Raw genomic sequence first — 246,525 nt, forward strand, 5'->3', positions numbered from 1 at the left:
ATTTTATAACTCGTTAACCCTCCTTTGGCAGCAATAACCTCACCCAAACGTTTTCTGTAGTTGCGGATCAGACCTGTACAACGGTGAGCAGGAACAGATAACCTGTAAAATGTCTTGACAAACTTGGGAATTAATTTTTCCGTCGATGATTGCAAGCTGTCCAGGCCGAGGCAGCAAAACAGCCACAAAAAATAAGGCTCCCTCCACCATACTTTATAGTTGGGATGAGGTTTTGGGATGAGGTTGGGATGATGTTTTGATGTTGGTGTGCTGTGCGTTCCTTCCAAACAACTCAATTGTAGTTTCATCTCTCCACAGAATAGTTTTCCAGCGCTGTTGAACATCCAGGTGCACCTTTGCAAATTTCAGATGTGCAGCACTGGTGTCCTCCCATGAAGACCATTCTTGTTTAGTGCTTTACGTATTGTAGACTCATCAACAGAGATGTTATCATGTTCCAGAGATTTCTGTAAAGTTTTAGCTGACACTCTGGGATAATTCTTAACCTCAGTGAGTATTCTGTGCCGTGCTCTTTCAGTCATCTTTATAGGACGGCCACTCCTAGGGAGAGTAGCAACAGTGCTGTTGTCACGACTTCCGCAGAAGTTGGTCCCTCTCCTTGTTCGGGCGGCGTTCGGCGGTCGACGGTCTTCTAGCCATCGCTGCTCCACCTTTCATTTGTCTTGTTTTCCACACACCTGGCCCTCTGTTCGCTCCATGTCTTTGTGGGGTATTGTTTATTGTCTAGGTTGGCTCGCTTCCGGCTGGGTTGCGCCGGGTTTTATTTGTACCCGTGATTTGTGGCTGCCGGTACTTTGTACTTGGTTGTTGTACTTTGTGCTGCCTCACTTGTTCTTTGGGCATTTGTTTTTGTGACGCGGTTGCATTCTGTTCTTACTATTGCCTCAGTAAAGTGCTTCTTTGTTCACTCATCTCTGCTCTCCTGCGCCTGACTTCCATGCACCAGCTACACCCACCGCATGACAGCTGAGCTCTCTCCCTTTATAGACAATTTGTCTGACCTTGGACTGATGAGCATTAAGGCTTTTAAGAGATAGTTTAACTTTTTCCAGCTTTATGCAAGACAACAATTCTTAATCTTAGGTCTTCTGCGATCTCTTTTGTTTGAGGCATGGTTCACATCAGGCAAATACTTCTTGTGAATAGCAAACTCAAATTTTGTGAGTTTTTTTGTGTGGAAGGCAGCTCTAACCAACATCTCCAATCTCGTCTCATTGATTGGACTCCAGGTTAGCTGACTCCTGATTCTAATTAGTTTTTGGAGAAGTCATTAGCCTAGGAGTTCAGATACTTTTTCCAACCTACACTGAATGTTTAAATTATGTATTCATTATAGACAAGTAAAATAAAATAATTCCTGTGTTATTAGTTTAAGCACACTATGTTTGTCTATTGTTGTGACTTATATGAATATCAGATACAATTTGATGACCAATTTATGCAGAAATCCAGGTAATTCAAAGGGTTCACATACTTTTTCTTGCCACTGTAGATACACTTTCCTTACTGTTGCACTGCGTGGAAAGGATGCAAGCTCATTTTATGGCTCATAGAAGTGTTGAATACAAAGTGTTGACAGTTCTGAGTAAGAACATAAACATGAACAGCTGCTCTTCAAACGTTTTGAAATATCACAGTGTCAATGTTGCTTTAGCTTTCTTTTATACCTGCTACGTTATTGCAGACAATGTCATTTGAGACATCCGATTGGCTAGCGGTAGGCATGTTGTTGATCACAGCTCTAGAAAGTTGAGTGAAATTCAATCTCATGCTTCTCTCTGTGGGCAGTCTCAGACTTTGAGGGAACATTGGTTGTCAGCCTCTGTCATCTCCTCTCCCTCCATTCACCCCACACTGCTGCCTACTTTGAGGCCTTAGCTTGATGATGTCTTAATTGTGTTTGGAGGCAGGTCCCTGCTCAGATCACTACAGGGCTGCTGTATTGTATCAGGGCATAGCAGGGCGCAGAACGAGCCAGCAGAGAGACAGGGGAGCAGAAAACGGTGACATGAAAATAAGGAGTCGACACAGGATTCCAAGGGCAATCATCGCCATAGCACTGTCACCATGGTGCGTATTGAGTGAAATGTTGAGCATGTAAGACTCCGATTTATGCTCCACTGTTCCATCTCGCAGCACATCAAATGGCACTCGGTAGTTAAAACATGGCCCTCAAGTGCATTCATTTTGAGTGCATTTTAAATTGCGGTGGCATGTAGCCTAGCGGTTAGAGCATTGGCCCAGTCATCAAAAGGTTGCTGGATCAAATCCCTGAGCTAACAAGGTAAATTCTGTCATTCTGCCCCTGAACAAGGCAGTTAACCCACTGTTCCTAGGTAGGCTGTCATTGTAAATAAGAATTTGTTCTTAACTGACATGCCTAGTTATATAAAAATAAAAAAATGCACTGCTGTGCTGAGACAACACTACCCTGTGCGTGCAATGACTAAATACAGCTGTTTTTCTTTCGGCTCACTTAGGTTCCTTATTACTTTATGGAGGAGAGACAGGAACACCGCTGGGCATAGAAGAGGTAAGAGCCATAGTCATGTAGCATCGCTTTAAACAGGCCCCAGATAGGTAAGGGGGGAAGAAAATACTTGTCTTGACCACAGAGACAAACAACAGACTGAGAATTGGGTTTGGTAGAAGAAGATGATTGGCCTACAGCCAAATTGAAGGAATTGGCTGGAAAGTACAATTTTGTACATTTTCATTTGGGATGCGATTGAAATTCACTTAAAATGCGCTGTTCACAAATTCTCTGTGCGTTGTTTTTTTAAATTATTTATTTAATGTGGGACTGAGAAGAAAGCAGCTGGGTCTCTTGGTTCAAGAAGTAAAACTGGCTGCAAGTTACAATTCCTTTCAGACCATGATCATATGCACATTGTTCATGGTTTCAATGATAGTTTGTCCATTAAAACTGTTTATGAATAAAGTATCGACAATCGGGCACTTCAAAAAGGACTTTAATTTGCAAATGTAATAAAAGTATTTCTCGTGGCAGGGCTCACCAAGAAACACAATCTGCCCACACCTGAAAATTGCACTTTTTAATAGCTTTGGATAGCTTAACACTATGGATCCATGGCATTTTGTGCTTAGAAGAAGAAAAAATATTACTCCACAATCAATCAGACAGAAGTTTTTACCGGAATCAAAAACATCTTCACCTATCAAGGACACAACAGCTACCTCTGTCAATATTCATCTAGGCCTGCATTCACAATTCAGATCATAATGAATAACATTATATGGACAGGGCACGGGGACCTGATCCTCGTTCAGCCCTCCTGCTCTGAGACGCGTTTTGAATACGGGCCCAGACCTCCAAGGACATAGCTACAACTCTCTTGAGAGGTTGCTCAGAGCGTGTTGGACCTGGTTCAATGTCTTAGTAACCCGTTATGAACATTATGAAACAAAATGGCTTCCAGGTCACATGAAGGGTATTTGGATCTGGTTCAATGTCTATGTAAACCATTCTACATTATACTATTCGTCTGAAACAAAATGGCTTCCAAGCCATCCATCATCTCAGAGCCGGGCTGACATTCACTCTGCTCCTGTTCCTCACGGCTGGGCCGTGATTGGTCTATGTTAGGGAACTGAAGAGCCCAAGCACAGAGGTGCTTTCACGCTCGCAGAGCAGTGAAACGTTCAAAACTGTACAACTTGACAGAAACACATTGATTTAGAAATCTACCGAGGTGGGATTCACCAACCTTGGGGGCTGGACCACGTGGTGGGCTCCTTGTGGAGGGTTTTTAAGAGAACTCCTGTAGGATGTGAAGTGGATTACCCTGGGTCGGGAGCAGGGATATACTGCATTAGGAGAGTGGCTAGTAGTGTGAATGTTAGGGAGGCGGGCCAGGAACTGGAGGGACACACACACACACACACACACACACACACACACACACACACACACACACACACACACACACACACACACACACACACACACACACACACACACACACACACACACACACACACACACACACACACACACACACACACACACACACACACACAGCATCCAAGATCAAATAGAGCCTGGCATGAGGGCTATGGACCGCTTCCTGTGTTTGAAGTGTGAATGTGTCTCCATGTCACCCACTGTCCCCTTAGCTGGCCAAATTCACAAGAGACATAAATAGCTCAAATTCATATCCTTTTCAACTTCAAAATGTTCTGCCTTCTTTAAAGATAAAAGCAACTCGACTGCATTAGGATTCATCGTAAAGATATACAGAAAGATTCAGTTCCTCTGAATGTTGGGGAAGCGTTCATTTATTTTTGATTTGATTTAACCTTTATTTTATCAGGGAGTCATACTGAGACCAAGGTCTCTTTTACAGATGATCCCTGAATTAAATCAATTCCAGGAAATACACACATCAAAATATAAATACCAAACGCAAGCAGAAACGAAAGAAAAACACAGTCTTAAAAAAAGTTAGACGGTTCTCAGTCAGCTTTCTGAATTGCCCTAGTGGCACCATAACGTCACATTTCAGAACATGTTGAATATTGTTCCACAAATATGGTGCAAGAAAACAACTAAAAGCTGATTTACCGAACTCATTAGAGACCAAAAGAATGTCCAAAGTTAGCCATCCCTGAGACCAGGGGTGGTAACTCATGTTTAAAGTTTAGTAATGCTGCTAGGTACAGTGGGACTTTATAAATGAAAACATAGAAATGTATCATCCTGTGTCATCAAAGAGGGCCAATTAACTTTCAAGTAGAGACTGCAGTGATGAGTACAAATATTTTGCCCGTTATATAGCGCAGTGCGCTCTGATAAACTGCATCTAACGGCTTCAATAAGGTGGCAGCTGAGTTCTTATAGATGATGTCGCCATAGTCTAGGAACGATAGGAACGACGACTGAATAATCTGCTTTCAACTATTTAGAAAGTGGCAGGACCTACGTCTGTAGAAGAAGCACATTTTTATTCTCAGCTTCTTAACAAACTCATCAATATGCTTTTTAAAAGACAGATTTTCATCTATCCAGATGCCCAGATATGTGTAAGCAAGGACATGATCAACATGGACACAATCCAAAGTACATACAGTACCTTGCGAAAGTATTCGGCCCCCTTGAACATTGCGACCTTTTGCCACATTTCAGGCTTCAAACAAAGATATAAAACTATTTTTTTTTGTGAAGAATCAACAACAAGTGGAACGACATTTATTGGATATTTCAAACTTTTTTAACAAATCAAAAACGGAAAAATTGGGCGTGCAAGATGATTCAGCCCCTTTACTTTCAGTGCAGCAAACTCTCTCCAGAAGTTCAGTGAGGATCTCTGAATGATCCAATGTTGACCTAAATGACTAATGATGATAAATACAATCCACCTGTGTGTAATCAAGTCTCCGTATAAATGCACCTGCACTGTGATAGTCTCACAGGTCCGTTAAAAGCGCAGAGAGCATCATGAAGAACAAGGAACACACCAGGCAGGTCCGAGATACTGTTGTGAAGAAGTTTAAAGCCGGATTTGGATATAAAAATTTTTCCCAAGCTTTAAACATCCCAAGGAGCACTGTGCAAGCGATAATATTGGAATGGAAGGAGTATCAGACCACTACAAATCTACCAAGACCTGGCCGTCCATCTAAACTTTCAGCTCATACAAGGAGAAGACTGATCAGAGATGCAGCCAAAAGGCCCATGATCACTCTGGATGAACTGCAGAGATCTACAGCTGAGGTGGGAGTCTCTGTCCATAGGACAACAATCAGTCGAATATTGCACAAATCTGGCCTTTATGGAAGAGTGGCAAGAAGAAAGCCATTTCTTAAAGATATCCATAAAAAGTGTTGTTTAAAGTTTGCCACAAACCACCTGGGAGACACACCAAACATGTGGAAGAAGGTGCTCTGGTCAGATGAAACCAAAATTTAACTTTTTGGCAACAATGCAAAACGTTATGTTTGGCGTAAAAGCAACACAGCTCATCACCCTGAACACACCATCCCCACTGTCAAACATGGTTTGGGCCTGCTTTTCTTCAGCAGGGACAGGGAAGATGGTTAAAATTGATGGGAAGATGGATGGAGCCAAATACAGGACCATTCTTGAAGAAAACCTGATGGAGTCTGCAAAAGACCTGAGACTGGGACGGAGATTTGTCTTTGTTACGAATCCCTTTTGGCCCGACAGTCTAGGGGGGATGGTAATGAGACCCGTAACATAACTCATGCAAATTATTATTGTGACAAAGTAAAAGTGTGCACGAAATAACCACGACAACAGAAATCTACCGTCAAACTCTAGGTTTATTTATAAACACACGGTAATGGGGGGAGCAGGAAAAGGGGCTGAGCTGGACCCAAGGAAAGAAACAATAAATATACAAAAACACACCCCTAAGCAAGACTAGCCTACTTTAACAACAACTAACTAACTAACCAAAAATACAGTGGGTGGTCCGCCCAGTTCTAACTAGTGTATTTAACAAAGTTCACCTACGGGCAGTGTATGCCCATGGGCGACTTGTCTTGGTTTCCCCCTTTTCCCACCAGCAAACAAACAAACACCATAACCAAAAACAATACTCGCAGGTGATGACAAAGTGCTATGGAGGTGCTTTAAACAAAAGAGAGGTTTAAGACACAAAGCGAGAGTGAAACACAGAGACCTACAGACATGGCATTTACAGAGAGATTGAGCTAGAGATTGAGCTGAGCTTTAGAACAAACAAATGATGGGGTTTTTAAACCATGGGGAAGGAACTGTGATAGGTCAGGAAATAGGAGGTGTGTCTTCTGATTGATGATTGATTGTTGACTGATTGGGGAGTGATGGTTTTCACCTGTGAGGGGAGAAGGAGAGAAAAGAAACACACACACAGGATACACACACACACAGGATAACTGTATCCGTAACAGTCTTCCAACAAGACAATGATCCAAAACATAAAGCAAAATCTACAATGGAATGGTTAAAAAATAAACATATCCAGGTGTTAGAATGGCCAAGTCAAAGTCCAGACCTGAATCCAATCGAGAATCTGTGGAAAGAACTGAAAACTGCTGTTCACAAATGCTCTCCATCCAACCTCACTGAGCTCGAGCTGTTTTGCAAGGAGGAATGGGAAAACATTTCAGTCTCTCGATGTGCAAAACTGATAGAGACATACCCCAAGCGACTTACAGCTGTAATCGCAGCAAAAGGTGGCGCTACAAAGTATTAACTTAAGGGGGCTGAATAATTTTGCACGCCCAATTTTTCAGTTTTTGATTTGTTAAATTTTGAAATATCCAATAAATGTCGTTCCACTTCATGATTGTGTCCCACTTGTTGTTGATTCTTCACAAAAGAATACCGTTTTATATCTTTGTTTGAAGCCTGAAATGTGGCAAAAGGTCGCAAAGTTCAAGGGGGCCGAATACTTTCGCAAGGCACTGTATGCTTAAATGATCAGACTTATTTTTATGCACTCTAGATAACAATATGCAGTATACTTAGTTTTACCAGTATGCAGTACTAATTTCAGGTAAATCAAGTTATGTAATACAATGAAAGCATACTGTAGTTCAAGATAGAGCATGGTCAACCGTGGGGGCAATATAATACACAACAGTATCATCAGCATTCAAGTGCAGGTTACAATTTTTTACATGCAAGTCAATTTTGTTAATGTAAACAATAAAGTACAGGATCCAGAATTGACCCCTGCGGGACACCTTTTGTAATATCCAGGAAACCTGATTTAACACCATCAGTAGATTGAGTACATTGAGTTCAATCAGTGAAGTAATTTTTAAACCAGTTACATGCCTCCTGGTCCAGGCCAATTGAGGAAAGCCTCTGAATTAGCAGTGAGTGATCAACAGAATCGGAAGCCTTTGACAGGTCAATGCAGAGGGCAGCACAATATTGCCTTTTATCCATACAGTTAAGCACATCATTTATAACTAAGGATGCAGCAGAGATAATGCTATGATCTGGTCTAAAACCCAACTGATGTACATTTAGAATGCATTTCAAAGATAAAAAATATCTTAGCTGAAAATGAATCAAGGATCCTAATATTTTAGCTAGGCAAGAAAGTTTATAAATTTGTTGATAATTATTTAGGTCACAATGTCATGCAGGTGAAAGAGGACCCAAAAGCGACTTAACAGAAACAGAGTTTATTTAAGTCCAAACAGGGAATAACAAAAATCCTCTAGTCTGTAGAGGGGAATAACTGGAGAAGCGGCCACAGACTGCAGGTCGCTTCGGGTAGGCGCAGGCCGTAGTTGACAGAGACACCTGCTCACACGCAGCATCTGATGAAGGCAAAAAACACGACAGGACAGGGCGATACACAATCACAGCAAAAACACGACAGGACAGGGCGAAACGCAATCACAGCATGGTGAATACTAAACAAGGAACCGACGGGACAGGAACGGAACACAAAGGAATAAATAGGGACTCTAATCAGGGGAAAGGATCGGGAACAGGTGTGGGAAGACTAAATGATGATTAGGGGAATAGGAACAGCTGGGAGCAGGAACGGAACGATAGAGAGAAGAGAGAGCGAGAGAGTGAGAGGGGGAGGGGGAGAGAGAGGGATAGAAAGAGGGAAAGAACCCAATAAGACCAGCAGAGGGAAACGAACAGAATGGGGAGCACAGGGACAAGACATGATAATAAATGACAAACATGACAGTACCCCCCCACTCACCGAGCGCCTCCTGGCGCACTCGAGGAGGAATCCTGGCGGCAACGGAGGAAATCATCGATGAGTGAACGGTCCAGCACGTCCCGAGACGGAACCCAACTCCTCTCCTCAGGACCGTAACCCTCCCAATCCACTAAGTATTGGTGACCCCGTCCCCGAGAACGCATGTCCATGATCTTATGTACCTTGTAAATAGGTGCGCTCTCGACAAGGACGGGAGGGGGAGGGAAGACGAACGGGGGTGCGAAGAAAGGGCTTAACACAGGAGACATGGAAGACAGGATGGACGCGACGAAGATGTCGCGGAAGAAGCAGTCGCACAGCGACAGGATTGACGACCTGGGAGACACGGAACGGACCAATGAACCGCGGAGTCAACTTACGAGAAGCTGTCGTAAGAGGAAGGTTGCGAGTGGAAAGCCACACTCTCTGGCCGCAACAATACCTTGGACTCTTAATCCTGCGTTTATTGGCGGCTCTCACCGTCTGTGCCCTGTAACGGCAAAGTGCAGACCTCACCCTCCTCCAGGTGCGCTCACAACGTTGGACAAACGCTTGAGCGGAGGGAACGCTGGACTCGGCAAGCTGGGATGAGAACAGAGGAGGCTGGTAACCCAGACTACTCTGAAACGGAGATAACCCGGTAGCAGACGAAGGAAGCGAATTGTGAGCGTATTCTGCCCAGGGGAGCTGTTCTGCCCAAGACGCAGGGTTTCTGAAAGAAAGGCTGCGTAGTATGCGACCAATCGTCTGATTGGCCCTCTCTGCTTGACCGTTAGACTGGGGATGAAACCCGGAAGAGAGACTGACGGACGCACCAATCAAACGACAGAACTCCCTCCAAAACTGTGACGTGAATTGCGGGCCTCTGTCTGAAACGGCGTCTAACGGGAGGCCATGAATTCTGAATACATTCTCAATAATGATTTGTGCCGTCTCCTTAGCGGAAGGAAGTTTAGCGAGGGGAATGAAATGTGCCGCCTTAGAGAACCTATCGACAACCGTCAGAATCACAGTCTTCCCCGCAGACAAAGGCAGACCGGTAATGAAGTCTAAGGCAATGTGAGACCATGGTCGAGAAGGAATGGGGAGCGGTCTGAGACGACCGGCAGGAGGAGAGTTACCCGACTTAGTCTGCGCGCAGTCCGAACAAGCAGCCACGAAACGGCGCGTGTCACGCTCCTGAGTCGGCCACCAAAAGCGCTGGCGAATAGACGCAAGAGTGCCTCGAACACCGGGATGACCAGCTAACTTGGCAGAGTGAGCCCACTGAAGAACAGCCAGACGAGTGGAAACAGGAACGAAAAGGAGGTTACTAGGACAAGCGCGCGGCGACGCAGTGTGCGTGAGTGCTTGCTTAACCTGTCTTTCAATTCCCCAGACTGTTAACCCGACAACACGCCCATAAGGAAGAATCCCCTCGGGATCAGTAGAAGCCACAGAAGAACTAAACAGACGGGATAAGGCATCAGGCTTGGTGTTCTTGCTACCCGGACGGTAAGAAATCACAAACTCGAAACGAGCGAAAAACAACGCCCAACGAGCTTGACGGGCATTAAGTCGTTTGGCAGAACGGATGTACTCAAGGTTCTTATGGTCTGTCCAAACGACAAAAGGAACGGTCGCCCCCTCCAACCACTGTCGCCATTCGCCTAGGGCTAAGCGGATGGCGAGCAGTTCACGGTTACCCACATCATAGTTGCGCTCAGATGGCGACAGGCGATGAGAAAAATAAGCGCAAGGATGAACCTTATCGTCAGACTGGAAGCGCTGGGATAGAATGGCTCCCACGCCTAGCCACACTCTCATGACAGAAGGAACCGACCCAAAAGCGACTTAACAGAAACAGAGTTTATTTAAGTCCAAACAGGGAATAACAAAAATCCTCTAGTCTGTAGAGGGGAATAACTGGAGAAGCGGCCACAGACTGCAGGTCGCTTCGGGTAGGCGCAGGCCGTAGTTGACAGAGACACCTGCTCACACGCAGCATCTGATGAAGGCAAAAAACACGACAGGACAGGGCGATACACAATCACAGCAAAAACACGACAGGACAGGGCGAAACGCAATCACAGCATGGTGAATACTAAACAAGGAACCGACGGGACAGGAACGGAACACAAAGGAATAAATAGGGACTCTAATCAGGGGAAAGGATCGGGAACAGGTGTGGGAAGACTAAATGATGATTAGGGGAATAGGAACAGCTGGGAGCAGGAACGGAACGATAGAGAGAAGAGAGAGCGAGAGGGGGAGGGGGAGAGAGAGGGATAGAAAGAGGGAAAGAACCCAATAAGACCAGCAGAGGGAAACGAACAGAATGGGGAGCACAGGGACAAGACATGATAATAAATGACAAACATGACACACAAGGGTCTCCACCTTTGTGAAGTACATGGGCCACCTTCCAAACCTTGGAGATAGTAGAAGATATAATCTTCAGGTTAAAAATACTGAGGGGGCAGAGATCAGGAGGGGGGCAGAGAGCTGCAGCAAAACAATGGATCATGCATACCAGTTTTTATTTTATTTACATTAATCTTAAGCAATGCATCTAGCTTATCACAGGTTAACCGTCAGCTAGAGGCTGGCAGAGGGAAGACCAGTCGATTAACTGACCAGGGTCAACGCCAACATTTCTCTCAAATAAAAAGCCTGCCAAGATAAAATGATGATTAAAAGCATCACTTATCCCATCCCACTCAGTTATGATGCCAGAGCCAGACTGACCTTACTTAGGCAGGGAAGAAGAGGAATTTGTATGCTTCAGTGCATTTACTGAAAATGTTGAAGGATTACCAGCAGAGTCAGACATAGAGTTTAAAAAGTAACTTTATTTAGCTTTCTTAATCGAGATAGTACATCTGTTTTTCAATTGTATGAAAGATTGCCAGTCCACTACAGAGTCCGTTTTTCTTGCTTTGGCCCAAGCCTGATTTCTCATATAGTTCCGGAGATTGAACCCTTGGCTTTCTATCTTTGTGTCTGAATTGTTTAAAAGGGGCGTGTTTATCTGCCAGAGGAATAAATATGGAGGAGAAATTTTCTAGACCAATCTCAGGGTCAGGAATACAGGAGACAGTGGCTAAACAGAGTAGAACACATCATGTAAAAAGTTTGAACAGAGGTTAAACCATGGTTAGTATTTGCCTGCTTCGTGTCTCTAATACATACGATGGGACAATGTTCACTGAGATCATACGCAAATGCTCCACCAGACAAATATTTATTGGGGTTATTAGTAAGAATTGAATCAATTAATGAAGAGGGAAAAGTTTTTTTTACATTTAGCCATGTGGAGTTTTGAAAACAATTTAGTCAGATTAAAATCATTGCATATTGATCTGGGTATAGTCAATCCTGATTCTAATTCCCTAAAAATGACTGGTTCCAAGGATAGAAAAGGTGTTACACACTCAGATATAGCACCAATAGCATCCGCTATGGCACCAGGGGCAAGGCAAAATCATGTCGGAAATATCTATTTTAAGTGTATTCTGCTTTAAGATTGGAATAAAAAATATAAATGATCCATATTATAACTAAATATCAATCTGAATTTCATTGCAAGTACAGCTATCTCGATTGTGTAGAATCAGTAATCACAATATGTACGGAAACCACACATAATACATTGTATACTGTAGTTTATGCTATTCAAACCGCTCAGGGAAATCCTTAAAAATAATAAGATGAGAGGAATCTGTGTTCATGATTCTGCTGTGATTCAATTAAGTGGATAAAACACAAATGATTACTCTTATGGAGTGGCAACTTAATGGCAAAATAGATTTATTCCAATTAAGCTAATGACTTTATTTAATTTACAATGCTGAGCTGCAGACTGAGCATTATACCGCAGCTAACAATGATGTGTTGGCAGGAAAAGACTAGGCTGCATAAGGGAACCTGGCAAAACCCTGACTGTTTCTGACATGAGATTTGGTCAGTTGCTAGTCATCTACAGTATGTAGAAAAGGAGACACAAATGCAAGCCAGTAATATTACTGTAAAGAGATTAGGATGTTGCTTGTCAGTTTTGTCTTATATTAAAAGGTCCCCTGTTATCATATATGTGCCATTACAGCCAGCAATATCTGATCTCAGTGGCCATGTGTACACATTTTAGAACCACTTGTGATCTAGTGATATCACTTCCTGAGGTGGACACATTGAGGCTGTTATGCAGCCATGTGTAATCACAATGGGGACACTGGCTAGAACCTCACAATATTCTGAGCCCACTGTATCTCAACTGGATGACCAATAAGTTAAACAGTGGGCACAAAACAGCAGCTAACTGTAACATTCGTAATGTGAACACTTCAACTAAATCATAAAAATAGAGCTCTTAGGCCAAGCACACCAGTTGTGGGTTTTGCATTGAAAGAAAGATGCATATGCAGAAAACAACCCCATACCTACTGTAAAATATGGTGGTGGATCTTTGATGTTATGGGCTTATTTTGCTTCCAATGGTCCAAGTAGCCAAGCACACATCAACAATTTGCAATGGCCATCTCAGTCTCCAGACTTGAACCCCATTGAAAACCTGTGGTTTGAATTGAATAGGACATTCCATGCAGACAAAGGATGTCAAGGATCTGGAAAGATTTTGTATGGTGCAATGGTTTAAGATGTTCTCCAAACTCATAAAACATTTTAGAAAAAAAGCTCAGTGGCGTTATTCTCGCAATGTGAGGTATTGAAAACAGGGGTGCCGATAACTTTGACCCCTAACTTAAAAAAAAAAGTTGTATTACTTGTTAAACCAAATCTATTCACATGCACTTATTTTAGTATTAAATAATGTAATTTGTTATTTTGTGATGTCATTAAAAATGTTATAAAGGAAATACTGTAACTTGAAAAGTATACACACTATTTGTGTGAAGTGTCCATCCGAGGCGTTGTCCATGAAATATGAAAAATGATGAAAGTGTTTTTGTTAAAAGAGGGAGGTGATTTTAGAAACTATAAAAGCAAATTGTTTCCACAACTTTGTACAAGTAGTGAGTAAGGATTTTACATACAGACAAACTGTATAAAACGATGTGTTAATAATGAACATAATCAAACCAGAAGGACATTGAACTGCAAATCACATTTAAAGTGGTTTAAAATTTGAATCTCAACAAAATGTAGAGACGATAGTCACCTCCCGGACAATCAAATCAAATCAAATCAAATCAAATTTTATTTGTCACATACACATGGTTAGCAGATGTTAATGCGAGTGTAGCGAAATGCTTGTGCTTCTAGTTCCGACAATGCAGTGATAACCAACAAGTAATCTAAATAACAATTCCAAAACTACTGTCTTATACACAGTGTAAGGGGATAAGGAACATGTACATAAGGATATATGAATGAGTGATGGTACAGAGCAGCATACAGTAGATGGTATCGAGTACAGTATATACATATGAGATGAGTGTGTAGACAAATCACTGGTACGGCTGATTAGCTGCCCTAAGTAAAGTATCTAGAAAAGCGAATTTAAGTGGGAACATTCTACTAATCTCTTCAAACAATCATATTCTTCTCATCACCCCATTGGGAACAATTGACACAGCTTGCTTGCCTATCTTCAAAGAACCACGGAACACCCTTTCCAAGAAGGCCTGGTTCCAACAGAAATACACAAGGAACCAATACATTTACATGTAAATGCATTCCAAATGGGCGGTGGTACGTGTGAAAAGTATATGATTACTGTGAGAGTAGTTTCTAAAATGTACCAACATTAAGCGTCTCTCTCTCTCCCGCTCTCTCCATGTCTTTTGTAACAAGTAGCCATAATGTTGTCAATCCAATAGGGACCTGTTTCTAATGTATAAAGTGTGTATGTTTATCCTTTGGTACCATTTAGTTAGCTAGTACATAAATAATTTAACCAATTTGTGAAGTACTGAATCACAAGTAAGGCTCAGCTTTTTGCAGACGCAGGAGGTAACGACTGTACAGAATGATGATATGATACGAGGTTATGATTAATAAGTTGACTGTTTACGGATGTGATAGTTAAAGTTTAATTCGGAAGAGGTTAACTCTTTAAAAGAACCGCTCTCGTGGTGGTTGAAATCTTAATGAGATAATTGTTACATGATTCATTTAATTGGGTAACAATTAAACATAGTTGACAGTCATCAGATTAATTAAAGCAAAGTCACAACATATTGGAGCCCCTTGTGAGGAATCTTAGACAAAATTAGGCCTTAGTGCTGAATTCAGTCTACATGAATCGTGTGGCAAATTACGTTATACACCAAAGAGCGGTAGGCAGGATTGTCGTTGAGTGTGTGGTTCCTTTCGACCCAGACAGCAGGGAAAGATTGACTCCAGTGTATTCTGCTTGACCAAGGGTCAGTGTGTAAAGTGAATTATTACGTTTCCAGAGCTAGGGCATAAAATTAAGGATATTTTAGAAAATACATTTGTTTGGCCAAAGCAAAGTATTATCCCTGTCTCTCACGTTTCAAGAGCGAGTATTACGTTTCCAGAGCTAGGACACAAGGGCCAGCTAATTAAGGACATTTGAGAAAAAAATTTGGGGGGGCTGACGCGAAGAAATATCTCTCTCGCGCTTCAAAAGTGTGAGCAGACACAGTTAATATTTCATTATGTTACCACGGGTTCCGGTAACATTGCTAGTAAGAAAAGTTGATTGGGTTGAACGTGAGACGTCATTTGTAAACCCCCATTTCCGAATTGAAGTTCTTTTTGTGCTTGAAGTACATTTTCTAGTACAAGAACTGCTAGCTTTGCATTAGAGGCTAAGCTAACAGAGAGAAGCCTTCTCCTTTGTTTATAGCAAATTCCAGGACCTTGGCCAACAGAAGTCCCGCCTTTGCTGGAATACAGTGTGATTTCAGCTTTCAGGGGGTAAGTGACCCCTTGTGGTGAAGATTCGACAGTAATTTTAAAAATCCTGTTTTTTGCCTAATGTGAGGGCAAACGTCTTCTCACATCTGTTCAAACTGGTTACACTTTATGATATCCAATCCATCTCAACTGATTGGATATCATTGTCTCATTCGATTTAACAAGGAAGTTGAATTGCCAAACAAACCTTTTTTACCAGGTTGATCATTTGGATAAGCAACAAATTAATTTGTTTCGGGTTAATTAAAGTTTAATTCCCAGATAGCCTATGCAGGTATGATTTATCATTAACATGGCTAAATCAATCAAATTGCTTTTGCAAGTTCATTGAAGTCCAACTCCCACATAACTGGATCTCAAAGCAAGCGGAGGAAATCTCATCACTGAATCTCTCGCTCTGCTCTCTAGACCTCTACCTGCAAGCCATGACACATAAGTACGAGGCCGAATGGAGCAAGTGCGACACTCGTGTCTAAAATAAGTATTCTAAGCCCCCAAGTGGACTCTGCTATGCAGAAGAATACCACCCTTACATACCACCTGGAGGAATTCCAGAACAGTCATGCGCTAAAGCGTGACTACCCAACAAAGCAACCAAACTCACAACTGGAGCTCTGTACACAAAGGAGTGAAGACAACAGAATGTTTCAGACTTTACCTCTCTCGGGTGTCCCTCAGTCTTTTCCTCTTGGCCATTCAGCACAGAGTAATATGGCGCCTCCTCACCATCAAAGCCAAAGCTTGGCTTCTACGCTTGGCTTTTCGGCCCATAATTCCCCACAGGATCAAGCCAATCCTCTCCGCGCTATTAGCACAGAATGCCTTGACAAAATTGTCAAAAACTTCAACACCTTTGAAGTTCCAGGGAACACCTTGACCCCGTTCCAGGGAAGCCAAACGACACTTGAGACGTTCTTAGCAGACTTAGAGGACACCTTGGGTGGCTACCCAAATGCTATGGGTACTGACAGGCTTTACCTGTTGAAGCGAAAGTGGAATAGATACGTGACAATGTTCATCCGTCTACAACAGCAACACGTGCAAAATGACTATGTGAAACTTGCCACGGCTATGGAAACAGAATTCAGTGGTTCTGCGAATCACAAACAACAGTTTGCTGGCTAACACTGTCCAACAAGCTTGGAATGAACACTCACAAGCATACTATCATAGGGTTCATTCAGTTTACTTTGGCCTACTCACTGAAATAGGAATGGAAGGGCTTTTACCATGCAAACAAATGTTTCCATCGAACATGTATTCCCACTTCATTAACTACTTGGGCCCTACAGCCCAAGTTGGTTTGCCAATCTCACAACTCAGGGAGCTTGTGAGCACAGCCTTTGAGGCATCAAGTGAGCCGCGCTAAGAGCCCTGACATCCCGGTTTTGAAGTTTGACCAGGAGCACTCACTCCAGTTAGAGGGTGCGTTATCAGGGATAGGAGAGATGAGAGAACGCACAACAACAGTATCTACCACGAAACCAATATCCACTGTGGTAAGGACTGTGGCCAACCACACAGGTACCGCAACAATCAACCTGATCGCTATGTTCCTGTACCCAACCCACACAAAGTGTCAGTGCACAAGCATAACAAAGTGTTCCATGACACGAAAAACATGAACCGATACTCTAGAAACTCTGCTAATAGAAGTACAAGAGTGCCAAAAATTGGAGAAAGAGGAAAAAAATAAGTCACCATTACTAGTGTTGGAATTGCCTGGAGCTCAGGCGAAATTAACATCATTAGTGAGGACGTAAATGATCAATTTAACCCTGCTCTCACACTAAACCCCATCCAGGACCCGCTTGATCAAGAAACAAGCCCGTCACGGGCTTTGACTATAGACTCAGAAACAAATGTTGCGTAGCACAAGGTAAACAACATCGCAATAGCCAATTCAACTCAAACTCAGATAAGTCGATCTATTTTAATCATGAACCCAAATGACACATCATGCCATTGTGAACAATCACTCCATTTTATAGGGACTCTGAAAGTCACTACCTGGAAACAGACCTAGAGGACTGCTTAACCCATGATGCGCTAATTGATTCGGGCTCCACAATATCACTCATCTCTCAAACGTGGTTCAATGATCAAAAAATGGCTTTGAACCTAGCTAAACAGTTGAAAACAGAACGATGCGACACTAAACTTCGAGCTTTCACTCAGTCTACGTCGCCTCTCACAATGCAACTCATACTGAAAATACACTTCCAAGATGTAGTGCTTCTTCAGCCTGTGTATGTTATCAGCCTCAAAACTGAACACCTGCTACTCTGAGCAGACTTGATGGATCGTTTGATCCCACTAATGGATTGGATAAACAACCAAGTATGGTCACAAGTAACCGTGCCCTCTCTACTGACCACGCTGACGCTGGCTGCAACAGTCATCCACAAGGAGTATATGTCGAACGGACCCCTTCGGGGAAAGAAAATGTTTCGACACCTCTTAGTGCAGAATCTGACTCAAGCAGATATTACGATATCTTGTCACATTCAATCAGAAAACCTGATAGACTATTTTATTTTGAGCCAGCAGTGTCTGTGAGTGAGCAACTTCCCTCCTCCTTGGAGTCATGCGATACTGTAGCTAAAATGGACTTCTCTTGTCCTTCGGACACTTCCGCAAGCACCGTGGCCATCTCATAAATCAAAGCATCAACGTTCAGAGTGGACACTGCTTCCGATGATACATTTTCTGCTTTGAAGGGGACTGAAACCCCTTACAATTATACTAACAGTGTCAGTCCCGCCACTGACACTGACTCCAACTGGTGAAACACTGCGCTTCGCCGAAAGATATCATCGTCTCACTTCGCAGGCACTGGAACGGTTGCCACGTGCGGACGCTGTGGTGAATGACAGGCCACGACAGCCACTGAGCGTTTTGAAGCACAAACACCAGGAGATTTAGTTGAAAGGTTACAGCCAATCTACTAACAACACAGCTGCTGACAACTCGTACAAAGGGCGCAATCTTTTCATTTCTGCCTCAGACCCCAACAACACTGGTGGGGGGTCCCAGGACACAAACGAGGGAATACTAGCCCAGACCCACGATGAGCCTCATCGATGCCAGTGGGGGGGGGGGGGGGGAATCGAGGCTACGTGCAACACTGTACGAGGCCACCGGATCAGGAAACATATCAAGTTGTAAACTTTTCAACGAGAACAGAGAAGTGGACAAGCTCTTCAACCTGGATAACCTTAGAATAAATCTTGAAATATCACTGAGGTGTCCCACACTGGACGTCCCGCACTGGTCCTCCTTCCCCAATATTTTTTAAACAATAATCATTCCTTTCCATGCTTAGTCTCTCATCACCCCATTGGAAACAATTGACGCGGCTGGCTTGCCTATCTTCAAAGAACCACCCAATTCCCATTCCAAGAAGGCTTGGTTCCGACAGAAATACATGAAGAACCAAGACATTTACAAGTAAATACATTCATGATATCTTATCTATGCCTGCCGTCATGTACCTTTGCCACACCTGTTGTTTGCCTGCCCCTGTTGCTGTAATAAGCATTGTTACTTGAACACAGTCTGCATTTGGGTAAGTTGTTACCAGAAACGTGATACAGCCAAAACGTTGACTGTTTATGGATGTGATAGTTAAAGACCTTTAGAGATTAATTCAGGAGATGGTAACTCTTTAAATAACTGCACTTGTGGTGCACCAAATCCTAATGAGTTCATTATTACATGATTAACTTAATCAGGTAACAATTAAACATAGTTGATTAGATAATTAACAGTCATCAGATTAATAAAAGTAAAGTTATGACACCGTTGTAACGGGGTTCTTGCGTCGAAGGAGAGGCGGACCAATACGCAGGGTGGTTGAAGTTCATGGTTTTTTAATAAGAAAAACTATACATGAACAAACTACAAAACAATAAATGTGAAACCCCAAAACCAGTCCTGTGTGGTACAAACACTGACACAGGAGACAATCACCCACAAAACCCAACACCAAACAGGCTACCTAAATATGGTTCCCAATCAGAAACAATGACTAACACCTGCCTCTGATTGAGAACCATATCAGGCCAAACATAGAAACAGACAAACTAGACACACAACATAGAATGCCCACTCAGATCACACCCTGACCAAACAAAACAAACTATGGTCAGGGTGTGACAACCGTATAACTCTGAGAGAGGATTGTGTTGAGGCACAGATCTGAGGAAGGGTAGCAAACAATTTCTGCAGCATTGAAGGTCCCTAAGAAAAACAGTGACCGCCATCGATTTTAAATGGAAGAAAATTGGAACCACCGAGACTCTTCCTAGAGCTGGCCGCCCGGCCAAACTGAGCAATCAGATGATCACTCTGAAAGAGCTCCAGAGAACCTTCCAGAAGGATAACCATCTCTGTAGCACTCCACCAATCAGGCCTTTATGGTATAGTGGACAGACATAAACCACTCCTCAGTAAAAAGCACATGACAGCCCGCTTGGAGTTTACCAAAAGGCACCTAAAGGACTATCAGACCATGAGAAACAAGATTTGGCATGAATGCCAAGCGTCGTGTCTGGAGGAAACTTGGTACCATTTCTACGGTAAATCATGGTGGTGGCAGCATCATCCTGTGAGGACGTTTTTCAGGGCCTGGGAGACTAGTTAGGATCGAGGGAAAGATGAAAAGAGCAAAGTACAGACAGATCCTTGATGAAAACCTGCTCCAGAGCACTGGAGTGAAGGTTCACTTTCCAGCACACAGCCAAGAAAATACAGCCAAGTGGCTTCGGGACAAGTCTCTGAATGTCTTTGAGTAGCCCAGCCAGAGCCCATACATCTCTGGAGAGACCTGAACATCTCTGGAGAGACCTGAAAATAGCTGTGCAGTGACGCTCCCCATACAACTTGACAGCACTGCAGAGAAGAATGGGGAGAAACCCCCCAAGCTTGTAGAAAACATACCCTAATAGACATGAGGCTGTAATTGCTGCCAAAGGTTCTTCAACAAAGTACTAAGTAAAGGGTTTGAATACTTATGTAAATGTGACGTATTAGTTTTTTATTTTAATAAATTTGCAACCCTTTCTAAAAACCTGTTTTTGCTTTGTCATTATGGGGTATTGTGTGGATTGACGAGGGCAAAAAAAAAATTCAATCCATTTTAGAATAAGGCTGTAACGTAACAAAATGTGGAAAAAGTCAAAGGGTCTGAATACTTTCCAAATGGACTGTATTATAATACTCAAAGCATTTTGAAGCTTTCCTTCATTTTAGAAGCACGTGGTCCTCTATCATCTAGCAGGCTACTGTGATGTCACTGAAGACATTAGTTTACCAAATTCAAAGTGTCATTAATAATTATTGCATCATCATTTATCCCATGATGACATCACTCCGCTCCCCTCTAGCCATATAAAAGGGATCACAATATCCTGAAGACGCAGAGCATCAACCGAGCCACCCTATCCACTGACGCTGCCGCCCCAGGGTGCCCTGCGCATTGCAGGAGAGGAGGCCACAGGAGGCGTTAGACAGGCAGGGTAACCTACCCGACTGAACCACCCCCTCACAAATCTTTCTCCCTCACAACCCCTGGAAGTGTAGAGATGTTCAAGTATGGGCTTTTAACTAAAACTGTTACGACTTTCACTTTTTATGATTAGATGGTTTATATGAGTTTTAGGCAGGATAGTTAATAATATATTAGTATATCATAATAGACTAATCTGTTAGGGATAGATACAATTAAAACATTGAATCATTGTATCTGTCCCTAACAGATAAATTAATATATTAAAACGCTGTATTTATTTATAGGTGCAATATGCAGAAATTGCTCTGCCATTTCCTGGTTGATAAAATTATAATTTCAGTTTATGATACAAAAGTAATCTATAGTGTAATATAATCATTGTACCATCTAAACCACTGTCAAATGTCTTTCCAATAAAGAAAAATATTGTATTTTCGGCAGAAATAGTGCATATAGAACAGATCTATCACTTCTTAGACTTGCTTTCAATGAGAATTACATATCCATAACTCATCTTTCGATGTGAATTTGGTTGGGACGCCCATAAGTTACGTATTGTAGCTTTAAAACATTGACACATTCAATCATCAACAGTCAAGTCACCATTATGGTTTATGGTTTTAGTTTAGTTAATTTGCAGCATAGGCCTACAATAATTTATTGATCCAGTGGTTGGATTCAAACCATTATAAACGGCAATCATTAATTCGTAAACATTTACTATAGCTGTAACATTTCACAACATTGACAAACAACTATGAAAGAGAATAAACACAAGAAAATAAATTAGTTTAAAAGTATAACATTTATAAGATAGTTTCAAGATCCAACCATTATAATAAATGTTAAATCAGCTCCACTGAGTGCACAAAACATTAGGAACACCTGCTCATTCTACAACATAAACTGACCGGGTTAATCCAGGTGAAAGCTATGATCCCTTATTGATGTCACCTGTTAAATCCACTTTAATCAGTGTATAAACGTGAGGAGACAGGTCAATGAAGGATTTTTAAGCCTTGAGATAACTGAGCCATGTAAGTGTGCCATTCAGAGGGTGAATGGGCAAGACACAATATTTAAGTTGAATGTGGTATGATAGTAGGTGCCAGGTGCACCGGTTTGAGTGTGTCAAGAACTGCAACACTGTTGGGTTTATCACGATCAACAGTTTCCTATGTGTATCAAGAATGGTCCAGCAGCCAAAGGACTCCCAGCCATCTTGACACAACTGTGGGATGCATTGGAGTCACATGGACCAGCATCCCTGTGGAATGCTATCGACACTTTGAGACTGTTTTGAGGGCAAAGGGGGGGTGCAACTTGATATTAGGAAGGTGTTCCTAATGTTTTGTATATTCAGTGTATATTTAAGCAATAAGGCACAAGAGGGTGTGGTATATGGCCAATATACCACGGCTAAGGGCTGTTCTTATGGACGATGCAACGCGGAGTACCTGGATGCAGCCCTTAGCCGTGGTATATTGACCATATACCACAAACCCCCCGAGATGCGTTATTGCTATTATAAACTGGTTACCAACGTAATTAGAGCAGTAAATAGAGCAGTAAATTAGAGGAGTATTTCTGTCTGTAAACAAGCCCATGGCTGCGCTCCTGCCCTGTCATATGAAATCCATAGATTAGGGCATAATGCATTTATTTCAATTGACTGATTTCCTTATATGACCTGTAACTTAGCAAAATCTTCCAAATATTTGCATGTTGCGCTTATATTTTGTTAAGTATATTTCTAACTTTTGCAATCAAATTATTTTAATGTGCCCGGTCACACACATACTTTTATGGTCATACAAGGGGCCACCGGTGGATTCAAAATGAGAAGCCTAACCATTATTTACATGACCCCAGTTGCATTTGCAAACAAATACTATAGTTTTTTCTGTATGAAATCTATAATATGAAAACTGAACAATTGAAAGTTGGGCAGTGATCAAAATAACCACAGATGGGAAGTTGACATTGACTTATTAATAGGCATAAATAAATTGTATTTCTATGGTTGCAGTCCTCAACGATTGAAATGCATTTAATAAAATGTATCAGATCCAATTATTTGCCGCTAGTACAGTATATAGACCTATTTTGCCCTTATCAAACTTGGCACATAATCAGTTCTGTAAACACCATTAAGGAAAACTCTTCTGTCCACAGTGCAGTCCACATTGATACCCGTTGGAATTGCTCTATTTGGAACTGTGACTGACAGAATGGGATTGATCTACCTGAATCCGGTGGAGCCGGCAGACTTTTACACAGAGCTCCAGAACCACATAGCTCCTGAGACAATGTAATGCAAAATGCATGCTGACAGCATGTCAACCTAACAGACAACCGTAAACACTTTAAGTAGGTATTGATCTCTTGGTGACACTGGATTTAATAAGCTTTGCGGTTGTCGGCAGAGACACTCTGGATTCAGGATTTCCCTCTCCACGCTCCTTCTCTTACTAAAATGTGATGAAATCTTGTCTCAGTTGAAAATCTAGTTGGCAGTGAGCACAATCAAAATCATTCCTTTTTTTCAAGGATTCTGTTTCTTCTGAATCATTCGTCAGGAGAGGGCTAGAGGTGTGCTGCCTGTGTCTCTTTGAAGGGCATTTGGGGGCTACCCAGCTAACAACAAAGGTTCCCACAACTTTAGAGAACGTTCTCTAAACAGTCTCATTAGGTTCTTAACTAGTGTTTTCATAGGAAAGTTCCCATGATGTGCAAGGAATGTTTCCAAGAGACCATTCCCTTAATGTCAAACGTAACTTGTTTCAGAAAACTATGTCGCACTTCACTACTTCGCAGGAGAGCATTTTTTTTACAGAAATGCTTTCTGGAACATGTGAACTCTTCATACGTCCTAATAACAAACTTGTATGCCATGTGTAAATATGAATAAAATAGTTCAATTACAAGCCTAGTTGGTTTAGCTACAGAAAAAGTCAGCAACCTTCCCGCCAGCCATGATTGGTTGAGATAATGAGTGGGCTGGACATGCCGAGAGATGAGTTTGGATTGGTCTGCCGTGTAGCACACTTCTGTCTCTATCAAAAGCTGGTCAGTATGTATAGGTAATCCTTTCTAACTTGGCTTTTTTTAAAGATATCACATAGTAGAACTACATAAGTGTTTCTATCCACTTTCTGGAGGACATAGTTTTGAAATCAGTGGAATTAGAGTATGATAGCTATGGAGATGAAAAATGATGGCGTTTGATTGTAAATATGCAGACGGAGTCAAAAAGAGAACACACAGAAGGCTGTTGTTTAAAACACCTATTTCCAGATTGCATATTCAAACTAAGGGCAACTATGGCATCTGTGACAGAGAAGGAGAAAGTGTCAATCCATATATAAGATAGTCTCGTGAGGTTACATGTTTATCAACTTTCAAAGCAGAATTACTTCCCATTGTTCCTCAACTGTAGTGTAAAAAACACAATTTCAAATGTTGCTACATAAGACCAGATTGAGCCCTTCGGTCACAAATAGAACTTAGACATAACGTGGTTACCATGTTTTCAGATATTAATGTTCTAGACACATTTTACGGGAATGTTGCAAGAACATTAATGTGTCCAGTTTTCTGTAGGTTAGGAGAACATGCCATCAACGTCCCACTAAATATACACAGAACATGGTTTCAATGTTCTCAGAACATAAATATTAATTTCATAGACAAAATCAAATCAAAATCAAATCAAATTTTATTTGTCACATACACATGGTTAGCAGATGTTAATGCGAGTGTAGCGAAATGCTTGTGCTTCTAGTTCCGACAATGCAGTGATAACCAACAAGTAATCTAACTAACAATTCCAAAACTACTGTCTTATACACAGTGTAAGGGGATAAGGAACATGTACATAAGGATATATGAATGAGTGATGGTACAGAGCAGCATACAGTAGATGGTATCGAGTACAGTATATACATATGAGATGAGTGTGTAGACAAAGTAAACAAAGTGACATAGTTAAAGTGGCTAGTGATACATGTGTTACATAAGGATGCAGTCGATGATGTAGAGTACAGTATATACATATGCATATGAGATTAATAATGTAGGGTAAGTAACATTATATAAGGTAGCATTGTTTAAAGTGGCTAGTGATATATTTATATCATTTCCCATCAATTCCCATTATTAAAATGGCTGGAGTTGGGTCAGTGTCAATGACAGTGTGTTGGCAGCAGCCACTCAGTGTTAGTGGTGGCTGTTTAACAGTCTGATGGCCTTGAGATAGAAGCTGTTTTTCAGTCTCTCGGTCCCAGCTTTGATGCACCTGTACTGACCTCGCCTTCTGGATGATAGCGGGGTGAACAGGCAGTGGTTCGGGTGGTTGATGTCCTTGATGATCTTTATGGCCTTCCTGTAACAACGGGTGGTGTAGGTGTCCTGGAGGGCAGGTAGTTTGCCCCCGGTGATGCGTTGTGCAGTCCTCACTACCCTCTGGAGAGCCTTACGGTTGAGGGCGGAGCAGTTGCCGTACCAGGCGGTGATACAGCCCGCCAGGATGCTCTCGATTGTGCATCTGTAGAAGTTTGTGAGTGCTTTTGGTGACAAGCCGAATTTCTTCAGCCTCCTGAGGTTGAATAGGCGCTGCTGCGCCTTCTTCACGACGCTGTCAGTGTGAGTGGACCAATTCAGTTTGTCTGTGATGTGTATGCCGAGGAACTTAAAACTAGCTACCCTCTCCACTACTGTTCCATCGATGTGGATAGGGGGGTGTTCCCTCTGCTGTTTCCTGAAGTCCACAATCATCTCCTTAGTTTTGTTGACGTTGAGTGTGAGGTTATTTTCCTGACACCACACTCCGAGGGCCCTCACCTCCTCCCTGTAGGCCGTCTCGTCGTTGTTGGTAATCAAGCCTACCACTGTTGTGTCGTCCGCAAACTTGATGATTGAGTTGGAGGCGTGCGTGGCCACGCAGTCGTGGGTGAACAGGGAGTACAGGAGAGGGCTCAGAACGCACCCTTGTGGGGCCCCCGTGTTGAGGATCAGCGGGGAGGAGATGTTGTTGCCTACCCTCACCACCTGGGGGCGGCCCGTCAGGAAGTCCAGTACCCAGTTGCACAGGGCGGGGTCGAGACCCAGGGTCTCGAGCTTGATGACGAGCTTGGAGGGTACTATGGTGTTGAATGCCGAGCTGGAGTCGATGAACAGCATTCTCACATAGGTATTCCTCTTGTCCAGGTGGGTTAGGGCAGTGTGCAGTGTGGTTGAGATTGCATCGTCTGTGGACCTATTTGGGCGGTAAGCAAATTGGAGTGGGTCTAGGGTGTCAGGTAGGGTGGAGGTGATATGGTCCTTGACTAGTCTCTCAAAGCACTTCTTCATTTCATGGAAACGTTGCAAGAACATTTATCAGTCCAAAGAAAATGTATTACACATTACATCTTGTTACTGTTGCCGAGTCAATGAAATCCCTGATTGGTGATCCACTGATCCATTCATAGTTGGCAAGGTTAGGGATACAAACAGTGCTTTTAACAAAGTGTTAACAAGATTCTCTTGTTTAATGCAACTAAGATTGAACTATTTGGCCTGAAAGCCAAGCGTCACACCTGGAAGAACCCTGGCACGATCCCTACAGTGAAGCGTGGTGGTGGCAGCATCACGTTCTGGGGATGTCCCTCTAGTGATGTGGGGGCTGTGCTTTGGCAAAGTGGGTGGGGTTATATCCTTCCTGTTTGGCCCTGTCCGGGGGTATCATCGGATGGGGACACAGTGTCTCCTGACCCCTCCTGTCTCAGCCTCCAGTATTTATGCTGCAGTAGTTTGTGTCGGGGGGCTAGGGTCAGTTTGTTATATCTGGAGTACTTCTCCTGTCTTATCTGGTGTCCTTTGTGCATTTAAGTATGCTCTCTCTAATTTTCTCTTTCTCTCTTTCTTTCTCTCTCTCGGAGGACCTGAGCCCTAGGACCATGCCTCAGGACTACCTGGCATGATAATATAATAATAATATATGCCATTTAGCAGACGCTTTTATCCAAAGCGACTTACAGTCATGTGTGCATACATTCTACGTATGGGTGATCCCGGGAATCTAACCCACTACCCTGGCGTTACAAGCGCCATGCTCTACCAACTAAGCTACAGAAGGCTCCTTGCTGTCCCCAGTCCACCTGGCCGTGCTGCTGCTCCAGTTTCAACTGTTCTGCCTGCGGCTATGGATTCCTGACCTGTTCACCGGACGTGCTACCTGTCCCAGACCTATTATTTGACCATGCTGGTCATTTATGAACATTTGAACATCTTGGCCATGTTCTGTTATAATCTCCACCCGACACAGCCAGAAGAGGACTGGCCACCCCTCATAGCCTGGTTCCTCTCTAGGTTTCTTCCTAGGTTTTGGCCTTTCTGGGGAGTTTTTTCTAGCCAACGTGCTTCAACACCTGCATTGTTTGGGGTTTTAGGCTGGGTTTCTGTTCAGCACTTTGAGATATCAGCTGATGTACGAAGGGCTATATAAATACATTTTATTTGATTTTATGTTTTTCAGCAGAATGGACTGGGAGAGTAGTCAGGGTCGAGGGAAAGACAAACGGAGCAAAGTACAGAGAGATCCTTGATGAAAATCTGCCCCAGAGCACAGACTACAGACTGGGGTGAAGGTTTACCTTCCAACAGGACAACGACCCTATGCACACAGCCAAGACAACGCAAGGGTGGCTTTGGGACAAGTCTCTAAACGTCCTTGAGTGGCCCAGCCACAGCTCGGACTTGAACCCGATCAAACATCTCTGGAGAGACCTGAAAATAGCTGTGCAGTGATGCTCCCCATCCAAACTGACAGAGCTTGAGAGGATCTGCAGATAAGAATGGGAGAAACTCCCCAAATACATGTGTGCCAAGGTTGTAGCAAACATACCCAAGACGAATTGAGGCTGTAATTGCTGCCATAAGTTACTTGAACGAAGTACTGAGTAAAGGGTCTGAATAATGATGTACTGTAAATGTTATATTTTGGTTTTTAGTTTTTATACATTTGCAAAAAATGATAAAAACCTGTTTTTGTTTTGTCATGATGGGGCATTGTGTGTAGATTGATGAGGGGGGGGGGAAACATACATACATACAATACATTTAGAATAAGGGTGTAACATCACAAAATGTGGGGTCTGAATACTTTCCGAATTAACTGTACATGATTACGCTGTGCATGTTCATTTCTACAGTAATTATTAATCAACATGTCCTTTGAAATCTTCCTGCTATGACACCATGTTTGTGTATAGTATCAGTTAATCTGACTATTCTCATCATTGATTTGATTAACTTATTTTAACAATCGAAGGGCTTTCTTTATAGTTGCCTATAGTTCGTGGGTTATATTAACCTGTTTTAAAGATATTCCTGAATCACTATAATCAATCAAATATTTAATTGTGTACTTTTAACAGAGCGAATATTTACTTAAAAGTGCATTCACTCTATTGCTTACACCTATCAAGTTGTTTCAGATCTACACAAGTGCCTAGGGAGGACGTTTATGGCAGGGATCATCCACTAGATTCAGCCGCAGGCCAATCTTTTATTGAGTGGATGGTCAGGGGGCCAGAACATAATTACAAATAATTTGTAGATTGCAAATTGACTGGAAGAAGCCCAAATGGATATAATATTTGACTAAAACATAATTATTTCAAACCTTGTCTACATTTGTCTACAATCACATACGCTGAGTATTCGAAACATTAAAAACACCTGTTCTTTCCATGACATAGACTCACCAGCAGTGGTGGAAAAAGTCTAATTATGGACTCCTGTGTCATTTTGTGTATCAGCTCATAAACCATGTGTCAAGGAATCGGTACATTTGAAAATCTCTTCCCAATTATTTTGCTATCTGTATGGCACAGCTGTCAATTCTTTGGGCTTTTTTTGTTATACTTTTTTATTTATCACAATTTTCTTTAACCAATTTTGTTCTTTAATGCAGAGCAGACAACTTCCTTACTTTCTCCCCCATCTAGCTGTCTCTTCCATTTTTGCGGTAATGCTGCAATTAGTTGGTTGTCATTTTGGATAGTGAAGACATTTCAATATATTTTTGTTAGCTGCATGTGTGAAATAACTCCACCAGTCCTATTTATGATATAATATACAAAGATTATACCGTTTTTACAAATGTCGTCCTAAAATATTTTTTTTAATCAAATAGTATATTTGTGTTTAACCGTAATATATGTTGTACTATTTTATCTGTCTTTTATTGTGGATTCAACTGAAATAGCAACCAAATTGCATGTTTTAAAAATAGTGACATTTTGGAGATAATTTCATTTTCAAATAACCAAAATTGAGATGTTGTCATCTGAATTAAGGGAAAGGGCCATTCTTGAACATGGGGTGAGACATTCTTACTAACCTGCTAGAGAACCCGTTTGGATTTAAGTATAACTGTTGCATGACTGAAGCCTTTAGTGAGACGCCTAATGCTTTAATATTTAATCATTTTTGCCCCCCGAAATCATATTCATTATATAAATAGGCCAGTTCAATTTTGTCTGGCTTGCAGTTTCAAATAAAATGCCATCGTTTTTGCTGATTAAAGAGGACTAAAGGACTAAAGAGTTAATCATTGTGACTTTTCCACTAATAAACAGGCATTTTCCTTTCTATGGCAGCAAGATATGATCTATATTTGCTAACTTTCTATACAAATGTATTGTAGTGAGAACTTCCTTCTTCGGGATATGAATACCGAGTATGTCACTCCATTTTATATGTAAACTACACAATAATGTAAAAGCTGTATTTTTTAGTGATCCAATACGTAATATAGTAGTACAGTTATAATCCGAAAAGGTTAGATCAATTATCTAGATGCCTTATGAGGCTGTGGAGGGATACAAATTGTGGATTTTAAAGAAAGCATGAATCACTCGTGTACAAAGACAGCCTTTGTTTTAAAGCCCTGGATTTCTAGTCCCTTTATATTATTGATGGATCTGATTTTAATAGCTAACATTTCGATGGCCATAAAAAATAGATATGCCTCTAATGGAAACCATGTTTTACTCCTACATGTTAATACTTTCTGAGAAATAGCCATTATTTACTATTTTACACATAAGGTTATTGTACATAACTTAACCCATTTTATAAGAGATTCTCCAAAATTGAAATATTCCAGGCTTTTATACACTGCTCAAAAAAATAAAGGGAACACTAAAATAACACATCCTGGATCTGAATGAATGAAATATTCTGATTAAATACTTTTTTCTCTCCATAGTTGAATGTGCTGACAACAAAATCACACAATTATCAATGGAAATCAAATGTATCAACCCATGGAGGTCTGGATTTGGAGTCACACTCAAAATTAAAGTGGAAAACCACACTACAGGCTGATCCAACTTTGATGTAATGTCCTTAAAACAAGTCAAAATGAGGCTCAGTAGTGTGTGTGGCCTCCACGTGCCTGTATGACCTCCCTACAATACCTGGGCATGCTCCTGATGAGGTGGCGGATGGTCTCCTGAGGGATCTCCTCCCAGACCTGGACTAATGCATCCGCCAACTCCTGGACAGTCTGTGGTGCAACGTGGCGTTGGTGGATGGAGCGAGACATCATGTCCCAGATGTGCTCAATTGGATTCAGGCCTGGGGAACGGGTGGGCCAGTCCATAGCATCAATGCCTTCCTCTTGCAGGAACTGCTGACACACTCCAGCCACATGAGGTCTTGCATTAGGAGGAACCCAGGGCCAACCGCACCAGCATATAGTCTCACAAGAGGTCTGAGGATCTCATCTCGGTACCTAATGGCAGTCAGGCTACCTCTGGGGAGCACATGGAGGGCTGTGCGGCCCCCCAAAGAAACATTTGACCGCCAAACCGGTCATGCTGGAGGATGTTGCATGCAGCAGAACGTTCTCCACGGCATCTCCAGACTGTCACGTCTGTCACATGCGCTTAGTGTGAACCTGCTTTCATCTGTGAAGAGCGCAGTGCGCCAGTGGCGAATTTGCCAATCTTGGTGTTCTCTGGCAAATTAAAAACGTCCTGCACGGTGTTGGGCTGTAAGCACAACCCCCACCTGTGGATGTCGGGCCCTCATACCACCCTCATGGAGTCTGTTTCTGACCGTTTGAGCAGACACATGCACATTTGTGGCCTGCTGGAGGTCATTTTGCAGGGCTCTGGCAGTCCTCCTCCTGCTCCTCCTTGCACAAAGGCGGAGGTAGCGGTCCTGCTGCTGGGTTGTTGCCCTCCTACGGGCCTCCTCCACGTCTCCTGATGTACTGGCCTGTCTCCTGGTAGTGCCTCCATGCTCTGGACACTACGCTGACAGACACAGCAAACCTTCTTGCCACAGCTTGCATTGATGTGCCATCCTGGATGAGCTGCACTACCTGAGCCACTTGTGTGGGTTGTAGAGTGAAACCACCGCCAGCATTCAAAAGTGACCAAAACATCAGCCAGGAAGCATAAGAACTGAGAAGTGGTCTGTGGTCCCCACCTGCAGAACCACTCCTGTGTCTTGCTAATTGCCTATAATTCCACCTTTCTATTCCATTTGCACAACAGCATGTGAAATTTATTGTCAATCAGTGTTGCTTCCTAAGTGGACCATTTGATATCACAGAAGTGTGATTGACCTTGCGTTACATTATGTTGTTTAAGTGTTTCCTTTATTTTTTTGAGCAGTGTATATCATTTCTATTCATACTTTATCAAAACCCTTTTAAAAGTCAGAGCTTTGAATACAAGACCTCGTTTCCCAGATAGTGTTCTAATGATAGTGTTCTTATGTTTCCAGTGCTTGTATTATATTATTTCCATTGTATCGTCCATGTAAAAAACCTATCTGATTAGGATGTATAATGTCTCTTATGACCGAAAAGGATATAAGGATATAAGGATATAAGAACAGCGATTACTCGCCTTGAACTGGAGAAAGATTTTTCTTTAACGAGTCCAACGCAAAGGATACACTGCTTCTCTGAGACCAGGCACAAATCCTTGTCATTCGCTTGAAGAAAAGACACAAGTACAGGTGATGGAGATCGGGGTGCCTTGTGAGAATTTGTTGGAAGGTGGGTAACCCCCTCTACCGTCTGTTCTATTGGCCAATGTGAAATCACTGGAGAATAAACGGGATGAGCTCCGTTGGAGACTATCCTACCAATGGGACATTAAAAACTCTGAACCACCTTTACTCCACCACACAAAGAGTTGCATACAAAGCTCTCCCTCGCCCTCCATTTGTCAAATCTGACAATAATTCTATCCTCCTGATTCCGGCTTACAAGCAAAAACCAAAGCAGGAAGTACCTGACCTGACTCGCTCAATACGGAAGTGGTAAGATGATGCAGATGCTATGCTACAGGAGTGTTTTGCTCGCACAGACTGGAATATGTTCCAGGATTCATCCATTGGCATTGAGGAGTATACCACCTCAGTCACCGGCTTCATCAAAAAGTGCATCGACAACGCCATCCCCACAGTGACCGTACATACATTTCCAAACCAGAAGCAACGGATTGCAGGCAACATCCACACTGAGCTGAAGGCTAAAGCTGCCGCTTTCAAGGAATGGTACACTAATCCAGATGCTTATAAGAAGTCCCGCTACTTCCTCAAATGAACCATCAAACAGGAAAAGCGTCAATACAGGACTAAGTTTGAATCCTACTACATCGGCTCTGATGCTCGTCAGATATTGCAGGGCTTGCAAACTATTACGGTCTACAAAGGGAGCTGCACAGGACGCGAGCTTACTAGACCAGCTAAATGTATTTTATGCTCTCTTCGAGGCAAAGAAACACAGAAGCATGCACAGGAAATAGGAGTATGTTCGAGCAGTGATTAGTCTAAACCCACGTCAGGCCAGGTGGGCCCTATTCTTTGCCAGGTTTGACTTCACCCTCTCCTACCAGCCTGGATCAAAGAACCTCAAAGCTGATGCATTGTCCCGGGTGCATGACACAGAGGATCGAAGGAAGAAAGTGACACCAATTATTCCCCTGTCCCGCATTGTGGCTCCCTCACCTGCCCACTGTCCCAAGGGGCCTATCTACATACTCTCTGATGTGCAGGACCATCTCCTTCCCTGAGCACACACAGCACCTGTGTCGGGGCACCCGGTTAGCCCATACTGTTGACTGTCTCTCCGCCAAGTACTAGTGGCCCACCTTGGCCCTGGACGTACGGGTTTACGTCTCTTCCTGCTCCACCTGCGCACAGAGCTAGACACCTCCCCTATGGTAAACTCCACCCGCTGCCGGTTCCACAATGACCCTGGTTCCATCTCTCAATGGACTTTGTCACAGACCTTCCCCACTTGGAGGGGCACACCACCATCCTGGTCGTTGTGGACCAATTTTCCTAAGCCTGTCATTTGATTCCTCTGCCTGGTCTCCCTACGGCCCTGCAGACAGTAGAGGCTTTCTTCTTTCACATCACTAAGGGATCACAGAGGACATTGTGTGACCGTGGTCCTCAAGTCACCTCCCATGTTTCGAAGGCCTTCATGGAATGACTGGGGGTCACGGTCAGCCTGACCTCCAGGTACCGTCCCCAATCAAATGGGCTAGTGGAAAGGGTATATCATGAACTGGGTAGATACCTTCGTAGTTACTGTCAGGACCAGCCGGGCGAGTGGGCTGCATTTCCTGTTTGGGCAGAATACACACAAAACTCCCTCCATCACTCCACCGCTAAACGAACACCCTTTCAGTGTGTTCTAGGCTATCAGCCAGCCCTGGCACCGGAGTCAGATCGAGGTTCCCGTGGTTGGCGATTGGTCCCGGCGCCCCTTGGAGGTATGGAACACCGCGCACACTCATCTCCAACGCGTTGTCTACCAGCAGAAGGCGTATGCCAATCGTCAGCGCAGTGTTGCCCCGGTCTTTTATCCCAGTGACAGGGTCTCGCTTTCTATGAAGGACCTGCCCCTCCGCCTGCCCTACCGGAAGCTAAGCCCACAATTTGTGGGGCCGTTCCCGAGGAGAATCAATGAGGTCATGTACAGATTACAGCTCCCCGTCCATTAGGGTATGTCACCCTCATGTATCTCTCCTCAGGCCGGTGGCTGTCACACCAGCCTTCACTTTGGCTCCCCCTCCTGTCCAGCTCAGGCACTCGGCATCGATGGCCTTCTAGCTCCCGCAGAATCTGTATCGCTCCTCAGGCCGGTGGCAGCTGGTCCCTTGGCTAGTGCTGGACCACACGACGCACCTCCCCCTCCCTTGGACATTGAGGGGGCCCCGGCGTATTCCATCCGCAGCCTGTTGGACTCACTGCGTCATGGGGGTCTTCTCCAGTACCTGGTTGACTGGGAGGGGTATGGCCCCGAACTTGTCTCGTCATCATTACACACACCTGGTTCCAATCCCCACTATATCACTGTATATATCCTCCCTCTGCCATTTGTCTTGGTCAGTCATTGCAAATGTTACTTGTTTTCGCCCTGTGCCTTTTGTTTATGAAGATATATATTGAGCACAACAGCGTTTGGGTTTCGTCCTGCTTTGATCTATGGTGCTTAAATAAACTCAGTAGTTCTAAACCTGTGACTGCTTCCTGCCTACTCCTCTCTACACCAGTGACACTTTGGCCTTACCATGAATCTTTCTGTACAACTGTTAGTTTTGCACTTGGAATGATCATTTCTGCAACTTTGTTATTGACATAATGTGTATAGATTTATCCTCTTTCACACATTTCTGGAACTTTGGCTACTAGCTTTATATGCAACTTCCACATGCTTTTTCAGGTATGATGTGGTGTTTCTGAACAAAGTTCAATGCTGCTGTTGCAGTTTACATTTCATTGAAGTGTTTTCTTTCTCCTCGATAAATATATATATATATTTTAACTAGGCAAGTCAGTTAAGAACAAATTCTTATTTTCAATGACGGCCTAGGAACAGTGGGTTAACTGCCTGTTCAGGGGCAGAACGATAGATTTGTCAGCTAGGGGGTATGAACTTGCAACCTTCCGGTTACTAGGCCAACGCTCTAACCACTAGGCTACCCTGCCGCCCCATAATAAGCATCCCATTAAAATAATAATGGGAGTATTTCCATAAGGTAAAGGTTAAGAGGGGTAACAACACAGCTGCCGTCCTTAGATTTTCGGCTTTACAACAGCATATTGGAAACGGGTTAGCCTACATAATAAATTCTGTTAGCATGAGACAAGGCTTTAAAAAAATATGTAACAGTAGAGATATGCTTCTGAAAGTAATATACGGGTTACTTGAAAAAGTAATTGTAAAAGTATTACAACATTTGTCGACAGTAACTCATTATATTACTACGTTACTCACAAAAGTAACACATTTTACAGACAGAAATGCAATGACGAGAGCAGATGTAATTCCTTATCAGAGACATGTTTGTTCTACATGATATATGTGGTGTGGATTTCAAAATGACGATCGAGAGTTCTCTTTGAGAACTCTACCAATTCCCATCTTCCAATGAGAAACACATTTTTATTAGATCAGATAGGTGTGTTGTAACTGTTGCCAAATAAATGCATTAACATATATGGCTAAGAATGTGAGACTAAAGTGACTCCCTTAGCAGGTCTTGAACCCAGGCCACCAGTAGCAATGAGGAACACCCTAAAAACTGTCCCAATAAGGGATATCTCCAGGACATGTGCTTTTTGGGCCAGTATAGTTGGCCCTGTCCAAACGAAACCCTAACCCCTCCTGCCTAGACACTTCTGTAGATCTGAAACAACTTGATAAGTGTAAGCAATAGGGTGAATGCACTTTGAAATAAATATCAGCTCTGTTAACTTGCATTGATCATAGTGATTTGATTTGATTCAGGAGTATGATTAAAACAGGTTAATATGCCCCACCAATATTAGACAAATCATTGATGAGAGAATAGTCTAATTAACTAATAGCTGACACAGACATGGTGGCATAGCAGGGAGATCTGAATTCCATGAACCAAGAGGTTGTGAGTTCAAATCCCAGGAGAAGACATGTTGATTAAAAAGTACTGTATAAATGAACATGCACAATGTAACTGTCACGCCTTGGTCTTAGTATTTTGTGTTTTCTTTATTATTTGGTCAGGCCAGGGTGTGACATGGGTTTATGTTGTTATATTTCGTATTGGGGTTTTTGTATTATTGGGATTGCGGCTGAGTAGGGGTGTTGTATGGGCTTGGCTGCCTGAGGCGGTTCTCAATCAGAGTCAGGTGATTCTCGTTGTCTCTGATTGGGAACCGTATTTAGGTAGCCTGGTTTCGCTTTGTATTTCGTGGGTGATTGTTCCTGTCTCTGTGTAGTTTCACCAGATAGGCTGTAATTAGGTTTCACGTTCCGTTTGTTGTTTTGTATTTTGTAATAGTTATTTCATGTATCGCGATCCTTCATTAAAGATCATGAGTAACCACCACGCTGCATTTCGGTCCGACTCTCTTTCTACAAACGAAGAATGACGTTACAGTAACTGTGTATGTCAAATATGTTTGTTGAAAACACTATGTTAAAAGTACTTTGTGTGAGTATCCCAAACCTTGCCAACAGACAAAAAGAGCTGTGAACAACTTGGCAACAGTAACAAGGTGTGGAGTGTAATGAAACAAAAACACATTGGAGACTTTTGTTGGGACCATCAGGCAAAGTCTTGATAACTCATACACAGAAATGTTGTAACGTGTCTAGAACTGTGACTGGGAGGTATTCTAGTTTATTATTTCTATGTGGTGTTCTAGTTTATTTTTCTATGTTGGTGAATTGTATAATTCCCAATTAGAGGCAGCTGGTAATCGTTGTCTCTAATTGGGGATCATATTTAGGTAGCATTTTTCCCACCTGTGTTTGTGGGATATTATTTTGTGTTTTGTGCATGTGCACCACGTAGTCACGTTTCGTTGTTAGTTTATTGATTTATTGTTTTGTTCTTGCTAAGTTTCACTTTATAATAAATATGTGGAACTCAACATCTGCTGCGCCTTGGTCCGTCTCTCCTCATGTACGTGACAAGAACATTAATATCTTACATTCTGAGAACTTGCAACCATGTTTGGTGGGAAGTTATTTTACCTTTATTTAACTAGGCAAGTGTAACGATTGTCTTCGGGTGAAAGAGAGGAGGACCAAAATGCAGAGTGATGATAATCCATGTTTTAATGGGATACTTAAACAACGAACAAAACAATAAACCGAGAAAAAATTAACAAAGACGAAACAGTCCCGTAACGTGAACACTAACACATAGGAACACTGGAAACAGGAACAATCACCCACAAAATACCCAAAGAATATGGCTGCCTAAATATGGTTCCCAATCAGAGACAATGATAGACAGCTGCCTCTAATTGAGAACCAATCTAGGCAACCATAGACTTACAAAAACACCTAGATAGGGTACACCCCCATAAACATACAAAACCCCTAGACAGGACCAAACAAATACATCACCAATGTCACACCCTGACCTAACTAAAATAACAAAGAAAACAAAGAATACTAAGGTCAAGGTGTGACAGTACTCCCCCCAAAGGTGCGGACTCCCGGCCGCACACCTAACACTATATGGGAGGGTATGGATGGGCATAAATCCAAGGTGGCGGTTCAGGCTCGGGACGTGGACCCCGCTCCACTTCACCCTTACTTAATGTCTCTGGAGCGGGAACCCTCACCGCCGACCACGGCCTAGAGGACGCCACTGGACTGATGGTTGAGTCTGGAGTGAGTGGTGCCTCTGGATTGGAGGGGGACTCTGGCGGTACCGGACTGGAGGGGGACTCTGGCGGATCCGGACTGGAGGGGGACTCTGGCGGATCCGGACTGGAGGGGGACTCTGGCGGATCCGGACTGGAGGGGGACTCTGGTGGATCCGGACTGCGGCCCATCATAGGAGGTTCCTCGTCTGTAGACTGTTGCCGGACGCTCTGGACTGGGTACTGTTGCCGGACGCTCTGGACTGAGTACTGTTGCCGGACGCTCTGGACTGGGTACTGTTGCCGGACGCTCTGGACTGAGTACTGTTGCCGGACGCTCTGGACTGGGTACGGTTGCCGGACGCTCTGGACTGGGTACTGTTGCTGGATGCTCTGAACTGGGTACTGTTGCCGGACGCTCTGGACTGGCAAGGCGCACTGTAGGCCTGGTGCGTGGTGCCGGTACTGGTGGTACTGGACCGAGGACACACACCTCAGGGAGAGTGCGGGGAGGAGGAACAGGGCGTACTGGACTGCCGAGGCGCACTATAGGCCTGGTGCGTGGTGCCGGCACTGGTGGTACCGGGCTGGGGACACGCACCTCAGGGCGAGTGCGAGGAGCAGGAACAGGGAGTACTGGACCCTGGAGGTGCACTGGTGGCCTGGTGCATGGTGCCTGCACTGGTGGTACCGGGCTGGAGACACACACCTCAGGGCGAGTGCGAGGAGGAGGAACAGGATGTACTGGGCTGTGGAGGCGTACTGGAGGTCTGGTGCGTGGTGTTGGCACTGGTGGTACTGGACAGACCGGACCGTGAAGGCGCACTGGAGGTCTCGAGTTAAAGGCCTGCACAACACGTCCTGGCTGGATGGTGACTCTAGCCCGGCACGTGCGGGGCGCAGGCACAGGACGCACTGGGCTGTGCAGACATACGGGAGACACAGTGCGCAACGCCGGTGCAGGATATCCTGAACGTTGATGGAATATTATCATAACTCTCAGAAAACTGGACACGAATGTTCTTGCAACGTCCCATAAAATGCTTCTAGAACATTCATTGTGTATATTCTGAGAACATTGTAACCACGTTCTAGATAAGTTCTGCTTGAGATTAAGGAAACGGTCTCCTAACTTTAAGACCAAAACATGCTAAAAGGGTTCTCAGAAGGTTTCTGCTAACGTAGATCAAATAACTAACTAACAGGAAACTGGACACTCAAACTTTAGGGGTACATTACGGGTAACATTACAGAAATGTTCTCTCTCCCTAAAATTGTTAGCTGAGCAGAGACTAAAATACTGGTGCAATGTTGCTCATACTGTTGCACCTGCAGCCAAGCATATGGAGTACAGCGGTGCTGTGCAGCTTTTCTGCACTGCTTTGCATAGCTTCAAGCCCTACTGAGAACTGAAAACACAGGCCTTAGCATTGGCTTTTGAGCACACATGAAACTGCTCTCCTCCTCTCTCTGTTTTTGTCTCTCTCTCTTCCTCTTACTTGCCCTGGCCTTCTCATTTCTTTGATTTCTGTGATTTCCAGCATGATGTATTCATGTGCAGCCAGTGCTTGAGCGCTGTTGGAGCCTGGGCTGAGAGTTAATTTGGCTGTGAATTATTTATCCCCCTGCTTAATGAACAACCCCCACTTCCAGAAGGCACTGGAACATGACATGTCCCAAAGTGTTGGAATAGTTACATTACGTAATGTGACAGCCACTGCCTCAGGCATTGTTCAATATCACCTAAATTGTAGTCTTTGCTTTTTCACTGGAGTGCCATTATATACATTATGAGAGCATGCAACAGAGCATTGGGGTAGGTGCATCAATGTGTGCACAATTACAGTGATCATGTAATATGGTCACATAGGCTACGGTGTAATGGAATGTTTTGCCTTGTGTGGTAGGTTTTGTGGGGTTTGACCATATTATTTCAGTTTATGTCAAGTTATGTCAGCTGTTATAACTTATTATGACATGGTTATGACTGTGTCACAACGTGTTATGATGCTGAGTGTCAAGTAAAGTATAACCAAAAATGTTCAATCTTTTCGACAGGCAATTAAAACCATAAATTGGCATCCTGCGGGACACATGGTTGTGCTAAGAATTGAAAAAGCACTTTTGATACTCTTTCCTGTGGGGAAGGGAAGGTTCATGTGTTCAAATGCAATATGAGAAGAACAAACTGACGAGAGAGAGAGAGAGGACAGTTAGTGAAGCTATTAAAGGCTGGTGGATATCAACAGTTATTCAAATATAACAACCTTCTGTGGCTTTCATTCCCTCCCGCCACAGATTTACAGTGCTCCATGCTATTCATCAATTTCCCCCTGGAATCCATTATTTTGCCTTCTTCCCTCAAGGTTGCGGGTATTGTCGAGTTGAATGGGCCTCAGCCCTGGCAAACAGTTAATTTTAGAAACTCGTTAAAGTCCCTTCTCTCTCTCAGCCCTCAGCGTGGGATTCTTATAGATTTGGCATACCTGTACAGCAGATTTATGCTTTATTTCAAAAGCAATAACTGGAATAAATAATAGGGGTTATAATAATACATCAAATCAAATCAAATGTTATTTGTCACATACACATGGTTAGCAGATGTTAATGCGAGTGTAGCGAAATGCTAGTGCTTCTAGTTCCGACAATGCAGTAATAACCAACGAGTAATCTAACCTAACAATTCCAAAACTACTATCTTATACACACAAGTGTAAAGGGATAAAGAATATGTACATAAATATATATGAATGAGTGATGGTAGAGAACGGCATAGGCAAGATGCAGTAGATAGTATCGAGTAGGGTATGTAAACAAAGTGACATAGTTTAAAGTGGCTAGTGATACATGTATTACACAAGATGCAGTAGATGATATAGAGTACAGTATACACATATACATATGAGATGAGTAATGTAGGGTATGTAAACATTATATTAAGTAGCATTTTTTAAAGTGGCTAGAGATATATTTTTACATCAATTTCCATTATTAAAGTGGCTGGAGTTGAGTCAGTGTGTTGGCAGCAGCCACTCAATGTTAGTGATGGCTGTTTAACAGTCTCTCGGTCCCTGCTTTGATGCACCTGTACTGACCTCACCTTCTGGATGATAGAGGGGTGAACAGGTAGTGGCTCGTGTGGTTGTTGGCCTTGATGATCTTTATGGCCTTCCTGTGATATCGGGTGGTGTAGGTGTCCTGGAGGGCAGATAGTTTGCCCCCGGTGATGCGTTATGCAGACCTCACTACGGTTGTGGGCGGAGCAGTTGCCGTACCAGGCGCTGATACATCCGGACAGGATGCTCTCGATTGTGCATCTGTTGATGTATGTTGTGACAGCTTATATTAAAGGGAAACTTCACTGCTAGACACTATTTGGGGTGTTTTTCCAGTCTCCCTACATAATTATTAGTGAGTTCAACCAATTATGTCATTGGTTGATTGAGTCTGCTGTCTGATCTAAAAATGAATGGTGTCATGTTTTGTAGCAATTTTTGTGGCCTTTGTGTTTTGCCAATTGCACGATCACGCGAGTAGGTATGTTCCTATATGTCAGGACATCGCAGAATATCTAGGCTGACTCATTTTCCCTGGTTTTGTAAAGACTACAGCCTGACTGGATGTCACACCAGCCTTTGCTTTAGCTCCCCCTCCTGTCCAGCTCAGGAGTTCGGCGTTGCCAGCCTTCTAGCTGCTGCCGAGCCTGCTGCTGACAAACGCCCTTCACTCACCAGCCCCAGACTTGTCTCGTCATCATCAAACACACCTGGTTCCAATCCCCACTCAATCACTGTATATATACTCCCTCTGTCATGTGTCTTTGTCGGTCATTGTAAATGTTGCTTGTTTTCCTGAGAGGAATCTCTCCTACTATTTCCTGATAACTTTCTTATTTTGCACTTAGGGTTTCGTCCCGCTTTCATATATGGTTCTTTAATAAATTCAGTAGTTCTAAACCTGCAGCTGCCTTCTACCTACTCCTCTCTACACTTGTGACAGTATGTCCCTCCTTAACTACAATGGCTGCTTCTGATGATTCCTTTTTTCCAAGAAGTGCTGGGACATACAGCCCTATTTATTTGAGCAGGAATAAACTGAAGAGGAGTTGAAACGGCAGGAAAAATAATTGTGAGACCAGCAAGCAGCGAACGCAGCTGGACCAGGACTCAGGAGGGTAAAATGACAAATGAGGAAGCTGTTCTTCGGTTTCATACTAGCTAGCAGTATCAGCTATCTTTTAACCGATGCAGTTTTTTTCAGTTCAGGATCACTTGGTGATTGATTCGGCATGCTAGAACGATTGCAAGCCAAGCTAGCCAAGTTTAGCTAACTAGTTATTTTGTTTGCTATAACATTAGCTAAAATGTACTGTAGTCTAACGTGCTAACTAGACTAGCTAGCCTCAGTGCCTCATGAGAACTGGAGAAATGTTTTGATGATGGCGGAGAGTAAAGAGATTTTGGGTTGATGACTCATTAGCCTTGGAGTAACTCTGGTATACCTGTCTGTTTTAGCAAGCAAACGTGTTTCTGTGAGATGCCTCATATTCTACACCATGGTGCTACAGTAGGAATACAGACAGTACACAATGATTTCCCATGAATGTGTAATAGCGTTTTCATCTTTCTCCCAGACAATACCACTTTGATGCAAAGATGACTCTCAAGAGGAGATGTGAAAGGTACCATAACAACAAACTCCATTTTTATTAAAGTGACTCAACACCTCACTGCACTACAGAAACACACCATATGCAAGAATTCCCTTATTTATTATAAGCGTAAATCAAATATATTTTATTCTACTGTACATACAGTTGAAGTCGGAAGTTTACATACACCATAGCCAACTACATTTAAACTCAGTATTTCACAATTCCTGACATTTAATCCTAGTAAAAATTCCCTGTCAGGTCAGTTAGGATCACGTTATTTTAAGAATGTGAAATGTCAGAATAATAAAGAATTATTTATGTCAGCTTTTATTTATTTCATCACATTCCCAGTGGGTCAGAAGTTAACATACACTCAATTAGTATTTGGTAGCATTGCTTTTAAATTGTGTAACTTGGGTCAAACAAAACATCACAGCTCTAGAGGAGATCTGCATGGAGGAATGGGCCAAAATACCAGCAACAGTGTGTGAAAACCTTGAAGACTTACAGAAAACGTTTGACCTTGTCATTGCCAACAAAGGGTATATAACAAAGTATTGAGAAACTTTTGTTATTGACCAAATACTTATTTTTCACCATAATTTGCAAATAAATTAATTGAAAATCCTACAATGTGACTTTCTGGATTTTCTTTCTTCTAATTTTGTCTGTCATAGTTGAAGTGTACCTATGATGAAAATTACAGGTCTCATCTTTTTCAGTGGGAGAACTTGCACAATTGGTGGCTGACTAAATATTTTTTTGCCCCACTGTACGTGCAGTCGGGCTGTCTTCCTTCAGGAATCTGTGTAGAAAATTGCTGCCCCAAATCTCAAGCACTAATCCCAGGACAGAGCTGTGCTGGCTGTGCCAGAGGAACAACTATCAGGTCTTCAGATCAGGCAAGCTGAAGAAGCAAGAGCAGCATATCCTGTTTGTTTAGAGTGAGAGGTCTGTCTATCAGAGGAGGCTTGCTGACTGCAAGACCATTTCTCTAATGTTCTTTTGTTGTTTGCAGGGGCACTATCCTTGCAGCCAGGCTCCATCTACTTTTTTAACTCCTAGCAAGTGTAGCTTGTTTAGTGTCTGCTGTGAAGGAATACTACAATATCTCAACTATTTGATTTATGAAGGCATGTCATCCAGCAAAGGCAGCAGTGCAGTCATCAACTACATGCACCATTTCAACACCAACTACGGAGTTGGGAAACATGTGTGGACCTGAATTGTGACAACTGCAGTGGCCAAGGCAACAACACGTTTGTGCTCTGGTATTGTGCCTGGCAGACCATGCACAAGCTCCACCACAGTATGGACCTTGTCTTCCTGATCACAAGCCACACCATGTTTACCCCCGACTGGTGCTTCAGCCTCATCAAGCAGAGCTTCAGAAAGAGCAGAATGAACACTTTGTCAGAGATTTCTGGTGTGGTGGAGGACAACAGATAGCTGGACTGGAGGACACCTGACTCTGTACTTTAGGCCATTGCCACAGATCAAGCCTTACCAGCACTTCTTGTGAATAGCACTTTTTTTCTCAGACCTACAAATACGACGATAGATACTGTACATGCAATGCTTTTACAATAAAGGAAATATTTCCACCTCTACTCTTGTCCACGGTGGTCTGCAAACCCACAACCTTGTGCAGCCCCGTGCTCTATAAAAATGTCTGCGTTGCAATGTAATGCTTACAGGACGAAGAACAGTTTCTGAAACTGCTTCACTCCCTTAGATAAACAAGCTAGCTAGCGGACCACTTTTCTGCTGCGCTGATGTTGGCTGATCGGATAGCTCCCTCTTTGAAGTGAAAGGAAAAATTAATAGAATAACATTCATTTTCCACGTTGGACGACATGGCAACCCCATCAGTTGAGACCAATTCTGTTTCAAAATCCTCTGGCTGAAAGTGCTGGTGACAAACACATCCATTTTTATATTTTTCACACCTCCACGGGGTGGTTCTCCACATCCTGAAGTCACGATGAATTGTAAATATTGTGGTTTATTTACAACCAGGCACCGTAGCTGGCCCGTTTTTGAAAGATAAGCAGAGATTTGCATATTTAACTAAGGATCTTGCGAAAACAAGAGCCAATCAGCCTTCTGCAAACAGTTCTCACGATCAGAGTCTAATACAGACACACAGCAAGTCATCACTGTTTCCCTACTGTGTGTGTGTGTGTGCAATGACTACAGCTGTTTTTCTCTTTAGGCTCACTTAGGTTGCTTACTTCATTGAGGAGAGATACAGGAACAGCGCTGGGCACCGGGTGTTCTTCATAGAAGAGGTAAGAGCCATAGTCATGTAGCATCTCTTTAAACAGGCCCTAGAGAGCTAAGGGAGGAAGGTAAGAGAATTGGGTTTGGTAGAAGAAGATAGGGGGCCTACGGCAAAGTTGAAAAAATTGGCTGCAACTGGAAGTACGATTTCATACATTTTCATTTGGGATGCGATTGAAAATCACAACAAAAGCATCTGTGTGTGTGTGTGTACATTCTCATTCAGTAGGAATCCTATAAATCTGTTCACTGGCCACCGTTCCAGTATGAATGTTTTCCTGTTATTTTAGGAGAATGTTTAAGCATTGTGTAATTAACAATGGCTTAACCTCTTCATAACCTCATCCCTCTACAACCCCCTTTCTCACAGAAAGCCAAAGCCTGAGAAATTCTGAATGGGGATGTGTCAGTCTCTCTTGCTCTATCTAACCTACTCCACAATGTGAACAAGAATGTTCACAAACACAAACTAGATCTTGTATACGTGATTAGTAGGCCTAGTTAGAGTTACAAAATAAAGTGTTTATTTTGTGAACGTTCACACAAACTAGATATCCTCATAAAAATGAGTGTTGCTTTTGTGAAGTACTGTCTTGTGAAATCTTTATATCTGTCACGTTCTGACCTTAGTTCCTTTGTTATGTCTTTGTTTTAGTTTGGTCAGGGCGTGAGTTGGGGTGGGTAGTATGTTCATTTTTCTATGTTGTGTTTATGTGTTTGGCCTGGTATGGTTCTCAATCACAGGCAGGTGTTGTTCATTGTCTCTGATTGAGAATCATACTTAGGTAGCCTGTTTTCCCACTCCTGTTTGTGGGTGGTTATTTTCTGTTTAGTATATGTCATCTTAGAGAAATGTTTCATTTCGTTTCATTCTCTTTGTTATTTTGTTTAGTGTTCTGAGTTTAAATAAACATGAACATGGACACTTACCACGCTGCACATTGGTCCGATCTCCCATACTCCTCGTCAGAGGAGGACGAATTACGTTACAGAATCACCCACCACAACCGGATCAAGCAGCGTGGTAACCAGGAGCAGAGGTTTCTGGACTCCTGGACATGGGAGGAGATTTTGGATGGAAAGGGACCCTGGGCACAGGCTGGGGAATATCGCCGCCCACGGGAAGAGCTGGAGGTGGCATTATGAGGAGCTAGCACAGCAGCGCAACAGGGACGAGAGGCAGCCCCAAAAATGTATTGGGGGGGCACACAGGGAGTGTGGCTAAGTCAGGTAGGAGACCTGAGCCAACTCCCCGTGCTTACCATGGAGAGAGGTGGACCGGGCAGGCACCGTGTTATGCCGTGTCCCCAGTGCGCTACATCGCAGCTCCTCGTATCGGCCGGGCTAGAGTGGGCATCGAGCCAGGTGCTATGAAGCCGGCTCAGCGCATCTGGTCTCCAGTGCGTCTCCTCGGCCCGGGGTATATGGCACCAGCCCTACGCACGGTGTCCCCGGTTCGCCAGCACAGCCCAGTGCGGTCTGTTCCACCCCGCCACACTGGCCGGGCTACGGGGAGTATCCAGCCAGGACAGGTTGTGCAAGCTCGGTGTTTGAGACCTCCAGTGCGCCTCCACAGTCCGGTCCATCCGGTGCCTCCTCCACACACCAGGTCTCCGGTGGCAGCCCCACTCACCAGGCTGTTTCTCCGTCTCTTCCCTCCAGGTGCTCCCGCCTGTCCAGCGCTGCCAGAGTTTTCCTCCTGTCCAGCGCTGCCAGAGTATTACTCCTGTCCAGCGCTGCCAGAGTCTTCCTCCTGTCCAGCGCTGCCAGAGTCTTCCTCCTGTCCAGCGCTGCCTGAGCGGCAAGAGTCCCCAGTCCGAGGTCGACACTTAAGTGGGTCGAGACTATGGTGACCGTGGTCCTTCTGTAGCTCAGTTGGTAGAGCATGGCGCTTGTAACGCCAGGGTAGTGGGTTCGATCCCCGGGACCACCCATACGTAGAATGTATGCACACATGACTGTAAGTCGCTTTGGATAAAAGCGTCTGCTAAATGGCATATATTATTATTATTATACTATGGTGGAGTGGTGTCCACGTCCCGCGCCAGAGCCACCATCGCGGACAGACACCCACCCAGACCCTCCCCTATAGGTTCAGGTTTTGCGGCCGGATTCCGCACCTTTGGGGGGGGGGGGGGGTACTGTCACGTTCTGACCTTAGTTCCTTTGTTATGTCTTTGTTTTAGTTTGGTCAGGGTGTGAGTTGGGGTGGGTAGTCTGTGTTTGGCCTGGTATGGTTCTCAATCAGAGGCAGGTGTCGTTCGTTGTCTCTGATTGAGAATCATACTTTGGTAGCCTGTTTTCCCACTCTTGTTTGTGGGTGGTTATTTTCTGTTTAGTATATGTCACCTTACAGAACTGTTTCGTTTCATTTCATTCTCTTTGTTATTTTGTTTAGTGTTCTGAGTTTAAATAAATATGAACATGGACACTTACTACGCTGCGCATTGGTCCGATCTCTCATACTCCTCGTCATAGGAGGACGAATCCCGTTACAATATCTATCCTAAAGCTTCTGCGTCTTTGGATTTTGGAAGAGTGCTACAAAAGAATGTGTATTATCCCTTTATTTTAACTAAGAACTAGGTATTATCCTTTATAGAGAATAGTAGGCCAGGCCTAACCTCTGGCTACCAATTCAGTAATGCTGTTTTTCTTTCTTCTTTCCAGAGCAGATCACATTTCCCAGCCAGGCTATGAGGATTTAATGAGGCAAAAGATCCCTGTTAGCGATGACTTTTTAATTACCGGAAGGGCCACTTTCATCGTCAGCCGAATAATGGTGAGGCCATAAAATCATTTAAAGATGATCTCTAAAGTGCTAGACATTATGTTGCTGCAAGAGAGGAGAGACTCAAAATGACATTGTGTCTGGAACATTGATCAAAGTGGGAAAGGGAGAGGAGCCAGGTTTTGTCAGACCCTGAACCATAGTGTCTGCTACTTTTAAAGAATACATTTGCATCAGCAACAAGAGATACATTCATTTGGAATAAAGATTACCTCCACAAGTATGCTTGGTGTGAGTACGTGAGGTGCTGATTGGAAGATAACACTTGGAAGACACCTGGGAAGTGGGTGACAAAAGTCACCTTTGATTTATGGTGCAACAGAAAGTTGGAGTCGCGATTTAAAATAGGGTTGCCCCTGTTGGTTTAGTTTGTACCTGTGCCAGACAGTGTTATCAGTCACTATTATTATTTTATAACGGAGCTGAAAATATCCTGCATGCAGTTTGTCTGCACCAGTGTTTAAAGTAGATATTTGAATTGAGTGCATGGAATATATATTTCTCATAGTCTAATTGCAAAGGCCTTCAGTCAATGGTAAACATCCTCTGTGGCTGCATATTCAAGTATGAAAAGTTGAGAGAGGTTACATTATTTTATTATTATTATTTTTATTTTTATTTTTTTCACCTTTATTTAACCAGGTAGGCAAATTGAGAACAAGTACAACGACACAGAGTTACACATGGAGTAAAACAAACATACAGTCAATAATACAGTGTAAACAAGTCTATATACGATGTGAGCAAATGAGGTGAGATAAGGGAGGTAAAGGCAAAAAAAGGCCATGGTGGCAAAGTAAATACAATATAGCAAGTAAAACACTGGAATGGTAGATTTGCAGTGGAAGAATGTGCAAAGTAGAAATAAAAATAATGGGGTGCAAAGGAGAAAAATAAATAAATAAATAAAATAAATACAGTAGGGAAAGAAGTAGTTGTTTGGGCTAAATTATAGGTGGGCTATGTACAGGTGCAGTAATCTGTGAGCTGCTCTGAAAGTTGGTGCTTAAAGCTAGTGAGGGAGATTTTTGTAGTTCGTTCCAGTCATTGGCAGCAGAGAACTGGAAGGAGAGGCGGCCAAAGAAATAATTGGTTTTGGGCGTGACTAGAGATATACCTGCTGGAGCGTGTGCTACAGGTGGGAGATGCTATGGTGACCACCGAGCAGAGATAAGGGGGGACTTTACCTAGCAGGGTCTTGTAGATGACATGGAGCCAGTGGGTTTGGCGACGAGTATGAAGCGAGGGCCAGCCAACGAGAGTGTACAGGTCGCAATGGTGGGTAGTATATGGGGCTTTGGTGACAAAATGGATTGCACTGTGATAGACTGTATCCAATTTGTTGAGTAGGGTATTGGAGGCTATTTTGTAAATGACATCGCCAACGTCGAGGATTGGTAGGATGGTCAGTTTTACAAGGGTATTTTTGGCAGCATGAGTGAAGGATGCTTTGTTGCGAAATAGGAAGCCAATTCTAGATTTAACTTTGGATTGGAGATATTTGATGTGGGTCTGGAAGGGGAGTTTACAGTCTAACCAGACAACTAGGTATTTGTAGTTGTCCACGTATTCTAAGTCGGAGCCGTCCAGAGTAGTGATGTTGGACAGGCGGGCAGGTGCAGGTAGCGATCGGTTGAAGAGCATGCATTTAGTTTTACTTGTATTTAAGAGCAATTGGAGGCCACGGAAGGAGAGTTGTATGGCATTGAAGCTTGCCTGGACCGTTGTTAACACAGTGTCCAAAGAAGGGCCAGAAGTATACAGAATGGTGTCGTCTGCATAGAGGTGGATCAGAGACTCACCAGCAGCAAGAGCGACATCATTGATGTATACAGAGAAGAGAGTCGGTCCAAGAATTGAACCCTGTGGCACCCTCATAGAGACTGCCAGAGGTCCAGACAGCAGACCCTCCGATTTGACACACTGAACTCTATCACAGAGTCAAAAGCCTTGGCCAGATCAATGAATACGGCTGCACAGTAATGTTTCTTATCGATGGCGGTTAAGATATCGTTTAGGACCTTGAGCGTGGCTGAGGTGCACCCATGACCAGCTCTGAAACCAGATTGCATAGCAGAGAAGGTATGGTGAGATTCGAAATGGTCGGTAATCTGTTTGTTGACTTGGCTTTCGAAGACCTTAAAAGGCAGGGTAGGATAGATATAGGTCTGTAGCAGTTTGGGTCAAGAGTGTCCCCCCCTTTGAAGAGGGGGATGACCGCAGCTGCTTTCCATTCTTTGGGAATCTCAGACGACAAGAAAGAGAGGTTGAACAGGCTCGTAATAGGGGTGGCAACAATTTCGGCAGATCATTTTAGAAAGAAAGGGTCCAGATTGTCTAGCCTGGCTGATTTGTAGGGATCCAGATTTTGCAGTTCTTTCAGAACATCAGCTGACTGGATTTGGGAGAAGGAGAAATGGGGAAGGCTTGGGCGAGTTGCTGTGGGGGGTGCAGTGCTGTTGACCGGGGTAGGAGTAGCCAAGTGGAAAGCATGGCCAGCCGTAGAAAAATGCTTATTGAAATTATCAATTATGGTGGATTTATCAGTGGTGACAGTGTTTCCTATCTTCAGTGCAGTGGGCAGCTGGGAGGAGGTGTTCTTATTCTCCATGGACTTTACAGTGTCCCAGAACCTTTTTGAGTTAGTGTTATTATTATTATTATTATTATTCCAGGCCCAGCCCTCATGTTTTCACCAAAACAGGTGGGGTGTCAACTTTGTATTGTTTCAACTAAGGAATCTAGCCTTGATGTGATGAAGATTCCAAACGTTTCCTACAGATTTATATCAAAAGACTGAACAAATAAGAATCTGTATTAGTGAAAACGGTTCCCCATCTTTACTTCCCCCAGTCTAAACCGTGTGGATCCGTCCCAAATGGCTACCTTTTCCCTATATAGTGCACTACTTTTGTTTGAGAGCCCTATGGGTCCTGGTCAAAAGTAGTGCACTACATTGGGAATAGGGTGCCATTTAGGATGCATGCAGTGTATTAAAGCTCACATTGTGATGGCCACCCACGGGACCATTCCTTTGAACATGTTTTCCTAAGAGCTTGTTTCTTGACCTTTTTTTTCTTGCATATTTCTCTTCTGTACTCATCCAAAAATTAAATAGAGAGGAAAAAGTGAACAAGTGTGTCTATGTATTGACGTCCAAACAGAGTGCACTGACTACGGTGGTACACTGCAGTATGCCTAATCTGACTACAGGGCTATGCAACACACCTTTAAAAAAGAGAACAATCATCCCTGTCACAAACATGTCACATACAACCAGAGGTAATGTAGTGCAGCCATGTACCCATGATGTAGGATGTGAAAGTGGTCCATAAACTGAGATGACACACCAGGGCAGTGTCCCAAATGGAACCATTTTCCCTATAAAGGGCCCTTGTCAAAACAAGTTGACTATAAAGAGAATATGGTGCCATTTGGGACACATAGCCTTTCCACGATGCTGGCTGATGCAATGGCTGTGTCTATTTTTGGTCAGGCCCCTGTGATTCATCAGGGATTGTTTGGCGGTCTGATGTGGCAGGATGTGTCATACCACTAATTGTCCGACTGGCTCATGGTGAGTTCTGACCGACCTCTGTGCTCTTGAACAGAACTGACCTGAGACTGATAACACTATGTCGGACACAGGAGCAAACTAAACGAACAGGGGCAAACCTATTTTATATCTGACTCATCTGAGGAGAAAAACATCAACAGTATACAGTAGGTGCAGCTCAGCAAGCAGGTTCATACAAGTGCAAAAAAGAGCAGACTTCGTAAGGTATAGTGTTTCAGGTATAATGAAGCAGTCTGATTTTCTTAAAATGGAATGAAATTATTACTGCGTGTTTCCATCTGTATAATTAAACATTCCCAAAGCCTTTCATCAAGGTATACAATGATGGAAGGCAAAATGACAAATTGTTGGCACGCAATACACATTTTTTTGTGTGATGCATAGGCCTACATTTAATAATTACTATTATACAACGGGTGGGTCTAATCCTGGATGCTAATTGGTTAAAACCTCATTTCAGCTGGTGTCATTTCCACGTAACCAACGGCTAAAGCTATGACGTTGAAATGCCTATTTACTCTGTTCCATCTCATGGCGCAATCCACATCAGCCCAGCCAGGCAATTTACAGTATAAACTTGATCTCTGCTATGAAAAGCATCTAAAATGATCTCCCATTTATTTTAGACTAGCATTTGATTTTCAACAGCAGAGATTTGTATACACTTTGCTGTCAGTCTCTCTGAAATTTGCAACATTGTTTCCATATTGAAATTCGATATCCAGCTGTCCCATAGTAATACATGTGCCGGGAGTCGGGACAACTAAGACAGGCAGGCAGCTTTTCTCCGCCAGTCGAAAACATGAATCAGCTGGCATCATTTTATGGATATAAAGTACCAGTCAAAGGTTTGGACACCCCTACAAATAGCACACCTCTAACGTTGTACTGTGCTAACGCAATTATTAAAATCAGTCACACAACTAAATGCTACCAAAGGAACCACAATTCATTCATAATACTGTGAATATATAGTTTAACAGACATATTGTTGCAATCTTTTCTGGTTTGTGTGAAATTGTTAAGAATAATATAAAACCAGTCTGCACACCACCAAGGTGAATTGGTTTAGTCTTGACTCTTGGTTGACAGTGTTGGGGGTGGGTAATGTATTGATGCTCGAGTACCAAATCAACACAAATGGATAAGAAAAAAAGGAAAAGAAGAAGAGGAGAAATGTGCAAAAGATAAAGGTATGCAGCTATATTGTTTTGTTAGCAATAGGGTAATAGTGTAATCATTTGATTCTCTTTTTTTTATCTCTGTGTGTGTATATATATATATACTACAATTTGTTTCTATTTGTCTTTGTTAGTTATTTTTTATATTTCTGAGTCTTATTTTGTATATAGTTTTAAATGTTCTGATTTATGTATTTGTATTGTTCCAAATGTCTGAATAAAAATTACAGTTAGTAATTATTTTTATTTTTTTGCAGGGGGTTCACCCTGGGAGCCATACAAGTTAGAACCGCCACTGTGTGGAAGGATGAAATAGTATGAATAAATGAATACATTCATCAAAATAACATTTGTAAATGAAAATGTCAATCATTATTTGAATATGTTGGTAACCCGTTGTATAAAAGTGATAATGCCCTCATAGCCATTGTTTGGAGGATATTTTGGCACGGATACATCTACTTCGTCTCGGGCCTAACAACACCCATGCCAATATATCCTCCAAACACTAGCTTCTTGTATTATCACATAAATTCATTATCAATGATTTATTAATGCAGATGTTTTAGACGTGAAAATCATCACATGAAAATCCAATTTGCAGATTCACATATAAAATATCACTTTCACATGTAAAAATCGAATTAGTAGTTTCATATGTGAATTTCACATTAACTTTTTTTTCATTTCTCCATCCCCAACCCTCAGATTTTTACCGAAGCTGTGGCAGGGAGAACACTGTTTTATATGGTGAAATCCTATAGTGAGTGAGTTACTTTTGTGCCATCAATATCAGGTAAAGAACAATATTCTTAGTATTGCAAACAAAAATGATGATATTGAAAGCACAACATCAACTTAAAAATATTGATAGCAAAACTAAATAATGCAAGGACATTTTAAAATGCAAGAGCAAATGAATTGTACATGGATGCAAAAAAATACACTATATATGTGGACACCCCTTAGTAGTGAATTCTGCTATTTCAGCCACTTGTATCCAATCGAGCACACAGCCATACAATCTCCATGGACAAACATTGGCAGTAAAATGGAATTAAGGAAGAGCTCCGTGACTTTCAATGTGGCACCGTCATAGGATGCCCTTCCAGAGCCTCCCGGTCAACTGTAAGTGCGGTTATTGTGAAGTAGAAACATTTAGGACAACAACGGCACAACCACGAAGTGGTAGGCCACACAAGCTCACAGAATGGGACCACAGAGTGCTGAAAAGCCCGTAGTAAAAATCATCTGTCCTCAGTTGCAACACTCACTACAGAGTTCCAAATTACCTCTGGAAGCAACGGTAACACAATAACTGTTCATCGGGAGCCTCATGAAATGGGTTTCCATTGCCGAGCAGCCGCACACAAGCCTAAGATCACCATGCATAACACCTAGCGTCGGCTGGAGTGGTGTAAAGCTAGCCGCCATTGGCCTCTGGAAACATGTTCTCTGGATGAATCACGCTTCACAATCTGGCAGTCGAATCTGGGTTTGGCAGATGCCAGGACAACACTACCTGCCCCAATGCATTGTGCAAACTGTACATTTTGGTGGAAGAGGAATAATGGTCTGGGGCTGTTTTTCATGGTTCCAGTGAAGGATTGTTTTATTTTGTATATTATCCCCTTTATGAATTACGATCTTGTCTCATCACTGCAACTCCCCAACAGGCTAGGGAAATGCAAAGGTCAAGTCACGCTTCCTCCGTAACATGATCAACCAAACCCCGCTCCTTAACACCCACCCACTTAACCCAGAAGCCACCCACACCAACGTGTCAGAGGAAACACTGTTGAACTGACAGTCAGCCTGCAAGCGCCCGGCCCACCAGAAGGAGTCGATAGAGCGCGATGAGCCAAGTAAAGCCCCCCCGGCCAAACCCTCCCGAAAACCAATTGTGCACCACCCTATGGGAATCCCGGTCACGGCCGGTTGTGATACAGCCTGGGATGGAACCTTGGTCTGTAGCGGAGCCTCAAGCACTGTGATGCAATACTTTAGACCGCTGCGCCACTCAGGAGGCCTAAGTGAAGGGAAATCTTAAGGTTACAGCATACAATGGCATTCTAGACGATTCCATCCTTCAAACGTTGTTCAACTTTCCTGTTTCAGCATAACAATGCCCCCGTGCACAAAGCAAGGTCCACACTGTACAGAAATGGTTTGTGGAAGAAATTGACTGGCCTGCACAGAGCCCACACCTCAACTGCATCAAACACCTTTGGGATTAATTGGAACGCCGACTGCAAGCCAGGCCTAATCTCCCAACATCAGTGCCCGACCTTACTAATGCTCTTATGGAAAGCAGGTGGCTGCATACTTTTGGTCATGTAGTGTCGTTTTTAGTGATGATGCAATTAAATAAAATGCCTCACTCTTTCCTACAATTTCCCCTATCTTTGGTTATGTTACCCTGGCCTTTGCTTTCGCTGCCTATTATCCAGCGGTGGAAAAATTAGTCAAAAGTCATACTTGAGTAAAAGTAAAGATACCTTAATGGAAAATGACTCAAGTAAAAGTGAGTCACCCAGTAAAATACTTATTGAGTAAAAATCTAAAAGCATTTGGTTTTAAATATACTTCAATATCAAGCGTAAATGGAATTGCTAAAAGTGTTACTATTTTCAAATTCCTTATATTATACAAACCAGACAGCACAACTTTTAAAAATGTATTTATGGATAGCCAGGGGCACACTACAACACTCTGATATTAATTTACAAACCAAGCATTTGTGTTTAGTGAGTCCACCAGATCAGAGGCAGTAGGGATGGCCAGGGATGTTCTCTTGATAAGTGTGTACATTAGACCATTTTCCTGTCAAACTGTAACAAGTACTTTTGGGTGTCTGAGGAAGAAAAGAAAAAACGACTTGAGTAGTTTAAAGTATTTTTACTTAAGTACTTTACACTCTACTTGTGTCCAGTTGCAAGTGTTGATACATTTATTCGAGAAACATAGCACCCTGCATCCTACTGCTAGTTTACCAATGAAACCAGATGTGGCTGGAAGTGGTGCAAAACAATAAATTAGAGTTTGTCAAAAAATGTTTTCGCAAAGGTAGAAACTGTTACAAAGGATGAGATCGTATTACGACATGCTCCTGTCTGAGCGCGCGAAGCGTCACTATAGTCCACACGCCGCCTTCAGTTTATTCGCAGTCGAAGGGAGGAGAGCTAGATAATACGCAGCAGTGTATTGTAGTGGTGCTAGTGTAGCAGACTATTTGGGTTTCAGACTTTGTATAATTCTCGAATTCCTCCTGAGGGATAGAGACTATTTGGACACTGGGAACACGTCGGCGCACCTAGCCTACGGCAGCAATGAATTCACGCGGTTTCCGGTTCTTCGTCGCTATCTCTGAGCTGAAGAAGACTGTAACAGTATGTATAACGTTAGTAGCTAACTAGAGCAGTCGACTGTTTTCATACCTGGGTTTGCAGAAAAGTAAAGCATGACAACGTCCTCCGCGGGGTAAAACTACGACTGGCTATATTATGTTATGAGGTGAGTAACCTCTACATGTTTACTATAGCCTACAGTAATTGCTGCATTATTTTCCCGGATTTAGCCATATGTTCCCACGTTGTGGATCCTAACTGTGTAGCCTAATTCATTCTAAGAAATAATGCAATAAGATACCTTGATCCAATTGTCTACACACAAATAGAGCTACAAACTTGGTTGACTTCATATCCCTGGTTTGTCCTTTCAAAGAAAAACTTAAACTACTGTAAATTCAACTTCAACATGAATTCAAATGTCATTGTACATTTAAACGTTTGTGAATACATACTAGCCTACTGTATACTTATACTATGCCGTTTCATTAGAAGAAGCAACCTGTAACAATGTTACATCAAAGTACTGCCCTGACAGATGTCAGGTAAACTGTTTTGAGAAACTATGAGAGGAAATTACAGAGAGCACAATGGTAACTGAAAAACAAAATATATTCATCATTGTAGTAAGCATAATAGTTCATAAACTGTCATAGGTTTTCCTAATCTTGTAGAACAGCTCCTGTCCTGGGGTGAGCATGACAGCTCCATGGGTCCACAACCTGGTCTCAGTGCATTTTGTATTATTCTGGTCGTAAATCCAAGACAATCCATTTAGTACGATACGCTATATAAACAAAAGTATGTGGACATGCCTTCAAATGAGGGGATTTGGCTTTTTCAGCCACACCCGTTGCTGACAGGTGTATAAAATTGAGCACACAGCCATGCAATCTCCATAGACAAACATTGGCAGTAGAATGGCCTTACTGAAGAGCTCAGGGACTTTCAATGTGGCATCGTCATAGGATACCACCTTTCCAACAAGTCAGTTTGTCAAATTTCTGCCCTGCTGTTGTTGTGAAGAGGAAACCTATATGAGCAACAACGGGTCAACCTCGAAATGGTAGGCCACACGAGCTCACAGAACAAGAGCCGATTATCTCGGTTGCAACTCTCACTACTGAGTTCCAAACTCCCACTGGAAGCAACATCAACACAATAACTGTTCATCGAGAGATTAATGAAATGAGTTTCCATGGCCGAGCAGCTGCACACAAGCCTAAGATCACCAAGCACAATGTCACCATCTGGCAGTCCTACGGACAATTCAGGGTTTGACGGATGCCAGGAAAATGCTACCTGCCCCAATGCATATTGCCACCTGTAAAGTTTGGTGGAGGAAGAGTAATGGTCTGGGGCTGCTTTTCATGGTTCGGACAAGGCCCCTTAGTTCCAGTGAAGGGAAATCTTAAAGCTACAGCATGCAATGACATTATAGATGATTCTGTGCTTCCAACTTTGTGGCAACAGATTGGGGAAGGCCCTTTCCTGTTTCAGCATGACAATGCCCCTGTGCACAAAGCGAGGTCCATTCAGAAATGGTTTGTCGAGATCGGTGTGGAAGAACTTGACTGGCCTGCACAGAGCCCTGACCTCAACTCCATCGAACACCTTTCGGATGAATTGGAACACCGACTGCGAGCCAGGCCTAATTGCCCAACATCAGTGCGTGACCTCACTAATGCTCTTGTTCCTGACTGGAAGCCAGTCCCCGCAGCAATGTTCCAACATCTAGCGGAAAGCCTTTCTAGAAGAGTGGAGGCTGTTATAGCAGCAAAGTAGGGACAAACTCCATATTAATACCCATTATTTTTTAATGAGATGTCCAATGAGCAGGTGTCCATATATTTTTGGTCATGTAGTGTATGGTATGTATTAATTTGTGGATGTCCATCATCCATTTCGTATTATAGTTAGGTGTTCGTATTATAGTTAGAATTCTAGTTAGGTGGCTAACGTTAGCTAGCTGTCTAACGTTAGTTAGGCTAGGGGTTTGGGTTAGGGGTTGTGGTTAAGTTTAGGAGTTAGGTTAAAGGGTTAAGGTCAGGGTTAGGGTTAGGAGAAGTGTTAGCTAAAAAGGTTAAGGTCAGGGTTAGGGAAGGGTTAGTTAAAAGGGTTAAGTAACCGTCTGTCTTATGTAACCACACCAAATGTAACATATCATACCAATTCGAGTTACCCAAATTAACGTTTACTATGTTACCTCTAGTCTATGAGACCAGGTTGGGCTTCAGGGCCTGTGGCCAAACAGCTACTCATTACAGCTACAGACCATAGAGCAGAAGCAGCTCTGGTTTCTGTTGGCTGGAGAATGCATGGGGCTCATTATTAGGGGTCACTGTGAGTAGTGTATCATGATAAAACTTTGTTACTTAGACATACTGTAAGGTAAATGAAATAATTGTTTTATTCTTTATATATTACATAAATCAATAAGAGATCATTGAAAACATCCAATACAGCTGTATTACACGTTTTCTAGAAGAGTTGTCTCTTAGTGCTGTCTCCTAGCCTGTGATTGATTATTAAGCTCCCACATAAACTGTTCAGTTAGGTGTAGCGTCAGGCAATGATGAACATGATGCCTCATCACAATTTCAATCAACAGAGCTTCTCACATTTCATGTCAAATCAAAGCTATTCACAGAAATGTTGCAACACATTTCATATAAAAATATATAGTTAATTTAACACTAAAAGTTGCAGTTTCTCCTCTTTTTATATTAGCATATTTTATTACATTTACATTACATTTAAGTCATGTAGCAGACGCTCTTATCCAGAGCGACTTACAAATTGGTGCATTCACCTTATGACATCCAGTGGAACAGCCACTTTACAATAGTGCATCTAAATATTTTAAGGGGGGTGAGAAGGATTACTTTATCCTATCCTAGGTATTCCTTAAAGTGGTGGGGTTTCAGGTGTCTCCGGAAGGTGGTGATTGACTCCGCTGTCCTGGCGTCGTGAGGGAGTTTGTTCCACCATTGGGGAGCCAGAGCAGCGAACAGTTTTGACTGGGCTGAGCGGGAACTGTACTTCCTCAGTGGTAGGGAAGCGAGCAGGCCAGAGGTGGATGAACGCAGTGCCCTTATTTGGGTGTAGGGCCTGATCAGAGCCTGGAGGTACTGAGGTGCCGTTCCCCTCACAGCTCCGTAGGCAAGCACCATGGTCTTGTAGCGGATGCGAGCTTCAACTGGAAGCCAGTTGACATATGAAGACATATGTGTTTCCAAACAAAAATCAAGACTGACATTTTGTCCTACATATTCTAATTGTTGACTGTCCTAGTGTCCACAGACATTAGCCAGCTTGTGAGTAATCAAAGCAGCCATCGAGCTGAACTGGGTGGAGCACCAGTTATCCAGTATCTTTCCGTGAAAGGTTAGACAAATGCCATAAATAATTGTCCAGAGATGTTTCGTAATAATGTATCTTTCCAATGGCATGGCACTGTGATTATCTCAGGGGGATAAGGTCAGTGGGGCCAATTAATATCTAATCAGCCTTGCTTGCAGTGTTTGTGTGGACACCATCAAGCTTACTGTGACAGTAAGGATGTGAGACTGTGAGACAGTGAAAGTGTGTTTCTGGTTGCACCTCTTGTTTCTGTGTAGCCAGCAACTGCAAGTGTCCCAAATGGCACCATTTCCCTATATAGTGCACTGCTTCTATTCAAAGGTAGTGCAGCATATAGGGAATATGGTTTCATTTGGGAGACACAGTCTGTGTAAAGAGGCCTTAGAGCCAGCTGATGACAGACTGACTGTGTGAAAGAATGGACTGTGTCTGTGTGGACTCTGCCATGTTAAGGGGGATAGCTACATTAAGTGAAGCACCGATGCCAAGATGAGCAGCAGAAAGCAAGTCTACATCCCAAATGGCACCATATTCATTATTTAGTGCGCTTCTTTTGACCAGAACTCTCAAACTTAGTGCACTTTATATAGGGTTTAGGGTGCCATTTGGGACCACAGCCGAAGACTCGTAGTACTTGAGGCATGGATCCAGCTCCCATCTTGGTGGGATCAGAGATGCTGCTCTGATGGTGCTGGGTGGCTGTCAAATGCTTAGCTAGTTCACTGAGCATCATGCTGATGCAGGGCTTGAATTTCATGTTTGTAAAAGAGGGAGGAATCTAAAAAGAAACGGCTGTATGTAGGCCCCCCTTTGTATTGCCGCCCATGATTTTGTCTGTCTCGCTTCCAGTGTTTACTCAAGATTTGAGTCTTGAGTGGCGGTGTGGCTAAGCTTCCCAAAGCTGTATCCCGAGATGCAAGATTTTGAATAGACCCCCCCCCCCACACACACTTTTTCATCAAATCGACTTTTCATTAAGGTAGCAATTTTATTCCAATGTACATTTACTGCTGCAAATTGCATTTTCTTTGAAAGATTATCCTTTTGAATGAACCTTTCAATTGAAGACCTTCTTTTCAAACTTGTTGGCCTCGTGTTCTACCACAAGGTGTGACAGGGTGTGAGTCAACTGGCATTTCTTTTGTTCCCATAAAACGGATGGAAGTAATTTTCTGGGAGATGCTATAGTGTTGGAGACATCCCATAAAGGGTGCAAGTGTTTATGGCCTCATAAAGTTCCTTTTTTTCTGCTGTTTGACATCAAAAGGGTGTTTGTTGATATCGTCTGACAGGCAATTAACAGTGTGCTAGTCCAAGACATTCCAATAGGGAGAATGATAATTAGATGTCCATTTTGTTATCCACTGTAAATGTGACAGGAGGGCTCATAGTTGTCAAACTGCTGGCACTGGGGAATTAGGATGAAGTCTGCGAGGGAATTGAGAGGCACGTGGATTTTTTATCTGTTCTTCTGATCTTCTTTACTTTTCATCAGGCAGTCTGAGATTCTGAATATATTTTCAATAAAACAAAAATTGCTGTCCAACATCATTGGTATGCTCAATGGATCATTTTACATCTCGAAAAGTTTACTTTTGACCACTTTCACCCACAATTCCCTAGTTTTAAAGTTCTCATCATGTCCTCCAGAGATCTTGCACATCATGTGGCTCATGCTTATGGTAAAGACCGCTGTAGTTTATTCAGTCTTATTTTTATGACTGCATAATTCTGTCACAAGAGAATTTAGCTTGAGTGAGAAAAGTAATCTGCATCAGCTGGAGCTGTGCACTAGATGATAAAGAATATTTGGAAAATATCAGGAGTTGAGATAGTAAAATGGTGGCCAAATGTTCTCATTATTTTCTGTTAAAAATGAGTCTCTATCACCATTGCTGCATTTCTGCATTGATCTGAGTGCTATTGTCATGAGGGAAAGTTGTTCTGAAGCTTGTGCTCTTTTACCATCGTTATAATGTAATGTGCTGTGAGTCACGGATGTGTTGTTATTTGTTCTACTGGCATCGTTGATGGCGTAGGGGGAACTGTAAGGAGAGAAGCTTGTTAAAAAAATATGGAGTGTGGAGGGAGAAATGAGAGGCAAGTCAATGAGTGGCAGGGAGGGCAGAAACAGCTAGTGACACTTTTGGTGAGGAGTTGGGCTGTGAGATAGGGAGGGGATTGCGAGAGAGAGGGAGAAAGAGAGATAGCACGGCTACTGATTGCCATTGTTTAAAGCAGTTTTTTGAGACAACCTAGATACCACATAACGTTCTGAGAACCAAATATTTCGTAGAGCTTGGTGAGTGTGTGTGGTTGTCCTATGGGTATTTTGTATACAGCCTTCCCACAACCTTCTGGAAATGGTGCAGGATAGTTAGTTTGGCTTTGGAACATTCTCAGCACATTTAAAGAACATGACAAAATAACGCTATTTTATTGGTATTTCATTACTTTAAAATAATATTTCCTTAAAGTTTCAACATGGTTACATTTAATACATTTTTTGGTAATGTTCTAGGAACGTTCTCCAACTGGTTTGACATTGGGAATGTTCTCAAATAGTTAAGAAACAACATTCTTTTGTAGGAATTTCAGTACTTCAGCATAACGTTTCCTACAGGTTTCCTCATTGTTCTATTTAATGTAATGTTCTTATCATTATGAAAATGTTCCATAACAACCACAAGAAAACATTAGTAATGTTCAAAGAACTTTCTAAGAAAGAATGTTAAAAAAAACATACATTCTGTTCTCAGCGTCAACAAAACTCTATCTTCTATCTTGTTAAGTGTGTTCAGGTGTGTTGGCCACGCTCACTAATTGGCACACCTGATCTTAATGAGTGCATGCTTCCTTTGAAATGGGGTCTGTTTGAATAGACTAAACTGAACAGCTTTGCATGAGTTTAAAAAAACATGGCAAGTTAGCTCCATCCTGGTGGTGCAGTGGACTACTTCCATGGATAGACAACAGAAGATCATAGATTCAAATCTCTCTGTTGCCGGGCCAAAATAAAAATAATACATGTGTTTGCATGACTAATGCCTAAGCAAAGTAATTTCCATGTGTCCTATCTGTGCTTGGAGTTCAAAACAGTTCATCCAAAGTTATTGAAACGTCCAGTGAATGTTTTAAGGGAGTTATCCAAAAACCTCCAAATAACCTTAACATTTCATTGAAAACATTCACACAATTTTGAAAAATTTCTCAGAAAGTTATTTAATTACCTTCAAATAATCTAGCATTTTGGTTCTCAAAACTTTAATAAAACCTCCCAGTAAAACTTTCAGGGGACCATAGTAAAAGGTTCTCAGAACCCCCCTGCAACCTAAAAATGAACGTTCCCAGAATATTTCATTTCGGTTCTCAGAACGTTTAAAAAACATTCAATTTTACTGGTCAGGAAACTTATGGCTTCCTTCCCAGAACCAATGAGAAACCTAAAACATAAGATACCACAACTTCCAAGGAACCAAATGTGCTAGCTGGGAATGATTTTCTCTTGTGTGAGTCTTGGAGATCATTTAAACTGGTGGCAGCATGCAGTACAGAGCATCTCCCTCATGCTTCTCAGACAGCCACAGACAGAAGAACAAGCAGAGAAAGATACTTCTTAAACATACAGCAGTACAACAGGCAGGTGAGTGTAGCTGCCTGTAGCTGGGCTATTTCAGGGTTTGCTATGTAAAGCTAGAGTATAATATTTGCTCTCTCTGCTGCTAGCAACTTCGGATGATCACAATCTCTCTTTTCAGCATGCTGTTTTGTGTTGTTGTTAGAGGTAGACCTAGAGGCAAATCTCATGGTCTTTCTATGCCACTCTCTGTGCATCTTTCTCTCTATCTCTCACTGTCACTCTCCCTTCTGCCTCTCTCGGTCTCATTCTTGCTGTCACTGTCTGTCATTTTTGTACCTGCCTCTCTTCCTCCATCTCTCCCATCGCTGCACTCCTCCTTGACAGTGAGTTGTCTCGCCTCGTGTACTCAGGATGTGTGGTTTGGTTGAATTAACCAATTTCAAGTGTGGGGGGGGGGGGTCAGTCAGGACCGCTGAATGTGGTTCGCCTGCCGTGTGGTGTGTGCTGTACAGTATGCTACATGTGTTGTATTTCTCCAACTTTTGCAGTGTATTGCCACACAGCACTTCATGTCAAGGCTTTCTAACAGTAACTACCTACCCCACCACATTGGCAGCCTTACAACAAAGCTATGTCTCATTCTAACCATTTAGGGCTGGTATCCAGATTTTCATACTTTCATACTGTTTCTATACCATACAGGGGTATACGGTATTACCCAATGTGCACACACGGGGCACTACCCCCCCCCCCTGCAATATTTTTTTAAATGTAAAAAATATGAATATCATACAGTTTGTATTTTCAAATACCCCTGTATACGATATAGACAGCCCAAGCATATATTCGACACGCTGGTAAGCAGGGTTGGGGTCAATTTGTATTTTCTTAATTCAATTCAAAACAATGAATTAGAATAGAACTAGAATTGGCCACACCCGACAGGAAGCAGCATTTGATTTGAATGAAACATGAAAGTCTCAATCATTTGACACATTTTTTTTATCAAAAGAATTCAAATATTAGTTTGATTATAACTCGTAGATTTCCGTTTTTTTATTTGTCATGAGATTAGATTGTTTCCTTCCATACTGCAGTGTTTGATCTAATGCATTCTAGGAAATGTATTCTGATATTTAAAAACATGACGGGAATTATGAATTATTATAGACAACCCACAAGATGATCTTAGAATATTTCCAGACCACTGTAAATATTTGTAATTGTTTTTGGAGCATGAGTTTTATTAAATTTCACTGAATTTCTACTTTCTTCCTTTCATTCAAATTCAATTAAAATTCTGCTGACTGGGGTGTGGCCAATTCAAATTTAATTCAAATTCGAGAAATTAATTCAAATTAAAGAGCAATTTGTTCAATTCAGAATTGACCCTGCTGTTAATTTTTTTTAAGGAGAAGGTGCGTGTCACTCCAAAACCACATGCACAGCTATAGCCTCATGTACAAAATTGCAGCTGCGGGGGGCACACAATGCCATAGTCTCCTATTGTGACTCATACATAACATTCTGGTGTGCTCAAGGCGTCAGTCTACACCCACTGGGCACACGAGTCAATTCAATGTCTATTTCATTTTGGTTCAGCATAATTCAATTTAAATGACTTGGAAACAACGTTGATTCAACCAGTGTGTGCCCAGTGGGCAGTTGGGAGTGGAGCTGTCAAGATTACTCATAATTAAACAATGAATGCACTGTTGGCGTGTTTTAATGGCTGGAATGAATGATGTTTTCCTTAGCATTATTGCATACTATTGTCTGTCTGCTCATTGTGAGGAACTACCATGCCTGCAAGGGCTGGAAATTGCCAGGGACCTCACGATATGATATTATCACGATACGAAGGTACCAATATGATATGTATTGCTATTCTCACAATTCTATATGTATTAGGGCTTAGGGCTGTCCCTGACCAAAAAAAATGAAAATGTGTGTGTTTTAATCAAATCAACTTTATGCACTGAGCTTGTCTGATGCTTTAAGCAAACTGTTTGATCAATTGATTAAGACACTGGAGGGAGTCCGATCGCAATTGATTTGATTGTGCCGGGCCTGGCTCAGACTTGCTGCACTGTGTTTAAAAGAAAAAACAGTGAGTGACTGTTGTCTCTCCTCCATTCTGCAGTGCCCACCATAGAACATCAACAGTGTGGATTGCACTGTCTGTGTTGCTGAAGCTGCAACATAATTACAGGCATTTTTGACTGAAAAGTTATGTTACCGAAATCCCTTATTTGTATAGGAAAAGCATTCCCTATTCTTTCAACCCTTGCTCTGTTTGTGAAAAATGTACAGTATTGTTCACGTGCATGCAATGCATAGGACCTGACCTGTAGCATAGCATATCATAATCACAACAATAAATTGGTTATAACAAACTTTGAACACTAACACCTGACAGCAAAATGAATGCAGAGGATGTGACAAATAAATTAGAAATGGGGGAATGTTTTGTGGTTGCTAAGCGTGTAACGGGGAATTCAGATGTGTCAAATAAATCTGACTGTGGAAAATACTGGAGATCAAGATAAATAAGGTAAGGAGAAAGCACTGTGTGCATATTATGTGTGCCAAACAGGTGCTGTTCGATAACAATATCATTTTTCTGAATGTTTGGAACAATGTAAACAACACTAAATAAAAAATACCAGAGATGTGTAAAGTATTTAATACAGCACAGCAAAGATTAAAAACGGCATAATTTGTTTATTCAATGTGGTTGCGTGAGGCTTGGTGCTCACGGAATCAGCAGGTTATTAAACAAACAATCAAAAACAGGCAACAGAACCAGGATCTGTCTTATTTCTGTAGAGATATATGGTTTATTTATCAATCCAGGCACATTTAACAGTTAGGCTATTGATTATACAGTAGACATAAATAAGTTGGTTTTCTCTCTCCTCACTTTTCTTAGACAATTAAGGCAAGGGCTGTTTTCTCTTCTAACTCCGCCGCATTGTTCTCAACACCAATATGCGGGTTAACTTTGCTATTATGCATGTAGTAGCATGGTCTAGGAAATGGCACCAGTTCGACAGCGCACCGATGTGTTTCAGAACCGCGGACAGCGACCACTTTCCAACACGGGAGAAAGAGCATTTGTTCTAAAATAATATAACTTTTATTTGTGTTGCACCATTGTTCTTATATAATATAACCATATACAATTTCAGTAGCACATCTTGGACTGTGCCATCCCCACGACCCCCACAATGGATCAGTCCATTCAGACAGGCTCGAATCAGACAGGTGTCTTGTACACCATGAATTGTTAATTAAAAAATGTTTTTTTTTTTGCTACTGCTCGACTAAAGAAATCTTGGTCGACCATCAGCCTATCGAGCAAACAATTGACCAGTCGAGCAAACAATTGATGGCGTCAGCCTTAATGTTGATTAGATACTGCAAATTTGATGTTCCAAACATCTGTTCGATGCTAATGCAGAACGCCATAGGATGTTTTTGTGTTGGTTAAGGGCAGTCAGGTCTGGAGAGAACCACAGGCTATATCTGTTCCTGGTTCTACATTTCTTGAATGGGGCATACTTATTAAAGTTGGTGAGGAAGGCATTTAAATACAAAAAAACAGGCATCCTCTTCTGATGGGATGAAGTCAATATCCTTCCAGGTCGATTAGAAAGGCCTGCCCACTGAAGTGTTTGAGCAAGGTTTTTTAGAGAGTTGTATTTTTAAAAGTAGAAGTTCAAATTGTTTGGGTACAGCGACCTGGATAGTAAGGACAGAAGTCTGCAGGCTATATCTGCAGTAGATGGCAACACCTCCCCCTTTGGCCGTTCTATCTTGTCTGAAAATGTTGTAGTTAGGGATGGAGATTTCAATAAAGGTTAAATAAATAACAAATTATATAAGAAGAAAAATATCAGAGTTTTGGCGCAGGTACAGCAGACTAGCGCTACCTAACGCAAAAAAAATTGGTTGCGTTAGTTTGGACAAATCTACTCATTCAATGGTTTTTCTTTATTTTTACTATTTTCTACATTGTAGACAAATAGTGAAGACATCAAAACTATGAAAAAACATATGGACTCAATTTTCTTTTAAACAAATCAAAACATATTTTAGATTCTTCAAAGTAGCCACCCTTTGCCTTGATGACAGCTTTGCACACTCTTGGCATTCTCTCAACCAGCTTCACCTGGAATGCTTTTCCAACAGTCTTTAATGAGTTCCCACATATGCTGAGCACTTGTTGGCTGCTTTTCCTTCACTCTGCGGTCCAACTCATCCCAAATCATCTCAATTGTGTTGAGGTCAGATGATTGTGGAGGCCAGGTCGTCTGATGTATGTTTGGGTCATTGTCCTTTTGAAAATCAAATGAGAGCCCAATTAAGCGCAAACCAGATGACATGGCTTATCACTGCAGAATTCTGCGCTAGTCATGCTGCTTAAGTGTGCCTTGAATTCTAAGTAAATAACAGACAGTTTCACCAGCAAAGCACACCCACACCATCACACCTCCTCCTCCATGCTTCACGGTGGGAACCATGACATGCAGAGATCACCCGTTCACCTACTCTGTGTAGCACAACGACACGGCGGTTGGAATCAAACCTCTTAAATTTAGACTCATCAGACCAAAAATACAGATTTCAACCAGCTTAATATCCAATGCTCGTGCAAGTCTTTTCTTTATATTGGTGTCCTTTAGTAGTGGTTTCTTTGCAGCAATTCGACCATGAAACCCTGATTCACGCAGTCTCCTCTGAACAGTTGATGTTGAGATTTGTCTGTTACTTGAACTCTGTGAAACATTTATTTGGGCTGTAATCTGAGGTGAATGGACTTATCCTCTGCAGCAGAGGTAACTCTGGGTCTTCCTTTCCTGTGGCTGTCCTCATGAGAGCAAGTTTCATCATAGCGCTTGATGGTTTTTGCGACTGCACTTGAAGAAACTTTCAAAGTTCTTGAAATTATCCGGATTAACTGACCTTTATGTCTTAAAGTAATGATGGACTGTCTTTTATTTTTGCTTATTTGAGTTGTTCTTGCCTTAATATGGACATGGTATTTTACCAAATAGGGTTATCTTCTGTATCCCACCCCTACCTTGTCACAACACCACTGATTGGCTCCAACACTAAGAAGGAAAGAAATTCCACAAATTCCACTTAACAAGGCACACCTGTTAATTGAAATGCATTCCAGGTGACTACGTCATGAAGCTGGTTGAGAGAATGCCACGAGTGTGCAAAGCTGTCAACAACGCAGAGGTTGGCTACTTTGAAAAATCTTATATCAAATATATATTGATTTGTTGAACACTTTTCTTTTGGTTATTACATGATCCAAACGTGGTATTTCTTCACAATTATTCTACAATGTAGAAAATAGTAAAATAAAGAAAAACCCTTGAATGAGTAGGTGTGTCCAAACTTTTGACTGGTGTGTGTGTGTGTTTGTATGTGTATGCTAAGAAGTGTAATGGCTCAGAATGGGACTAAGTGAAGCGTATGGGTGTCTGCCAAGGACTGGATGAACAGCTGATCTGCTTGGAGGTGCAGGAGATTTATGACCCCCCAGAACAAAGCGGTGTCTGCCGAGGAACTATAAACCATAAATCACACAGAACTGGGTCAGACCGGGTCAGCAGCTCCTCTCATCTGTGTGGGTGGCTTGTACCTGTGTGTGTGTTTTAAGTGTTTTTAATGCTTTCCACTGAAAAGTGATCTCCCTGTCTCTGATGTTTTGTTGACATACACTACCGTTCAAAAGTTTGGGGTCACTTAGAAATGTTTTTGAAATAAATATTTTTTTGTCCATTAAAATAACAATAATAACAACATAAAATTGATCAGAAATGCAGTGTAGACATTGTCAATGTTGTAAATTACTATTTTAGCTGGAAACGGCAGATTTTTTATTGGGATAGGTGTACAGAGGCCTGTTATCAGCAACCATAACTCCTGTTTTCCAATGGCACATTGTGTTGTGTTAGCTAATCCAAGTTTATAATTTTAAAAGGCTAATTGATCATTAAAAAACAATTTTGCAATTATGTTAGCACAGCTGAGAACTGTTGTTCTGATTAAAGAAGCAATTAAACTGGCCTTTAGACTAGTTGAGCATCAGTATTTGTGGGTTCGATTACAGGCTCAAAATGTCCAGAAACTTGTCAGCCAATTCTTTTTCTCAGAAATGAAGGTTATTCCATGCAAGAAATTGCCAATAAACTGAAGATCTCGTACAACGCTGTGTACTACCATCCTCTACTGATGGCATGAAGTCAATATCCTTCCAGGTCGATTAGAAAGGCCTGCTACTACATTTCACATAACAGCGCAAACTGGCTCTTATCAGAATAGAAATAGGAGTGGGAGGCCCCGGTGCACAACTGAGCAAGAGGTGTCTAGTTTCAGAAACCGACGCCTCACAAGTCCTCAACTGGCAGCTTCATTAAATAGTACCCGCAAAACACCAGTTTCAACGTCAACAGTGGAGGCGACTGCGGGATGCTGGAACACAGGAGTGATTGTTGCTGATAATGGGCCTCTGTACGCTCATGTAGATATTCCATAAAAAATCTGCAGTTTTCAGGTACAGTAGTCATTTACAACATTAACAATGTCTACACTGTATTTCTGAACAATTTCATGTTATTTTAATTGTCCAAAAATTGATTAATTGTTTCAAAAACAAGGACATTTTTCAGTGACCCCAAACTTTTGAATGGTAGTGTAGATTCATGTGGTTTCTCGAGTGGCTTCTGTATTTTCCAGAGGAAGATTTGAGCTTTTGTGTGTATTACGGACGTATACGATGCTGTGTTCCATGTGGATCACAGTGGTTCATGTTCCTTTAATTAATATTGTAACCTTGCTTTCCTGAAGTCTTTGCTGTCTAGATATATTCTGTGTAATAATTGCAAAATGTTTAGGTGTCAATCAAAGCTGATTATTTATTATCTTGTTCTAAATGTCACTGGCTTTTTTTATTACCTCAAACTATTTTCTGCTAATTCTATTATTAACCTTCATTCATCCAACCTTTATCGAGGCTTTCCACTGACATGAAGCATGTATTTTGATATAGACTGTAATATCTTAATGGCAAATTATGTTTTCGGTTTAGTGTAAGGTTGTAATTGAACTAGCAAAGTATTTGCCTGTCTGTGTCTTTCAATGCTATGGTGGTTGGTTTAATATGGTCAATACGTCTGCTGTGCCTATGGGGATCAAGGCTAAAGGTGAAACATGTATTTATGCAAAGGTAGTGAGGGCGATCATGCCATTGACATGCTTTCATTTTACTTTAATATACAGAACTAAAAAAATCTAAATCCCTTATTGACTTGTTTCCAACATTTCAGAGACACACACATGTCAAGGCAAAGTAGCCTGAAATGGGTATCCAGGGCAATTCATTTCTAGAGTTGGTGTAATTTCAGGAACCTATTTCAGTAAGTCATTTTTAAAAAGCTGGGATGAATATAGAGATAAATAATCTGTGTCAGGAATAGCAAGTGGGAAGAGAAAAAGATGGATCTTAATTTAGTTTGTAGTGTTAGTGTTGCTCAAAGAGGCATTGAGTAGCTGCTGGAAGTCAAACAATTGCAAATGCCTACCTGTATTTAGGAATGGAACTTATATTGTCAAATTGATCTCCAAATTCGAGCACGTGTGAGATGGCGCAGTCGAGATGGCGCAGTCGAGCAAAATTAAACATCTTTGAGCAAGCAAACACTGAGTCGAGAGCACAGAGGATTGGTCCTGCGAGCAGAGGATGAGTGCTGCAAGAGCACAGACCAGTCGAGAGATCAGAGGATGTGTTCCGCGAGCAGACAAGCCAAACTTGAGAGCTTGCAGGCGTGACTTTGGGCGAGCAGAACATTATTGTTGCAGATCAAAAAGAAAATATCTGAATCCAAAAATATTGAGCCGTAAGCAAAGAAACATGGTTCAAGCATGTAAAAATTATTTAAAGCATTGTTCACCTAAAATAATCACATGGCTTTGTCCAGTTTTCTCTCTCTCAAGTCTTTGCACCTTCGAGGTTTCAATTATTAATTGTTTTGATTGGATTTCAGGTTGGTGTGGTTGGGCTTAGAGGCAGGTGTTTTTCTAGAAACCTTAGATTGGTCATTTTCACTGGAGTGATGGACGAACGAACACGTACTTTCCCTTGGCCAGTCCAGTGTTGTGTGATTGGTCTGCATGCCGTCTTCTTTGGTGCATGACGTCAAACAGATTTGCTTCAGAGCCGTCGGTTTAGCTAGCTACATACTCTCATTGGCTAGCTAGCATTCTGTTTTGTAAGATATGTTTGTATATTGTGTTAGATTTGTTGTTTTATAAAAGTAAATCAACATGTTCAGCCAACTAGCCGGCTTGAACAGTAAGCACCAAACGACTTGGGAAAACCAGCTTCAACTTGATATATAAGCAAAGTAATTGGAAAATAAGTTAAATATCTTCTAATCCTCTAGTGGACTCTACTTGCTGAAGTTAGCTAGATAGCTAATTACTTGTTAGCCAGCAAAGTTTGTCTGTATGACGAAAAGCAAACAGTCAGCTCTAGCTAGGTAACACAATTTTCTTAACTTTTCCACAAAGTGTATGTTATGTGTTTTCTTGATATGAGGGTGTTAAACCTCAATGCATTAAACACTAGGTCCTGGACATTATTTCATATAGCTAAATATAATTATTCCATTGTTGGGAATAACATGTGGGTACACCTATTTTACAGAAAGTGCAGGAAATTAAATGAAGGCAGGATCCAATATTTGTGGTATTTATTCCTCCCAAGGGCACTCACAGCATATGGGGATTTTGAATTATATAGAGACATGAAGGGGAAAACCTGCTACATCAATACAATACATAACCAGTGCCAAATAATATAATGTATACTGAAATGTATCTGATTAACCAGCTAAACGCAGGTTAACATGTCATCATGGTACACACATAATTCAAAGGAGGACTGAGGACAAAGCAACATCATGTATTCACCAAACATTTAACAGAGGAAAACATATTTGTTTTATCGTAATTATCTGATTGGGAACTACCATTGTCTATCAAATTACATTTGGCATTGGACGTTTTATTGAGTACAGGCAGTAATACAGGAATCAAATTGCATAGGAAGTCTCATCGGATCAGATGTTAGCCAATAAAAAATAAAAAATAAAATCTGTGGAAAGAGCACAAGTAGAACAAAGATAGAAGTGCAACCAGATAACAAATGTATCATTCAACATAAGATTCCACCTAAAACAATGACACTGTACCGCTTGCCTGATGGTAGGAGGGCAAACAGGAATTTAAAGCTGGGCACATGCTCCACCTCAATGCCATCAATGAGAACTGGGGAGTCAGTTAAGAACAAATTCTTATTTTCAATGACGGCCTAGGAACAGTGGGTTAACTGCCTGTTCAGGGGTAGAACGACAGATTTGTACCTTGTCATCTCGGGGGGTTGAACTTGCAACCTTCCGGTTACTAGTCCAACGCTCTAACCACTAGGCTACCCTGCCGCCCCATGTACTTGCACTTTATCTATGGCAATTTGAATGCACAAAGATACCGGAATGAGATCCTGAGGCCCGTTGTCGTGCCTTATCATTCGGAAACATAAGGTGATGGCAGCAGATGAATGGCACGACAACGGGCCTCGGGATCTCATTCCGGTATCTCTGTGCATTCAAATTGCCATATATAAAGTGCCCCATGTCACAAGGATCGGTTCACAATTCCTGAAAGTTGAAAGTGTCCCAGTTGTTCCATTTGCCTGCTTACTCACTAGACATGTCACCCATTGAGCATGTTTGAGATGCTCTGGATTGACATATACGACATCGTGGTCCAGTTCGCGCCAATATACAGCAACTTCACACAACCATCAGAGGAGTGGGACAACATTCCACAAGCCACAATCAACAGCCAAATCAACTCTGTGCGAAGGTGATGTGTCACACTGCATTAGGCAAATGGTGGTCACACTAGATACTGACTGGTTTTCTGATCCCCACCATACCTTTTTTAAGGTATCATATCTGTATTCACAGTAATGTGAAATCCATAGATGGGGCCTAATTAATTCATTTAATTTGACTGATTTCCTTATATCAACTAAGTTAATACAATCTTTGAAATGGTTGCATGTTGGTTTATATTTTTAGTCAGTATAGCTAAACACACTGTTCCAAGCAGCAGCGCTAGCTCAAGTGAAACCGTGGAAGAAAGTAGACAGGTCAAAATATCGTCAATTTCATGAAACACTTCAGTTTCACCTCAAATAATAACATGAAACCAGCTCATTTACAACCGCACCTCAATACCAAGCATCTTTCTTGTGTGGGTAAGAAATCAGAATTTTTCTATTGAAAGCTGTCAGAATTTAAGGGAAGTAATGAGAAATTAAAGAAAGTGACACAGTCAACCAAATCATTGGATGCTTCATTTGCTGTGTTGCTACTTGCGGCTAAGTCAAAAAGCCATTCACAAAGAAGGTTAACCCTGACATTGACTTTATCTTGTCCAGGCAGACCTCTGTATCACTGACTGTTTGTTAGGCTCTGTGATAGGACTGAGTATCACCAACTACTGCTTCACACCGATGTCAGTTGGCTATCCAGAGGGAAAACACTACAAAGGTGTTTTGAGCTGTGTGCCGAAGTAAGGGATTTTCTGTCTGAGCACTCACACTCCTTGTGGATGTGTTCGAGGACACAGACTGTGAAGCCTGCCTTGCCTTTCTTGCTGATGTGTTCAGCAAACTGCACAACCAGAATCTAACTCTGCAAGGTAAAGACACACATTCTAAACATGTATGACAAAGTGTGTGGATTCATGAAGAAGATCAAACTCTGGGGGAGGAAATGTGAAGATGGGGATATAAGTTGTTTCCTGCAGCAGCACCTACCTTTCTACAGCTGATGTTGTAAGAGCTCCTATGGTGAAAATAGTAAGCTCACATTTATCCGAACTCAACAGTGAGTTACAACTCCTACTTCCATGGCATTGAAAATAAGTCTTCCAAACTTATATATATTTTTATCTACGATTGACAGTACCAACAACAACACACAGAAGAGTTAATGCAAAAAGGGTCAATGCTGATAGTCTGGGTAGCTTGGTCGGTTAACTAACTATTTAGCATTCTTGGAGGTAGATGCTGTTCAGGGTCCTGTTGGTTCCAAACTTGGTGCATGGGTGCCGCTTGCCATGCGGTAGCAGAGAGAACAGTCTGACTTGGGTGGCTGGAGTCTTTAACAATATTTAGGGCCTCCTCTGATACCGCCTGCTATAGAGGTCCTGGATGGCAGGGAGTTCGGCCCCAGTGATGTACTGTCACAGTTCTGGTGTGATGTGGAGAAGGAATATCCTAATTTGGGGTTTACATGCACTGAATGAACTGCTGCCCTTTGGATCTTCATACTTCATAACATTTTCATTCATGACCCTAATCAAGACCAAGCACAGGAACAGACTCGACATTGAGAAAAGCCTGATCACTGCTGTTGCTAAACTTCCCCCAAGACTGACAGAGCTTATGAGTGAGAGAGCGAGTCAAGTTTCTCATTGATTGGTGAGTTATAATGTTTCATAAATATGGGTTACATGTATTGGGCATTGGTGTAAAGTACTTAAGTAAAAAATACTTTAAAGTACTACTTGAGTAGTTTTTTGGGGTATCTGTACTTTACTATTGATATTTTTGACAACTTTTAAAAGTTTTATTCCACTACATTCATAAAGACAATAATGTACTTTTTACTCCATTAATTTTCCCTGACACCCAAAAGTACTCGTTACACTTTGAATGCTTAACAGGACAGGAAAATGGTCCAATTCACGCACTTATCAAGAGAACATCCCTGCCCATCCCTACTGCCTCTGACTTGGCAGACTCACAAAACACAAATGCTTCATTTGTAAATTATGTCTGTGTTGAGAGTGTCCCTAACTATCCGTAAAAAAAACAAAAACATTTTTCCATCTGGTTTGCCTAATATAAGAAATTTGAAATGATTTGTACTTTTACTTTTGATACTATATATTTGAAATTACATTTACTTTTGATACTAAAGTATATTTAAAATTAAATACTTTTAGACGTTCTAACTCCAGTAGTATTTTACTGGGTGACATTCACTTTTACTTGTGTCATTTTCTGTTAATGTATCTTGACTTTCTATGACAATTGGGTACTGTATGTGCATGAAATGTAATCTTTGTTTTTGTATAATTTGTCTTGACTCTTGAAGAAGTGAACAAATCCTATAAAAAAAGATTCAACTGATGTTAAGAGTACACAAGTATTATTATAGTAGGACATTATAATTATTAACAGTTCAATGACAGACATAAACAAATAATATTGATATTAAACCTAATTTTGTCCAATTTACACCTAATCTAGGAATCACATACTTCAGGCAGGCCAAAGTGTTTTAGAGGTACAGTACCCACTGGTATAGATGTCTGGCTATTGGGCATATGTTATGAGGCCCTGTTGGTTGCTTGCTTGCTTCAATGCATTGCGAATTTGTCCATCTGTACATATTATTTTGGAAAACATCTATGAATTGTGACTATAGCATCATTCTTACTTTTGCACATCAAGCCACCCTATTCATCTTTTATTTTCACACGTCTTTATAGAAAAACATGTTTGTGCTCTCGTGTGTTGAAAAAGGCTCCATAATTCATAGTTTCTTTCAATACTCTAAAAGCAAAAACCCCAGTGAGAGTGAAAAAGCAACAATGACCTTTAACGTTTACACTGTATGAAAAGAGTGTGTACTGAATGGTTAGCTAGCTACTGAATCCAGAGCAGCCTTATTCCCCTGGCTGCCTTATGTGGTTGTTTACATGAGGATTATGTACACTTCAGTCACTAAGTAGCTGTATGCTGGGTACTTAGTGGTGGCTACCGCATTCAAAATGGCCTTATCAATTCCCTATAGGGTCAGTTATTTTATTAGTGGTTTTACCGGTATATTCTTGGCGTGTGCTATGGTGTTAGTTATAGCCTGTTTTTGTAGGTCGCTCTGCTCAAGACTCTGTCTCCCGCCCGTGTCATTCTGAGGGAAGCATAAAAGAGCTTTGCATTTCTCGTGTCGATGCCAGCAATTCATTATTGATAAGCAGCTGTTCCAAGTAAAATGACTGCTATTTAAGCTATAATCAGCTGTTGAAACAATAACAAAGTGTACTTACTGCCCCTGTTTTGTGTGTGGATGCTTTGTTTGTTTTTCATTTACTTTGTTTAAAAACATTGGAGTAAAACAAGCTTTTATTTTGGGTTCTGATGGGATACGACAGTTGAACTGAGCTCATGTGTCATGCAGGTGAAAGAGGACCCAAAAGCGACTTAACAGAAACAGAGTTTATTAAAGTCCAAAACGGAATAACAGAAATCCTCTAGACTTGTAGAGGGGAAACAACTGGAGAAGCGGCCACAGACTGCAGGTCGTCGGGTAGGCGCAGGCCGTAGTTGAGACACCTGCTCACACGCAGCATCTGATGAAGGCACAAAACACGACAGGACAGGGCGAAACGCAATCACAGCATGGTGAATACAATACAAGGAACCGACGGGACAGGAACGGATCACAAAGGAATAAATAGGGACTCTAATCAGGGGAAAGGATCGGGAACAGGTGTGGGAAGACTAAGTGATGATTAGGGGAATAGGAACAGCTGGGAGCAGGAACGGAACGACAGAGAGAAGAGAGAGCGAGAGAGTGAGAGAGGGAGGGGGAGAGAGAGGGATAGAAGGAGGGAAAGAACCAAACAAGACCAGCAGAGGGAAACGAATAGCATGGGGAGCACAGGGACAAGACATGACAATGAATGACAAACATGACAGTACCCCCCCACTCACCGAGCGCCTCCTGGCGCACTCGAGGAGGAATCCTGGCGGCAACGGAGGAAATCATCGATGAGCGAACGGTCCAGCACGTCCCGAGACGGAACCCAACTCCTCTCCTCAGGACCGTAACCCTCCCAATCCACTAGGTATTGGTGACCCCGTCCCCGAGAACGCATGTCCATAATCTTATGTACCTTGTAAATAGGTGCGCTCTCGACAAGGACGGGAGGGGGGAGGGAAGACGAACGGGGGTGCGAAGAAAGGGCTTAACACAGGAGACATGGAAGACAGGATGACGAAGATGTCGCGGAAGAAGCAGTCGCACAGCGACAGGATTGACGACCTGGGAGACACGGAACGGACCAATGGCGGAGTCAACTTACGAGAAGCTGTCGTAAGAGGAAGGTTGCGAGTGGAAAGCCACACTCTCTGGCCGCAACAATACCTAGGACTCTTAATCCTGCGTTTATTGGCGGCTCACAGTCTGTGCCCTGTAACGGCAAAGTGCAGACCTCACCCTCCTCCAGGTGCGCTCACAACGTTGGACAAACGCTTGAGCGGAGGGAACGCTGGACTCGGCAAGCTGGGAAGAGAACAGAGGAGGCTGGTAACCCAGACTACTCTGAAACGGAGATAACCCGGTTAGCGAATTGTGAGCGTATTCTGCCCAGGGAGCTGTTCTGCCCAAGACGCAGGGTTTCTGAAAGAAAGGCTGCGTAGTATGCGACCAATCGTCTGATTGGCCCTCTCTGCTTGACCGTTAGACTGGGGATGAAACCCGGAAGAGAGACTGACGGACGCACCAATCAAACGACAGAACTCCCTCCAAAACTGTGACGTGAATTGCGGGCCTCTGTCTGAAACGGCGTCTAACGGGAGGCCATGAATTCTGAATACATTCTCAATAATGATTTGTGCCGTCTCCTTAGCGGAAGGAAGTTTAGCGAGGGGAATGAAATGTGCCGCCTTAGAGAACCTATCGACAACCGTCAGAATCACAGTCTTCCCCGCAGACAAAGGCAGACCGGTAATGAAGTCTAAGGCAATGTGAGACCATGGTCGAGAAGGAATGGGGAGCGGTCTGAGACGACCGGCAGGAGGAGAGTTACCCGACTTAGTCTGCGCGCAGTCCGAACAAGCAGCCACGAAACGGCGCGTGTCACGCTCCTGAGTCGGCCACCAAAAGCGCTGGCGAATAGACGCAAGAGTGCCTCGAACACCGGGATGACCCGCTAACTTGGCAGAGTGAGCCCACTGAAGAACAGCCAGACGAGTGGAAACAGGAACGAAAAGGAGGTTACTAGGACAAGCGCGCGGCGACGCAGTGTGCGTGAGTGCTTGCTTAACCTGTCTTTCAATTCCCCAGACTGTTAACCCGACAACACGCCCATAAGGAAGAATCCCTCGGGATCAGTAGAAGCCACAGAAGAACTAAACAGACGGGATAAGGCATCAGGCTTGGTGTTCTTGCTACCCGGACGGTAAGAAATCACAAACTCGAAACGAGCGAAAAACAACGCCCAACGAGCTTGACGGGCATTAAGTCGTTTGGCAGAACGGATGTACTCAAGGTTCTTATGGTCTGTCCAAACGACAAAAGGAACGGTCGCCCCTCCAACCACTGTCGCCATTCGCCTAGGGCTAAGCGGATGGCGAGCAGTTCACGGTTACCCACATCATAGTTGCGCTCAGATGGCGACAGGCGATGAGAAAAATAAGCGCAAGGATGAACCTTATCGTCAGACTGGAAGCGCTGGGATAGAATGGCTCCCAACCTCTGAAGCGTCAACCTCGACAATGAATTGTCTAGTGACGTCAGGAGTAACGAGGATAGGAGCGGACGTAAAACGTTCTTTTAGAAGATCAAAAGCTCCCTGGGCGGAACCGGACCACTTAAAACACGTCTTGACAGAAGTAAGAGCTGTGAGAGGGGCAGCAACTTGACCGAAATTACGAATGAAACGCCGATAGAAATTAGCGAAACCTAAAAAGCGCTGCAACAGAAACAGAGTTTATTAAAGTCCAAAACGGAATAACAGAAATCCTCTAGACTTGTAGAGGGGAAACAACTGGAGAAGCGGCCACAGACTGCAGGTCGCTTCGGGTAGGCGCAGGCCGTAGTCGACTGAGACACCTGCTCACACGCAGCATCTGATGAAGGCACAAAACACGACAGGACAGGGTGATACACAATCACGGCAAAAACACGACAGGACAGGGCGAAACGCAATCACAGCATGGTGAATACAATACAAGGAACCGACGGGACAGGAACGGATCACAAAGGAATAAATAGGGACTCTAATCAGGGGAAAGGATCGGGAACAGGTGTGGGAAGACTAAGTGATGATTAGGGGAATAGGAACAGCTGGGAGCAGGAACGGAACGACAGAGAGAAGAGAGAGCGAGAGAGTGAGAGAGGGAGGGGGAGAGAGAGGGATAGAAGGAGGGAAAGAACCAAACAAGACCAGCAGAGGGAAACGAATAGCATGGGGAGCACAGGGACAAGACATGACAATGAATGACAAACATGACATCATGAGGCATTAATTTACAAGTTATATTCTTCAAGAATCAATGGGTACATATCATTCATTTATAAGTCCAAAGATTGATGTAGCAACTGCAGATTGCCACGTTAAATTAATGATTTTTTTATAATGCACATCATGTTGTTGTTTATGGTTACTTTTACTGCTCTCTGAATGAGAATGGCAGTAAAAATGTACTGTACATGCTTCAACATATGTCTACTAATTACCTCCTAAGGTTAGCGGATTCATTGTTTCTCAGATGAGTCGTGTCTAAAAGGGATGTCTACTCTGTTTGTCTCTCTGACTGAATTCTGCGGGAAATACATTTTCCTTTTGTCACAGTCAGACACTAATATGATCATATTCCACATAAAGTGCCTTCAGAAAGTATTCATACCCCATTACTTATTCTACATTTTGTTGTCAAAGTGGGATTAAAATGGATGTAATTTTACTTTTTCGTCAACAATATACACAAAATACTCTGTAATATAATAGTGGAAGAAAATGTCTAACATTTTCCAAAATAAAACCCTAATATCTTGATTAGATAAGTATTCAACCCCTGTGTCAATACATGTTAGAATAACATTTGAAAGCGATTACAGCTGTGAGTCTTTCTGTGTAAATCTCTAACAGCTTTCCACACCAGGATTGTGTAACATTTGCCCATTTTTTTTTTCAAAATTCTTCAATCTGTCAAATTGGTTGTTGATCATTTCTAGACTGCCATTTTCAGTTCTTGCCATGGATTTTCAATCAGATTTAACTCAAAACTGTAACTTGGCCACTCAGGAACATTCACTGTCTTCTTGGTAAGCAACTCCAGTTTAGATTTGGCCTTGTGTTTGAGGTTATTGTCCTGCTGAAAGGTGAATTCATCTCCCAGTGTCTTGTGGAAAGCAGACTGAATCAGGTTTTCCTCTAGGAGTATGCCTGTTTCTACAGTTGAAGTCAGATGTTTACATACACTTATGCTGAAGTCATTAAATTTCATTTTTTAACCACTCCACAAATTTCTTGTTGACAAACTATAATAATAATAATAATAATAATAATATATGCCATTTAGCAGACGCTTTTATCCAAAGCGACTTACAGTCATGTGTGCATACATTCTACGTATGGGTGGTCCCGGGGATCGAACCCACTACCCTGGCGTTACAAGCGCCATGCTCTACCAACTGAGCTACAGAAGGACCACTATAGTTTTTGCAAGTTGGTTAGGACATCTACTTTGTGCATGACACAAGTTGTTTTTCCAACAGTTGTTTACAGACAGATTATTTCACTTATAATCCACTGTAGCACAATTCCAGTGGGTCAGGAATTTACATTACTGTGCCTTTAAACAGCTTGGAAAATGGCAGAAAATGACATCATGCTTTTAGAAGCTTCTGATGGGCAAATGATCATCATTTTAGTCAATCGGAGGTGTATCTGTGAATGTATTTCAAGGCCTACCTTCAAACTCAGTGCCTCTTTGCTTGACATCATGGGAAAGCAAAGGACCTTTTGAAGATGCTGGAAGAAACCGGTACAAAAGTATCTATATGCACAGTAAAACGAGTCCTATATCGACTTAACCTGAAAGGCCGCTCAGCAAGGAAGAAGCCACTGCTCCAAAACCGCCATATGAAAGTCAGACTACGGTTTGCAACTGCACATGTGGACAAAGATCCTACTTTTTGGAGAAATGTCCTCTGGTCGGCCATAATGCCCATCGTTATGTTTGGAGGAAAAATGGGGAGGCTTGCAAGCTGAAGAACACCATCCCAACCGTGAAGCACGGGGGTGGCAGCATCATGTTGTGGGGGTGCTTTGCTGCAGGAAGGACTGGTGCACTTCACAAAATATATGGCATATATGAGGAAGGGAAATTCTGTGGATATATTGAAGCAATATCTCAAGACATCAGTCAGAAAGGTAAAGCTTGGTTGCAAATGGGTCTTCCAAATAAATGGACAACGACCCCAAGCATACTTCCAAAGTTGTGACAAAATGGCTTTAAGGACAACAAAGTCAAGGTAAAAAAAAGCCCTGACCTCAATCCTATAGAACATTTGTGGGCAGAACTGAAAAAGTGTGTGCGAGCAAGGAGGCCTACAAACCTGACTCCGTTATACCAGCTCTGTCAGGAGGAATGGGCCAAAATTCACCCAGCTTATTGTGGGAAGCTTATTGAAGGCTACCTGAAACGATTGAACTAAATTAAACAATTTAAAGGCAATGCTAGCAAATACTAATTGAGTATTTAAACATCTGACCCACTGGGAATGTGATGAAAGAAATAAAATCTGAAGTAAATCATTCTCTCTACTATTATTCTGACATTTCACATTCTTAAAATCAAGTTGTGATCCTAACTGACCTAAGACAGGGAATTTTTACTAGGATTAAATGTCAGGAATTGTGAAACAGAGTTTAAATGTAATTGGCTAAGGTTTATGTAAACTTCCCACTTCAACTGTAGATTGAGATGTTGATCAATTAGATTTCAACCAAATATGACCCTATTATCCACCATAAAATGATGTGGTCTGCCAAGTGAGTCGATTGTGGCCACTAGTTCTTCCAATTTCCAATTATACCCCGCTTTGAGTGGCTCTGTTCTTTCTGTGTAGGCTATTTATAAGGCTGTGCTCTTGAGTCTCATACTGTACAGTACCACCTGCGGTATTTTTCTTTTGTTAGTGCTGGTGCCTCTCCCTGGTACTCTATGGTCTCAGTTTTACCATAACCTTTTAAAGCTTTATAATGGGCTTAATGAACTACATTGTACACTGTAACTTAGATTTTTATGACAAGGCGAGACCCAAATGCAGACACAGGAGGCAGATGGTTGGAATCTTACAATGTTTATTAATCCAAAGGGGTAGTCAAAGGAATGGTCGAGGACAGGCAAAAAGGTCAAAACCAGATCAGAGTCCAGGAGGTACAGAGTGGCAGACAGGCTCGTGGTCAAGGCAGGCAGAATGGTCAGGCAGGCGGATACAAAGTCCAGAAACAGGCAAGGGTCAAAACCGGGAGAATGCAAAATGCAGGAGAAAGGGAAACCACTGGTTGACTTGGAAACATACAAGATGAACTGGCACAGAGACACAGGACACAGGGGTAAATACACTGGGAGGTGGTGGAGACCATCACAAGGACCGGTGAAACTGCAGTGTTGAGCGCTCACCAGCCATGATAAAACCTGGGTTATAGAGCCATCATTCAGGACAGTGGGGTAGGCAGCACCTGGAGGTGGTGGAGACCATCACAAGGACCGGTGAAACAGATCAGGGCGTGACAAGAGCAGGCTAGTCATTACACTGTCAAAACAAAGCTTTACTGTTAGTAGAAAGAGTAGACAGGGCATGTTAGACAATATTATGTTTTGTCATTTAATGTTTTTTAACATTTGTCATTTAGCAGACACTGTAATCCAGAGCGAATTAAATAATGACAAGTCTCCAAATAAGACGATAAATTCACCAATACAAATATTTTTCTAATGAAGTGTAGGCCTAGTAAAACTCACTTTTCTCTAACTAAGCCTTGCAGCCCCACTGTCCTGAATGATGGCTCTATAACCCAGGTTTTATCATATCGCTCAACACTGCAGCTCAGCCTCTGATACAAATTTGCCTCCTCTCAGCCATGTCACTGCCTTGGTCAGTGGTTTGTTTTGTGATCCTGCATAAGCCTATAATGTATACAATCTATCTACAGACCACAAAATGCATTTTCATGCCTTTCAATATTGGAGCACCTCCAAATCAAATTACACAATCAACTAGGGCTGGGCGATATGGCCAAAATATTATATCACGGTATTTAATAATAAACATTCAAAGTTTGCTTTATGAGTAGTGCAGGACCCTAGGGTGGCAGCACATACATTCTAAGTGATTTCAATGGGTCTTTCTCCATTCTGATTGTTTTATACTGTTCAATGTAACTTCAACCCTTCAAAAGTCATACTTTTCATCCATTTCTGCATTTGTGATCATTTCCACACTGTCATGTAGGGCTGCATGATATGGGAAAGTAATCTGGGCCTTATTTTTAACCAAATGTTGCAATTTGACTTGTGATTTGGAGCAAAACACTTGGGTTAACTGTTGGAATAATGGGAATATAATGTATATTCTAATTATATAGTTAAAATATAATAGTGGGCACTTTTTATTCAGTGTTGTTTTGACATGACAACAAATGAAAATGCCATGGAGGAGTTATTGTGACAGGGTAGGAACTAATGTGTTGAACGGTGTTTCCTATGAGACCCTATAATCTTTGGCTTTAATGAGCATCTCTCCTGTTGATCCTTAGATATGGTAATCCCAAGGTATGTTACTTTTTCCTTGACTGGAATATGTCATATAGAGGGTATCACACAGTCTTTACCAGCAAACAATTCACACTTATTAAGGTTTAGGCAAAGACCAGATGCTTTGGAAAATATATTTATCACATTGACTGCTCTAGGTATCTAGTCAGCATCTTTCAAAAAGAGGGTTGTGTCATCTGCAAGTTGACTTATGATAATATCTCTGTCCGCAATAGAGATCCCTTTTATATCATTAGATTTAACAGAACTTGGGTTGCAAGCAGGATGAGGTAAGGCGAAATTGGGCGACCTTGCCTAATTCCTCTTTTCAAATCAAATCTAGGAGAAGTGCCATGCTTTAATTTAATTGAACTGTTCCCATTCATATAAAGAGTTGTAATAGTACTACAAAATAATTCCCCAAAGGAGAGAAGTAGAAGCTCATGTTCCACTGTATCAAAGGCTTTATAAAAGTCTAAGAAGACAATAAAACGATCTTCGAAGGTTAAATCAGGATAGTCAATAAGGTCTAACACCAGTCGGATATTATTAGATATATGTCTATTTCTCATGAAGCTAGATTTGGTCTCTTCTGTAATTGAGTCCAATACTGCCTTCATTTTCTTTGCAAATATAGAGGCTACTATTTTGTAGTCATTATTGAGCAGACAGATTGGACGCCAATTATCGAGTAGAAGCAAGTCTTTCTTGGGCTTAGGGATTAATGTAATCAGACCTTGAGTCAAACTGGGAGGGAGAGCATTATTTACAATGCTTTCAGAAAAGACCTCCAACAGAAAAGGGGCCAACTGTTGAGAAAAAGTTTTGTAAAACTCAGCAGATATACCATCAGTCCCAGGAGTTCAATCAAATAATTGATTTGTTCAACTATAATAGGGTCATCACACTGTTCCCTCTCAGCCTCCCCAATTAATTTCACATCCCCCAGAGAGTCAAAAAAAGTGTTGAGGAAACCTCACAATACTTAGAACTATATATATTTCTGTAGAAGTTGCAGCTGAAGTTAGATATTAATTTGGGATCATTAGTGATGAGGCCAAATATTTAATTGTTGAATTGTATAATATTTAGATTGCTATTTTGCTCACCCTCTTCTAGCCACTTCTTCCTCGATATGACAAAGGCTCCCTCTGCTTTCAGTTTATACATATCATCCACCTTGTTTTGTAGCTCAAAAAGAACAGATTTGTCCTCCTCTTAGAGACTTTCAACAGGCTTTTGAACAAGAGAGGTGATCTTTGTAATTACACTTTCTTCTTCAGCTCTCCTTGTCTTGGCAAGAATACTTACATATTTTCTTAAATATTTTCCAACCTCATATTTAAAAAGCTCCCAGTTATTACTGTATGAATTGTCATGCATAGCTTTGTTCCAAATGTGTGTAATTAAATTGTTTATCTCCATCTTGACCAACTCATGTTTTAATATAGAGCTATTAAGCCTCCAGTAGGATGCTCTGCCAAGGCCATTATCAGAGATAAAAAGTTTAATGTCAATTTAAACAGCTCTATGATCAGTAAGGGGAATGGTCGGGATGTTAACAGAAATACCCTGTTTATCAAAACATTTAGCCAAAAATCTATGTGTGATTGTCTGGAGCATGCCTTATTACTCAATCTGCAAGACTTGTCATTAGGAAACTTTACTCTCCAAGTATCTATAATATCAAACCTTCCCATAAACTGCCTCAAAGTTATATTTATAGAAGTGGACTGTCCCGGAGGCCAACTATCAATTAAATTAGTCAGAGAAATATTAAAATCCCTACCTACAATAAGTAAAGCATTCAGGAACTTGGTTAGCCAATGGACAATACGTTTTTTCTAAAGATTCAAGTAACTAATCGTTTTCAAGTTTGGAATTGTAACCATAAATGTTGGTAATAATAATGTTGTTGTACCCACAGTGACTATTAAAACCTTCCCCAACCAGAAACCGTGGATTGATGGCAGCATTCGCGCAAAACTGAATGCGCAAACCACTGCTTTTAATCATGGTAAGGCGACCGGAAACATGACCGAATACGAACAGTGTAGCTATTCCCTCCTCAAGGAGTGTCCTCAAGTGTCAGTATAGAGACAAAGTAGACTCACAATTGAACGGCTCAGACACAAGACGTATGTGGCAGGGTCTGCAGTCAATCACGGATTACAAAAAGAAAACCATCCCCGTAGCGGACACCGATGTCTTGCTCCCAGACAAGCTGAACAACGTCTTTGCTCACTTTGAGGACAATGCCACTGACACGGCCGGCTACCAAAACCTGCGGGCTCTCCTTCACCGCAGCCAACGTAGGTAAAGTATTTACTCGCAAGGCTCGCAAGGCTACCGGCCCAGACTGCATCCCTAGCCGCGTCCTCAGAGCATACGCAGACTAGCTGGCTGGTTTGTTTACGGACATATTCAATCAATCTCTATCCCAGTCTGCTGTTCCCACATGCTTCAAGAGGGCCACCATTGTTCCTGTTCCCAAGAAAGATAAGGTAACTGAGCTAAACAACTATCGCCCTGTAGCACTCACTTCCATCATCATGAAGTGCTTTGAGAGACTAGTCAAGGATCATATCACCTCCACCCTACCTGACACCCTCGACCCACTCTAATTTGCTTACCGCCCCAATAGGTCCACAGACGACGCAATCGCAATCACACTGACCTAACCCTTCTGGACAAGAGGAATAAGGGTCTCGACCCTGCCTGTGCAACTGGGTCCTGGACTTTCTGACAGGCCACCCCCAGGTGGGGAGGGTTGGAAACAACATCTCCACCCTGCTGATTGGGGCACCACAAGGGTGCGTTCTCAGCCCTCTCCTGTACTCCCTGTTCACCCATGACTGCGTGGGCATGCTCGCCTCCAAATCAATCACCAAGTTTGCAGACGACACTACAGTGGTAGGCTTGATTACCAACAATGACGAGATGGCCTACAGGGAGGAGGTGAGGGCCCTCGGAGTGTGGTGTCAGGAAAATAACCTCACATTCAACGTCAACAAAACAAAGGAGATGATCGTGGACTTAGCAGAGGGAGCACCCCCTATCCACATCGACTGGACAGTAGTGGAGAAGGTGGAAATGTTTAAGTTCCTCGGCATACACATCACAGACAAACTGAAATGGTCCACCCACACAAACAGCGTGGTGAAGATGGCGCAACAGCGCCTCTTCAACCTCAGGAGGCTGAAGATATTTGGCTTGTCACCAAAACCACTCACAAATTTTAACAGATGCACAATCGAGAGCATCCTATCGGGCTGTATCACCGCCTGGTCCGGCAACTGCTCCCACCACAACCGTAAGGCTCTCCAGAGGGTAGTGAGGTCTGCACAAACTATCACCGGGGGCAAACTACCTGCCGTCCTCAAGGCCATCAGACTGTTAAATAGCCATCACTTACATTGAGTGGCTGCTGCCAACATATTGATTCAAATCTCTAGCCACTTTAATAATTAAACATTGGGATGTAATAAATGTATCACTAGTCACTTTAAACAATGCCACTTTATATAATGTTTAAATACCCTATATTACTCATCTCATATGTATATACTGTACTCTATACCATCTACTTCATCTTGCCTATGCTTTTTGGCCATCGCTCATCCATATATTTATATGTTCATATTCTTATTAATTCCTTTACACTTGTGTGTGTATAAGGTAGTTGTTGTGAAATTGTTAGATATTACTGCACGGTTGGAACTAGAAGCACAAGCATTTTGCTACACTCGCATTAACATCTGCTAACCATGTGTATATCACCAATAAAATTTGATTTGATTTATGCCTATTTATCAACAGCAAATAATTTGACCGTGGCCTTTGGGGGTTGATACCATTCTCGTTTAGGTTTTACTTTACTATAACTCTATTTCTAATTGAATTTATTGTAAGGGAAATGAAAACATGCTCCATGGTGCAGTATGCTTTTAGAATAATGCAAAACATATCTTTGACTCTATCCAGCGAAGCAAATGACGCCAGCCCACTGAATGAATGACAAATGGATGGAATGGGCAATAATTGTGCAAGTTAATTCCCAATTTAAATTAGGCCTAACTGAATGATGAGGGTGAAGAGGTTCATTTAGTGTAGAACAGCAATAGTGTAAAGTTGAGTTTGTGTTATGCCTATTTATCAGTGTTGGGGCTCATGTTAATTCGTGCCTTGCAGGTTGGTACCATTCTCTATTCAGAAAGGGCATTTCTGCAGTTTCTATTACACTTACCTTTGTAAAGTAACTTTCATGATTCAAGAGTGCAGCTCTATTTCCAAAGGCAGCATTGCTCTGGCTACTAGTAACATAATAAACGTAAAATTTAAATGCTGTTTATTTATGTAATTCATCCTTAAACAATTGTTCATGCACGACTGCTTTTCTTTAGGAATACAGCAAATTATTTCATCTGTGCACCTGGCAGGTTATATTATTATTTATGTTTTTTTCTTTGTCAATAGAAGCTCTAACTTGAATTTTTTAATTACTATTCAAATCTACAAATAAAGTTGATCAAATCAATTAAACTGTTTTAATTGTAAAGGAAACTAAAATAGGCTACAGACCTATGATTTTTCTTTGACTTCGTAGAATTAAAACGAAACATATTCTTGACTCTAAACAAATAACTATTGTTTAAAAAAAAAAATATATATTGATATATTTCCACACATAATTATTTATGCAAGTAATCATTTATAATAGTTAATGCACTATTTATCAAGCGTTGGTACGAGTTGATATGCATCTGATATCCTAAATGTACTGCAGTTAATTGCCATCATATCCTAAATGGGACACCTAGCAACGTCCTCTAGTGGGTACTTATAGTGCCTTCGGAAAATATTCAGACCCCTTGACTTTTTCCATTTTACGTTACAGCCTTATTCTAAATTGGATTAAATATGTTTTTTTTTCCCTCAGCAATCTACACACGATCCCCCATAATGACAAAGCGAAAACAGGTTTTTAGACATTTTTGAAAATGTATATAAAATAAAAAAACACATACCTTATTTACATAAGTATTCAGACCCTTTGCTATGAGACTCGAAATTGAGCTCAGATGCACCCTGTTTCAATTAATCATCCTTGAGATGTTTCTACAACTTGATTGGAGTCCACCTGTGGTGGAGAAAGGATTGTGTCGAGGGACAGATATGGGGAAGGGTACCAAAACATTTCTGCAGCATTGAAGATCCCCAAGGACGCAGTGGCCTCCATCATTCATAAATGGAAGGAGTTTGGAACCACGAAGACTCTTCCTAGAGCTGGCCGCCCGGCCAAACTGAGCAATCGGGGGGGAAGGGCCTTGGTCAGGGAGATGACCAAGAATCCGATGGTCATTCTGACAGAGCTCTACAGTTCCTCTGTGGAGATGGGAGAACCTTCCAGAAGGACAACCTTCTCTCCACCAATCAGGCCTTTAAGGTAGAGTTTTACTGAATAGCCATTATTCTGTAAAAGGCACATGACAGCCCGCTTGGAGTTTGCCAAAAGGCACCTAAAGACGCTCAGACCATGAGAAACAAGATTCTCTGGTTTGATGATACCAAGTTTGAACTCTTTGGCCTGAATGCCAAGCGTCACGTCTGGAGGAAACCTGACACCATCCCTACGGTGAAGCAGAGATCTTTCATGAAAACCTACTACCGAGTGCTCGGGACCTGACTGGCGCAAAGGTTTACCGTCCAACAGGACAACGACCCTAAGCATACAGCCAAGACAACGCAGGAGTGGCTTCGAGACAAGTCTCTGAATGTCCTCTAGTGGCCCAGCCAGAGCCCGGACTTGAACCTGATCGAACATCTCTGGAGAGAACTGAAAATAGTTGTGCAGCAACGATCCCCATCCAACCTGACAGAACTTGAGAGGATCTGCATAGAAAGAGTGGGAGAAACTCCCCAAATACAGGTGTGCCAAGCTTGTAGCGCCATACCCAAGAAGGCTCAATGCTGTAATCGCTGCCAAAGGTGCTTCAACAAAGTACTTAGTAAAGGGTCTGAATACTTCTGTAAATGTTTATTATTTTTATTTTATTTTTATCTTTAATGAATTTGCAAAAGTTTCAAAAACTATTTTAAAATAAGCTGTAACGTAGAAAAAGTCAAGGGGTCTGAATACTTTCCCGAAGGCACAGTATAGGCTGAATGGCGGTTCTGGTGTTAAGGCTTCCTGGGCGGCCAGCAGCTATCACTAGAGGAGGAGAAGGAAGAGGAGCAGGAGGGGGAGGAAGGTAGCCTATTAATGCTTCTTTAATACTCTGCCAACCAGCAGGATATTAGAAATCAAAGTGAAGAAATACACCACAGTGACAAGAAAGAAATTAAGTCAGGTTTGCTCAGAGACTTCATTTGACTAATGTGTTTATAGCCAGAGTAATGAATCAAGTTAAGGAAACAACAGAATAATTCATGTGAGCTGTTCCTGCTAAATAACAAAGTAAATACGGGGAAAACTGTTTTATTTCCCGTTGGAGTGAGCTGGTAGAGATTTTCTCCTCTCAACTAAATGAGCTAAAACCAGACATCTTCGGCCAGGAGACCTACTTATTGTTCTGTTCTGCATTATGCTTATTTTTTTGTTTTGTTGTTAAGTTTTCTGTGGGGATTTGCTTTAAAATGTTGTTAATTATATTTTAACATAATCAAATAAGAGAGTGGAAGTACTGTAAAGTAAACATGATTTGTAAACTAAACTTCATTCCCTAAATTGTATGACCCCCTCTCAGTATTCATGCTGCTACTCAAAGGGAGTTATTGGGAGAGAGCGTCAAGTTGCTTGCTTCTCATGAACTCAATACTAATGCAAAATCCCTGAATAGATACCATTACACAATATATGAAAAATAATTCCTAATAGACCTGGGGAATCATGATAGGCACTTTGGAGCAGTTGCATTGACCCACATTACTCCTGGAATAAAAGGCCTTTTCAACATAAACTATCTATTTTTCCACTTAACTTGCTTTTTAGTCCAGAAGTAGGCTTATAAACTTAATCTTGGTCTGTGTACAAATGCCCTTTTGGGTTGTGTCGGGTGATAGTGTTTTGGAAATGCTGTTGTCCTGTGCTGTGCCATTAGTTCACAAGGTTAGACTTACATTTAGTTTTCAACAATGGAGATTTGTATAAACCTTGCTGTTTGTCTCTACGACATTTGAAACATTTAGTCAATATTCAAATTCAATCTCCAGCTGTCCCGTAGTAATACATGTGTCGGGAGTCGGAACAAGATAGTGTTTTATGTAATTGTGTGAGCTAAGTTGTTTATGTTGTTGAATTATGGCCTTCCACGTCGTTCATTATTTTCCATGGAACACATATCCACTTGTTGATTATCCCTTACTTATTTGTTTTGGAGACTGAAGTAGTTTCCCTTAAAGAAACATGGTTGCCACGCTCGCTGTTGCCAAGCAATGTAGGTTTGCTCCATTTTAACTTGCTGAGCCACCTTGTTGGATCGGATCCACATACCAGCGGTCTTGGAAAAATGTCCACCTTACACATGTTTGTTTGTAGAGTTTGTTTTAATAGAGAGTCCAATAGACTTCAGGGCAATTGAAAAGCAATAAAGTCATGCACAGAAACACATTTGTTTTCTATCTGTGAATAAATTCATTACATGTGTTGGCATGTCTTTGTTTATGATGATGGTGGCGGTGATTGTGTGCGTGTGCGTGTGTGTGTGTGTGTGTGTGTGTTTATCCAAAACACTACTATACATGGAGGAATTGTGATGAATCCACTGAAACATAAAGAATGCATTACCCTTTAAAACATTTTTTTTTTACACAGACCATTAAATTCATCAGATTTATTTTTGGTGGTTCATCAAGGAGCCGAGCTGTTGAATATTCATCATGGCCGCTGCCTAGCTCGTGTTCTTAAAATAAGGCTCATTATAGCACTCCCAGCCTCTCTCTCTCTCTCTCTCTCTCTCTCACACACAAAAGTTATTCTTCAGAGCTGTTGTCACACTCCGAAGAGAAACACAAACATGTTATTCATCTGAATTCACTCTCTGTACTCTCAGTAAGCTTCTTCTGTCTTTGTATCTTTTCAACATAGTTATTGTTTGTTGTGCATAGGCTATTGCGTGTTGTGTACCTATTACCATATTTACATGAATAATGAAGATATTTAATTAATTAAAATATATACAGTAGCAGTCAAATGTTTGAACACTCATTCAAGGGTTTTTCTTTATTTTTGACTACTTTCTATATTGTAGTATAATAGTGACATCAACCTATGAAATAACACTTATGGAATCATGTTGTAACCAAAAAAGTGTTAAACAAATTCTTCAAAGTAGCCACCCTTTGCCTTGATGACAGCTTTGCACACTTGGCATTCTCTCAACCAGCTTCACAAGGTAGTTACCTGGAATGCATTTCCAACTACTTGAAGGAGTTCCCACATATGCTAAGCACTTGTTGGCTGCTTTTGCTTTACTGTGCGGTCCAACTCATCCCAAACCATCTCAATTGGGTTGAGGTCGGTTGATTTTGGAGGCCAGGTTGTTTGATGCAGCACTCCATCACTCTCCTTCTTGGTCAAATAGCCCTGACACAGCCTGGAGGTGTGTTTTGGGTCATTGTACTGTTGAAAAACAAATGATAGTTCCAGTAAGCGCAAACCAGATGGGATGGCATATTGCTGCAGAATGCTGTGGTAGCCATGCTGGTTAAGTGTGCCTTGAATTCTAGTGTCACCAGCAAAACACCCCATACCATCACACCTCCTATTCCATGCTTCACGGGGGGGAACCACACATGTGGAGATAATCCATTCACCTACACTGCGTCTCACAAAGACATGGCGGTTGGAACCAAAAATCTCACATTTGGACTCATCAGACCAATGGACAGATTTTGACCGGTCTAATGTCCGTTGCTCATGTTTCTTGGTCCAAGTAAGTCTATTCTTCTTATTGGTGTCCTTTAGTAGTGGTTTCTTTGCAGCAACTCAACCATGAAGGCCTGATTTCACACAGTCTCCTCTGAACAGTTGATATTGAGATTAACTATGTGAAGCATTTAAATGCATCTATGTGAAGCATTTATTTGGGCTGCAATCTGTACTGCAGTTAATTGCCAATTTCTGAGACTGGTAACTGTAATGAACTTATCCTCTGCAGCAGTGGTAACTCTGGGTCTCCCTTTCCTGTGGCGGTCCTCATGAGAGCCAGTTTCATCATAGCGCTTGATGGTTTTTGCGATTACTCTTGGAGAAACTTTCAAAGTTCTTGACATTTTCCTAATTGACTGATCTTCATGTCTTAAAGTAATGATGGACTGTCATTTATCTTTGCTTATTTGAGCTGTTGTTGCCATAATATACACTGCTCAAAAAAATAAAGGGAACACTAAAATAACACATCCTAGATCTGAATGAATGAAATATTCTTATTAAATACTTTCTTCTTTACATAGTTGAATGTGCTGACAACAAAATCACACAAAAAATCAATGGAAATCAAATGTATCAACCCCTGGAGGTCTGGATTTGGAGTCACACTCAAAATTAAAGTGGAAAACCACACTACAGGCTGATCCAACTTTGATGTAATGTCCTTAAAACAAGTCAAAATGAGGCTCACGTGCCTGAATGACCTCCCTGCATGGCCTGGGCATGCTCCTGATGAGGTGGTGGATGGTTTCCTGAGGGATCTCCTCCCAGACCTGGACTAAAGCATCCGCCAACTCCTGGACAGTCTGTGGTGCAACGTGGCGTTGGTGGATGGAGCGAGACATGATGTCCCAGATGTGCTCAATTGGATTCAGGTCTGGGGAACGGGCGGGCCAGTCCATAGCATCAATGCCTTCCTCTTGCAGGAACTGCTGACACACTCCAGCCACATGAGGTCTAGCATTGTCTTGCATTAGGAGGAACCCAGGGCCAACCGCACCAGCATGTGGTCTCACAAGGGGTCTGAGGATCTCATCTCGGTACCTAATGGCAATCAGGCTACCTCTGGCAGCCCCCCAAAGAAATGCCACCCCACACCATGACTGACCCACCGCCAAACCGGTCATGCTGGAGGATGTTGCAGGCAGCAGAATGTTCTCCATGGCGACTCCAGACTGTCACGTCTGTCACATGCTCAGTGTGTACCTGCTTTCATCTGTGAAGAGCACAGGGCGCCAGTGGGGAAATTTGCCAATCTTGGTGTTCTCTGGCAAATGAAAAACGTCCTGCACGGTGTTGGGCTGTAAGCACAACCCCCACCTCTGGACGTCGGGCCCTCATACCACCCTCATGGAGTCTGTTTCTGACCGTTTGAGCAGACACATGCACATTTGTGGCCTGCTGGAGGTCATTTTGCAGGGCTCTGGCAGTGCTCCTCCTGCTCCTCCCTGCACAAAGGTGGAGGTAGCGGTCCTGCTGCTGGGTTGTTGCCCTCCTACGGCCTCCTCCACGTCTCCTGATGTACTGGCCTGTCTCCTGGTAGCGCTTCCATGCTCTGGACACTACACTGACAGACACAGCAAACCTTCTTGCCACAGCTCGCATTGATGTTCCATCCTGGATGAGCTGCACTACCTAACCACTTGTGTGGGTTGTAGACTCCGTTTCATGCTACCACTAGAGTGAAAGCACCGCCAGCATTCAAAAGTGACCAAAACATCAGCCAGGAAGCATCAAAGTTGGATCAGCCTGTAGTATGGTTTTCCACTTTAATTTTGAGTGTGACTCCAAATCCAGACCTCCATGGGTTGATACATTTGATTTCCATTGATAATTTGTGTGATTTTGTTGTCAGCACATTCAACTATGTAAAGAAAAAAAGTATTTAATAAGAATATTTCATTCATTCAGATCTAGGATGTGTTATTTTAGTGTTCCCTTTATTTTTTTGAGCCGTGTACATTGTGAGACATACACTGTGGGATATAGATATGTTTTCAACATTATGTAGCCTACATTACATACAAAACAGATAAATATAAATAATCCATGTAAATGATAATATTACACATCATTACATTTTAATGCAACGTACATACTTGAATTGTGTACATATTTATTTTTGGTATGAGGAGTTTAATTGTAGTACTCTGCTCTGCTCACGCCTCCATTCCTGAAATCTTGTGTTTAGCACAGCAGGTAGTTTCACCTCATCACAGACTCTGCATGATGGGGTCTACCCATGGGCAACCCATTAATGTCCACTTCGTAACGGCCTCCATATTTTATGACCTACTTCATCAAAGTTTCATAGAAGACTTCACTTGGCACTTCAAAGTTTTTAGAGCAAAGTCATGTTCAAATTGAAAGCTTTACCTGCATGTGACTCTTTGCTGTTGGTTGATGGTTGGACAGTCACAGGAAACTATCTTCACTATCTTTACCACTGCCTTAGGCGGAGTTACTGGAGTAGTACTGTACTGTATGTGATTCATCATCATTGATTTGAAGAGAGGGATTTTTCAGTATATTGATGGTTTTTCCATATATTGTACATCAGTGAGGCTGGTGACCTGAAACATTGAGGAGGATGGGAGACCTATAGGCGCAGAATACAGAGATGACAAAGTGTGTTTAAAAAATCGTCAAAGACGGACTATTTGAACCTACAGCATTTAATAAAGACATTTATAGTACAATATTATGGGGAATGGGAATGAGAGGGCTACTTACATAGTGTTGGGAAGGGATCACAGCAGTAATTGAATGAGCGTATGAGGCGTGTTCAGGATTTGACTGAGGAGAGAAAAAAAATGACACAACACACTACACAGTTGGGCGAAAGAGCTAAGAATTAGTTAGTCCAAGCAAGGAGTAAAATCATTGATGTGTAATATTGTGATGTGCATGTAATTCACTGTACATACAGTAATGAGAGACAATTGATAGGGGCACTCGCAGTGCCAGTGGATGTGTGGATACATGAGACGTGGCTTCAGTTCATGTCAGGAGAGAGTTGACAAAGGTAGTGGAGTGGAGTGGAGTAGTCCTCACCTCTTAATCAGGGAACAGGAGGGGATTTAGCTGTAAACACAAATAGCAGATACATTCCATTACAGCTGTGCCATCGTAGGTTTGAACTATAAGTTTCTTCATGAAGTTAAACTCAAAATTCACAAAGTCAAACACAGACTGCGCATCTCACCCACTTGACACATCAAAGTAGCCCAATAAACATTCCTGAATCAAGCCCTGATCATCCACATATCTGACCATAACTGAAAACTGAAAGCAGACTGGTGGTACCATAGGTCCCAGAGTGGTGGGGCTATGTCTACCCCCTGTGGCCTGGAGTTTTATCTGTTAACCTAACCAGGAAAACCCTGGACCCCATAAGTTACAACAGTGATTAATCCGTTGTAAAAAGGTTTTACAAGGGCTATGATGGGACCAGTTTTTCCTAATCGGGTTATATGGTTTAAAAAAACTCCTGGCCCTGGGGGGGATGAAATCCCTGTCAAACTGCAGCTACCTTATATTTGTTCATATAAATCATATTTAGACTAGATTAGGGGGGGATTTCCTCTACCCAGACACAGAGACAGCAACTGATAGACAATATAACTCACAGGGCTGAGCTTGCTTTATGCATGTTTGCAACTTTAGGCTTTATAAAACAAATGTACTAACATCAGTCATCACTATTATGTTGATTGGTTAATTCCAGGTAATCATTTTGGATTGAAAACATATAGGCAGCCTAGACGGCCCAATTTTGAATATAAACCAAATTTGATCCCATTCACATTTTCTCCTGACACACAAATGGACTATAAATACATACTATTATATACTATTATATACCATTATCAATTTGTTTACCCTGACCAGATGGACAGGGCGCATAGGCAGTATGCAGCTGCTCTTATTAGTAGCATACAGTTGATCAGAATGAAAAATAGTCTCGTTTTCATCCCATACAGCATGTCAGATTTCTCATGTTCAGGTGAACCTAGGCTGCTGCAACATTTATTACATTTGTTTTTGCTTCTGTCTGTCCGGAGTGATTATATGTTATCTTTGCTAAATAAATACAGAAGGAAAGTGGAAAGCCTACTTGAACGCATGTGTTAACCTCTCTTTTTAATCTAACTTTCAATGGATGACGCGATGGAAGCTATCAAATCATTCTGAATTGATTTCGACATCATAGAAAAGTTCCATATGTTCAGCAAGTAAAACATCGTAACGTGCAACTACCGCTGCAAGCTCCTTGTAGTTGCCCTTGTTAGCGGAACTTTCTCTCTTGGCATGTCCTCTTAAAGTCAATACTTGCATGCATCAAAACGCAGTGGTGTGGATAAGCTGCTTGAGAAAATCCCTGTTTCTTCTTACTTTCTCGTTGTGTTGCGCAGTTTGAATACACAGATCTTCATCATGATCGATGCGTCTTTTTCCCAGAAGCTTGAATCTGATGTGGGCATTTATATGCTCCCTTTTTTAGATACTCTCTTTTTTCACATTTAGCTGAACAATTTTTGTTCTTCAGGTCACTGTACCCCCCTTTCACCCAAGGCTCAGACTTTCCAAAAAGCAGGCAAGCCAGAAATACAAGCGGCTTGATGAAAGGTTTCTTGTTAACCAGCTATACTTTTGATACCAATTGGTATTGAACTCCCTCAACTTTTCATCCTTCTTCATGAAACTGATCTCAGGCAGAGGTCGGCCCTCGGTTTTAATTTGCACCTTTTCCGTGTACCCCAGAGAATGAAATCGGTTCTTCAATAAAAAGTCAACAGCATTTTCAGTAGCGTTGGCAGCGAAAACTGCAAATTCGAGCTGGTAGTTAGCTAGGTAGCTACTTCTACTTGCTAATGAAGTTTGCAAGGCAAATGAAAAAAAAATTGCGCTAATTGAACACAAAAACAAAGTTCTAAAATCAAGAACTATTTATCTACCTCCTCCGTCTCCTGTAATTTGAATTGAATAATATCCCAAAAATTCTCAACTATCACCTTTCAATCTCTATCCAAAAATGTCACCAACTCACCAAGCTTATCAACACATAACCCCCCCCCCCCATAATGCTCTGTGGCACAACCCCAATACAACACATTAGGTTAATTGTCTGATTCTAATCCTATGATTGGATGGACAACATGTCAGTTCATACTGCAAAAGCTTTGATTGGAGGTCGTCCTCCGAAAGTGGTCATAATTACCATGTAGGTCTATGGATGGGGTTGAGGCCTACAAGACTCCTAGCTTTTGTATTGAAGTCAATGGACCCAGAGGAGGACAGAAGCTAGCTGTCTTCCGGCTACACCATGGTGCTCTCCCAGAGAGTGCTGTTTAAGTTACTATAGACCTTCCTTGCAAAACTGTGTGTTTTAATCAATTATTTGGGAACATAGTATAGTTTTATCTAAAAAGGCTAGCTTTTTTTCGTGTTTCACAATTTTTATTTTTATTAAATTTCACTGGGTAGGATGGTCCTCCCCTTCCTCTTCTGAGGAGCCTCCACTGCTCTACATCCAGTTTTACAAGAACCAACAGAATTCCTAACATGGCACATTTTCAGTAGATGAAAGAAAATCATCAATGCCTTTTATGTATAGTTGAAATCAATCAATAAATCAATTAAATGAAATTATATTTGTCACGTGCGGTGAATACAACATGTGTAGACTTTGCCATGAAATGCCATACTTATGAGCCCTTTCCCAAAAATGCAGAGTAAAAGAAAGAAATACCATTTTAAAAAGAAATAGTAACACAATAAAATAACAATAACGAGCCTATATAAAGTAAATATTTTTGCTAGCTAGGGCCATCTACTTTAAGGGCTGCCTGTCTTCCCAGTAGCCTACATGGTGTGTGAACTGCTGACTGATCATAACTTGCAGATGTTTGATGACACATCAACCAGGCAGGGCCATTTGTGACTTATTTTAGTAATCAGTGGCAGTATTGGAGGGGGAGTGGTTTCTCCTGTCCTAAACATTCAGCACAGGGAGGTGTGTTCTTCACCTCTGCTAGCATTTAATGTTAGTATTTCAGTCACCCCTGGCTTCTCATTGGCAGCTGTAAGTGGTGGTCTCGTCGGAAAAACTGAGACCGTCACCAAAACAAAGACGCTTCTCCTGAGTTGTTCTGCGAAATTGTTCGAGGAAGTAAGAGAGGAAGGCTCCACACCACTCTCTCACTTGAGTATCTTACCCAGTTATTTTCTGATGATCTAATTTTGCTCTTTTGTAGCTTTGGCAACTATATGTGTGTTTTCTTTACCTGTTCGCTCCGTTCGTCCCGGTGGTGGCACAGCGCTACTCATTTCTCCTAACTGGAGATCTTCTCCTTTCTCCCTCTCTCACCTGTCCATCTGCTCATTTGAATTCCATGCTGTCCACTCAAGCTTAACATTGTTGTCATCTATCGCCCACCAGGTGCCCTTGGAGAGTTCCTTAATGAGCTTGACACCTTGATAAGCTCATTTCCACCGCTCTTCGTACTTGGCGACTTCAACCTCCCAACGTCGGCCTTTGATTAACAATTCTCTTTCCCCTCCTTGCCTCGTTTGCCCTCACCCTTTCCAAATCCCCTCCAACTCACAATGCAGGCAATATGCTTGACCTCATCTTTACTAGAGGCTGTTCATATACTAATCTCACTGCAATCCCCCTCCAGGCCTCTGATCACTACTTTGTTTCTTTCTCTGTCTCGTTTTCCTCCAACCCTAGTCATTCAGCCCAGATGGTCATGTGCAGTCACAATCTTCGCTCTCTCTCTCTCCCACTACTCTCTCCTCTTCTATCCTATCATCTCCCGCTTCGGCCAAATCCTTCTCCCTCCTATCTTCTTATTATGCCTATTCGACCCTACTCCTCCCTTGACTCGCACTGTACCCTTTCCACTCGGACGACTCGGCCCTCCCCATGTTCCGTGGCTGAGTGACTTATCGCGAGCTTTCAGAACAGGTCTGCGAGCAGCTGAACGAAAATGGAGGAAAACTAAACTTCCGGAGGACCTATCATCCTTTCACTCTCTACTTTCTCTTCTGTATCTGCTGATAGAGCCACTTTATATCACTCTAAATTTCAAGTTTCTCCCTCTAACCCTATGAAACTCTTTTCTACCTTCTCCTCAACCCTCCACCTCCTCCACCTTCTCCACCTCCCTTCTCGCTCTCTGTGTACAACTTTGTCAACCACTTTGAAAAGAAGGTTGACAACATCCGCTCTTCATTCATTCAGCCTTTTGAGTCCACACATAACTAACCTACACCCTTTCTCCCCTCTCTTTCCAGATGAAATCCTGCGACCAGTAAGGTCTGGCCGCCCGAGAACCTGCCCATTCGACCCCATCCCCTCCTCCCTTCTCCAGACCATCTCTGGAGACCTTCTCCCATACCTCACTTCCTTCATCAATTCATTCCTGACCACTTGCTGCGTCCCCTCTGACTTCAAAATGGCCTGCGTCACTCCCCTCCTCAAGAAAACAGCAGTTGACTCATCTGACGTCAAAAACTATAGACCGGTATATTTTTTATTTTCTTTCCAAAACACTTGAATGTGCTGTCTCTGATCATCTCTCTCGTTATCTCTCTCAGAATGATCTTCTTGACCCTAACCAGTCAGTCTTAAAGGTGGGTCACTCAACCAAGACTCTTTTCTGTGTTATGGAGGTTCTCTGCACTGCCAAAGCTGACTCTCTCTCTGTTATCATCCTCCTAGATCTATCTGCTTCCTTTGATACCGTGAACCATCAGATCCTCCTCTCCACCCTCTCAGGGCTGGGATCTCAGGCTCTGCACACTCTTATATGGCATCCTACCTGGCAGACCGCTCCTACCAGGAGATGTGGAGAGGATCTATGTCTGCACCACATACTCTCACTACTGGTGTCTCCCAGAGCTCGGTTATAGGCCCTCTTCTCTCTATACACCAAATCACTCGGCTCCGTCTTATCCTCACATGGTCTCTCCTATCATTGCTATGCGGATGACACTCAACTACTTTTTTCCTTCTCCCCTTCTGACACCCAGGTGGCAACACGCATCTCTGCGTGCCTGGCAGATATCTCAAATTGGATGTCGGCCCACCACCTCAAGCTCAAACACGACAAGATGGAGCTGCTCTTCCTTCCGAAAAGGCCTGCATGCTCAAAGACCTATCCATCACGGTTGACCACTCCACAGTGTCACCCTCCCAGAATGCAAATAATCTTGGCTTGTTCCTGGACAACAGTCATTCTCTGCAAACATCACAGCAGTAACTTACTCCTGCAGGTTCAGGCTCTACAACATCCGTGGAATATGACCCTGACTAATACAGGAAACGGTGCATGTCATAATTCAGGGACTTGTCATCTACCATATGGACTACTGCATCTCACTGTTGGCTGGGCTACCAGCGTGTGCCTTCAAACCCCTGTAACTTATCCAGAATGCTGCAGCCTGCCTGGTTTTCAACCTTCCCAAGTCACCCCACTCCTCCACACACCTTCAGGCTATGCTCAAACCCTACACCCCAACCCGAGCACTCTGTTCTGCCACCTAGTCTCTTGGCCACTCTGTCTTGGCACCCCAATGGTGGAACCAGCTTCCCTAAGAAGACAGGACAGCAGAGGCCCCGCCCATCTTCCGAAAGCACTTGGAACTCTACCTGTTCAAAAAGTATATTAACTGTTAGGGATGATGCGAATTTTCGCAGCTTTTTGTAAAAAATTGCGCAACATTTCAACGTCCTGCTACTCATGCCAGGAATATAGTATATGCTTATGATAAGTATGTGTGTATAGAAAACACTCTGAAGTCTCTAAAACTGGTTAAATCGTGTCTGTGGCTATGATAGAACGTGTTTAGGAGTAAAAATCCCAGGGAAAACTGTTCACCAAAAACACAAAAAATATTCATCCGCCAGTCAATGTATTGTCTAAGGCGACAGAAAAAAAAATGAGGATCCCATTACAATGCCTACAGCTTCCACACGATGTCGCCAGTACTGGCATTTTATGGCTGCTTTATCCTTGGTTAGATGACGTATAGGCACTTCCTGTCTTGCGGCGCACCGCAGGATGTTATGAAAGTGTAAACATGGAGGATGATTTCAAGACTTGCTGCTATCGAATACAGATCGCCCCGTGATCAATTTGATAGATTATTAACGTTTATTAATACCTCAAGTTGGTTTAGAAAAGTAGTTTGAAGTGATTTGTAAAAGTTTATAGGCAACTTTTGTAATTTTAATAAGTGACTTTGCTTCTTGTAAAGGGGAATTTTCCTGGATCAGACTGGCCTTCATGAAATGACATTTTGGGTATACAATGACGGATTTAATCGGGAAAAAGACCCAATTGTGATGTTTATGGGACATATAGGAGTGCCAACAGAGAAGCTCGTCAAAGGTAATGAATGTTTTATATTTTATTTCTGCGTTTTGTGTAGCGCCGGGTACCTCAAAATCTGTTGTTCAGGTGACGTTCTGGTATTTTGGGGGGGTGCATGCTATCAGATAATAGCTTCTCATGCTTTCGCCGAAAAGCATTTTACAAATCTGACTTGGTGGCTAGATTCACAACGAGTGTAGCTTTAATTCAGTACCTTGCATGTGTGTTTTAATGAAAGTTTGAGTTTTATCGAAAACTATAGGTGGCGCTCTGAAATTTCCGCTGATTGATGTTCCTGCACTGGAACTACATTCCGCGTCACCCCCCTCCACACCTTGACCCCCCCAGCCACAACGTGTGTAATAATTTCATAGTGAGTCGTACGAGAGCACGGTGATATAAAACATTTTTTTTTTTTTTTTTTTTTCATGGCAGATGCTTGGGAATCCTACAATTTTAGGATGAGTTTCACATCCTACAGAACAGATCGGTTGCGGGACGAGCGCTGCAAAAGAGTGACTCGATCTGACGTAAAGACAATGATTGGCCCTGTCATGCCAGGCCAGCTCAATCAACCTCAATCTAAAATATTTGAAATAAATGAACACTATTTGAACCCGAGTCATGGACCTGACCTGCAAACTGCTGTTCTGTGAGCAGCTACAGATGGGCCCGTTGCCAGCCGTCTCTTTCTGCGGTCAGGGAGGCAGGCTGCAGTGTGTGCCAGACGACAGTATGTCTGGGGTAATGGGCATGCTGGCCAGCCTCAGATTGCTGCTGGAGCCCGGCTGGGGCTCTGGGACAGGAGATTAGCCCGGTGCCCAGACCTGATATGCAGCTAACGGTTAGGGCCAAGCACTGATAGATAAATGGACAGAGAAGGAAGGGAGGGAGATTGAACCGGTAGAACTGCCTGGATATCCACATTATCTGAGAAGGAGGACACTGATATACAGTATGCATGAATCTTTTGGGAATTATTTATTGGAGGAAAAACTAGCGCAGCTCTGGCCTTTTAGCCATCTTGGCATTCATCAGAATCAGTTCTCTCACGTTTGGCAGAGGAAGCTAACTAGACTGACTCAAGCGGTGACGTCACATTCAGATGAGGGAAAAGTAAATCTTGTTTACATCACAACAGAGTGCTGGTAGAATTCTAAGAGTCAAACTCGTGTTTTGTTGGTCCATATTGAAGCGGCTTTCAAAAGAAGGGGATTGGCGTGTGTTAAAATAATTTGGATTGCTGCCCTACACTGTCTGTTGTTGTAAAATTTGTGCTGTGGTCCCCCATACAACAAATAATCTGTCTATCCTTTTCCCCAGCAATATCTTCATTTAATGCCCCCCTGTATTTCTCACTGTCACTCTGTTCTCGTCAGAGTCCTGTGACTTGTGTGGCATGTTTGCGTTATCATCACAACATCCCAGAGTAGGGTCGCCCATAAATCATCATAACACTTCTGAAATAGAATGAGGCCTTATAGGTAACGCAGGGTACATAAAAAGAGAGTTCCCTCAGGGATCTCAGGGGAATGGCTGTTAAATGATGTGGCCTCCTCCAGGACATGCCTCCGCTCATTCACTCCAGACATAACAGCCTCGAGGGAAGAAGGATATATGCAACGTTGTTGACAAGAGACAAAGAGAGGGAGAACATGAAGAAAGAGAGGTGGAAATACAGAACAAGGGGCTTGACAAACAAGGTTTTCCCCTCAGACCCGGGTTCAAATACTATTTCTGTAACCATAAACCCCACCCCACTCATTAATCAGGTGTTCTAGGCAGGCTAGAGCAAACACTCAAAAATGTCAAATAGTATTTGAACCCATGTCGGATCCCACATTACCCCATATGGTATGCTCCTATCCCCTGCTCATTAATTATCCATGTGAAGTAATAACATGCCTGATTACTGCCTTAAATGATCTGTACAGCTGAACGGCTATAGACAAAGGCTCTTTTTCATGGGGAAATTATGAACCCAATGAAAAGCCTGGCAATCATGATGATTGATGGTGTTTGTTTTATTAGTCTAGAGCTTCATCCCTAGTCGGTGTACTGGCAGCAAGGCCCTGAGAGAGTGGAGTGGCGATCAGTGTGATGGGTACATTGCAGTGTGCACAGTACTCTCTTAACACGAGTCAGCCCAAAAGCACACATTGAGAGTGTACTTGTGCAGTACAGATAATGATAGTTTGTTATGTAAGACTCTGAAGTATCGCTCTCTGAGGTTTTTGCCTTTGACATAAACCCATGCCTGATAATGCCTGGTCCTTCGTGTTTATTGTTTCTGTTGAACCATTGACATAACCCCTAACCTCTGAAGACTGCACCAAAAAAAAAAAAAACTCCAAAGAAACTGTCAATAATAAGAAACTGTCAATAAATGTTGAAACTCCTAGAAAAAGCATCAATAGCTCCTATACATCCCTTTGTTTCTCTTCTATTCACAAACCACTCCTCTGTTCTCTTCTGACTTTCTCTAGTCTACTCTATTGCACTGTTGTGATCTCCAGGCCTAGCCTAGCTCTGTTTTCTGCCGCTGAGACAGATCAGACCTGAACTGCTGATGGGGGTGATTGGGTAGCCTTCTGCTCCCGCTGGTACCTCTCTGCCACCACCGTGCCCCCTCTTGGTGCCACTGCATGGCTCATTGACCTATCACACAGCAACTGGCTGGCCTGGCCCACTGTGAACATGGAGGCTGTGTGCCAAATGGCACCCTATGCCCTACGTAGTGCACCAGGGACCTCTGGGCTTTGGTCAAAAGTAGTGCACTATATAGGGAATTTGGGACACATCCGGGGACTCTTCTGGGCCGCCACTTTTCTGCCTCCTGGTATCCAGCTGTGGGGTGATTGAAACAAGAGTGAGCTCTTGTCAGGGAGTCTCGCCACCATGTAATTGAATTCAGCAATGTTTCACAGGGTGCACCAAAGCATATCGCCATGGAAAGAGCTAGGGTACACTCAGCACTTAACTGACAAAGCCATGGCCTCGCACACATGGCACAACAAGCAAACAAACACATGCACACAAGGAACCACAGACACACACGCATACAAACAAGCACAGGTAGTGGTGCTACTGATTGTATCGCTTACAGATACAAACCCTGACTATAGTAGAACGGGCAATGACTCGTTTGGAGTGCGTTGGAGAAATGTCCTATTAGGATGTTTCAAACAGGTATGGCATTACTTACTTTTAAATGTGCTGATTTGGCAATTTTCCCAGGACCAATCAACCAGATAAATATTTTCCAATTTGTGCTAAAAAGCTCATTCTTGTGTAAGCTTTGTAAATGTTAGCTAACAAATAGAGGCAAAATCATTTAAGAAGATGTTGTTTAAGGAGCAGTATTGAGGTACGCTGCAATTAAAAAACAGTAATGTACTGCACTGTATTGTTTCTTTTTAAAGATAGTTTTTATTTTTTTTGGACTGCCTGCCTCTGAGTCACTATCCTAACACACCGGAGGGGTGTACTCAGTGCCTTTCCTAGCCCAGCGGTCGCACACCATGTGAATACTGGCACCCATTGTTTGGTGCCACAGCTCCGACCTTGGCAGTGGCAGGGGCTCACCAAGCTACAGATGAGATGCTCCAAAAAGTAGCTGCCTGCCTGGCTGTGAGTCTTCCACTAATTAGAGAGGTGTACTGAAGTGTAACTTGGTCAATTTTATTTTTTTACATTGACCTAATTCTAACATTCTGTCATGAAGAACATGTTCAACTAAATAAAAAAAAGCATGTTTTCTCATCTCAAGAGTTTAAATAAAAATAGACTGTAGTATGTGCCTATTAAGTGCCAAATAAAGTAACAGGGTTGACGATTTCATCTTAAATCAACCATAAATCCCCATGTTATAGGGAGAATGGGTGCTTGTTGTGTTCAACAGGGAGTGGCAATTGAATGCAAGACTCACAAAAAAAATGAAATTGTTAGAAATGTTTTAACTCAGTTTTCCACCACAGAACACCAAAAAATTGCCAAATGAGTAAAACCAGCTCACCTGCCTTTACACTATGATTGGAACGTTAATGTTTTTTAATTGAACCTTTATTTAACTAGGCAAGTCAGTTAAGAACCAATTCTTATTTACAATGACGGCCTACCAAAAGGAAAAAGGCAAATGTTTTCTAATATTCCTTTCTGGTGGAGGAGCTTCAGCATGGAGCAGGTTCATGTGTGTCTGATGTGTGGTGTGCTGGAGGGTTGGCTGTCTGATGAAGAATGGGCTGTCTTACCATGATGACATCATGGGCTGGATAGAAGCAGTCTACCGTCTTCAGAACTGAATAATAATAACTTTATTTGCCTCATAAAATAATTAGAAGAAAAAAATATTGTTTGATCAATCTACTGTGTCTAACATAAAACTGCGATTGAGAATAGCTTATGCCTAGGCTTAGGCTATATGTCACGTTCTGACCTTAGTTCCTTTGTTTTGTCTTTTGTTTTAGTATGGTTAGGGCGTGAGTTGGGTGGGTTGTCTATGTTAGTTTGTATATGATTTTCTATTTCTGTTTGGCCTGGTATGGTTCTCAATCAGAAGCAGCTGTCAATCATTGTCCCTGATTGAGAACCATATTTAGGTAGGCTAGAATATTTGGGAAATAAGCGACTCTTAATAACTTGAACTTGGCTTAAAGCTTTTGTGATAGGCTAGTGGGAGGAATGAGGATAGGTTATTGGCCATTTGGTTTTCAACCTTGCTTGAAGGGATTTTCCCAGCCCACATGGATAATTTATTTCTTAATAAGCTTAAACTTGATTAAGACTTGTCATTTCTACAGGCTATTGATATTTCTTTCTCTCTCTCTCTCTCTCTCTCTCTATTCAAATAACTTTTTGATAAAATTATCACGGGAGAAGGTTATGCGTAAAACGATGAAGCATAGCCTTCATATTCATATAACCTATCGAATGGAGAGAGAAGGGAATATGGGCAATGTTGTTTTTTAAACAGGTACACAAGATAGTTAAGGAGTGTTCATTATATATTTTTATAATATAAATTAACTGAAATAAAAGTTCGCAGAAAAGTTCCGTACACACAAAAACCTTATTTCTCTCAAATATTACACAAAAACCTTATTTCTCTCAAATATTGTGCACAAATGTGTTTACATCCCTGTTAGTGAGCATTTCTCCTTTGCCAAGATAATTCATCCACCTGACAGGTGCGGCATATCAAGAAGCTGGTTAAACAACATGGTCATTACACAGGTTCACCTTGTGCTGGGGACAATAGAAGGCCACTCTAAGATGTGCAGTTTTGTTATACAACATAATGCCACAGATTAATCAAGTTTTGAAGAAGCTGTTGTAAAATAATTTAATGTTAATTTCCCTACCATAAGCATCCAACGTTGTTTTAGAGAATATGGCAGTACGTCTAACCGGCCTCACAACCATGTGTAACCACGCCAGCTCATGACCACCTCCACATCTGGCTTCTTCACCTTAAGGATCTTCTGAGACCAGCCACCCGGACAGCTGATGAAACTGAGGAGAATTTCTGTGTGTAATAAAGCTGTTTTGTGAGGGGGAAAAACTAATTCTGATTGGCTGAGCCTGGCTCCTGTGATGGAATCAAAAGGCCAAATACAAAGTTACACCTCACTTTTCTGTTTTTCAAATTCTTACATAAAACCGACTGGTCAGAATTCAGAAGAATGCCAAAGTCATTGCGGGGTGTGACATAATATGGAGGACCCGGAAAACCAGCGCATTCCCTATAATGTTAACTCCAACAGAAATAACTTCAAATGTGTGACTTCCAATTCAACCAAATTGTTTGCACTCATGACTACTGGTTTCAATAACATTTTCAGCCAACATACAATCAAATACTTTAGGAATATATTGTTACAAATCAGCTTGCAAAGTTGTTAGCCAACGAGCCTGCAAACATTAGCCCTGCTAGCCTGCTAACGTTAGTCCTACCAGCCTGCTGACGTTACATTAGCACTTCATGAGTCAGCCAGTTGCTACCAATGCCTAGCTTACAGCTATATTAAAGTAAACCAACGTCTTTGAAATACATCTAACAACTTATCGAAGAATGTTATATGCAGTCAACATTATCTTAGCCTGCTATCTAGCCTGCCAGTTAACGATAGCTATTTTAACCAGCTATCTAGCCTCGCCAGCTAACACTACAAATCAAATGTTATTTGACAGACAATTTGCAAATAAATTCATTAAAAATCCTACAATGTGATTTTCTGGATTTTTTTCCCTAATTTTCTCTGTCATAGTTGAAGTGTACCTATGATGAAAATTACAGTCCTCTCATCTTTTTAAGTGGGAAAACATGCACAGTTGTTGGCTGACTAAATACTTGTTTTCCCCACTGTATATGTAGTACAGGGCTGTGAAATCCCATGTATTATGCGTTGTCAGACTTGTCGAGTTTCTCCACTTGCTGACTTCAGGAAGGCTCTGCTGCTTGGGCTTTCAGTGCAGTTCAAATATTATGTCAAATACTTTATCTGGGCTTGATTGAGCTTCCATGGCCTAATGGACCAATTTAATTGTCCCAAAACTGTAAAACCCACCCATTTGGCACTCTGGCAGGCTAGAGCAAATATTGAAAAGTATTTTAAAGATTTAAAATAATATTTGAACCCAGGTCTGGTATCGTGCATCTCCTACTGTACTGTATTGCACGTAGTGGTTTCACTGAGAGACTGCAGCAGATTAGAGCAGTGTGTCTTTCTTTCCAAATTGCTCTCCAAATTATCCTTTGGGACAGAATAGAGGAGCCCAGTACAGTACATCTGTGGGCACTGGAGAGCACATTTCTGCTCTGTGGATAGTCTGACTCTAAAACATTTTCTAACAGTTTTGAAGAACATCAATAGACAGAAGATGTCGGTTGATGTCAGTTATCTCTTTTCAATAAAAAAAACAAGAGCGAAACACTTTATTATAGTTTAGTTTGAGTTTATTCTTGCTCAGAGATAACTGAAGAAATGCAGAATTTACCTTGCTAATAATAGGAAAACACTCATTTAAAGTACATATCTGTTGTTCCATTATTCATAATGTATATTTTTAGCTTTTATAATACATTTTAATTAGCTAAGCTTAGCAAAAAATGACAGGAAAGGGATTTCAAAACACTCATACTGTATTGCAGTGGATGGATATGGAGCATTACATTGTATTACAAGAGGTGCTCACATAAAGCATTTACACATCACATTCACAAGTGCCTTTTCAAAATGAAGTGCAATCGAGGGGAGATGGGAGAGCATTTTTTTTTATTTTTCCCGATCATACACTCACTCATCCGACACACCCACCCATCTTTTTAATACACAAGGCAATAATGGAGAAGATAATTGTGTGAGGAAAGGGATTACTGTGCATTATTGGTTCACTTCTAAAAGTGGCCAATGTACTGTATTTATCAGTCTCTGTAGCAGACAGCTCTCCCACACAGGTCTTAATAGAGAGTTGTGACCTTCATAATGAGATGTGAGAGGAGCTTTGTGAAGTTGAAACACTGTTTGTCCTAAATGGAGTTCTATTCACAATTTGTGGCATTACTTTTGAGCAGGGCCCATAGAACTGTCCCAATTTCATTTGGGACACAACCACTGTCAACCATTCAAATCAAGGCTTTTCTTTCATATTGTCACAAATGCTTTGAAAACAGTTGTGTCAAATCGTTGTTGGATTTATGCATCCATCATTGTAAAGTGAACTGCAATTTTAACTGCCATAACATAAGAAAATTGGGGTTGGCATGCAATGTCTAGATGGGTGAAGGTGGATTGACTGTGGTATGTACCACATTCACATTGGCAATGTAGATAGCATTTAGTGTTTGAAGGAGAGGAAAATTGATGGTTGTGTGAATTGTACTACATTTGTAGGTATGGGACTAGTTTATAGCCTGTTATAGCAATGTATTTCTCAGCTTGTGTAACATCGGACAATTCCTGAAAGCAACACTCTTAGAAGTGTCTAGAACCCTATTTTTTTACTCAAGCCTTTTCTTTGGAAAGAGGCCTCTGAACTACCTACCTGGCCTCCCTCAGTTCTCCTCCTCGCCGCCACTGGAGTAGATAGTGGTTCTGTGTAGAATAGATAATAGTACCTTGTGGGTCCTGATCCTGAAGACATGATGAGACATGCTATTATTTGCCTCCTCCATTTTAATGAGTTATTGCCCTGTGTGAAACAAACAGATGGTGCATTAGCTGTAATAAACCTGAGCTGACTTCAGTGGTTTTGATTCGGAATACTGAATTAATACAGAGTTGAGCTGTTAAAGCCGTTGCTGTTTTACACTGAGATTTAGAGGTCGAAGATGTGTAATGTGCAACACAGTGCATTCGCTTGGCTGAGTTGGCTCATGCATACCAAAAAAATAACAGATCCCCTTTTTTTTAATAACTTTGGTCAGGTTTTCATTGCCCCAGAGAAGCTGTGAATATCGATGCGGAGAAGTGAAATTTCTGTAAGCTCTGACCCCTTTGTTCGCGGCGCCAGCATTAAAGTTGCTGAGTGAGTGCTTCACATTGAGCTACACTTTATTGTTACTCTCAGCAGAAGTGTTGTTCCAACACACACACACAACCACAAGTATAGTGCACACACACACAGTACACACATGTCTGCACACACACGCACACACATGGGTGCACATATGCGCACACAATCAGACACAATTTGCACAGTGCGGCTACTACCAGTGCTCCAAACAGTTACTTAAAACAATTATTTTTTCTAAACTGAAAACTGAAAGCACTCAAATCAAATAAAGCAATGTGCTCTTTAGTAACTAAGGCAGACTGACGTTTGAACAACACTTCCAATAATACCCCTATCTGTTGATACACATTCATTCAGCACTGCGTTAAGAAATTATTCAGATTGCTTACCCCTCAGCTGGGGGTTCGGCTGGGGGTTTGGGACAGAGGAGTGGAGCGTGTGGTGTGTCTGATGCTCCGTGTCCTACACCCAACCCTCTCTCCCTCTCTCTCTCTGGAGCCCCAGCAGAAGGTGGCAGCTGTTTGTGGCATGCAGTGTTTGCTGCATTGTTTAGTGGCTGCTCTGTGCTAGGTGTGTGTCAGTGGAGGCTGGAGACTTGGAAAATTTAGAAGTTTGGGAGACCCACATTATAGGCGCGGAACGCACGGAGACGACAAAAGTGTGTTTCAAAAACCGTCAAAGACTAATTATTTTAACAAAGCGTTTAATAAATACATGTATTGTAGAATATTATTGTGAATGGAATCAAGAGGGCTACTTATACAGTGTTGGAAAGGGATGAGGTATAAGTTGAGGTATTCAGAGGCTTGACAAGGACAGGATTTGACTTGGAAGACAAAAACAATAACATAACACACTACACAGTTAGACAAAAGAGCTAAGAATTAGTTAGTCCATGCAAGGAGTACAGTAATGAGAAAAATTTGAAAGGGGTACTCACAGTGCTTGGAAGGAAAACATTTGTGGCTTCAACGTGGCTTCAATTCATGTCAGGAGAAAATTGACAATGGTAGTGGAGTGGAGTAGTCCTCACCTCTTAATCAGGGAACAAGAGGGGACATACTGTAGCTGTAAACACAAATAGCAGATACATTCCATTAAAGTTGTGCCATCGTAGGTTTGGACAACCACATTTATCTATGAAGTTAAACTCACAGACATCTCAAAATGCATAATGTCAAACATAGACTGCTCATCTCGCCCACTTGACACATCAAAGTAGCCCAAGAAACATTCCGTGAATAAAGCCCTGATCATCCACATACCTGACCATAACTGACAACTGCAAGCAGACTGGTGGCACAGTAGGTCCCAAAGTGGTGGGGCAATTTTTTACACCCTGGGGCCTTGCCTTATATGTTAACCTAACTAGGAAAATTCTGGATGCTACAAGGTATTACAGTGATTAATCAGTTGTAAAAATGTTTTATAAGAACTTTGATGGGATCAGTTTTTCCTAATCAGGTCACATGGTTTTAAAGAAAACCTGGAAAAAAACTCCTGGCCCTGGGGGGGGGATTAAAACCCTGTCAAACTGCAGCTACCTTATATGTGTTCATATAAATGATATGTCAATTTGATTAGGAGGGGGGATTTCCTCTACCCAGACTGGTAGACAATAGAACTCACAGGGCTGAGCTTGCTTTAACCATGTTTACATCATGCAGGCCTATGCAACTGTAGTCCTTATAAAACATTTAGTCACATCTGTCATCCCTATTTTGTTGATTGATTAATGCCAGTTAATAATTGTGGATTAAAATCATATAGGCCCAATTTTAAACTAAATTTGATCACATTCACATTTTCTACTGACACACAAATGTACTATAAATCCATAATGTTATCAATTAGTTACCCTGACCAGCTGGACAGGGCACATAGGCAGTATGCAGCTGCTCTTATTACTAGCCTACAATTGATCAGACTGAAAAATAGTCTCGTTTTCATCCCATACAGCATGTCAGATTTCTCATGTTCAGGTGAACCTAGGCTGCTGCAACATTTATTACATTTGTTTTTGCTTCTGTCTGTCCGGAGTGATTATATGTTATCATCTTTGCTAAATAAATACAGGAGGAAAGTGGAAAGCCTACTTGACTGTATGTGAAAAAATGTGCTGTGTCAACCTCTTTTTATCTAACATTTAATGGATGATGAGGTGGATACTATCAAATCATTCAGAATTGTTTTAGCAGATAACTGTCTTTTCAGAAAAGACAGTTGAAAGTTCAATATGTTCAGCAAGTGAAGCATCATAATGTGCAATTACCTCTGCAAGCGCCTTGTACTTTCCCACTCGTTGTGTCCTCTAAAAGCACATTCTTGCGTGCCCAAAAAAGTCTCAGACTCTTCTTCTTGAAGGCAAGGCCAGCATTACAGGCGGCTTGATGAAAGGCTCCCTGTTAACCTCTCTAGGGTAGGGGGCAGCATTCGGAATTTTGGATGAAAAGCATGCCCAAATTAAAACGCCTGCTACTCTGGCCCAGAAGATATGATATGCATATAACTGGTATATTTGGATAGAAAAGTTTAAAGTTTCCAAAACTGAATGTAATTAAACTTAACATTTGTGGCTGGTCTTAACATTTCTTGGAGTAACAATGTTAAAATAGTGTCTGTGAGTATAACATAACTGATTTGGCAGGCAAAAACCTGAGAAAAATCCCTAAAGTATTTTTGTTGTTGTTCGTTTTGTAGTTTTCTGTTCAATGACATTACAGTATCCATTGACCTAGGACTCAATTTGTAGTTCCTAGGGAGTAAGACTAGTCTGAATGAGTGGACCCTTACGTGTCACAGAGCTTTTTCATGCGCAATCCCGAGAGAGTGCATTTCTTGTTTACCTTTTTATATTGACGACGTTATTGTCCGGTTGAAATATTATAGATCATTTAGTCTAAAAACAACCTGAGGATTGATTGAATATAAACATCGTTTGACATGTTTCTATGAACTTTACGGATAAAATGTAGATTTTTTTGTCTGCCTGTTTTGACTGCTTTTGAGCCTGTGGATTACTGAAGAAAACGCGCAAACAAAACTGAGGTTTCTGGATATAAAGAGACTTTGTCGAACAAAATGTATGTCTTCTGAGTGCCACCATATGAAGATCATCAAAGGTAAGGGATTAATTGCATCTCTATTTCTGAGTTTTGTAACGCTTCTGCTTGGCTGGTTACTGTTTGTAATAATTTGTCAACTGGGCTAGGTATGTTCTGGGCTAGGTATGTTCTGGGCTAGGTATGCTTTCGCCGAAAAGTCTGAATCTGATACCGTGGTTGGATGAACAAGAAGTTAATCTTTAAACCTATGTAAAATATGTTTCCTTTTCTGAATTTTTATAATGAGCATTTCTGTATTTGAATTTGGCGCTCTGCAATCTCACTGGATGTTGGCCAGATAGGATGCTAGCATCCAACATACCCTAGAGAGGTTAACCAAATTGTATTTGTCACATACACATGGTGAGCAGATGTTAATTAATGCGAGTGGAGCGAAATGCTTGTGCTTCTAGTTCTGACCATGCAGTAATATCTAACAAGTAATCTAACAGTTTCACAACAACGACCTTATACACAGAAGTGTAAAGGAATGAATAAGAATATGTACATGAAAATATATGGAAGAGCGATGGTGAACGGCATAGGCAAGATGCAGTAGATGGTACAGATCACAGTATATACATATGAGATGAGTAATGTAGGGTATGTAAACATTATATAAAGTGGCATTGTTTAAAGTGGCTAGTGATACATTTATTACATCCAATTTTAAATTTTTAAAGTGGCTAGAGATTTGAGTCAGTATGTTGTCAGCAGCCACTCAATGTTGGTGACAGCTGTTTAACAGTCTGATGGCCCTGAGATAGAAGCTGTTTTTCAGTCTCCTGGTCCCAGCTTTGATGCACCTGTACTGACCTCACCTTCTGGATGATAGCGGGGTGAACAGGCAGTAGCTCGGGTGGTTGTTGTCCTTAATGATATTTTTGTTCTTCCTGTGACATCGGGTGCTGTAGGTGTCCTGGAGGGCAGGTAGTTTGCCCCCGGTGATTCGTTGTGCAGACCTCACTACCATCTGGAGAGCCTTACGTTTGTGAGCGGAGCATTTACCAGGTGGTGATACAGCCTGACAGGGGAGCCTTGTTTTCAGATTAGCCTTGTTAAAATCCCCAGCTACAATAAATGCAGCCTCAGGATATGTGGTTTCCAAGTTCTTTCAGGGCTGTCGATGTGTCTGCTTGTGGGGGATATACACGACTGTGATTATAATCGAAGAGAATTCTCTTGGTAGATAATGCTGTCGGCATTTGAGGTGAACAAAAGGACTTGAGTTCCTGTATGTTGTTATGATCACACCACGTCTCGTTAATCATATGTTGTTATGATCACACCACGTCTCGTTAATCATAAGGCATACACCCCCGCCCTTCTTCTTACCAGAGAGATGTTTGTTTCTGTCTGCGCGATGCGTGAAAAAAAACAGGTGGCTGTACCGACTCTGATAATGTATCCCGAGTGAGCCATGTTTTCGTGAAACAGAGAACATTACAATCTCTGATGTCTCTCTGAAAGGCAACCCTTGCTCGTATTTCGTCTACCTTGTTGTCAAGAGACTGGACATTTGCGAGTAGTGTACTCGGGAGCGGTGCGCGATGTGCCCGTTTACGGAGCCTGACCAGAAGACCACTCCATCTGCCCCTTCTGCGGCGCCGTTGTTTTGGGTCCCCGGCTGGGATCTGATCCATTCTCCTGGGTGGTGGACCAAAAAGAGGATCTGCTTCGGGAAAGTCGTATTCCTGGTCGTAGTGTTGGTAAGTTGACGTTGCTCTTATATCGATATTGATGCTGGGAGATATCTACCTTCTGAAGTTAGCAAGAACATTTTTAATACATTGCACTAACTGGACTTAAAACAATTTAGAATATACCTTCTCCGTCTCCTGTAATTTTAAAAAATAATTTGAATTAAATAATTTATAAGGGCACAAGGCGAGACCCAAATGCAGACACAGGAGGCAGATGGTTGAGCTCTGATATTTGTTATAACATAGGTATTAGGCAGGTCGGGGACAGGCGAGAGTTCATTAACCAGGTCAGAGTCCAAACAGTACCAGGCGATAGGCAGTCTCAAGGTCAGGCCAGGCAGGGGTCAGAAACCAGATCTGAGTCCAAAACAGTACAAGGCAGGCTGGTAGTCAGAAACGTCAGAGTGGTTAGGCATGCGGGTCGGAGTCAGGACAGGCAAGGGTAAACACCAGGAGGACTAGAAACAGAGACGGGGAAAAAAAGGAGCAAGGAACAGCACTGGTTGACTTTGCAAACAAGATGAACTGAGAGACAGTAAACACAGGGATAATAAGCGACACCTGGAGGGGGTGGAGACAATCACAAGTGAACCAGATCAGGGTGTGACAAATATCCAAAAAATGCTTATCTTTCCAACAATGTCACCAAGCTTCTCAACGCATAGAACCCCCATAATTGTCTGTGGCACAATCCCAATACAACACTCTAGGCTAATTATTTGATCATAATTCTTTGATTGGGTGGACAACATGTCAGTTCACACTGCAAAAGCTTTATTGGTTGGAGGACGTCCTCCGGAAGTGGTCATAATTACCATGTATGTCTATGGAAGCTGGTGAGGCCTACGAGCTTCCAAGATTTTGTATTGAAGTCAATGTAGCCAGAGGAGGACAGATGCTAGCTGTCCTCTGGCTACACCATGGCGCTACTGTAGACCTTCATTGCAAAACAGTTTATTTTAATAAATTACATATTATATTTAGTATAGTTTTATCTAAAAAATTTTTATTTTTATGAAATTTCACTGAGGAGGATGGTCCTCCCCTAAAGAGTGTCCACTGGTGTGTGTGTGTGTCAGTGTTAGGGCACAGTGATTGTGCTATGTGTGTGGATATGTGAGTGCAAAACAAAGTGGATGGAGCGCAGCTGAGTTCCAGGGAACCTATGTGATAAATCAGCAGCAGGGGATGACATGGAAATAATTGTTCTCATTTCAACTGTGCATTTTTTGTTTACATGGTTACTGTAACAGTTACACTACCCTTGTACATTGACCTAACTCTAGAAGTTAAACTACACGTAATGATGATGCAATGACCTGTTCAGATATCAGCATGCTTCCAGACCTCTGCTCTGTCCACCAGTGGAAGCTCCTCAGAAGAGGAAGGGGAGGACCATCATCAGTGAATTTAATAAAAAAGTATATTCACATCACCAAATAATTGATTCAATAATAATAACAATTGCAATGACGGTCTACAGAACTCTCTGGGGTAGCACCATGGTGTAGCCGGAGGACAGCGAGTTTCCGTCCTCCTCTGGGCACATTGTCGAGGAGGTGCATGGTACTCATCCCCTTCCATAGATTTACACAGTAATTTTGACAACTACCGGAGGACGTCCTCCAACCTATCAGAGCTCTTGCAGCATGAACTGACATGTTCAACTAATCAAAGGATCAGAGATTGAATCTAGTACTGACAGCATAAGCCTCAGCTTGCTAGCAATGCAGTGCACAACATTTGGTGTCTGACTCAAAGAGAGAGAAAGACAATAGTTAAACAGTAAAATAATTCAAACATGAAGGAAAGCGACAGAGAGAGAGCTATTTCATTGTATTTAAAAAAAAAAACTTATCTAGCTACAGTACCAGTCAAACGTTTGGGCACAACTACTCATTCCAGGGTTTTTATTTATTTTGTACTATTTTCTACATTGTAGAATAACAGTAAAGATATCAAACTAAATTGCTGTGAATCAGCGATTTAGTTTCTGAAGGAGTGGGGCGCAGCACATCCCCAAAGCTCCTTATCTACAGGGATGCAAACAGCAGAGAATCAAAACGGAGATGCTAATCTCCATAGATAACCAGAGAAATGGAGTAGGGCACACTGTTGTTGCTTGTGTGCTATTCTCATGAAAAGCATGAGGTAAAAACAGGCCCGACTGAACTTGCAGTGGGTATCAGGAAATGTTACATTCTAATGGGCTGGATGCTGGGTAAACTAACACGTTAGTTATAGTAGCTTTGTTGACTATGACGATAGCTAATATGGTGACAACAATGTAGGCGGTGTGTAGCGGTTAGCGGTTTTGGTATGAAGGTTTGGCTTGAAACTGTTTTTTTCCCACCTGGTCACAGACAACTGTTGTGTTGTGCACTGAAGTCCACAAGTGAAGGAAATTCCACCGATTCTATTGTAAAACATTTCTTAAACGGAAGCAAATGGATTGCAACGGGGATAAACGTACCTGAATTTGTCCAAGAGAACACTTTAGATCAGCTAGATGTAGTCAAGTGTGCAAGGTGGTTTGAAATGTGTCACTTTTTGTAACCTAGATTACTTAAATTATTCTCTCGACCTGTCCACCTATGTTGTAAACTTTAATCTGTTGACCCAGGTTGTAGCAACCTCATGATGGGTATTGGGAACATTCGAGGATCATGTAGCAGCCTAAACCTATCGATGTTACATTGAGCTGTGTGAATGGAATATTGATGACAGTCATCCAATATGGTATAATAGAAATAAGGCCATGCTCATAAAAAAATTGTCCTCCATAATCTTAAACGACACCGATCGTCACTGCGGTCCACTTGTTTCCAGGCACAAGTCGAGCTCCTGGGTTAGAGAGATCTTAACTAAGGTCGATGTCCACACCCCGCTGAAATCAAATTAGCGTAATACAAATATCCCCATTAAAAGTCTGTCCGTTTAAGCTAGAGATATCAATCCACCACATCAGCCTATGTCACACTTCTGCATCTACAGTGAAAGGTGACAGAGCTAGAGAGTTGTTTGTCAGACCATGAGACACAAAATCGTCTGTCATGTCTGAACGGTTTGACTTACAAAAATAGGGCCAACAATTATTTTTCATCAAATACATTTTTTAAATATATTCTTTATACTTTAAGGGGTATTAAAATTCCAAATGAAATAGCTAAATGATCCTTGGGATGACCTTCTTAAAACAGTTCAATATAGTTCAGTAGAATCCCATTCCCCCCGCCCCCGTCTCCCGGTTTAGACTGTTTGTGTCAAAAATAAGAAGTTAAAATCACATAATAAAGTAAATATTATACTTCAAGGGGTATTAAAAATCAAATAGCTAAATTATCATTTGTTTGACCTTCTTAAAGCAACTCCATATAGCTTAGTAGAACCCCCCCCATCCCCCAGCTTATACTGGGCTCAGACTCTGATGGGTTAACAAGCTAAAGAGACTCCCGAGAGGTAGACAGAGAAAGAGAGAGTAAACAGTAGATCACTGCAGTGTTTTAATTTGGGAATGAATTAATACATTGGAGGTGCTATCGATGCTGGTGAACCTCACAGCACTTGAGAGATTATTGTGTAATAAAGAGAAAACATTCTTTATGTGCCCCGGGAGCTTCTCTCTCTCTCTGTCTATCCATCTTTCTCTCTCCGTTTCTCCCTCTCTTCCTCTTTCTAGCTTTCTCTTTATCCCGCTCTCTCCCTCCCTCGAAGGCAGCTGGAAATGAGGCAGAAGAACAGAGGTTAAACCTGAACTGCAACAACTGCCTAGACTAGCCCAGCTCAGCACAGCAGCAGTGCCGGTGGTCTAGCGGGGGCCAGTCAACAACACTGGTTGGGGAGTCAAAGGCATGTCTCCACCATCTGCTTCTTTTGACAGAAAGCTGTGAATCAGCTATTTTAGTTTCTGAAGGAGTGGGGCGCAGCGCATCCCCAAAGCTCCTTATCTGCAGGAATGGAAACTGCAGAGAATCAAAATGGAGATGCTAATCTCCATCGATAACCTGAGAAATGGAGTAGGGCACACTGTTGTTGCTTGTGTGCTATTCTCATGAAAAGCCTGAGGTAAACAGGCCAACATAACTTTTGAGGACTGAACTTGGCAGTGGGTATCAGGACATTTTACATTCTAATCGGCTGGGTGCAATTTTTCGCAAGGTTGGACAAGGTTTTATTAATCTAAATTCTTAGCACCATCTGTAAAATGTTTACCTGCAATATTGAATGCAGTAATGTAGTCCGTGTGTGTGTGTTTCCTTGTGCGTGTTTGTATGCGAGTGCAAGTGTGTGTGTGTAGTTGTGTGTGTGAATTAAGGTGAAGCTGCCAACTTGGAAGAGTTTGTGTGAGTATGTGTCGCTTGCCACGCTGCTGAGTGATGGCGCTGCAAAATTATCAGCTCTTCATTTCTGGGCTGACACTGTGGGTGAAAGATTTGGAGGTGAGGTGGGGAGCTCTGGATTAAAGATCATATCAAAGCCAGGAATAGGAATAATGATTCAGAAGGAATGATGGGGAAGATAGGGGGTGAAGCTGCAGTTCCTGGAGATGGGGAGAGAGGCACCAAGTTGCCTAGTTGATCAGAGAGTTGCAGGGTGGCAGAGATTGTGATCAACATTGTTGCAACGTGTGTGGTGCTGTATGTGCATCAGAGAAGTTGAATGTATGACTTTTACATCCAAGGACAACGAGAAACACTGCTTTACTTTACTGAGGGGAGTTGCTATTGTTGGGGGTGTAATAACAACAAAACAGCAACTTCTCGCCTTCTAAAAAATGTGAGGGAATTTTTGGAGGGAGTGCATTGTGTTGCATCTTTGGTGCCAAAGAAGAAATCCCTTTAATGTTTTAGAGCTTTACAGGGTTTAGAGAAGGAAGAAATGTGTTGAATAGTCATATCCAAGAATCGCTTAGCAATGAAAAGATTAAGTGCACACATTAATCCAGGAGTCAGAGCAATAATGTAATCCACTCAGTATGCTAATTGCCTGTTATTTTTTTAGCAAAGGGGTTTACAGGCCATTAAATGGCACTGAGCAGTTGACAAAGGATAGCCAACATGTTTCACCACCCACCCTCTCTCTCTCTCTCTCTCTCTCTCTCTCTCTCTCTCTCTCTCTCTCTCTCTCTCTCTCTCTCTCTCTCTCTCTCTCTCTCTCTCTCTCAATTCAATTCAATTCAATTCAATTCAAGGGGCTGTATTGGCATGGGACACATTATGTTAACATTGCCAAAGCAAGTGAAGTAGATAATAAACAAAAGTGAAATAAACAATAAAATGAACAGTAAACATTACACTCACAGAAGTTCCAAAAGAATAAAGACATTTCAAATGTCATATTATGTAATTACACAGTGTTGTAACGATGTGCACATTGTTAAAGTACAAAAGGGATAATAAATAAACATAAATATGGGTTGTGTTTACAATGGTGTTTGTTCTTCACTGGTTGCCCTTTTCTGCTGTGATGGCACACTGTGGTATTTCACCAAGTAGATATGGGAGTTTATCAAAATTGGGTTTCGTTTCAAAATCTTTGTGGATCTGTGTAATCTGAGGGAAATATGTGTCTCTAATATGGTCATACATTTGGCAGGGAGTTAGGAAGTGCAGCTCAGTTTCCACCTCATTTTGTTGGCAGTGTGCATATAGCACACGGCGGCCTTTCTCAATAGCAAGGCTATGCTCATGTAACAGGGTTATATTGGTGATTCCCCTTGCCACTTTATTGTTAAACCAATGAGTTTTTGGTTTGAGTTTGTCTTGCCTTCACCTACTCAACATGGCATCTTATTGGCTGGTTTGCGTAGCTTGCTTACGAGGGGGGATGTTCCAGTTAGAATCGTCCCAGTGAACAAGCACCAAACCAGCGGTAAGTTGTTGGTTGCAAAGCACTGTACATCAAAAGTGATTTTTATACTCTCAAGTGATGATTTAAAATGTACAATTTATATCAAATTGTTTGTAAATGTTCACACACAAGATGCAGCGGTTTTTGGAGAATATTTGTTGTGCATTTTGTTGTAAAGAATTCCCGCCAGTACTAGCTAGCAACTTACTGTGTCTGTTGGGGGGGTTTCATATATTTTGTACAGTGCGTGAGTGCAGAGTTGGATGGTGAGACGTGCATTGCATGACGTGCAATTTTGTGCCGTTCCTAACAGAATAAAGCTACATGACTGGTGCTACATAATTGGAGTTCCGTGTCGATGACTGATTGTACACAACGCCAGAAGAGTACTGTTACACTCACTGAGTCTGTACATAGTCAAAGCTTTCTTTAAGTTTGGTTCAGTCAAATTGGTCAGGTATTCTGCCACTATGTACTCTGTTTTGGGCCAAATAGCATTCTTGTTTTCTCTGTTTCTTTGTCAAGTAATCATCTTTTTGTTTTCTCATGATTTGGTTGGGTCTAATTATGTTGCTGTCCTGGGGCTCTGTGTGGGGTCGGTTTGTGTTTGTGAACAGAGATTCTAGTAGTCTGAGGCCGGGTGCTGCAGACTATTCTAGTGCCCACGCCAATGCATTTATCTATATGTTGAAGAGGGTTGGGCTTAAGCTGCATCCCTGTCTCACCCCACGGCCCTGTGGAAAGAAATATGTGTGTATTATTTTGCCAATTTTAACTGCAGACTTGTTTGTGTACATGGATTTTATAATGACGTATGTTTTTCTCCCAACACTGCTTTCCATCAATTTGTATAGCAGACCCTCATGCCAAATTGAGTTGAAGGCTTTATTGAAATCAAAAAAGCATTAGAAGACTTTGCCTTTGTTTTGGTTTGTTTGTTTGTCATTTAGGATATGCAGGGTAGGTATGTGGTCTGTCATACAATAATTTGGTATAAAGCCAATTTGACATTTTCTAAGTACATTGTTTTCACTAAGGAAATGTACAAGTCTGCTGTTAATGATAATGCAGAGGATTTCCCCAAGGTTGCTGTTGACGAGTATCCTATGGTAGTTATTGGGGACAAATTTGTCTCCACTTTTGTGGCTTGGGGTGATCAGTCCTTGGTTCCAAATATTGGGTAAAATGCCAGAGCTAAGGATGATGTTATTAAAGAGTTTAAGCCAATTGGAACTTGTCTTCTGTATATTTTATCATTTCATTGAGGATACCATCAACACCACAGGCCTTGTTTGGTTTGGAGAGTTTTTATTTTGTGCTGTAGTTCCTTCAAGGTAATTGGAGAATCCAGTGGGTTCTGGTAGTCTTTAATAGTTGATTCTAAGATTTGTATTTGATCATGTATACGTTTTTGCTGTTTGTTCGTTGTTATAGAGCCAACAAGATTGGAGAAGTGGTTTATACTTACAGTACATCTCCATAGATAACTCTTCAGGTTGTTGTTTGTTTAGTTTTTTCCAATTTTCCCAGAAGTGGTTAGAGTCTATGTATTCTTCAATTACATTGAGCTGATTTCTGACGTGCCGTTCCTTCTTTTTCCATAGTGTATTTTTGTATTGTTTTAGTGATTCACCTTAGTGAAGGCGTAGACTCCAGGTTTTCTGGGTCTCTATGTTTTTGGTTGGACAGACACACACTCTCTCTCTCTCTCTCTCTCTCTCTCTCTCTCTCTCTCTCTCTCTCTCTCTCTCTCTCTCTCTCTCTCTCTCTCTCTCTCTCTCACACACAGATGGAAGCTGCACTATTCTAAGACAATTACAGAATTGGTTTTAAGTAAGTCAGAATCATATAGTTTTGTATCCTATTTCTGGCTCTAAAAGCATGGGAGCACTTATGGTTGACATTTCTCTTTAGAAAGCACTTTGAGGCTTTAAGTACTCTTGTAGGTTTCTGTGGAGTGTGGACATTTCCTTCAGTTCTGATATTGTAACATTGGTCCATATCTGACAGCAGCACGAGAAAATAATGAAAAAGAAAGAGAGCCGAGTGCTATTGTGTCTCACGCTATCCCCCTTTAAATTTCTTCCACTATCCCACTCGCTCTCATTCTATGTCTCACTCTCTTTTAATACTACATGTTTATGCCAAAGTAAATAATGAAAGGGAAAGAGAGCCCACAGCCCAGTGGGGCTATTGTTTCAGACTATCCTACCCCCCCCCCTCTCTCTCAGTCCTTCTCTCTTCTACTCTCTCTCTTAGTACTCTCTCCTACTTTTCTCTCCGTACACTAGAGGTTTACAAAGTAAGGTGCACCATTCTTAACGCTGCCCCACTGCCTGCCCACTAGTATTTGGTCCTCAAGTGGCCTCCCTCAGCAGCAACGTCTACATGATGGATGTAATTTCAAACCAGGTTTCTTGCTATGCTGATAAATCAGCCATGTCAAAACAAGCATCCCGGCATTGTAAGCTGATAACAATAGTAACAGATAATTAGATGATTTGGGCTTTTGCGTCATTTGTGGTGCCAACTGCCAAGGAACAGGCCTGTGACAGATGACTCAAAATGATAATGCTGGAATGAAGCCTAGACTGCAAATGTGCCCATTAATGACCAGCGTGTGTTTTGGAAATGTAGCTAATGAGTGTGGCCATTAAGTACAAATTACATTTATGGCTGTTAGGGCTTAGTGAGGGCTGGAAGAAGTGGCAGAGGTTGGAATACTGAAGGCCACATTTTGGACCCTGGGTGTTACACTTCTTGGAGGACATCCATGGTCATAAACTAGTTGTCTCTCAAATTCATCAGAAACTTGCATTTTCAGTACAGGCCTAGATAGAGAGAGATAAGAGATACTGAAGCTAGCAACAGCCAATGATTGCATTTGTTGGGTTCTCCTGTGCAAGGAGCTTCCTTCCCTTTGTGATTTCCGTACTGTAATCTAAGAATCAGAATCACCTTTATTCGCCAAATACATTTACACATACCCAGAATTTGCCTTAGTGAAAAGGTGCTGCCAGCAATAGAAAATAAAACCAACTCCATTCTTTGTGACACCCAACCCTGTGTTGGGGCTGATTGTCACAATATATGCCATTTAGCAGACGCTTTTATCCAAAGCGACTTACAGTCATGTGTGCATACATTCTACGTATGGGTGGTCCCGGGGATCGAACCCACTACCCTGACGTTACAAGCGCCATGCTCTACCAACTGAGCCACAGAAGGACCAGTCACAAGTGGACAGAGTGTGTTTAATGGCTTATAACTCAATGTTGGAATAAGATACACTACATGACCAAAGGTTTGTGGACACCTTCTCGTCGAACATCTCATTCCAAAATCATTTGCATTAATATGGAGTTGGTCCCCCCTTTGCTGCTATAACAGCCTCCACTCTTCTGGGAAGCCTTTCCACTATATATTGGAACATTGCTGCGGGGACTTGCTTCCATTCAGCCACAAACATTAGTGAGGTCGGGCACTGATGTTGGGAGATTAGGCCTGGCTCGCTGTCTGCGTTCCAGTTCATCCCAAAGGTGTTAGATGGGGTTAAGTTCAGGGCTCTGTGTAGGCTAATCAAGTTCCTCTCATCGTGCACAGGGGGCATTCCCCAGGAAAGGGACTTCCCTAAACTGTTGCCACAAAGTTGGAAGCACAGAATCATCTAGAATGTCTTTGTATGCTCTAGCGTAAGATTTCCCTTCACTGAAACTAAGGGGCCTAGCCCAAACCATGAAAAACAGCCCCAGACCATTATTCCTCCTCCACCAAAATGTACATTTGGTCAGGTAGCGTTCTCCTGGCATCTGTCAAACCCAGATTCGTCCGTCGGACTGCCAGATGGTGAATTGTGATTCGTCACTCCAGAGAACGCGTTTCCACTGCTCCAGAGTCCAATGAAGGCGAGCTTAACACCACTCCAGCCGATGCTTGGCATTGCGCATGGTGATCTTAGGCTTGTGTGCGACTGCTCGGCCATGGAAACCCATTTCATGAAGCTTCCAACTAACAGTTATTGTCCTGAAGTTCCTTCCAGGGGTACTTTTGAACTCAGTAGTGAGTGTTGATTTTTCTTCACGCTACGCTCATCAGCACTCGCCTGTCACATTCTGTGGGCTTGTGTGGCCTACCACTTCACGGCCTAGACGTTGTTGCTCCTAGACATTTCCACTTCACTATAACAGGACTTACATTTGACCGGGGCAGCTCTAGCAGGGCAAAATTTGACAAACTGATTTTTTGGAACGGGCTATTCTTCTACCAATGCTTGTCTATGGAGATTGCATGGCTGTGTGCTCGAATTTATACACCTGTCAGCAACAGGTACCAAATCCACTAATTTGAAGGGATGTCTACATACTTTTGGCTGTGTAGTGTAAGTCCACATAGACATCATACAGAATACACAACATCGGAACAGTAAACATAAAACATATAACAATGGAGTATAGGCTGATTAAAGTGGGATTATAAACTGGGTGGTTTGTGAAATATGGCCAATATGCCACGGCTAAGGAATGTGTCTAGGCATTCCACATTGCTTCGTGCATAAGAACATCCCATAGGCGTGGTATATTGGCCATATTTCACAAACCCCGAGGTGCCTTATTGCTATTTTAAACTGGTTTCTAACGTAATTAGAGCAGTAAAAAATGTCATACAAGTGGTATACTGTCTGATATACCATGGCTGTCAGCCAATCAGCATTCAGGGATCAAACCACCCAGTTTATAATCCCACTTTAATCAGCCTATACTCCATTGTTATATGTTTTATGTTTACTGTTCTGATGTTGTGTATTCTGTATGATGTCTAAGTGGTATACTCTGGCCTTATTGCTTAAATATAACATTTACAGAAGGGAGATGTCAATATAAGCAGAGGTATGGATGCTGTCGTGGCGAATATATACAGTGCACTTGGAAAGTATTCAGACCGCTTCCGTTTTTCCACATTTTGTTACGTTAGAGCATCATTATAGAATGGATTTACCAAAAAAATCCTCATCAATCTACACACAATAACCCATAAAGACAAAGCAAAAACAGGTTTAGAAATGTTTGCAAAATTATTTGAAATAAAAAACAGAAATACATTATTTATATAAGTATTCAGACCCTTTGCTATGAGACTTGAAATTGAGCTCAGATGAATCCTGTTTCCATTGATCATCATTGAGATGTTTCTACAACTTGATTTGAGTCCACCTGTGGTAAATTCAATTGATTGGGCATTATTTGGAAAGGCACACCTGTCTATATAAGGTTCCACAGTTGGCTGTGCATGTTAAAGCAAAAACCATGAAGTCGATGGAATTGTCCATCGAGCTCCGAGATTGTGTCGAGGCACAGATCTGTGGAAGTGTACAAAAATGGTTTTGCAGCATTGAAGAACACAGTGGCCTCCATCATTCTTAAAAGGAAGAAGTTTTGAACCACCAAGACTCTTCCTAGAGCTGGTCGCCCGGCCAAACTGAGCAGTCGGGGGAGAAGGGCTTTGGTCAAGGAGGTGAACCCAATGGTCACTGACAGAGCTCCAGAGTTCTTCTGTGGAGATGGGAGAACCTTCCAGAAGGACAACCATCTCTGCAGCACTCCACCAATCAGGCCTTTATGGTAGAGTGGCCAGACTGAAGCCACAAAAGACACATGACAGCCCGCTTTGAGTTTGCCAAAAGACACCTAAATGACTCTCAGATCATGAGAAACAAGGTTCTCTGGTCTGATGAAACCAAGATTGAACACTTTAGCCTGAATGCCAAGTGTTATGTCTGGAGAAAAGTTGGCACCATCCTTACGGCGAAGCATAGTGGTGGCAGCATCATGTGGTGGGGATGTTTTTCAGCGGCAGAGACTGAGAGACGGGTCAGGATCGAGGGAAATATGAAAGGAGCAAAGTACAGAGAGATCCTTGATGAAAACCTGCTCCAGAGAGCTCAGGACCTCAGACTGGGGTGAAGGTTCACCTTCCAACAGGACAATGACCCTAAGCACACAGCCATGACAATGCAGAAGTGGCTTCGGGACAAGCCTCTGAATGTCCTTGAGTGGCCCAGCCAGATCAAACATCTCTGGAGAGACCTGAAAATAGCTGTGCAGCGACACTCCCCATCCAACCTGACAGAGTTTGAGAGGTTATTCAAAGGTGAATGGGAGAAACTCTCCAAATACAGGTGTGCCAAGCTTGTAGCGTAATACAGAAGAAGACTCAAGGCTGTAATCTCTGCCAAAGGTGCCTCAACAAAGTACTCAGTAAAGGGTCTGAAAAAAACATGTAATTTTGTTTTTATTAATACATTTGCAAAAAATTCTAAAAATCTGTTTTTGCCCTGTCATCGTGGGATATTGTGTGTAGTTGGTGAGGAAAAATAAAATGTTATACATTTTAGAATAAGGCTGTAGTGTAACAAAATGTGCAACAAGTGAACGGGTCTGAATACCTTCCGGATGCACTGTACAGTGCATAAACAGTGTTGTGCAAATGCAGTATTGTGCAGATTTGTATTAGAGGTCATTGATGACAAAGTGCAATAATCGGCTCAGTTAAAAGTAAATTAATTCCCATTTTCCCCGTGGTTGGTTGATGAGGGCCACAGCATGGGGGAAGAATGGGGGAAGAAACTGTTCCGGTGGCAGGTGGTTATGGTCATGGTTGACCTAATCCGTCTGCCAGAGGGGAGTACTTGAAAAATGGGATGTCTGGGTTGGGCAGGGTTGGAGTTGATCTTACCTGCACGCTTCCTTGTCCTGGAGGCATACAGGTCCTTGATGGAGGGCAGGTGACAGCCGATTAACTTCTCCACAGACCGGGAAAAGTCACTGCTGTTTTGACCATGCAGTGGGCAGATGCAGACCAAAAGCCGACGCTTTTAGAACAGGTGACTCGCTCCCACAGATTCATGCTCTACAACATCTATAGAGTATGACACTACCTCACACAGGAAGTGGCAGATGTCCTAATCCAGGCTCTTGTCATCTCCCTTCTGGACTACTGCAACTCGCTGTTGACTGTGTTCCCCGCTTGTGCAATCATACCCCTGCAACTTATCCAGAACGCTGCAGCCCGCCTAGTGTTGAACCCCTTTCATGAAGTAATACTCACACTTGACTCTTTTCTCGCACGTGACTATTTTCCCTCTTATTACTCTGACTTTGCTTATAGCTACTTTCTTGAGGAAAAATGTACTTTGCTCATCAATAAGAATGGAAGAGTGCAATAATATAAGAGTGCAATAATATTGGGTCAAATGACATTAATTTCACCTGTGATTTCTTTTTCATTTCAGCTAATGTAATGTAGTAAATTAATAATTTAGTTCCAAAACGACATAACAAACTACACTGAACAAAAATATAAACTCAACATGTAAAGTGTTGGTCCCATGTTTCATGTGCTGAAATAAAAAATCCCAGAAATGTTTCATAAGCACAAAAAGCTTATTTTTCTAAAATGTTGTGCATAAATGTGTTTACATCCCTGTTAGTGGATGTTAGCATTACTCCTTTGCCAAAATTATCCATCCACCTGACAGGTGTGGCAAATCAAGAAGCTGGTTAAACAGCTTTATCATTACACAGTTGCACTTTGTGCTGGGGACAAGGCATTCTAAAATGTACAGTTTTGTCACACAACACAATGTCACAGATGTCTCAAGTTTTGAGGGATTGTGCAATTGGCATGCTGACTGCAGGAATATCCACCAGAGCTGTTGCCAGCTAATTTAATGTTAATTTCTCTTCCATAAGCATTCTCCAACGTCATTTTAGGGAATTTTGGAGTACTCACAACCGGCCTCACAACCGCAGGCCACGTGTATGACATTGTGTGGGCGGGGAGTTTGCTGATGTCAGCGTTGAGAACAGAGTGCCCCAAGGTGGCGGTGGCGTTACGGTATGGGCAGACATAAGCTACGGACAACTACCGCAATTGTATTTTGTAAATGGTCATTTGAATGCACAGAGATACTGTGACGGGATCCTTTGAAATTGTGGCTTGTTGTGTTTTTATTTTTGTTTTGTATATTCTATATAACTTTTGCATGGAATTGTTATTCTAATGGCAAGTCTTCACCCTCTGAATGGCACACATACCCAATCCATGTCTCAATTGTCTCAAGGCATAAAAATCCTTCTTTAACCAGTATAATGTAACCAAATGCAATCGAAAAATGTAATCTAAATAATAAACTAAATTATATATCATGAGGGTCCATTACAATAACTAGTAATGCTTCATACTCAAAGAAAGGTTCAAATCTCACCTTTTTGGTAAACATAATTATAAATTGGTACAAATTTGATAAAAATGTCCTATTCAACAAAACTGTATCAATAAGGCTTGAAATGACTTATATGCTTTCTAAATATACAATTATAAGATTTCACCTTCCTTAAAACTGTAAAATACATATGTATGTTTAGTGTTAGAGAAAATGTGCAAATTTTAAGGTCTCTCTTGATCCAAACGTCTGCCCCGATTGCTGTGAATGTCTCACAGAACTTTAGCTTGGCTCCTTGAACCCAATCTCTGAATCTCCTGTTGCGCTACGATGTAACGATTGCAGGCATGTGCTTTGTGGCTGTGATGTAGGGTTCAGCCAGCAGTTGATGGACGGTTGGAAGAGCGAATTAAATGGTAGGAGGGACATCCCAGCTTCAAGTGGTTTCAGATTTCACATCCTACCTCACACATGCTCAGATACTACTGTGTTCATGTGAACCAGGGCTATCGCTCAATACATGCCATTTTGATCGCTGTCATCCACAGATCGATTTATAAGTGAAATTGGTGGTCGGAACCAGTACCAGAACCACGCAGTTCCCCTTAAAAGGGGACCTTACATCTAAGAGGTTTTAACCTGTCTCCTCCCGTTCATCTACAGTGATTAAAGTGGATTTAAAAAGGGACCTGGATTCACCTGGTCAGTCTGTCATGGAAAGAGCAAGTGTTCTTAATGTTTTGTACACTCAGTGTATTTAGTCTAATTTGCTGACTTCATTAGCCAGCCAGCAGCAGCCCTGGGTGGAGCATTGCTCTCTGGGAGCTGAAATGTACTTTACTGTGTAGACTAGGGCAATATAGAAACGTAAACCATTTGATTGAGAGTGGTAAATTGTGCAGTATGATTAACAAAAACTATAAAACATTGAAATTTTTATCAAATCTTATAGTGATGCATGTAAATTAAAAGCATTATAACTGGAGAGCTACCTTCCTGTATACATTTTGGGGGTTCTTGTCTAGAGATTTTAACGTGAGTTTTACACGTGTCGAAATGTCATGGCAATTCAATTGAGTCCTTCTGCCATCGGAGTCGCAGTTTCTCATTTCTCCAGTTCATGTGCATACGTATGGGTCAAAGGGTTCGTGGAGGACCACCCATTTGTTTTTTATAAATCCCACAGTTTGCTTAGAAAGTGACGTACGCCTTCTTTTGTGCCTATGCAACGTTTGTAAATGAGACCCCTGGAGAGGTGGTGCTAGGTCACGATGTGATGCCCTCTGGCTCCAGGAAGGGAAGGCAGGTCCACGGTGTGTGTGGGTGGGGGAAGGGAGGTGGGGCAGTTGTAGGTTGTGTGTGTGTATGTGTGGGTGGATGGATGGCAGCTCCCACGGTAGAAACACCAACATTTCTCCACCTGCTCACAATGTAAACCAGGATAGAGGATGGGGGAGGGATTAAAGTAAAATAGATAAACACAAGCTAAACTGAAATGGATAGTTAAAGGCCTGTGTATATGCTCTATTGCTCACTGGTCCTGTATATTGAAAGTGGGAAATATATCTTTCTTAAGGGAGAAATAGAAATATTCACATTATTTATCCAGAGGAAAATTGGGGATGGTGATGCTTTTTCAATTTCAGTATTTTTTCAATTTAGTCATGCAATCAATTAAATGTCATATTGCTCAGGGTGTGAAAATTAGTTTCTTATTATAGCTACTCATGTGTGCCCGATGATGCCCATCTTTCCTGATTCTCTGCTGGGCGAGCAATATCAAGTGCTCCTAGAGTGGTCGCAATAAAATTATCAATAGCATATCCAAAAGGCAGGGGTGTCAAACTCATTCCATGGAGGGCCTAGTTTTTTGTTTTTTTTCCCCTTTCAATTAAGCCCTAGACAACCAGGTGTGGAGAGTTCCTTACTAATTAGTAACCTTAATTAATCAATCAAGTACAATGGAGGAGCGAAAACACACAGACACTCTGCCCTCAGTGGAGTGAGTTTGACACGTGCTATATATCTAGGCCAGGGGTACTCAACTCTTACCCTATGAGGTCCGGAGCCTTCTGTTTTTCTGTTCTACCTGATAATTAATTGCACACATCTGGTATCCCAGGTCTGGTATCTTCCACCCTGATTAGAGTGGAAGATATTTTTTTAAATGCAGTGGAACTGGCTTTGAGGCCCAGAGTTGTGTTTGAGGGGCCTAGGGCAGTGGTGTCTAACCCTGTTTCTGGAGAACTACCTTCCTGTATGTTTTTGCTCCAACCCCAGTTGTAACTAACCTGGTTCAGTTTATGAACCAGGAAATTATTAGAATCAGGTGTGCTAGATTAAGGTTGGAGTGAAAACCTACAGGATGGTAGCTCACCAGGAACAATGTTGGAGAGCCCTGGCCTAGGCTATACGAAGAGCATGCTCGGAGAAGCACAGGGCAAAGTTATTTCTAAGAAAATGTGCTTTTTTCCCAGAGTTTTGCGCTGCTGGCATGGTGCATATCAAATCACATTTATTTATATAGCCCTTCTTACATCAGCTGATATGTCAAAGTGCTGTACAGAAACCCAGCCTAAAACCCCAAACAGCAAGCAATGCAGGTGTAGAAGCACAGTGGCTTGGAAAAACTCCCTAGAAAGGCCAAAACCTAGGAAGAAACCTAGAGAGGAACCAGGCTAGAGGGGTGGCTAGTCCTCTTCTGGCTGTGCCGGGTGGAGATTATAACAGAACATGGCCAAGATGTTCAAATGTTCATAAATGACCAGCATGGTCAAATAATAATAATCACAGTAGTTGTTGAGGGTGCAACAAGTCAGCACCTAAGGAGTAAATGTCAGTTGGCCTTTCATTGCAGATCATTAAGAGTATCTCTACCACTCCTGCTATCTCTAGAGAGTTGAAAACAGCAGGTCTGGGACAGGTAGAACGTCCGGTGAACAGTTCCATAGCTGCAGGCAGAAGAGTTGAAACTGGAGCAGCAGCACGGCCAGGTGGACTGGGGAGAGCAAGGAGTCATCATGCCAGGTAGTCCTGAGTCATGGTCCTAGGGCTCAGGTCCTCCAAGAGAGAGAAAGAGAAAATTAGAGAGAGCATACTTAAATTCACACAGGACACCGGATAAGACAGGAGAAGTACTCCAGATATAACAGACTGATCCTAGCACCTTGACACAAACTACTGCAGCATAAATACTGGAGGCTGAGACAGGAGGGGTCAGGAGACATTGTGGCCCCATCCGATGATACCTCCAGGACAGGGCCAATGTAGTGTAGGGAGGCTAGTGTAGAGAGGCTAGCACTGGAGTAATATGATCTAGTCAGGATTCTAGCAGACGTATTTAGCACTAACTGAAGTTTATCTTGTGCTTTATCTGGGTAGCCGGAAGGTAAAGCATTACAGTAGTCTAACCTAGAAATAACAAAAGCATGGATTAATTTTTCGGCATCATTTTTGGACAGAAAGTTTCAGATTTTTGCAATGTTACGTCGATGGAAAAAAGCTGTCCTGAAAAAAGCTGAAACAGTCTTGATATGTTCGTCAAAATAGAGATCAGGGTCCAGAGTAACGCGAGGTCCTTCACAGTTTTATTTGAGACGACTGTACAACCATCAAGATCAATTGTCAGATTCAACAGAAGATCTCTTTGTTTCTTGGGACCTCGAACAAGCATCTCTGTTTTGTACGAGTTTAAAAGTAGAAAGTTTGCAGCCATCCACTTCAATATGTCTGAAATACAGGTTTCTAGCGAGGGCAATTTTGGGGATTCACCATGTTTCATTGAAATATACAGCTGTGTGTCATCCGCATAGCAGTGAAAGTTAACATTATGTTTTCGAATGACATCCCCAAGAGTAAAGTACAGTGCCTTGCGAAAGTATTCGGCCCCCTTGAACTTTGCGACCTTTTGCCACATTTCAGGCTTCAAACATAAAGATATAAAACTGTATTTTTTTGTGAAGAATCAACAACAAGTGGGACACAATCTTGAAGTGGAGCGACATTTATTGGATATTTCAAACTTTTTTAACAAATCAAAAACTGAAAAATTGGGCGTGCAAAATTATTCAGCCCCTTTACTTTCAATGGAGCAAACTCTCCCCAGAAGTTCAGTGAGGATCGCTGAATGATCCAATGTTGACCTAAATGACTAATGATGATAAATACAATCCACCTGTGTGTAATCAAGTCTCCGTATAAATGCACCTGCACTGTGATAGTCTCAGAGGTCCGTTAAAAGCGCAGAGAGCATCATGAAGAACAAGGAACACACCAGGCAGGTCCGAGATACTGTCGTGAAGAAGTTTAAAGCCGGATTTGGATACAAAAAGATTTCCCAAGCTTTAAACATCCCAAGGAGCACTGTGCAAGCGATAATATTGAAATGGAAGGAGTATCAGACCACTGCAAATCTACCAAGACCTGGCCGTCCGTCTAAACGTTCAGCTCATACAAGGAGAAGACTGATCAGAGATGCAGCCAAGAGGCCCATGATCACTCTGGATGAACTGCAGAGATCTACAGCTGAGGTGGGAGACCCTGTCCATAGAACAACAATCAGTCGTATATTGCACAAATCTGGCCTTTATGGAAGAGTGGCAAGAAGAAAGCCATTTCTTAAAGATATACATAAAAAGTGTCATTTAAAGTTTGCCACAAGCCACCTGGGAGACACACCAAATGTGGAATAAGGTGCTCTGGTCAGATGAAACCAAAATTGAACTTTTTGGCAACAATGCAAAACGTTATGTTTGGCGTAAAAGCAACACAGCTCATCGCCCTGAACACAACATCCCCACTGTCAAACATGGTGGTGGCAGCATCACGGTTTGGGCCTGCTTTTCTTCAGCAGGGACAGGGAAGATGGTTAAAATTGATGGGAAGATGGATGGAGCCAAATACAGGACCATTCTGGAAGAAAACCTGATGGAGTCTGCAAAAGACCTGAGACTGGGACGGAGATTTGTCTTCCAACAAGACAATGATCCAAAACATAAAGCAAAATCTACAATGGAATGGTTAAAAAATAAACATATCCAGGTGTTAGAATGGCCAAGTCAAAGTCCAGACCTGAATCCAATTTAGAATCTGTGGAAAGAACTGAAAACTGCTGTTCACAAATGCTCTCCATCCAACCTCACTGAGCTTGAGCTGTTTTGCAAGGAGGAATGGGAAAACATTTCAGTGTCTCGATGTGCAAAACTGATAGAGACATACCCCAAGCGACTTACAGCTGTAATCTCAGCAAAAGGTGGCGCTACAAAGTATTAACTTAAGGGGGCTGAATAATTTTGCACGCCCAATTTTTCAGTTTTTGATTTGTTAAAAAGGTTTGAAATATCCAATAAATGTCGTTCCACTTCATGATTGTGTCCCACTTGTTGTTGATTCTTCACAAAAAATACAGTTTTATATCTTTATGTTTGAAGCCTGAAATGTGGCAAAAGGTCGCAAAGTTCAAGGGGGCCGAATACTTTCGCAAGGCACTGTATATAGTGAAAACAATAGTGGTCCTAAAACGGAACCTTGAGGAACACCGAAAACATTCACAGAGACAAACTGATATCTTTCTGACAGACAAGATCTAAATCAGGCCAGAACTTGTCCGTGTAGACCAATTTGGGTTTCCAATCTCTCCAAAATAATTTGGTGATCGATTGTATCAAAAGCAGCACTATGGTCTAGGAGCACGAGAACAGATGCAGAGCCTCAGTCTGACACCATTAAAAGGTCATTTTCCACCTTCACAAGTGCAGTCTCAGTGCTATGATTGGGTCTAAAACCAATTTTTCAATTTATTTTGAGAGGAATGGCAGATTCGATATTGGCCGATAGTTTTTTATATTTTCTGGGTCACGGTTTGGCTTTTTCAAGAGAGGCTTTATTACTGCCACTTTTAGTGAGTTTGGTACACATCTGGTAGATAGAGAGCCGTTTATTATGTTCAACATAGCAGGGCCAAGCACAGGAAGCAGCTATTTCAGTAGTTTAGTTGGAATATGTTCCAGTATGCAGCTTGAAGGTTTCGAGGCCATGATTATTTTCATCATTGTGTCAAGCAATATAGTACTAAAACACTTAAGTGTCTCTCTTGATCCTAGGTCCTGGCAGAGTTGTGCAGACTCAGGACAACTGAGCTTTGGAGGAATACGCAGATTTAAAGAGGAGTCCGTAATTTGCAATAATAATGATGATGATCTTTTCCTCAAATAAGTTAATGAATGTATTACTGCTGAAGTGAAATCCATCCTCTCTTGGGGAATGCTGCTTTTTAGTTAGCTTTGCGACAGTATCAAAGAGAAATTTCGGATTGTTCTTATTTTCCTCAATTAAGTTGGAAAAATAATCGAGCAGCAGTGAGAGCTCTTCGATACTTCACGGTACTGTCTTTCCAAGCTAGTCGGAAGACTTCCAGTTTGGTGTGGCGCCATTTCCGTTCCAATTCTCTGGAAGCTTGCTTCAGAGCTCTGTTATTTTCTGTATACCAGGGAGCTAGTTTCTTATGACAAATGTTTTTAGGGGTGCAACTGCATCTAGGGTATTGCTCAAGGTTAAATTGAGTTCCTCAGTTAGGTGGTTAACTGATTTTTGTCCTCTGACATCCTTGGTTATGCAGAGGGAGTCTGGCAGGGCATCAAGGAATTTTTGGGTTGTCTGAGAATTTATAGCACGACTTTTGATGCTCCTTGGTTGGGGTCTGAGCAGTTGCGATTGCAAACGTAATAAAATGGTGGTCCGATGGTCCAGGATTATGAGGAAAAACATTAAGATCCACAACATTTATTCCATGGGACAAAACTAGGTCCAGAGACATGTTGGACAAAACCCACTGAGTCTGTCACTCCTCAACAGGCCAGGCTTGGTCCCTTTTGTGGGTGAGTCCCCAGAAAGAGGGCAAATTATCTACAAATTATACCTTTTGGGAGGGGCAGAAAACAGTTTTCAACCAGCGATTGAGTGGTGAGACTCTGCTGTAGAGCTCATCACTCCCCCTAACTGGGAGGGGGCCAGAGACAATTACTCGATGCCGACATCTTTCTAGCTGATTTACAGGCTGAAGCTATGTTGCGCTTGGTGACCTCTGACTGTTTCATCGTTGGTGCCGACTTGGATAACAATATCTCTGTACTCTCTACACTCGCCAGTTTTAGCTTTAGCCAGCACCATCTTCAGATTAGCCTTAATGTCGGTAGCCCTGCCCCCTGGTAAACAGTGCATGATCACTGGATGATTTGTTTTAAGTCTAATACTGCAGGTGATGGAGTTGCCAATGACTAGGATTTTCAATTTTTCAGAGCTAATGGTGGGAAGCTTCGGCATCTCAGACCCCGTAACGGGAGTAGAGACCAGAGAAGGCTTGGCCTCAGACTCCGATTCGCTGCTTAATGGGGAAAACCGGTTGAAAGTTTCTGTCAGATGAATGAGCAACACCGGTTGAGCATTCCTACAGCATTTCCCTCCAGAAGCCATGAGAAAGTTGTCTGGCTGCGGGGGCCGTGCGAGGGGATTTGTACTAATGTTACTATCTGTACTTACTGGTGGCACAGACACTGTTTCATCCTTTCCTACACTGAAATTACCCTTGCCTAACGATTTCATCTGAAGCTGGGCTTGCAGCACAGCTATCCTCGCCGTAAGGCGATTGTTCTCCCGTATATTATGAGTACAGCGACTGCAATTAGAAGGCATCGTGTTAATGTTACTACTTAGCTTCGGCTGTTGGAAGTCCTGACGAACAATATCCAGATAAAGCGTCCGGAGTGATAAAGTTGAATGAAAAAAAGTTGAGTGAGGGGAAAAACTAAAAATATAAACGGTAATTAAAAAGTAAAAACCGTAAAGTTGTCAGGTAGCAAATAAAGTTTGGCAAAAAAACGAACAGCAACACGTAAACAGGTCTGCAAGTTGTGACCGGAAATGACCGGCAGTGTAGCCTATAAAACTAGGCTACATTGCATTACACACTGGAATGGACAGGCATTCACCCCGGCCTGCCCTGCTCTTGGTGCTGTAAATTGTTTTGTGCTGCCTAACCAATGACTGTGCTGTGTACGGTGGCACTTCAGGAGGCGAGTCAATTTGTTAAAAAATGCCATATCGGTGCGTGCTGACTTTGTCTACTGATGTCCTGTTCCGTTTGAAAGGAGAGCGTGAAGATGAGGAGGACCAGAGTAATTTTGGGGGTTATTTTATTCCAGATCCGCATTGTCACTATGACATTCAGAGGCTGCACGACTTCTTTAGCCGAGGAGCAGTGGTTAGTGCTTTTTTTAGGTGAGGGAGCACACAAAAAATCATTAAATGTATGTTGTGGGTCACAACTTCACAAAAGTATTTGAGTTTATTTTGTAACAAAATGTGTGTTTTTGGGAAGAAATGCCTTCTGGAACATGTGAACTTTCATATGCCTTAATAACAAACTTGTAAGGGACTCCCGAGTGGCGCAGCAGTCTAAGGCAATGCATTGCAGTGCTTGAGGCATCACTACAGCCCCGAATTTGATCCCAGGCTGTGTCACAGCTGGCCATGACTGGGAGACCCATGAGGCGGTGCACAATTGTCCCAGCATCGTCCGGGTTGGGGAAGGGTTTGCTTGTCTCATCGCGCTGTAGCAACTCCTTGTGGCGGGCCAGGCGCCTGCAAGTTGACTGCGTTTGCCAGTTGGACGGTTTTTCCTCCGACACATTGGTGTGGCTGGCTTCCGGGTCAAGTGAGCAGTGTGTCAAGAAGCAGTGCAGCTTGGCAGGGTCATGTTCAAGAGGACTCATGGCTCTCAACCTTCGCCTCTCCCGAGTCCGTAGGGGAGTTGCAGCAATGGGACAAGACTCTAACTACCAATTGGATATCACGAGAAAAAGGGGTAACAGTACAAAAAATACAAATAATGTGTATGACATCTGTAAATACGAATAGACATTTTCAATTACGTGCCTAGTTGGTTTAGCCACGGAAAATGCCAGGAACCTTCCCGCTAGCTTTGATTGGCTGGGCTGGACATGCCGAGAGATGAGTTTGGGATTGGTATCCCATGTAGTACGCTTCTGTTTATAATATGAGCTGCTCAGTATGTGTAGGTAATCGTTTCTAACGCAGGTTATTTGAACAATATTACGAAAAAATGCAAAAGTTCATGCTCTCCGCTTTCTGGAAGAATGTGTTTTGAAATCAGTGGAATGTCCGGTGGAAGCGGAGTATGATTAGCTAAGGAGGTGGAGAATATTCTGCCGTTTGATTGCAAATATGTAGAGGGAGTCGGAAAGAAAACACATAAAAGACTGTTGTATAAAACACCTGTCTCCGGATTATATCTTCAAACTAAGGGCATCCATGACAGTGAGGGAGAAGGGTTCATCCATGTATACTGGTAGGAGAGTCTAGCTAGCTTCATATTCAGATATTTCACATTTCTAATTTTGTCAGAAAGTCGTTTTCATTGCAGGTTAAAACGTACTGTTAGCTGGCTAGGTAACGTTAGCTGGCTGGCTTGCTGGTCAATCATAAATTATATCATCATTTCTCAATCAAAGTTTGTACTGACAGATTGAATATCATTATAGAATAGGTGCATAAAATGCATCCTCCAATTGTAGCGTCTGCCCATATGCCCACTCAAGAAAATTATATATTTTGAATACCCTCAAACACCAAGTTAAGCATTTCTAATTTCATGGCTTCTGTAGGCCATTATCAATCGTGAATGATAATTCTTCACGTTTTACCAGTGAAATGTCCAAACTCAATGCCAATGATTTGATCTCAATCGGTTTCATAGGAATTTGCATTTAGATCTTCTTAAATGCCTGTTTTGTGAGCAAATCAAAGCAGTTGAACAAACTGTCTGCATTTCTTGTAGGCCTATTTTGTTTCAATCAAAGGGTGAGTTCAATTGCGTCAAACAAGACTGTTTTGAAGACCGCCGTTTTAACAACCTCCTGGTAGAGTTTTCTGTCTGTGGCTGTTCTTCCTATGTTGGATTTGGCCTGCTCAAAGTGGTCACTCCTCCGACCGACGGGCTTCTGCACACATGCCTACAGTACATAATTTGTGACACCGCCATAGAGAAAGACTAAAGGGAAGAAACCACCTTTTAGGCTGCCATAGCCTACGTATTTATTTAGCTTGTCATTCTATTGCTTTCATGGAATGTTTGTGTTTATTTGGAATTGATGAGAATACATGATCCATTTTACCATACAGTCCTGTGTAATTATCAAATTCAAAAAAGTGAGGGAGTGCCGCAACAGACTTTTAAACAACATACTAACTCTACATCAGTCAGGAGCAAGCCAAGTAGCCTAAGAAGAGACAAAAAATGAATGATTTAGGCTGCATTAGCACTTCAACAACATGCATATACATTTTGCAATTTGGCTGTTTGACTTAAATAGTAATGAAAAACTAAAAATGCCTTTATTAGGCTATACAGTCATTCTACAGTGCCTTTGACTTTCCTTTTAGAAACACGACTTTGGCCACTCTTTGGTTTGATGATCATGTGGTGAGAGCTATGCATGCCTAGTTTGTTAATTTAGCTAGCAGATGCTCTTATATTCCCATGCCCTAATCAAAGTCAACACACATCTACACTGAACAAAAATATAAAGCAACATGTAACAATTTCAAAGACTACTGAGGGACAGTTCATACAAGGAATTCAGTCAATTTTAATTAATTAATTAGGCCCTAATCTATGGATTTCACATGACCGGGAATACTGAAATGCATCTGTTGGTCACAGATATCTTTAAAAAAGTTGGGGTATGGATCAGATAACCAGTCAGTATCTGGTGTGATTGTGGCCTGTGGAATATTGTACCACTCTTCAATGGATATGCAAAGTTGCTGTATATTGGCAGGAACTGTAACATGCTGTCGTACACGTCGATCCAGAGCATCCAAAACTTGCTCAATGTCTGGTGAGTATGCAGACCATTGAAGAACTGGGCTATTTTCAGCTTCCAGGAATTGTGTACAGATCCTTGCAACATGGGGCCATGCATTATCAAGCTGAAACGATGAGATGATGGCGGGGGATGAATGGTACGACAATGGATCTCAGGTTCTCATGACGGTATCTCTGTGCATTGCCACCAATTAAATGCAGTTGTGTTCATTGTCTGTAGTGCATGCCTGACCATACCATAACCCCACAAGCACCGTTGGGCACTCTGTTCACAAAGTTGACATCGCCCACTCGACGCCAGTCTGTCATCTGCCCGGTACAGTTGAAACCGGGATTCATCCGGGAAGAGCACACATCTCCAGCGTGCCAATGACCATCGAAGGTTGAGCATTTGCCCAATGAAGCCGTTTATGACGCCGAATTGCAGTCAGGTCAAGACCCTGTTGAGGATGATGTGAACGCAGATGTGTTTCCTTGAGGTTTCTGACAGTTTGTACAGTTATTCTTGGGTTGTGCAAACCCACAGTTTCATCAGCTGTCCATCTCAGGTGAAGAAGCCGGATATGGAGGTCCTGGTCTGGCATGGATACATGTGGTCTGCAGTTGTGAGGCCGAATGGACGTACTGCCAAATTCTCTAAAACAACGTCTGAGGCGGATTATGGTAGAGAAATGAACATTGCATTCTCTGGCAACTGCTCTGGTTGACATTCATGCAGTCAGCATGCCAATTGCACACAATTGCCAATTTCACACAAAACTTGAGACATATGGGGCATTGCGTTGTATAACAAAACTGCACATTTGAGTGGTCTTTTATTGTCCAAAGCACAAGTTGCACCGGTGTAATGATAATACCGTTTAATCAGGTCCTTGATATGCCACACCTGTTAGGTAGATGGATTATAGTGGCAAAGAAGAAATGCTCACAAAGAGAATGTAATGAAATTTGGGCGCAAGATCTGAACGAAATAAGCTTTTTGTGCGTATGGACATTTTTGGGGATCTTATATTTTAGCTCAGGACCAACACTTTGCATGTTGTGTTTGTATTTTTGTTCAGTGTATTTCGTAACAACGATATCATGGAATGATAGTTACCCAATATATTTTTTTATTTTTTACATGTGCATATAGGCCTACCTAATGATATGTGGCTGCTGTGTTAAACAAGGAATGGCTTTGTTACTGGAGTTTAGCTCCTCGAAACCACTCCCTTTTCCCATGATAAATAACTGCGATAAACCAGTAAATTATAATACATTATTTATAAATTCAGCATGGCGTGAAATGTAACTGTTAAATTATATGCGATATCTGGCTTATCTACGGCCTCTGCATGTTTAATCAATGCTCAGGGTGGAGACAAGACAGCCCATCTCAGTATGAGCGCAGTTGACAATGTATGTAGACCTATCATCTCATCATGGTAACTTTTGTTTTTGTGACAGGTAGGCCTACATTTGCTGCAGTATGGCCTATGCTAGAGTATTATAAAAACAGAATGTGCATCTAATTTACCCATCTCCATCTGGCTTTCGTGGGGGTCACCTTGTTTTTAATTGTACAGATGATAATATTTTTAATTGCAGCTGCAGAGTTTTTCCACAGCCTGTCACTCAAATCTCGTTGCTTGAACTCTCTCTCTCTCCATCAACTCCATTCAAATTGCATCCAAAATAAATAATCCTGTTGACGTTGACACCAGTCTCAATGTCAACAGTGACGAGGCGACTCCGGGATGCTGGCCTTCTAGGCAGAGTTGCAAAGAAAAAGCCATATCTCAGACTGGCCAATAAAAAGAAAAGATTAAGATGGGCGAAAGAACACAGACACTGGACAGAGGAACTCTGCCTAGAAGGTTAGCATCCTGGAGTCACCTCTTCACTGTTGACGTTGAGACTGGTGTTTTGCGGGTACTATTTAATGAAGCTGCCAGTTGAGGACTTGTGAGGCATATGTTTCCCAAACTAGACACTCTAATGTACTTGTCCTCCTGCTCAGTTGTGCACCGGGGCCTCCCGCTCCTCTTTCTATTCTGGTTAGAGCCAGTTTGCAATGTTCTGTGAAGGGAGTAGTACACAGCGCTATACAAGATCTTCAGTTTCTTGGCAATTTCTCGCATGGAATAGCCTTCATTCCTCAGAACAAGAATAGACTGACGAGTTTCAGAAGAAAGTCCTTTGTTTCTAGCCATTTAGAATCTGTAATCGAACCAACAACTGCTGATATTCCAGATACTCAACTTGTCTGAAGAAGGCCAGTTTTATTTAATCAGAACAACAGTTTTCAGGTGTGCTAACATAACTGCAAAAGGGTTTTCTAATGATCAATTAGCCTTTTAAAATTATAAACTTGGATTCGCTAACATAACATGCCATTGGCACACAGAAGTGATGGTTGCTGATAATGGGCCTCTGTACGCCTATGTAAGATAACCCATAAAAAATCTGCCGTTTCCAGCTACAATAGATTGTTATAACGTCTACACTGTATTTCTGATCAATTTGATGTCATTTTAATGGACAAAAATGTCTAAGTGACTCCAAACTTTTGAAAGGTAGTGTATAACACTATACAGTGCATTTGAAAAGTATTCAGACCCCTTGACTTTTCCCACATTTTGTTACGTTACAGCCTTATTCTGAAATTGATTCAAATTGTTACCCCCCATCAATCTACACACAATACCCCATAATGAAAAAGCAAAAACAAATGTTTTTAAATGTTTTATTAGTTGCTAATGTAAAAAAAAGTGTGCATAAGTATTCAGACCCTTCACTCAGTACTTTGTAGAAGCACTTTTGACTGTGATTACAGCCTCAAGTCTTCTTGGGTATTACGCTACAGCTATTTTCAGGTCTCAAGAGATGTTTGATCGAGTTCAAGTCCGGGTTCTGGCTAAGTCACCCAAGGACATTAAGAGACTTGTCCCAAAGCCACTCTTGGGTTGTCTTGGTTGTGTGCTGAGGGTCGTTGTCCTGTTGGAAGGTGAATCTTCGCCCCATCTGAGATCCTGAGGTGCCTTTTTTGCTAACTCCAAGCAGGCTGTCAAGTGCCTTTCACTGAGGAGTGGCTTCCATCTGGCCACTGCTGCAGATATTGTTGTCCTTCTGGGAGGTTCTCCTAGCTCTGTCAGAGTGAACATCGGGTTATTTCTCCCCGGTTTGGCCGGGCGGCCAGCTCTAGGAAGAGTCTTGGTGGTTCCAAACTTATTCCATTTAAGAATGATGAAGGCCTTCAATGCTGCAGACATTTTTGGTGTCCTTCCCCAGATCTGTGCTTCGACACATTCCAGTCTCGGGGCTCTACGGACAATTCCTTCGACCTCATGGCTTGGTTTTTGCTTTGACATACACTGTCAACTGTGGGGCCTAATATAGACAGGTGTCTACCTTTCCAAATCATGTACCATCAATTGAATTTACCGCAGATGGACTCCAATCAAGTTGTAGAAACTTCTCAAGGATGATCAATGGAAACAGGATGCACCTGAGCTCAATTTCAAGTCTCATAGCAAAGGGTCTGAATTCTTATGTAAAAACATTTTTTTTAATATATATACATTTGCAAAGAAAGTCCAAACGTTTTTGTTTTGTGATTATGGGGTATTGTGTGTAGATTGATGAGGGAAACAAAACAATCTATTTGATTTTACAGTAAAGCTGTAACGTAACAAGATGTGGAAAAAGGGAAGGGGTCTGAATACATTACAAATGCACTGTATATAGATGTTCTGGCCTACCTCTTTCAGGTAATATGTTCAATGCAGTATTAGCCTTATATTTTGCTAAAAATCTTCTAATTCATAGCCTCTGTAAATTGCGCAATACTTATGCTGTGCTCTGCTGGCCTCTCCTTATAAAACACTCCTTTGCTCTTGGAGTTCCATGCAGGAAAAGCTAGCCTAGAATAGCTTGCTGGATATTATTTTTTGTTGTTGCAATTCTTTTGCCAAAAGCTTTCTTTGGTGAATGTTAAATACAGCAGCCAATATAATTCACAGGTAGTTTTAAAGAATATTCAACATGTGATGGCGGTAGGATATAGCAGTTATTTATTCAAACCCATAACCATTCAATCTTCATGAAGAGAAGTGAAAGTGAATGTCATTAGAATGATGAAGATAAAGACAACAAAACATTTAATTTTATTATATATATTTTTTAAGGGGTTGATCAGCTTTAATATTGTGGAACGATTGTTGCTTCCGTCAATGAAATTGTCTGCATCATTTCCAATCCCCCATATATTTTTGGGGTAAATACAGTTGAAGTCGGAAGTTTACAAAAACCTTAGCCAAATACATTTAAACTCAGTTTCACAATTCCTGACATTTAATCCTAGTAAAATATCCCTGTCTTAGGTCAGTTAGGATCACCACTTTGTTTTAAGAATGTGAAATGTCAGAATAGTAGGAGAGAGAAGGATTTATTTCAGCTTTTATTTCTTTCATCACATTTCCAGTGGGTCAGAAGTTTACATACACTCAATTAGTATTTGCTAGCATTGCCTTTAGATTGTTTAACTAGGGTCAAATGTTTCGGGTAGCCTTCCACAAGCTTACCACAATAAGTTGGGTGAATTTTGGACCATTTCTCCTGACAGAGCTGGTGTAACTGAGTCAGATTTGTAGGCCTCCTTGCTCGCACACGCTTTTTCAGTTCTGCCCACAAATTTTCTATGGGATTGAGGTCAGGGCTTTGTGATGGCCACTCCAATACCTTGAATTTGTTGTCCTTAAGCCATTTTTCCACAACTTTGGAAGTATGCTTGGGGTCATTGTCCGTTTGGAAGACCCATTTGCAACCAAGCTTCAACTTCCTGACTGATGTCTTGAGATGTTGCTTCAATATATCCACATACATCTCCTACCTCTTGATGCCATCTATTTTGTGAAGTGCACCAGTCCCTACTGCAGAAAAGCACCCTCACGACATGATGTTGCCACCCCAGTGCTTCACAGTTGGGATGGTGTTCTTCGTCTTGCAAGCATCCCCCTTTTTCCTCCAAACATAACGATGGTCATTATTGCCAAACTGTTCTAGTTTAGTTTCATCAGACCAGAGGACATTTCTCCAAAAAGTTGGATCTTTGTCCCCATGTGCAGTTGTAAACCATAATCTGGCTAATTTTAATGGTGGTTTTGGAGCAGTGGCTTCTTCCTTGCTGAGTGGCCATTCAGGTTATTTCGATATAGGACTCATTTTACTGTGGACATAGATACTTTTGTAGCTGTTTCCTCCAGCATCTTCACAAGGTCCTTTGCTGTTGTTCTGGGATTGATTTGCACTTTTCGCACCAAAGTATGCTTATCTCTAGGAGACAGAACATGTGGTATGACGGCTGCGTCTTCCCATGGTGTTTATTCTTGAACGTGGTACCTTCAGGCGTTTGGAAATTTCTCCCAAGGTTGAACCAGACTTGTAGAGGTCTACAATTTCTTTTTGAGGTCTTGGCTGATTTCTTTTGATTTTCCCATGATGTCAAGCAAAGAGGCACTTAGTTTGAAGGTAGGCCTTGAAATACATCCATATGTACACCTCCAATTGACTCAAATTATGTCAATTAGCCTATCAGAAGCTTGTAAAGCTATGACATAATTTTCTGGAATTTAAAGGCACAGTCATCTTAGGGTATGTAAAAGTCTGACCCACTGGAATTGTGATACAGTGATTTAATCTGTATGTAAACTATTGTTGGAAAAATGACATGCTCAAAGTAGATGTCCTAATCGACTATAACACTATAGTTTGTTAACAAGAAATTTGTGGATTGGTTGAGAAACTAGTTTTAATGACTCCAAACTAAGTGTATGTAAACTTCCGACTTCAACTGTATATGCTTTATATTGCTTTTAAATGACACTTCCTGTTTTGACAGGAAATACCAGGTTACCCGGGAGAAAGGGGATTTATTCTCGGGGTGGAACATTTGTAAAATACCGCGAAATATTCAACTCTATTATACACTCCAGGGTCCAAAAGGAGAACCCTTTCTGGTAACAGACAGATCCCTCTGTGGAAAGGGTTCTACCTGGAACCAAACATTTTTGACATGCGTTTTTCTGTATTTTTTGTTGTTGTTATTCTGTCTCTCACTGTTCAAATAAACCTACCATTAAAATTATAGACTGATAATTTCTTTGTCAGTGGGCAAACGTACAAAATCAGCAGGGGATCAAATACTTTTTTCCCTCACTGAAGCCTGACTCTTTCTGCCTGTGTTATTACTGTATGGTATAATAATCAGCGGTTAAGTTTCTCACTGAGCTAAAGCACAGAGAGAGATATCTGTCATAGTGTACAGAGAGATCTGTCATGGCGACCAGCTTTGAGCCCCCAAAATTACAAACAAACTAAAGGCAAGGAATTGATAGTTAGTGTTTCTCCCTCCGGCCATAAGCTCTGTGTCCATGTTTGGAGCCAGTGTATCCACAACAACCACCACGTACTAGTGTTTTACTGTGTGTTTACTGAGTCTGTGTGGGTTTTCTTACTACACTGATTTAAACAGCCTAATGTTTTTTTCCATTTTCCAGCCAGGCCCTGTCCAGCCCTGTCACTTTGATCTGTGAGAGCGAGGAGAGAGCCCTCAGATAATGGCCCATAGGATAAGCAGTAGAAGTAAGTGCATGAGAATGGATTTACTATCTTCTTGACCTCCTCCCTTGTCTCCATACTGTGGTTCATTAAATGTAGGTTTTCAACTATATATGTTGATCAATACTGCATTAACATCTCTAAATCACCTAATTTAACAGACAAGATACAACTAAAAGGAAACAGAGAATTTCCTGTAATATAAGGAATTTACTGACTGGGAGACAGTAGGATCTCCCTTGCTACTATGATCAGCCATGTGTAGTGGCTCATGGTAGAGGAAACAGCTAGAAGTTCCATAAGTATTTATATTTCCTGTAAGATATGTAATACTTTACCTTGACACCTGTCAGAAGGCACATTCCAGTTAGCACATTTGGTTACTTGGAAGTTGTGGGAACGAAGCCATACGTTTCCTATCCGGTAAAACGGAATGTGTTTAAACATTCTGAGAATGCAATTGAATGTTTAGGTTGCTTGGGAGATCCTTTTATCATGTTTCCCTGAGTTTTCCTGGGAGGTTTTATTGACATTCTGAGAATGGAAATTATAGGTTATTTGAAGGTAATTAAATAATATTCTGAGAACATTCAGTAAATGTTGTGAATATTTTGAACAAACTCTAAAGATTATTTGGATGTTTTTGAATAACTTCCTTAAAAACGTTCACTGACTGTTCCAATAAGACTTTTAATAATAATAATAATAATAATACTTTTAGTAACACTGCTAGCTTAGTTTGGGTTAAGCACATACAGTTGAAGTCAGAAGTTTTTACATTTACATTACATTACATTTAAGTCATTTAGCAGACGCTCTTATCCAGAGCGACTTACAAATTGGTGCATTCACCTTATGACATCCAGTGGAACAGCCACTTTACAATAGTGCATCTAAATATTTTAAGGGGGGTGAGAAGGATTACTTTATCCTATCCTAAGTATTCCTTAAAGAGGTGGGGTTTCAGGTGTCTCCGGAAGGTGGTGATTGACTCCGCTGTCCTGGCGTCGTGAGGGAGTTTGTTCCACCATTGGGGAGCCAGAGCAGCGAACAGTTTTGACTGGGCTGAGCGGGAACTGTACTTCCTCAGTGGTAGGGAGGCGAGCAGGCCAGAGGTGGATGAACGCAGTGCCCTTATTTGGGTGTAGGGCCTGATCAGAGCCTGGAGGTACTGAGGTGCCGTTCCCCTCACAGCTCCGTAGGCAAGCACCATGGTCTTGTAGCGGATGCGAGCTTCAACTGGAAGCCAGTGGAGAGAGCGGAGGAGCGGGGTGACGTGAGAGAACTTGGGAAGGTTGAACACTAGACGGGCTGCGGCGTTCTGGATGAGTTGTAGGGGTTTAATGGCACAGGCAGGGAGCCCAGCCAACAGCGAGTTGCAGTAATCCAGACGGGAGATGACAAGTGCCTGGATTAGGACCTGCTCCGCTTCCTGTGTGAGGCAGGGTCGTACTCTGCGGATGTTGTAGAGCATGAACCTACAGGAATGGGCCACCGCCTTGATGTTAGTTGAGAACGACAGGGTGTTGTCCAGGATCACGCCAAGGTTCTTAGCGCTCTGGGAGGAGGACACAATGGAGTTGTCAACCGTGATGGCGAGATCATGGAACGGGCAGTCCTTCCCCGGGAGGAAGAGCAGCTCCGTCTTGCCGAAGTTCAGCTTGAGGTGGTGATCCGTCATCCACACTGATGTCTGCCAGACATGCAGAGATGCGATTCGCCACCTGTTCATCAGAAGGGGGAAAGGAGAAGATTAATTGTGTGTCGTCTGCATAGCAATGATAGGAGAGACCATGTGAGGTTATGACAGAGCCAAGTGACTTGGTGTATAGCGAGAATAGGAGAGGGCCTAGAACAGAGCCCTGGGGGACACCAGTGGTGAGAGCGCGTGGTGAGGAGACAGATTCTCGCCACGCCACCTGGTAGGAGCGACCTGTCAGGTAGGACGCAATCCAAGCGTGGGCCGCGCCGGAGATGCCCAACTCAGAGAGGGTGGAGAGGAGGATCTGATGGTTCACAGTATCGAAGGCAGCCGATAGGTCTAGAAGGATGAGAGCAGAGGAGAGAGAGTTAGCTTTAGCGGTGCGGAGCGCCTCCGTGATACAGAGAAGAGCAGTCTCAGTTGAATGACTAGTCTTGAAACCTGACTGATTTGGATCAAGAAGGTCATTCTGAGAGAGATAGCGGGAGAGCTGACCAAGGACGGCACGTTCAAGAGTTTTGGAGAGAAAAGAAAGAAGGGATACTGGTCTGTAGTTGTTAACATCGGAGGGATCGAGTGTAGGTTTTTTCAGAAGGGGTGCAACTCTCGCTCTCTTGAAGACGGAAGGGACGTAGCCAGCGGTCAGGGATAAGTTGATGAGCGAGGTGAGGTAAGGGAGAAGGTCTCCGGAAATGGTCTGGAGAAGAGAGGAGGGGATAGGGTCGAGCGGGCAGGTTGTTGGGCGGCCGGCCGTCACAAGACGCGAGATTTCATCTGGAGAGAGAGGGGAGAAAGAGGTCAGAGCACAGGGTAGGGCAGTGTGAGCAGAACCAGCGGTGTCGTTTGACTTAGCAAACGAGGATCGGATGTCGTCGACCTTCTTTTCAAAATGGTTGACGAAGTCATCTGCAGAGAGGGAGGAGGGGGGGGGGGGAGGATTCAGGAGGGAGGAGAAGGTGGCAAAGAGCTTCCTAGGGTTAGAGGCAGATGCTTGGAATTTAGAGTGGTAGAAAGTGGCTTTAGCAGCAGAGACAGAGGAGGAAAATGTAGAGAGGAGGGAGCAAAAGGATGCCAGGTCCGCAGGGAGGCGAGTTTTCCTCCATTTCCGCTCGGCTGCCCGGAGCCCTGTTCTGTGAGCTCGCAATGAGTCGTCAAGCCACGGAGCGGGAGGGGAGGACCGAGCCGGCCTGGAAGATAGGGGACATAGAGAGTCAAAGGATGCAGAAAGGGAGGAGAGGAGGGTTGAGGAGGCAGAATCAGGAGATAGGTTGGAGAAGGTTTGAGCAGAGGGAAGAGATGATAGGATGGAAGAGGAGAGAGTAGCGGGGGAGAGAGAGCGAAGGTTGGGACGGCGCGATACCATCCGAGTAGGGGCAGTGTGGGAGGTGTTGGATGAGAGCGAGAGGGAAAAGGATACAAGGTAGTGGTCGGAGACTTGGAGGGGAGTTGCAATGAGGTTAGTGGAAGAACAGCATCTAGTAAAGATGAGGTCGAGCGTATTGCCTGCCTTGTGAGTAGGGGGGAAGGTGAGAGGGTGAGGTCAAAAGAGGAGAGGAGTGGAAAGAAGGAGGCAGAGAGGAATGAGTCAAAGGTAGACGTGGGGAGGTTAAAGTCGCCCAGAACTGTGAGAGGTGAGCCGTCCTCAGGAAAGGAGCTTATCAATGCATCAAGCTCATTGATGAACTCTCCGAGGGGACCTGGAGGGCGATAAATGATAAGGATGTTAAGCTTGAAAGGGCTGGTAACTGTGACAGCATGAAATTCAAAGGAGGCGATAGACAGATGGGTAAGGGGAGAAAGAGAGAATGACCACTTGGGAGAGATAAGGATCCCGATGCCACCACCCCGCTGACCAGAAGCTCTCGGGTGTGCGAGAACACGTGGGCGGACGAAGAGAGAGCAGTAGGAGTAGCAGTGTTATCTGTGGTGATCCATGTTTCTGTCAGTGCCAAGAAGTCGAGGGACTGGAGGGAGGCATAGGCTGAGATGAACTCTGCCTTGTTGACCGCAGATTGGCAGTTCCAGAGGCTACCGGAGACCTGGAACTCCACGTGGGTCGTGCGCGCTGGGACCACCAGATTAGGGTGGCAGCGGCCACGCGGTGTGGAGCGTTTGTATGGTCTGTGCAGAGAGGAGAGAACAGGGATAGACAGACACATAGTTGACAGGCTACAGAAGAGGCTACGCTAATGCAAGGAGATTGGAATGACAAGTGGACTACACGTCTCGAATGTTCAGAAAGTTAAGCTTACGTAGCAAGAATCTTATTGACTAAAATGATTAAAATGATACAGTACTGCTGAAGTAGGCTAGCTGGCAGTGGCTGCGTTGTTGACTTTGTAGGCTAGCTGGCAGTGGCTGCGTTGTTGACACTACACTAATCAAGTCGTTCCGTTGAGTGTAATAGTTTCTACAGTGCTGCTATTATTATATAGTTTTCATGCACTTCGGTTGAAGTTATTGAAACTCGTTTTTCAATCACTCCACAAATGTCTTATTAACAAACTATAGTTTTGGAAAGTCGTTTAGGACATCTACTTTGTGCATGACACAAGTCATTTTTCTAACAATTGTTTTACAGACAGATTATTTCACTTATAATTCACTATCACAATTCCAGCGGGTCAGAAGTTTACTGTGCCTTTAAACAGCTTGGAAAATTCCAGAAAATGTTGACATGGCTTTAGAAGCTTCTGATAGGCGAATTGACATAATTGGAGGTGTTCCTGTGGATGTATTTTAGGCCTACCTTCAAACTAAGTGTATCTTTGCTTGACATCATGGGAAGATCAAAAGATATCAGCCAAGACCTCAGAAAAAAATTGTAGACCTCCACAAGTCTGGTTCATCATTGGGAGCAATTTCCAAACGGCTGAAAGTACAAACAATATTACGCAAGTATAAACATCGTGGGACCACGCAGTCATCATACCTCTCAGGAAGGAGACACGTTCTGTCTCCTAGAGATGAACGTACTTTTTTGCGAAAAGTGCATATCAATCCCAGAACAAAAGCAAAGGACCTTGTGAAGATACTGGAGGAAACAGGCACAAAAGTATCTATATTCACAGTAAAACGAGTCCTATATCGACATAACCTGAAAGGCCGCTCAGCAAGGAAGAAACCACTGCTCCAAAACCACCATAAAAAAAGCATGACAATGGTTTGCAACTGCACATGGGGACAAAGATTGTACTTTTTGGAGAAATGTCCTCATGAAACAAACATAGAACTGTTTGGCCATAATGACCATCGTTATGTTTGGAGGACAAAGGGGGAGGCTTGCAAGCCAAAGAACGCCATCCCAACCGTGAAGAATGGGGGTGGCAGCATGATGTTGTGTGGTGCTTTGCTGCAGGAGGGACTGGTGCACTTAACAAAATAGATGGCATCATGAGGTAGGAGAATTATGTGGATATATTGAAGCAACATCTCAACACAACAGTCAGGAAGTTGAAGATTGGTTGCAAATGTGTCTTCCAAATGGACAATGACCCCAAACATACTTCCAAATTTGTGGCAAAATGGCTTTAGGACAACAAAGTCAAAGTATTGGAGTGGCCATTACAAAGCCCTGACCTTAATCCCTTAGAAAATGTGTGGGCAGAACTGAAAAGGTGTGTGCGTGCAAGAAGGCCTACAAAACTGACTCAGTTACACCAACTCTGTCATGAGGAATGAGCCCAAAATTCACCCAACTTATTGTGGGAAGCTTGTGGAAGGCAAACCAAAACATTTGACCCAATGTACATGCAATGCTCCCAAATACTAATTGAGTGTATGTAAACTTCTGACCCACTGGGAATGTGATGAAAGAAATAAAAGCTGAAATAAATCCTTCTCTCTCCTATTATTCTGACATTTCACATTCTTAAAATAAAGTGGTGATCCTAACCTGACCTAAGACAGGGAATTTTTACTCTGATTAAATGTCAGGAATTGTGAGAATCTGAGTTAAATGCATTTGGCTAAAGTGTGTGTAAACTTCCCACTTCAACTGTATAGGACATTTGGAAATGCGTTGGCTTAGGCATTAATCATGCACACGTCGTCAGTGAGATTCAAACTTATGATCTTCTGTTTTCTGTTCTCAACATTGTGGAGCGAACATCCATGTTTTTTTTAGCTAACACAAAGCTGCGTCATTTTAGTCTATTTAAACAAACCCCATTTCAAAGGAAACAAGCACTCAATTATTGGGCTGGGCCAACACACCTGAATGAACAAAACATTAGGAACACCTTCCCAAAATTGAGTTGCACACACTTTTGCCCTCCGAACAGCCTCAATTCGTCAGGGAATTGACTCTACAAGGTGTCCCACAGTTGTTAAGTTGGCTGGTAGTGGATCTCTACTCTGAATAGTTCATTCCATCTCATCCCACAGATACTCAATTGGATTGAGAACTGGTGGCTGGGCAGGCCACTGCAGTAAGCTGAATTCGCTGTCATGATCGTGGAACCATTCTTGAACAGTCCTAGCCTTTTGCCATGGGGCATTATCCTATTGAAATAATCAATTCACAGATAGAAATACTGCTGCCATGAAGGGATGCACCTAATTGGCAATGATGTTCAGATATCCTGTGGCATTCAAGTGTTGCTCAGCTTTTATCAATGGCCCCATGTGTGCGATCAAAACACACCACACACCCCACCCCACACCTGCAATGTTGTCACGCATCATGATGGATGCATGTACTCCTGCTTTGCTCTATACCCTAGTCCTCCCATCAGCGTGAAACAGCAGGAACCAGGATTCATCAGACCAGGCAATGTTTTTCCAATTCTCCAGTGTCCAGTGTTTTCATTCCTTAGCCCACTGCAACCATAGTTTCTTGTTTATTGCTGGAAGAAGTGGAACTCTGTAAGGTCGTCGGCTGCCATACACCATTCGTGTCAAGGTACAACGAGTTGTGCATCATTTTATGGGTCTTTGTGAACGAATTGTGTACTGAACTGTCAGTTGACTAACTGTAGCCCGTATGTTGCTTTGCACAAGTCGTGTCAGCCTCCTTTGACCTCTTATCAATGACCCATTTTTGACCACTGGCCTGCCATTGGTTGGATGTTCTTTGGGTGGTGGACCATTCTTGATACACAAGAGAAACTGCTCAGTGTGAAAAACCCAGCAGCGTTGCAGTTCTTGACACACTCAAACGGGTTCGCCTGGCACCTACCTACCATTCTCCGTTCAACGGCATCTGCACTGGTCCAAGTGGATTTATCAATAAGGGATCATAGCTTTCACATGGTCAGTCTATGTCATGGAAAGAGCAAAACATGACATGTTCCTGATGTTTTTAAATAACATTCTTAGAATGTTAAGGAAACATTAGTAATGTTTTCTTGTGGTTTTTATGGAACGTTTTCTTAATGTTCTGAGAACATGACTTTAAAATAGAACCATGAGGCAACCTGCAGAAAACGTTACGTTGAAATTCCCACAGAAGAACATGTTTTAAAAAGTTTTATTTTACCCACTTTTTCAATTACGATCTTGTCTCATCGCTGCAACTCCCCAAAGGGTTTGGTAGAGGCGAAGGTCAAGTCATGCGTCCTCCGAAACATGACCCCGCCCTTAAACCACGCTCCTTAACACCCGCCAGCTGCACCAATGTGTCGGTGGAAACATTTTTCAAATGACAACTAAAGTCAGCTTGCTGTTGCCCGGCCCCACCACAAGGAGTCGCTAGAGCGTGATGAAACAAGTAAAGGGCCAAACCCTCATCTAACCTGGACAACTCTGGACCAATTGTGCGCCGCCCTATGAGACTCCCGGTCATGGCCATTTGTGACACAGCCTGGAATCGAACCCATGTCTGTAGTGACACCTTAGACCACTGTACCACTCGGGAAGCCATCAAGAAAGTGGTTTAATGTTCTCTGAATTATTTGAGAACATTTCCAACATTTTTATGAAATGTTACCATTTTTGAACTTTTAGGAAACGTGCTGTTAAAGTAATGAAATACCAATATATTTTTATTTTTGTCAAGTTCATTAAATGTGCTGACAATGTTCCAAGCCAAGCAACTATTCTGCATTATTCCCAGAAAGTTGTGGTGGGGTTGTATGCAAAATAAACATAGGACAACCAAGCTCTAATAAATATAATGTTCTCAGAACATTATGTGCTAGCTGGGATTATACAAGAAGCTACTCTCCTCTGTTTTTCTTTTTGTGTGTGTGTGTGTGTTATTATATATGTTTGTGTTATTTCTGTCTGTTCGATGTTTGTGTGTGGAGTGTGTGCTGCTCAGTATTTGTGTGGTATTTATGTGCCCTTGGTGCTTGTGTGCCTGTACATGTGTGCCTACTGTATGTATTCTGGGTCTTTGTGTGCCCCGCATGTGTGTGTGTGTTTGTCATGGGCGTAGCCTGGTGCCTGGCAGCAGTGTGATGTGGGAGGCTGTGAGACAGCTCCAGTTCCCCCGTAAGGCAGCGCTGTCAGCAGCGGAGAGCACCGGAGAGCACCTCATGTCATCCTTGATGAAGCAGGAGACAGGTATATGTCGTGGGGCCTCTCTCTTTTCTGAGCCAATGGGAACAAGGGAAGGAGGGATGGAGTGTGTGTGTGTGTGTGGGTATTTATGTGTGTGATGCTAGTAAAATATTAATACATGAGTGGGGTTTGAAGAGGTCCACTTGACACTTCCATACTCTAGCGTCACCTCTTACTATTCATTACAACACTCGAATGTACTGTACTCTTGACATGTATAGTAGCTGTTGGTTGTCTAATTGTTAAGTGTCAACTGTTTCCTGTAGTCTTGACAGTACAACGTTGGTTCGGTTGCCTACAGTTTGTTGTATGTAGTTACAGTATGTTGCCATGACTATAATCATAGCTGTGATGTGTGAAGTAAGAGATGGTAAGTTGTACCACATACAATTCAGTGTACATGGAGTATTCTGTTTAAGGGTGCTTCACCTTCATGATCACAATGCTACTGCCCCCCCCCCAAAAAAATAAAATAATAATAATAATTGATTACACTCTCCAAATGGGGCTGAAGGTCTCAGAACACTTAATCAATTTATATCAGATTAGCTGTGGAATATTCTCTAATGTCAATAACAGAAATGCTGCTATTCTGACAGCAGGGCTCTTTAAATCCGAGCTACTTGCAGAGAAACAGCATTGATTTCTGCCAAGCTCTGCATAATTCAGCCATGCTGTTCAGCCTCATAGAGCAATAAAACTATTAGTCTCAGTGGAAAAAGTAAACATGAGTGAGTAAGTTTTTTGAAATCATCACTTCATCCCCTTCTTTCTGCAGTAGCGTCTCTGTAGCTGATCATGAGGACAAGACCCTATCTCCACATTCTGCAGAAATATCAATATGGATTTAGGAGTCTCCCTGAAGCAAGGTCCTCAGCTAATTAAATCTGTAATCACAGTGGGGGGGTGGTCTGCATGTTGAAATGACGGCCAGTGGAGTTTTATTTAACAAAGAAAAGATAATTGGGTTCAGGGCCTTTCGTTCTCCTCATAAAACACATAGGTTTCATGCTTCCCATCAGGCTGCTGATATCACTGCTCTGTCTGTGCTGCTCAGGTAGAGCACTACTTCCCTTGAGGAACAAGACACCACTGCCAAGGGTACACCAGAGAAGCACTCATTTTGTCTTTGGGGTTTTAAGTCAGTACTGGGATGGAGAAGGCTTCAGGGGAGCTCCAGACAGAGCTGGAATTCTAAAGGAGGGTGGAGGGAGATACTCTCTCTAGGACTGCATGTAATCCTTTTAGGGCTGCATGATCAAATTCAGATCAAAATTGTGATATTGAGATGTGTAATATCCATATTGCAAGAGGCTGCACTTTTCTCCTTTCTTTAATACAAGTAAAACTAGACTACGGTACCTCCTCCAATGAGATGCGCTAGACTCCGTTAATTCACTCCCTGCATGCATAGGAGGGTGCTGACCAATCACAAGCGGGCTCTCTCACTCTGCGTGGCATGCACATGCTGGCCAATCACAATTGTCCTGGTGAGGGGAAAAAAGGCTTCACAGTGTTGGAAACATGAGTGTTGCTAGTGCCAACGGGAATGACCTTCCGTCGTATGGAAATATTTCAGCTACAGGCAAACTGATGTCAACCAAATGTGCATAAAGTACCTCGGAATTGTGGCGACAATAAGAGGCAACACGACACATTTATTCAATAATTTGAAAAAGTACCATTCCCTACTTTACGATGATTGCATGGTGAAATAAGTGCCAAACAGCAGCAAAGACACTCAGCCATAGCCAGCCACCTACGTTATTCAGGTATTGATTGCTGATGCGTTTTCAAGTGTAACGCCCTACTAAAAAACAGAGAAATCACTGAGACTATCGCATAGCCAAAGACATGATTCATATTTACACTGTCAGCAAAGGCGGCTTCAACAAGATAATTAACAAGCTGGACAGGAGATAAAAGATTCACCCATATTTTTCCCAAGTCAGCATCCCAACTAAACACAATCAAGGGAAGAAGTTGAAACAGAGCTTACACATGTTGATTTATGTGACTCCAACATACCTTTTGTCTAGCAGAACAACCGACAGTCATTCGTTTGACAGTACACTTTATTGATGAGGAGTTTCAACTGAATGGTCGGTGCTTGCAGACATAGGCTACATCCCCGGAGATCACGGGGTGAAAACATCACTCTGAGGTTGAGAGAAGCTTTAGCCGCCTGGGGCCTAAATGAGGAGCAGCAAGTGTGCATAACGATAATGGCACAGACGTGCTAAAGGCCATCGCATTGAATTACTGGACCAGACTCCAATGTTTTTGGAAACAGGCTACACTTTACATGTTAAAGCACTTTGAATTATAATAATCATTGAGCCTACTTATACACAATTAAACCTACAGTATGGCTGGTGAAATAAATCAAACTTAAATAAAGAAATAAAACGTATATTATTTAAGAACTCATAATGGTAAAATAGGAATTCATAATGTAATTAAATAATTAGTGCTGCGCTTATAGCACACTGTATTTTGATGATAATGTGAAAAATGAATGTTTGTTAATATGTAGGTGCAATAATATTATCATATGTGAAGCAATGTGGGAAAATATTTGTTTAATTTGGTTTTGTATCCAGTTAGCACAGTATGTATTCATTCCTACGATCTCATTTTAGAAGTGATGTTCTCTACCCTGCCAATTGTGTTAAGCATGTCTGATGGAATGACCAAGTTTTCACCCAAGTGTTTGAAAATCACAATTCATATTCGCAAAATCTTCACAAAAAAATCGCATTTAGATATTTTTTGCAAATCGTGCAGCCCTTGCTCCTTTCATCTTTGATATCTCGAGTCTTGCTCAATCTAACAAGGTTCTCCACATTATAGTCCTGCCAGCCACTCTCATATGACCCAGGTACTCACACGTCCCACTTTGCCCTTCACATACACTCTACCTTGGACCCACCCAAACTCTATAATTAAAATTAGTATATTCCAATTTTAAGCACTCGTGCATGCTAGGTGGACTGGCAGCCATATTGGGTGAGCCATTCAGAATGTTTGATTGGTGACACCATAAAGATGTGTACAAAGGTAGACTATCTCAGACACAACTTATCATACGGTTCTTTACTTTTTTTCATGGTCTTTCGAGCCATAAAGGAACAGTACAAACTATCTCAAGATGTCATCAAGAAAGGTCCTTATTTGTTATTTTCCATTGGAGTCACATGACAAGAAGAAATCCTTCATTCTGGAAATGCTATGTTCATCTGTGAGCTGATCTCTAAGGTTGTGCCATCCTCCTTTTCTTCCGTCCATGTCATTATCTGTCTTACTCACGTTTGTGCCTGTTCCCAGGGCACAACATGTAAAGGGTTCTGACTGGGAGAGAGAGAGAAAAGGCAGGCCAATCACAGTATGTCGGTGTTATCAATGCCCTGTAGCAATCGCCATAGTGACCTGATTTCTTCCTGTTATGTTCCACATTTCCTGGGCCATTCACTCCAATCCACCTGATCCTGACCACTGCCATTTTTGTTAGGAAAAATAAATATATTACAGAAATCTAAGAATGAAATTAAACTCCCTGATCTTATTTTGTATTTTACTCTTAATCCATTTTACATTCATTTTAATTATCAGGTCATTTGAGATATGTTTTTGAATTACAATCGATAATGATATTGCTTCCTGTTACCAGCATCAGCAGGGTGTTTTTGGAGAGCCATCCTCCTCGCTTCTCCTCGGTCACATTCTGTCACATTTAATACTCAGATTTGAGTTATGGTCTTTTGATTCATCGTCCAGTCACGTTTGTCCGTGTCTTTCATTTCAGCATCTGGGTTTAATTGGTGCGATGTTGTAAAGCCACAGCTGCGCTGCCTGTTAGGATAATAAATTACCTCAATTAGGAGAGAACCAAAGGCTCAGCTGTCTGACCGGTGCTGTAGCCACTCTCCTCTCACACCCATAGATAGGGCCTTAGTCCCTATGCGCCCTGGTCAAAAGTAGTGCACTATGAAGGGAATATGCTACTATTTGCTAGAATGAGCTTGAATGAGGCTCCATCGACACGGAGCTTATCCCAAACACCTGTGTCTCACTTTGGCCTGCATTTCAACCGCCACCTGCATCATCGGCGTCATCTGCATAATCTGCGTCACAAGTTATCTGACCTAAATAACTTGTATGTATGTGTATACATACTGCGTTTATTTTCAGCAAACGTAACATGTGTAAATATTTGTATGAACATAACAAGATTCAACAACTGAGACATACTGAACAATGTGTCCCTGAACAAAGGGGAGTTCAAAAGTAACAGTCAGTATCTGGTGTGGCCACCAGCTGCATTAAGTACTGCAGTGCCTCTGCTCCTCTTGGACTGCATCAGATTTGCCAGTTCTTGCTGTGAGATGTTACCTCACTCTTCCACCAAGGCACCTGCAAGTTCCCAGACATTTCTGGGGGAATGGCCCTAGCCGGCCATGGCAGAACACTGACATTTCTGTCTTGCAGGAAATCATGCACAGAATGAGCAATAGTCTGGTGGCATTGTCATGTCAGGATGAGCCTGCCGGAAGGGTACCATATGAGGGAGGAGGATGTCTTCCCTGTAACGCACAGCGTTGAGATTGCCTGCAATGACAACAAGCTCAGTCCGATGATGCTGTGACACACCACCCCAGACCATGACGGACCCTCCACGAATCGATCCTGCTCCAGAGTACAGGCCTCTGTGTAACGCTAATTCCTTCAACGATAAACACGAATCCGACCATCACCGCTGGTGAGACAAAACTGCGACTCGTCAGTGAAGAGCACTTTTTGCCAGCCCTGTCTGGTCCAGCGACGGTGGGTTTGTGCTCATAGGCGACGTTGTTGCCAGTGATGTCTGGTGAGGACCTGCCTTACAACAGGCCTATAAGCCCTCGGTCCAGCCTCTCTCAGCCTAGCCTCTCTCAGCCTATTGCGGACAGTCTGAGCACTGATGGAGGGATTGTGCGTTCCTGGTGTAACTCAGGCAGTTGTTGTTGCCATCCTGTACCTGTACCGCAGTGTGATGTTCGGATGTACTGATCCTGTGCAGGTGTTGTTACACGTGGTCTGCCACTGCGAGGACGAACTGCTGTCCGTCCTGTCTCCCTGTAGAGCTGTCTTAGGCGTCTCACAGTACGGACATTGCAATTTATTGCCCTGGCCACATCTGCAGTCTTCATGCCTCCTTGCAGCATGCCTAAGGCACGTTCACACAGATGATCAGGGACCCTGGGCGTCTTTCGTTTGGTGTTTTTCAGAGTCAGTAGAAAGGCCTCTTTTGTGTACTGAGTTTTCATAACTGTGTATAATTGCCTACCGTCCGTAAGCTGTCAGTGTCTTAACGTCCGTTCCACAGGTGCATGTTCATTAATTGTTTATGGTTCATTGAAACAGTGTTTAAACCCTTTACAATGAAGAGATGTGATGTTATTTGGATTTTTATGAATTATCTTTGAAAACATCCCTTTCCCGAAAAAGGGACGTTTCTTTTTTTTCTGACTTTATAGATGTTACTGAATGTAGGCTTAAAAGGTACAGCGGTTCCTCAATTAAATGTTTTGAGCTTATGCCGCGACACATTTGTGTTGATGGTGGTAAATTGCGTAATTCCGTCATTGCTCCACGCTATCGTTAGAGGGAGTTAGAAGATTGATTTTGCTTTAGGTATTGCTTTTGGATTCTCTCCCTCATAAAAACTTTTCTAATGTATCAAACTGACTTTTTTTAGCACAGTGTGGAAAGACTGATATCCTCTCTATATAAAGTGAATTTCTGAGACATGGATTCCTTCTTTGCTGATGTGAAGAAGAACATTTATGACAAAGATGACCTGAGTTATTTCATTTATTTGTTTTATTTATGAAATTGACTATTTTATTTAGGCAATTACATTTATTTATTTTGGCTTGGCCTATTTAGTAGGCTATTTTGCAGCATAAAGCTATATTTGTCAGCATAAAGCTGAGTGACTCACTAATTTGTGGTACCAACATTATTTCAGATAGTCTTTAATAAAGAAATGTTTTGACCAAGTTAATCTGCTCATGTTGCATGTGTGTTTTCAATTATTTGTGCCATTGTGGTTACAATGAAGAATGTAAACTAAATAAATAATCAGATTTGTGTTGCAAGCTGTCATTTTTCCTTTGTTTTTTTTTTTAAACACGACGAAACATACAAATGACAACATCACACAAACGTCAACTACATCACACCTGATCAGACCCATATGTTCACACCCCCATCTCCAGGTCCTGCATCTCTCTCCACCAACTTCACCATTTTGTTTCTCTCCGTCACACACACTTTCACAATAAAGCATTTTACCTTTCCATTATGTTAACGACGGAGGATTGGTTGATTTCCAGTTTTTAAATATTTGTTTTTTCAAGATGATTGATGAGAAAAGTATCGTTCAGCCCATTGGGTATCTCACAGCACCCTTGGATGCCATGTCTTGAAATATGCAGGCAAGACGGATTAAAAGTACATTTCCATTGTAATTCTTCTGACATCCAACTTTCTAACTCTGCTCATAACTTTTGGACTTTATAACATTCCCAGAATGCATGGATTATTATAACGTAATGAAAAATGAACCTGGTGATCCAATTTAATTTACTGTTGGGCTACATGTAGCCGAATGGTTCGAGCGTTGTCGCTAGGATTGAATCCCCGAGCTGACAAGGTAAAAAGCTGTCGTTCTGCCCCTGAACAAGGCAGTTAACCCACTATTCCTAGACCGCCATTGTAAATAACAACTGACTTCTTAACTGACTTGCCTAGTTAAATAAAGTTTCAATTAAAATGTAAAAAAGAAGACCAATGGGTTGAATCTTCTGAATGATTATATTGAAGAAAGAAGCCACCTCATATGAGTTCTGTGAGCCGATCCATTACCCAACAAAAAGACATAAATGTATTTAGCCTAATTGTTTTATGACTACAGACAGTTGGTTATTATTGCTATTTGCCTGCATTAATTAATGTGTCAGCATGTCTATTCAACATTTGGCTAATAATAATCCATGCCAGGAATTGAGAACAATATATATAATTTTTTTAAACAATATAATGCAGCACATTGACAACTCAAATCGCTTTGAAAGAGTCTTCTAATATTAGCCAACAAATAAAACTACTAAAACAATAACTACAAAAACAGTCCATTCATCTCTCAGATTCTCTCAAATTGCTGTGCAGGAAAAGGATGTCATCCACTGTACCTGGTCGCAGGCTCGCAGCTGGCTTCACTCTGACACCACAAATCCATTTGTAGGTGAGGCTTTATCCTTTGGAACCACACAATTACCAGGGGAAGAGTAGGCTGCTCACTTGCCTCCAAGGCGAGCATGGCCTCTTTGAAGTAATAGAGGAAATCAACAAGATCCACAAGTATTTTTTCACAATAGCTAGCCTTATGTTATCTGCAGGTTTGAGCTGGGAACTGTCCCACTCTGTGAGCACCCACTCTTTGTTTAAGTAATGGGCTATAAGGCTCAAGTATTGTATTTTTTCAAAAATTGTCAGTCCACATGTGAAGTGTAATTGTGCTGTTGTATTTACCAAAGTTCTCTCAGCTCCGGGACCACCTGCCAGCTGATTTTGCCCAATGCAGTACTCCAGTGTGAGAGGAGAATCTGGGACACAAACATTCACACCAAGCTATTAGACCATCTTTCTGTAAATGAATGGAGGTGTGAATGTTTCCATTCATTTACAGAAAGATAATCTAATAGCTCGGTTCGGTGTGAACAATTCACCAGTTTGTGCCACATTTTAGACTACCGATGGATGCGGAAGTCAGAGTTGAGTCCTATTGTAAAGTATAGCCCTATGGCCAAAGGTCATGGTTCTGAAACAAGGTTCTGAAACATAATCATCAGTGCACCTTTGAATTGGTGCAGAGCTGTCGTCAAGGCAAAGGGTGGCTACTTTAAAATATGAAACATAAAAAAACACTTTTTTTGGTTACTACATGATTCCATGTATTATTTAATAGTGTTGATGTCTTCACTAATATTCTACATACCAATGCTGAGGCTTTGGAGTAATTTGATCTCGGTCACATATATCCGATTCAACCTCCCCAGGCAACGGCATGAACGATGCAGGATTCAAAGCACCAATGCATGCAACCATGGGGCCCAGGGCTTGTTGCCCATATGTATTCTGTGTTTATCATTGGGCTTGCCCTACCTCCAGCTGGTCTCTTGCTGAAGGGGATTCACAGTCAGGTGGACCTCTATGAGAACTGGACATCTCTCCAGGCTCTCACACAGGTTTTGCAGCTTTACAACACACAGACAGGCAGAGCAACACAGGCCTGAGCTTCAGGTTTTACAACACACAGACGTAGTGTAGCGTCCTGGGCTTTAAGCAGAGCAGTGCCCTACACTTGTTGTTTTCACTGCCTATATCTATCACTGGTATCTGATCTTGTTGTGGAGACTATCTTTATCTGATGCCTGGATCCCCTGACATTTACTGGATGGATGTAGAGTAGAGTAGGGACTATTTCATGTCCTCAGTAATGTGCACATCGAGGAACTTGAAGCTTTTGACCCTCTTCATTGCTGCCCCATCTATGTGGATGGGTGTGTGCTCATAGTCCATGATCAGTGTGGCGGTGGTGTTGTTGCCTACCTTGTCCAGGTGGGATAGGGCAATATTCAGCGCAATGGTGATTGCGTTGTCTGTGAATCTGTCATATCACCTCCAGGTAAAGTGGATATGATCTTTAACTAGCCTGTCAAAGGACTTCACAATGACAGGAGTGCTACGGGGTGATGTGTTTAGTTTTAACTGGGAACAAGGCATCGGTGTCCAGATCATGGCTGACTTTCCTTTGATAATCCATGATTGTCTGCCACACGTCTCATGTCTGAGCCATTGAACTGTGACTCAACTTTGTCCCTCTACTGTCATTTTGCGTCTCTGATTTCCTTACAGAGGTCATAGCTGGTCTGTTTGTACACGTTCCTGTTCCCAGTCACCTTGCCATGGTTAAATGTGTTTGTTCGTGTTTCAGTTTTTCACAAATGCTGCCATCTATCCATGTTTTTTTGGTTTGGATCTAGTCTAATCGTCTAATCGTCACAGTGGGAACAACATCCTCTGCACTTCCCGATGAACCTAGTCGCCGAGTCAGTGTATACTCGCTGGCTGAATGGACGGGGACAATATATCCGGAGAGAGACATGATTCCGTTAAACAGTATGTTACAGTCCCTGATGTCTCTCTGGAAGGAGATCCTCAACCTGAGCTCATCTACTTTATTATTCAGGGACTGAACGTTAGCGAGTAATATACTCAGAAGCGGTGGATGGTAGGCCCGCTGCCTCAGTCTGACTAGGACCCCACTTTTGCTGCAGACCCTGGGATGAATGGAGCTGCCTCAGTAAGTACAAACAAAGGATCCAGTTCAGGGAAGTCGAATATATGGTCGAAATTCTGGCGAGTGACCGCCAATCTAATATTCAAAAGTTATTTTCGGCTGTAGGTAATATAAGACATTCTAAGTAACAACTAAATAAATTAGAAATACTGCAAAGTTGGCAGTATTAGAGTTAGAAACAGGCCGACTGTGTATGTCGGCGCCATCTTGTGCATATGTTTGTGTGTGCGTGCGTGTACATGCATGCATGCCTCTGTGTGTGTGTGTGTGTGTGTGTGTGTGTGTGTGTGTGTGTGTGTGTGTGTGTGTGTGTGTGTGTGTGTGTGTGTGTGTGTGTGTGTGTGTGTGTGTGTGTGTGTGTGTGTGTGTGTGTGTGTGTGTGTGTGTGTGTGTGTGTGTGTGTGTGTGTGTGTGTGTGTGTGTAAGAAGCAGAGGGAGCGAGAAGCTTAGTTAGCTGTCTGCTTGGCGCTCCACTGCCCTTGTGATGTATGTTTATGACCCATCATGGTGAGCCAATTACAGTGCTTCTGTGTGGGAGAACCACACCATCCCATCTCGACCATCAGTGTCTCTGCACAGCCTCAGAGAGAGACAGTTAGACTAGATAGAGAGCATGAGAGAGAGACAAGTGACAGTTAGACTAGAGAGAGAGCGCGAGAGAGAGACAAGTGACAGATTAGAGCGAGTTCCTTGACACTGTAGCCAACCTTTTTTTTCTCTCCTAGGGGGGAACTCTGGAAAGGAGAGTAATCTTCAAATGTAAGGCAGAGTACTAGGCAGGAGGCACAGGAGTTGGACGCCGGGGGTGTTTGGGCTGTATTGTTCGCTTTACTGTACAATACAGTCATTTGTACGCAGAAAATGAGGGACTCTCTCACATGCACACTCATATTTACACACACTTTCTGTGCACCAGACACGCACTCACACACGCGTTGCATACAGTACATAGATGTGCACCTCACATACACGAAGGGTATATAGCGGAACAATGGCACACTGATGGGTATTATGAATTACGTTCCCGGGGTTGGGCTGACTGTCTCTCTCTCTCTCGGTCTTTGTTTTGACAGAAACAACTGAGGAGCATCTGTTAGTGGATCCAGTCCATGTCAACCTTCAGAACTCCTCCCAAAAAGACATCTGACTTCTGCCGAAAGGTACTATAACATTTCTTACAACACTCGTATGAGCTTGACTCTGTTAGACCTGGATCGTCATGTGTTTAATTGAATGGAATACTCTGTAGAACCAAGTGAGCAGCAAAACAGTGAGCAAACAGTCTTTTATCATATAGTGTTGTTCCCTTTATTTTTCTGCATACTGTACTTCTCCTTACTTCAGAGAAGCTACAATACTATAAGACATTCAGTGTGACAGAGCGAATTATGCCTGTCGTTGTGATCTGACATTTTAAAAGGTGAACACACGGAGAAAGTTCCGTCTCACAGCCGCTCGTTTATATATCCCAATTAGCATTTTCAAATGAGTCATCATCTCCTTTCCTCTTGACAGGCAGCGGTACAGACACAGAATGTGGTTACCCACTTTGTCATTTTGTAAAAATATATTATTTTCTGTAACTACTATTAAGTACCCATCTCATTGTTATTCAATTATTAGAGATACACACGCAATGGTCATGTCAGGTGAAATGTGTATATTTTGGGATATGAGCACTCAGTTTGTTTGACACGACAAAGATCTGTTTCGGATCGTAACGTTGCCAATGAATCAGTGAATTGGGAGCTTTAACAGTGTGTGGGGCCCTTCTTGTTCTATACTAGAATTCTTTATTATCCCTGTGCGTATGACCACAAACCTTTTCGACAGACACAGAATGTGACATTATCTCTGTCTCGATCTGTCTGGTAATTAGCGCCATCAGTTCCTCGCATGCATCTGGGAGGTGAGGCTGAGGACAATGTATTTTTAATTTTAAAGGACGACAGTTTCATCTTCCATGAATGTTTTATTGTTTTTTTTTTTTACATAGAGAGATAGTCAGAGTCAGAGATTGATGATTGGATGCCGATTTTAGAAGAGGTGGTTTGTGGGATCTAAACCTGGTCTCCAGGGGCAGTATACTGTATGTGACCTCAGACTTAGACTGAAGACAGTGACCCTTGGAGTAGAGGGTCTATATTTTCAGCCTATCCACACTCTGTTGACAGGATCAAACAACGACAAAGCTTTGTTTGTGTTGGCTGGCTGAAGAAGGGCACTTGCCCATAAGGTTTATCAAGAGGGAAAATATTGACATCAAAGCCACTGTTGCACTTTGCTGCTGTTGCTTTTCACACTTCTGTGATACAGACGGTAGAGTCGCCATGTAGAGCAATTTAAACCGACAGCCAGAGTAGATGTTTTGTCATTGTCAGTGGCACAGACTCGTCTGTTCTCAGTGCCATGTGGAACTTCTTAGTGATGTATGTGCACAAATAGTAAAGAAGCTTAAGTGTTCTCATAGATTGTAATTTTGAAGTTGATTCTATAACTTTAAACTTAACAGGTTGCTTACTATTACAGTTTGAATAGCTTCTGGTTTTGGCTGGTGTCCAGATCTTCTCATTCTCCAGCAAAAAGCCAATGTAGTTGATTTTCAGACTGGTGGTGGGCTTCATTTATTGACAGAAGCAATATGATATGTTGGTTGCTGTCGACTCCTGGTATATGCAATAGCTTAGGACGCTTGTGAATGTGGCGAGATTCATGCATTTCAAACGGAGTTCGCTACTTTCAACACCCACCCATAACTGTAGGAAGCGAGACACTTGAACGAATGAGATTTAACATTCTCGAAGTGAAGGCGACTTGAAACAGTTTAAAGTGAGAGTGAAGGGATCCAGATCTACATCTGCCAGAATGAAGCAACAATGATGTGGCCGATGTGCATTAATGATTCATGCAAACAGCTGTTCCTCCTACAGGACAGACAGCATAAACCAAAGCCTGTGTGCTTGATAAAAACATCACAGGCCTGTGTGCGTTGCCTTGGAGCTAGGGATCCTATCCCAGCTGCCCAAACTGTGCATAGCGATGAGAGCGTCCGTCAAAGACAGCTCACGCTAACCAGCCCTGTCACAATCGTTTTAGTTCACATGGACCTCAACTCAACTCCACAAGCGGTTTATGTGGTGGAGTGAATGGTTGTATTATTGGTGGTTAGTGTTGAGCATCTGGAATATGGTGGTCAATGGACGGTAAAGTCATTGTCTTAGACTAGGCTATGTGCAATCATTCATCTATGCAAACGTTAAAATGCAGGTCCAGTAAAAAAGTTTAAACAGAGACAAAAGGCGATTTTCATATTCTAAATTCAGAGTAAGAGTAGAACACACTCCCTTCGCTCTCTCTCCCCCTCATGCGGTTGGGCTATATCCAGATTTTCTTACCGTCATAACATTTCTGGGGTATACAGCATTACAGAATGTGCACACGAGGAGTGATTCAAAAAACACATACAAGAAAACATGGATTTTGATAAGGTTTGTATTACTGGAACCCGGTTACCGAGATTTACCGCTTGAAACCACTCCCTTTTCCCGGGATAAATAGCTGCGAGAATCAGGCAAATTATAATAAATTATTTCTATGAACAGCGTGACGTGAAATGGAACTGTTAAACTAGACTAACAATGTCTAAATCTGGCTTCTCTACACGCTCAGGGTGGGGACATACAGCCCATCTCAGTATGGAGGGCAGTTCACAATGCATGTAGATCTATCATGGCAACTTTTTTTCTTGTGACGGGTAGGCCCTACATTTTCTGGGGGTCAATGTAAATAATCTGGGTGGGCATTTGATTAATTGTTCAGCAGTTATATGGCTTGGGGGGTAGAAGTTGTTAAGGATACTTTTGGTCCTAGACTATTCAAATCCAGACATAGGCCTATTAACATGGTTCATATGCTGGGATCACCTCCATTAAAACTGCTGTTCCTCCACAATTGCAAGAATTGCTGGTTTCCCTCCCTATGGCACTCGTAACTTGAATGTGTCTCGGTAAATCCTATTCTACAATGGGGTTGTCGGATTTTTCTATTCATTCCTCATTTTGTTTGCCAAATTTGTTTGTCTAGCATCTTCAAAGTGCACCTTGACAAAAATATTTGTTCAGGTTTCTTACAGTATTATTTGGGTGTGGTGGGAATGATTTTGCGGTGGTGCAGCGCCACAGTTAAATGGCTGCAGCGGAAACACTGACACACAAAATAACCACAAACAATATGGTCACTCATAAACCAACGGCCACTTTGCATTTAAATTCAATCCAATCCAAATGAGTACTTCCAATTATAATGGCGAAATGATGAAATGGATAATTGCTCCTTCCAAAGCAGAGCAGGTCTGGAGATAGAAGAAAAGACACTCGGTGCCTCTGCAATAGCAGCCCATTGACTATATAATGCACTATAAAGAGAATAGGGTGCTATTTTGGGATCCAACTACTGTTCTGTCATCAACACAACAAAGTCACACCTCGCTCCATACATGCACCCTTACATCTGCCTGTCGTGCTGAATAACGCCTGCCACTGCTAAGCAGCAGTCGCTGAGGCACTGAGCTGAGTTATTCCTGCTGGAAATCACGGTAATAAGCAGATGATCCCCTTTAGAAATAGCATCTGGTTGTGTTTTTCTAATGGAGGAGCCCCATCACATGCTGTCAGTCCTCGTTCATCAGCAGCTGTTAGCCAAGATACCATACAGTGGAATATGTCTTTCTTTGCTTTTTTGGTGGACGAGCTAGATTTCACCAGTATTATACAGTATGTTAGAGAGTGTGTACTAGTGTATAAGTGTTTGTCTGTATATTTGTAAGAATGATGACCCATAAACCATTGTAGACACCCTCACATTTGATCTTGCAATTATGTTGCAGAAAAAAACAAGTTCAATTGCTACTGACCCAACTTACTTTCTAAGTGTCACTAGTAATCTGTGTTGGAGAGTGTTTCTGTGGTTTGTAGTGATTAGCTACTAAAGAGGATCCCTACTTCTATAAAAGTGGCTTTTTATTTTCGGAAACTCAATTACAGTGTCTGATTCCAATTACCAGAACAGCAAAATACAAAATCTCCTCAACTCTAATCAGCAGGTTGAAGTTTATTGTCATGAATATTGCCCTGGTGGCAGAACTGACAAGCTCGATGGGCCAGCTGCAAAGTCCAAATTGGCTATATCGTAAAAATGTTAAGCTTTTTGGTCTTAATGTTAGGTTTAGGCATTTGGGTGTGATTAGGTTAGATTTAAAATAATATTGTATGACATTGTGGCTGTGTCAGGTAGTGACCACTCTTCAGAGCTGCCTCCAGGTCAAGATTCATGACAATAAATGCCAACCTGCCTCTATCTAATCATCAAAAGCCCAAACCACTTCCAGCTCCACAATAGTGCACCTTCTTCCATAGGGACCTATGTGCTTTTTAATGCCTAGCTGTGGCAGGTTCAGAGTGCAGGACAAAGATCAAAGTGAGAGAGTAGACTTAATAACATGTGCTTAAACTGTGTGCTTTCAGCCTAATGTCAACCTAACACGCACACATGCACACACACGTTGTGCATTTTCCTATTCCTAGGTTGTTATATTATAGAGGGAGTTGTTTCTACTTGCTATTTGTCATTGCAGTATGGGATGTTTGTTGTTGTGTCAGGAGGCTTGTGCCTGGCTGGAGCTTTAGCTATACTGACCCTTCTATTCAGAGTCAGTGGGCTGCAATGGGCCAGAGCGGCTTATCGTAACCGATGGCCTCTGGCAGTTGGCTGCTGGCTTTACCTCCATGGAGCAGGCCAATTGGGCCGAGAGCCTGAAAGGAGTGAACCTATCTGTGGCTCAGAGTGTCCTCAGCCCCCATGCTGAGACAGAGGGCCCGAGGGCCAGATAGACAGATTATCCACCCCACTCCAAAAACATGGGGTCAATATGGGACAGAGGTAGAGACCGAGTCCGCTGCTGTACTTAGTTGGGGTCAATGCCATTTCAATTCAGGAAGTAAACTGCAATTCCAATTCCATTTACCTCAATGAGAAAAACGGAATTTGATCTCCAAAGGGCTCAAACTCCCCGAAGTACAGTGCCTTCAGAAAGTATTCACACACCTTGACTTTTTACACATTTTGTTGTGTTACAAAATGGGATTAAAATGTATTTAATTGTCCTTTTTTGTCAATGATCTACAAAAATACTGTAATATCGAAGTGGAAGAAAAATTCAGAAATTCAAACATTTGGAAAACAGGGGCGGCAGGTAGCCTAGTGGTTAGAGCGTTGGACTAGTAACTTGAAGGTTGCAAGATCGAATCCCTGAGCTGACAAGGTTAAAATAAGTTGTTCTGCCCCTGAACCAGGCAGTTAACCCACTGTTCCTAGGCCACTTAACCCACTGTTCCTAGGCCATCATTGAAAATAAGAATTTGTTCTTAACTGACTTGCCTCGTAAAATAAAGATAAAAAAATAAATAAAGCAATATATGAAAAATTAAATGCTAATCAATATCAAACACTAATAAAAATCTTGATAAAATAAGTATTCAACCCCCTTAGTCAATACATGATAACCTTTGGCAGTGATTACAGCGGTGAGTCTTTCTGTGTACTGGAAGTCTCTAAGAGCTTTCCACACCTGGATTGTGCAACATTTGCCCATTATTCTTTTCAACATATTTCAAGCTCTTTGGTAAGCAATTCCAGTGTAGATTTGGCTTTGTATTTTAGGTTTATTGCCCTGCTGAAAGGTGAATTAATCTCCATGTGTCTGTTGGAAAACAAACTGAACCAAGTTTTCCTCTAGGATTGTGTCTGTGCTTAGCTCCATTTTATTTATTTTTTTATTCTGAAAAACTCCCCAGTCCTTAATGATTACAAGCATACCCATAACATGATGCAGCCACCACTATGCTTGAAAATATGAGTGGTACTCAGTATTGTGTTATGTTTGGGGGAAATCCAATACAACACTTTGTAGTCAGGACGAAAAGTGAATTGCTTAGCCAATTGTTTTTACAGTATTACTTTAGTGCCTTGTTGCAAACAGGATGCATGTTTTTAAATATTTGTATTACTCACAGGCTTCCTTCTTTCCACTCTGTCAATTAGGTTATTATGGTAAAAGTTGGGAAGGATTCCTTTATCTTTGTAGTGACTGGGTGTATTAATACACCATCCAAAGTGTAATTAATAACTTCATCATGCTCAAAGGGATATTCAATGTCTACGTTTTCATATTTTATTTTACACATCTACCAATAGGTGCCCTTCTTTGCGAATCATTGTAAAACCTCCGTTTTTTTGTGGTTGAATCTCGGTATGAAATTCACTGCTCGACTGTGGGGTACAGAGTTGAGGTAGTCATTCAAAAATAATGTATAACATTATTGCACATAGAGTGAGTCAATGCAACTTATTATATGACTTGATAAGCACATATTTACCACTGAACTTATTTCGGTGTGCCAAAACAAAGGGATTGTATACTTATTAACATAAGACATTTCAGCTTTTCATTTTTTATTAGTTTGTAAACATTTCGAACAACAAAATTTCACTTCAACATTATTGGGTATTGTGTGTAAGGCCAGTGACAACATTTTTATCCATTTTAACTGTAGGCTGTAACACAACAAAATGTGGATAAAGTCAAGGGGTCTAAATACTTAGGCTCTGTGTGTCTACCTCCCAAGGAATAAATACAACTTGTCATGTTTTGTCTTATATTGTCTTGTCATTATGCTTTCCCTTCTGTTCGTTTCCCCCTGCTGGTCTTATTAGGTTCGTTCCCTTTTTCTATCCCTCTCTCTCCCCCTCCCTCTCTCTCCTCTCTCTATCGTTCCGTTCCTGCTCCCAGCTGTTCCTATTCTCCTACTCACTCATTTAGTCTTTCCACACCTGTTCCCTATCTTGTCCTCTGATTAGAGTCCCTATTTCTCCCCTTGTTTTCCGTTTCTGTCCTGTCGGATCCTTGTATATTGTTCGCCGTGCTGTGTCTTGTTTCCCTCAGATGCTGCGTGTGAGCAGGTGTCTGAGTCTGCTACGGTCGGTGCCTTCCCGAGGCAACCTACAGTTTATGGTCGAGTCTCCAGTCTGTCCTCGTCACTACGAGTGGAATTAGTTTTTTATGTTTTGTTTTCTGCTCCGATTTGTCTAGGAGTATTGCCTACTTTCCTTTACTGGAATAAAGACTCTGTTTTCGCCAAGTCGCTTTTGGGTCCTCATTCACCTGCATAACACAACTCTTGTAACACAACCGCATTGTGAGTAGTCACAAGGAAAGGAGTTTTTTTTGGCAAGAGGTTTGTAAATTAACAAAATAGCTTGCATCATTCAAATAGAGAGTACAAATGAAGATGAGCAATTAACTACTGCAGGCAGAGGAATGACAAAAAACACATTCATTGTGGTGAAATATGGCCACCATGAGGAGATGAAGGCTCTTGAGTTGTAATGAAATAGGCCCCCTGATATCCATGAATTCACCAATATGGGTCTCATATAACATTTAAATCATGTGCTTTTTCACAACTGGTTTATATTGGAAAATAAATGTTTCTGGTGGTTAAGGTGCCTTCCTAATTGTACAGCTCATTTGGAAAGTATTCAGACCACTTAACTTTTTTCACATTTTGTTAAGTTACTGCCTTATTATAACATTAATTTAATCATTTTTACCCCTCATCAATCTACATACAATACCCAATAATGACAAAGCAAAAACAGATTTAGACATTTTTGCAAATGTATTTAAAATAAAAACTGAAATATCATAAGTATTTTGTTGAATCACCTTTGACAGCGATTACAGCCTTGAGTCTTTTGGGGTATGATGCTACAAGCTTGGCAAACCTGTATTTGATGAGTTTCTCCCCCCCTCTCAAGCTCTGTCAGGTTGGATGGGGATCGTCACTGCACAGCTATTTTCAGGTCTCTCCAGAGACCTTCGATCAGGTTTAAGTCTGGGCTTTGTCTGGGCCACTCAAGAACATATACAGGCTTGTCCCTAAGACACTCCTGCGTTGTCTTGGCTGTGTAGTTAGGGTTGTTGTCCTGTTGGAAGGTGAACCTTCCCCAGTCCGAGGTCCTGAGCGCTCTGGAGCAGGTTTTTTATCAAGGATCTCTCTGTACTTTTCTCTGTTCATCTTTCCCTCGATCCTGACTAGTCTCCCAGTCCCTGCCGCTGAAAAACATCCCCACAGCATGATGCTGCCACCACCATGCTTCACTGAAGCGATGGTGCCAGGGTTCCTCCAGACATGACACTTGGCATTCAGGCCAAAGAGTTCTATATTGGTTTCATCAGACCAGAGAATATTGTTTCTCACGGTCTGCATCCTTCAGTTGCCTTTTGGCAAACTCCCAAGCGGGCTGTCATGTGCATTTAACTGAGGAGTGGCTTCCGTCTAGCCACTCTACCATTAAGGGCTAGTTGGTGGAGTGCTACAAAGATGGTTGTCCTTCTGGAAGGTTCCCCCATCTCCGCAGAGGAACTCTGAAGCTCTGTCAGAGTGACCATCGGGTTCTTAGTTACCTGCCTGACTAAGGCCCTTCTCCCCCGATTGCTCAGTTTGGCAGGTTGGCCAAATCTAGGAAGAGTCTTGGTGGTTCCAAACTTCTTCCATTTAAGAATGATGTAGGCCACTGTGTTCTTGGGGACCTTCAATGCTGCAGAATCTTTTTTGGTACCCTTCCCCAGATCTGTGCCTCGACACATTCCTATTTCGGAGCACTACAGACAATTCCTTCGACCTCATGGCATGGTTTTTGCTCTGATGTGCACTGTCAACTCTGGGACCTTAAATAGACAGATGTGTGCCTTTCCAATGCATGTCCAATCAATTGAATTTACCACAGGTAGACCTCAATCAAGTTGTTGAAACAGCTCAAGGATGATCACTGGAAATAGGATGCATCTGAGCTCAATTTCGAGTCTCATAGCAAAGGGTCTGAATACTTATGTAAATGGGGTAATTGGGGCGGCTGGTAGCCTAGTGGTTCGAGCATTGGCCGGTAACCAAAAGGTTGATAGATTGAATCCCCGCGCTGACAAGGTAAAGATCTGTCGTTCTGCCCCTGAACAAGGCAGTTAACACAGTGTTCCTAGGCCGTCATTGTAAATAAGAATTTGTTCTTAACTGACATGCCTGGTTAAATAAAAAATGTTTAATACATTGTGAAAAAAGTGAAGGGTTCTGAATACTTTCCGAATGCACAGCACATGCAATGGTAAATATGATAATTAAGGCTTTGATGTTCCCCATAAAATCTAATTCTTGGCAATGGACTAATGTATTAAAAATGTTGTAGTTATGTTGGCACCGTTTTTGAAAGGTGCCGTTTATGTTTTTGTGAAACAGTACTTCACGCTCCAGGTCTTATGAGCTTGTAGGCTTTTCACAATATCAAACTGAGCCAAGCCAAACTGTATCATGTTTGCCTAGTAAACAGTGGTGCAGTGGAAGGTTAACACCGTTTACTAACCTTGTGCTGAAAAATGCATTTTAAAAATTGGGAGTGTTACTTTTTTCACCGCGACTGGCGATCAAAGTTTACCCCAGGGGTTAGGACCAAAATATTTCCCCATCGTTTTGTTCTGAACAGAACCAATATGTTTTTCCTGCTGTTCCACTGATCCGACCAGCAAAATACATTTAAAATAAAATACATTTGTATTTGTCACATGCGCTGAATACAACAGGTGTAGACTTTACCTTGAAATGCTTACCTATGAGCCCTTTCCCAACAATTCAGAGTTAAAAAGTTGGAAACATTTTCTAAAAATAAAAAAGGAAATATACTGAACTAAAATATAAACACAACATGTAAAGTGTTGGTCCTATGTTTCATGAGCTGAAAATAAGATCCCAGAAATGTTCCACATACACAAAAAGCTTATTTCTCAAAAATTGTGTTCACAAATTTGTTTACATCCCTGTTGATTAGCAATTTTCCTTTGCCAAGATAATCAATCCATCTGACAGGTGTGGCATGTTAATATGCTTATTAGACAGCATGATCATTACACATGTGCACCTTGTGCTGGGGATAATCAAAGGGTACTCTAAAATGTGCAGTTTTATCACACAACACAATGTTTTGAAAGAGCATGTTGACTGCGGGAATGTCCACCAGAGCGGTTGGCAGAGATTTTAATATTTATTTCTCTACCATTAGCCGCCTACAACGTAATTTTAGAAAATGTGTCAGTACATCCAAACAGCCCCACAACAGCAGACCACGTGGAACAAAGCCAGCCCAGGACAGCCATATCTGTCTTCTTCACCTGCGGGATCGTTTGAGACCAGCCACCCGAACAGCTGATGGAACTGTGGGTTTACACCACCGAAAAAGTTTGCAAAAAGAAAAACAGCTTGCTCGTCGTCCTCACCACGGTCTTGACCTGACTGCAGTTCGGTGTCGTAACCGACTTCAGTGGGCAAATGCTCACCTTCAGTGACCAGTGGCATGCAGGAGAAGTGTGATCTTCACAGATTAGTGCCGGGTTTCAGCTGTTATGGGCAGATGACAGACAGTGTGTATGGCATTGTGTGGTCGAGCGGTTTGCTGATGTCAACGTTGTGAACAGAGTGTCCCATGGTGGTTGTGGGGTTATGCTATGGGGAGGCCTAAGCTACGGACAACAAACACAAATGCATTTTATTGCTGGCAATTTGATTGCACAGAGGTACCGTGACAAGAACTTGAGGCCCATTGTTGTACCATTCATCCACCATCATCTTCTGTTTCAGCATGTTAATGCATGGCTCCATTTCGCCAGGATATGTACACAATTCCTGGGAGCTGAAAATACTCACCAGACATGTCACCCATTGAGCAATTTTGGATGCTCTGGATCGACAGCTTGTTCCAGTTCCTACCAATATCCAGCAACTTCGCACAGAGGAGTGGGACAACATTCAACAGCCTGATCAACTCTTTGCAAAGGAGATGTTTCAATCTGCGTGAGGCAAATGGTGGTCACACAAGATACTGACTGATTTTCTGATTTATGCCCCTACCTTTTTTTAAAGGTACAGTATGTGACCAAGAGATGCATATCTGTATTCCCAGTCATGTGAAATCCATAGATTATGGCCTAATTATTTCAATTGACTGATTCCCGTATATGAACTGTAACTCTGTAAAAACTCAGTAAAAGCACAGAGAGACAAAAGATAAATGATTGAATATGTTTTTTTCTTGGTAAGGTTTGTGGGCATCCATAAATACATGCCACTGACACCAAATGGTGATGCAGCCAGTCAAGGTGCTCTCAATGGTGCAGCTGTAGAACTTTTTGAGGATCTGAGGGCCCGTGCCAAATATTTTCAGCCTCCTGAGGGGGAAGAGGCATTGTCGTGCTCTCTTCACGACTGTGTTGGTATGTTTGGACTAGAGGTGCGCCAACATGGTCACACTCGTATTTGTAAACTTGTCCGTAAATTGACAGTTGATTGTCGAATCGGATTGGATGATACTTGTGATCGGAAAAGATTAAGTGTTTTAATATCCCTAAATAGATGTTGGCAAAATGCCTCACTGTACGTTCTCACTGCTAAAAAGCTGCAGATTTGGAGCAGCTTGCAGTGGTTTGGGTCTGTGTGTGTCTGTGTGTCCTCAGCAGGCTGCCAAGTTTGCTGTCACTCAGTCAGAATGCGCATCAGCGTTTGATCTTTTTCCCCTACCATTCCCCCGCTTGTTAAATATTATGCACATTCATAGCTTCATGGAATATTTCCTAGCCATGTGATTTGTCATAGTAGCAGGCAACAGCAATCTAAAGGATCAGACTGAAAACATGCCAGGAAAAGTGGTCGTGAAAGTATGAATCGAGTGGACGGAGAAGTACAATTTCACTCTATCCAAGCAGAACAGCAGGATCAACATACAGCCCACCCTTCTCTTTACAGACAGGCAAACTAGACAGTTGAGGTATTTCGACCACGTAGAGTCTCGCACATGACTGACTTAAAGACAGTACAGTACGGTCCTCATACTCGGATCCTAATTGTATCCAGAAAATTGCCCATATCCCTTACGATACTTGTTTTGTCGGGCTACTCGGCACCCGCCTAATTTGGACCATGATAGTTCCTTTGTGGAACTTGAAGCTCTCGACCCGCTCCACTACAGCCCCATTGATGTGAATAGGGGCATGCTTGGCCCTCCATTTCCATTTCCATTTCCTTTCCTTTGTCTTTGTGACATTGAGGGAGAGGTTGTTATCCTGGGATCACACTGCCAGGTCTCTGACCTCCTCCCTATAGACTGTCTCGTCGTCCTCAATCATCAGGCCTACCACCGTCGTGTCATCAGTAAACATAATGATGGTTTTGGAGTCGTGTGCTGCCACGCAGTCATGGGTGAACAGGGGGTACAGGAGTGGACTAAGCACGCATCCTTAGGGGCCCCCGTGTTGAGGTTCTGTGTGGTGAATATGTTGTTGCCTACCCTCACCACCTGGGGGTGGCCTGCAGGATTCAGTTTCAGAGGGAGGTTTTAAGTCCCAGGGTCCTTAGCTTAGTGATGAGCTTGAAAGGGCACTATGCTGTTGAGGACTGAGCTGTAGTCAATGAACAGCATCCTCATGTAGGTATTCATATTGTCGTGGTGGGAAAGGGCAGTGTGAATTGCAATAGAGATTGTGTCATTTGTGCATCTGTTGGGGCAGTATGCGAATTGGATTGGGTCCAGGGTGTCTGGGATGATGGTGTTGATGAGAGCCATGATCAGCCTTTCAAGCATTTCATGGTTACAGATGTGGGGGCTACAGGGTGATAACCTGACTAAATGATCTTGGTATTTTTGGGCGTAGGGACTGTTGTGGTCTGCTTGAAACATGTAGGTTATACCGATGGTCAGAGAGAGATTGAAAATGTAATTGAAGACACTTGCCAGCTGGTCAGCACATGCTCTGAGTACACGTCCTGGTTATCCGTCTGGCCCTGCGGCCTTGTAAATGTTATGAACTTGTTTAAAGGTCTTACTAAATCATCTACGGGGAGCAAACAAAAATGTGCTTGTTATCGCGTTGTCACTATGGGGTATTGTGTGTAGATTGCTGAGGATTTTATTTATGTTTAAACCATTTTAGAATGTGGCTGTAACATTACAAAATGTCGAAACAGACAAGGGGTCTTAATACTTTCCCGAAGGCACTGTATATATGGTCACTGATGTCGTCGATGCACTTATTAGTGAAGCTGATGTGGTAAACTCCTCAATGAATTCCGGAACATATTCCAGTCTTTGCTAGTGAAACAATCCTGTAGCTTAGCATCCACTTCATCGGACCACTTCCGTATTGGGAGCATCACTGGTAATTACTCTTTGAGTTTTTGCTTGTAAGCAGGAATCAGGAGGATAGAGTTATGGATTGATTTGCCAAATGGAGGGCGAGTGAGAGCTTTGCATGAGTATCTGTGTGTGGAGTAAAGGTGATCTATAGTTTTTTTTCACATGCTGGTAGACATGCTGGTAGAACTGAGGTAAGAAGTATTTCATTTTTCCTAAAATCGACGGCTACTAGCAATGTGGTCTTAGTGCCAGCATCGGTGGTAAGTAGACAACTACGAAAAATATAGATGAAAACGTGGTAAATAGGTCTACAGCAGTAGTCACCAACCTTTTCTGAGTCAAGATCACTTCCTGAGTCAAAATGCAAGCCGAGATCTACCACTCAGATAAACATGACTTCAAAAACGTATTAAAGCCTATGCAACATTTACCAAATAAACACCGTTCTGTAGAAATGAGGTTTGTTTAGTAGGCTATATGCCCAATACATTATCACTGCATATCGGCTATGCTTGAATACACTGCCAATGTTGTTGTTCTCAGACCATTTAGAAATTATATATTTTAAATTAGGTAAATGATCTCACTTGTAATAGACCATGTGTTGTTTTACTTGTGAGGCACAGCTGAGTGGGTATAATAATGAGCTTTTTTTTACTGGACTGATGGCCTGCATCTGATTATCAGTCTGTGGGGAGGGAGGGAGCAGCGGTGAGTGAGGTAGCCTCTCACCCGACTTACCGTCCTTCCTCTCTCCCTCCCTCCGCTGAGAAAAGGGGACACAGTTTTCCAGATGGCGAAACTCATGTTGCACTGCATTATTTCTGCCTTTATGCACCAATTCATGTTGTTACTCCTATGAGCAGAGAAAGTTAAGTATTTATGAATATTTTAAAAAAGACACAAGCCACTAAGAACACACAAGAACACTTTGCTATACTCATTCATTGCAGCTGCAATGCTTGTTGTAGCGTAAGTGGAATTAGGGAGAACGCACATTTTATGGCTTATAAAAATGTTGAACAGAGTGTTGACACTGCTGAATACCAACTTACACTCTTTGCTGTATTCGTTCTCTCTCTCTAGGCGCAATTTTAAAAGTTTTTGAATCTCACAGTTTCAACTTTGCTGTGCATTCAAGGTTTGTTTTTACATTCTATGACTCGAGGAAACTGATTAGCCAGCAGTAGGCCTATAGGTGTACTTGATTCGCTCTCTGGACCTTCCGGGTAGGTTGAGTTGTACTTTCACACATGAAATGTTTCAAAATGGGAACACTTTGCCTATGGCTGCTGAATCAATGTTATCTACCACCAACAGCTCAAAACATTTTTTTTTAAATCGGAACGCAAGGCTTTATCGTTGGGTTTTTTACAGAAATGTTTGGTCATCGACTTGGAATGTCTTGGAGATCGACCAGACTCCCTTAATATTAGAGATTGCGCACTAGCTGTTGTTAATAAAGAGACACACACCATCCCCCCTGAGTTTGCCCGACGCTGTCATTCTGTGCTGCCGATGTATAGAAAATCCAGCCAGATGTATGTTTTCCATGTCCTTGTTCAGCCACAACTCAGAGAAACATGTGTGTCAGGGATTTGGGCCTGGTCCGGGATGAGCTGTATATAAATCGCCTCCGGTTTATTTAAGTAGAAATCTTCATCCAAATCGAGGTTAGTGATCACTGTTTTGATGTCCAAAATATGTTTTTGGTCATGATGACAGAAACATTTATGTACCAAAAACGTTAAAATCATTGGGTAAAAACTCAAAGTAGCACAATTTGTCAGGGGCCCATAAAGCGGCTGCTATTCCCTCCAGGGCCATTATTATTCTGAACCTGTTTATATTGTTCCTCTTTGTTCCCTTTTAAACCTCTGATACCTCTGATATCAATATATAGTAAATTGCTTCGCCAATCCGTGCAGATATTGCAGCTTGCTGTAGAGCCGGCAAGCTATTTACGTGTATTGGAGAGAGAAGTGTAGGGCACAAGATGCAACTGAAATTCTGCGGATGGGGAGAGACGAGAGATGGTGGAGGAGGAGGCTTGACTTGAAGCGCTGGGCATCTTGTTGTTATATGACATGCATTATCTGAATTATGCCCACAGAATTATACTTACGGAGGAGCTTCTTCTATGAAGGAACTTTGAATGTCTTTGATCTTCAGAGAGTTGGTTTAATGTTGGACCTGCTAGCTAACAAGTTTATGTTTGCAGAGCAACATCAGAATTGAAATAAAAACGCATTTTTACCTTTGTGTAGTTAATAAATACAATGTGAAACGTGATAACAGTAGCATCCTTAACTAGCACACAAAAAGGTTAATCCATTCTTCTTTAATTACAAATCTTGCTCCCTAATTGCTTATAATGTCAGTACCTGCCCCTCCCACTATGTTTGGGAGGGGTAGGTAGCCTATTTACACACAGGCAAAGTTTTGCATAGGTGCTTTGTTGCGTTATTTGGGGGGGACTGTAAATAAAATGCCCGAAACGTAAAATAACGTTATTAACCGATTCCCAAGCTTTTACAATTATGGTTGTTTCCGTAACAGTATAGATCACTTTCGTTCTCAGTTCTGATTCTGTCCCTCAAACAATTATGTTATTGTCCAGTATTTTCTGTTCTCTGAACCTTTTCCAACCACTGGTTTACCCACCTATTTTTAGACCACTACATCACTGCCAGTAGCATACTTTAACACTACTCTTTCCAGCATGGTTCGGTTCACTAAAATTGGACTGAGAAATTGGACTGAATTTTTTAAATCTACTATAGTCTATTCATAAGCAGCCCAGTGGGCAGAGATCATGAAGCCAAAAATATGGACCACCCGTTTGTGTCACCTCACTCATCAACATCGGTCAGCTTTGAATTTAAAAGACCAACCACATTTTCCTGCATTGGAATTACAATCCCACATTCACCCAGTTGTAACATCACATTTTCTGTCAGTGCAACAATGTTCTATAAAACAGGTACAGTAGTTAGACCTAGTATTCAAACTATAGGGGTGCTTCTTCTTCTCATACATTTGTTCAGAAAATGTTCTCATTTCCATTTATACTCTCCATTAAACACTTCTACACATAACAGCTATTTTTATCCTCATTAAATGTACCAATAGGAGTCTTGGGGAAAAGGCAGCTATGTGACTTTTTAAGAATGAATAAACCTGTCTCATTTGGATGTGTCTAGTATCACAGGCAGCCTCTGGAAGCCCCAGTTTCACATTTCCTTGACAGTGTCTTTGATGATTACTGATTATGTTGCGAATCATCCAACAATGCAGAGAGCGTCAGTGGAGACCAGCTCTACGGATCCTGACTGAGCTTTATTGTCTGGCTCCCCCCCCCCCAGCATCGCGAGTCCATCAATGCCTTGGCTTAGCTCTCTCTTATAAGCAGTCGTTATCACATAAATTACACATTCCATTCTCACAACATCAGTAGCATTGAGTACATGTATGGCATGTTTCTCTTTTCTGCTTACATGGACAATTAGTTAGGCTGTTTGATGACGTTCAGTGGCTTTTCTGAGCATGCAGGCATTGTAACAGAAACTCAACGGTGTAATTTATTACCTATCTTTGCTCAGTTACCAAAAATGTCCCGTTGCTGTTAAAGCATTTCTCACAATGCAAATGCTCTGAACTGCACCTAGACCTTTGTTGGAGTTACAGGCGAAGGATAGTGGTCTCAATTGCATTACTGTTTTAAAGGTATTCTGAAATGTTACACACAATCTGTTTAAATACATTGTCATGTACAGTAGGGCAGCGATCATCAACTAGATTCAGCTGCGGGTCTGTTTCTTTCTTGAGTGGATGGTCAAGGGGCTGGTTCATAACTGCAAATTGATTGTAAGAAGCCCAAACAGATGTAACATTTGACATAAACATAAACATTTCGAACCTTGCTTACATTTGTACATGATCATATACCTGTTTTTCTTTCTCGTCCTAATATTACTTAAATTCATTATTTTTACTTTTAGATGTGTGTATTGTAGTGAATAGATACTACTGCTCTGTTGGAGCAAGGAACACAAGCATTTCGCTACACCCGCAATAACATCTGCTAAATATGTGACCAATAACATTTGATTTGATGTTCTGCGTGGGAATAGTTTGGAACATATTTCCAAATAAAATCACCTGAGGGCCTCCAGTTCAGGAGACAACCTGCCCTTGTCTGTTGAAAGTTACAGTAATGGATTTATTGAAGAAATTAGGTTTCCTCCAAGTAATATCATAATACAATGCAGGTTGTCTCTATTCTGGCTCCTAAACAATGCACAGGATGCTACCTGGAACACACTTGTCACATCAATATGAAACGTTGACAGGGAGAACTGTAGAGAGCTAGCCTGTGACCCTTTTTTAATGTGTTGCCTCAGGGCCTTTCCTGGGCTGCAATAACATCACTACTTACTCACTGGCATTGGGACCTTAATGATATGGTAGATACTGAGACTAAAAAAAGATAGACAGAAAAGATACAGAGGAAGAAAGGTTTGCAGAACACCAGGGGAATGCAATGAGGCTTCCACATAAGCAAGTTATTCCACACTGTTTATTACATACTCCAATTGCACGAAATTTAGCAACCCTCGAAACACACTGTCATTTGGCCTTGTGTCACACAAGTCATTACATATGATGATAAAGCTCTACTGTTGCTACATGTAGCAATTCAGGTTTAAATGATCTAAACGTGATTGGACTACCTAATTTAGTCTAGATGGCAACGCAGACTGAAGAATCTGTGTGTAGGCTCGTCGCGTAGTCGTCCAGTACTGCATTAGCTTTTTTAATGGTTTGTTGTTTGTGCACTTGAGCCAGACTTCTTTAGGAAAACAAGTATGATTTATTCATTTTTTGCTGGTTTTAATGATGTTGTGCCAACGGACAGGGCAGTGATGGTAAATGAATAACCGTGTAACTGACGGTTACGGATGATGACCTTCATGAAAGTACAGAAACTGTCAAAACCTTTTCAGTAGGCCGACATTAATTATTTGAAAAACATATGGTTTTATTAACTTTGTTTTCATTTAGACTTTTTCCTCATACGGGAGTATTCACTAATGATTATAAGCAATTGTCTTTCTAATTTAGTATGCCTATTAAACTGTCTACATTTCCTCTTTCCAACTGTTGTTTGATGCTCCAGCAGCTAAACCGCTAGAAGCGCGGGGGTGTATAAGCTATGGCACTTGATGTGTGGACATTCTTTTATACAATGCATGTTTTCATTGCTTGCTAGTAAATAAATAAATCAGTCTTTTTAAAAGGTTGGATGTGTCTGACTATTCATTAATTATTCAACAGCAGTCGACAAGGTTGTTCTGTCTCTGAGGCTTATAATGCGCTAATGTTGTGTCAAATGGACAATGTGCCAATCCTCTCCAACCTGGCATGGTATAATTTGATACGGAATCTTTTCTTAATTTATAGACTAACCAACTCTGATAAATAGGCTATGGACTATTTTAATAATTGTCAATGTCATACTATCGCATAGCTGTCTCTCTCCCCTTCATACTTTCCTCATAATTTCATTATCTTATAGCCTACTTCCAGAAAGCCTAATGTAGGCCTAGGTTTTTTAATACATTTTAAGGAAATATTTGCTCGTGTCTGACAAGCTGGTGATTGACGGGTCCTTTTACGGGGTGTGTGTGTGTGTGTGTGTGTGTGTGTGTGTGTGTGTGTGTGTGTGTGTGTGTGTGTGTGTGTGTGTGTGTGTGTGTGTGTGTGTGTGTGTGTGTGTGTGTGTGTGTGTGTGTGTGTGTGTGTGTGTGTGTGTGTGTGAGTTCACTGATTATATCTATAGTCCTACAGTGCCTCCATTCACTTATTCCACATTTTGTTGTGTTACAGCCTGAATTCAAAATGGGGAAAAAAATATTTGTTTTTCTCACCCATCTACACCAATGGGGGCTCCTCAGAGGAGAAAGGGGAGGACCATCCTCCTTAGTGAATTTCATAAAAATAAAAATTGTAAAACATTTTAAAAGTTATCCTTTTTCGATAAAATTATACTAAATATAATCATGTCACCAAATAATTGATTAAAACACACTGTTATGCAATTAAGGTCTACAGTAGCGTCAACAGCACTCTGTAGGGTAGCACCATGGTGTAGCCGGTGGACAGCTGGCTTCCATCCTCCTCTGGGTACATTGTCTTCAATACAAAACCTAGGAGGCTCATGGTGCTCATCCCCTTCCATAGACTTACACAGTAATTATGACAACTTCTGTGGGACATCCTCCAACCTCAGAGCTCTTGCAGCATGAACTGATATATTGTCCACCCAATCTGTCACACCCTGATCTGTTTCACCTGTATTTGTGATTATCTCCACCCCCCTCCAAGTGTCGCCCAACTTCCCCATTATCCCCTGTGTATGTATTTATACCTGTGTTCTCTGTTGGTCTGTTGCCAGTTTGTCTTGTTTGTCAAGTCAACCAGCGTTGACTCCACTGTGGGTGGAACATGCATGCAACACCCTTCCCTGCTCTGCCACGGGCCTATCGGACTCTGAATGTTCCATGGGGTATTAGCCCCCACTCTTCCCGAGCAGATGTTTATCTGCCGTTGTCATTGTACCTGGAGGAGAGCCCGGTCGGCCATCCTCAAGACCACCTCCAGGTATCGACAACATGTGAATCACCATCGGACCCCGGCTCCACGGTATCGTCTCGGGCAGAACTGGTTTATTGGCCAGTTTTCCATCTCTAAAATGATTAGTCGCTCTGCTGTTCGTCTTTTGTTGCCCGTCCTCATCGGCGACTTCCACCAGCCGGCACCCCGGTCAACCAGGTATGCACCCAGGTAGGACGCCAGGTGACTCCCCTGGGGGAGCACTGACTGCCACTGATCTACACACAATAGTACATAATGACAAGAAAACATTTTTTATTTTTTTGTTGATCAAATGTATTCTAAATGGAATACAGAAATATCTCATTTACATAAGTATTCACACCCCTACATTGATTACAGTTGTGAGTCTTTCTGATTAAGTCTCTAAGAGCTTTGCACACCTGGATTGTACAATTCTTTCACATTATTCTTTTAAAAAATCAAGCTCTGTCAAATTGGTTGTTGATCATTGCCAGTCAGCCATTTTCATGTCTTGACATAGATTTTCAAGCTGATTTAAGTCAACATTGTAACTAGGCCACTCAGGAATATTCATTGTCCTCTTGGTAAGCGCCTTGTGTTTTTGGTTATTGCAGGGACGCAAACACTTTTTTTTGCACTGAAACATGCAATAAACTCATGCTAGGGGGAAATTCAGGCTTTAACTAATTTAACAACAAAGAATTTGATCTACATAAAATAAAAAGTGGGTAATGTGAACTTAACTCTGCTAAAAATATAAAGAAAGCAATCCAATGTTATTTGTTGACTAGACTTTACTGCAAATGACACTCGAGTTTTGAGAAAAAACAATACACTAATATTGCAGTTAGCTATGAGAGCCTTTATGATCGAACGCTTGTGACCACACAAGACATGAATTATATCACTTGGGAAATATGGCACTTGGGAAAATATCTCAAAGTAGAAATAGAATGAAAAAAACAGGAATTCTATTTTTGCTCTATTGTAGACATTGATTAAGTGCACAAGGCTATATGTGTGCAAAAATAACGTTCACTCATTATAAAATTGAATAACCCCCCCCCCTCACTCACACACAAGTGTTACTGTCAAGTTCAACACAACAAAAGCAATATCTTTGGGCTACACTGCACATTATTACATTGTACACTTTCTGCCTGTGGACATCTGTTCTACAATGTGCCAGCAGAGTATGATAGAGTATAGAGTATAGGCAGAGAGTATACCTGGTATACCCCTTTTTATCCACTGTATTGAAAAGGTGAGAAAGAAGGAAATGTGTGGTGTTCCTTTCAACTCTATAGTGGCATCCAGCTTAAGCCAGGCCCAGCTACACTTAATACCCTGAATCCAGTTGTTTAACAAGCAATGCTTCATTTTCTCGCATTCTGAAAATTAACCACATACTGTAGAGGTAAAACATTAGTTCGCAGATAGTAGTTAGTTCGTTAACTAGTTAACATTTCACACAGATTGCCAGGATCCAGTAAGCAACTCATGCGTTATAACTTGAGGAACGGCAAAGAGTTGTATACCAGTTAATACTATAGCGATTTGGTTCGGTTACTAATGTTAGCTCATTTGATGTTGTAACGTTAGCTGTCTGATTTAATTAGCAGGCTAATTTTCACACAATAAACTCAATTATTTGATCAGTTGAGTTGGCTAATGGTGCTAAACATTTCTCTGGCTAGCTAACAGAGAATTTGATCTAGCTAGCAAGATACTTAACAATACTTGTTCCACCACACTTTCACTCTCACCTCAAACTTTCCAAATGCCAGTTGTTTTTAGGTTACAGCTCATGAAGTACGCTTCATCACCTTCTCACCTCCATCTCGGTGGTCAGGCTTCTCTCCTACCTTTTCGTAATCGTTCAAGGGACGCGCTGCTGTCACTGGCAAACTGCCTTTCCATTCTCTACTGTCTTTCCAGAGCGCGCACTGATGCTGTAACTAGCAAATTGGTCTTTTCAGTCGTATGCTGCATTCTGTTGTTATGTGAACGATTGGCTGAGCCTTGGATACAGCCAGTATTGCTCCAAACATACATCACTCGTTCACTTACAGCCAGTAGTGATCCAACCCCCCCAAACTTTTGTCATCAGATCTACACAAATAACGTAGGTCGCCTATTTTGTATTCAAAATTGCGAATTTTGCCGAAAGGTGACTAGTTTTCCTCTCCCAGTGTATGTTGGAAAGCAGACTGAAACTGGTTTTCCTCTAGGATTTTGCCGGTGCGTAGCTCTATTCCCTTTATTTTTATCCCCCAAAAAGATCCCTAGTCCTTGCCAATGAAAAGCATACCCATAACATGATGCAGCCACCACCATGCTTGAAAATATGAAGAGTGGTACTCAGTGATGTGTTGGATTTGCCCCAGGCATAACACTTTGTATTCAGTTAATTTCTTTGCCACATTTTTTGCAGTTTTACTTCAGTGCCTTATTGCAGACAGGATGCATGTTTTGGAATATTAATGGGGGTCCTTATAAAATGCTAAAATATCTTCACCATGCTCAAATAGTTTTTCAATGTCTGCTCTTTTTTGTATTTTTCCCCATCTACCAATATGTGTTCTTCTTTGCGAGTCATTGGAAAACATCCCTGGTCTTTGTGATTGAATCTGTGTTGGAAATACACTGTTCGACTGAAGGACCTTACAGATAATTGTATGTGTGGGGTACAGAGATTAGGTAGTCAAAAAATCAGGTTAAACACTATTATTGCACACAGAGTGCAACTTTTAGCTTTTCATTTGTAAGAACATTTTTAAAATGTTATTCAGTTTTCAGTTCGGTGCAGCACGCGACTGGAACGAGCTGCAAAAAAACACTCAAACTGAACCGTTTTATCTCCATCTCTTCATTCAAAGACTCAGTCATGGACACACTTACTGACAGTTGTGTCTGCTTCGCGTGATGTATTGTTGTCTCTCCCTTCTTTCCCTATTGTGGTGTAGTCTGTTACCAAACAATGTTTATACCATGTTTTGTGCTGCTGCCATGTTGTGTTGCTCCCATGTTGTTGTCATGTTGTGTTGCTACCATGCTATGTGGTTGTCTTAAGTCTCTCTTCATGTAGTGTTGTGGTGTCTCTTTTGTCGTGATGTGTGTTTTGTTGTATACTTTTATTTTTAATCCCCGTCCCAGCAGGAGGCCTTTTGCCTTTTGGTAGGCCGTCATTGTAAATAAGAATTTGTTCTTAACTGACATGCCTAGTTAAATAAAGGTTCAAAAAAAGTTCTTAACTTTTGGCTATGTTTAGTTCCAGAAACAAGCCTGTTCACTCACCAATACCCTTTTTGGATTTCTGCTGAGGTTACCTGCCTATTAGCAAGTTTAACCACACAACGGGGCTGAAGAATTGGATGAAAGGGGCTTGCAAATAAGCTTGAATGAAACAGAGCCATGAGCAGGTTATCGACTGAAAGAACAAAATTAGAATTGATTTGCTGGGGAAAAGAGGTTAGCTGCCTTCCTTGTGAGCCAGTGACTGCTGCAGTGAATTTGTAATCCAGCAGCCTTTGTGGAAATCTCTGTGGCAGAACTGGCCTCTCATTTATCTTTCAGACAGACCTGCAAAGGAGCAGATTGGAAACTAGACAGACATCAGGCTGTATTAAGATTCAGCCTCTCCTCAATGCCCCCCAACAGTCAGTTGGGTTGAAGAGAGAGGGATTCTTGTACAAAGCCCTGTCTTTGTGTCCTCCAGTGAATCTAAGGCATATGACCATTACAGGTAAAGAAAATCAAACCAACCCAACTAACTCTATGTGCCATCGACAAAATCGGTTTCATTCTCAAGAATTTGTTTTGGCTTTGTAGAACCCTTTGACATATCGACTGGGCACATTATGCTTAGTGTTCACACTGAAACACCTCTTCACCACACCATAATGCCACAGCATGGAGTTTGGTCTCACACCACCACCCATTTAGACAAATCTGAGATGTAGGTTTATATTAGGTATATTCAATATAATGCTGGGTTGTTTTGAATGAAAGCCTGGATGCCCCTGCAATGTTAACAGGACAGCCTAAGTCCTCCAGTAAATTTACGGGATATGACCACTCCACAGAATAAATTATTTGTTGGTTTTCTAAAGTTATTTAACGGTATGGGAGATACTGAGGCAGAAGGATACTGAGGCAAAAATGGACTAAATCCCTCTATGGGATCTCTGTAGTGAGGCAGCAGGGTGGCGGTAAAACCTAAACTGAAGTGACACTTAGTGGCTGGGCAGACGGTGAGGCAAAATGAGCTTTCCTTCCCGGGGAAAGGGGAATCTTTGAACAGGCAGATTGACAGGTTGAGGAGGAGGTGGAAAACACTTGTAATTCTTTATGTAACGTGGAGGGGTCAGAAGCGGAGGGTGGCAGCTCTGCCGGGTGAGCTGTGCCGGCGGTTTGTCATTGTGACACCCTGTCAAGCGTTTTGTGACGGCGTCTCCACGCAAGCAGAGCCAACACAGCAGGGTCCTGGCGGTTGGGCACATTTTCAAGGAACCCAATCATGTTCTCCTCTGGGGGTTATTGTGTCTCCACAAATTGTTTTGCCTAAAATGGGGATGTACAAACAAGCTTGGTGTTAATCACTTGACAGACTGGAGATTTCACCTGTGCTACTTCTTGGTATTTCTGGAGGTAACACTTTTTGGGGTGTTTTTAGTTTAGCTCTTATACCTAAGGCATTCATTACGACTAATATAATCGTTTAAATAATATTTTAGTATTGGAGGTAGTTAGTGCTTAGATACACAAGTTGACAGAAATTATTTTAAACTTCTGTGGTGATTTAGTATTTTTGTTCAACTTCACTGCTTTCTTTCAACACAGTCTGAAAGTTAACAGCTTCCTAATACTGGGATGCTGTGTCTATTCTCTGAAATAACCAGTAATTTTGATAAACATTTGAAGAAATTAAGCCTGCCTCTGCTTGAGCAGGATATATTATCACTTCCCACCAACAATAAAAGTTAATTCAGCTGACCCTTGAAGCCTGGACACAGTCGGAACATAAACAAGATAATTGTGCTTTAGTTAATCGGCCCTGCGTGTTGTTGAAATCCGGTAAACCCTTAAACAGGATGTGTGTTTTGTGTTTATCTGATATACTTCTGGCGCACCTGCCTAGCTGCCTTCAATTTGAAACGAGATGATAACAGGCAGGATGTTGTCCTCATTATTTATAAAGCCTTCCATTAGGCTCTGCTCTTGACAGGCAGGATGTGCCTTTAAATTATTCCACTGGCTGGTAGCTTTGCAATGGGACGAAAACACATTTTATATTGCTCAGTAAACACTCCCAATTCACACTTCATGTATTTTCTTAATATTTTCGGCTGTACACAGTCAATGTAAGGTGGTTGGTTTATATTCTCGTTATCTGTCGAGGGAGCGTCAACTCCCTATGCTGTAGATATTGCTGACTACATATATAGGTACATCCTCTGGCATGTCGATGTCCTCTGTAGGCTATCCATAGCCAGTATACATATACAAACTCAAAGTGCACATAGATGAACAGGAGGAGGAGGACGCAATCAACGATTTTGCATAGTTAGGAAGTGAATGAAGGTTTGCAAAATGTCTTAGCTAGGTTCTCCCATCTTTGTGAAATACAGGTTAGCTTATCATTGTCTCGTAGAGAACTCATCAGTGAATTGACACATTAATTTCCCTGTGTCTTGATTCAGCATGTATAGAAAGTGAATGAAGGCTTGCAAAGTGTGTGGGCTGCTTTCTCCCAAAACAGGTTAGCTTATCATGGTTTCGTACAGAACCCATCAGTGAATTGGGACATTCATTCTCCTCTGACTTATTTCTCCTCGGCTCTTCTCTTACACAAATTGATTGCAACTTTTAATGGCTGTTTGGAAACTAAATAGGCGTTTCCATTTGCGTGAAATCGAAGGAGCCATTACAGAAAAGGGCCATGGCTGAGGCATTTAACAGCGCAATTAAATTCCAACGGTCTGGTATCTATTGAGCAATTAACCTTTGGTAAACCAATTATTATTTAGCACTTGATGACAAAAGTGAGGTCCTGGAGGAGCCATGTCCTGGCTTAATAGGTGATTCTTATGCAGCAATAAAGGGTGGAGATGTGAGGCCGTTTCAGTCAGCTGGTCTATTAGCGCAGCCTCACTGAAACTGGATCTCTGCCAACCAATGTGCTAGAGTCTCCACTCGTCACTCGCTAGTATTGATTCTGATTCATTGGAGCTGAACCGCCCATAAAACTGCCTGGGATGAAGAAGGAAGAGGAAAAATAGAGAAAATTATCAATGGATCTGATGATTAAAATAGGAGAAAAGAGAAGCGGCGGTGTCCAGTGCAGTGCTGAGAGTTGAGAACTCGGTAATACATGGGAGAGAGACAATATGGGCACTAGGTCCTCAGACGGTGCACCAGCTAGATGATGGACGTTGCTTACGGGAAGACCTTGAGACCCCAGATGCCAGTGATGTCTGTGAACCAGATGTTCTATTGTCGGGAATCTGGAACCTGGTGTGCCATCCTGTTGCATTAGCGCTCATTCTTGGCAACCACCGTCAAATTCCGAGAACCCTCTCCATGGTGCATCGTATTTCTTTCTCTTGCTCAGTCATCTGGAATATTGACATGATCTCTGGCCTCAAATAAATGTAAGCTTAATTGAGGGCATTGTGGTAATAAATGTATAATGCATTTAACATCATCAGAACGCACTTTGTCATCGAAACAACATTGTAAATGCCAATGTTGACTTGTCTGGTTGCTGGAGTGCCGTTTGTCATTGGAGATGTGACTCAAAACTAGCTGAATGATGCCTCCATTCTATTCTCCCTACCGTACAAGGACGACTTCAGCCATACATTTACCTCAGGCTAGTCTCGAGCACTACCCTTACCCTTAGGCTGACAGCCCTCTAGCAACGGGAGCAATGGATGGGAATCCAATAATATAATAGATTTGATCCTACATTGAACACAGACAGTTCTCTGTATTTTATTTCCTCCTCTAGTCTCTGTGATACAAAATAAGGGCTGTGTTAAAGGGTTTCCGTGATGAAAGGATCCAAATAAATAGATCTCTATACATCTAGAAGTGCTCATGGCAAATCTGGAAATCAGGTTCTGGAGTTATAATCAAGAGCCAACCCAAACACTAACTTTTACTCATTCTTAACTGAGGGAAAGAAAACATAGAATCCCACCAAATGTAGTGTTAGTTATAACCAGTTTTAAATTAGTAAATTAGTTATAACCAGTTTTAGGAGGGCATGTCATTCTTGTTATGGTTGACCCTCCTCCCAACAGTAGGGCCTGCTCCGCTCCTTCTTCCAACAGTAGGGCCTGCTCCACTCCTTCTTCCAACAGTTGAAAGTGCAGTGCCCAGCTGATAATCACTCTAATTATTGCCTCGGAACCGTATCTAAACTATACCGAAAACCCAATTTCACACAAATAACAACAGATTAAATAAATTAAGTAAAGCATGATGTGGAGACTGGGGAGTTGATGAGTGAGGGGAAGCGAACGATTCTATTGTATTGATCCATTCTAAATATAATAAAATGGTATGTACCCTATATCAGTCAACAGAATCAAAGCAGTCTTATCAGGCCTATTTCAAGTAGGCTACACAGTGAGAGCATGCATAATTGTACATGCTGAACAGATTTCGATTTCGGGGGAAATATCCACATCAGGCAGCAGGTGAGCTAGTGTCGGAGAATGTGGTGATGAGGCTTGTGGAACCATGGGTTGACAAGGGGAGAAATGTCACCACGGACAATTTCCTCACTTCACTGTCATTGGCGAACAAGTTGCTTTCAAAGAAAACAATTCTGGCCGGCACCATGAACAAAGTGAAACGAGAACTCCTAAGGGAAGAGGAGAGGATGCGAAGATTGTGCAAAGCTGTCATCAAGGCAAAGGGTGGCTACTTTGAAGAATCTCAAATATATTTTGATTTCTTTTACACTTTTTCGGCTGATACAGGATTCCATATGTGTTATTTCATAGTCAATAGAGAGTAAAAAAAAACTGGAATGAGTAGGTGTGTCCAAACGTTTGACAGGTACTGTACATTTGCGCAAATATCTAAAAACCTGATTTTGCTTTGTCATTATGTGGTATTGTGTGTAGATTGAGGAAATTGTTTTATTTAATCCATTTTCAAATAAGGCTGTAACGTAACAAAATGTGGATAAAGTGAAAAGATCTGAATGCATTGAATTTATACTATATTTTTATATGGACGCTTGCTATTTTTGATATTGCAAGTAATCATTTCACTGTACTGTTTGTACCTTCAGTGTCCTGTGCGTGTGACAAATAAACTTAGATTTTAGTTGATATAGTGTGTTTACCAGAGATGGAAATGTGAAGAACAACATTTGCCAACATTTACTGACACCGGCCAAATTCTACAGGTGGGGAAATTTAATACATTTTATATATTTGTCAGGTATTGTCACGCCCTGGTCTTTTTTGTATTTTGTGTTTTCTTTATTATTTTGGTCAGGCCAGGGTGTGACATGGGTTAATTATGTGGTGTGTTTTTGTCTTGTTTTTTTTGTAGGTATTGGGATTGTGGTATAGTGGGGTTATCTAGAAAAGTCTATGGTTGCCTGAAGTGGTTCTCAATCAGAGGCAAGTGTTTATCGTTGCCTCTGATTGGGAACCATATATAGGCAGCCATATTCTTTGAGTGTTTCGTGGGTGATTGTTCCTGTCTCAGTGTTTGTTTGCACCAGATAAGGCTGTTTAGGTTTTCACGGTACGTTTGTATTGTTCGTGTTTATATTTTTATTAAACATGAATCGAAATAACCACGCTGCATTTTGGTCCTCCTCTCCTTCGACGGAAGAAAACCGTAACAGGTATTCTGCGCTCTAGCACAGTCAGACGGGAGTGCTCTGAAATCGGAATAGATATCCAGAACAAAGTTACCAGCTATGTCTTTCAACAGTTGTTGCAGTTACATCAAACATTTTATTGAAATAGTTATTTGCATAATGGAGTCTTTTGTTTTGACATGTAGCTAGCTAGCTAAACAATTAACCATAATCCCAACTCATAACGTTACTACCCTGCATGAATCTGCAGGTAGCTAACCAACCAAGTTCAATGTTAGTTAGCTAACATTAGGCTATAACAACCAATGCAAATAGCTCTGAGATATGAATAATATTGCTACACAGATCATACACGTAACGTTAGCTAGCCAACTAATGTCAGCTTGCTAATAGTACACTAACTTGAAATGAAAACTACTTTCTGCCTAAATTAGAAATGTGTAATATCTGAAAATATAGCCAACTAGACTCCTACCCGTATACATGGATGGACGCTTCTCCCTCTCTGTCACTGATGCCATGGTTGCCCTTAGTTTGAAGATGTAATCCGCAGACCGGTGTTTTATTTTGATGCTGTCTGCATATTTGCAATCAAACGCCAGACTTTTCTACATCTCCTTAGCTATCATACTCTAATTCCACTGATTTCCAAACTTGGTCCAGCAGAAAGTGGAGAGTAACACTTATGCAGTTCTGCTACGTGATATATTTTTAAAAAGCAGCGTTAGAAAATATTACCCACACATACTGACCAGCTCTTATTATAGACAGAAGCATTCTATATGGTAGACCATTCCGAACTCATCTTTCTGCATGTCCAGCCAATCATGGCTACTTAACAAATGTATTCGTATTTACAGATGGCATGAAAGTTCACGTTCCAGAAGGCATTTCTGCCCAAAAACGCATTTTGATTTTTAAAAATTAAGTTTACGTTCAAATGGCGCTCCTGTGTAGTGACGTGCGACATACGCCAAGTTCCCTGAAACCAGTCACAATTTGTAGCTCTGAGATTCTGCTTTTATCCAATGTAAAAACCATTTCAAATCTTGACCCAATATGCCTAGCATATTCTCACATCCAAGGAGCTTTCCATTTTGATTGGGTTATTTTGCCAAAAAACCTTTAGGCCTACATATAGAAAAAAATTATAATAAACAACTCTGTACCTCTGCCCAGCCTGGGAAGATTTGCCAAAAGGATGTTTAGCATCCCGAGTGGCGAGGATATTTTCCGATGCTGGCCGGCTCTTCAGGCACCATCGCATGAGCCTGAAGCCACAGACTGGCCAAAATCAATTCTAAAAATCAAAGGCACTAATAAGTCACTTTTCATTTAATTTAATTCTAACTAAGTCACAGCCTATATGCTCGATGTCACGGTCGTTTAGAGATGGATTGGACTAAGGTACAGCGTTGTAAGCGTACATCAATTTTTTTGATGAACACAACACGGAAAAAAACAAACTACAACCGAACGTGAAGCTACATGTAGTGCAGAAAGCAACTACACACAAACTAAAGGTGGAAAAAAGGCTGCCTAAGTATGATCCCCAATCAGAGACAACGATAGACAGCTGCCTCTGATTGGGAACCATATCCGGCCAACAAAGAAATAGAAAAACTAGAATGCCCACCCAAATCACACCCTGACCTAACCAAATAGAGAAATAAAAAGGCTCTCTAAGGTCAGGGCGTGACACTCGATTTATACACTATACGGATTTAATACAATTAAATGTGGTTTACATCAAATCAAATTGTATTGGTCACAAACACAAAATGCTTGTGTTCCAAGCTCCAACAGTGCAAAAGTGTCTAACAATTTACAACAATACACACAAATGTAAAAGAATGGAATTAAGAAATATATAAATATTAAGACAAGCGATGTCGGAGTGGCACTGACTAAAATACAGTAGAATAAAGTATATACATAGGAAATGAGAAAAGCAATATGTAAACATTTTTAAAATGACCAGTGATTCCATGTCTATGTCAATAAGTATGTGCTTAAAAAGTCACAGAATAAGTTGCATCTGTGTGCAATAATAGAGTTTAACCCAATTTTTTTATAGCTAGCACATCTCTGTACCCCACACATACAATTATCTATAGGGTTTCTGTCGAGCAGTGAATATCAAACACATATTCAACAACAAAGACCAGGGAGGTTTTCCAATGCCTCTCAAGGAAGGGAACCTATTGGTAGATGGGTAAAAATAAAAAAGCAGACATTGAATATCCCTTTGAGCATACTGAAGTTATTAATTACACTTTGGATGGTGTATCAATACACCCAGTTACTACAAAGATACAGGCATCCTTCTGTCACGACTCCCACCGAAGGAGGCTCCCTGCCTGTTTGGGCGGTGCTCGGCGGTCGTCGTCGCCGGTCTACTAGCCACCACCGATCCCTTTTTCCTTTTCTGTTAGTTTAGTCTTATTAGTTGCACCTGTTCCTTTTTGTGTTTCTTGATTTTTGGTCTATTTAAGCCTGTTAGGCCCGCTTAGGTTTGTTCGGGATTATTTTCTTCTCTGTCGATTGTGGATGAGGTTCTCGTTTTCTCCGGACCGTTTGTCCTGTGTTTGGGCTGGTCAGTGTTATGCACCCTGTATTTGGCATGACCGTTTTGTGTCGGAGAATAAATAATACAAATCACCGAACCCTCTGCTCTCTGCGCCTGACTCCTACCCACCACTCCTAGTAACCTGTGACATAATCCCGCACCTTAAATATGGAGTCAGCAGGAGCAGCCGCACCTCCTCTCCCATTAATGGAGGAGAGAGTCCTTCATCATACGACCATTCTCCACCGGATTGGGTCGGCTATGGACCAGATGATGGAGAGGATGGACCGATAGGAGAGGAGTGGCCTCCCTACCTCACCTCCAGCGCCTCTTCCACCAGCACCACCTATCCTTCCTTCAGCATCCAGATCCGGTGCCCTGCGTCTGGCACTCCCTAGGGAGTACGATGGAACGGCGGCTGGGTGCCAGGGGTTCCTACTACAGCTGGAGCTGTACCTGGCTACCGTTTGTCCGACTCCCTCGGGGGAGGAGAGTGTGAGCGTCCTCGTCTCCTGTGGAATGCAGTGTGGAATGGCCCAGACTCGGCGAGGGATCACTACCCCGAGTTCACCCTCCGGTTCCAGGCCATGTTTGACCACCCACCAGAGGGCAGAGCGGCGGGTGAATGGCTGTTTCACCTGCGACAGGAGACATCGAGCGCACAGGACTTTGTACTGGAGTTCCGGACGACGAACTGATCAACATGTCCATCCGGCTGGACTGGCTGCCCGCGGGTGTCCAGAACGGGCCCTGTCGATTCCACCTCCAGGCCCTCCTGCTCCAATCCCCATGGAGTTAGGGGGGGCCGCATCGAGGCGGACCGGAGGAGGAGGCTCCTCCTGCACCGGGTGTGTTAGGAGAGGACACTGCTGATCCAAGCTCATCTGGGAGTCGGGATGGCAGGCAGAGCACTCCTCATTCACCCCAGGTGAGTCAGCACCAGACTCACCCAGAGCTTCTTGTCGGCCATATGTTTTTACTAATTTATTTTTCAGGTTTTCTCCCCTCTCTACAGCATAAGGTGCTAGTCGATTCAGGCGCAGCTGGGAACTTTATGGATCATGGGCTCGCGTTAAGGCTAGGGATTCCCCTGGTGTCGTTAGACCAACCTTTCCCTGTGCACGCCTTAAATAGCCGACCATTAGGGTCAGGGCTGGTCAGGGAGTCCACGGTAACGCAGGGGAATCATAAGGAGCGGATTCATTTCTTCCTTATTGATTCACCTGCGTTTCCAGTGGTGCTGGGAATTCCCTGGCTGGCTCATCACAATCCGGTGATTTCATGGAGACAGGGGGCTCTCCGAAGGTGGTCAGAGGAGTGTTCAGGCAGGTGCATAGGAGTTTCCATCGGTGCAACGGCGGTGGAGAGTCCAGACCAGGTTTCCACTGTGAGCATTCTCTCTGAATATGCCGATTTGGCTGTGTTTACCACCCCATCAACGAGGGGATTGCATGATAAACCTCCTGGAAAACGCTGCACTTCCAAGGAGTCACGTGTACCCTTTGTACCAGGAGGAGACAGTGGCTATGGAGAAATACATCACTGAATCTCTGGGACAGGGGCACATTCTGCCCTCCACGTCACCCGTCTCCTCAAGCTTCTTTTTTGTGAAGAAGAAGGAGGGAGGTCTGCGTCCGTGCATTGATTATAGAGGTCTAAATTCCATCACATGGCGGTGGAATCATTTCATGGGGCGCGTTTCTTCACAAAACTGGACAGTAGGAGTGCGTATAATCTGGTGCGTATCCGGGGGGGAGATGAGTGGAAGACCGCATTTAGTACCACATCTGGCCATTATGAGTACCTCTTCATGCCATATGGGTTGAAGAATGCTCCAGCCGTTTTCCAATCTTCCGTAGACGAGATTCTCAGAGACCTGCACGGGCAGGGGGTGGTAGTGTACATCGATGACATACTGATCTATTCTGCCACACACGTGTCTCTGGTGCGTAAGGTACTTGGGCGACTGCTGGAGCATGACCTGTATGTCAAGGCTGAGAAATGTGTGTTCTCCAAACAAGCCGTTTCCTTCCTGGGTTATCGCATTTCCACCTCTGGGGTGGTGATGAAGTGTGACCGCGTTACAGCCGTGAGTAATTGGCAGACTCCGACCACAGTAAAGGAGATGCAGCGTTTTTTAGGTTTTGCCAATTACTACCGGAGGTTTATCCGGGGTTTTGGTCAGGTGGTTGCTCCCATTACCTCACTGCTGAAGGGAGGGCTGTAGAGCTTGGAAGGAGCTGTTCACCGACGCACCCGTGTTGGCACATCTGGACCCCTCTTTAGCGGTCATAGTGGAGGTGGACGCGTCCGAGGCTGGGGTGGGAGCCGTGCTATCACAACGTTCGTGCACGCCACCAAAGCGCCGCCCCTGCGCTTTTTTTCCGAAGAAGCTCGGTCCGGCAGAGTGGAACTATGACATGGGGGGCTGGGAGTTGTTAGCTGTAGTCAAGGCTCTGAAGGTGTGGAGACATTGGCTTGAGGGGGCTAAGCACCCTTTGCTCATCTGGACTGACCATCGTAATCTCGAGTATATCCGGGCAGCGAGGAGATTGAATTCGAGTCAGGCTAGGTGGGCCATGTTCTTTACCCGTTTCACGATTTCATATCGGCCAGGTTCCCAAAATACGAAGGCCGACGCGCTGTCCCGCCTCTATGATACAGAGGAGCGGTCCATCGAGCCGACTCCCATCCTCCCAGCTTCATGTCTAGTGGCACCGATGGTATGGGATGTGGACGCGGAGATTGAGCGGGCGTCGCGGTTGGAACCTGCATCCCCCCAGTGTCCAGCAGGGGTTCAATACGTGCCGCTTGGTGTCCATGATAAGCTGATTCGATGGGCCCATACACTACCCTCCTCGGTTCTTCCTGGGATCGAGAGGATAGTGCGGAGTCTTAGAGGGAGGTACTGGTGGCCCAAGTTGGCTAAGGACGTGAGGTTTTATGTCTCCTCCTGCTCGGTGTGCGCTCAGAGCAAGGATCCTCAACACCTGCCTAGAGGGAAGTTACAGTCCCTCCCCGTTCCACAACGGCCGTGGTCGTACATGTCGGTGGACTTTCTCACCAACCTTTCCCCGTCTCAGGGAAATACCACGATCCTGGTCGTTGTGGATCGGTTTTCTAAGTCCTGCCGTCTCATCCCGTTGCCCGGTCTCCCTACGGCCCTGCAGACTGCGGAGGCTCTGTTTACCCATGTCTTCCGGCACTACGGGGTGCCTGAGGACATCATTTCTGATTGGGGTCCCCAGTTCACGTCCAGAGTTTGGAGGGCGTTCATGGAATGGCTGGGGGCGAGGTAGGTCCCATGGGCGGAGCTTGCTCAGAACTCCCTTCGCCACTCCTCTACTAACATATCTCCGTTCTAGTGCGTGTTGGGTTACCAGCCGGTCCTGGCTCTATGGCAACAGAGCCAGACCGAGGCTCCTGCGGTGGAGGAATGGGTGCAGCGCTCGAAGGATGCCTGGAGAGCCGTCCAGGAATCTTTAAAACAGGCTAGTGGACGGCAGAAGAAGAACGCTGACCAGCACCGCAGTGAGGCCCCCGTGTTCCCACCGGGGGACCGGGTCTGGCTCTCGACCCGAAACCTGCCTCTCCACCTGCCCAGCCGGAAGTTGGGGCCGCAGTGTGTAGGGCCATTTAAAGTCCCGAGGAGGATAAACTAGGTCGGTTATAGGTTACAGCTTCCTACTTACTATCGTATTAACCCCTCGTTTCATGTGTCTCTCCTCAGGCCGGTCCCCTGCAGGAATGTGATGTGCCTGAGGACCCTCCGCCGACTCTGGACATTGAGGTGTCCCCGGCGTACACAGTACGTGCTATTCTGGACTCGAGAGGCCGGGTGAGGGGCCTATAGTACCTCGTGGACTGGGAGGGGTACGTTCTGGAGGAGAGGTGCTGGTTACCGGTGGAGGACATTTCCACCGCCTCCACCCGGATCGCCCGGCGCCTCACCCCCGGGTCACCCTTGAGGCCGGTGACAGCCCGCTGCGGGAGCTGCACGTCAGGGGGAGGGGGTACTGTCATGACTCCCACTGAATGTGGCTCCTGTTCAGGCGGTGCTCGGCAGTCGTTGTCGCCGGTTTACTAGCCGCCACGATCCCTTTTTCCTTTTCTATTAGTTGCACCTGTTCCTTTTTGAGTTTCTTGATTTTTGGTCTATTTAAGCCTGTTAGGCCCGCTTAGGTTTGTGCGGGATTCATTTTGTTCTCTGTCAGTTGTGGATGTGTTCTCGTTTTCTCCAGACCGTTTGTCCTGTGTTTGGGCTGGTCAGTGTTATGTACCCTGTATTTGGTGTGACCGTTTTGTGCCAGAGAATAAATACTACAAATCACCGAACCCTCTGCTCTCTGCGCCTGACTCCTACCCACCACTCCTAGTAACCTGTGACACCTTCTTAACTGTTACAGACTTTATTGGCTGTGATTGGAGAAAACTGAAGATAGATCAACAGCATTGTAGTTACTTCACAATACTAACCTAATTGACAGAGTGAAAAGAAGGAAGCCTGTACAGAATACAAATATTCTAAAACGTGTGTTGTTTTCAACAAGGCACTAAAGTACTACCACATAAAAATGTGGCAAAGCAATTAACTTTTTGTCCTGAATACAAAGTGTTATGTTTGGGGCAAATCCAATGTAAAACATTACGGAGTACCACTCTCCATACTTTCAAATGTAGTGGTGGCTGCATCATGTTATGGGTATGCTTGTAATCGTTACGGACTGGGGAGGTTTCCCGGATAAAAAAGACATGGATGGCACTAAGCACAGGCAAAATACTAGAGGAAAATCTGGTTCAGTTTGCTTTCCACCAGACACTGAGCGATTCAATTACTTTTCAGCAGGACAATAACCTAACGAGTTGCTTCCCAAGAAGACAGTGGATATTCCTGAGTGGCAGTTACTGTTTTGACTTAAATCTGCTTGAAAATCTATGGCAAGAATTGAAGAATGGTTGTCTAGCAATGATCAATTGCCAATTTGACAGAGCTTGAACAATTCTGAAAAATAATAATGGGAAAGCTCTTAGAGTGTCACCTAGAAAGACTCAGATGGAAGCGCTGCCAAAGGTGCTTCTACAAATTACTGACTCAGGGGTGTGAATGCTTACGTAAATGAGAGATTCCTGTATTTAATTTTCAATAAATTTGCAAAAATGTCTAAAAATGTTTTCAATTTGTTATTATGGGGTATTTTGAATTCAGGCTGTAACATAACATGTGGAATAAGTCAAGGGGTATGAACACTTTCTAAAGTCACTGTATCACATTCAAATATAGAGGATATGAAAATTACATTCCAGCTAGACAATGGAAATTCAGTGTTTAGCAAAGAATCTACAGCATGAATAAAAAATATAATAACGGTAATATTTTACACACACATGAAGGTAACCATTAGAAATCATTTCTGATGAAAAACAGAAATGGAAAAAAATGGTGCGTATAGCGTTTTGGAATAAACTCTTCAAGTGGTAACAACTCTGCCCTGTTTCTCCATGTGTTGTTCCACAGCCTTTGATTGTTCGTGAGAACAGCCAAAGTTAACCTGTGACTGGTTTGATATCCTTGATTTATTCCCAGATCAATAATGATAATGCAGAGTGATCAATAGTGTACCCCTGGGGACCCCATGGCGTAGTCTGCAGCAGCCTGTTTGAAATGCTTTGTGTGTAGGATGTCCTCCGGAATAAGTGCTAATTTCCTGCATAGAGCACGTGCGCTAGCATCGTTAACACTTAGGTGGTGAGAAATTAGAAGTTCATGAAAAAGTCAGTGGGGCTTGTCAACTGTCGTCACTTCCAGATCAGGCAGAAATAGAAGGAAAACGAATAAAGCCTCTTCACAGGTATCTGAAGTCTTATCAGAATTTCTCATAAATTACATTTACGATACTCATATTTTGTAGAGAATAGGCACAGAGAGGTAATAAAATATGTTTTTCTGTCAACATCAGTAGAACATCTAAATCAAAATATAAATGTGGATACTGCCAAAGCGCCACATTTTTATGTCAACACAATATGAAATCTAATCCTGATTATTATTCATGCTTTCATTATATAATTTCATTCTCTTTCTCCTTTTTCCTCAGTACGCAATTTTAAACACTCCTCAATGTTCAGATTTTTGGGATATTTTATCCTGCTTATGAGAAACTAGTATGTGTTCAGGATCCGATACAGACAGTGTGAGGTAACTTTCACTCTCCGTGGATCCTCTCTAAATTTAAGACGCGTAGTGCTATATTTTAACAAACCTAAAGCAATGATAAATTTAAGCGCAGGCAGTAGCGCTTAGGTTCTGGGGTGTGTCAGAATTAATTTAGCTATTTTCATTATCATTATTATTGGCGCACTTGCTATTGTTGGAGCGAAGGGGCTGGGTTTTGATGAATAAACAAGTTGTGGGTGTGTCAAGGCTTGGCCCCTCACTGGCCAATCAGAACGTGCTCCATGGCGAATTAAGGTTTTACGGTCTTTTATGTATTGCCTTGGAATCAACTCCAATTCCAATGTTAGTCCGTTATAGTTTGTTAAATGGCTTACAGAAATGTAGACATACCTTTGCTAAATACACTATATATCCAAAAGTATGTGGACACCCCTGCAAATTAGTGGATTCAGCTATTTTAGCTACACCCATTGCTGACAGCTATATAAAATCGAGCACACAGCCATGCAATCTCCATAGACAAACATTGGCAGTAGAATGACCTTACTAGAGAGTGCAGTGACTCTCAATGTGGCACCGTCAAAGGATGCCACCTTTCCAACAAGTCAGTTCGTCAGCTAGAGCTCCCCCGTTCAAATGTAATTGCTGTTATTGTGAAATAGAAACGTTGAGGAGCAACAACGGCTCAGCCGCAAAGTGGTAGTCCACACAAGCTCACAGAATGGGACCGGCGAGTGCTGAAGGGCGTAGCGTGTAAAAACCGTCTGTCCTTGGTTGCAACACTCACTATCGAGCTCCAAACTGCTTCTGGAAGCTTCATGAAATTGGTTTCCATGGCCGAGCAGCTACACACAGAGATCATGTGCAATACCAAACATTGGTGGTGTTAAGCTTGCCGTCATTGGACTCTGGAGCAGTGGAAAGTGATCTCTGTAGTGATTAATCACCTTTGACCATCTGGCAATCCGACAGACAAATCTGGGGTTGGCGAATTGTTGTGTCAGAATCAGAATTATTTCGGTAACATTGATAAATAAGATGTTTTATCAATGTTCATAAGTATGCTTATGTGGGTAAAGTTACTTGGGGCCCAGAGAGGGGAGAGGTCAGGTTTGTCTTATCTGTTAATGTATCTATAACTATTCCTAAACCATGTGAAGGGATGGTGTGATTAATGGAGAAACAGTTAGTTGGCTCCACAATGTCTGTGTTCCTGTCACTCCTCTCATTAGATCTTGTCCAGGAGGGGTTGTATTTTTGATGGGAGTATCTAGAATTGACAATTGATATATGCCATTGGATGAGGTAATGTTTTGGTCCTAAGTGGTACCAAGAATGAGATAAGAACTTTGTTTAGCAGACCAAACGGAACAATAATTTATAGCTAATGCTATAAATTATGGGATACTCCTTTTTCAAGTAAAAGGTTATTTGTGTAATGTTCCTAAGATCTGTTATTTGTCATGTGAGTTGAGATGGGTGTGTATTGGCTATAAATTATACTAAGAACTGCTTTGTAAGCACTCTCAGAGAATTCATTTATTAGACACTGAATTGATCTGAGAGTCACAGGGCTATGGTGAAGCTCATATATAATTAAAGAAATGTACAGAAATGGTTTGTCGAGATTGGTGTGGAAGAACTTGACTGGCCTGCACATAGCCCTGACCTCAACCCCATCAAAAACCTGTGGGATTAATTGGAACGCCAACCACAAGCCAGGCCTAATCGTCCAACATCAGTGCCCGACCGACCTCACTATTGCACTTGTGGCTGAATGGAAGCAAGTCCCCGCAGCAATGTTCCAACATCTAGTGGTAAGCCTTCCCAGAAGAGTGGAGGCTGTTATAGCAGCAAAGGGGAAACCAACATATTAATGCCCATGAGTTTGAAATGAGATGTTCAACAAGCAGATATCCACATAATTTTGGTCAAGTAGACCATGTTAACTTGAAATAATTTGCAGTCCACATTGTTCTAAGTAATTGCATGGCTTCAATAGCACTCACACTGATATATTAAATCAAATTATATTAGTCAAGTGCAGACTGTGTTGAAGTAACAATGTTTATTACAGCAACAGGGGCAGGCATAGGTCGATAATCCAGAGTGTTGGGGCAAAGGTACAGGACGGCAGGCAGGGTCAGGTCAGGCAGAGGTTGGTAATCCAGAGTAGGGGCAATGGTACAGTATGGCAGGCAGGGTCAGGGGCAGGCATGTGGTCTCAAAGTCCGGACAGGCAAGGGTCAAAAGCAGGAGTGCGAGAAAAAGAGAGACTGGGGAAAAGCAAGAGCTGAGAAAAAATGCTGGATGACTTGACAAACAAGAGGAAATGGCAACAGACAAACTGAGAACACAGGTATAAATACACAGGGGATAATGGGGAGGATGGGTTTCACCTGGATAGGGGTGGAGACATTCACAAGGACAAGTGAAACAGATCAGGGTGTGACAAGGCCTATTTTAAATTGCATTATGGTTGAGCATGGACATGCCTAACATTGTCAATAAGAAAGATGAAATAACTTTTGAAAAGGCCTAAAAAGAGAATTAATAATTCTAATCAAATTCTAAACAAAACATAACTTGTTTTAAATAGACTGTCACACTTACAGGCACCATCATTTCTCCCCATGTGGATATAATATTAAAACAAAACAGACTATGGAGGGTTTTACGCACATTGCAACTTTTCACAAAGATACAATATACTGTAAATAGAATGGGAGAATGTCTACTCACTGTTATACCACACCCACGTAGGCCTAAGGGAGGGCTTGGGTTTTGACCATATGAATCGGAAAATATGCAGTTTTTACAGGTTACAGATCACTTCTAAATATGAGGTTCACCGGCATTCACCAAGGTTATCATCTCTTGTTTCATGATTGGCATAGATACGAAGCCTACAGTAGATCATGGACAGGGGTTTACACATGTCCTAAATGGGACCTGCTGTCACTCCCTGGCCATAGAGAGGCTTTTATTCTCAATTTTGGTTAGGCCAGGGTGTGACTAGGGTGGGCATTCTATGTTTTTGGCCGGGTATGGTTCTCAATCAGGGACAGCTGTCTATCGTTGTCTCTGATTGAGAACCATAATTAGGTAGCTCTTGCCCACATGGATTTTGTGGGTAGTTGCTTTCTGTTTTTGCGTCTGCACCTGACAGAACTGTTTCGGTTGTTATCGTTGTTGTTTTGTTAATCAGTGTTCAGTTCCATTAATAAAAGGATGAACACGTACCACGCTGCACCTTGGTCCTCACCTTCTTCATACGACGATCGTTACAGAACTACCCACCACCAAAGAACCAAGCAGCATGGTAAGGAGGAGCAGCGCTATAAGGAGGAGTGGACATGGGAGTACATTATGGACGGCAAGGGATCCTACACATGGGAGGAGATCCTGGCTGGAAGGGATCGCCTCTCATGGGAACAGGTGGAGGCAGCAGGAAAATGGAGCCAGAGATTTGAGGGAACACGGCTGGCAAGGAAGCCCAAGAGGCAGCCCCAAAAATGTATTGGGGAGGAACACGGGGAGATTGGCGGAGTCAGGTAAGAGACCTGAGCCAACTCCCCATTCTTACCTTTTGGGGCGCCGTACTGGTCAGGCACCATGTTATGCGGTGGACCGCACACTGTCTCCAGTGCACGTTCACAGCCCGGTACGTTACATCGCAGCTCCTCGAATCGGCCGGGATAGAGTGTGCATTGAGCCATGAGGGATGAAGCCGGCTCAGCGCATCTGGTCTCCAGTGCGTCTCCTTGGCCTGGGTTATCCTGCGCCAGCTCTGCGCACTGTGTCTCCAGTGCTTCTCCACAGCCCAGTGCATCCTGTGCCTGCTCCCCGCACCTGCGCACCGCACGTGCAGGGCCAAAGTCACCATCCAGTCAGTCCGGCGCTGCCGGAGCCGCCCGTCACTCAGGAGCTGCCAGAGTCGCACGTCACTCCGGAGCTGCCAGAGCCACCCGTCACTCCGGAGCTGCCAGAGTCGCCCGTCACTCCGGAGCTGCCAGAGTCGCCCGTCACTCCGGAGCTGCCAGAATCACAGCCCCTCAGTCCAGAGGCGCCACTCAGTCCAGTGGCGAGAGGTGCCACCTAAGTGGGCCAAGATTGAGGTGGAGCGGGGTCCACGTCCCGCCGTAAGGAAGGCCCACCCGGACCCTCCCCTTTAGAGTCAGCCTTTGGCTGATCTCAAATGTCCCTATCAGCACTGCCTGAAATGATCACTTTGTATCATGAATTTTAAGGACACACCTAAAATAATTCCACCCTGCCCATGTGAGCATAAGCGACCTGATATAAAACAGGTAAATTGCCGAACCTGGCGTTAGTGCAGGAAAATGCCAGTGCAATAGTTTTTACATTACACAATTGCTAGCTAACGTGCATCAGACACTAGCGCCGCCTTAACGCCAGCTGAAAATGAGAACCCAGCGTGTACGATACAGCAGACACTGAGACTCAGAACAAACGCACCTCAGTGCCAGTGGCGGATTTAGGTATAGACGACATAGGCAGCCACCCTGGGCGGCATCTTGCCGGGGACGGCACTAGGCGTCCGCACAAAAAAAATCAGAATGGTGACATTTGCACGTCATGTCAATGATATCATGTCACTGTGTGGGACTGTGGGTCAATTAACCTTGCCGGAGCCTGATTCTAGTTTGTGAGCTAGGCAGGCTACTGCCTGGGAAGGTCTCCCACTCAGAAGTACGAGATGGGGAGGGTGGCGGGTTTAGGTTGACCTCAGGCCTCCCCACTGGAAGCCAGGGTAGGGGGAGCGGGGGAATCTATCAAATAGCGCACCTCTAACTTTGTACGGTACAAATGCAATTATTAAAAGTAGTCACACTATGAAATGATCCACAATTAATTCATAATACTATGAATATATAGTTTCACAGACATATTGTTGCATTTTTTTCTGGTTTGTGCGAAATCGTGAAGAATAATATAAAACCAGTCTGCACACCAAGGTGAATTGGTTTAGTTTTGACTCTTGGTTGACAGTGTTGGGGGATGGGTAATGTATTGATGCTCGAGTGCCAAATCAACACAAATCTGTCTGTTACTTCTCTTTGATATGGATTAATCTTATTTTTGTATATAGTTGTGTATTTATATAGTTTTAAATGTTATGATTATTTATTTGTGTTGTTCCAAATGTCTGAATAAAAACTTACATTTAGTGCAGAAGGGTGCTATTTTTTTGTTTGTTGGTGGGGTGGGGTGGGGGGGTGCTGAAGGGGGGGTTCGCCCACGGAGCCATACAAGCTAGAACCACCACTGCTCAGCGCCATGAAAAGGTGCAACCTCACTTTCATGTTTGTCTATTGTTCTTTCCCCGCGTTCTCTCTCCCAATTATCTGGTGAACAAATAGTCTGCAAACGCCAGCATGCTTTTCTCTGCTCCTGACCCCCGGCCCAGCCGCTCGACCACCAGAACAAAAAGAGTTGCAGTCCCCCTGTCACATTTCTGGGAAATTTAGCGTAGGCTCATTTCTACCTTAATAGTTATGCATTAATGTCAGCGTTTGTGCTGCCTGTAATGGCGGCAAGGTCAAGGCAGCGGTTTACAGATTTCAGAGACAATAGGAAGAAGAATTTCAGAGGAACACCTCTGAGAATCAAGGTGAAATTCAAATTATCCCCACACTTTGCAATTCTCTAAAGAAAATGTAACTACTTTGTCATACCTCTTTCTCTCTTCTCTGACTCTCTTGTACACACACACCACAGACATGATCTTTTTTTGTCTCTATATCCGGTCTTGAGCTTTCGCTCTAAGCTCCATGCAGTCTCAGAGCAGTGGGATTTCTCTCAGCTCTGAACCTCCAGACCATCATTATCGACCACCATCTGCCCGAACCTGAGCTTCACATCGGCCCTCTCCCCTCCACTCAGCAGGTCCACATAGGCCCCCTTCTCGCCCACCCCCAGATCTTGGCTCGCACATCTTCAACTACTGCCATCATGTGTTATTGACTGTACGCTTGATTATTCCATGTGTAACTCTGTGTTGTTGTTTTTGTCGCACTGCTTTGCTTTATCTTGGCCAGATCTCAGTTGTAAATGAGTACTTGTTCTCAACTAGCTTACCTGTTTAAATAAAGGTGAAAAAAGAAATAGATAAATCTTGGCTCTCCACTGAGTGTCACATTTGGCCATCCCAGGCTACTCTTTATGCCCCATTATCCCTCCATGTGAGTTTTTGCTACATAGACATGTAAGCCACTCTACCAGAAACACTGGTCACTGACCCGTTCAAAGGAGCTTTGTGAACACTGCCCGGTTTTTCGCCTGGAACTGACAGACAGTGGATGTTTCCCATCAGTACAAAAAAATCACCCGAGGCAAAATATACAGTGCCTTCAGAAAGTCTGTATACCCCTTGACTTATTCCACATTTTTCCACAGCCTGAATTCAAAATAGATTTAAAAAATATTTTTTTCAGACATCTACACACAATATCCCATAATGATGAAGTGAAAACATGTTTTTACAAGTTTTTGCGAATTTATTGAAAATGTTATATTTAATTTAGGTAAGTATTCACAGTCAATACATATATACTAGCAATTAGAGCTGTGAGTCTTTCTGGGTAAGTCTTTTATTAAGAGCTTTGCACACCTGGATTGTACAATATTTACACATTATAATTTTTTTATTCTCCAAGATCTGTCAAATTGTTTGTTGATCATTGCAAGACAAACATTTTCAAGGTAAAACTGTAACTAGGCCACTCAGGAAAAAACATTCTTAGACTTTTTATGTGTCGGGATACAAGGGCCCCTCGCCTTGACAGATAAACAGGACTTTTTGTCTGGCAAGTTGAAAATTGTCAGGTCCAATCTCTGAGAAATTACAACTGGCAGTCAATGCCAGGTTGTGTAGCTCGGTGGCAGAGTATCAGGCTCTGTGTGGGGATGAATGTTGGGGCCACGCCCTGACTCTCCATCACGATAGCACGGCACTGATTCATCGGGGCAGACGTCTTTGACTGTCAAAAAGCCAAATTGTCTGATCTGTAGAGAAATGACCAAGTTGTGAAAGATTGACTAAATTAAGCCATCTAAAAACTTACACTCATCTACTTCAGAGGTGAATTTTCAGGAGGGGCAAATGAGTGTAATGCAGGAGTTCCCAAGCTCGGTCCTGGGGCGTTTTTGTTTTTGCCCTAGCACCTCACAGCCGATTCAAATAACCAACCCATCATCAAGCGTTAATGTGCCCTACTATTTAACAACAGTGTTATTATTTACGTGTTTGTGCTTCAAGCTTAAGCATTAGCCAGGGGAGCTAACACATGCCTTCACTGAACTCTATTACACTCAACTATCTTCAGCGGAACATGTAGTAAACATGTCATTTCTTATGAGACGAGGGCTCCTTTTGCTTAGTCTCATGATATAACCAAAGTGGCAGTATATTGGCAGTATATTGAAAACGTGGGCTTCAATTACATTGATGGAAAGTAGACATTTCTCTGTGTTGTTTGCAGCTAATTTACAGCTAACATTTCATGTTCAATCAATTGGGTTCTAGTTTTCAACTGTAATTGTTGCCTGAATGTGTTTAATGATGTGTGACCACGTGTGCAATGATGTGCCCAATCTGTGATTTAGTGCATTATTAATGAGTGCACATAAGCCACCTCAATAGCCTATTTGAAGCCTTACAGTGTATCCGGGAAGTGTTCAGATGCCCTGACTTTTTCAACATTTTGTTACGCTACAGCCTTATTCTAAAATTTATTAAATGTATTTTTTCCCTCATGAATCTACCTACACACAACACCCCATGATGACAAAGTGAAAACAGGCTTTTACAAATGTTTGCAAATGTATTAAAAAAGTCCTCAACTGGCAGCTGTATTAAATAGTACCTGCAAAACACCAGTCTCAACGTCAACAGTGAAGCGGGTACTTCATTTAGAAATGTCATTTAGAATCTGCCTTCTAGGCAGAGTTGCAAAGAAAAATCTCAGACTGGCCAATAAAAAGAAAAGATTAAGATGGGAAAAAGAACACAGACACTGGCCTAGAAGGCCAGCATCCCAGAGTCGCCTCTTCACTGTTGATGTTGAGACTGGTGTTTTGCAGGTATAATGGGTCTCTGTACGCCTATGTAGATATTCCATAAGACAATCAGCTGTTTCCAGGTACAATAGTCATTTACGGCATTAACAATGTCTACACTGTATTTCTGATCAATTTTATGTTATTTTAATAGACAAAAAATGTGCTTTTATTTCAAAAACAAGGACATTTCTAAATGACCCCAAACTTTTGAATGGTAGTGTAGGTATTCAGACCCTTTACTTTAACTTGTTGAAGAACCTTTGGCAGTGATTACTGTTTTTGCTTTGTCATTATGCGGTATTGTGTGTGGATTGAAATAAGTCTAATGTAACAAAATGTGAAAAAAAAGTTTATGGGTCTGAATACTTTCCAGAATGCACTGTAGGTGGTAATATCTCTCTAGGAGCAGATCCGTCGTCAGTATTGTGCAATAATTCTAATGTTAAGGTAAGATTTGAATGAAGAAAGCTGATCAGAGAGCAGCGTAGCTTTTCTTTTGATCCTATCAGTATCGACACATGGTCAAATGACGAACTTAGCGAAAATTCTCTCTATGTGCTTGTTTGGAAAACACTCTTAAAAAGTTGGCTCGTAAACAACGATGCATCTGGTACGATCATCATAATGCTTAAGTTACATCGCAACTGGGAAACGAGACCCAGGTTGGTTATTGATGCTCTTTAAAATCAATGTAAACAATTTGGCTGGTTGAGAGACCCTTTCACATCGAGCGGTATTACACTTTATGTGTCTCAAATCGCACCCTATTCCCAACATAATACACTATATAGGGAATAGGTTGCCCTTTGGGACACAACCCTTGAAAGCCAGCAGTTTATATGTGATGAGCTGCATTAACTGCATTCAGGTCTCAGGATGGTGGGATTGTGAGTGAACGTTCATTGGCCTGCAGCAGCCAAAAGCCCACACACTACAATTAAATGCTTTCGGTAGGGTTTGAAAGTCTATAATTCCACCACGAAAACCATATCACCACGAATCACCCATCACCACTGGTATGTTCTGTGTCAAGACATCGATGAACATAATTCCTTTCCCACACAGTGAGACAATCTTCTATCTATCAGAGAGGCTTTGTGAAAGAATGCATTGGGGGAAAAAATGGATCAATGTCCATTTCTCTCAGCCAGCCTAAAGCCCAAAGCCAAGATTTAAATCTAATTTTAAGTCTGGAGGGGGATGTACGCAAAAGAAGAGAATGAATTACAAGAGATGTCAAGGGGAACGTAGCTAAATAATTTAATTACCTAAGTGTAGACTGGCATTTATCTGATTGTGCTAATTAATGGCATAGAGGTCAAGCCAAAAGAAAGTGGGGCTAGTTAATAGCAATGGCCTGTACAGGTAACTGCCAAGATAATGGAAACACTTGAAGCAGGTGCTTCCACACAGGTGTGGTTCCTGAGTTAATTAAGCAATTAACATCCCATCATGCTTAGGGTCATGTATAAAAATGCTGGGCAGGCAATTATTTTGGATAGCATAGCTATGCCTCTATAGGATGACAATGTCCCCATCCACAGGGCATGAGTGGTCACTGAATGGTTTGATGAGCATGAAAACGATGTAAACCAAATGCAGAGGCCGTCTCAGTCACCAGATCTTCACCCAATTGAACACACATGGGATATTCTGGAGTGGTGCCCAAGACAGTGTTTTCCACCACCATCAACAAAACTTCTCATGGAAGAGTGGTGTCGCATTCCTCCAATAGAGTTTCAGATACTTGTAGAATCTATGCCAAGGAGCATTGAAGCTGTTTTGACTTGTGGCGACCAAACGCCCTATGTTGGTGTTTCCTTTGTTTTGGTAGTTTCCTGAAAATCTTGAATGTCGGAAGAGAAAGAGAGAGAGAGACGCAGAGACAGAAAGAGAGCGAGAGAGAGGGAGCTTTGTGATTAAGAGCGAGAGAGAGGGAGCTTTGTGATTAATTTGAGGAATGAAAGCTGATAACAGAATAATCTGTGTTTTTTGTTGAACCAACCTGCATTACCTTTGAGACATCAGTGAAGGATATTTCAAATAAGTTTTGCTGAGGAATATTAAAACATAATGTAACAACCCCTTTTAGGTTGCAAGTATAACACTTCGGTTCTACACAGGGTTCTACATGGAACCCAAAAGGGTTCTCCTATCGGGACAGCCGAAGGATTCTTTTGGAACCCTTTTTTTCTAAGAGTTTTAAAACCTTGCCAGCATGTACAGTATGGCTATTTCACTCATAGTTAACTTCACATATTGCCATTTTACAGTCCATTGCAGTAATTCATATTAAGCATTTTAATTAACCCAATTTACTTAACATCAAAATGCCATCTCTTGCCACCCTAGGATTCAATGCGTTGCAAGCCAAATGTGACATCAAAAAACTGAGACAGAAAAGTAAAGTTGTGTTATGTGAGTGCCGCCTCCTCTCCCATATGGTGTTTTCCATTCCCTCCTTGAAGAGCCCGCCCATGAGTGTTATTGTCTTCTATTTTAAGAGACTCCCTACTGTGTGATGTGTGGAGTGAAATGGAGGGAGTTAACCAATGCCAGTTCCTAGTAGAGACTGCCCACATAGAGACTTTGACTGATTGACTGATACAAGGGATTTGTTCATTCTCACAACCAGACCTGGGTTCAAATAATATCTGAAATCTTTCAAGTACCTTTTGCGTTTTCTTGTATTCTGCTTAGAGTGCCAGATGGGTGGGGTTAGAACTATTTTATTGGTTTGTTTGTGCCAGGTAAGCTCAATCAAACACTGATAAAGTATTAGAAATGATTTCAAATAGTATTTTGACCCAGATCTGCTTTACTTGTCCTCACAACACAAAAGCCCTCTCTTCTCATTTTGGCTCCCAACCCACAATTCTCTTCCTGCCCCTAAGGCAAGAGCGTCCAACTTCTAAATGCCAACTGCAGTCTGGATTAATCGCAGCTACTTCCCCAGTGAGAAATGTCAGATGGATCATGATTTCACAGATTACACAGAGGGAGAGAAGATAAACTATTATCATAGTTTGATAAGTGGGACATAGTTGTCGGGAAATATACGTTTTTTTAGTGAGATGATACCATAAACTGTAACTGAAATTCACAACAGTTAGATTTCAACTGTAGTTTTCAACTGTAGTTGTAATTTTGTTACAATAATGACCTTATTATAGTTATTCAGTTAGAGTACTGCAGAGCCCTTGACAGTTCAGTCTATTCTCCTCTGGTGTAAATCCGATCATTGAGGATTGAAGTGTGAATGGTAACAATAACCGTCCCAAAATCCACTGTATTAGTTTCCTGCCTTTCGTTCGGGATCAGTTTCATAGTTCGAGTCACACAAACAAGAGGAGCGAAAGAGTAGGCCGGGCTAGACTCAGTGCCATATTCACTCATCCTGAACACAAGGAAATAATCGCCCATGCATTTCCAATCTGAGACAGAAATAAAACGGTGACAAGATGGACGCTGCCACAGACACAACCCAGCAGCATAGAGCTGGGGGGGTAAATGTGAGAGGACACTCAATGACACTGTATCCACTTTCAGCATCACTGCTGCCGTATCAAAAGACATCGAGACTGAATTCTGAGGTGTCTTGAGTTGATGGACATCCATGGCTAAGCAAATCAAAGAGATAGCACTGTGGAGAACAACAATATAATCACTTTGGAGGGCTGTGGAAACTCGAGTTGTCTCTGTGTCAAGAGATCATGGTAGTGAGTGGACTGATAGAACAGAGTGGTGACACATGATGGCATTGTGTATGTCTCTTATAGCCTGTTACACAGAGATTTGTGCCATTTGTCATATTTTCTTTTGAGTTATGAGTTGAAGCATAGAGAAGTGGCTTATAATGGATATTTTTAGACTCCCTTTGATGGATTATTAGCCGGACTGTGATGCCTTGGCTCTCATAGAACCCAAATATAAATATATCACAAAGATGACAGAGAACCAAGAATAAACCAACATTTCTATGAATAGCAATGGTAACATTGAAATAATAAACTCAGCAAAAAAAAGAAACGTCCCTTTTTCAGGACCCTGTCTTTCAAAGATAATTCGTAAAAATCTAAATAACTTCACAGCTCTTCATCGTAAAGGGCTTAAGCACTGAGAGGACGTTTCTTTTTCTATATTTGAATGATCATTCTTGGAATATGAAATTCCTCAAATGTATTCTATGTCTCTTCAATTTACTTTATAATGACCTGTATTTATTTCATTACTTCTTACGGGCAATTTTGACCATGCAGTCTGATTTGTACTATACTTCTTCCATTTTTTCTCAATCTTAAACCTCCCTGGAGAAAAGTTGAATGGAGCCTGAACTGGAGAACTGGCATTGTCTCCTCCTGATTCCATCCATTATGACTTGCACCTGATCAAATGGGCTCAATACCACCTCATCATATCTCCTCTCAGTCCCCTAGTCTGCCCAGGAATAGCAAAACAGCTAGAAGTCCAGGTAGGTTTTGAACAAGTTAATAAAACCGAGTCATACCTCTTCCCTCTTTCATGAGCATTGTTTCCACTCCCATGCTCTCTCTGCTAGCACCAGAGATGTTTGAAACCAAAAGACTCAAATGTGATTACTTCCTGCAAATACCTTGTGGGGAGATGGGCGGTTAGGGGGATAAAAGGTTAGGGGGGGGGGTGATAGAAATAATCTGTATTTACAAAATGTTATGCTGTTTTCAAATGAAGTGTGTCCCTCTCTGCCACTGAACCCCATACTGCCCACCTATTCTCAATTGCAGTTGGCTGCAGTGCTTTCGTCACCACTATATCAGGGCATGAATATTTGAAGAAGCCAGTATAAAGCTTGGATAAGTTTAAACTCAACTCACTGGTCCCCATGCATCTTTAATGAGGTCTTGTCTAGAAGCAGGACGGGGTTATAATTGATGGGACGCAGTGTCCAAGAACTAGCAGCCTTCTTCCTTGATTAATACTTTAAGTAAACACAGTCAACCAGGCAGAGATGCCGTCTTTAAACTTCCAGTAAATAACAAGCAGATTTGTTTTCTTCTGAAAGCTTGCCATTTATCGTGTTTCAGGTAAGACCCAAATGCATACTGTGTAGAAGTAACAATGTTTATTACAGCAACAGGGGCAGGCAAACGACAGGTCAGGCAGAGGTTGGTAATCGAGAGTAGGTGCAAAGGTACAGGACGGCAGGCGGGCTCAGGCAGAGTGGTCAGGCAGGCAGGGGTCAAAAGCAGGAGGGCGAGAAAAAGAGACGGGGGAAAAGCAGACGCTGAGACAAACCGCTGCTGGTTGACTTGACAAACTGGCACAGACAAACAGAGAACACAGGTATAAGTACCCAGGGGATAATGGATGACACCTGGAGGGGGGTGGAGACCAGCACAAGGACAGGTGAAACAGATCAGGGCGTGACAACCGACTCCTCAAAATGTCATCCATCTTGCTACAATTTCCACTGAGGCCTGACATGTTCAGTAGCTCTAGGTTTGACCACATACTTTTCTTTCTCTGCTTCTAAAGGAATGTACCTTTTGGGAATATACTGCACCATAAGCACGCCCATAGGATTCATAACACAATACCCACTTGACACAAACTGGTTGAATCAACATTATTTCAATATAATTTGTCAATATATTGTGACGTGGAATCTATATGGAAAATACATTGGATTTGAAAAAAGTAATCAACTGTTGTTTTGAGGGTGTAATTTCAACCACAGGATTATGTCATCATGGTAACCACATTTCTACATAATAAACCTTGTACAAAATATGTTGAATTTGTACCTTTTATACAACGTCAGATCTTCAACATTATATCCACTATCAGAAAAAAAAACTATGGGCAGTAGCTGCTACTGGAGAATTTATTTATCTATAGCTACCCTCTGATCTTCAATCCAAATATTTTTCACTGACTATTACCAATGTGCTATTGTGAAAATGATTGTTGAGAGAGCTCTACTTAAAAACTAAATAGATTCACTGTGGCTATCGAAGTCATTCCAAATGGTAGGTTTAACAGAGCAAATGAAATGTGACCATATTTTATCACTAATATATTATCAGTGATACTATTTAGGCCTATATATCATTTGCAAAGTCATCAAAAGCTATTGTTTCAATTCAACAAAACATAGCTAATACAATAGGCCTAGCCAAATGTTATGGTAATTAGGGCTCGATTCAATCTTTATCGCTGAAGCATTGCAAATTTCGAGATTGAAATGTAAAGCTAATTTCCGATTGAGCCGACATATGCAACGTTTACCGTGAATGCAACATCAACATTTGAAGGAGATGTAAGTTCTGCTTGGATAGTGACATCTGTACTACAGACTTACACTACATGATTGAAAGTATGTGGACACCTGCTCGTCAAACATCTCATACCAAAATCATGGGCATTAATATGGAGTTGGTCCCCCCTTTGCTGCTATTACAGCCTCCACTCTTCTAGGCTTGTTGGAACATTGCTGCGGGGACTTGCTTCCATTCAGCCACAAGAACATTGAGGTCGGGCACTTATGTTGGCCGATTATGCCTGGCTCGCAGTCGGCATTCCAATTCATCCCAAAGGTGTTCGATGAGGTTGAAGTCAGGGCTCTCTGCATGCCAGTAAAGTTCTTCCACACCGATCTCGACAAACCATTTCTGCATGGACCTCACTTTGTGCACCAAGGCATTGTCATGCTGAAACAGGAAAGAGCCTTCCCCTAACTGTTGCCACAAAGTTGGAAGCACAGAATGGTTTAGAATGTTATTGAATGCTGTAGAGTTAAGATTTCCCTTCACTGGAACTAAGGGGTCTAGCCTGGACTATGAAAAACTGCCCCAGTCCATTATTCGTCCCTCACTAAACTTTACAGTTGGCACTATGCATTGGGGTAGGTAACGTTCTCCTGGCATCCCCAAAACCCACATTCGTCTGTCGGACTGCCAGATGGTGAAACATGATTCATCACTCCAGAGAACGTGTTTCCACTGCTCCAGAGTCCAATGGCGGCAAGCTTTACACCACTCCAGCTGACGCTTGGCATTGCGTATGGTTATGCTCGGCAATTGTGCTGACGTTGCTTCCAGAGGTAGTTTGGAACTCGGTAGTGAGTGTTGCAACCGAGGACAGGCGTTTTTTACACGCGTCGCGCTTCAGCACTTGCTGGTCCCGTTCTGTGTGCTTGTGTGGGCTACCATTTTGTGGCTGAGTCGTTGTTGCTCCTATATGTTTCCACATCACAATAATAGCTCTAACAGGGCAGAAATTTGATGAACTGACTTGTTAGAAAGGTAGCATCTTATGACAGTGTTATGTTGGGGCTGCAGGGTAGCCTAGTGGTTAGGGCGTTGGACTAGTAACCGGAAGGTTGCAAGTTCAAATCCCCGAGCTGACAAGGTACAAATCTGTTGTCCTGCCCCTGAACAGACAGTTAACCCACTGTTCCTAGGCCATCATTGAAAATAAGAATATGTTCTTAACTGACTTGCCTAGTTAAATAAAAGGTAAAATAAAAATAAATATGTTGAAAGTCACTGAGCACTTCAGTATGGCCATTCTACTGCGAATGTCTGTGTCCTCGATTTTATACACCTGTCAGCAAAGGGTGTGACTGAAATAGCTGAATCCACTAATTGTATGTGGTGTCCATGTACTTTTGTATATATAGTGTAGTCTGGAGCAGGTTTTCATCAAATATCTCTCTGTACTTTGCTTTGTTCATCTTTCCCTCATCCTAACTCCCAGTCCCTGCCGTTGAAAACATCCCCACAGCATGATACTGCCACCACCATGCTTCACCGTAGAGATTACATTTACATTACATTTAAGTCATTTAGCAGACGCTCTTATCCAGAGCGACTTACAAATTGGTGCATTCACCTTATGAGATGGTGCTGGGTTTCCTTCAGACGTGACCCTTAGCAAGAGTTCAATCTTGGTTACATCAGACCAGAGAATCTTGTTCCTTGTTCCTTTCCAAATCATGTCCAATCAACTGAATTTACCACAGGTAGACTCCAATCAAGTTGTAGGAACATCACAGATGATCAATGGAAACAGGATGCACCTTAGCTCAATTTCGAGTCTAATAACAAAGGGTCTGAATACTTATGGAAATAAAGTTTGTTTAAAGACCTGCTGTTGCTTTGTCTTTATGGGGTATTGTGTGTAGATTGATGAGGAAACATATCAAGTCAAGGGGTCTGAATTCTTTCCAAATGCACTCTAAATGGTGTTATGTACAGTTGAAGTCGGAAGTTTACATACACCTAGGTTGGAGTCATTAAAACTCCTTTTTCAACCACTCCACAAATGTCTTGTTAACAAATGTTACGCACGCCTCTAGGAAGAGTGAACGCAACACCATGCTACACCTAAACTCCCCATGGAGTGAAAGAGGTATGAGACTGTAGGTGAGAGTAAGGATGACAAAGGCAGAGAATGGTACTGTTTACAGGGAATTTATTCCTTCACACTGTAATTTTGGGGAAAAGGGGGCTGGACGAAACCAAAGCTAAGAAAGTAAAGATCAAAGCCCCCTCTCCTACCTTACCTGCCTACCCAATACTTAACTTAGCACCACTTGGTGCGCTAACCAAAACAAAAGGGTTGGTCCGCCCAGGTCTTACCTAGTGTGCATCGACAGTGAATACTATGGGTTATGTATGCCCGCGGGCCTCTTGCCTAAAAACTCCCTAGGTGCCTTCCCCTTTCCCCCTGGGAACAAAAACAGAATAACAAAAACAATGTCAATAATCAAAACACAGCATCCTATTTACACACACAGGACATACTAACTCATTGAGTGCTAATGTAACGTTAGCAGGCTGGTAGGGATAAGGTTAGCAGGCTGGTAGGGATAAGGTTAGCAGGCTGGTAGGGATAAGGTTTGCAGGCTGGTAGGGATAAGGTTAGCAGGCTGGTAGGGATAAGGTTAGCAGGCTAGTAGGGCTAAGGTTAGCAGGCTGGTAGGGATAAGGTTAGCAGGCTGGTAGGGATAAGGTTAGCAGGCTGGTAGGGATAAGGTTAGCAGGCTAGTAGGGCTAAGGTTAGCAGGCTGGTAGGGATAAGGTTAGCAGGCTGGTAGGGATAAGGTTAGCAGGCTGGTAGGGATAAGGTTAGCAGGCTGGTAGGGATAAGGTTAGCAGGCTGGTAGGGATAAGGTTAGCAGGCTGGTAGGGATAAGGTTAGCAGGCTAGTAGGGCTAAGGTTATCAGGCTAGTTGGCTTGATTTGTAACAAAACATTTATGAAGTATTCACTTGTAAGCTGGCACAAAAAAATATTATTGCAACAAGCAGTCATGATTGCAAACAAATGAGTTTAATTTGAAGTTTTACATTATAAAGAATAGGCTGTGTTGTCGGGTCCTCCATATTACATCAGCCCCCGGAAAAACATTTTCCCACATGACTTTTGCATTCTTCAGAATTCAGATGTAATATCTCATAAATTGTAAAGTGAGGTCTAACTTTACAATGGGACTTTTGATGAGTATACTAATGCAAATCCATATGTTACATGTTGTTATGTTATGCTACCTACCCTTTAAATGTTGATATTTGGTTGTGTTGACAACCAAACACAATTCAATATTACTTTTGTAATATGGTAAATAGCCTAAAGTTAATGCTTCCTTGCAAACGAATGTAACATTCAACCTTTATTCTGAGTTATAATAAAAGTTACTCCAAAATGACAAAATACATTATTTAACATTCATTTCAATTAGGCACACGATCATCTGAAACACTACCAAAATGAACTGCAAATGCATCTTACAAATTTGTAGAGTCACAAGCTTGATTTTGTATTCTTCCCCCTTGGCTTTTGTCCTATTTTGTTGCATTACAACCTGTAATTTAAATTGATTTTTATTTGGATTTCATGTCATGGACATACACCAAATTGTCCAAATTGGTGAAGTGAAATAAAAAAATAACTTATATCCAAAAATTAATAAAGCAGACATGTGGTGTGTACATATGTATTCCCTTTGCTATGAAGCCCCTAAATAAGATCTGGTGCAACCAATTACCTTCAGAAGTCACATAATTTGTGAAATAAAGTCCACCTGTGTGCAATCAAAGTGTCACATGACCTGTCACTTGATCTCAGTATATATACACCTGTTCTGAAAAGCCCCAGAGTCTGCAACACCACCAAGCAAGTGGCACCACCAAGCAAGTGGCACCACCAAGCAAGTGGCACCACCAAGCAAGTGGCACCACCAAGCAAGTGGCACCACCAAGCAAGTGGCACCACCAAGCAAGTGGCACCACCAAACAAGTGGCACCACCAAGCAAGTGGCACCACCAAGCAAGTGGCACCACCAAGCAAGTGGCACCACCAAGCAAGTGGCACCACCAAGCAAGTGGCACCACCAAGCAAGTGGCACCACCAAGCAAGTGGCACCACCAAGCAAGTGGCACCACCAAGCAAGTGGCACTATGAAAACCAAGGATCTCTCCAAACAGGTCAGGGACAAAGTTGTGGAGAAGTACAGATCAGGGTTAGGTTATAAAAAATATCCAAAACTTTGAACATCCCACAGAGCACCATTGAATGCATTATTAAAAAATTGAAAGAATTTGGCACCACAACAAAGATGCCAAGAGAGGGTCGCCCACCAGAACTCACAGACCAGGCAAGGAAGGCATTAATCAGAGAGGCAACAAAGAGACCAAAGATAACCCTGCTGGAGCTGCAAAGCTCCACATCAGAGATTGGAGTATCTGTCCATAGGATCACTTTAAGCTGTACACTCCACAGAGCTGGGCTTTACAGAAGAGTGGCCAGAAAAAAAGCCATTGCTTAAAGAAGAAAATAGGCAAACACGTTTGGTGTTTGCTAAAAGGCATGTGGGAAACTCCCCAAACATACGGAAGAAGGTACTCTGGTCAGATGAGACTAAAAATGTAGCTTTTTGGCCATCAAGGAAAACTCTGTCTGGTGCAAACCCAACAGCTCACATCACCCCGAAAACAGCATGTTTTTCATCGGCAGGGACTGGAAAACTGGTCTGAATTGAAGGAATGATGGATAGTTCTAAATACAGGGAAATTATTGAGCGCAACCTGTTTCAGTGTTCCAGAGATGTGAGACTGGGACGGATGTTCACCTTCCAACAGGACAAAGACCCTAAGCATAACGCTAAAGCAACACTCTAGTGGTTTAAGGGGGAAAATGTCTTGGAATGGCCTAGTCAAAGCCCAGACCTCAATCCAATTGAGAATCTGTGGTATGACCTAAAGATTGCTGTACACCAGCGGAACCCATCCAAGCTAGAGCAGTTTTGTCTTGAAGAATGGGCAATACTCCCAGTGGCTAGATGTGCCAAGCTTATAGAGACATACCCCAAGAGACTTGCAGCTGTAATTGCTGCAAGAGGTGGCTCTACAAAGTATTGACTTCGGGGGGGGTGAATAGTTATGCACGTTCAAGTTGTTTTTTTGTTTTACAATAAAACATATTTTTAATCTTCAAAGTGGTATGCATGTTGTGTAAATCAAATGATACAAACCCCCCAACAAATCTATTTTAATTCCAGGTTGTACAGCAACAAAGTAGGAAAAATGCCAAGGGGGTGAATACTTTTGCAAGCCACTGTATATGTTTTTATGTACAGTACCTTGATGTCACAAACATATCATTTGTACAGTCGTTTATAGAAATATTTTGTTATGTCATATTTGACTGTGTAAAACCCATTGGAACTTTTTTCTCTGAGAGTGAGGCAGATATACTGTATCTCGTTTTGCAACAATATGTGGTTAATTGTCTCGCTGAAATTAAACTATTTAGTGATAGTTTCAAACAAATGCCTGTGTCATTTAACAGCCACGATTAGATGGGAACAAAACACACCAGTCTCATTCATAAGTTCTTTAAACAAACAAATTACCAACATTTCTGAAAATGGATATATAGCATTTTGGAATGAAACTCTTCGTATGTAGATACCTCCTTGTAGATGAGGGATAGTTTTTCTCCCTCACATAAAACATTGATTGTTAATTTTGTTTTGAAACCAGAATCTGTTCCGTTGCCTGCATGTCATCAAACAAATGAACAATAGTGTTTACCTAATGGCTTTGTTGTAGAACACAACCGCTTATTAAAATGGCATCTCATTAGCCGCATTGAGCAGCCATTTTACATAAGATTAATTGGCTTTTTTGATTCTGTCTTGCAAATCTATTCATGTTCATTTTTACAGGAAGCTTAGAAATTGTTTGAAAATGAGGTTCGGCACCTGAGGCAAAAAAGACCAGTGTGCATGGAATATATTTTTACACCTTTTAAAATGCCTTTGTTGTGGATTTAATCATTTGTTTTATTTCTAGTTAAACTTACTTTTTAAAAGTGTTTTTGTATTATATTCTCTATTTTATTGTATTGAGAATCAACATCATACATATGGGCAAGACAAAAGTGCAACAAGACAAGAGTGCATGTAGGCTACACTATTTGGAGTGTGTAGTGGCTGTGATATGTACAGTGCCTTCGGAAAGTAGTCAGACCACTTGACCTTTTCCACATTTTGTTAGGTCATAGTTTTTTTCCTCTCATCAATCTACACACAATATCCCATAATGACATAGCAGAAAGTATTTAAAAAAAAATCTATTTTAGAATAAGGCTGTAACATAACAACATGTGGAAAAGGTAAAGGGGTCTGAATACTTTCCAAATGTAATGTATGTTTCTGTATAGGACTCACCAGTATGACTTATACTCTAGAATGTATAATATGTGTATATTGCATCATACTTTTGACCAGAGCCCTATGCACTATATAGGGAATAGGCTTCCATTTGGGAGAGACGCAACCCAGGTTCACAGCCTGCCTGAGGCTGGAACAAAACAGAAAAGTTTTATTTTATGTGAAGTATAAAAAACAGTTGGAAACTTTTACCTGATGCTTGCTGAAATACTTAAAAGGTAAGCGATTGTCAGCAGCAGAGACTGACAGTATTATATATACCAGCATATTAACATTTCTTACAGAGAATAGTTGCATATCATACATTTACCATTTTAAAATGGTAAAAAGAAAACGGCACCCTTAGAGTATGTGGTTGTATTTTCATGCGCAACGACATTACATGTCATTAAATACATACGTACTAACTGAAAACATATACCACTTGAAAGTAAAACCACACCCTTGGCTACTGGATGTCGTCACGTTTTTGCATTTGTTTATTTTTAGTCTCTTGTGACTGGGTCATATTTTCATGTGCAATGGCATGACATATCATTACATTCTCTGATTATTGGTGACATGGCATCACCAAACATTTAATCATGGGGTGAGAAAGGGGATCAGACATTGTCACGTTCTGATCTTTGTTTCCTTTGTTTTGTATTTATTTAGTATGGTCAGGGCGTGAGTTGGGGTGGGCAGTCTGTTTTTTTATGATTTGGGGATTTGTACGTTTCGGCCTAGTATGGTTCTCAATCAGAGGCAGGTGTCATTAGTTGTCTCTGATTGAGAATCATACTTAGGTAGCCTGGGTTTCACTGTTTGTTTGTGGGTGTTTGTTTCCATGTCTGTGTTTTTCACCACACGGTTCTGTTTTGGGTTTCGTTCATTCCACGTTTATTGTTTTTTGTATTCAGTTGTTCATGTGTACTAATTTCTTATTAAAAGAACCATGGACACTTACCACGCCGCATATTGGTCCTCCGATCCTTCTCGCCTCTCCTCTTCAGAAGAAGAGGAGGAAATCCCTTACAGACATGGAAAATTAGCCAATGTCATCAGAGTAGAAATGTAGTTAGTCTTTGCTCTGAGCATAAATGTCAATGTAAATCACTCTTTAATTAAAGTGTAATTGCTTGACATGCCGGTTAGTGCCTCATTTGATTTTGTCTGATTATAAGACTAAACATCCATTACTGATTGGATTTTTTTTCTTCATAAAACATCTCATGAAATTAGCATCATACTTATCTTTTGGTGATATATCATTTACAGTTGAGTCATTTATATATTTGCAGACCTTTTTTATCCGGAGTGACTTTAAATATCAAACAAAGAAGAAATATACTAGTAGATATTTAGCATGTTTTTGACAAGTAAGTCAAGTCACTCATGATGGCCACTAATGTCTGGGAGATGACTCAGACTATACTCAACACAGGAGTGTTAGAACGGCACTACCTGAATTGTTGTGAGTAAGACTGGAGACATTATATCTGAAAATAGCCCATTAATGAACACAACACATCTCATAGTACACAGGGATCCAGACAGACAAAGACACCAGACAGACACAAACAAGCATGTGTAAATGTGGAAACATCCTCATTAGCGTGTTGTCATTGTTAGTAACTTGACATTATTAATAGAAGCAGCGTTTGCATATACATACAGTATCTGGTGTGACCACCATTTTCCTCATGCAGCGCGACACATCTCCTTTGCATAGAGTTGATCAGGCTGTTGATTGTGGCCTGTGGAAAGTTGTCCCACTCCTCTTCAATTGTTGTTTGAAGTTGCTGGATATTGGCGGGAACTGGACCACGCTGCCGTACATGTCGATCCAGAGCATCCCAAACATGCTCAATGGGTGGCATGTCTGGTGAGTATGCAGGCCATGGATGAACTGGGACATTTTCACCTGACAGGAGTTGTGTACAGATCGTTGCGTCGTGGGACCGTGCATTATCATGCTGAAAGATGAGGTGGTGGTGGTGGATGAATGGCACAACAATGGGCCTCAGGATCTCGCCAGAGTATCTCGGTGCATTCAAATTGCCAACAATAAAATAAAGTCATGTTCGTTGTCCGTAGCTTATGCCTGCCAATACCAAAACCCCACCGACACCATTGGTCACTCTGTTCAGAACGTTGACACATGCCCATAACAGTTGAAACCGGGATTCATCTGTGAAGAGCACACTTCTGCAATGTGCCAGTGGCCATCGAAGGTGAGAATTTTCCCGCTGAAGTCGATTACGACGCCAAACTGCTGTCAGCTCAAGGCCCTGGTGAGGACGACAAGCACTCAGATGAGCTTCCCTGAGACGGTTTCTGACCATTTTTGCAGGAATTCTTTGGTTGTGCAAACCCACAGTTTCATCAGCTGTCCGGATGACTGGTCTCAGATGATCCCACAGGTGAAGAAGTCGGATGTGGAGGTCCTGGGCTGGTGTGGTTACACATGGTCTGTGGTAGTGAGTCCGGTTGGTCGTACTGACAAATTCTCTAAAACGACGGTGGAGGCAGCCTAATGGTAGACAAATTAACGTTACATTCTCTGGCAACAGCTCTGGTGGACATTCCTGCAGTCAGCCTGCCAATTGCAGGCTCCCTCAAAATTTGAGTCATCTGTGGCATTGTTCAACAAAACTGAAATTGTTATAGTGGCCTTTGATTGTCCCTAGCACAAGGGGCACCTGTGTAATGATCATGCAGTTTAATCAGCTTCTTGATATGCCACACCTGTCAGGTGGATGGACTGTCTTGGCAAACTCAGTGGATTCTTTGGGGCATGTAAACGTTCCAACGTTCCTTCCACGTTCCTTCCCCACACCATTACACCACTGCCACCAGCCTTTACCTTTAACCCCAGGCAGGATAGGGCCATGGAATCATGCTGCTTATGCCAAATCCTGATGCTGCCATCAAAATGTCACAACAGGATTAGGGATTCGTTGGACCAGGCAATTTTTTTCCACTCCTCAATTGTCCAGGTTTGATGGTCTCGTATCCAATGGAGTCGCTTATTCTTGTTTTTAGCTAATAGGAGTGGAACCTGGCATGGTCGCTTGATGCAATAGCCCATCCGTGACAAGAACAGACTAGTTGTGCCTTACAAGACTCTGTTCTGCACACCACTCTTGTACTCAGCCTGATAGCTTGCACGATTCTTGCCATTCTCCTTCAACCTCTCTCATTAGACTGCCACTGACTCGCAAAGTTGCTTAGGTCACTAATTTTGCCCTTTCTAACATTCAATCAAACAGTAACTGAATCCCATGATGCATGTGTCCCTGCTTTATATAGGAAGCCATGACTCACTGTCAGTAGGAGCAAACAATTTCCATGAACGGGGTGGTGTACCTAATAAACTGGCAACTGAGTGTATATTTACAGTACCAGTCAAAAGTTTGGACTCACCTACTCATTCAGGATTTTTATTTATTTTTTAGACATCAAAACTATAAAATAACACATAAGGAATCATGTAGTAACCAAAAAACTGTTAATCAGATCAAAATATATTTAGTATGAGATTCTTCAAAGTAGCCACCCTTTGCCTTGATGACAGCTTTGCACACTTTTGGCATTCACTCAACCAGCTTCACCTGGAATGCTTTTTCAAAACTCTTGAAGGAGTTCCCACATTTGCTGAGCTGCAATCTGAGTTGAAGTTAACTGTAATGAACTTGTCCTCTGCATTAGAGGTAACTCTGGGTCTTCCTGAGAGACAGTTTCATTATAGTGCTTGATGGTATCTGGAGCATCAGCATTTGTGGGTTCGATTACAGGCTCAAAATGGCCAGAACCAAAGGACTTTCTTCTGAAACTCGTCAGTCTATTCTTGTTTTGAGAAATGAAGGCTATTCCATGCGAGAAATTACCAAGAAACTGAAGATCTCGTTCAACACTGTGTACTACTCTCTTCACAGAACAGCGCAAACTGGCTCTAACCAGAATATAAAGAGTGGGGGGGCCCAGTGCACAACTGAGCAAGAGTACAAGTACATTAGAGTGTCTAGTTTGAGAAACAGATGCCTCACAAGTCCTCAATTGGCAGCTTCATTAAATAATATGTGCAAAACACCAGTCTCAACATCAACAGTGAAAAGGCGACTCTGGGATGCTGGCCTTCTTGGCCAGAGTTGCAAAGAAAATGCCATATCTCAGAATGGCTAATAAAAAGAAAAGATTAAGATGTGCAAAAGAGCACAGACACCAGACAGAGGAACTCTACACTGTATTTCTGATCAATTTGATGTTATTTTAATGGACAAAAAATATTGTGCTTTTCTTTCAAAAACAGGGACATTTCTAAGTGACCCTTCATCATAGCTGAAGGAATAGTAATATTCCACATGTATCACATATTACTTACTAACAAGAACGTTATCCTCAATGAAATGTACGGTACTATGTATGATATGTAATATGTATCATATATTACTTATTAACAAGAACTTTATCCTCAATGAAATGCACAATTCAAAAATTGTGGCTCAACTACAATAGTGTTGGATTGCCTGGTCAGGGATATTGGCGATAAATGTCTTTTTAGTGATCCAGCCTCATCAATTATTAATGCTGAATGAAGACTGGGTGGATGCTGGATGCAGGTTTATAGGATACTCTCCATAAGTCAGTCTAGCTATGGAAGAGATGTACAGTATACTGTCTTTCCGAGACGGCTGTCAGAACATACTGCTGTTTAGGATGCTTTAGTCCACTCGGAAGAATGGACATTTTTCACTAAGGTAGGCTACTGGTATCTTACTTTCTTATGTCTACAGTAGTTGTGTAAAGTCGTTTGATATCATGGTTTGTCAGAACATTTTTACAGAAAGAACTGTATTGTACTGTATCTTAATTTGTGTTGCGTCTACTTATGTAAAGTTTGATATTATGGCTTGTGGGGACTCAATCGTTTGATGCTTGGGCGTTATGTTTAGTGAGGTGTTTTAGGGTTTTGCTAGTAAAACATAACATTTACATTTTTTGCATTATGTACACAAATTAAAATATACAGTTTAATGGAATGGCACAGTTATTCAGTATCTATCTGCTCCTCACTTGTTCAGTCCTGTCAATTTGTTACAGTACTTTTCCTTCATGTACTAAACCCAATGAAATGAACACTATTCATCTCTGGTTGTCTACTTTCCTCATCCCAGAGGCTCATTTCCTAAGAGCACTTCTTCTCTGTGTGTGTGTTCGTTTCTCTCTTGTCAGACTGGTGGGAAACTGGGCCATCTTATTGTCTCTCTCTGGTCTCTCATTTCAACACCACGGAGAGACGGAGCCCTTTGAATAGCCTGCCAGTGGCCTGTCCTCCCTGCACTCAATGTGTGAGGAGGAGATAACATGAGAATGCACTATCTTCCACAAGACCCTTGCCCCTTCAGCCATTTTCTCATTTCACAGATTTGACCAGGAGGTGAAGTTGGCTTTTTAAGAGCTTTCAAGGCAAGTCCCCTGTCTACCTCCCGACTCCCTTCTCCCTAACTGACGAAGAGAGAGAGAATTCTCTCTCTTTTTCTATCATCTCCTCATGGCTTTTTTCTCTCGCCCAGAGCAGAAAGATAGAGTGGGCTTGCTGACAGTTGTCTGAGGAGAGGAGAGAATGCACATGGGGCCTCTGGTTCTGGTTTATTGCTCCAGGGTAGCCGCGGCATATGTTGATGACATGTGACGTCATACACAAAGGGCAAGGTGGGAGAATCAGTGTGCAGCAGCAGGGTTGCCCAACGTGCAGGTTAGCCATGGGCTGAATGTACTGTAGCCCACCAACGGCGATGAATTAACCGAGTATTTTGACACTAGATAATTACTTCCGAATATGTTAATTTAACCATGTGGTACTCTAATGCTACGGCATAATTTGTGTCACAGTCTGTTTCTAACAGTATCAAATTGGTCTGACGCCAAAGATAGTGTTGTAACAGAAACAGTGTGTCGGCATGTGTATGTCTGTGTGTCTAGTACAACCATGTCCGGTGTGTTATCTAGTGGAAATGAGCCAGACAAATTGCGGCCCTACATCTCCAGCTCTCTCCACTGGGCCTCTGGTCGAGAGCTAATCTGGGTCAGAATGCTAACGGCTGAGAATGGCCTGAGAGAGGCTCACTCACACATGAATCATTTCTCACGCCTCCCGTCTTCATTATGCTCGCCACTGATGGAACCACAAAGCCTTTCATCTTTCTCTCTGACCCTAAAGGTAAATATCGAGATAACATTCTGGAAGCATCCTGGCTCCCAATTCATAGTAGCATTCGTCGCCCATCGCCCCCATCACAGAGACACGTTGGTGTTGCTCCTTTGTTTGATCAGACCCTGCCCATACAGTGAAACTCATATCCACTTTCAACTGGCCACTGTGATGTGACAAATGTATGTCGACAGATCACTGTTCTCTCTCTCATTATAGTTATCTCTTTAATTGATATCAATGCGGTCAAAATGAGAAAGGCAAATCTCCCTATCAAATCCAACATCACAGTGATACAGGCAGTTAATTATCAGTTGTTAAATTGTCCAGGCTTGGCATGCCTCCATTTGGTGGCCTTGGAAATATATGATACAACCTTTTAGCTCTGTCTCCGGCCAAATAGAAAGAAATGTAAAAATAAAAAAAATAGAATACAGACCAATCCAATGTTGAACAGCCCTCCTTACGATTGCGTTTCAATCAAGGCTAGCACAGAGCTATCAAGAGTGCTTGTACTGCAGCCAGAGGACCGCCATTTGTTCCGAGTGTTTGAAGCCTGATTGCTCTGAAGCTAGCATCAATGAGCGACACATGTTCAATATTTTATGAGGAACCTATTCTAGAAGCTAGAACACCTGTGCAAGAACACCTGGTCCTTGCATGAAAAGGCCATGGTGGTAACGAATGGGAATTAATTTTAGGGCTTTGTACGTGGATCCAAATTACGCTGGACTTAGATTAAACATAGTGTCCTTCCTTGGAAATCATAAAAAATTGGCAGCAGCACTGTTGAGTTGGAAGCATCCAAAACACTATGGACTTCTGGCAGACATAGGGAGGCATAGGGATATGCGGGAGGCAGCGGTTTTGTTATTTCCTGTTCCAAGGGTTGTTGCTCGCGAGGCACTCCACCAGGCCATTATGGGAGAACACCTGGAGCTGCACCACTGCCTCATTGGCTCCCATGAGGCGGTGGTGGCGGCGAGGGCCAGCTTGGACAGCGAGTCAGGGGGGAATACACACACAGTGCGCAAACACACACACAAACAGTGTGTCCAAGGGGAAACACACTCAGACTGCTGACAGCGGTGATAGGCCTGGAGCAGGAGGGGAGTGTGTGTGCATATCTATTTAAACCTTGGCACCGCTGTCCAACCTCTGGAGCTCCACACAGCCAGCCAGCCTGTCGTAACCTGCTACCGGTAGAACACAGTGTCTGGGCCCGGTGACGATGACCAGATCTGATAAGGTGTTGGCAGCTAAGTGAGCACAAAGCCATGTGCAGACGGACTGAGCAGCAAACACGAGGGGTGCAGAATCATTGGAGCTGTGCCTGTAGTTTCAGTACAAGTTAGAATACGAGTTAGTGGAATACAAGTTAGTAGAACAGGAGTTGTCCTCTCAGGGTAGGGAACATGATTGACAATGTTTCAGCCTTGAACAATTGTAGCCTTGTTGCATGATGAAGTTGCTTTAAACTTTTTCAGTTACCGCTCTAAAGAGGGATAAGGTACCAATAGTAATCCTCTTCGGTATGCTGCCTATGTTGATAATTCAGCATCTTTACAAAATAAGTCTATATCTGGCAGTCCATTAAGTCTTTGTAGATGATAGATTCTCATTGTGTGACAAATTACATAAGAATGCAGTAATTGGTAAACTGTTTTACCAATTTCAATTTGTTTAAATACATTTTAAAAATCACTTCATAATGAAGGGAGTTATTATTCCTCGCTACATTACAATTTTGTTATCAACAGCAGCCTCCGGTGTTTCCCTCTTGAAAGAAACTGGCTGAAGGCCTGACACAAAGCAACTGCTGAATCCCTACAAATCTGCAGGCTTAATTGATTATTTGTGCAGAGCTGTACGTCTGTGCAGGATACCCAGGGGAAATAATGTCAAACAGATAACAAGATCAAATGTGGGAGAACTGCTTTTTGCTGCCCATTTTATTAAAATGTATGTTCCCCTTTCTCATTCACAATGAGTTTTCCATTCCGATTTTCCCATTACACGAGGCGCGCCTCGTTTTTAAAATGAAGTGTCACTAAATTGGAGAGTTTAAAGTGATTTAGACCCGAAAGAAGTGTTTGTTAAGGGATTATTTTTTTAAACTTATGAACAACACATCGAGAGACTCCAAGGTTGTTTCCACACTCCCAGAGGACAACATTTCATTTTCAAATATTCACTTCGTTATTCCATCTTCCTCAGTGCCCTGCTGCCGGTACTCTGTCTACTAAAGGAATGAATGAATTATGTTGATAGTACTGCACACAAACACTTTGAGAAGGTCGCTATTCTTGATTATTTTATTGCCCGGGCTTGTCAAATGCAGGTTTCAGAGATATTTCACTTTTGCTTTGACAGGTTACCCATTCTGTGTCGTGGTATCTTGAATATATAATTGTATTCCAGTGGGGTAAGTTGAGAGGAGTGGAGCCTTGTGGAATACACATTTTGTTTCACTTCCATAAGTGATAGGTACAGTAGGAGACTTTCATAGGTAGCTATTAAACCATTTCAAACTGATTTGAGTGACCGCTACAGGGTGGCAGTGGTGTGGTTTCTTTGGTTCAATTTACACAGTGGGTCTTTAACAGCACCCACTGAAGAGGTCTGATGTGTCCTGCTGCAATGTTACAGCAGGGAGATAGGAGGACTGATGGAGTGACTGACTGCCAGTAGCCCATTAAAACACACTTACCCCTACTATCTATAGAATTCATTAATTCCTTTAGTAATAAGTAAGCAATAATGTCAGTGTGTTAATTTTTTCGAAAAATAAAACACAAATACACTGCTCAAGGGAACACTAAAATAACACATCCTAGATCTGAATGAATGAAATATTCTTATTAAATACTTTTTTCTTTACATAGTTGAATGTGCTGACAAAAAATCACACAAAAACACAGCAAACCTTCTTGCCACAGCTCGCATTGATGTGCCATCCTGGATGAGCTGCACTACCTGAGACACTTGTGTGGGTTGTAGACTCCGTCTCATGCTACCACTAGAGTGAAAGCACCGCCAACATTCAAAAGTGACCAAAACATCAGCCAGGAAGCATAGGAACTGAGAAGTGGTCTGTGGTCCCCACCTGCAGAACCACTTCTTTATTGGGGGTATCTTGCTAAATGCCTATGTCAGTGTTGCTTCCTAAGTGGACAGTTTGATTTCACAGAAGTGTGATTGACTTGGAGTTACATTCTGTTGTTTAAGTATTCCCTTTATTTTTTGAGCAGTGTATATATATATATATTGATTAGATAATTATTCAACCCCCTGAGGTTAGAATCACCTTTGGCAGTGATTACAGCTGCGAGTCTTTCTGGGAAAGTCTTTTCACACCTGGATTGTGCAACATTTGCCCAATTTTCTTTTCAAAATTCTTCAAGCTCTGTTGTTGATCATCGCTAGAAAACCATGTAAGACTTGCCATAGATTTTCAAGCAGATTTAAGTTTAACACTAACTTGGCTACATTCACTTGGTAAGGAACTCCAGTGTAGATTTGGTCTCATCCTTAATATTAGGGATAGGTGTTCCGAAAGCATACCATGCGATTATCTGAGGACAGTGCCCAGCAAACAAAACATTACAAACAGTAACCAGTCAAGTAGAGGAGTAACAAAAGTCAGAAATATTGATAAAATTAATCACTTACCTTTGATGATCTTCATATGATTGCACTCACAAGACTCCATGTTCTACATTACATGTTTGTTTTGTTCGATAAAGTCCCTCTTTATGTCCAAAAACCTCTGTTTTGTTGGTGTGTTTTGCTCAGTAATCCATTGGCACAAAGCGCGGTCCAAAAAGTACCATTAAAATGTTGTAGAAACATGTCAAACGATGTTTGATGCCAAGATAATCTGTCTAAAGGGCTATCGCCCCGTAGCACTCAGATCTGTAGCCATGAAATGCTTTGAAAGGCTGGTCATGGCTCACATCAACACCATCATCCCAAACACACATGACCCACTCAAATTTGGATAATGACCCAACAGATCCACAGATGATGCAATCTATATTGCACTCCACACTGCCATTTCCCACCTGGACTAGAGAAACACCTATGTGAGAATTCTGTTCATTGACTACAGCTCAGCGTTCAACACCATAGTGCCCTCCAAACTCATCACTAAGCTAAGGACTGAGTCTGAACACCTCCCTCTGCAACTGGATCCTGGACTTTCTGATCCAAGGTGGTGAGGGTAGGCAATATCACATCCACCCCGCTGACCTTCAACATGGGGGCCCCTCAGTGATATGTCCTTAGTCTCTTCCTGTACTCCCTTTTCACCCACAACTACGTGGCCGCACACGTCAGCAAGATAAAGGAGCTGATCGTGGACTACAGGAAACAGGGTCGAACCCACCGCCATTCATATCGACGCGGCTGTAGTGGAGCTGGTCGAGAGCATCAAGTTCCTTGGTGTCCACATTACTAAGGATCTGTCATAGACTGTTCTCTCTGCTACCGCACAGCAAGTGATACCGATACACAAAGTCTGGAACCAAAAGGACCCTGAAAAGCATCTACCCCAAGCCATAAGACTGCTAAATTGTTTGTCCGAGTAGCTATTTGGTTAGCTATTTAACTAAATGCATTGACCCTTTTTGCACTAACTTTTTTAAATTGTCAAATACTGTATGCTGCTGCTACTGTTTAATATTTGTTACTTTATTCCTAGTTATATATACCCCAATTTATCTCGTACCTCTACACATCGACTCAGTACTGGTATATAAGTTAACATTACTCGTGTATTTATTATTATGTGTTTTACTTTTTACTTTTGGGAAGGGCTCATGAGTTAGCATTTCCCTGTTAGTCTACAACTGTTTACGAAGCATGTGACAAATAACATTTTATTTCATTGAATAGATTCATTGTAGTTAATTACCACATTTCGGCTCTGAACCAAGTTGAATATTTGCTTCTTGAAAACTACAACTCCCTTCAGCCCAGCGTCCCACAATGTTATTGACTTGATTTCTCTCTAGAGAGACACAAAAAAAATGACTGCGGTCGTTTGTTTAATAAGGTTGGCAAAAATGTGACATTGGTTTTTCATTGGAATGTGGTTTGTTAGATGGTTGACAGCATATTGGTAACACATTGGAAATTCAACTCACTTTTGGCTGTCTTTTTCAGTGTGTGAATACACGGTAAGTTGTAATGTCATTGATCAACGTTTCAACCAAACATTACCCAATCATCTATGTTGAAATGCTGTTGTGTGCCCGGTCGGAAGCACCCATAAGTACTGCACTATATAAGGAATAGGGTGCCATTTGGGATGCAGTTAAACAGCCAGTACTGACCCAACCTGCATTATGAGGATACCAACTCCAGCACTCATGTGTGAGAGAAAATACTTTACCACCTAGCCAGCATGAAGCAGAGAAAATGAAATTGCCCAGTTGTGTAATTGTAGTATTCTGTCCGCAGTGGCCCAGGAAACATATATTTTTCTCTCCCCACTGTCATTTTCGTACTTTCCCTTAATAACATAGTTTAACAAAAAAAGACTGAAAGAGGCTTCACAATGTCTGCCAGTGTGACATTTAGCTGTAGCTGACTATTTTATTTGTTTTTACCCCCCTTTTTATCCCCAATTTCGATCTTGTCTCATTGCTGCGACTCCCCAGAGGGCTCGGGAGGGAGGGAGAGGCAAAGGTCGGGTCATGCGTCCTCCGAAACATGACCCGCCAAACCGTAGTTTTTAACACCCACCCTCTTAACCTGGAAGCCAGCTGCAATGATGTATCAGAGGAAACAACGTTGACCGACACCCGGCCACAAGGAGTCGCTTGAGAGTCGTCAGTGAAGTAAAGCATCCCCCTCCCCGGCCAAACCCTCCTCTAACCCGGACGACGCTGGGCCAATTATGCGCTGCCCCTATAGAACCCCCGGTCAGTACCTTAGACCACTGCGCCACTCGGGAGGCCACCGTGGCTGTTGCTTTTTGAGAGAGATGAGATTATAAAGGAGCTGTGTTATCAGGTTGTTGTGTGGAGTCCACTGTGCTGCAGAGTTGTGAAAGTCTCAGTCAGCAATGCAGCTTTTCGGCTTATGTCAGTCGTCTACACTACAGAGGTACCTGTATGGAGAGATAGGGAGGGAGGGATTTGAAAGTGACAAGCTTAAAGTGTAGTTTAAGAGAGCTACTTGTTTGGCTCAAGATTATATTTTTTATATTAATAGAACTCTTGGCTACTAACTAATTGATTAGTTAGTGATTCGTTAACAAGCTAGATGGCCGGTAGTCTAGCGGTAAGAGTGTTGGGCCAGCAACCGAATGTTCTCAACTGAGAGTTTCCCCAAGCCGACTAGGTGGAAAATCTGTTGATGTGCCCCTGAGCAAGGCACTTTACCCTAGTTGCTTTGGATAAGAGCATCTGGTAAATTATTATTTTACTGTTGGCAGGTGTTTCTTGAGGCTACCGTCATAATTCATATGACTAGGATGAAGGTCCCATCAATTCCTATTATTTCCTATTATTTTGTTTTAATACCTTTCCTATTTTCTATTTCCCTTTTTGTATACCTTCACAGTTGGCTTTTACAGTACATGTGGACATATGCCAATGTTGCAATGAAAGGGGAGTTGTCTTTTCAAACGTTTTCAGCTCTGTAACCCATAATTATGCAAAAGTGCAAAAGCATCAACAGCATACGCATAACCAATACCACTGATGATTGAATAAATAGCCGACAAAGAGACAGGATGTGTGTGTGTAGATCCAGAACAGAGAGGTATTGACCAGCCCTTTTCCCAGGTGAGGCAGGCTCCCCCGGTGCTCGATGTGTGTGTGAGTATTGAACTAAGCTTAGAGCTAGTTTGTATTCCATTAAGCATCTCTGGGGCTTTGTAGCAGTGGCAGAAAAGTGTTAGCTGATGCCCAATTGCAGTCTATAAATTATAATTGTCTATTTCTTTGCGGGTTAATCTTTGTATTCTCTGATCTATCTCTGGTGGTACTCGTTGTGTTCTATAATACTTTTTTTTGCAAGTACCATGTTATTTTGAAAATAGCATTTTCCCACTATGCACTATGATCAGGAAGAGTGGAACTAATCTGATTGCTTGAAAGAAAAAGAAAATGATTCATAACCCCTCCACCTGATGGCAGTCTATATATAGGCCGAGCCCGTCTCATGAACTATATGTTCCATCTCAGTGTTGCTACACAGCTTGATAATGTACCTTTCCACCTTTTGTTTCCCTGCAGATCCCAGTGAGAGTGTCTGCATCATGAGGCTGGTGTGGAAGTCCCTGGACAAGATGAGGTGTTTCCGTAAACGCTCCATCATCCCCTTCCTGGGGGTCCTGATCACCTGTTTACTCTTCCTCAATCTGTACATTGAGGATGGGTATGTGCTGGTGAGTCTTTATCTACGGCATCCAGATTAGAACGTTTGTCTGACAAATTCCTAATATGGATGTCATATCATTAACTTTTTTATTTTTTTTAACCTTTATTTAACTAGGCAAGTCAGTTAAGAACAAATTCTTATTTTCAATGACGGCCTGGGAACAGTGGGTTAACTGCCTGTTCAGGGGCAGAACGACAGATTTGAACCTTGTCAGCTCGGGGGTTTGAACTTGCAACATTCCGGTTACTAGTCCAACGCTCTAACCACTAGGCTACCCTGCCACCACTTAAAAGGGCAATACGCAATTGAAACAGTAACAAAGTGTAATCCCCGTCCCTGTTTTGGTAAAAAGCTGAGGGATGGGGCTGGAGTAATGTAAACACTCTCAAATTCATTGACAGAGATATGGATGCAAGGACTGACTATCCATAAGTATAGTTTTAACCATGTTCTGAGGGTTTATAGTTTTTAAAAAATTTTTTAATGTATACTTGTTTGCAAACATTGGCGTAAAAGAGGCTTACATTCTGATGGGGTACGACAGTTAAACTAAGTTAATGATGAGCCATTAGTAGGTTGTTTTCTTTAAGAATCAATGGGTAGATATCATTCATTTATAAGTCCAAAAATGTATGTAGCAACTGCCGAATGCCTCTTTAAGTCATCCAATCTCAAATATGTGGAGAAACCATCTAAAAACTTGGAATTAGATGGTGCCTTGTCTTTCACATACATTTGGAATTGAGAAATGCAGATTTCCACTACTAATGGCAAAGATTAATATCCGCATTAGTCCTCTTTTTAGGTAGGACAACATCAACATTGTATTTTGCGGTGTACGGGCCTGTTGTACCACCCTCCTCCTCTTAAATCAAACAGCATAATTTTCATCCAAGAGTTTACTCTTGTATTTAACCATGTTGTCCCTTTTTATAGTTTCTTGTTTTCAGAGCCAAAGGATTTATTTCTTATTCATGATTCTATCAAATCTTGGTGATCATAACACATTATCTGTATTTGTTATTTAAATTATGGGGGGGGGTGCATATTTTCAATGATCTGGTGCTCTCACGAAGTACCATATCCATGGCAATGTCAATATTAATATCAATGGTCTTAGAAGGAGATGAATTGACTTTGCTGTGTTTTGTTTGTACAGTAGTTGGGATCAAATCAAATCAAGTCAAAGTTTATTTGTAGACCTCACAGTGAAACGCTTACTTACAGGCCCTGACCAACAGAGATGAGATGAGACTTTGGTTTGTTTTGGCATTCACAATGTGAAGTCGTCTCATCTCATCCGATCTTTCGTCTTTGTTCTGCGTTGCAGGAGGAGGACAAAAGGCAACTGAGAGAAACGTCCATGCATCCTTCAAACTCTGAGAGATATGTTCACACCTTTAGAGACCTCACTAATTTCTCTGGAACCATAAACGTCACATATCGTTACCTCGCCGGAACCCCTTTGCCTCGAAAGAGTGAGTGTATCATAGGATGTAGCATAGCATGTCGTGTGTAATTCATTGGCTGTCATTGCATATTGTTTTATTAACAATGGCAAATTAGACACGAGAAATACATTGTAAAAACTTGTTTAAATAATTGAGTCATACATTCATTAATACAATACATTCATACATTTTCGGGCTCATTTTCGGGCTCTCGAAGGCAGTTGTAAAAAAAAATGTAAGTAATCTTTTAATGCACAGCGAAATAATATTTATGTTTTCGTTTACAGAATATCTAACCATTGGACTGTCGTCTGTCAAAAGAAAAAGAGGGAATTACCTCATGGAGACGATCAAATCCATTTTCGACCAGTCCAGTTATGAGGAGCTGAAAGAGATTGTGGTGGTTGTTCACCTGGCGGACTTTGACCTGGCCTGGTGTGAAAACCTGGTGCAGGACATCTCCAGGAAGTTTGCCCACCACATCATCGCTGGACATCTCCTGGTGATCCATGCCCCTGAGGAGTACTACCCATCACTGGATGGGCTGAAAAGGAACTACGACGACCCAGAGGACAGGGTACGCTTCCGCTCCAAGCAGAACGTGGACTACGCCTTCCTTCTCAACTTCTGCACCAACCTCTCAGATTTTTACATGATGCTGGAGGACGATGTGCTCTGCTCAAGGAACTTCCTGACATCCCTGAAGAAGGTGGTCACTTCCAGGGAAGGCTCCTACTGGGTGATGCTGGAATTCTCCAAGCTTGGCTACATAGGGAAGCTCTACCACTCAAGAGACCTTCCGCGCCTGGCCCACTTCCTGCTCATGTTCTACCAGGAGATGCCTTGCGACTGGCTCCTTATTCACTTCCGGGGCCTGTTGGCCCAGAAAGATGTGATCCGCTTCAAGCCCTCTCTGTTCCAGCACATGGGCTACTACTCCTCATATAAGGGAGCAGAGAACAAGTTGAAGGATGATGACTTTGAAGAGGACTCTATTGATATCCCTGACAACCCTCCTGCCAGCCTGTACACTAACATTAATGTATTTGAAAACTATGACGCCACCAAGGCTTATAGCAGTGTGGACGAATACTTTTGGGGGAAACCCCCCTCTACCGGAGACTTCTTTGTCATAATATTTAACAAATCAACTAAAATAAGCAAAATCAAAATCTTGACAGGAACGGACGATCGTCAGAATGATATCCTGCACCATGGAGCTCTGGAAGTAGGAGAGAAGCTGGTGGGGACAAAGAGAGGAAGGCAGTGTTCTTCCTACATCACGTTAGGGGAGTTTAAAAATGGCAACATTGACGTTCAAGACGTGGACCACAAGATTGCCTTTGACATTGAGTGTGTTCGTATTGTGGTGACTGCCAGTCAGAAAGAATGGCTGATTATTAGGAGTATAAGCTTGTGGACTACACAACCCCCCAGTCAATGAGAACAACACAGAAACTATCATCATATCATGTAGGCAACAGTTGGTTTACTAATTCATTTGATAATGTATTCATTTATTGTTGCATGTGTTAATTGATTTAATTCATTATTTTACCCATTTATTTATTTAATTTTATAGTATATGTATTTATATTTGTATCTACAAATCAATCTAGAGTTTTTATATTTGAAAGTATACTTTATTGCTTTTTAAAATTATGGAAAAATGTTTAATGATTGTCTGACTAACCACTTTTATGGACGTTGACCCGTTTTTATGGATGTGAGATCATGGGAAATATCTGTTGGCTATTGTACTCATGTTGTACATCTTATTATTATTTATGTTTCTCAGTGTCTTTCCACATCAAAAGTAGCCTCTGGGTCCTCTGGACTTGAACAGTGTTGATTAAGAAATGACACGCCTGCAGACAAGTATAGACTTAGGAACATAGCATTACTCCAAATGTTCTTGCTATCAACAAATAGCCCCATTCACCCCTTTCCAAAGTTATCGTCATCCTTTACATCTTACCCTACAAGCTTTATGATGGTCATTATGTCTGCGAAAATCCATTCCATCCCTCCTATTAAGGCTGGCGTGGTGTTAGAGAGTTGGAGCGAGCTCTGCAAAAGTATTTCCCTGGCACTGTATGTTCCATCAGAGCCGCTGACAGGAGAACAATGTTTGTTTTCACCCATCTTCTCTAACATCTCAGATTGGAGCGCACAGTAAGGAATGGGGTGGAACTGATAGTTGACATTTTTTTGTCACCACAGCACACTTTTACCGGAGTAACGGTCTGTGTTAGGAGCGCTCTCTGCTCGCTACACCAGCAAACAACAACACCCCTGGAGCTAGGGTCTCAAGTAAATTCACTCTCTTTTCCCAATGATGTGCTCTCAGGCACTAAAGGATCTTCTCTTAGAATGTTTCTGTAATATAGAAACAAATCAACTTTATTTACTCTGTGTGGTAACCGTGGGCCGTGGTATACTAAAATCAACGCATCGTAGACAACATGTGTAGACTAACAATGAAACACTTACTTACGGGTCCATTTCCAACAATGCAGAGTTAAAGACAAGATTTTTTTTAAATAAAAAAAATAGTGACACAAGGAATAAATACACAGTGAATAGCAAATACGAATAAAGAGTAAAAATAACATGGCTATATATAGGAAGTAGAAGATATCATGGCTATATACAGGGAGTACCAGTACCGAGACAATGTTCAGGGATAAAAGGTAATTGAGGTAGCTTCAGCATGTACTGTACTGTACATATACAGTGCCTTCGGAAAGTATTCAGACACCTTGACTTGTCCACCTTTTTTTAGGTTACAGCCTTATTCTAAAATTGAATCAATAGTTTTTTTCCTCAATCTATACACAGTACCCCATAATGACAAAGCAAAAATATGTTTGTAGAAATTTTGGAAAATGTATAAAAATAAAACAATTTTAAATACTACATTTACATAAGTACCTTTTACTCAGTACTTTAGATGCTTTTTGGGAAACTCGAAGCGGGCAGTCATGTGCTTTTTAATGAGGAGTGGCTTCCGTCTGGCTACTCCACCATAAAGGCCTGATTGGTAGAGTGCTGAAGTGATGGCTGTCCTTCTGGAAGTTTCTCCCATCTCCACATAAGGAACTTTAGTGCTCTGTCAGAGTGACCTCCCTGACCAAATCAATTACAATTTTATTGGTCACATACACATATTTAGCAGATGTTATATTGCGGGAATCCCTTCTCCCCCGATTGTTCAGTTTGGCCAGGCGGCCAGCTCTAGGAAGAGACTTTGTGGTTCCTAACATCTTCCATCTAAGAATGATGGAAGCCACCGTGTACTTGGGGACCTTCAATGCTGCAGAAATGTTTTGGTACCCTTCTCCAGATCTGTGCCTCGACACAGTCCTGTCTCGGAGGTCTACGGACAATTCTTTCGAGATCATGGCTTGGTTTTTGCTCTGACATGCACTGTCAACTGTGGGACCTTATATAGACAGGTGTGTGTCTTTACAAATCATTTCCAGTCAATTGAATTTATCACAGGTGGACCAATCAAGTTGTAGAAACATCTCGAGGATGATCAATGGAAACAGGATGGACCTGAGCTCAATTTCGAGTCTCATAGCGAATGGTCTGAATACTTATGTAAATAAGGTATTTCTGTTTTTTATTTTGAATACACTTGCTAACATTTCTAAGAACCTATTTTGTCATAATGGGGTATGTATGTAAGAAAATGTGGAAAAGGTCAAGGGTGCTGAATACTTTCCGAAGGCACTGTAAAGTAGGGGTAAAGTGACTAGGCAACAGGTAGATAATAGACAGTAGCGTGTGTGTGTGTGTGTGTGAGTACAGTGCCTTCAGAAAGTATTCATACCCGTTCACTCATCCCACACATTTTGTTGTATTACAGCCTGAATTCAAAATGAATTAAATTGATTTATTTATCTCACCCATCTACACACACTGCCCCATATTAACAAAAGGGAAAGCATGTTTTTATCAATTGTAGCAAATGTATTGAAATACAGAAATATCACATTTACATAAGTATTCACACCCTTGAGTCAAAACTTTTTGTAGAAGCACCTTTGGCAGTGTCTCTAAGAACTTTCCACACCTGGATTGTGCAGCATTTGTCCATTATCCTTATTTTTTTTCATCAACCATTTTGCTCTTTAATTTAGCCATCTTACAAATAAAACATTATTACTTCATCAAAAATGTGAATAATGAGGAGGGTGTGCTCGAAAGGATGCACATAACTCTGCAATGTTGGGTTGTATTGGAGTCTCAGTCTTAAATCATTTTCCACACACAGTCTGTGCCTGTATTTAGTTTTCATACTAGTAAGGGCCGAGAATCCACTCTCATATAGGTACTTGATTGCAAAGGGCATCAGTGTCTTAACAGCGTGATTTGCCAAGGCAAGGAACTCTGAGCGCAGCCCTATCCAGACATCTGGCAGTGGCCTCTGATTAAATTCAATTTTCACAGAACCGCTTGTTGCAATTTCGATGAGGCTCTATTGTTCAGATATCGGTAAGTGGCCTGGAGTTAGGGTATGAAAGGGATAACAAATCCAGTTGTTTGTGTCGTCCATTTCGGGAAAGTACTTGTGCACACAGCCCACTCAGGTGCTTCGCTATATCACATTTGACATTGTGTGTAAGCTTGAGTGCATTTGCACACAATAAATCATACAATGAGGGAAAGACCTGTGTGTTGTCCTTGTTAATGCAAACAGAAAAGAGCTCCAACTTCTTAATCATAGCCTAAACTTTGTCCCGCACATTGAATACAGTTGTGGAGAGTCCCTGTAATCCTACATTCAGATCATTCAGCTGGGAAAAAGCATCACACAGATAGTCCAGCCGTGTGAGAAACTCATCATCCTGCAAGCATTCAGACAAGTGAAAATGCTGGTCGGTAAAGTAATCTTTAAGCTCGTCTCTCAATTCAAGAAAACGGGTCAATACTTTGCCCCTTGATAACCAGCGAACTTCTGTATGTTGTAGAAGCGTTACATGGTCGTTGCCCATATCATTGCAGAATGCAGAAAATACACGATAGTTCAGCGGCCTTGCTTTAACAAAGTTAACAGTTTTCACTGTAGTGGCCAAAACATCTTTCAAGCTGTCAGGTAATTCCCTTGGTAGCAAGAGCCTCTCGTTGGATGCTGCTGTGTACCCAAGTGGTGTCGGGAGCAACTGCTTGTACGCCCGTTACCACTCTACTATGTCTCCCTGTCATGGCTTTTGCGCAGTACAGATACCAACACATCTTGACCACCAAAGTCCATTTGATGTCACAAAGCTGTCCAGTACTTTAAAATATCCTCTCATGTTGTCCTGGTTTCCAGTCGTTTGTAGAAGAGGACGTCTCCCTTAATTAACCCCCCCATAAACTTAACAGACATATACCTGAAGCTGTGCCAGGCCCACCACATCTGTTGACTCATCCAGCTATAACACATATGATTCACTAGCTGGTTTGCGAAGCAGTAATTGTTTCAAAACAGCTCCTGCCATGTCACTGATGCATCGTGCAACAGTGTTGTTTGATGGAGACATTGTCTGTATAGTTTTTTGGGCATTTCCCCCAGCATTGCCCCAGCCATATCAGCAGGAAGAATTAAGTCCTTCACAATAGTATAGTGCTTGCCTCCTACCTACACATCTCCTCATACACGCTCTCCTCTCTGTTTCCCGTCCAAGCGTTGGATATGCAACCATTATGATCCGGCACTATTAGGCATGTCACAGGACCACTCACCCTCACGTGGTATCCAAGCACCCGGAAAGCCTTCCCTTCCTCATCACCTACACACCGATGCACAAAGTCATCCTCGGCCTCCCGTGGCTGCAACTCCATAATCCCATCATCTCCAGGTCAGAGAGGAAGATTACCACCTGCGGACCAGGATGTTGAAGGACCTGCTTTTCCGCAACCTGTGGTTCCACGTAGGCCCTATCAGTGTCTACCAGCCCATCAATCGGTCCTCCTGCATCGTTGGCCCTTGGTTTTGGGACGTAGATATGGACATCCTCCAGGCTCTGGAGAGGGAAAACGCTCCTTTGCTCTGCCTACCGGAGTGCATCTACGTCCCCTCGGGGGTCAGAGATTGGTTGCTGACCTGGGCACACAAAGCCCTCACCGCTGGACCCCCATGTACCACTCATTCCCTTTCTGAGAAATACTGATGTCCCTCTTTGGTGCAGGACGTTGCACAATGTCAACTCAAGTTAAGTATGTACTTAATCTAAATCTCCCCAGCACACTCCAGCAGGTAAACTTCTTCCCCTTCCCATACCTCAGCATCCCTTGATTTCGTCACTGATCTCCCCTCTGATGGTTTCACCACCATTTTGGTGGTTGTGGACAGATTCCCAAAATCATGCCACTTCATCCCTCTCTGGTCTCCCTACCGCTCTCCAGGTTTCTGTGGCACTCTTCCAGCAGGTCTTTTGTCAGTATGGCCTTCTGGGGGATATCGTCTCCGATCGTGGCCCCCAATTCACATCACATGTATGGAAGGCTTTCATGGAGATGCTGGGGGCCTCAATCTAACTGGCAGGTGCAGAGGATAAACCAGGAGCTGGGAGGTTCATGAGGAGTCACTGTCAGAACCGGCAGGGGGAGTGGGCCAAACCTTGGGCTGAATACGTCCAGAATTCCTTGTGACACCCTTCCACTGGGCTGACTCCCAGTGTGTTCTGGGTTATCAGCTGGCCCTGGCTCCGTGGACTCCAAGCCAGACCGAAGCTGTTGTGGTGGACGAGTGGATCAGGCGCACAGAAGAGGTATGGAATGATGCCCACGTGAGAGTCCAGCGCCCTGCCTGCTGTCAGAAAGAGCAGGTGGATCACCACCGCTGTGAAGCTTCCCTCCTGGTGATCACGTCTGGCTCTCCACCAGGTTTTGTGGGGCCGTTCAAGGTATCTAAAGGGTCAATGAGGTAACTTTCAGATTACAACTCCCAACTTTCCCTCCTCATGCCAGTGGTTCCTGGTTCCCTAGCTGATGCCGTGCCCCACGACACCCCTTCAACTCCCTTGGACATCGAGGGGAGCCCTGCCTATGCCGTCAGGTAACTCCTGGACTCCCGAAGTTGTGCGGGTCTGCTCCAGCACCTGGTGGACTGGGAGGGGTATGGTCCAGAGGAGCGGTGCTGGGTTCCGGTGGACGACATTGAAAGATCCCAACATCATCCGAGAATTCCACCTTCGCCGAATGACCCGCTCCTCTCCCTTGGGGCCGTCCTCCTGGAGGGGGGGGGGGGTACTGTCATGTTTACTCCCCGGTCTCGACAATTACGCGGCAACCCTCATTACGGACACCTGTGCCCCATCAAACCTGAGCTGTGTTCGAATACCCATACTAACATGCTGTATACTACATACTATTAGTTAATGTTGAACACTTTGTGACGGCCCTGAATTTTTCTGAACCGTCTCAGTGCAGCTCCTTCCAAAAAAACACGACAGGACAGGGCGATACACAATCACAGCAAAAACACGACAGGACAGGGGCGAAACGCAATCACAGCATGGTGAATACAATACAAGGAACCGACGGGACAGGAACGGATCACAAAGGAATAAATAGGGACTCTAATCAGGGGAAAGGATCGGGAACAGGTGTGGGAAGACTAAATGATGATTAGGGGAATAGGAACAGCTGGGAGCAGGAACGGAGCGATAGAGAGAAGAGAGAGCGAGAGAGTGAGAGAGGGAGGGGAGAGAGAGGGATAGAAGGAGGAAAGAACCAAATAAGACCAGCAGAGGGAAACGAATAGCATGGGGAGCACAGGGACAAGACATGATAATAAATGACAAACATGACAGTACCCCCCACTCACCGAGCGCCTCCTGGCGCACTCGAGGAGGAATCCTGGCGGCAACGGAGGAAATCATCGATGAGTGAACGGTCCAGCACGTCCCGAGACGGAACCCAACTCCTCTCCTCAGGACCGTAACCCTCCCAATCCACTAGGTATTGGTGACCCCGTCCCGAACGCATGTCCATGATCTTATGTACCTTGTAAATAGGTGCGCTCTCGACAAGGACGGGAGGGGGAGGGAAGACGAACGGGGGTGCGAAGAAAGGGCTTAACACA

The 246,525-nt window shown here is 42.3% G+C and overlaps 1 protein-coding gene and 1 long non-coding RNA gene across 4 annotated transcripts; one reads left to right on the top strand and one right to left on the bottom strand.

Annotated features, from left to right (window-relative positions):
• The first annotated feature begins 55,447 nt into the window (after nt 1-55,447).
• Nucleotides 55,448-241,029, top strand: LOC124004004 (alpha-1,3-mannosyl-glycoprotein 4-beta-N-acetylglucosaminyltransferase C-like). Its single transcript, XM_046312724.1, has 6 exons — nt 55,448-55,778; nt 146,412-146,496; nt 165,158-165,244; nt 236,850-237,001; nt 238,325-238,472; nt 238,733-241,029. Exons 4-6 carry the CDS (start codon nt 236,873-236,875, stop codon nt 239,887-239,889), a joined length of 1,434 nt encoding a protein of 477 aa, XP_046168680.1. The 5' UTR covers nt 55,448-55,778; nt 146,412-146,496; nt 165,158-165,244; nt 236,850-236,872; the 3' UTR covers nt 239,890-241,029.
• Nucleotides 94,268-97,182, bottom strand: LOC124004008. Of its 3 annotated transcripts, none has more exons than XR_006833300.1 (4): nt 97,153-97,182; nt 95,122-95,278; nt 94,928-94,990; nt 94,268-94,793 (listed from the first exon to the last, which is right to left on the bottom strand). It is a non-coding gene; the product is annotated as an uncharacterized LOC124004008 (long non-coding RNA). The 3 variants fall into 3 exon arrangements; XR_006833299.1 differs by having other exon boundaries at nt 96,590-97,180; XR_006833298.1 differs by having other exon boundaries at nt 96,455-97,180.
• Nucleotides 241,030-246,525: the final 5,496 nt, after the last annotated feature.

The sequence above is a fragment of the Oncorhynchus gorbuscha genome, linkage group LG02 (genome assembly GCF_021184085.1).
Source record: "Oncorhynchus gorbuscha isolate QuinsamMale2020 ecotype Even-year linkage group LG02, OgorEven_v1.0, whole genome shotgun sequence".
Lineage (NCBI taxonomy): Eukaryota > Metazoa > Chordata > Actinopteri > Salmoniformes > Salmonidae > Oncorhynchus > Oncorhynchus gorbuscha.

Bases quoted from the DNA above. Each gene is read 5' to 3' on its own strand.
- LOC124004004 (XM_046312724.1), top strand. From the start codon at position 236,873: ATGAGGCTGGTGTGGAAGTCCCTGGACAAGATGAGGTGTTTCCGTAAA. The intron at 237,002-238,324 runs GTGAGTCTTTAT...TCTGCGTTGCAG, and splicing joins TTGAGGATGGGTATGTGCTG to GAGGAGGACAAAAGGCAACT. The intron at 238,473-238,732 runs GTGAGTGTATCA...TTTCGTTTACAG, and splicing joins AACCCCTTTGCCTCGAAAGA to AATATCTAACCATTGGACTG.